This window comes from Tamandua tetradactyla, chromosome 2 (assembly GCF_023851605.1).
Source record: "Tamandua tetradactyla isolate mTamTet1 chromosome 2, mTamTet1.pri, whole genome shotgun sequence".
NCBI classification, from domain to species: domain Eukaryota; kingdom Metazoa; phylum Chordata; class Mammalia; order Pilosa; family Myrmecophagidae; genus Tamandua; species Tamandua tetradactyla.
Window position 1 is genome coordinate 8,982,956 of NC_135328.1, and position 288,358 is coordinate 9,271,313.

Genomic DNA, 288,358 nt, shown 5'->3' on the forward strand with positions numbered 1-288,358 from the left:
GTTGACATATGAACCTGACCATGACAGATGTCAAATGGAAAACCTTCTTAAAATTAAAAATTAAGAACCATATTTTTGGAAAAAGAAAACTCTTTTTCCAATTTATACACACTTACACATATAGTATATTGTTTACACGTCTGTCCTATTTATCTATCTATCTATCTATCTATCTATCTATCTATCTATCTATCTATCTATCTATCTATCTATCTATCTATCTATCTATCTATCCATCTATCTATCTATCTATGCATCTATCCATTCATCACCAGGGGTCATCTGGTTAACTCCAGGAGCAGGGAGGGGAATGGGCCCATGCATATCCAGTTGGGACAGGTACAATTATCCCAAGGAAAAAAAAATTATGAAAATGCAGGTAACATCCAGAAACTAGAAAAGGCAAAGTGGATTCTTTCTCAGAGAGTTCAGAAAGGCTAACACTTGACTTCAGCCCAGTGTAACTGATTTCAGGCTCCTGGACTGCAGAGTTGTAGGAGAATAAATTTGTGTTGTTTTAAGTCCCCACATTTGTGACAATTTGTTATAGCAGCATGGAAAACTAATATGCAGCATAAGGAACTAATATGCCAAGGAAAAAATATATGTGTTTTCCCCAGTAAATATCCAATAGCAGATACTGTTCAGAGCATCTAAATATCCAATAGCAGATACAGAGCATAGCAAAGAACCTCTGAAAGTCATTTTCTATCATTTCAAACACCAAGGGGATGAAACCTCACAGTGCAGAGCTTAGGCATTTTGTAATAGCTCTCTGAGCACTTGGAACTTCGGTGTCTTCCGCGTTTTAAGTGAGTGTCCTTAGATTTATCCCAAGCCATTCACCATGTGATACTGAGCCTTGCTGCCATAATAAACACGGCTGGACAAGGAAATAGAAGTTGTGTCTGACCATCAGGCAACTAAATGGGACCAACCTCACAGGACCCCAATTCAGCACACAGCAATGCTTGGAAGAGAAGCTTCAGAGCTCCCGTAGGAACGACAAACCAAGAGTGCCTTACAGGAGAAGCACAAGGCTGAGCTGACTTCAAGCCTTAGCATGAATATGGGTCCAGAAATGTGGAGCTGTGGTTGAGCCCCAGCCACTGACTCATAGCTTTTGTCTCTTCCCACTGGCACCATTTACTCACACCCTCATTTTCTTTCACAGTAGCTGTCATGTAATAACTTTCCCACAAAGTACTATACTGATTATTGTTTTATTTTTCAAACGCTGAATCCTCCTTCTGTCCTGACAACAGTTTTTGAAAAAGAATGCTCAGTTACTGCAACTGTTTTAGGGTAGCTAGAGAAAGGGGCATTTTTAAAAGAACCTAGCCTTCAAAATCAGTTGAACTTTACTGCTTGATGAAAATATTTATACCTTTTTAGTCTTTAAAACAGACCGCTAGGAGAGGAGCAACCCTAGATGAGACCTCAGCAGAACACCTTCTCCAGTTCCATTTTCTCAAGAGGAACATGGCTCAATTCTTGAGGACAATATTATTATAATATTATAACTCCCCACAGGCACAGAAAAACTCAGAGACAAACATTCCCCATGTGTGTTTTTCTTGTATTTTGCTTGCATCCTTTATAGTATAATTATTTTTGAACATTATTAAGTCATTGTAAAATCACATCATCTATAGGGAATAGATGGTTTTCTAATTCCCTAATCTTGACAGTGGCTGAGTTCTGAATCATCTCTCAGTATACCCCTTGTTTCTGGAACATACATCTCAGTGGATGCTATCAGCTGACTTGAGGAGGGACAGATCCCAGTTTGATAAAATGAGTGCACCTTAGCTCTTCTCTCTCAAGATGCAACTCATGAATCTTGGAAGCCCTCCACCATCTAAACAGAAGTATTTCATTGTTTTGTGATCTGATAAATGCATTGTGCCCGTTCCTAATGAACTCATGCCCAGGCATTTATTGTTTGAGTTTTACTGCTAGAACTTATTCATTCTTTCTTCAGTTTAGTCATGCTTTTCTGTTCTTTTACAATTTTTTTAATCCATAAGGAGCACTTTAATAAATTACTATAAATTATTGTAATGTATCTTCCAACTCGGTCAAGAAATAAAGCATTGGCAGGTCCCTAGAAACCTGACATTCTTAATCACAAATCCTTCCTTCTCCCACCATCCTCCCTCTCATACCAGTCACAACCTTGCTTCTGTTTTTAGCTTTCTCATTTAGTTAAACATTGTGAAATTCTGGAGTTTAGTTTTGTCTCTTTGTGAACTTTAAATCAGAAGAATCAAGCCAAATGTATTCTTTTTGAATGGCTTCTTTTACTTGAAGAGTCATTGATGTAGCATAGTCAATGTAATGAGAATCATTTCCATTGCTGTACAGTGACTTCATATTGAACAGGTTCAACAGTGTATTCACTCATTCTGATGTGCATATTTATGTTATTTCCATTTGGGAACTATTAGGGACGACACAGATATAAATATTCTCTACCATGTCTTTTGGGGCATATGTGCACCATTTCTATTAGTTACTATGTAAAAGTGAAATGACAGAATCTTCAAATGTGTAATTCTCAATCTTTCTATATAATACTGAACAGTTTTTCAAAGTAGTTGTACTAATTTAAGCTTCCACTAGTAGTGTACAAGAGTTCCAGTTACTCATATCCTTACCCAAACCTGCTATTATTAGACTTCTTCATTTTACCTATTCTGGTGTGGATGTAGTAGAATCTTACTGTTTCTTTAATTTGCACTTCCTTAATGGAAAATGAGTTTGAGAACCTTTTTGATGTCTTCTTTGTAAAATTTTATTAATAAACTGACATTTATATAATTGACTTTTTTTTGAGTATACAGTTCTAAGAATGGCAATTTATGTATCAATTTTTAAAAGCCCCACCACAATCAGAATACAGAACTCTTCCATCATAACAAAAAGTTTTATGGTATTGATACTTTATACACTTCCCTCACTCTTAATCCCTGGCAAAATTGATCTATTTTCTGTAGATTTAGTTTTGTCTTTTCCATGATTTCATATGCTCAGATATAAAAAATGCATTGTTTTATCTGGCTGCCTTTAAGATTTTTCTTCATCTTTAATTTTCAGTAGTTTGAATACACTATATCTTAATTAGATTTTCTTATGTATATCTTCTTTCAAATTTACTGAGCTTCTGAAATTTGTAAGGGTATGTTTTTTTGACAAATTTGGAAAGTTGTCTCATTTTTTCAAAAAAATAATTTTCTGTGCTTATCTCTTTCTTCACTCCTTTTGGAGCTCCAATAGCAGGAATATTTAAACCTCTTGGTGTTATACCACAGGTACCCAAGGATCTGTTTATTTTTTCTTTTTAAATCTTATCTTTCTTTTGAAGAGGTTGGATAATTTCTATCTCTGTGTTCAATGACTCTTTTCTCTTCCATCTCCATTCTGCTGTGAATGGAGTGACTCCAGTGAACTTTTTATTTGTTATTGAGCTTTTCAATTCTAAATTTTCAGTTGTTTCTTTATATTTTCTATTTTATTCTATGATTTTCTATCACTCTATTCATTTCAATATGTTTGCTCTTATGCTTTGGAATATGGTTATAAAATCTTTGATAATTCCAACATCTGGGTCATCTTGTGGTTGCTCAATTGATTGTCTTTTCTCCTGCTTGTTAGTTGTTTTTGGTTCTTCACATGCCAAGTAAACTCAGCTTCTATCCCAGATGTTTTGAATATTATATTATGAGACTTTGAGTTTCATTTATGTATCAAGAAGAATATTTTTTGCTATCGTTCACCTTGTTTTATAGTTTTCTGTTTTGGTTTTGTTTTGGCACATAATCCATCAGTTTTGATCCAGGTTATAAATTCTGACCTGTCTTATGTGGGCTAGTGTTCCAAGGTCGGTTAAGTTTTCAAGTATTTTCAGTATTATTTGGATGAGTCCCATTTTTCAACACCTACTTGTTGTTCTAGGTTAATCTGGAACTTGAACAGTTACAACCTTGCTGCTCACTTTTCAAATTCAGGTGAGATGATTTCAAACACAACTTTATTGGATCACTCTCTTGATCTTTCTTCTCTCTGTGATCAGTTAAATTTTCAAGTATTTTCAGTACTATTTGGATGAGTCTCATTTTGCAACACCTACTTGTTATTGTAAGTTAGTCTGGGACTTGAACAGTTGCAACCCTGCTACTCATTTTTCAAACCCAGGTGAGACCATGATTTCAAACACAACTTTATTGGATCACTCTCTTGATCTTTCTTCTCTCTGTGATCTCTCTGACACTTTCCTTTTGCCTGGGGCCTTCATTCCCTTCTCTAGTCTAACTTTTCTACTCTTCCACACAGCTGTTGTGTTTATGTATCCTGGGCCAAGCAGCAAGAATAAGGGAAAGAAAGAGTAAAACAACCAACACAGATTTTCCTCCACTCTTGGGACCTCAGCTGCTCTGGTCATAGAAAACTCCTCTCCCTCAGAGTTTTAGGGACATGTCTGGCCACAGTTGCTTTTGTTACTTTGCTGCTGTAGCTTTCATATCACATGTGTGCTGGAGCTGAGAAAATTTTTGGGAATTTTACCCACTTTCTCTGATTCTTGCATGCCCCTTTTTATGCTTATAGCCTAAGAAGAGGGAGCTTCTCTTGGGGCACACGCAATGCATACTTGCATTTCAGTCTGTCTTTGAGTGAAGGCCAAGTGATACTGGAAAAGAGGAAAATGGTAAACTCACCTTTGGCATGCTGAAAATTTGAACTCTGTTCTCCTTCCTCAATTAACCTGCCCCCATTTACTTTTCAGAGTTTTCAGGTGGCTTTTCCATGCATTCTCTTCTCCAGTGGGAGAGACAGTATCTAGTGTGCTTTCTCCATCTTTCCTGGAATCAGTGCCAGGAAATATCTATTCAAGCCTTTTGACTATTTTCTTTTCTTGTTTGCTTATCTTTTTCACTCAATCTACAGTTTTTACTTAAAAGTGGTTCCATCATTAAAGGGCTCATTGAATTTTAATGGTTCCTTGAATCCCATATTTTTCAAACTGTCAGATAAATATTAAAGGATTTTCTCAGTGTTCTGACTTCTATTGAAACTTTTCCATCTCAGTGTTTTGACTTCTATTGAAACTTTTCCATTTTTACAGGAAATATTTTAAAAATACATCCCATTTCCAAAAAAATTAAAATTAGATACCCTTTAATATTTAAAGAAAAAAAAGTCATTCATTAAAGAGAAAACGAAATCCCTTAGAAGGTGACTTGAGATGATGACACCAGGAAACTGGGTTTGGCTTATGATGCTTAAGCTCTATTCCTAGGTTTCTGACAGCATAGAGGGGAGAAATGAAATGTGGCTCTCATTGTCTAAAAGCAATTTTGATAATTATTTTTAAGTATTGGCATCAGAAGTGTTATGAAATTTAAAAGTTTGTGCATCCTTATATCCTTTGATGAAAGGACCTAGAGAAAATGCAGTTGAAAAAGAGATCACTTAAAATACCTCTGAAATTCAATAAGAAGACAGCATAAATTATAGTGTGACTTGGTGTTATTGATAGGAAAACTGGATTATTATTTTTCTTTGATATTTATTTTCGTATTTATTACTCTCAGCGAATTTCACATTAACAAATGGAACTTATCCTTCTTACCCAGGAGCTTCTTCAGAGGGTTCAAAAATATCTTTTCCATATTATTGCTCCAAAGGAAACCAAGTGTAAGTATTTTACTGTTCTAAAAAAAAATGAAATTTGCTTCAGTTTCCTTTTATTTAAAGGATATTAGAATCCTAGAAACATAGTTTTTGCATACTTGCATCACTCACCACTTCTTTTTATTTGGGATGACAATACATATGATCACAGTTATTAATTGAGGTGATGCGTGAAGATATTAAGCATATGCAGTGAGGGGTATTATTTGTGACAGCCAATGTTCTGATGTCTAAATGTATAGTTTTTATAGCAGCACATTTCTCATCATTATAGTTCATTATCGATTCTGATGTCAATATTCTATATTAGTTACTGTAAGGCATTTTAATTCAGGCCAAAATTGTGGACGTTTTCCTCCCTAATCTGCTTAAAGTGGACATAGCAATTATGATGTATGATAGAATTCTCCACCTGGCAACCGCGGTTGCCATGGCGATGACCGTGGGCAAGAAGCGTCCTGACTCACTGTGTTTTCTCCGCTTGACTTCAGCATTTCCAAAGGGGAATAATGTGCATCTGGCTGAGGATTGCCTTTCAGTTCCTTTTGTTATCTTCTGAGCTCCCAGTTAGGAGGGGAGATGGGTAGTGTGGAGTTTTCTTATTAAAACCTATTTCTCAGCATACAAGCATGGGTGATCTGTTTTGCTAAAACACGGTCTGAAACAAAACAAAGAAAATCTGATTTTAAATCATGGAGACAGCGTATTATAATGGTACAGCCACTGAGCCATGATTAATATTATGTTCTCGATGATAAAATCATAATGAATGTGTACTATTTGCGTTTCGTGCCACGTTTCAGTTAGTATGAATAAGTGCAAAATGAAAGAAAAATATGTTATGGATACATTTCAAGACTACGTGCATCTCATAGCTGTGAAATAAATGTTTTTTTAAGCCAGCCATATTAGCTCAGAGAAGATGTGCAGGTAATTTGAGCTCAGGATTAAATTCCTGAATTCTCCATCTAGGAGATCTTTAATATATTACCTAACCTTTTTGTAGCTCAGTTCTTTTATATGTAAAAAGAAAAAAAAATGATAATAAGGTTGAAATGAGGATGAAATGTGAAAACATATCAATGTACCTAAAGCAGTGTTTGACAAAATTATCATTAGATACATGTTTGCTTTTGTCATTTCTATTTAGAATTGCAGTTCCTTGTGTGTTGGAGAATGTCAGCTGGCCGGCTGTGTGCTGATTTCTAGGACGGATTCCCCTGAGCCCTGGGCCTGCTGCCCCACATCGTAACCCTTGTCTGGGAGCTGGAGTGACAGATGGAGATGGGAAGACAGCCATTGCTGCAGGCTTCTCATTTAGGAACAGCTCATCTATCAAAAATCTTGAGTTTGGGAGCTTTCCCCTCTAAAGGTGGGAAGAAATACCCTGGATACTTGCTGACTACCACTCTCTCTCTGGGGGACTGCCCGAGGTCTGCCTTGGAAAGGGACTTGGCTGGGGTCGGGAGGCTCAGGTGAGGCTGCCCCCCCTACCCAAATTAATCAGTAATACAGAGAACATTTTGTGTCCCACCTGCTGATCCTACTGTTTTAGTTCTCACTAGAGGCAATGCTCAGGTGGGGAAAGAAAGGATTTAGTGGACCCTCTCAGAAGCCCACCATTGTTGTGGAAAGCTTAATAGTAATAGATTCATCTCACTGTATCCATAGATACCTGGATGTCTATGGATGAGTAGGCTATGTAAATTTATGGATCCCTATACAGTGAATACAAAAGATTTTCTGGGCCGTGTTATGTTGTTTTGTTTTATTTTTTAGAGATGTTTTAGAATCTTAGGTATTGAATCTTAGTTTTCCTTTTATAATTTAGCTCAAAATCATCAAGGTCTTTCTGATTCATATCGATTTATTTACTACTGAGGTATATTCCAATGGTCCAGTAAATTTATCAAAATGCTGTAAAAAATAAGAGAAGATAAAACACCAGGTTGCTTACTGAATGGGTGCAGATATATGTATGTTCATCTCAGAGAAGAGAGAGGCAGCTTAAGAGACATCTGTGCTTAAGTCGCCACGGACTGCCTGGGAAATTTACAGTGGTACTTTTATGAAGCTTAAAAAATGGATCTAAGCCAGAGACACTAACTTCTATAGATGTTATAGAAGAGCTGATGACCCTTGTAAAAGGAGAATGCACTCTCTATGCTGCTTTTCCCTTATGTTTCCTTCATTAGTTGATTATATAGATTTATATGTAACTCCATAAAATAGCTATAGGTGACCGTCGCTCCTATTTCCTTATTCTTAAGCCCTTCTCCCACTCACTTTTTTTTAACATACACCCAGGCTAAATATATTCAATGTCTTGAATAGGTATACATATCATAAGATATAGTATTAAAATTATATGCCTATTTAAAACCTTGTTTCACTTGGGGCCTATTTGTCTTCCATTATTTGTTTTAAATACGTGGTCTATTACTATGTGTATATCTAGTTCAGGTCAACGGTTCTCAAACAATTTAGTCTCTAGGACTCTTTGTACTCTTAAAAATGATTGGGGATCCCAAAGAACCTGTTTTGAAAAAGGTGGATTCCAGCTATCTATAGTTATCTTGTATAGGTATGTGACTGGAAAATGGGGGTGTATTCTTATAGTCTTGTCATCTAATGGAATTTAGTCTTTGCTACTGCAACCAAATGTGACAGGTAGTAGTTTCTTAAAGTTAAAAGTAGAGTTAAAATGTGCAATCTGAAACAAAATCAATGAACTTTTCATGCTCATTTATGCTACAGTCCATTGGTCTAGCTTGGATTTTGAATGGACCTCTTACCTATGCATGGATTTGTAACAGCACACATTGGTTCTTCAAAATATTATTGTTTCACTGACCTTTACAGACCTTCCAAATGCTGACACATTTAATGATATAATATAAAAAATTACACTCATTAACATATCATCACCCATCTCATTAGATAATCTTTAAGTACTGGAAAGCTGTCAAGCTCACTGTGGCAGATGCAAGCCTAACAAAATTCTAATTTTCATTTGAAAGCTTAAATCTTACCATTGGCAACAAATAATGTCAGTTGTTTTATTTGGATTGACAGGCTCACTTTGTTCTTGATTGAGAATATGTCTGCCAAAGTCTTAGCTTGAATAGCCATAGTTTGCCTGTCAGTGGTTCTATCAAGTACAAATGGCATTCCATAAAAAAGTGACTGTTTCAGTTCACAACTCCTTAATTGCAGAAGTGATTTCCTTGCAACAGCCTTCCTGCCCCAGTGTGCAGAGAAAGAGTTTCATGTGTACTTATCATTTCATCACTCACATTATTAAAAAGAGGGACCCGTGGGTTTAGGCTTAATAAAATATGTACTTTCCACAGTTTCATCAAGGACGCTGTTAAGCAAAGCTGACATTTGTTTTATTAAGAGTGCGTGGTGGTGATGAGTTAATGACTACTCATACCGTTTGGTGCCACTGTTAGATTCGTGCTAAGGCTCTGGCTGTTCTATTCCACATTGCTTTGCATCATCATTGAAAATAGCCACACAGTGAAAAGGGCATATGATACCTTCATATTATTATGAAAATAGTTTTGACCTCATGAACTTCCTGAAAGCATCTCTGGGAACCCTGGGAACTCTCAGACCACACTTTGAAAGCTGATGATTTAGTTCATTCCCTCTACCTGCTTAATAGTATCATGCTATATTTATATTAATGAATGATATACTTAACATCATTCATTAATAATGCATGGTTAAACCAATCCACTTATAGAATGGTGACTTAGGATAAAGTTATTGAGAATTTGGAGAAAACACATCATTGTGTTAGGATGCATTTTAAAAAATTAGACGTAAAATCTTAAATTTTCTACAATAGGTAAATGCAATTTCCATAAGCAGATTGCGCCATATGATTCACAATGCACAGGCAGAATCAAAGAATTCGGGTGACAGTCATATTGTACCAAATGGCCTTATCTAGTGACAGTGGTATAATAAATGCATGAACAACTCATTTTTTTCTCTGTTTTCTGGAACAATTTGAGTATAGTGGGGTTAACTATTCTCCGCTTTCCCCTCAAAGATCGGCAGCAGTCATTTGTAAGCTTCTAGGACTTGGGGCTTGGGAGATCTTTAATTATATTCAATTTCTTCAATAATTATGGCCTGTCTGTATTTCGAAAAAGATTTCATCCTGTGACGATTTTGCCATTTTACATTTCCCCAGAAAATTATCCATTTCATTCAGTAACAAGTAATGCATACTGTTCACAATATCTTTAAAACTGAAAAATTGTAAGCCTGTTATTTCCTTTCGTTTACAGTTCAGTCTTGCTGAGAGTTTATCTGCGTGATTTTAAAGAAAGTTTCAGACTTTGATAATATTTTCCATTAGTTGGTTGTTCTGTGATTTATCCCTTTTTCTTTCTTATTTTCTTATTTCTTTTATTGTGCTCAAAAGTTTACAAAATATCTGTATTTTTTCAGTTTTTTTGAGTTGAAGTCTTGGTATTTAGCATTTCTATGCTTCTGAATTGAAAGCACTAAATTTCTTTGTGTGATTGCTTCAGTTCTCCTCACTGTTCTTGAAGTGTCGTGTTTTTATTATTGCTTAGCTGGAGGGACCCCACAATGTCCCTTTTGATTTCCCTTTTCATCCAAGGAGTATTTACACACATGTACTCATTTTTCACACACTCAAATGCACGTATAATGCCAGTGCTTTTTTGCATCTTATTTTGGAGAGCCATATCTACCTTGAGACTAGGAAGATATCCTATATTCTCAAAGCTTTGCATTTTGTCTATTTCCTTCATTCTTCTAATGTATCTGGAATTGATTTTTGTTTATGCTTTGGGGAATGAGTCATCTCTTGCCTTTTCCTGAGGATACCTAGTTGTCCCAGCTCCAGTTATTGAAGAGACCACGCTGTCCCCACTGTATCCCTGGTCTGTTTATTCTCAGTTGTCTGTTGGACTATCCCTGCAAAATTACCACACGTTCCTAATTGCCATAGCTTTAAAATAAGTGTTGTTACTGTTAGAACAAGTCCTCCCAGCTTGTTTTCATTTAAGAATATTTTGGCTATTCTTGACCATTTCCTATTCTTGGCATTTCCATACATACATTTTAAAATCAGCTAGTCCAATTAAGGATTTTCATTGGGAATACAATTTAGGGGAAAATGGTATATTTAAAATATTGAAGCTTCTAATCCATAAACTTGTTATGTCTTCCCATCTCTTTAGTCTCTTTTAATATTAATGTTGTTTAAAGTTTTCCTTACAGAGGTCTTGTCTATAATTCTAGTTCCTGGGTACTTGATTTTTATGCTAAATATCTGCTGTTTTGTAAATAACATTAGTTTTGTTTTCTGTGACTGGGAACATAGAAATACAATTGATTTTTATTTGTTGCATTTGTATCTAGACATTTAATTACACTTTTGGTAAGTTCCAATGGTGAATCTATAGATTCAATTAACTGCATATCATGTGATGTCATCCGCTAATAAGGATTGCTATGTCTCTGTTATCTACATCCTTATACCTTTTATTTCTTCTTCTTGCCTTGCTGAACCAGCTGAGATATCCTGTATAATGCAATACAATGATCAAAAACAGCGGTTCTAGCGGCCATCCTTTTCAACTTTAAGTTCTCACAGGAAATGTTTAGCTTTCATTCAACTCATTTATTCAGAATTTTTTCTTGAATTTCAAATACAAAAATGTTAATTTCTGATATCTCTCTTTTTCTAACTTTATATTTTGAAATAATTTCAAACTTACAGAAAAGTTGCAAAAATATTACAAAACCAATACAGAGAACTCCAATATACTCCCACCCAGATACACAGATCTACAAACTTTTGACCACATTTTTCTTCCTTCCTACCTCTCTTCCTCCCTCCCTTCTTTCCTCCCCTCCTTCCTTCCTCCCTCACTCCCACCCTCCCTCACTCTTTCCTTCCCTCCTTCCTTTCTTCCTTCTTTCCATCCATCTGTTAACTACAGTCAAAGTGCTGCCTGCATTGGGCATTGCCAGGTGAAGACCCCTTTCTAAGAAGGCTTTTCCAGGGGACAAAGGCAACCGATCTACAAGGGTTTTCCGAGAAAATGGAACACACCCTATAGGTTCGCTGATAAGTAACACCTGGTGATAAAACTTGTTTCAGTCCAGAGCAGAAAGTTTATTAGAATAGACAAGCATATCACACTAATAAATGGGTACCTGCTTCCCACTTTGTAAGACCCCACATACACACATAAAATGGAAACTTAATGTCAGCCTTTGGAACTTCTCTCATGCTTCCTCTTGCAGGTTTCGTGTTCAAATACTGTGAGGCCGGACACTGCCATCTAACAGGACCACCCAGAGTGGCAATGGCCACTATGGGGACTTCCCAATTAGACAGACTTAAATAGAGATGCACATGAGAAAACAGGCTCCCCAATTAAACAGGCCTAACGGGATGCCTGTTCAGAGTCTACTAAGAAATTGTAAGACTCTAAAAGGCTTATACATGTTGTGTTCTATCTTTCTGTGTGTTTCTGTTTTTATGCTTAACTCAAGGCTGAAAAATTTTTAATTGAAGCTGTAAGCTCCCACAGTCTATGTGTCTATTCAATGTGTGCTATTTTCCTACCTCTAGAGGGTACTACCAAATTAACTTATAAAACTCTTTAAAAGAGTGCTGCTCAAATTGGAATAAAGATAGAAAGATAGATAAGCACTTTAATATGAAGTAATACTCCTAAATCTTCAAAAGTAAGGGACCTCAATTTTTAATAATTCCCTATAAAAATATTCATAAAATTAAGCCCAAAGTTTTAAAAAATATTTGAGTCACCATGATTCAGATAAAAATTTGACAAATGGGATTAGTTTCATACTGTTAAATAAAAACAGCTATGTCTTTTGAGTCATCAAAATTAAGTACTATGCAAGTATATCATTTTATTCTATTTGAGTATGTCCTTCCTAAATTTATATAGTTTATTGATAAAATAAGCACTAGATCTTTAAGATGATGAAAAATGTAAGTTTGTGTTAAACAAATTGCTATTATTTTGACAAACTTTATTTGAAGAGTAATTATGCTTTGTAGGATGCTGGCTTGAAAACCATTTCCAATATCTTTCTGGTGACTTAATTCTGTAAGGTCTGCCGGATGTGTTTTTGTTAAGAAAGAAATTCATTTTTTCCTTGAATAAAATGACTAATTGTTGCAGAGTCAGAAACAGGGATGTGTAGGTCAAAACCTTCATGGATATAGAAAGTTGCAGAAGGTGTATGAAATGGAATTTTATTTGGAAAGTTGTAGAAGGTGTATGAAATGGAATTTTATTTGGTATGGCCAGGTTTGGCTGAGATTGATAGGCTATGAGATTTTTAAGTGCTTTCTTATCTGAAAGTATCTTCATACAAAACTAGAGTTTGATTTCCTCCCCGTTACAATGAAAAAGCTTCCTAAGATTATTGGTCCACTCTCAATAATAGTTTATCAATGGTTTTTCTTTAACATCTGAGTAATCTGCCAAGAAGGCAAAGATTCTGTACCAGAATAATCTCCTATGCTTTATATTGACCTTATTATCCTTTACTGGATCTTTATAGTAAAAGAACAAAACTTCTCACTTTTGAAAGAACTGGGTTTTCTTACACTCATATTAACTCTTGTTTACCTTGAAAATATTTTATCATTACTGTGGTTAACTAGGTAACCAATACTGTCAACCCATAATCCTATTTAACGAAATGTTCAAATCTGACAACTTTTGACATTTCATCTTCCCAAAAATCAAACCCTAAATGATGCCTTCTATATCTCAAACTGTCTTTGGGATTTTTCAGAAGGCCCCAGGAAAATCACAAAGGATTTGTTTTTTTACCTTGTACAAAGAGAGGTGCTAAAACTAGTTAAGTTTATTGATATGTTATGAGTTGCATGGGAAGTGTTGTCAAAAGTAAAAAGTATTTGCTAATCTTCTGTTGGTTAAATTTTTATGGGTGAATTTTACTAATATGAACATCTCAGAAATACAAATTCCTAAAGATTTGTGAATGTCCTCACTGCCCTTGAGATGTCCTAGCACCAATCCCCCTGACATTAGACAACAGTATTATATTATTGTTCATGTTTTCAGTTATTATTAATGTTTAATGAACTCTCATAAAATTGCTCACTTTTGCAAAACAGCAATGAGCTAACCACTGCCATTTTAAGTCTTTTGTCACTTACATAATAGTTTTATTCTATTGCTTCCCTGAAAACACTTGCAATCAGCTACAGGCCAGAGGGCTTTGTCTTCAGCAAAAGAATTGTCTCAGAGACCCATGGAAAGAACTATGCCAGGGAGTCTGGGGCACAGGCTTCTAATGGCACTGCTTAAATAACCTTGAGACCATATCACTGGATTGAGTTGAGATTCCAGAATTCCAGCAAAGAAGTCGATGGGTTCAAAAGATTGCTAACACAAGATTAAAGGAGAAAGGAGTAGTTACTTAGGACTGAATGAATTAATAAAGAATCAGTATAGTTCTGTTTGGATTATTGCTGATGTTTTAATGTTTTATTTTCTAGATACAAGGAATTCCTAACTTTTTTCCCTTGAGCTGTTCATGATTCATAGAACGTTCATCTTTTTCTCCCTGCCTGATCCCTCCAGAATTCAGAAACTCTGATTGAATATTCTTATTTTTGTGGCAATATAATTATTTGCACAGATTCAGTTAGAATTTGCCTTCCTTGTTAACATGACATAATTGTAGACAGTGGTTATATAACCAAAGCTCTGACTGGAATGTCATATTTGAGAAGGATGCTTATTTAATCTGACATGACCAGAGACTTTTGAGAAACTAAGGTCGACTTCATGGAGGCAATAATTACAAAACCCTCTTGGAAAAACTGGTCTGGTACCTTGCTCTAGGGTTCCCAGCCTTATAGGCCAGCAAAGAAGGTTACTTTCTTGCAAGCACAGGTACTATCTGCACTGCAGGTGAAATCCAGTGTCAAGTTCTTGCACTGGCTTCCTAGCCTCGAGAGGTTTTAAAAATTCAATCAGAGGTTCCTTTAAGAGCCACTAGGAAAACAAACCAAAAAAGGCCCATATAGTAAATTACTATTTTCGCTGCACCTATGTAAATAATCAAGCCAAGCCTAATGAAACCAGCCTTATTTTGTGATTAAGAATAATCTTTTTGCAGTTATCATTGGTGAAATGGAGGGTGTATATAGAGAATTTTGTGCCTCTATGGAAAACCACAGCACACCCCTATAGTTATCAGATTCTGCTTCTGTTCGCTGAGCTACTTTGCATCCCCTTTATGAGCTGCAGGTAACTATATAGTTTTGTTACCTACCTGTGAATTGTGCTGGATTCTGTGATCTTACATTTATCGTTTACCTTAAGTGCCAGTCAGAAAGCTAACTTAGTATCTTTTGCACATTGGGCCTCAAACTGATAAAAGAGGGATAAAAACCCCACAATCCTTTGAGCTACCGGAATACAGGGTTCCCCTCTTTCATTCACACCATCATACCGTCACACCAGACCTGGAGGGAGCAGTTACAAACATACCTAAGTTTATGAACCAGCTTGAGCACCACCCTCGGTGCTCACCAGCCCTCTATGCTAGACCTGACAGCCAAGCTGCAGTAGTTGAAAAACACAAGAGGCTTTAGATAATTTGCCACCCAAGAACAAGATTGCACTTGTGTTAATAAGTCTGGCGCAGTGATTAAGAACCTCAGCATCTTAAAGGAACAAGTTAAGGTGCTTCAAGATATCAATCAGGCTCAAACGTTTCAATGAACAGACCTGTTTGTTCACCTAGGTTTTTTGTTTAATGGAATATGGGGGCAAACTAGTACACTTTGGATTTATGCTTTTAATTGTGATTATCAGTCTCTCTCTCTCTTTTTTTTTCTTGTACAAACTGTGTTTCATGATTCTGTTCAAATACCTTGTTATTCTCAAGACAGACGGTTGCTCTTAAGAGAACTACTGAAAAGGAAAATGAGATAGAAATGAGACTGACTCTAGTGGACTGAGACTAAAAATAAAATATAAATAATAGATAACCTGACTCTGAGAGAGGGCCATAATTGTGATCCACTCAACTTAGTAAGTAACCCCACTCCAAGGGCCGTAAATGTAATTGAACAGCCACCCAATGAACCTTGCTACAATCAAGAAAGGAACAAAAAAATGAGACAAAATAGACTGACCAAGCCTACCCAACTGCCTGACCGAAGAGAAATGGTGATAAATGGAGTGTTTTGATCAAGTTTCCTATGAGATCACTGGGAAAATAACCAAAAAGGGAGAACACTGCAAAATAAAATAAAATGGCTACCTGCATTGGGTCTTGCAAGAAGACCCCTTATTGAAAAGGGGTTTTCTAGGGGACAAAAGTAATTGGCCATGATGGTTCAGTGGTAAGGTGTTCACCCTCCATGTGGGAGACCTGGGTTCGATTCTTGACCCATGCGCTCCCTTTCCCCCCCCCCCCCAAAAGCAATTGATCTGCAGGGGTTTTCCAAGAAAATGGAACACACCCTACAGTGTCCCTGATAAGTAACATCTGCTGATAAAGCACTGTTCATTCTGAGCCATCCTCCTAAGTGTGCTCTGTTTGAGACTTTCGATTAGTGCTTATGTTCTAAATCTAGAGGAACAATTTGATATCATCACTCTGAGCTGCAAATCCTGGGCTATGGGGATTATGTCAGTTTAGACATGAAATCTTCAAACCATTCTCAAGGTATTGGCATAGAATATCAACTTCTAGAAGATACTTTTAACTGGTACAAACCACTGAATGTTGGTTGCAGATAGCTGCCATGATACACAGCATATTCAGACTTTGCTCATCTGAGACATGTTTAGAATTATGCAATTGAATTTTATATTTAAAACAAAGCATAAAGGACACCTATACAGGAAAAAATCTAATTGCTCTTATAGACCTCTTTTGTGCAAACTACTGAAGGCAAATGGACTGATGTGGTGTTAGCATATTTGTCAACATTTGTCCCCTATAGTGACTCATTGTCATGAGAAATATTTGTTAATGCCATCTGGCGAGGAACATTTTGGCTACTGCTCCTGAATACTCAATAAAGCCACCATGAAAGAAAGCAATGTTCCCTTGGCTTCTAGCAACAGTGCTAAAGGGAGCCACCTGATATTTACAAGCCCTGATGTTCCTATTTCCTCTAATACACAAAAAATGGCTCTTCCAAAGGAAACTTGCACAGCTTTGAAAGGTATTAGTTCAGAGGTCAAGTGAAAAGTTTTTCACAGGGACACTACATTTTGTGGACAACTTTGGGTTTGATTGTTTCAGCGATCTTGTTCAATTTCTGCATTTGCTTAATTTTTTACAATTTTAATTTTTTACAATGATAAAGAACTGATGGTTTGAAGACATGTTAGTTCTTTGAAGAGTCCATCCTATCATTATTCCGTTGTGCTGTTACTCAGAACAACAGAAGGCATGTTCAGGGCGTGTAGTACAGGGAAAAAATATTTCCATTGCTTGGGCAAGATGGTAGAAGGATAACAGATGACAAAGAGAAAGAAGAGGTTTTCAAGCCTGGTTTTCTTTCATATAAGAAGCAATGTTATAATCCAAGCAATATTTCCCTAATACATGTATAAACTTTGTGTATGACAAATACATTTAAATGAGTCATACCTTCAGGTCAAGATGACTTTAGCTTGGAAGAACCAGAGGCATTCAAAGCTCTTGAAATCAACAGGAGATTCAGTGGGATCACACTGCAGAGCAAAAATAAATTTTCTTTGCTGAGCTGACATTTACAGAATATTTCCCTCATGGCTACAACAGAAATTGACAGAGTCTAGTGCCAACATCCAGTGCTAGTACCTTGGACCCTTTCCTGTTTCCTAGCCTTAAATCGTCCTCTTCTATAAAAACCATCTTGTTTTTTACACTGCGGTAACTCAGATGTGATAAGATAATCTAGAAATAATTATGAATAATAAGAATAAAAATGGCTGGCACTCATTAAGTACTTATTATATGTGTTTGAGGGTTATATGGGATAATTCATGTGAAGGTTTTATTGTACCTTGTATATATTTAGTGATAAATAAACATTGATTCACAGCTCTTGTTTAAAAACACACAAAGTAAAAAATGAGCTTACCTCGGTATTCAATAAATATTGTAGCATCTCTCCCCTAGTCCAATTGTCTCACCTTTAGCTCCTTTAAAATGACTTCCACAATTTCAATCAGGGACTTTCTTGGCTGTCCAAGATATGAAATTTCTATTCTTGTCTCACAGCAAGCTTTGTTTGAATTATTCACACACTCTCTTCCCTCAATTTCTCCTCTCTGAATCTGATCCATCCTGGATTCTTCTCCAAACTCTCCCTTCATCTTCAGCTTACCATGATGCTTCCTGGGAGGTGGAGAACCTTTGTTGATATGAACTGTTTTATTCTGGTGGTGCATGGTCTGGGAATCAAACCCGGGTCTCCCGCATGGCAGGTGAGGATTCTACCACTGAACTACCCTCGCACCTCTACCATCAAACTACCCTTGCACCTGTTGGTATGGACATTTATTATGGACATTTCATGTGTGCACCTGCAATGACACTGTCAATTACATGGGACACTGCAGGGATGACTGCTTATACTTTTTCATGTAGTTGACAGGCCTAGCACAAAGCCAGACATATAATTTCTGATCAAAGCTATTGAGTCAACCAGTGAGTTTGAATTTTTTGACAGTTTCTCTTTCTGATCATAATTATGTCCTTCACAAGAATTTTCAAATTCAGTCTTTAAGGTTATTCTATTTTAATTCACAGAGTTCTTTGGACAGGAACCTTGGTAATATTTTCTAGTCTAAACACTATCTGTCCATTCATTTGCTTATTCATTCGGACTTCCTGAATGCTACAATGTCTGAATCATAGTAAGAAGCACGATCTGTTTTTTAGAATAAAATAAAACCAGACAAAAGTTCACTGGGGGTACCTTTTCAGTGAATATGCACACTCACTCAGCTTCATTGCTTTGTAAGAGCTTCTTGTTTGGAGGAACAAAGTAAAGTCAGAAGAAACTACAGTGCCCCGCTGGCTTGGTTCTCATTGCCTGGAGGTAACTTATCAGACTTTCCAAATTTTAATTATAATTGGCTTTGTTAGCCAACAGAATAAACAGCTATCACATGCTAGCCATCATAAAGATTGCCGATACATGAAGGAAGATCATATCTGTCACTTGATACGGTACGATAGATACCTTCTCAGGTCCTAAAGCAACTTGAGTCTTTCTTCCACAGTCTAGAATCTCTTCTGTCAGTTATAACCTTAAGGACTGGACAAGGTACCTTCTGGGCTACATCCTCATCTCTGGAATTTCTTCCTTGCCCTGGATTTAATATTGTCTATGAATTTTGGAGCCAGCTGAAAGCTGCATGAATTTTGAAGTTGCATCAGAGAGGTAATCTATATGAAAACACATGTAAAACTTTGATCTGAAAGGTGCTAGATGGAGGTCAGATGTTCATTATGGTTTTTCATGAGGTTCCATGCAGTTTCATAACTATATTTGGGCAGGAAATGAAAACTATGGTTTATTAGAACTTTGAATAATAGAATAATTGTAGTGATTATTTTTGTTAATAAATAGAGTGAGGCAGGGAGACAAAATTACGTCCCATGTTAGTTCAGGAGAATATGAATGTATAGATTTATAGGTGCTTCTTTCTATTATCTTTTCATATCAGTGCTTAAAAGATGTATCTTCTATTTCCTCTGATTCAAATATACAAAGCTAGGAATCTCAAAAATGGCTTAGTAGCCCATGAGGACTACATTAAATAGATGCTTTTGTAAACCTTTATAAATTGTAATTATAAATCCACATTACAAAGTTTGTAAAAATTTAACATTGCAATAAAAATAAGCTTATCATTGCTGATTATAGAGTATTTGTACATAAAAATTAATAATCAGAAAACAAATAACTAACATATTGGAAACATAGTATATATCAGGTACTATGCATATTCTAAGCATATGCTCATTAGATAAGCACAATCTTTATTACCAATTTTTCAAGAGAAAAGTTTTGCCCAGTGAGGTTAGATAAATTCTTCAAAGCCATGCAGGTGAAAGTAGCTAAGCTTCAAAGACTGTGTCCTCACCCTTCTTACTACTGTAAAGAGAAAGAGAGAGTGAAAGAGAGAGCGAGGAAGAGAGAAAGAGAGAAAGAATGAGAGTGCTGGTTGTTTTTTCTTTATCCCTTAAGATTTACTCTTTACCCTTAACACCTTGTCCTCTATTCCATGGGTTTCCAGTTGGGTTTGGTCAATGGATCTCAGCGATGGATAAGCAGAGGAGGAAAGGGTGAGGTTAAGGTATTCATTTTCACTTGCAGGAACACTATTGAATGGGTTAGTCTCTTTAAAGTCAGTAACTCCTGTCAGGCAGTCCTTCCATGCAACACTGTCTCTGTGTTCCAGTAACTTCTCCTCATTTTGCCCCTTTAGGCCTTGGAGTAGCTGCCTAAAGTTAGTAGCTCTGGGGTATAGCACTGTCCCTTCTACCTAATTTGTGTGCCGTCTCTTTCTTGTCTGGATCCTGATAGATTCTGGGAGTCTTTCAGAATATACTTCATCAGAAATAAATCTCAAAATTCATGTGGAAGTTTTTCATCCCTATCTAAGGGCTATGACCACAGGCTATCGTGAAGGTGTGATAAGAGAGCCATATCAAAGGACTTAGCAAATTACTAACCCATATTGAGATTTCTTCAATTTAGTTAAGCAAAATATGAATCATAGTTGCTTTAAATGCTGAAATATGCTGCTATATGAATATATTGTTATACTTTTCCTCATATTTTTCTCATTCCTTTTCTGCTACGCTAAATTTAGATGATGGTTATGCTTCGAAAAATTTAAAAGTAGTATTTTTAATTCTACTGTATGGCAGGGTCACATTTCATTATTTTTCCATGTGAGTATCCCGTTATCGCACACCATTTGCTGAAATTTTTTGTTTGTTTGCTTTCCTTGTTTGTTTGTTTTTTGGAAAGTGCATGGACTGGGAATGAATCGGGGTCTCCTGCATGGCAGTCGAGAATTCTACCACTAAACTATGCTTGCACTCCCTAAGATTAGTATTTTAACTAACCTGTGTTATAATTTCACATTTCAAACTCAAAATGATACTGACATTCTCTATGGGAAAATTCATTTTAATGAAGAATAAATATTTGTGGGTTCTCTTGCTGAGCTATGTATAGAATCGAGCAAATTTAAAAGTTCTTGGTCATTGGGGATGAACTGGGATGTGGTATCATGGGATTGAGAAAGCCTTCTTGACCAAGAGAGGAAAGAGAGAAATGAAGTTTCAGTGATTGAGAAAATTCAATGAGAGTTGAGAGGCTATCTTGGAGGTTATTATTATGTATTATATAGATATCCCTTTTTCATTTATGGTGATTGAAGTAGCTGTAGGGAAGTACCTGAAATTATTGAACTGTAATCCAGTGGCCTTGATTCTTGAAGATGATTGTATAACCATGTAGCTTTTACAATATGACAGTGTCATTGTGAAAACCTGTGGCTGATGGTTGCTTTATCCAGGTTATGGACAGATCAGTAAAAAAAATAAGGATGAAAAATAAATAAATAGAGGGAGGAATAAGGGTAAAGAAATTGGGTTGATTGAAATACCAGTGGTCATTGAAAGGGAGGGGTAAGGAGTATAGGATGTATGGATTTTTTCATTTTATTCCTTTTTCTGAAGTGATGCAGATGTTCTAAAATGATCATGGTGATGAATATACAACTATGTGATGTTATTGTGAGACATTGATTGTATGCTTTAGATGCACTGTATGGTGCATGACGATATCTCATGAAAATATATATAAAAGAAGTTCTGGATTGTGATCTCTGAATACTAGGAGAATAACAGACTTCTAAAGATCATTAGAATCAATAATGACTCAAGAGTGCTTCACAAGAAACCCAACTAAGCTAGATGAGATCTTCTGAACTCACTATTTTGGTCTCAATTATGTTCACTCTCATTTGTGCCCTTTGGTAGTAATGAAAACACAGAAAATAAGCTGTCAATGTCACCAGCTGGATTTCCTTGTCCTGTGCTCAATTCTTGTGAATTTCATCATTAATAATGCTCGGTCTTCAAAATTTAGCTTAGTGAGCAATGCCTTGGCAAGTTTTCTATAATTTTCTCCATGCAACCCCACACTACAGCAAATCATATCATCTTCTATGCTTCTCAGTACTCTATCATTCCTTTGATTACTTTGCAAAAGTTCATTTAATATGTCTCCTGGTCCTTTCTGGGTAGGGTATAAGGCATGACATATAGAAAAGTTCAAGCAATATTTGTTGAATATTCCAAGGTAAGGCACCGTCTTTAATAAGATTATTGACATTTGTTTGCATGGCTTTTATTTGATTATATAGGAAAATCCTAAAATATTTCAAGCTAAGATTAGGCAAATGGGCACCCATTTCATCCTATTTTGTGGTACAACCTAGGTTGAATAAAAACTTCATGCTGAATAACACAGCTTGAAAATGTAGAGTTCTTGATTCTCTTTCTTATGGGAGAATAAATTATAACAACAGGGTGAGGAATATGAGTCAGGTAAAAAAGAAAAATAACAATATAATCTTGGAAAGAAATAAAAATGAGATTGGCGACAACTGAGTGAATCATACCATGCTGTATATTTTTAAAGAATTAATATTCCAAATTTATGGATTGGCAAAAGCAAATACAATTTCAAGTATGCTTCCATCAGTATTGGGTTCTTTGGACCAATTTACTTGCCATTAACCACTAGAGAAAGTTTAAAAAATGTGGAAAATAAGATAAATAATAAGTTTTATGTGAAGATATCACAGGGTCCCAAGTTCCAGGAAGGAGGGGCAACCAAGGAAAATGAGTTTAGCATTTGGTGCTATTTTTTCTTGCAAAGAGGCATCTGTCAATTCTAAAGTGGTGGTTGAGAAGATGAAAAACTAAGCAGATCTTTCAACAGACTCACATATCAGTTTGAGAGAAGAGGTAAAACTAGAGCATAAGACCTGCCATAAAGAAGAGGCCTAGTAAACCCTCCTGGCATTCAGTTGAACCCAAGGGGCTGCACTTAGGAATAAAGTTAAACTGATAGTCCAGGCCTCATAGGGTCTGAGGCCCACTTTTTGTGAATCTCAATTTCTGGTTGGGTTCCATTAATCAGCCCCTCGGTTAGCTGTCTGCCGGAGCAAAAACTAAACATCTCTGGGAAAAATATCATCTAGAAGTCCAAATTATATTTACACTCTTTTATATACAAAGTTCAGCTTTCTACAAAAATTAATGAAGTGCTCAAGAAGAGAAGACTGGACACAAACCTCAGAGGAAAAATAGGCAATACAAACACATTCAAAAGTGATGCAGATAAATAAGCTATAAAACATGGACTTTAAAATAACTGTAATCAATATGTTAGGAAAATAGGATAAATTGGAGAATCTTTGGCAAAAAAAAATTCAACCTTAAAAGAATCAAATGGAAATTCTAGGGCTGAATATATATATATAGATATAGATATAGATATAGATATAGATATAGATATAGATATAGATATAGATATAGATATATTCAACTAAGAAGTTAATGGATTTCTTTAAGAGCAAACTCAGCTGGAAAGTGAATTAGAGAAGCCAGACTGAACACTATGAGCATGCTTTTCTTCATCTATCATGTTGGAAAATAATGAAAAGAGTATACGTGGCATATAGAGCATAATATAAAGATTCAACATATGACTAATTGAAGTCCCAAAATAGAAAGGTAAAAAATAGAGTAGAAGAAATATTTAAAGAGGTAATGGATGAGACTTTCCAAAACTGATTAATAATATCAGGACACAGAATCAATAGAATTATGAATAACAAGCAGCATAAATGCTAAAAAAAAGAAAGCAACTTAGACAAATCTAGCTAAAACTGCTGATAAATAAGGTTGAAAGAAGAGTGACCACAGGAAAAAATATGCTGTATTTTTATAACACCAAAGACTGACTTCCTCAGTCTACTGGAGAATCTATATTCATCATGTAAAAGGTTTCTACCAAGCAAACCCCAGGTTCAGATGAAGTTATTGCTGAATTTCACTAGTCACTACAGGAAAAATAATACTGTACATCATAAACATTCTCAGATAAGAAGGGACAATTCTCAACTTATTTTCTGAGACCAGCTTATCTTGGCACCAAAAAGTATAAGAGTAGTATATAAATATTGAGGAAAAAATCTTAAATAAAATATTTTATAAATTAGTACTATGATATTTAAAATGGGTAACATATGAAAACAGCACTGGATTACTTGTAGAAACATAAGTTAGTTTTAACTTCCAAAACAAATAAAAATACTTCTCAACATTTATAGGAGAGAAAAAACATACTATGTCAGTGATACATAAAAAAAAAAATTTGTAAAATTCAACATCCATTCATGAAGAATATCACTGAAAGTATATATGAAAAGGAGAAAAATAATGCCAAGTGGGAAAATGGATCTACTCAAAGTAAAAAAGAGAAATGGAAGTTGTATAAGCTAATATATAATATTGTTTCTTTTATTATTTAAACCTATTTAAAAGATAATTGGCCATTTAATCTAAATACTAACAATTTAATAAAGATAGATAAGTATCTATAGAAACATAGATATAGACATATATGAAAACAATAGCATACAGACTGGGAAGGGAGAAATAAGAATATACTATAGTAAAGTTTTTATATATGATGGGAAGTAATATAACATCACTTTGAAGCTAGAGAATATATGTATCCTATAAATCCTAAAGAAACAAACTATAAAAGAAATATAAATAAGCCAACAATAGAAATATAGAAATAAAATGGAATAAAAAGTAATCAATCAAAAAGAAAAAATCATAAAGGAGGAGCAAGAAACAATTAAGACAAAAAATAAATTGCAAGGTGTCATACATAAACTATATCAATAATCATATTAAGTGCAAATGGTCTAAATACCCCAATCAAAAGCCACAGATTTTTTTATTGGATAAAAAAGGAAGAATGTTGAACACATTTTAAATATAAATGCACAATTAGGTTAAATGCTAAATGATTGAAAAAATACGCCATGCTAACATAAGTCAAAAGACAGCTGGAGTGGTTATATTAATTTCAGACAATTTAGATATTATAGTGGTTACTATTATGGCAACAGAGAAGATCATTTCAGAACGATAAATGGGTAAATTCATCAAAAGGAGTGAAAATACTAAATATGTGTACCTAATCATAGAATGTTAAATTACATGAAGCAAAATCTGAGAGAACTGCAAGAAAAATATCTAAATCCACAATTATAGTTGAAGATTTCAATACCTTTCTCTCAAAAATGGATGCACAAAAGAAAGAAAATCAGAACGGATATAGAAGATTTGAGCAACACTATTCAAAACTTAACCCAACTGACATTTCTAGGACACTATAGCCAACAGCAGTAGAATATATATTCTTTCAAGAGCACTTGTAATATTTAATGAAAGAGACCATATTCTGACCCATGAAACAAGAATCAATAAATTTAGAAGGATTCAAGTCACGCAAAGTATACTCTTTGACTATAATGGATTTAAATTAGAAATTAATAGAAAGATATTTGAAATATGCTGAAACATTTGGAAAGTAAATAATCCATTACTTAAGTATCCATCAATCAAAAAAGAAATAAAATAGGAAGAGAGTATTTTGAACTAAATGCAAATGAGAACACAGCAAATAAAGCTGGTTAGATGTTGCTAATGCAGTACTTAAGGAAATTTTTCCAGCAAGTATCTGTAGTAGACAAGGAGAAAGGTCTTAAATCAATTGCCTGTTTCCATATTTAAAGAGTAAAAGAAGAGCTAATTAAATAGAAATAAGCACATGAAAAGAAATAGCAAAGAGCAAAGTGGAAATCAATGCAATAGAAATAGAAAAACAAAGAGAAAGTTAATAGAACAAAAATGTGGTTCTTTGAGAAGATTGGCACAACTGATGAACTTCTATCCAAACTGATGAGAAAAAATCAGAGAAGAAAAAATGACTAATATCAGGAGAGGGACATTACCAAAAATTCAATGCATTTTACATTTACAATAAAGAATATTTTGAGAAACTTTATAAATTCAACAATTGAATTCAAATGGACAAAATCCTTAAAAGACACAAACTACCAAAACTGATCAATAAGAAATAGGAAATCTGAATAGCCTTATATCTATTATTGAACTTTAACTTGTAGTTAAAAACCTTCTCACAAGGAAAACATTTGACCTAATAGCCTCACTGAGGAACTCTATAAAAAATTTAAGGACGGAATAGTATGAATTCTACATGAACTCTTCCATAAAGCTGAAGCAAAGAGAATGCTTCCAACTCCTTTAGGTCACCCAGATAAAGCCAATATAAGATAACAAAGCTACCAATCAATATCCCTCCTGGACAATATTATAAACAAAATTTTAGCTAATCTAAACTAAGTATAAGAAAGGATAGTGTATCATGACCAAGTGGGTTATGTCCCAGGAATGCAAAGTTGTCTTAGCATAAAAAAATTAATGCAATTGACCATATTAACAAACTGAAAAAGAAAATCTAAGTAATTACCTGGATAGACTCAGAAAGTACATTTGATTAAATTCCACCTCAAGTCCAGATTAAAAAGAAAAAAATCTAGAGTAGGAGTACAAGGGATCTTTCCATAACCAAATCAAGAGAGCCTAAGGAAAACCTAGGACTAACCTCAAACTTAATGGTGAAAATTTGAATTCTTTCCCTTAAAATGAGAAGCAAGACAAGGTGGTCCACTTTTACCACTTCGGTTGAATTGTTGTATTGGGAATACTAGCTAGTACAATAAAAGAAGAAAAATTAAGTAAAAGCAACTGGATGGAATAAATAAAACTGTCTTTATTTACAGATAATGATTGTTGTAGCAAGTTGAATAGTAGCCACCAAAACGAAGTCCACAAAAAATTTCCTGGAACCTGAGAACGTTATCTAACATGGCAAAAGGGTCTTTGTGGATGTAACAAGGATTGTGAGATGAAGGGGTTATCCTGAATTATCCTAAATCCAATGACATGTCCTTATAAGAAACACACACAATGGAGATACACACAGAAAAGCAGAAGGACATACAAAGATGGAGGCAGAGAATGGAGTGATGGAGCCACAAGTCAAGGAATGTTTAAAACCACCAGAAGCTGGAAGGTTCAAGGAATGGCGTCTCTTCTGGAGCTTCTGAAAGGAGCATCACCTGACAGCACCTTGATTTTAGACTTCTGGCCTCCAAAAGTGTGAAAGAATACATTTATATTCTTGTAGCCACACAGTGTGTGATAATTGGTTATATCAGTCACAGGAAACTGACACAATTGTCCATGTAGAAAATCCAAAGGAATCTACAAGAACTAATATGCTAATTTAGCAATGTTGCAGGATATAAAATTCAGTAGTATTTGTATGCATTAGTAATGAACATTACTAACTTCAGTACATAAACTGAAGTTACTATAAGAAGAAGAAATACCTAGGAATTAATCTGAAAAAAGAAGTAAAAGACCTGTGCAGTGAAAAAAACACAAAATATTGATGTGAGAAATTAAAGATAATCTAAATAAATGGATATATATATATATGTAGCACATTTATGAGTTGGGAGATTCAATTTTGTTAACATGTCAATTATCCCCCAACTGATACATAGATTCAACACAAACCTATCAAGTGCCCAGGAGCCATTTTTTTTTAAGCAACTGAAAACTGATTTTAAATTTTAAATAGAAAAGCAAAAGAATCAAGAATAATTGAAAAAAATTAACAAAGTTGGATAATGAACACTACTCGATTTTAAAAAAATATTAAAAAATTATATTAATGTAAAGAAATACATCAATGGAGCAGAATAAAGCGTCCAGAAATAGACCTACAAATGTTCAAAGGCAATTCCAGGGAGCAAGGCTAGTTTTTTCACAAATGATGATGGAACTATTGGATATGATAGGAAAAAGCAAATGAAACAAAACCAAAACTTTGGAATCATACCTTGCACCATAAACAAAAATTAAACTCAAATGGATCATAGTCTAAGTGTAAAACATAAAATCATAAAACTTTGAGAAGAGAGCTTGAAAAAGACAAAGATTTCTTGGATATAATACCCAAGGCACAATTTGTGTAAGAAAGCAATACTAAATTGAAATTTAAAAATTTCAAATTTTTTACTTCTCTACACTGCTAAGAGAATGAAGACAAGTCACAGACTGAGATAAATATTTGCAAAGCATATATCTGATAAAACACTCAATATTCAAAATATAGAAATGCATTCACAATTCAATAATAAGAAAGCAAATAACAATAAAAATGAGCAAAATTTTTTGTCTCTTCCTCAAAAAAGGTATACATGTGACAAATAAACACATGTAAAGATGTTCAGCATCATTAGTCATTTGGGAAATGCAAATTAAAAATACAGTGTGATACCTCTAAAGTCCTCTTACAATGGCTGAAATTAAATGCACTGACCACACTTAGCATTGGCAAGGATGTGAAAGAATGAAAAGTCACATGCACAATAGTAGGGATATACAAATGAAAAATGTTGAGCAGTTTCTTGAACATCTAAGTATACATCCCTCATATTCTCCAGTCATTTTAATACTCAGTAATTCCCCAAAAGAAATGAAAGAATCGGTCCTTGTTAAAACACGGATGTTCACAGAGTTATTATTTGCAGCAGACCCAGACTGGAAAGAACCAAATGTTCATCAACAGATGAATGGATAAACAAATTTTAGTGAAGTGGTGAACTGAAATAAAATAAATAAACTTATTGGTATATGTGCAACATAACTGAATCTCAAAATCATTATCCTGAGTGAAAGAAGCCCAACCAAAAAAATATATAATTTGACTCAATTTCTAGGAAGTGCAAGCTAATATACAGTTGCAGAAAGCAGATCAATGTTTGTTTGGTGATGGAGTTTCCAGTCTGGATGGGATGGAGGTATTACAAAGAGACATCATGAATTTTGGTGGAATGATGGCTATATTAAATGTTTTGACTGGTAATTTTTTCATGGGTATATTTTATATGTCAAAACTCGCCAAAATGTACACTTTAAATATGTGCAGTCTATTTATACTTACATAAATTAGTTTAAAAAATAACATATTTAAAATGACATCAAAAAATGTCTAGGAATAAATTTAATGGAAGATGTGCACAAATACTGACATACTGGAAGTTATTAACGTAGAAGTAGGTGAATGGAAAATATTTCATGATCATGGGTATGGTATATGTGTTAATCCTTTCTAAATTGATCTATAGATGAATAGTTACTCAGAATCACTGCAGGATTACTTTTTATGCACATAAATAAATTGGTTTTTCATTTATATGGGAATTCAAAGGCTAAATATAGTCAAGAAAATTTTGAAGAGGTGAGAGGATTCACTCTATTAGATGGCAACACTGATTATAAATCTCCAGTAATAAAGAGATGTGGTATGAGCGCATGTATAAACAAATAGAATAGAAATTCTAGAAACAGACAACATAGAACGTGGAAACATAATTTATGACAAATTTCACTCCTCAGAACCATAGGGGATGATGATCTTTTCAGTGATGGGGTTGAAACTTTACCCTAACACCACTATACACAAAAGTAAGCAGCAGGTATATTGTAGGTCAAGATATGAAGATTAAATTAAGCATTTTGAAGATAATATAGATAAATATCTTTTCAATCTTAGGTAGAAAAATATATCTCAAGACACAAGAGAAAGTACCCATAAATAAAAAGTTGTGTTGTATGCAAAAGATTTCTTCAACAGAACACAAAAATATTAATCATAAGGGAGGTTTAATAAATTTGACGACCCTAAATTTAGAAACTTTAGTCCATTTTAGATTGTTTAATCTGAAGATGAGGAGGTAAAGTTTGGAATTGGGATTCTAGAAAATAGTATTTTGGGTTTGGTTTATGTGTGTTAGTATTTGTTTCGCAATTTTCATATGACCTATAGCAATAGGAAACCTGCTTCCAAAACTGGTGTAGATTATATTTTGGGTAAACTTCTGGATGAACTCACTAAGAGACTCCAAAAAATATATATCTAGATGTTTTTCAAGCTTAAAAACCAAACCAAGCCAAGTAAAATGATAATTTACTTCTCTAGAGTGGTTTCAACAACTAAATTCATAATGGCCTATTATTACTAAAACCATAAATAAATTCATTAGGGGCATTGTGTTTTTCACAGATCTGATGCATTTCCTAAGCTGTTGACAATGTTAAACAGACACATATTAAGAATTCACATCCATATTCCTAACGGAATCATAATAGCATTTCCTGCCAAATGCTAATGGTTGAGACAGAAATTTAATCAAGTTTCCTAATGATTCTCCAAAGGGAGAAGGATGCAAAGGAATACAACCCAGAGAAATGTGGGTGGCATTGGGAGCCTTATATTTGTACAAAATATTTAAGTTTGTAAAAAAAAAAAATGACATAGGAGATGGGAATTGTATCAGTAAAAGAGTAATCATAAAATGGCACAAAATATGGGAAGGGATTCTTTTCGGGAACTGGATACTAAAGAAGATGAGCAAAAGGTAAGAGCTAGGTCCTTCCTTGCTCACTTTCCCGAGGCACTATTACACTGTAGAATGAGGAAGTGGTGATATTGTTCAACTGAGGAGGTAGAGATTGAAATTTGTGGTTGCAGAGGTGGCTGAAATTAGTAGGGCAGGGAAGTGGAAGGGAGGGAGCTGTGTGGGGCTGTAACCTGGAAGCCTGCATGAGAGTCTCCCATGAGTCCTTGGCTGGGGGCTTGGGTGTGCGTGTGCAGGGAAAGGCTCTGAAAGGTTTGAGGTTGTGTGACACTGAGAGCTGAACAGTATTACCAGCGGTTGTGCAAATACTGGGAGATGCTGAAGAATATTACCTACCCACCCTAAAGAGTCCTTAAGGAGCATCCTGGACATTTAATGGAGAGTCCAGATTTGTGACACTTGAGCAGTAAGGGTCATGACCTAGAATAAGGGTCATTGCCTAGGAATAAGGCAACCCCCCAAATAATCCCATCACAAAGATCATAAATTGAATCTCTAAAGGATCTAGAGAAAAGCTATTAATTTAATTTTTATCCAAAATAAAAATGAACCTGCTTAAAATGCAGACAAGATCATATAGAGTCTCTAAAAAGCATTAATCACAATGTACTGCACACAATCAACAATTGCTAGATGTGCATAAAGTCAGGGAAATGCTATCTATATCTTACAAAAGACCTTTCAATATTATATATGAGATGATTCACATGTTGGAATTAGTATTCAAGAACTTTTGAAATGTTATTATAAATGATGACCAAGGATTTAAGGATATGTAATGAATGTACACTGGGGAATTGACAGCAAACAAAGAAACCAATGTAAAAACTAGAATTGAAAATCTCTTATTTTAATTAAAGAAACAAAATAATTGACAAGCTTAATAGCAGATTGGATCCTGCAGAAGAAAAGTCCAGTAAACTTGAAGACTGGTCAACAGGAATGCTTAACTGAAATACAGAGAAAGAAAATACCTATTTAGAAAAATGAGTAGAGTCTCAATGACCTATAGGTCAATAGGAAACAGCTTAACATAAGGTAATTAAAATCCCAGAAAGAAGAATGAGAATGGGGGAGAAATTTTTAAAGTAATTAATTGTGTAAAGTTCCCAAATTTGTTGAAAAGCATCATTCTAAGCATTTTATCAATCTCAAGCCAAGAAAACCAACTAGGCACATAATAAATGACTGAAAAGCAAGGGTGAAACAGAAATCCAAAAAGCAGCCCAGGAAAAAAGTACACATATATGTTGAGTAGCTTTGCTAAGAATGATGGCTCACATTTTATTAGAAGTAATGTAGTCCAGAAGACAATTATGGTATACAATTTAAAATGCTAAAGAAAAGTATGGCTGCCAACACAATGTTTTGTATCACGCAAGATTTCATCTAAAAATCAGGGAGATGTAAAGGCATTTTCAAATAAACAACAGCTGAGACCATGTGTATTAGCAGATGTGAACTACATGAAATGTTAAAAGAATACTTCACAATGCAGGACATTTTATGACATTGACAATTCTTATGTGTGGGAATAAATGATAAACACTGGTAAATATGTGGAAAAACGTAAATAACCATCATTTCTACTTCTCTCTCTTTTTCTTTTTTTGGCATGGGCAGACTCCAGGAATTGAACCCGGGTCTCTGGCATGGCAGGCAAGAATTCTACTTCTTTTTAAAAATGCCTTTAAAAATCAACTGTCTGTTTAAAACAATAATAAAAACATATTTCTGGTTTTATAACATATCGAAATAAAACATATGACATCAATTGTGCAAATGGTGTACTTGGAATTATATTTTGTGTGGTTCTTATATTTTATGGTAAGTGGTACAATGCTAATCAAAAGTAGACTGTAGTAAATTAAAGATACATATTATAATTCCTAGAGCAGCCAGGAAAAATAATTTATAGGGGTATATCTTTAAAGATAAAAGAAGAAATAAAATGGCAAATTAAAAAAATATTTAATTACTCAAAAAGAAAGCTGAAAAGAAGGTATGAAGAATGGAAGGAAAACAAACAACAAGAGACCGTTTGTAATCACAGCTATATTAAATTTAAATGATATGAGTTAATCCCTGCAAATAAGAAATCAATATTTTAAGACTAGATTTTTTATAGAAAGGGAGATTCAATTATATGCTTTCTGTGAGAGACACTTCAAATATAAATATGCAGATAGTTTCAAAGTAGAGTAATGGAAAAATATAATAAAGGCAAAGGAAAGCAGAGGAAAAGATAGTATTGTTTTATTATCAGAGGCTAAAGGGGCATTTCATAGTGAAGTGCTATGATAATAAGCGCAAATGATTATGCACCTAATAACGAAACTTCTAAATACACAAAAGAGAGCTAAATAGAAGACCAGCCAGCAGAGTTTGAGAATTTGACACCATTCTGTCAATTATAGAGAAAACTGGGAATAAAAAGGTTAAATATCATGTGACCAACACAATCAACCGGTTAGACCTAATGAACTTCATGGATAATTTCAATGAAGAGTAGCAGAATATACATTCTGTTCAAGTATGCATGTTACATTCACCAAGATAGATAGACTATACACAGGGCCATAAAATAGGGGTCAATGCATTTCACAATTGATATTGTCAGAGTATGTTCTTTGATTGGAGTAAGATTAAATTTAAAAAATGGCAATGAGATATCTAGAAAACCCACAAATATTTGGAGCTTAAGCAACACTTATATAATGACCCAATAAATCAAATAAGAAATTGCAAGGACAATTAGAAAATACAGTGAGTTGAATGATCATGAAAACAAAACATGTAACAATTAATGTTATAGTTTAAGCAGTGAAAGAAATGCATAGCTTTAAAAGCTTATAGTAAAAAAAAGGAAAGATATAAAGTCAGTTATCTAAATTTTTAACTTAAAACAATAGATAAAGAAGAGAAAATTATATCAAAGGTAAAGGAAAGGAAGGAAATAAAAGAGCAGAAAGCAATGTCACTGAGTATACAACTTAACAGAAATGATAACATCAGAAGTGAAAGAGAATATACCATTACACATCCCAAAGATTAAAGAGATGTTAGTGACTATTATGAACAAACATGTTTCTGCCAAGAAATCCAACAACTTAGATGAAAAGAACACATTCCTGGAAAATCAAAAAATTACCAAACAGATGCAAAAAGAATATTAGAGCTGGATAGCCCTTTATTTTTTTAAGAAATAATATTTGTAATTAAAAACAATTTCATGAAGAAACTCTAGACCTAGAGAGTTTAACTGGTAAATTCTGACAGCATTTAAGGACAAAATAGCACAAAACTTAGAGAAACTATTTTAAAAAGAGCAGAGAAAGTAGTACTTCTCTAAATATTTTATGAGGTCAAAATAATATCAAACCATGACAAGTAATTACAAGAAAATAGCATTACAGGATAGTACTGTAATGTACTATGAACAAATGTACTATGTACTGTATTGTGAACAAAATATTAGCCAATCAAATCTAGCTATCTATATCATCATGGCCAGTTAGGGTTTATTCCTGGAGTTATAAGATTGGTTTAAAACCAATCAATGTAATTTATCATATTAACTGAATAAAGCAAAACAAGAAATGGTCATCTTCACAAATGAAGAAAAAGCATTTGACAAATTTCAATGAAAATTTATAAGAAAAATTCTCAGCAAACCAGAAATCAAAAGGAAGTTCCATCACTTGATAAAGTATATTTACAAAAAACTTATAGTTTATATCATATTTTATTGTGATATAATAAACTCTTTTCCTTTAAGATTGGAACAAGGCAAGGATGATTACTGTTACTGTCTATTCAGCATTTTTGGAGGTCCTAGCCAATTCAATAAGGCAAGAACAAGAAATAAAAGATAAAAAGAATACTCAGGAAGAAATCAAATGTTCTTTTTCTGCAGAGAATATGATTTTGTACATAAAAAGTCTATATTAAGAAACTTGCAAACAAATTTTGTAAGGTCATGGAATATGAGGTTATTGGATGTAGAAATCATGAGTATTTTATATATTGGTGACAAAAATTTGGAAACAAGAAAAAGCTGTAATTTCAATGAATCAAAATATACTTAAGAATTAATGTATTGAAAAGTATGCAGGCATTGTATAATAAGAACTAACAAACTTTGCTGAGAGAATTTGTGGAACACTTAAATAAGTGAAAAGATGAACTTTCCCTCAAGTGTCTTGCATCTAAGTTCAATGCAAGACCAAAAATACAACCTGTATGCAGGCCCAACCAGGAAGTAAGTCTGGTGAATGGCTAGGCAGTCTCTACCATATCTATGAACAGCCAATGTCTTAAGGAGAAATTCCAGCATTTTCTTCCTCATTTTCTCCTTCCCTTGTTAGTTTGCATTGAGGAAAATGTGCAACTTCTGCTCTATATAAGCCTAAACACTGAGTGTTTATCATTTATTCCTAAATAGGCTGAAAGCCAAATTGTACACCCTTAACTAAGCATGCAAATAAAAGTATCCTACTTTATTATGCCCAAGTGAAATTGAATCTAAGAGAAATTGACTCGATATTTACGATCCAGAGAGCCCTGATTATCCTCAGGAAAATTGCAAAAATGTCCATGGATACTCATGAAGTCTAAGAAAGCATCATCTGCAGACTGTATGAAGTTTCACACATGTAGGTCCTATTTTTGCAGAAATAGTTGCAGGTTCTAATTAATGTGTCTTAGTGAATTCATTGTAGCTTTTCATCACTATACATTGTTTCAGTTACTATTTTCTTTTTTTTTTTCATATCCAAGCAGGGTACTTACACCAAAAGTGTTTGGGAACCACATTATTCTAGAAGATTGGCAGCTGTCATCATTACTGAGGCCAAAACAACAGACTGTTTCAAGAACAAGAGTTAATTCAAACTAAAAAAAATTAAGTCAATCAACTTCATTCTCTACATTAAAACCTTTTATATTAATAAGCTATCAACACAATGAGTTTTTTCCCCCAAGATCTCCCCATTCCAATATTAAAGGCATCAAAGCAAACTGCCTTTTGGGAGGCATCCAATCAGCTGAGAAGAAAAGGCCAAGATTTGATGCAGAGTCAAGTAAAAACGTTGGACAGTTTGCCTCAGATAATATTCCTCTCTGTTTCTCACTCATCATTCATTGTAGTTCTTTTTTATAAGTTTTGAGATGGCTAATATGGCATTGGTTCTTGTGTTGGTTTGCTAATGCTGCCAGAATGTAATACTCAAGAAATGGAACAGCTTTTAAAAGGGGAACTTATTAAGTTACAAGTTTACTGTTCTAAGTTCATAAAAATGTCCAAACTAAGGTACCCAGAGAAAGATACCTTGACTCAAGAAAGGGCTGATGATGTTTGGGGTTTCTCTGTCAGCTGGGAAGGCACATAGTGACATCTGCTAGCTTTCTCTCCTGGATTCTCATTTCAACTGGCTTCCCCAGGCATGTTTTCTTTCTGCATCTCTAAAGATCTCTGTATCTGCCAGCTTTTAAACTTTCTTCCAAAATGGTTCCCTCTTTAAAGGACTCCAGTAAGTGACCCACCTTGAGTGGTTGGAGACATCTCCATGGAAACCACTTAATCAACAGGTGTCAGCCACAACTGGGAAAGACACATCTCCATTAAAACAACTTAATAAAAATGATCCCACCCAACAATATTGAATCAGGATTTTAAAATGTAGCTTTTCTGGGGGGTTCATGACAGTTTTAAACAAGGATATTCCAGCCCGTGGACCCCCAAAAGACATGCTCTTTCCATATGCAAAATACTTTTTTTCATTACAATATTAAAGGCTTAAACTATTTAGAAACAATACAAATGTGATACATAGTCAAAGCCAATACAAAATCTCATCAAAGTCAGTTACAGGCGTGGTCTGTACTGAAGCAAAATTCTCTGGCTGTATACCTGTGAAACTCAGAACAAGCTATCTGAGGCCAATATACAAAGGAGGAATGGTCAGAGGATGCATGTTTCTATTGCCATAAGGAGAAATCAAAAGGAAAACAGGTCACTGGACTCAAACAGTTCCAAAAACCTTCAGGGCAAACCCTATGAAATTTCAAAGTGTGAGAGACATTTATCATCAGGGCTTTGGAAAGCAGCAGTCCCACCCTTTCCAAGGCCTATGCAGTGGCCCTGCTCTCTGCAAACGCTGGGGTGATGGTTGCAAAATTGGGGCACCTTCAGGAGACCACCATTGTCTCAGTGCCACCTTCTCCAAGCATCAGGGCAGCACCCAGATTCTCTGCCCTCTCCTGATCACACACTCAACCCCTTCAAAACAATGGGGTGGCAGAGGGTCCTGCCAACCACAGGGAATTTGCTTCTCCCTCTCTGAAGCCTGGGGCACCAAAACTTTTCCTGAGCATCAAGGTCGAAGGCCCGCCTTCTCCTTCCAGGGCAAGATCGCCCTCTCCACATGCATGGATGAGTCCACTATTTGGACTTGAGTTTTCTTGGCTTCAGGCCTTAGCCTCTGTTGTTCTGCCTTTGGGTTTATTTCTCCTTCAATGTGTCCCTTTTCTGTCCCTTTTAGTCCAGACTGGAAGTGGTTCTGTTTGTACAGATCCCACTACACTCTTGTTGGTCTTTTATTCAGTATAAAGGGATCGTACCCATCAATAGGACTTTTCACAGATTATTTCTGGATAACTCCATCTTCAATCCTCTCTAGTCCTGCACTGGCTCATTGTTTCCATATTTGGTTAAATCCTCATGTGGGGCACTATTCATTGAGGTCTCATTTCCTGGGAGCCCAGATATTTGCAAATCATCAATTTCTGTTTTCTTTGTTTAGTTCTCAATTTCTTTCTTTCCTGTTTTACTATAAGTTATAAGCATTTTACTATAAGCATTTTACTATAAGCTGCAAGAAGTAGTCAGGATGCATCTCCCATATTTAGTTTGGAAATTTCTTCTACTAAGTATGCCAGATCATTGTCTTCCATTCCACACCAGTACTCAATTTGGCCAAAATCTCTGCACTTTAAAACATGGGTTGCCTTTCTTCCAGTTTGCAATTACACATGAATTATTTCTAAAGCCTCATTGGAAGTATCTTTAGAGTGCATATTTCTACCAATAGTCTCTTCAAAACCCTTCAGACCCTCTCTATTATGTATATCACAATTCTTCCAGATCTTCCAGGATCTTCCCTTTATCCTCTTAAAAAGCCATTCCAACATGTTTGGCATTTGGCAACAGCAGCACCCCACTTCTCTGGTACTGCTGGAAATGCAATATACCAGAAGTGGAATGGCTTTTAAAAGGGGAATCTATTAAGTTGCAAGTTCACAGTTCTAACACCATAAAAGTGTTCAAACTAAGGCATCCAGAGAAAGATTCCTTGACTCAAGAAAGGGCCGATGACTTTGGGGTTTCTCTGTCAGCTGGGAAGGCATACGGCACACCTGTTAGCTTTCTCTCCTGCTTCTCACTTCCAATGACTTCCCCAGGGATGTTTTCTTTCTGCGTCTTCAGAGGTCTCTGTGTCTGTCAGCTCTGAAGCTTTTTCTAAAATGCTTCCTTCTTAAAGGACTCCAGTAAATGGCCCACCTTGAATGGGTGGAGGTACATCTCCATGGAAACCACCTAATCAAAAGGTCCCACCTACAATTGGGTGGATAACATCTTCACAGAAACAACCTAATCAAAAAGACCCCACCCAACAAAATTGAATCAGGTTTAAATAATATGGCTTTTCTGGGGTACACAACAGTTTCAAACTGGCACAAGCATTCAGTCTCTGGGGATATTCTCAAATTGACTGTCTAACTGGCTGAGTCATGTTCTGTCTCAGACCTGCTCACAGCTATGACTTACGTGGCACCAGCTCGACCAGTTAACAGGCCTTTGCAATCAAGTTGTTTTGAATCATGTCCTTTATATTATTCCCTACGGATAAAAATCCAATTTTGTTGAATTCACATCTGTGCAAGGAGGAAATGTTACTTCTGTAGGGAAGGGTCATGGGTAAAACCAGGAATCCAGAAAACTCTGCGGCCTTTGCTGTCCATCAAGCAAGCATGTAGCATTTCCCCTAAGACTGAAAAGTGAGGACCTGGTTATGAAGAGTTTGGATGTGGAAAGTATTTTTCAAAAGTTATGATTATTTAAAAAATGTTATTCTTCACTTGCCTCCTGAAGGACACAAAGACGAGTTGCTGTGTCCCGTAAAAAATGCAATATTTGTGCTTCAGCAGCTTCATTACTAAAGGAACCGGTCAACCAAAGAAGAATACAAGATGTGATAAAGATGAATGGATGTGAGAAGAAACATTCCAAGACACCTCTTGTAACAACTGTATGAGATATCATCTTTCGGGCAAAAGAGAATAATATAACCATAAAATGAACTAACAGACAGACACACGGAATCATTTCCTCATTGAGCAATGATCTCAAGCATTCCTTGATAGCATGACCGGCATAGGGGTTTCCAAAATAACTCCCATTTGCTGTTTGATAATGTAATTGGCACTATCAAGTTCCTTTTTTAAAAAATAAAGTTCAAAATAAAGTGTATTATATAAAGCACAACAAATATCTCATGATCCTTGGATATGAACTCCCCGAAAATGCCTTAAAATAGTTAAAAGGTTTCCAAATAAAATTTATTCAGAAGCCAATAGCTGCCCTCATCATGTGGTTTCCCTGATTTAAAGTGAATTACTCTAGCATGAAAGCTTATTTTGTTGCCTGAGTGGAAATGAGGAAATGCAAAATCATCAATGACAACATTTAATAAGACAACGCTAACCTGCAATGTCTGTAACACTCTCACTAAATTACCTCTGCAAGGGCGTCACGGATATTCTCCTTTACTGAGTACTGGGTCGCCTTCTGTGTCTCCAAATAGATTTTAGGGGGAAAAAGCCATTGCCATTTCTGTCAGTGTTAGTTAGTGTCTCCTGAGTGCTGCTTCCTGCCTGAGGCACTCACCATGTGCTGCCAGGTCCTACTAGGACTGACAGATAAAAACCTTGTTTACCATCCTGTCTCTTGTGCTTGTATTATTTTATGGCTTTATAGACAAGGACTCATCAATGTGTCTCTGTAGGTGTTGAAGTCAATTTTATATGTGGTGAGAATGTCACCTGAGCTAATCTTGGAGTCATGACTCCTCAGCTGGACATAAAATTTTATTAGAAAAAAAGGTGTGAGGTGAATTATCAAATAACCTATAAATTACAAGCAGTGATAAAAAAACACTTCTATCAGGCTATCGTTATAAATCTATTTTTATTGTGTCATTTCACACATTCTTTATAATTAATTTCTTTCTTTTCTGAAATATTGGATTGCTTCTCATGAGGGGAAAAAAAAAATGTCTTTCTGGGGAAATTGGTGCAGCAAGCTTTCCAGTCCAGGCAAATAGCTATTTAAATGAAGGTTGTAATTGCTGAAATTTGTTCTTTGTTTCTTTCAGGACTTTTGTAAACTCTGACACATACTAGTTTACCAAATGGATCTGTGGTTTTGATTGGAGGTGTCTGAAGGATATCTAATGCTTTTGTTTTCTCCAAATCTCACTTTTTCTTCTCTAGCCAGTAGAATTCAGTCCCAGAGGGTGGCAGGTGTGAGACCCACCAGATGCCTGTTATGAGCTTACGCAGCAGTTTTCCAGTCACAGTGGGGAAAGAGCAGGTGAGTGTATTTCTGGCTTCAAAATGGCCATAGTGGGAGCCCAGAGCTGCTGGCACTCATGGCCCTTCCTGAAGGAGAAAACAGTTGGAGAAGTGAGGTTCACTTGTGGAAAGGAACTAATAGGATGGATAGGTGTGTTAGACCTGGAGACTCTGGTGGTTTATAATTATTGTTTGGGCAGGAATCCCCCTTCATAAGAAAATGTTCTATCAGGGAATAGTCCCCACTTTGTAGTTAAGAGCATTTGAATTGGGTGTCCTAAGAGCTGCCCTAGTCAACTTGGAACTCTAATGCCAGTCCGGGGGTTGAAGTAGGAGACTCCATACCAAAATCTACCATGGGTATTCAGTTCCTCAATTCCCTATCCTTGCCGTCTTGATAATTATGAGAAGCAGATGCTTGTTCATATTAATTGAGTACTTGCCATGTGCTTGGAGCCAGCCAAAGTACTTTACATGCATTATCTCATTTAATTCTCATGGCAATCCTATGGGGGGAGATACGATTGTTGACTCCATTTCAGAGATGAAGACGTTAACTTGTGCCAAGCACACCTGCCAGGAGGCAGCAAAGCCTGATTCAAATCCATGCCATCTGGTGCCAAAACCCACATGCTTAATTTCTGGTTTGAGTCAATCTGGAAATCTCAGCCATGGGCTGTGGTAATGGTGGGGACCCAAAAGGAAAGAAGTGTCAGGAAAGTCTTACACTCTTCCCTATCCATCTCATTATCTAGGTTTTCTTTGTTCAGCCCAAACCATTATAATGTGGGCAGTTCCTGATTTGTTTCCCTGGTTTTCTAATTCATGAAACATAACCTTATCTCTCTTTCTATGCAAGAGTAGAAAAACTAAAATTCAACGTTTGGAACCATAGGACAACCATGGATTTTTCTTAGAAAACTGCCTATTATGTTCATACGGAATGATAAGCTTATAATTTCCTGTGTGTTCAATGTTACTGAGTATTGATATACAAAACTGGTTTCTCAAACGCCCACGAAACATCAGAAACACTTTTTCCTATGATATTTATGACATAGCTATCATTCACACTTTCTCCCACTTTCCGAAATGGAGGAATTGGAAGCCTTATAAATGGCAGTTATTAATTTATAGACGTGACGTTTTCCATCTTAAGTTTCTGGGGGCTTTATTTCAAGTCCAAAACCCAGAAATCCATTTCACCAAGCAGTTAGACTAACTGAGGTCTAGCTCTGCAATCTACTAGCTGTGTGTCCTAAGCAAAATTGTTTAACCTCTCTGAGCTTTTGTTTCATCAGCCATACAATGGTGATAACACGATATCCACATTGTACGGTTGTTGTGAGAATTAAAGAGTGACAGCAATATACAATAACCAGTGCCTGGCATATTAGTAACTGTCCAATAAAAGCTATTATTATTAGTTATGCATGCAGCCCATCCTCTTTCAGCTCACAGCACATTCATCCAGACATACTTCCCCATTCCTTTGCTGATCACATTTCTTATGCTGTGTGTGTGTGTGTGTTTACATGTGTGTGGAAGGGTCAGTTATAATAGCCTGCGGTGCATTCTCACTTTATCCCACCCTCCAAGCACTGGGAAGCTGTGGTGGTCACAATCCTTCAGGGAGACAATGAGATGGAAATGGACACAGGTGTGGTAGAAAGAACTGCCATGCATGGCTCAGACCCTATCTGAGATAACTGAGGACTGGTTCAGAGAAGGGAATAAGAGGCAAGGTCACAGTGGGGTGCTGTCCTGTTCCCAGGGAGGGCTGAATGGACTGTATTCTGTTATCAAAGTATTGCAGACGTTTGCAACTCATATGTGACATTTCCCTTACCAGCTCCTTCTGTCGCATCCACTTGGGACTCAGAAGTTGGGTGAACTTCTGACAAGGCCCTGGGCTGGTTGCAGGGATTTCCCAGGACAGCCAAGAGTGTCTGTGAGAGCTGGGAACACACTGCAATGACTTAGACTGATGACTTGAAGATGAAGAAGTTACATTTTTCAGAAAATACAATAAGTGGAAGAGTTGTTTCCCATGTTGTAAATCTGGTATAGACCATAGGGGAAAAAAAAAAAGAAGTAACCGACTCACTTCACTAAGCTGGCCAGTCAATGATAATAAACCTGTTCTATATGAAAAGATAGTTAAATCTTATCTAAGGGTGTAAAAGAAGATTTCATTAAATGACGACAATCATCACTTTTCTGAAACATACACTCGATTTGGCAATTCTCCCCAAATTCATAGATGTAATGCAATTGTACTCAAAGCGCCAACAACACATTTAGTAGAATTGGACAACTTCACTTTAATGTTCATATGAAGGAGAAAATATAGATTAGCTAAATAAATAATGGGGAAAGAAGAGTGGGGGAAACCTGCCCCAGGATATATGACAGCATATCAGGAGCACTTGAAGAAATAACTACATGTGGTATTATATTATATATGAACATATACATATATGAATCCATAAAGACAAGAGAACTGGATAGAAATTTCAAAGACATATAGGTACTATTCTAAATGTATGAAAGCTGCCATGCTTGAATTACGTGATGAATGTGGAAAGTGGTGGAAAGATTCTTCATTTTGTTTGATAAGTTATTTTGATGGAAGGTGTGACATCGGGAATTGATAAAGGGGAAGGCCTCCATTCATTCTAAGTTTTTGAAATGTTCACACCAAGATCATTTTATTTATGAATTATGTAATTATAAATGATTTTTAAAAATTTTTGTGACCTTATGTATTTTTTTGTTTCGTGTGTTTGTTTTGCTGATGAGTTCATTTGGGAGAGTGGAGAAAAGGAGTTTGAGAGCAAGACACTGCAGCCAAATTGTCTAGTTTCAATTCCTGACTATAGCATTTTCTATCTACAGGTTCTTGGGCGAATTGTTTAGCCTTTGTTCTGGCTCAGTTCCTCCTCTGTTAAAAGGAGCTAATAATACTTTTTGTGGCTCTTAGGAGGGTTGAAATAAGATGGCAAGTGCTTAGAATAGACTTTAATGGAACCCACCTGTGATGTTAACTTGATGGCCCTGGATAATTGAAAACAAGGACTGAGACTGGAAGGCACGTTGTTTGTGGAATGGTGGCAAGAGAAATGTCTCAGATTTTACAATGATTCCTAAAGGCTCTGGGAAGGACCTACATATTTCTGTGCAATGAAAACATGCTATTATTACATGTGTCCCTTCAAAAGGTTTCCTTGGCAGGCTAGAGTTATTGCATTATAATTTGTTGCATTTTACATTTTAATTCTGGGTTTTATAATTTAATTTATCATACACCAAACTCCCCAAACCTTAGTTTATGAGCACAGACATGTAAAGGAATGTTTAGACAAAATGCCTTTTAGAAGAAGGCATTTTGTGGTCCACTCAGTCAGTCTAGAGACATTGAGTTTTGCAGCCCACCAAGCGTGGTTGACAAGGAACAGACTATTTAGGTGACCGTTGAGTCGTGGGAAAAGTCAGCTTCTCCTCTAGCTCCGAAGTGTCTCGGGAATCCAGGTTCATGCTACTTTAGTCTTTGGATTGTACATTTCTATTATTTTTTACTTTGTTATTCTTATGAACTTATTTAAGTCTTTTAATCTTATTAAAAAGATGTCAAACACACACACATACATTGAATTTAGATGTGTTAACACAGACATAGGATTCTGGAAAGATATAATAAGCCATAATGAAATGGCTCCGTTTTATCAGGAAGTTTATAGAGAATTTAGTACATAATTATTGTCGTGACTGCAAATAATTTTACATTTTAAAAGATGTTTGTCTCCAGAGAAAATATCATAAGAGCTTTAAAAATGCAATATTATATAACCAACCCTTTTTCATATACTTTAAATAATCATACGTAAGTCTTATGACATGGAGGTTATTATACACACTTGTGTTTGTTCTAAGGGACATTTGTTCCCTTGGTTTTTGACAATTTAATCTTTCCAAAGCATTTGTGGAATAAGCAGGGAAAAACAACTCCCTCTTATAATCATAGGGAGAGAACAAAAAAAATCTCCTGAGAAAAATGTTTATGTAATGGTTATTTGATGACAGAATGCAAACAGAGAGATATTAATGTCACTATTGAAACAGGAGAACAGATAATATGGGGCAGGCTGACTTCTTTGCTCATAGTTTTGATGTTAAGATAGAGAAGAACAAATGTATATAACAGAGTGTTACAGAGTGTTCTATTAAATGGTCAACAGTACATGTACGAGTTGTTTTTAAGAAGAGTGAATAGATTATAAGGCATAAAATTTGTGCACTTTTGTTAGATGATACAAATATTCCAAGTCTTAAATTAGCACTAGAAAATGTTTATGAAGATTCAGAGCTCTTTTTCCTAAGCTAAATCATGGACTTACCTGCAAAATCTCTACCAGTCATGGAAGAGGAGAGTGTTTCTGCCTAGGCAAAGATGCAAATGTAGCCTAGTCATCAACTTTTCTGAAATTCAAATGATATGCAAAACAGTCCACTAAATGCAATCATTGACACTTGCGTCTCTGTGAATACTGGTCTTTAAGTAACTACATATATTATTGGTTATTGGTAGGCTAAGAAAGTAATTTTTATATTAATTTCTAATATTTTCATAATTAGTTATTACTTTTAGTGTGCTGCAACCTGAGATAATAAACAAAATTTTAATGGCATATTTATTAGTTTATTTTTGATATGTAGAAATTCAAAGACAAATAACAGAATATGATCAACAACCCCCCTCCAAAAGCACCCCTCCTGAGGTCTGCTTCCACCCACTCATTCTCCCAAGAAGAGATGCTTCTATCATGCAGCAGAGCAGTTTTGCCTGTTATTGAACTTCATGTCATCGGGTTTTTAAAGCCCTTGCTTTAGAAGATAAGGAGTAAGTAGAATGCGATGGAGAAAGAGATTTGCTGTTATCAATTTAGACCGTTTGTCTACCGACAGATGGGGAACTGCGTTTTATATTAATTAGTTCCTCCTTCCGCTACTCCCAGTTAACTAACCTCAAGGTGGCTCAAGCTGTAGGAATTAGGGGGGAGGTTGACCTGGCAGGCATCCTCCCTTCCCCTGGCCCCAGACCCCACAATGGTCACCCCTGGGATTTTGTGTACCTCCAGCTTTGTCCGGATGATGCCCAAGAATTGCGGCTGGGAGCAAAAGGAACACATAGTACTGGACATTTCTCCAGTTGCCCCCGGGCTCCACTCTCTCCCTCCTCTGCCTCTCTCCATCTTGCTCTGGGTCCCACGTCTGGCAGCTCCATCCTGAGACTCCCTGCCCTCTGGCTCCTGATTGTCTTAGGCTAGCAGAGGCGCCAACTAAAGCCAGAACAGAGGGCAGCCGGGAAGTGAAACCCCCAGAATTTTCTACCGCTCCCTCCCCTTGCTCTTTAGATCTGGGATCCATAGTGACTTTTCACTATGGCAATCTCACATTTTTTTCCCTTAGTTCTGAGTTTTGCAAATAGTCTTATATAAATTAACCTCAGTTAGGCTAAGTAGCGTATATTGGTTTCCCGTCCAGACTCTCTAAGGTAGCTTTTTCATACCATTCTGTCCCCCTTTACCAACCTGCTTCTCTTTCCCTCTCTTTTCTTTTCTTTCTTTTTCCTTTTTGTTTTCTCTTTCTCTCTCGATATCTCTCACCCTCTCACTCATCTCCAATCACTCTCCCTCCCATGTCAATATCTCCCTCTCTCATACCTCTATCTTCCATTCTCAGTTCTCTCTCTCCCCATCTTCCTTCCTTTTTTATCTCCCTTTCCCCCTCTCTCGCCTTTCTCTCGATCTCTCTCTCCCTCTTCCCCTCTCTTCTGTCTCTTTCTTATCTCTCCTCTCTCTTTCTCTCTCCCAACTCTCTTCCTCTCCCCCAGTCCCCAACCCCATGGTGGCCACCTACAGCCATGCTGCCTTCTGTACCTAGTTAGAATATACATCACACTTGTGCCTTTTTTTCCTTTGACCTGGAGCTCTGCCCAGCTATTTTTTCCTTCCCCTCTTCATTTTTTCTTTTTTGTTTTCATTTTGGTCTTGACTCTAATCTCACCTTCCAGAGCTCCCACAAATTGTCTTCTCTAACCACACTGTCCCATGATCATTTTTAATTTTTTTGTAAATGCTGATCACGTTCTGAAATTACATTGTTTGTATATCTGTTCAATGTGCTGGTGAGAGTTCAGTTGCAGATGGCACTCAACCCATCCTCAAGCAGCTATAGATTATTATTTTTTCCTACCTTGTATTATCAACTCACAGAATTTCAAAGGTCTAGGAACAAAATTTGGTGGCTAGAAAAGCAGAAGAAATTAAGAGGACAAAATTCCCAATCGCACTGTGGGACTCTGAGTGAAAAGCCCCAAGACTGCTGCCACCTGTTGAGAGCAGACCCAAAAGTCTGAGCCCCAGTCACGAAAGCCTGTTGTTCCTGAAAAACAACAACAAAAAAAACCCCAAAAACCATGGGTCTTGGTCTTTTATAACAAGCTTCCACATTCCAAGTGTCGCACAGGTGCAGAATCTAGCTGTAGAGGGATCTGGAAGGGAGCTCTGTGGCGTCCCAGTGTCTGACTGTGAGGTCCCTCCAAGGGGAATGCTATTGAGACATTCCCTGACCTACAGAAGCCGACTCCTGCCTCTAAAAGCTAAGCTCCCTAGAGCAGCAACCCTGTTGATGTTTTTTACCACTGAATATTCAGAACACAGCTGGATCTGGTTCCCTAGTAATTTTTTTTTTCAGAAAAAGTGATTTTAAAAATATATTGCTTTTATTTATGCAAAAGAACCACAGTATTTGTTCTGCACTTTAGTGTCCTTTTATAATAAATCCTAGAAAAGTTTCCTTATCAATATAGATTGATCAACTATGTTTTTTTATTTTAACATGTGTTCCCCCATTATTTATCTTTTTTTATTTATTAATTAAAAAAATTTAACAACAAATGAACATTAACATATGATCATTCCGTTCTACATATATAATCAGTAATTCACAACATCATCACATAGTTGCATATTCATCATCAAGATCATTTCTTAGAACATTTGCAGCAATTCAGAAAAAGAAATAAAAGGACAACAGAAAAAGAAATAAAATGAAAACAGAAAAAAATAATATACATACCATACCTCTTATCCCTCCCTTTTATTGATCACTAGCATTTCAAACTAAATTTATTTTAACATTTGTTCCCCCTATTATTTCTTTTTATTCCATATGTTCTACTCATCTGTTGACAAGGTAGATAAAAGGAGCATCAGACACAAGGTTTTCACAATCACATAGTCACATTGTGAAAGCTGTGTCATTATACAATCATCTTCAAGAAGCATGGCTACTGGAACACAGCACTACATTTTCAGGCAGTTCCCTCCAGCCTCTCCATTACATCTTGAATAACAAGGTGATATCTACTTAATGTGTACGAATAACCTCCAGGATAACCTCTTGACTCTATTTGGAATCTCTTAGCCATTGACACTTTGTCTCATTTCACTCTTCCCCCTTTTGGTCAAGAAGGTTTTCTCAATCCCTTGATGCTGAGTCTCAGCTCATTCTAGGATTTCTGTCCCACATTGCCAGGAAGGTACAGACCCCTGGGAGTCATGTCCCACGTAGAGAGGGGGAGGGTGGTGAGACTGCTTGTCCTGTTGGCTGGAGAGAGAGGCCACATCTGAGCAACAAAAGAGGCTCTCTTGGGGATGACTCTTAGGCCTAAATTTTAAGTAGCTTGACCTATCCTTTGTGGGATTAAGTTTCATATGAACAAATCCCAAAATGAGGGCTCAGCCTATAGCTTTGGCTGTCCACACTGCTTGTGAGAATATCAAGAATTCAACTTGGGGAAGTTGCATTTCTCCCCATTCTCACCGTTCCCCTTAGGGGACTTTGCAGATACTTTTCCACTCACTGATCAAATCACTATGGGATTCATCAGGGCATCACTCTGGACAAACCAACAAAATCTCATGTCCTACCCAAGGTTCCGAGTACTTATGGTGTTCAATCAAGCTATCTGCATAAGTTATATTAGGAAATGCACTAGTCAAAATATAAATTTTGTACCAAATATTTTCTGCTGTAGTCTCAGACATAAGGTGAAATTTTGAAATATTAATTACCATCTATTTTCAGCACCCTGCAGTAATGACATTCCTTTGTTCTTCCTCATGCAAAAACATTTTTTTAAATCTGTACATTTAGTCACTATTATTATACAGTCTAGGCATTCCTAGATTATACCATCTCAATCTTCATCATCTTTCTTTCTGATTTCATTTATGCCCCCAGCCTTCCTCCCTCTATCATTCTCACATTCAGCTCCATTCAGTGTTTTAACATAATTGTATTACAGTTAGGTAGTATTGTGCTATCCATTTCTGAGTTTTTATATTCAGTCCTGTTGCACAATCTGTATCTCTTCAGCTCCAACTACTCAATATCTTACCCTATTTCTATCTCCTGATTGTCTCTGTTACCAACGAAATATTCCAAGTTTATTCACTAATGTCAGTTCGTATCAGTGAGACCATACATTATTTGTCCTTTTGTTTTTGGCTAATCTCACTCAGCATAATGTCCTCAAGGTCCATCCATGTTGTTACATACTTCATAAGTTTATTCTGTCTTAAAGCTGCATAATATTCCATCGTATGTATATACCACAGTTTGTTTAGCCACTCGTCTGTTGATGGACATTTTGGCTGTTTCCATCTCTTTGCAATTGTAAATAATGCTGCTATAAACATTGGTGTGCAAATGTCCATTTGTGTCCTTGCCCTTATGTCCTTTGAGTAAATACCTAGTAATGGTATTGCCGGGTCATATGGCAATTCTATATTCAGCTTTTTGAGGAACCATCAAACTGCCTTCCACAGCGGTTGCACCATTTGACATTCCCACCAACAGTGGATAAGTGTGCCTCTTTCTCCACATCCTCTCCAGCACTTGTCATTTTCTGTTTTGTTGATAATGGCCATTCTGGTGGGTGTGAGATGATATTTCATTGTGGTTTTGATTGCATTTCTGTAATGGCCAGGGAAGTTGAGCAACTCTTCATGGGCCTTTTGGCCATTTGTATTTCCTCCTCTGAAAGTGTCTGTTCAAGTCTTTTCCCCATTTTGTAATTGGATTGGCTGTCTTTTTGTTGTTGAGTTGAACAATCTCTTAATAAATTCTGGATACTAGACCTTTATCTGATATGTCATTTCCAAATATTGTCTCCCATTGTGTAGGCTGTCTTTGTACTTTTTCTTGATGAAGTTCTTTGATGTGCAAAAGTGTTCAATTTTGAGGAGTTCCGTTTTCTTTCTTTCTTTCTTCAGTGCTCTTGCTTTGGGTGTAAGGTCTATAAAACCACCTCCAAGTATGAGATTTATAAAATATTTACCTACATTTCTTCTAACAGTTTTATGGTCTTAGACTTAATGTTTAGGTCTTTGATCCATTTTGAGTTAACTTTTGTATAGGGTGTGAGATAGGGGTCCTCTTTCATTCTTTTGCATATGGATATCCAGTTCTCTAGGCACCATTTATTGAAGAGACTGTTCTGTCCCAGGTGAGTTGACTTGACTGCCTTATCAAAGATCAAATGTCCATAGATGAGAGGGTCTATATCTGAGCACTCTATTCGATTCCATTGGTCGATATATCTATCTTTATGCCAATACCAAGCTGTTTTGACCACTGTGGCTTCATTATATGCCTTAAAGTCAGGTAGCGTGAGACCTCCGACTTCATTTTTTTTTCCCTCAGGATACTTTTAGCTATTTGGGGCACCCTGCCCTTCTAGATAAATTTGGTCATTGGTTTTTTTATTTCTTAAAAGTAAGTTGTTGGGATTTTGATTGGTATTGCATTGAATCTGTAAATCAATTTAGGTAGAATTGACATCTTAACTATATTTAGTCTTCCGATCCATGAACATGGTATGCCCTTCCATCTATTTAGGTCTTCTGTGATTTCTTTTAACAATTTCTTGTAGTTTTCTTTGTATAGGTCTTTTGTCTCTTTGGCTAAATTTATTCCTAAATAAATTCTTTTGGTTGCAATTGTAAATGGAATTCGTTTCTTGATTTCCCCCTCAGATTGTTCATTACTAATGTATAGAAACACTACAGATTTTTGAGTGTTGATCTTGTAACCTGCCACTTTGCTGTACTCATTTATTAGCTCTTGTAATTTTCCTGTGGATTTTTTGGGGTTTTCAAAATACAGTATCATATCATCTGAAAACTGTGAGAGTTTTTCTTCTTTCTTTCCAATTTTGATGCCTTGTATTTCTTTTTCTTATCTAGTTGCTCTGGCTAGAACTTCCAACACAATGTTGAATAACAGTGGTGATAGTGGACATCCTTGTCTTGTTCCTGATCTTAGGGGGAATGTTTTCAGTTTTTCCCCATTGAGGATGATATTAGCTGTGGGTTTTTCATAGATTTCTTTTATCATTTTAAGAAAGTTCCCTTCTATTCATATCCTTTGAAGTGTTTTCAACAGGAAAGCATGTTGAATTTTGTCAAATGCCTTTTCTGCATCAATTGAGATGATCATGTGGTTTTTCTACTTTGTTTTGTTGACATGGTGTATTACATTAATTGATTTTCTTATGTTGAACCATCCTTGCATACCTGGGATGAATCCTATTTGGTCACGATGTATAATTCCTTTAATGTGTTGCTGGATTCAATTTGCTAGAATTTTGTTGAGGATTTTTGTATCTATATTCATTAGAGAGATTGGTCTATAGTTTTCTTCTTTTGTAATATCTTTGTCTGGCTTTGGTATGAGGGTGATGTTGGCTTCATAGAATGTTAGGTAGCCTTCCCTCCTCTTCAATTTTTTTGAAGAGTTTGAGCAGGATTGGTACTATTTCTTTCTGGAATGTTTGGTAGAATTCACATGTGAAACCATCTGGTCCTGGACTTTTCTTTTTGGGGAGCTTCTTTATGACTGATTCAATTTCTTCACTTGTGATTGGTTTGTTGAGGTCATCTATTTCTTCTTGAGTCAAAGTTGGTTGTTCATACCTTTCTAGGAAGTTGTCCATTTCATCTACATTGTTGTATTTATTAGCATAAAGTTGTTCATAGTATCCTGTCATCACTTCCTTTATTTCTGTGGTTATGTCTCCTTTTCCATTTCTGATCTTATTTATTTGCATCCTCTGTCTTCTTCTTTTTGTCAATCTTGCTAAGGTCCATCAATCTTATTGATTTTCTCATAAAACCAGCTTCTGGTCTTATTGATTTTCTCTATTGTTTTCATGTTCTCAATTTCATTTATTTCTGCTCTAATCTTTGTTATTTCTTTCCTTTTGCTTGCTTTGGGGTTAATTTACTGTTCTTTCTCTCTTTCTTCCAAGTGGACAGTTAATTACTCAATTTTTGCCCTTTCTTCTTTTTTGATATAGGCATTTAGGGCAATAAATTTCCATCGTAACACTGCCTTTGCTGCATCCCCTAAGTTTTGATATGTTGTGTTTTCATTTTCATTTGCCTCGAGATATTTACTGATTTCTCTTGTAATTTCTTCCTTGACCCACTGGTTGCTTAAGAGTGTGTTGTTGAGCCTCTATATATTTGTGAATTTTCTGGCACTCTGCCTATTATTGATTTCCAACTCCATTCCTTTATGATCTGAGAAAATGTTTTGTATGATTTCAATCTTTTTAAACTTGTTGAGACTTGCTTATGACCCAGTATATGGTCTATCTTTGAGAATGATCCATGAGCACTTGAGAGAAAGGTGTATCCTGCTGTTGTGGGGTGTAATGTTCTATAAATGTCTGTTAAGTCTAGCTCATTTATTGTATTATTCAAATTCTCTGTTTCTTTATTGATCCTCTGTCTAGATGTTTTGTCCATTGATAAGAGTGGGGAATTGAAGTCTCTAGCTATTATGGTAGATGTGTCTATTTCTCTTTTTAGTGTTTTCAGTGTTTGCCACACGTATTTTGGGGCATTCTGGTTCAGTGCATAAATATTTATGATTGTTATGTCTTCATGTTGAATTGTTCCTTTTATTAATACATAGTATCCTTCTTTGTCTCTTGAACTGTTTTACATTTGAAGTCTAATTTGTTGGACATTAGTATAGCTACTCCTGCTCTTTTCTGATTTTTGCATGAAATATCTTTTCCCAACCTTTCACTTTTGACCTATGTTTATCTTTGGGTCTAAGATGTATTTCCTGTAGACAGCATATAGATGGGTCCTGTTTTTTAATCCATTCTGACAGTCTATGTCTTTTGATTGGGGAGTTTAATCCATTAACATTTAGTGTTATTACTGCATGGGTAGTACTTTCTTCTACCATTTTGCCTTTTGGATTTTATATGTTATATCTACTTTTCCTTCTTTTTACCTTTACTCATAGTCTTCCTTTCTACACTCTTCTCCACACCTCTCTCTTCTGTCTTTTATTATCTGTCTCTAGTGCTCCCTTTAGTATTTCTTGCAGAGCTGGTCTCTTGGTCACAAATTCTCTCCGTGATTTTTTTGTCTGAAAATGTTTTAATTTCTCCCTCATTTTTGAAGGACAATTTTGCTGGACATAGAATTCTTGGTTGGCAGTTTTTCTCTTTTAGTAATTTAAATATATAATCCCACTGTCTTCTCGCCTCCATGGTTTCTGCTGAGAAATCTACACATAGTCTTATTGGGCTTCCCTTGTATGTGATTGATTGCTTTTCTCTTGCTGCTTTCAAGATTCTCTCTTTCTCTTTGACTTCTGACATTCTGATTAGTAAGTGTCTTGGAGTACATTTATTTGGATCTATTCTCTTTGGGGTACACTGCATTTCTTGGATCTATAATTTTAAGTTTTTCATAAGAGTTGGGAAATTTTCAGTGATAATTTCCTCCATTAGTTTTTCTCCTCCTTTTCCCTTCTCTTCTCCTTCTGGGACACCCACAACACGTATATTTATGCACTACATTTTGTCATTCAATTCCCTGGGTCCCTGCTCATATTTTTCCATTTTTTCCCTATATTTTCTTTTTCTTGTAGGATTTCAGATGTTCCATCCTCCAGTTCACTAATCCTGTCTTCTGCCTCTCAAAATCTACCATTGTAGGTTTCCATTGTTTTTTTAATCTCTTCTAGTGTGCCTTTCATTCCCATAAGTTCTGTGATTTGTTTTTTCAGACTTTCGATTTCTTCTTTTTGTTCATTCCTTGCCTTCTTTATACCCTCCCTCAATTCACTGATTTGGTTTTTGATGAGGTTTTCCATGTCCATTCATATATTCTGAATTAATTGTTTCAGCTCCTGTATCTCATTTGAGTTGTTGGTTTGTTGCTTTGACTGGGCCATATCTTCAATTTTCCTAGTGTGATTTGTTATTTTTTGTTGGTGTCTAGGCATTTGATTACCTTTAGTTTATTCTGGAGATTGCTTTCACTTCTTTTACCTAGGGTTTTCTTGCTGGATGAATTTGCTGTCTATCTGTTCTTTGACATTCAGTTCAGCTTTATCTGGGCCCCTAGCTTAGGTTTTGTTTAACTGAGGAGAATTTTTCAGTTCTTGTTTTCTTGTTTCTTGCCCTGCTTGTGTGGTGCCTTCCCCCCACACACACTTAGGAGGGTCTACTTAGATATTATATACCCCAGCCAGATTTTCCCAGACCAAACTGGCCTCCTATCAGGGGGAAAGAGTCACCTGCATCGGTTTTCCCTGAGGGTGAGACCCAGCAGGTTGAAAGACTTTCCTGTGAAGTCTCTGTACTCTGTTTTCCTTATCCTGCCCTGTGTGTGGCGCTTGTCTGACTGCAGGTCCCACCAGCATAAGACGATGCAGTACCTTTAACTTTGGCACTCTCCCTGCTGGGGTCATGGTGGAGACAGAGGAGAGGTTGTAGGCTGGTTTTAATGGCTTCTAATTACCAAGCCCTGGTGTCTGAATTCCTCGAGGAAGGGATTCCACCTGAGTTGGACTTCACCCCTCCCCTGGGGAAGGCACAGGCTCCAGACAAGCCCTCAAATGGGCTTGTTTCTGCCTATGCCTGGGGCAGTTGCAGCCTGAGAAGTCCTGCCACTCTATCCAAAGGCAGACAAGCCTTTGTAGAAATACAACCACAAAAACCTCTGTTTCTTTTCTTTTTTTCTTTTTCTGTCAGCCCTGCCCCCTTGGTGCCAGGGCAAAAGTGAGCGGCCTCTGCTTTGACCAGGTTCACCTGAGCTGGGGGCCTATTTTTAGTAGTCGGAATTTGTTAATTAATTCCACAATTGGCGTTTGGTTGCTCTCAGGCCCTGCTGCTGGTAAAGTCTCTTTGCTTTCCACTCTGAGAAGCAGCCTATGGGGGAGGGTTGCTGGCCACCATGGCTTGGGGAACTCTCCGTTCTGGGGGTGCTTGCAGCCTGTCCACCTGGTCCAGACTGGGGTACGCTGTGTGTCTGATCACTGATGTGGCCCCAGGAGCTGTTCTGCACTGATTCTGGTTATTCAGTAGCTGTTCTGGAGGACGAACTAATACGGCCACATTGCTAAGCTGCCGTCTTGGCCCCCTATATTATTTTTAATGGGAGCTGTAATAATCCATGATATGTTTGCACTCTGTTTCTTAAACAAGTTCTCTATCCATTATTCATGTTGAAATTAATGATTTAATGGAAAAACTTGAATGTATACCATATATCCTAAGGTAAGTTTCTCACTGTGAAACTGATGCCTCAAAGTGTATAAATATGTAAAAATGATAGTACTTCCTAATTTCTCTCGAAATTAAGCTCTCATGGAGAGTACATGGGAATTCTTAGTCCACTCATTCTTGTCTAGACTGGGTATCACAACTTTTAAACTTTCTTAGCCTACTAAAGTCAAAATGCTGTGCACAGTGTTGTTTTAATTTTCATTTGTTTAATTTTGTTGGCACCTAGGTATCTTTCACATATTTATGTGCCTATTCTATTTCTTCTCTCTCTTTTTTCTCATTAACTCCTTAATCATTTCTGTTTCTCTTTTTATATTTTTTCAGTCTTTTCTTGTTGATTTTTATGAGTTTTTACAAATTCAGGAATTAATGCCTTTGCTCTCATATAAGCTTGTTTCCTAAGTTTTTGTTATCCTTTTGATTTAGTTTACAATATCTTTTGAGATGTAGAAATGTTTTAAATTTTATGATTTCCACGTTGAAAATAATTTCTTTTTTTTTTACCTTTCCCATTCCAAGGACATAAAATCCACCATGTTTTTTTTTTTTTTTTTTAACTGCTGGCTTCATTTATTCCTTTAGAGTTTTGACCCTTTTCACAACTTTTTGGAATTTATTTTGTAATGATATGTGATATAGACATATAGCTTTATGATTTTCCAAAAGGTCAGTCTGGTGACCTGGCACTAACCCCACTTGCTTATCATGTATAATTCTTCAATGTGCTGATTTATCTTTATTCAAATAAATTTAAAAAAAATTCTCAATGTAATACAACAGAAAAAGTTCATAAATGGTAATTATACAACGCAGTACATTTTCACACAATCAATGTGACAGGCCATAAATCAACTAACAGAATATCATCAACACCCCAGAAACCCCCTTCCCACCTCCCACAATCACTCTTCCCCTGGAGTTACCAGTACCCTAACTTTTACCCTAACTTGACTGGTTTTGCAGGCTTTTCAACTTTATGCAAATGAACTCACTCAGAATCCCACTGTGTGTCTGATTTTTTTTGCTCGACATTCAGTTTGCAGGTTTATGCATATTACTGTGCAGAACTTTCCATTGCTACATAGTATTCCACTATGGGCCTATTCCACAGTTGACTTGCCCTTTCTACTCTTGATGGACATTTGATATTTTCCAGTTTGGGAATGTCTCGGCTCCTGTGGCTTCCATAACAATAGCCACAAATTGGGTGGCTGCAAACACAAATTTATTGTATCACAGTTCTGGAGGCTGAAAGTTTGAAATTAAGGTACAGCAGAACCAGGCTTTCTCTGAAACCTGTTTGGGAGAATCTTTCCTTGTCTCTTCCTAGTTTCTGGTGGTTTTATGTAATCCGTGATGTTCACTTAAACATGCATGGCCATCTTTTCTCCCTCTCTCTCTCTCTCATCTCTTCTCCTCTTCTTATGAGAGCACCTGTCATAGTAACATGACTAATTACATCTGCAATGACCCTCTTTCCAAATGAATTTACATTCTCAATTACTAGGATTTAGGACTTCAACACATCTTTTTTGGGGGACACAATTCAGCCCGTAACAAACAGTACTGTGACCAGCATTCCTGTACATCCCTCTTGTTGAACTTGTATACATTTCTGTTGGGTGTGGACTTGCTTGCTGATAAGATATGCACATGTTTAGGATTAGTGTAGAATGCCAGACATTTTGGAAGAGTTGTGTTAATTTACATTCCCACCAGTAGCATACAGGAATTTCAACCTCTCTACATCCTCACCAGTACTTTGTATTGCTAGTCTTTTCTATTTTAGTCATTATGCTGGCTATATCATGGTATTATATGGAAGATTTAACTTGCATTTTCCTTATAAGGAGTGAGGTTAGGCACATTTTCTTGTGGTTATTTACCATTTGTATATCCTCTTTTGTGAAGCCCCTCGTCAGTTTCTTGCCCTTTTTTTATAAAACATGGTTGTTAAGAATTCTTTATGTATTCTCTCTGTTGTCTGACTATATGCATTGCAAATGTCTTCTTTCACCCCATGGCCTGACTTTTCCCTCTTGTAATGTTTTTTCTGGGATAATCTTTGGATTTAATATAGTCCAATTTATCCCTTTTCCCCTTTGTGGTTAATATTTCTGTGTTCCCTTGAGAAATCTTTACCTACTCTAATGTTGTGAAATTGATACTCTATTGTACTTATATTAAGATCTGCAGTCTATGCAGCATTGGATTCTGTTTGTGGTGCAATGTAGAGGTCAAGATTTAATTTTTTTTATCCAGCTATTGAGATGACACAGCTCCACTTGATGGCAAGGCCATTCTCCCCCTCTGCCATGACTCTCCATGTGGGGTCTGCTTCTATGCCCTCTAGTCTGTCCTTTAGGTCAGCTTATGAAAACTTGTACCAATACAAAACTGTTTTATTTAACTGAAATGAAGTGAACTTTACAAAATTTAATTAGTTTTATACAAAATCTTGAAAATTGACAGTGCAAGATTTCTTTTTCTTCAAAAGAAACTCTGTAGAATCTATAACAGTGCAAGATTTCTTTTTCTTCAAAAAGAAATGCTATAGAATCTATAAGCAAATTAGTATAATTAAGCAGTGATTTTATCAAGGTCACTGAATATAGAATCATGCAAAATTACTTTGTTTTAATATCAGCAATAAAATAAAAGTAAAAGTAAAAAATACATATCTCCCATATGATGATTTCCTTCATAAATAATCAAATCCTTAGGGATAATATCTAACAAAAGAAATGCAAGACAACTACACTGAAAACTTTAAATATTCCTGAGAAAAAATTAAAGAAGACCTGTATATATATACGGAGGTACATACCATGTTAGTGGATTGATGGACTTGACATTGCAGAGATGTCTTTTCTCTCCCAAATTGATCTATAGATTCAATTCAATCATAATAAAATTCCAAAAGTATGTGCATATTTGTGTGCAGAAATTGACGAACTAATTCTAAATTTTAAAATTTACATGGAAATGCAAAGAGTCAAGAATGATCCAGATAATTGTTCTTTATGTTTAATGTTTTCATTTATTTTCACAATTTATTGATTCATATTTTGTTTTTATACTTTTTCTAATTTTGATCTCAGTATTATACTATTATTGTAAAAAAAAAAAAACATTAAAAAATGGAGTAGTTTCAGTACCTATTACCTGGCTCTGGTACGCCCTTTGTTTTGTTAGGCTATGGGGAAGTTCTTTGATGACTATTTCAAGGTCTTAAATTGTTATTTTGTCTGTTGAGATTTTGACTCTTTTGGGGAAAAATTGTGTTAATATTTTTCCCTCTTGGAATGATCCATTTTAATCATATTCCAAATGTATCTACACTGAGATTTATAAATTAAAGCAATATGATTTTTCTGAAATTATCAATTGCACTGTTTGGTGGGGGAACCTCTGTGCAGGTGCCATTAACCACATGGGCAAGGTTTGAGCTATAGCCTATTTTAGTTTCTTCAAAGCACTTTGTGATCCTCTCAAACCTGAGACTATGGGAGGCTTGTGCGCTGCTCCTCTAAGGCCATTTCTCACTTACTTCCTCATCTAGTAGGAGGCTGACATGAAACATTCCTCACTGACACTGAGGTTCTGATGAGGTATGGAACTCTCTGCCTTGCCCCCACTAAGGGCACAGCTTCAGATTGTAAAACTGCTTGGAGCAGGCAAGCTGGAAGGTTGATTTGCTGAAGAAGCCTGGCTGCCATGTGGCCTGTTGTGCTTTTTGAACCAGGTGCTGCTATGCCTACCTGAACCACCTGACAGGCAAATTTGGGGAGACTTTGCCATATAAATACTTGGCTGGATTGAGCACCTAATTGGAATGTTTTTTCAACAAGTTGGAGTAAGCATGCAAATAGTACTTTCATCTGGGGAGCCATATTGTCATCTCAAAGTATTGTAAGAAAAACTGACACTAATTTATCTCTGATTCAGTGTTCAAGAGTCCAGTTTCAGCTGACCAGTCATGCAACAGAATGTGGTCCCAACTGCAAGGACAGGATGCAGTGGCAACTTTCCTGTTATTGGATGGGCAGCCGGAGAAGACGGAGAGTATTCAGCAGGATTAAGGAGAGAGGTAAGGTTAAAATAACCCCATTCAGGAAGAATTTCCTTTTTTTTGAGAAGCCCCCAAGCAGGCATATTTCCTTACCAATCCTGTCTCAAAAAGAAGCTCAACTGAGCACTCTAACACTGATGAATGAGGAAACACTTCAGAAGATCAGGGCTCTCGAAAATGAATTTCCACTCTCAGAGTTTAGATTGCCAAAATGATGACGTTGCAGGAGCAGAAGCATCTCATAATGGTGAGTTAGATGTCAGCACACCTGTTACTGCAGCATGACCCTCAGTTCTCCCACTTCCACCATGACCTCCTGTCCCTCTAAGAGGGCTCCACTCAAGTACATCTGCTTTTGATTTGATTAAACAGTGAAGAGAGGGAAAAAAGGCAATGTTGGAAAGACTTTGGTTACAAACAATCCAAAGAAACCTGATATGTCAAATATGCTATAAATCCATAAAGTTAGGAACACTGTAAAACACTGTGTTAAAAGGGCAGGCCCAGATATATAGCCCAAATGAGGAACTCTACCCTACTGCCCTCACTTGCAGGGGCTTGGAAAAGGAAATTTCATCATCAATATCAAAGCAATAGCTGAAGTGGAATTGGCAAAGTAATTCTAAAGTCAGAATTGAGACCATCTCAGAAATAGGGTTGTTTGGGCCACATATGTTGAAGTCTACAGGAAAAATGAAGTCTTTAATTGGAAATGTTTCAAATCCTAAATAGAAGAGTTGAGAAAGATTGTCTTGGTTCAGTTGTTGGCTTGTTCGGGCGAAGATTTGTTATTAGAGTAGAAGTTAGTATTACTTCTTAGTAAATACCTGATTATTCAGTGGCCTCCTTTTAAAATAAGTTAGTGGATTAAGCAAAAACAAAAGCACAAAGTTATTGTTTTTCTTTTATTATATGGTGGTCTTTTCTGGAGCTATCCAGTATTGTGACATATTTTTAATGAATAGGTAGAATTTTTAGGTTTCCAGTCTTGAAAGCAAGTATATAGATTTGAGAACTTCAAAAGGACATTTGTATAGATGCCACCGGGAGTTTCTAATTCCTGAACACCAATTTATCTGCCTAGATATTTTATATGCATATATTTGGATATAAAATGGTTTATATAAAAATTAGTTAACAGGCGGGTCATGGTGGCTCAGCAGACAGAGTTTTCGCCTGCCATGCCAGAGACCTGGGTTTGATTCCCGGTGCCTGCCCATGCACGTACACACACACACACACACACACACACACACACACAAAATTAGTAATGATGGCAGTGAGAGTACTGATTTCCTTTTTCATCTTCAATGATAATGTAAGGATGGAACAGCTGGTATGACATAAATGGATGCAGTGAAATATTTGAGGTTGGAATCTCTTGCCTCGAATAGACCTTTCAATTTTACATTTCTCTCTCACATTTTCATGGAGGTGGGATTTGAGCAGGAACAGGATGTCACTCACTGCTGAAATTCAGGAAAGCTTTTGAATTAAAGGGACATAAGTTTTCAGCTCAGTGCCTTCCAATGCTGGGGAAGAATGGGTAGTTGTCAAGTAATGATGAATGAAATTATTCAATTTAATCCCTTCTAAAATAAAAATGAAACAAAAGCCTTGCTTAGCAACAGCTGCCCATTGGCTTCTTAGCAACAAGGTATCCTACCGTCCATTTGCAGTCTGGCCACATGGATTGTGGTGTCGGCACATCTAAGGGCCATGGCAAGGGGTCCCTTTGGCAGCTCTTGCTTCCATGTCTACACAAATAATAAATTAAATGTGAATCTTGCTTTTTTCCCTAGATGAATCTAACAAGCCTGGTCTTGCCTCCAGGATGACATGTGTTATTCTCTGTAAATAAATTCAATTTTTACTTCTGGTTTTATACTTTCTTCCTTCTGTCTATTTATTTAAAAAAATTAAATTTCAGGCCAGGCCATGGTGGCTCAGCAGGAAGAATTCTTGCCTGCCATGCCAGAGACCTGTGTTCAATTCCCAGTGTCTGACAATGCAAAAAAAAAAAATTGAAAAATTAAATTTCATTTTATGTTTTATATATCATCTTTCTGAATACATGTTGTAAGATTTATATGTCTTGTAAGATTTAATATGTTGCATTTTCTTTATACTTGCCTTCTAGATTTTGATTTCTTCTTTAACCCAACTCTTATTTACATGTTAAAACCAATTTTTTTTTTTTTTTTTTGCATAGGCAGGCACTGGGAATCAAACCCGGGTCTCTGGCATGGCAGGTAAGAACTCTGCCTGCTGAGCCACCATGGCCCGCCCCAAAACGACTTAACCTTGTGAATAGTTTTTACTTATCTCACACTGTGATGGGAGAATATGATTTGGGTAGTTTAAATTTCCTTTTTTTTTTCGGCCTTATGGGATTTTCTTTGAGCCCAATAATGGTTAATTTTGTGAGCATTTCATGGACGCGTACAACATATGCATTATTTTGTTCAGAGTCTCTGCATTTTTACTTATTTGTCTTTGTTTGACATATGGGCTGCCAGGGTGAATTAAGTTCTTCCACTACAATCATGCTATTTTCAATTCCCCCTTAACTCTCTTGCATTTAAAGAGTTCTGATGGTGACGTTATTATTTATAGCAACTTTTGTCATGATGCTTTGCCCACTTTTGTTCAATAACCTCTGCTTTGAGTCCAAGCTTGTCAAATATTAATATCACAAATCATATTTCTTTTATGGTACGTCTTTTTACATCCTGTTCCATGTAAATTTTGTTAAAACTGTCAATTACAAACAGTGCACTATTGCAGATTGAGTTTTTCCATTTACTGTATTTACTGGGTCCAATTTTACTTGTATATACATATATATATGCATATGTTATTTTACATGAAGGAACAGATGTCATATGCAACTGTTATCTGTTAGTACTCCTCACCCCTTTTTCTTAGTTTATTTCTTTTCTCCCCCTAATTTCTATCCCTATTCATGTCAGAACCCCCTTCTCAGAGAGAATTCTTAAGGACAACCCAGTATTTTACTATCTTCTTTTTTTTTTCCATGCCATATATATACCTACATAATAATACATGAATTTATATATCTGTATAACTATCTTTCTATCCATCCATCCATCCATCCATCCACCCACCCATCCATCTGTCTATCTGCAATCATATTTATATCCATATCTGTATCAGTATTAATTTTCAAAGGATTGCCTGCATTGAGCTCTGTCTTATGCAGGCCAGAATGTCAGTTGCTTGTTTGCTTGAATTCCCTATCCTTTCAATTTTTCCTTTTTAATTTCTTAAATTCTTGAGGGGATTTTAATGCCCTTGAGAAATTTGGAAAAATATATCCAGTTTTAAAAATTGGCTTTAGTTGGAGGATTGGTCTGATTAACGTGGTCTACCATTACTGGAAACAAGAAACAATATTTCAGAACTTAATTTCATCTCATACTAATTTTCATAAAATTGACATGTTTGTGAAAATGAGTCTTTTCATCCTTTCAACTGGCTCATTTCTTACTTGTACTCTCAGTAGGGTTATTCAGTTTTATTTATAGAGATGTTGTGGCATTCTTATTAAATGTATTGTTAGGCGTTTTGAAGGTTTTTCTTGTTCTTATGAATGTAATATCTATGGAATATTATGTTCATTTCCTTTTCTAGTTGTTTATTAGAAAGAAAACACTTGTTGACTTTCATAATACCCAGCTGATTCCCCAATTTCCCAATTTTTCCCTACTACCAGCAAGGAGAAATAATTTTACCTCTTATATTGCACTGTTTGTATAAGTAATATCGTTATTTGTCTTGCCTTATTAGTCTGTTTAGACAGTGTTGAAAACTAATGGGTAGATTGGGCTTATAAATTGGTGTTTTTATAGTTTCATTATTTAAGATATTATTTACATTCAGTGTTTAAAATACGTCAATATTATACTTAGTAAGTTTCCTTCTATTTTTAGTGTTAACTTTTTGGTAATAATGTTTTACAATTCTATTCATATTTTTTTCTATATGATAATTAAAAACACTTTATCCTTTTCCATCTCTGTATCTATCTGCGTTTATATTCCATTAAGGTGAGCCAATCACAAGTGTTGATTCATGCAGACATCATTCATCCATTAATGGTAGTTCTCTTTTCTTTCTTTTTTTTCTTTATGACTATTAGTCTTCCTTTAGGGTCAATTTTGGTATCTCGTATTCTGCAAGAAAATTGCCTCTTTCCACAAAATGTTTAAATTTTTTGCACAACATCACCTGTAGCATTTATTTGTGATTCTTTTCATCATCCCTCCCTTTTTTTTTTCAAGGGAAGTTTTCCTGTTTTACTCCTAATCTTATAAACTTTGTGCTAACTTTCTTTTTTCTAAATCTGGCTCATGTAAGATTTGTCACTTCTATTTGTCTTTATAAAATCTTTTTTTCTCTTTTTATAGATAGAATTTTCCTATTTTACAGTATTGATGTATCATGCATTTGGCCTTTATATCATGTTCTAATTTTGAGCTTCCTCTTTTTCTATCTTTTGCTGCATGGCTTATCTTTGCCTTTTTTAGAGTTGTGTCATATGTGAATACGTGTGCCTATGGGTCTGTCTTCAGTCAGCTTGCAAGTTATGCACTCCGTTTTTGGCTTTTGTAGTGGTTCTTTTTATAATTCTTTACTTTATACTTAACCCTCTGTTTCTGAATTTAGCAATCTTACAGAGCATCTGTTGACTCTGTTATGACTAAGAGAAAATTACCACTCTTTCACTTCCTCTCTTTCCCTCCTCCACCTACAGACTTTTCTTGATTTTATTCTTTATTTTTAGTTCTTCTGGTAGTTCCCTTTACAGCTTCAAGTAATACTTATAGATTTCTTTTTCTTGGCTTACCCACTCCCTGCTGTGATGGGTAAGGAGGTGAAGACCCTTACATTCTCTTCTCCTTATTCTGATTCTTGTTTGTTTTAGAGTGAATTTTACTTTCTTGAAGTTCATACAGTTTTGGAACAAAACTGCATGCAGGAATTTCGTGCTAGCTTTACATTTAAATGGCTTTCCTGTTTGCTGCCACTCCTTCTACTGCAGCTGCTTCCATCTCTTACATATCCAGATTTCAACTTTTTTTTTCCAAGTGAGCCCAGTGGCAATATATTCCTTAGTCATTGCATGTATCCACCTCATAACTTTATACCTACATTATCGCCTGCCTGCAGGTGAGTTCCGGGCCCCAGCTGCTTTCCCACAGCAGCATGTTGTAATGCATGATATATTGCTGTCTTATCTTCTGGAGGAACACCCAGCAGAGGCTTCGTCCATGTCCCTTCAGCTATGTGTTTTGTCCTACCAGGATGTCTGAAGAAGAATTGCTTCTGTTTTTAAATAATTATGTTTTAAAATTTAACTAGTCTCTGTTTTTGTAAATAATTTTATGTCCATTTGGGCACAAATCTGAACTTCCTCAGGTTTAGGAAAATCACTTTTTTGCCATATCTTTAAACACCCTGTTCCCTCTGTAGGGATCCCTACTATATTTATGCTGTATACGCACATACTTATATTGGATATGCCTGTTCTCTGTGAAGACCACCTCCTCTTCAACTGCCAGCCTCGGGTTGCCTCTTTTCTTCTGCATCCATGGGAAGGGCTTATAGTTTTCCTGTTCATGAGTAATTTGGCTTTAGCTCAAGTCTATTTTATTTCTTGCTATTTTATTTCTCAAATATGCACTGGTAATGTCTTGATTCAAAATATCAATCTAAGCTACTTGCTCTTTTTCTTACAGAATAGATATCTTAATCATTTTATTGTGAAATACTTTCAAACTTACAGGGAAGTTGCAAAAATAATACATCCCCCCCCACACACACACACATACAGAATCCCAACATATCTCCCCACTCAGGCACCCTGGCCGTCAACTTTTAACATTTTGACCCCTTTGCCATATCATTCTACCAACCATCAATCTATCTCTTTATGTATCTATCGTTAAGCTTGTTATTGCAATAACATATGTACAACTAAAAAGGTCCCATTTTAACCACGGAATAAATCTTTACATGTGCAGTTTCATATTGTGCTTCTTCCTTTCTTTTATATTTCTTTAATCAGTTAACAACTCTTTTCCTTATGTTGTGTTATGTTTGCAATAAATTCCAAACCATTTTTTTCCCATATCCCTCATGCTTATAAGGAACAGATCTCTTCAGAACTGTCCACCCAACCTTGACACCTTCTCCACTGTCTGTGAGACCAGCTCTGTCCCTCTCTGTGGTCTACAGTTTTTTTTTTTGGGTTTTTACTGGGCCCCAGCTAGATTTTCTGCATCACAGAATACAAATGTAGATGGTAGGAGCTAAGGTGGCCTGTGCCCTGCCCACTTCACTGGTGTCCTTTTTAGTGTTTGGCACACAGCTTCCTGCAGCCCATCAGGATACTTGTGGCTTCTGAATGTTCTTTCTTTTGAGCTCTTGCTGTCTTTGGACAGTGGGAGGCCCCCAAGCTGCCCTACCCCTACTCCTCCCCCTCTCCCACTTCCATTTAGATCCACTTAAAGAAAAGATCAAAGAGAGTTGGGAGACAGATTTGTGACCCCTAAGTTGGGTCCTCAAGGTATTGAGGGGTTTTGCTTGATTCTTTTCTTGGTTCCTTTTTTTTCCATTTCCTGCTGACTTAGATGGGTCTCCTGTTTGCTTCTCCTTTGACTAAATTGATATCTATTTCTTTTATAGTTCAGATTTTTCACAAATCTGCTTTTGTGGTCTTTCTGTTTTTACTCATCTGGAACTCCAGTAACTTGTCCTGCCCCTGGAGGGAAGTGACAATAGTTGGGGAATTTCTCCCTGTATAGAAATTTTCTACCTAAGCCATACTTCGTTGGCATCTCTCCAAGTTGGGTAATTCATGACATTTCTTTTTCAGAATTTTGCTTCTAACCTCTCCTCTGTAGGTGTTCTGTACAATGTAGGGTGGAGATTCCTGTGTTAAAATATCAAACCAAGCTGAGGAGGTGCTTGGAAATTTCTACCTTTTTGTGTTGCTGAACAGAAGCCCTTTCCTTTGTGAGCTTGCCATTGCTGCATTTTGGCTTTTACTTTTTCTTATTTGCTAGTTTTCATTTCAGGTTTTGTGGGATGTAGGCTTTGATTGCTCACATCATCCTGTCTTCCATCATAAACAAGAAATGCCCAAATTCAGCTTTCACAATTTCACGAGAGGATGGTCCCTCTCATCCTGTGAATCTCAAGACTGTGGTTCTACCCAAGTCCTCATCATTCCTTTAGGCTTGTATTGATAAATTGATTTACAACCCATAGCTAATTTTCCAGCTGCCCCGGTGATGTTTGTCCCCCTTGCTTTTATAGTGCCTGTTTCCCCACAAAAGTTTATTTGGCTTCAGCCCTCTTCCTTCAGCCCCAACCTTGGAATAATGGCAGTTAATCATAATTATATACATATCAGTAGATCCAGGACTCCAGTTTCAGGGAAGTTGCCAGGTTGAAAAAAATTTATAGGTGAACTGTTTTTGTTTATTTTTTATAAGAGCATATATTTTTGCACATAAGGCATGTTCATAAAGGACTCATCCTATCACTGGACATCTTCAGTTTTCAAACAAACCCTGAGGAGCACATTGGTTGTATCATTTGCAGTAGCCAGTTATACTGAGGAGATAGTAACCATGTGGATGGATGGCACTTCACGACTTGCTTAGCCCAGATGAAGGAGTTAGTAACCTGTGACGCATTTTGGATCTACTTAGAGGATAGCTTTAGTGTGTAATTGGGGGTGGCAGAGCCAAGGAGACAGCACCCATTCATGATGGACTAAATAAACTAAGTGCAGGAAGCACTGAATATTCATGAAGTTTAATATCAGCCACTCATTGGTGACATCCATTCTGACCCCAGTGTCCTATGCAAGAAACACAAATGAAGTACAGAATATTCAAATTAATTGATGAAGTGACCGCAGAAGCATATTATGTGAAGTAATGTATATGAAGGCGAGAAAGCACAGCTGAAAGGTTGAGGGTTGAAAGGGTTTGTCATTGGTATGTTGAAATAGCCTAATTGATGGGATGTAATTATAAAGCATATTCTCCTTTTAAATGTATTTTCTGGGACTAGTACTTCCCCTGCCTTTGATGAACACTTGAGAAAGCCCATAAATTTGGTGTTTCTTGGGTAGCACAAAATCTTGTGATCAATAATTAAAACATTGAACTTGGTTAAAAGTGAAGACTTTCCCACCTCCCAGGTGCTTCAGCCTGTTGATAAGGGGAAACTCTGAATTCCAGGAAAAAGGTCAGGTTCATTCTCTGTACTAATTTAGAGCTTCTATTTCTTCTTAGGGATGAGAAATAATAAGGAGATGCAGAGAAGTTTTTACTTAATTGGTAGTGTCATGATCTGAGCTGGGGCTCTGTGTCTGGTAGATGTCTTAAACTAATTTCATCTCTTAGGAGTGTTTTTTCTTTTAAAATATTTTTGTTGACAGATCTTCACACACATACAGCCCATACATTGTGTACAATCAGTGGCTCACAATATCATCACGTAGTTGTGTATTCATCACGACAATCATTTTTAGAACATTTGCATCACTCCAGAAAAAGAAATAGAAAGAAAAAAGAAAAAAACTCATACATTCCATACTCCTTACCCCTCCCTTTCATTGACCACTAGTACTTCAATCTACCCAAGTTATCTTATCCCTTATCCCCCCTATTATTTATTTATTTTTATCCATATTTTTTTTACTTATCTGTCCATACCCTGGATGAAAAGAGCATCAGACACAAGATTTTCATAACCACACAGTCACACTGTAAAAGCTGTATCATTATACAATCTTCTTCAAGAATTATGGCTATAGGAATACAGCTCTACAATTTCAAGTACTTCCCTCTAACCACTTTAATACGCCATAAACTAAAAAAGGGATATCTATATAATGCATAAGAACAACCTCCAGGATAACCTCTTGACTCTGAAATCTCTCAGCCACTGACACTTTATTTTGTTTCATTTCTGTCTTTCCTCTTCTGGTCAAGAAGGTTTCCTCAATTCTATGATGCCAGGTCCAGTCTCATCCAGGCTGTTCTGTTCCACACTGCAGGAAGATTTACACACCTGGGAGTAATGACCCACATATGCAGGTGAGCAGTGAGTTCACCTTCCAAGTTGACTTAGAGAGAGAGGCCACATCTGAGCAACCACAGAGGTCCTCTGGGGGTGACTCTGAGCAACAACAGAGGTTCTCTGGGATGACTTTTAGACATGATTATAAGTAGTTTTAGCTTATCCTTTGCAGGAATAAGTTTCATAGAGGCCACCCCCAAGATTGGGGGCCCAGATTATTGATTTGGTTGTCCCCACTGCTTTGAGAATATCAGGAATTCGCCAGATGGGAAAGTTGAATATTTCCTCCTTTCTTTGCAGTCCCCCAAGGGGACTTTGCAAATACTTCTTTATTCACTGCCCAAATGACTCTGGGATATATCAGGACATCACACTAACCTGGAAAAACCAACAAGGTCTCATGCCCTATTCAAAATTCCATGAGCTTATGGTGTTCAACTAAACTGACCACACAAGTTACCTTGGGTAATACACTACCCAAAATGTAAATTTTGCACCAAATAACCCTCTCTTCTTAGGAGTGTTTTTAATGGGTTTTCATGTTTCTGCATCCCAAGACGTTGTGACTCAAAATAACCATGACTCTATCATATCTCATGATTTTGGGGGGGTCAAGAATTTGGGCAGTGTTCCAGGTGGTGACTTTCAGCTCCTGTGGCATGGACTGTTGTCAGTCTTTAATTTGCCACATTGCTGGTTCCCAACCTTAGGTGGACTCTCATCTGTAGTTCCTTTGATTGAGTGATATGCATGCCAATTGCTTCTCCGTAAGCCCCTTCCCAGTCTCTAGGCAGCCTGCAGTATCTCTCTGCTGAGGTCTGTCTTTCCTTTCAGCTGACCCTCACGAACAGAACCAAAGATGACCCATGCTGGCTGTCTTGTCACCTGTATACAATGTCTGTAAAAAAACACTCCTGCACCCTTGCTTTGACAATTTCTCCTATGAAACCATTTCTTCTTGGTTCAGGCAAGAGTTGGCTTCTCGACTCTAGATTTCCCAGATACCAACTGCTGGAAATCATTAGCTTGGAATGGAGGGGCCACCCCACCCCTCATCTCAAATTGAAGGAGGTAAAACCTCATCTTAGCTCTAAAATTCATCTCTCAATCTCCTTTCTTAGCCTCTCCAACTTCTTCCATTGGTGGAAGTGGTCAGCTCAGGATTGAAAAAGCTGGATCCTATTTTACCAATTCTGCAGCTTCTTCATGATAGTCCTTCTTTAAAATGTGGCATCTATTGTCTTAATGCTTCAGTAAAACAGAGGTAAGAGAAAATTCCCATTCCTTTTATTAGTGTTTTTTTTTAATTATGTGCATTATGACCTAACAACTAATAAGAAAAACATATAGCTTTGTTTTATAGTCACAGTTGGTTAAGACAGGGACACTCTGGCTGCATAAATGCATAACACTTTTTTATAACCTTAGTACTTAACATACATGACAAGTAGTGTTCTGTGCATATTACCGAAATAGTACAATTTAAGTTTAAGATTTAGTTGTTGGAGTAAGACATACCTGGATTATTTTATTTAAAATGCAGTGAAATGTCATACTTCCATATTCCTTGCAAAACCTCATTGTCAGTAATTTCATCACTTTGCAGAATTAATTAAGTGTTTTGTGTTGTGTTACCCTCTCTGGCCATCAAACTCATTTAATTTATATTTCAGATGTATTATTTTGAGAGGGAGGCAAACGAAGAGTTTGTTTTGAGTAGAAACTGTCTTTGAAGGAAATGATGCAGCTTATGAGCCTTAGAAGACCACATTATGAGAATCATTAGCAAAATTAGTTTGACCTGCTTAATGTTCCAAGCCTCATAGCCTCTAAAATCATGATGCTGCAATATTACTGTGACTCATCATTGGGTCACAAAATCCAAGGAGGCAATAAAGACTCATGCAATTAAAATAGCTAGCAACATTGCTTCCAGGGGCTTTAAGTCCATACAAGAACATTAGGTTCACAAAATGTGAAATCACAGGCTAGTGTGGACATGCCTTTCTCGTATTTCAAACCAAAATAATAAGCACATACCTCAGTTTCCTCCCCTGTAGGGAGAGATGGGGTAGCAAAATACATCAACTTACAAATCATCCATTTGTTTATTGTTTTGAATCACTCATTTGTCAGTTCATGCAGGCGAGAGATTGATGGCTGCATGGCCCAGTGTAAAGGACATTGTTCTGAAGTAGATAGACCTGAATTTTAATCTCGGCACCGCCACATGTTAGCTGTGAATCATAACAGGGCACTTTTCCATTTTGAGCCTCAGTTTCCTTTTCTGTAAATCAGAGTACTATATACCTCTGAAGTGACTCAGAAGATAATATGATAACGTAGGTTCCCCTCAAAGACAATAGCACCTGTTAGTGGAATTTTGGAATTAGGCATTTAGAAGATGGCTAGATTTCTAGACTCCCAGCCAGGAGTTTCTAGAATCCAGCAAAATCTGGATTTCAATACTCCCAGAAAATTATGTTGTAGCCCAAAGTACTTTGGAATGTTCCAGTGAAATTCATGGAGCTGAAAAACATGAATCTAAAGGCTAATCTCATTTTATGTATAAGTATGATGTGTTTGCACTATTCGTGACATGCATTGAACTTTCCAGAAATGGATCTAACACATAAATCCAGGGAAGAATATATATCACTTTGCTGGCACATACTACAAATGGTTCATCATTTTGGAAAACCATGCTGCCTTAAGAATTTCAAATCATAATGAAAAATACATGATCAGTTTCCACTTGGAACTGTTGATTTTTACAGCGATTCTACATATACATAGAAATATTCATATTTAGCCATTACTTTAAAACCTCAAATATCGGGATGAAGTGCAAATAACTTTCAGTTAGATATTTAATGTTGGATTTTATCCCAATATTTATTTATTTGCTCTGCAAAAATAGAATGAAACCATATGTTAGGCAAATATTTTCCAAAGAAAGACACCAAGAGATTTGGCAAAGACATATCACACCTACATGATATTGTAAGAATTCGAGAGTTTTGCCACGCAAAGGAGGACTCCAAGAGACGTTCTCTCATGCAACACGCAAGGGGTTTATTTACCACACATGCATGGGGCTCACTGAACACGCAGGAACAGAGAGCCCCGAGCCTGGGTTTGGGGAAGCTTTTAAGGGGGAGGAGGAGGGGGGTGGGGGTCGAGCATGGGTCACAGGTGTTGCTTCATGCAAGAAGCAGATAACGATCATTTTCACAACAAGCATTTCTGGTGCAAGGAGTTATGGGGGGGTTGCGAGAGGCAGATAACCACCCCGGAAGGTCCTGAGTTGTTTTTCTTAGCCTGATGGGGCCCATAACTCTTTCCTTTACAATCCTTAACTCACACCAAATGCATAGCAGTGAATATAAAATGACACAAATGCTTTTGCTAAATATTTCTATCATTCAGAAGCTAAAATACATGTAAATAGCTAAATTAGGCAAGAAAAGTTAGCTACTGTTAAGTTTTATAAAATCCTCCTTTACATAAGAAAAGTTAGCTACTGTTAAGTTTTATAAAATCCTTCTTTACAATATAAAGGAGTGATTTGAAAACTTTATTCATTTAACTGAAATAATGAAATATTTTTTGGTTGTAAAGGGAAAACAGCTCATTTCTTCTTAGATGAAATCACAAATTATCTAGATAAGATATGTGGTAAACTACACATTATTTGTGAAAAATAATCTTATTAGCTGTAATAAGAACAGTATTAAGAAAGAGGCAGAAACGTGACTCTTTCAGGACAGGACTTCAGAGAGGACTATATATATATATATATATATATGGTGATGGCAGTACCAGACTCGGTCCTCTCCTCTGTAGTTCTCTTGACTATCTTGAATTCAAGGGAACACATCTTAGAGTCCTAGAGACCATCAGTCCTTAGTCGCCCACTTGGACCTTGGTCATTCTGCGGGATCTAGCATACTTCCGGGATAGGAGCCCCTCACCAACAGCCTCCATCTGACTATGTGTGATGAAGTCATTTCCCACAGCCATTGTCCCTCTTGGGAAGCAGAAGTGGATTAAATGGAAGATAATTTGGGCCTCTGTCTTAGGAGCCCATAAAAGCTCCTTAAAGTGTCTCTATGTGTGTGTATGTGTGATGTGTGTCTCTCATCTACATTCTGTTTACCTAAATTTCTTTCTATTGCTCAAGGTAATTAGGCCCTTCCAAACATTTCAATCTCTGGTTTTCTTTTTTGGGGGCCACCAGCCAGAAACTGCATTCTCCTTTGTTTCTGGTTTTCTTGTTGTTGTTTCTATTTGACAAGGAAGGTGTAAAAGTCTACAATCATTCCCTTTCCTTTCAATTCACTTCTATCCAGGGCTTATCATGAGATATTTCTGAATTCTCCTTCCCTCTCTCCAAAGTTAAAAGCCAGCTGACTTTCAGGGATTCTTAGACCATCCTTTGTTTTTTAATTGAATTCTCCTTCCCTCTTTCTAAAAAAGTTAAAAGCCAGTAGACATTAAGATATTGAAAACCATTCCATTAAAATGTTAGCTGCCGTACTCTTTGCTGCCTCCCCATGCCTTGCCTCTCCTTTTCTTTCATTCTCATGATAGCTAGCTCTTTGTTCATATTGTTATGCTCTGGATTAGGAAGGTTTTCATGTCCAATGGCACATTATCAGTTAACTCTGAAATCACAAAATACTTTCTTAAATTCCTCAGGCTGCAAGTCGGATGCAAATTTAAATACATCTAAAGAAGTTAAAATGCACATAACAGCTTGGTTCCTTCCCCATGGCCCAAATGTACTTTTAAAAAGCAGATTGTGAGTGTGTTTATTTCCAGCCATCCAGGGAGAAGCAGCAAGAGTTTAGAAATGTCACCTTCAGGTTTTTAGAATGTACTTTTAAAGAAAGCAAATGCCTTTGCTTCTGTGCAGTGTCACCTGGATATAAAAATGTTGAGTTTAGGTAAAGTTAGGATGGCCACATTGCATGGACTCAGAACCTTTGAGCTCAAAATCTTGCTCTGCCAATAGCACATTGTGAAAATGATCACCATTTCTTTCCCTGACATCCTGGTTGTGAGTGGACTCAGGTTTTCCAAGGAAGGGATGAAATGTGGGCATTCGGATGCTCGTGACTTGTGGAGGAAGAGGCTGACCTCCTGCCTTAAACAGAACAGAGACAATGCACCGCGCTAATTAAGACACTGTCCTCAAGGTCAAGGAGGCAGTGGTCTCTCCTTCCTCAAACTCTTTGCTGTTTGTCTAGAGTAAGTTATAAAATGTTATCTTGTCATTTACCACTTTATTGCATACAATGATACTACTCTGTTTTACATGCATCCTATGTGCCAGACACTATTAAAAATGCTTTATTAATATAAACTCATGTAACTCCCACAGCAATAAGTACTGTATGTTTTGTGAGAAACTGAGGCACTGAGAGTTTAGGTTGCTTGTCTAGGTTCACACATCTAAATACTAGCAGAGCCTGGAATCAAACTTGTGCAGGCTGACTTCAGAGCACTCTGTCTCCCAGCACTGCGCTATATTCTTGGAAAAACTGTAGCTCTTGGCACAGTGCTAAGCAGGATGGTAATGAAGAAATCACATGGAAAATACTAGAATCTATAAGATCTTATGTCCTTCTGTGCATCCCAGCACTGCAAGCCACTAGCTTCATGGAACTGAGCTAGTCAAGATTTCCTTGAGCCTGCATTTCTTTGACTATAAAGTGAGCATAACACTATCAAATGGGTGGGGTTGTACTAGGAAGTTCAGAGATGATTACTGTGGAGTTGTTTTAATTTCCTGAGCTGCACAGCCAGTACCATAAATAGGCTAGATTAAATAATGAGAATTCATTTGCTCATCATTTTGAAGCTAAAAGAAAGTCCAAATCAAGGAACCATCAAGGCAGTGCTTTCTTCCTGAAAACTAACATTCTGGGGCGGGCTGCTAGGGAGCCTCAGTCCTTAGCTTGTCACATGGTAAGACACATGGTGGTGTCTCCTGGTCTCTCCCTCCTCCTTTGGGTTCCACTGATGCTCAGCATCTTGCTTCCTGTCGTCTTCTCTCCGTGTGCCTGGATTTTATTCTGCTTATAACTGCAGTAATAGGATTCAGAACCAGTGTGACTGAGGAGGGCCACTCCTTAACTGAAGTAGCCTCATCAAGAGGTCCTACTTCAAATGGGTTCATGCCCACAGGAATGGATTAGGTCTTTCTTGGAAACATAGAGCTCCAAACCACCATAGGAGTGTTTAGCTGTATGTAGCACCTCCTAAGTATTTGCTTATTGACAGGTTTGCTGTGTACATTTTCCACTGTTTACATTTTTAAGTATGTGGATCCTCAAAGAAGCAATTGCTGCACATATTTGCCAGACCTCAAACAATAGATTGGCAATCACATAAATAGAGTCACCTGAAACTTTTTAAACATATATCTTCAGAATAAGTCTGGAAGATCAGTGGTTTTCAAAAAGTGAAGATACATTCACATTTTCACATTGTTTGGGCTAAGAAAATGAATCCCCCATACACAAATCTGACTGTTATTTTAGCAAATCGCTGCACTTCTGTCTGAATTTGCAGCTAGTGAGGACAAGTGGCCTATTATCATTTGTAGCGACTGGGAAAATTAAGCCCCAGCAGCATCTTCTTCTGTGCAGATGAGTGCATGTGGGGTCTAGGTTAAAGCCCTATGGCCCCACCGGTTGACATTCTTCTTTGTCAGTGAGAAAAGAAAGCACAACTATTTTGACAACAACTGAACCAAGATGAAGCTCCTTGGCAATGAGCTGAGTTCTCCCTTTTCCTTACTACATGGTTGTATGCACCCTATTCTGAAACCCAGAAGATACAAAGACCATGAAGACTTTGGAAATGTTTAAAATGAAGAGATGAAAATAGAGCGAAATGGCAGGAGGATAGAAAAGTTGGAGGCAGGATAGACTGAAGTCAGCGACATGATTCTATCACTGAACATTGAAAACTTCCTGCTGACGAGTGAGAGGTGGGGAGCTGGGCAAGAGGAGACCCTCTCCCATCCCCCATTGCCCAGGGCTTTTTTGTGGATTCAGTCAAACCAAATTTGTGCCTACCGTGCACCACTACCAAAGATTTACAGAGAAAGATGGGATATAAATACAGTATGTATTTGGATAAGAAAAAGACTCACATTAAGAAGAAACAGGAGAAAATTGTGGCAGAGGGGCAGAAACCAGCTGTTATTTTTCTGATAATGTAGATGTACTTTTAAGTTTTTGAACATATCCTCCCTGAACACACAGTATATGTCTTTAAAACAACCAGTAGGGATTTTTCTTCACACCTTATCAAAGAACTTGTGGCAAGGAAGATAAGAGAGTGGGTAGAAACCTACAAGAAGATATCCTGTAAATGGGAGGAAACTGAACGGTGCTGACAATTCAAAAGGCATGGAAAAAACAGCAATTTCTTGCCAGGAAAGAAAGGGGGAAAAATAGCCTTTATAGCCATAAGCCAGACCATTTATTATTATGTTGCCCAATAACCCTGAAAGAAAGGCACTGATTATCCATCCCAATTTTGTAAATGAGAAAACAGTTGCCGAGAGACCCCATGTAATTTACCCCAGGTTCTAGGACTAATGAAGTTATAAGTCAGAATTCTAACACAGACAAGTCTCACTTTTAACAGCCAAGATTTGGGAGCAAAAGGAAATCATTTGAAAGAATGTGACATCCACCTTTGAGCCAATAATTAACAGCTGTTGTTTCTACCCAGAATATCTGTGTGCCTGCACATTCTGAAATCCATTTTTCTGAGAAAGACGAAATATCAAATGATAAAGTTTGGAATTAGCACCGAATAGCAAGTGAGTTCTGAGGTTTCTCTCAAAGCAAATCCATTCTGATACAGAAGTCCATTGTCTCACAGTTCTGGAGGCCAGAAGACTGAAATCAAAGTGTCGATGGGGCCATGTTCCCTCTGAAACTTACAGAGGAGAATTGTTCCTTGCCTCTTCCTCCTTTCCGGTGTCCCTGGGCTTACAGCTGCAGGTCTTCAGTCTCTGCTTCTGTCGTCACACACGTGGTGTTCTTCCCTCGTGACTGTCTTCACTCTTTCCCTTCTTAAGAACACACCCATGACTTTGGGATTAAAGGCCCACTCTAATCCAGTTTGGCCTCATCTTAATTAGTTACATCTCCAAACATCCTATTTCTAAATTAGGTTCACATACACGGGACTGGGGAGCAGGACCCGAAGATGTCTCTTCTGTGGCGGACTCAATTAACCCACAACACACACCATCTGCCTCCTCAAGTTTATGCATTGCATGAGCTGCTGTGTACCCGAGGTAAACACTGTGTGACCCAATCAGTTGGTGACTGACATAAAGCCATCGTGGTCTCCAACCCCAAATGAGAGGACAACCTTGCTGGATCATCTTCTTATTCTCCGTGGTACCTTAGTCTCACATTTTAAGTCTGGCTGGGTCAATCCTTTTAAAATTGTCTACTCCAAACCATGACTCTATCTCTTATTTTCCAGAGCAATCAATAAGGCCCTTAGGCTAGTCCTTCGTCTTTCTGTCCTTGCCCTCAGAGCAATGTAAGTCAATACGACACAAAATGATACAATACACTTGCCCTCCCTTTCCTCCCCACCTGTCCTTCTGCCTGCACTCTGGGTCCACCTGGCCCTGCCTTCTCAGGGACATCTTTCCACTGAGTAGTCTCTCATACCTGACTCATTCAGTCACTCACTTCAGCTTTTTCCTCTCAGGTTCAAGTCATTTACTTGCTGTTAATAAAAGTTCTTTATCCCATGACTTCCACCTCCTGCCCTCTCCATCTTTGTTTCTTCATCAGCCTCCTCCAAAGAAAAGCATCCTGTTACTGTGTGCTAGGCAGGGTGACTTTCCCTTCTCCTTCCCCAAAGATGCCCATGTTCTAATTTCTGGAAACTGAAAATGTTATGTGACATGGCAAGGGGAAAGTAAAGGTGCAAATGGAATTAAAGTCCTAAATCAGCTGACCTTAAGATTAGGTGGCCCCAATGTAATCACAAGGGCCCTTAAATATAGAAGAGGGAGCAGAGGAGGCAGTGTTAGAGTGGTGATACAAGGGACAGACTCAACCAGCCCTCGCTGGCTTTAAAGATGGAGGCACAGAACCACAAGTCAAGGAATGCAGGTGGCAGCTGTAAGAGGCAAGGAAACAAGTTCTCTCCTGGAGTCTCCTGATGGAACAGCCTTGCTGGCACCTTGATTCTAGCCCAGTGAGACCACGTCATCTTCTGGTCTACAAAACTGTAAGATCGTACATTTGTGATGCTTTAAGCCACTAATTTTGTGATAATTTGTTACAATAGCAACAGGAAACTGATGCAAACTCCTTCTGCATCATCCCTCTCTTTGACTAGTCTCTTATTTGACCTGGCTGGAGAAGTGACAGAAAAATGTCTGGGACACAATTTCTAGTGTGTGAGTGATATGAGAGGGCGTTCTATACTACATAGGGAAGTCCTGAATGAAAAAGCTGAGGATTGGGACAGACAGAATGGGATGAGTGAGCTCAGTCATGACTCTATTAAGGACAAGAGGCTGTGCCTAGGAAAATGCCTGCCCTGCAGCTAGCCTGGGAGATCAACCCCCTCAGCTCTATACCCTAGAATTCCCTTGGAGAATGCTTAAGCTGGCAAACTTGCTTTCCCTACTCATAGAGATGATCCAGTGCACAGAGCCTACAGCCTCCCTTTCTATATGAAGGCCCAGAGCCCTCAGGAGTGCACAGAGAGGGAGACAGGGATATGGAAGCAAGCCATGCCGCACCCCATGCCTGGCCACCATGCCCCACCCTGCACCCCATGGTCCTGCCCTGCACCCTGTGCCCATGCCCCTGTGCTACACCTAACCAGCAGGCATTTCTGGGTAGGCTGTGGATAAGGACAGATCAAATACAAGGACATCCCAAGTGGGAGCCTGGAGGCCACCAGACACTTCAGGCCCACAAGTGGAATCTCCGCTGAGGTGCACGTTGCTCACCCCCTAGTCTGAGGGTTGGTAGGTTTCAGCACACACTGGGACCAGCAGACCTGGCTAGAGTTGCACTGGGTCTCCATCCAACTGAGCCAGCTACCACAGTTGGGGAGAGGCAGGACTGACAGGAAGATGCGGCTGATGAGCACCATCTGCTGGGAAGAAATGGAAAGTGCAATCTGGCAAACTGCTTATCTATCTAGCTTCAAACAGATCCTCAAGTAGCATTGCATCCCCTGCATGAGGTCCAGGCCCTGGTTTGGCAGGGAATTATTGGCAAACTAAGTGCAAAAGGAGAGATTCAATGCAAACCCAAGTAAATACAAAACCTTAGACCACTGAGGGAAGTCAACTTTCAAAATAACCTTATCAAGAAAATCAAATGCACAGAAGCCAACAGAAAATCACAAAGCATATGAAGATAGAGGCATATATGGCCCAGCCAAATGACCAATTTAACCAGAGGAGACACAGAATTTGGGACAACTAATCAAAGTTGTTCATACAAATCTCCTAAATAAGTTCAATGGGTTGTCTAATGACATAAAAGATATCAAGAAGATACTAGAAGAGCATAAAGAAGAATTTGAAATAATAAATACAAACAAAGCAAAATAAAACAGATATCCCAGAGAAGAAAGACACTGTGGAGCAAATTGAAAATATGCTAGAGACACACAACTACAGATTTGGAAAGGTAGAAGAAAGAATAAGTGAAGTAGAGGATAGGAAAATTAAATTTGAATTCACACACAAAAAAGGCAAAAACAGATGGAAATATTTTAATTGGCTTTCATAGAAATGATGGACAACTTGAAGAATGCAAGTATAAGTATCTCCAGTGTCCCAGAAGGAGAAGAAAAGAGTAAAAGGCTAGGAAGATTAGTTGAGGAGATAATGGGGAAAACTCCCCAACCCTTATAAAAGATATAAATATGCAAATCAAAGAACCCCAACAAACACCAAATAGAATAAATCCAAACAGGCCTATTCAAAGGCATTTATTAATCAGACTGTCAAATGTTGAAGAGAAGCAGAAAGTCTTGAAAGTGGCAAGAGTAAAGATACCACATACAAGGGAAACCACATAATTCTGAGTTTGAACTACTGAACAAGCACCAGGAAGGCAGGAAGGCAGTGATATGATATATTTAAAATTCTGAAAGAGAAAGACTTTCAGCCAAGAATTCTGTATCCAGCTAATTTGTCTTTCAAAAGTGAGGGACAAATTAAAATTTTCACAGACAAACGAAGGCTGAGAAAATTTGCCAACAAGAGACCAGTCCTATAAGAAATACTAAAGGGAGTTCTGTTGGCTTAAAAAAAAAAGACAGGAGATGAGGGTCTGGAAGAGGGCACAGAATTGGAGAGTACCAGTAAGCATAATTTAAAGGATAAAAAGAGACAGAGGGAAAAGAATGCATAGATCTGAAAAATAAAAGCCAAAGGATAAGATGGTAGATTTCAAGAAATGTCTTTACCTTAATAACTCTGAATGTTAACAGACTAAACTTACCAATTAAAAGATAGAGATTGGCAGGATGGATTAAGAAATATACAGCTATATGTTGCTTACAAGACTTATTTTAGACCCAAGGATATAAATAGATTGAAAGTGAAAGGATGGAAAAAGATGTTCCATACAAGCTATAACCAAAAGAAAGCAAGAGAGACTATAGTAGTACAAGACAAAACAGACTTTAAATGTAAGGATATCATAAGAGACAAGGAAGGACACTACATATTAATGAAAGGGACAATTGCCAAGAAGAAATGACAATCATAAATATTTATGCCTACAACAACAGCTCCAAAGTACAAGAGGAAAACATTGACAAAACTGAAGGGAGCAACAGACATTTCAGCAATAATAGTGGGAGACTTCAAAACACCACTATCCTCTATTGATAGAACAACCAGACAGAGGAACAACAAGGAAATAGAGAACTTAAAAAAATTGATAAATGATTTAGAACTATCAGAAATATATAGTTGTTATATCACAAACCGTCGGGATATACATTCTTCTCTAGTGCTCATAGAACAGTCTCTGGGATAGATATGCTGGGGCGCAAAACAGGTCTTTATAAATTTAAAAAGTTTGAAATTATTCACAGCACTTCCTCTGATCTTAATGGAATTGAAGCTGGAAATCAATAACCACCAAAGAACCAGAACTGTCACAAATATATGGAGATTAAGTACCCTCTTATACAATCAATGGGTCAAAAAAGAAATTGCTAGAGAAATTGACAGATATATGGAATGGATGAAAATGAGAACACAGCATATCAGAACTTATGGGATGTGGCAAAGACAGTGCTGAGAGGGAAATTTATTTCCCTAAATGCCTCTATTTAAAAAGAGGAAAGAGCAAAAATTGATTAAGTACTCACCTGGAGGAATTAGAGAAGGAACAGTAAACTAACCCCAAAGTAAATAGGAGAAGAGAAATAACTAAGTTAAAGCAGAAATAAATGAACGGGAGAACAAATAAAACAGTAGAAAGAATAAATAAAACCAAAAGATGGCTCTTTGAGAAAATCAATAAAATCTATGGTCCTTAGCTAGGCTGACAAAAAAAGAGAGAGGATGCAAATAAAAATAAAGAAAATCATAAATGAGAAGGGGGTCATTACCATAGACCCTGAAGAGATAAAGTAATTCATGATAGGATACTATGAACAACTAAATGCCAATAAACTAGAAGATGTAGATGAAATGGACAAATTCATAGAAACACACAAACAACCTACACGGAGTCAGGAGGAAATAAAAGATCTCAATAAACCAATCACAAGTAAAGAGATTCAGTCAGTCATCAAAAATCTTCCTAGAAAGAAAAGCCCAGGGCCAAATGACTTCATGGGTGAATTTTATCAAGCATTCCAAAAAGATCTAACACCAATCCTATCCAAACTCATCCAAAAAATTGAGGGAAAGGGGACATACCTAACTTTTATACCAAAGCCAGATAAAGATGCTACAAGGAAAGAAAACTAGAAGACCAATCTCCCAAATGAATATAGATGCAAAAATTCTTAACAATATACTAGCAATCCAATCCAATGGCACATTAAAAGAATTATACACCATGACCAAGTGGGGTTTACACCAGGAATGCAAGGGTGGCTCAACAAAAGAAATTTAACCAGTGTAACATAGCACATTAACAGATTGAAAGGGAAAAATCACATGATCATTTCAATTGATACTGAAAAAGCATTCAACAAAATTCAGCATCCTTTTCTGACAAAAACACTTTACAAGGTAGAGATTGAAGTACATGTCCTCAATATGATAAAAGGCTTATATGAAAAACTCATAGACAGCATCACATGCAGCAGTGAGAGACTGAAAGCCTTCCCTCTAAGATCAGGAATGAGACAAAGATGCCCTTTGTCACCACTATTATTCAACATTCTACTAGGAGTTCTAGGTAGAGCAATCAAGCAGAAAAAAAGAAATAAAATGCATCTAAATTGGAAAGGAAGAAATAAAACTTCATTATCTGCATATGATAGAGTGTTATACTTGGAAAATCCTATGAAATCTATGGCAAAGCTTTTTAAGCTAATAAACAAATGCAGTACAGTGTCTGGATACAAGATTAATTTGCAAAAATCAGTAATGTTTCTATATAAGCAATTACTTAACTGAGGAGACCATTAAGAACAAAAAATTCCATTCAAAATAGCAAGTAAGAGAATTGAGTAAATAGGAATAAACATCACTAAGGATGTAAAGGATTTATACACAAAAAATTACAAGAGATTGCTAAAAGAAATCAAAGGAGATCTAAATAGGTGGAACAACATTCCCTGGTCATGAATACAAAGGTGAAGTAAATGTAATTAAGAGTCAGTTATACCCAAATCAATCTACAGATTCAGGGCAATATCAATCAAAATTCCAGGAACCTACTTTGAAGACTTTGAAAAGCTAGTTATTAAATACATTTGGATGGGAAAAGACCTCCAATAACTAAAAATGCCCTAAAAAATGTAAAATGAAGTTGGGGGACTAAGACTTCCTGATTTTAAAGCTTACTATAAAGCCAAAGTGTTCAAAACAGCATGAGGCTGATACAAGATTGACTATTGACCAATGGAATTGAATCAAGAGTGCAGAGGTACCAACTCTATGTTCAATTGATCAAAGTGCCCAAATCCTTCAAACTGGGATAGAGTAGTCTTTTCAATAAGTGGGGATGGAAGAACTGGATATCAATCACCAAAAGAATATAAGAGGACCCTTACTTTATACCCTATATAAAATTAACTCAAAGTGGATCAAAGACCTAAATATAAGAGCCAGTACCATAAAACTCCAAGAAGAAAATATAGAGAAACATCTTTAAGACCTAGTAGTAAGAGGTAGCTTCTTGAACTTTATATATCCAAAGCACAAGAAACAAAATGAAAAATAAATGGGGTGTGACAGTGGTTCAGTGGCAGAATTCTCACCTACCAAGCTGGAGACCCGGGTTCAATTCCTGGTGCCAGCCCATGCAAAAAAAAAAAAAAAAAAAATCTTGCTAAAAAATAAATGGGAACTCCTCAAACCAAATGCTTCCCTCAAAATCAAATTCTTCTGTGCTTTTAAGGACTTTGTCAAAAAAAAAAAAAAGGTGACGAGGCAGCCAACTCAATTGGAGAAATATTTGGAAATCTCATATTAGCTAAAGGTTTGGTATCCTATATACTTTAAGAAATTATAAAACTTAGCGATAAAAGAACAAACAACCCAAACATAAAGTGGGCTAAAGAGATGAATAGACATTTTTCTGAAGAGCAAATACAGATGGCTGAAAAGCACCTGAAGAGATGTGTATTTTCATTAGCTATAAGGGTGTGCCAGTTTGAAACTATCATGTACTCGGAAAAGTCATGCCCTTTAATCCTTATTCAGTTTTGCTGGGTGGGATCTACTTATTATTTCCATGGAGATGTGACCTATCCAATTGTAGGTGGTAACTTTTGATTTGATGGCTTCCATGAAGATGTGTCTCCATCCATTCAGGCTGGGGTTGCTTACCTTTTAAGAAGGAACCATTTTGAAAACAGATTTAAAGTCAACAGAACCCACATAGCCAGAGACCTTTGGAGATGCAGAAGAGAAACGCCCCTGGGAAAGCCTTATGAAATGAGGAGAGAAAGCTAGCAGATGTTGCCATGTGGCTTCCCACCTGACAGAGGTGTCCAGAAGCCAGAGACCCCAGCAGATGCCAGCCGCATGACTTCCCAGATGATAGAGGTGTTCCAGGTGGTTTCAACCTTTCTTGAGTGAAGATAACCTCTTGTTTGGTGCCTTAATTTGGCCTTAGAACTGTAAACTTGCAACTTAGTAAATTCTCTTTTAAAAGCTCTCCCATATCTAGTATATGGCATTCTGGCATCTTTAACAAACTAAAACAAAGGGAAATGCAGATCAAGACTACAATGACACATCTGGCTGCTATTAAAGAAACAGGAAACTACAGATGTTGGAGAGGAGAAATTGGAACACTTATTCACTGCTGATGAGAATGTATAATGGTACAGCCACTGTGGAAGACAGTTTGTTCCTCAGAAAACTAAATATCAAGTTGCCCCTTGACCCAGCAATGCCACTACTCGGTATATACCCAGAAGAGCTGAAAGCAGTGACACAAACAGATACTTGCACACTGATATTAACAGCAGCATTATTATAATTGCCAGAAGATGGAAACAACCCAAGTGCCCACCATCAGATGAGTAGATAAACAAAATGTGGTATAAACACATTGTGGAATATTATGCAGCAATAAAAGAAAATGAGGTCCTGAAGCATATGACAACATGGATAAGCCTTGAGGACATAATGCTGAGTGAGATAATACAGACACAAAAGGATAGATGTTGTATGATTTTCCCATTCTGACCTTGATAAAGATAAACTCAGAGGCTGATAATGTATAACATAGGAGACTTAGAGATACATAGAAGCTAGAAATGAGTGAATGACTAGCTAATGAGATTGAACTTAAATTTAAGGGAATGGATAGAATTGAAGGCAGTTCATTAGTGGGTTTATAAGTAATATTGCCATATTGAAAGTGAACATGACTGAAAGGGGTTGTATAGAGCCATATATCTCACCAATTAACACCAAAAATATAAATAAGTTCTTGCATGAACTGTCTAAAAGGTATGACTGTTGTACAAAGAGTCAATAATAGAAGGATATAGGGGGGAAACTACTATTTGCACATGATGATCTATATTTAACAGGAAGATGTCAACAGTACCACAACAATACTAGGTGTAAATAATTGGAAGGGGAGTACAAGAATTAAGGGGAGGTTTGGATTTTCTATTTGGTGAAGGTGTGTTTATCTGTATATTTTCCTCTTTCGAGCTATGAATATTGTCTAAAATTGAGAGTGCTGATGATTGTACAACTAAGTGAGGATAATATGAGACATGGATTGTTTACTTTGGACATTATCCATGAAACCCAGTGGATGGAGGTGTTCAAAGCATACATTGACTGAAAAGCAGGAAGTTGAACTGTGGTTTTATACATATGATGGAATATCATGCATCTACAGAAAGGAATGAAGTGATAAGCATGCATAAGCATGCAATGAGGTGAATGCACCTTGGGGCTATCACATGGTGTGAAGTAAGCCTGGAACAAAAAACAAATATTATCTTGGTCTCTTTTAGAAAATACTTATAAGAAAATTGGGGTTTACATTGTAAGCCCTTATAGCAGTCACATTTAGTCTGGAGCTTTAAATGTTATTTCTAGATTTTGAGATGTTGTGCCATATGTGCATAATTTGGAATGTTCCCTGTAACTTTGGCTGCCGGTGTGACACCTAAGACTCAGAGTTGGAGTTCCACAGCTCTGAAAGTCAGCATTGCTATAAACAACAACTGTTAAAGAAACCAAAAAAAGAGATCAGGCATCAATTAGAGATAAGAGCTGATCTGATCAGAACTAAGGTAAATCAGAACACAGGGGTAAGGAGGACATTGTATTTTAGAACTTCACCTACTGTATGAGACCAAAGGAAAAGAGTATTATTTTGTCCAAAATCTAAATTTTCTGTGGCACATAATCTAACTCAACCTATCTGGATAGATCATTTAAACAATCCACACACATGGAGCCCACAATGGGAATGAAGGCTATATAATGAATTCTGTATAGCTTAATGTAGTACCTGGTTACATCCCAGACAATGTTGGGTAGATAATTAAAAAGCATTGGCAAAGTCCATGGAGGGATGGGAGAAAAAATATGGAACTATTTAATTTTACCACTGGGGAAATCCCAGATACTGTTTTCAACATTAGGAACTCAATAGTCCAAGCCCTTGATCTTGTGTCTTGCTGTTATGAATCTTATTTCTGTAGCAGAGAAACTAGGCCTACCTATAGTTATGCCTAAGGGTTGCTTCCAGGAAACCTCTTTTGTTGCTCAGATGTGTCCTCTCTCTCTCTCTAAGCCCAACTCTGTAAGCAAAACCATTACTCACCCTCCTACCTGGGACATGACATAAGGGGGTAAAAGTCTACCTGGCAATGTCCAATATAACTCCCAGGGATTAGCCTGGCCCTGGCATCTTGTGATTGACAATACCTTCCTAAACAAAAGGGGGAAAAGAACTGAAAGAAAATAGGGTATCTACAGCTAAGAGAGTTCAAATAAAGTTCAGAGGCTATTCTGGAGGCTACTCTTATACAAGCTTCATCTAGATATTGCTATTTAAAATTATAGCTCACCCTACCCTTGCCACAAATTCCCCATCTCCCTTCCTTTCTTTAAATTATTCTATAGCACAACTCATCTGCCTAGTGTATGTCTTAGTTATGGTTTAATCCCCACCAAATAGAATGTAAGCTTGCTAAGGGCAGGGAATTTTGTTTTCTTAATTACTGTATCTTCAGAGCCTGGCATATAATTAATGTTCAATACTTATTGAATGGATATGTAAGTAAATCCTAATTCAGAAATATGTTGAATCATCCCTTCACCTCCATCTGCATAGTCCACCAGACCTCATCACTTTCTGAAGGACTGAGGCAGCCTTCTTATTGTCCTCCCAGACTCCCATTTTTCAAATCCCTTCTCCAAATTGCAGCGTGCGAGCTCTATCTAAAACACTTGTGTGATCACCCTAATTTTAAAATTCTCCATAGGAGAGAGAGAAAAAAATCCTCCACCATTCCCTACCATCTTGAGGATAAAGGCCAAATCCTTGAGCAGGAACCCAGGCTCTGTGATTTGGCCCTTGCCATACAGTCAATCCCACCCCCACCACCACATACACACACCGTGTCCTTCCACCACCGCAAGCAACCCTTTGAATGTGCTAACTTTTCTCAAGCCATGGGCCATTGCATATTCTAGTCCATTTGGTCCTAGCCTGGTGAATGCCTGTTGATTCTTCTAGCTTGAGCTAATGTCACACCTACAAGCTGATGTGCTCCTCTCCCCAGGATCGCTTAGCAAAACTTTCCTTCACTGCAGCATTTATCACTTCATATCACTGTCTGTTTCCTTATCTGTCTCCCCAACCTGATCAGCATTCACCTTGTTCTTAAAGAACAGGAATTTTGTCTTATTCATCTTTGTTTACAAGGGACATCACAAATACTCCATATATGTATATATATAGAAATGGCTGTAATTTACCATATCTACAGATGACCAGTAGCTATCACCTTTATATTCATAATCCAGCAGCAGCATTACTTAACACCCCTGGAAACAAAGTAGAGGGACTGCCTTTATACAAGTATTCAATCCAACACTACTATCTAACAACCACACACAAAAACAAAAGCAAACTTATGTGCTGCCTTGCAACTATGTTATGGATTTATTTTCAGCAAAATTCAGATCAGCCTGGATATCTCACTCCAGCACTTTCCTGGAAGAAATGGTGGATTTCTGGATAAACCTTTTCATTTTGAGCTCTTTCATGCTTCTTGGAGAACTCTCTCCAGATGATGGCAAAATTATGTGTCAGTGTTACCAAACTATTGCTAGACTTTGACTCCATAGACAGAAATAAGTCATGAAAAAATCAGAGTGAGCTTAATATAGGTCCCTACCCATTAATTTTGTTGAAAAATATGTATTTTTATACCATGATCGGTGTTTCAGTTTGCTAAAGCTTCCAGAATGCAATATACCAGAAATGGGTTGGCTTTTAATAATGGGGATTTGTTAAATTATAAGTTATAATTCTGAGGCTATGGAAACATCCAAATTAAGGCATCAATAAGAGAATATCTTCACTGAAGAAATGCCAATGGCATCTGGGGTTCCTCTGATCCATGAAAAGGTATCTGCTGGTCCTTTACTCCTGAGTTCCATTACTTTCAGGTTCTGTGTGTCCTTACTTGCTTCTCCACGGACACTTCCCCTAGCAATCCATGTTTTGCAGGTCTTCTCTTAGCATCTCTAGTTTGTTTCTCTCTCTCTTTGCTTCCTTCACTTGTTTTTATTTCTTTGTTCTCTTACAGGACTCCAGTAAAGGACTAAGACTCACCTTGATGAGCTGGGTCACATTTCCATGGCAACAACCTAAACAAAAGGTACTACCCAACAATAGTTCTGCCCCCATAGGGATGAATTAAGTGAACATTGCCTTTACTGAGATACATAACAGTTTCAGACCAGCACACTCCACCCTCTGGACGCCAAAAAGACATGTTCTTTCCATCTGCAAAATACATTCATTCCATCACAATACTACAAAAACTTAAATCATTTCAGTAATAATAAATAAGTACAAATACTTATCAAAATCAGTTACAGACATGGTTTGTCCTGAGGCAAAATTCCTCTTAGGTTGTGGAACTGTGAAACTGAGACCAGGTTATCCACTTCCAATATAAAAGGAGGGATAGTCATAGGATAAATGTCCCCATTGCTGTAGGAATAAATTGAAATGAAAACAGGTGTCTCTGGGTCCAAAAAGTCCAGAAAATCTGCAGAGCATACCTCATTAATTTTAAGGTCTGAGAATCATTTACTGAATGATGTTTTATCCTCAGAGCTTAAGACAGTGCCAGTCCCACCTTTTCCAAGGATTTATGCAGCAGCCTTGCTCTCTTCAAATATTGGGGTGTAGTTTCCAACAGCTCCAAGCATTGGGGAGACCACCTTGTTCCAAGTCCTTCCCTCCTCAAGCATCTGGGAGGCAGCTGGACTCTCTGCTGTCTCCAGGACACATGCTTAACCCCTTCAGAACAGTGGGATGGTCACCAGGCCATCCCCAATTCCCAGGGAATGTGATCCACCCTCTCTGAGGACTGGGGTGGCATCATTCTTCTTAAAAAATGGGGCAGCAAAGTTCTTATCAATTCCCCAGGCATCTGAGAGCCCTGGGGTGGTAATAGTTTTCCTGAACAATGGGGCAGAAGGTCCACCCTCTGAAAACTCCTGGATGAATTCACCCTCTCCATGTGTATGGATGGGTCCACTCTTGTGGCCTGAGGTTTCTTGGCTCCAGACCTTCGCTTCCATGGTTTTGCCTTTAAAGTAATTTTCCTTCAATCTGTCTTGGTTAATCCAGGTTGGTAGAAGTTCCATTCATACAGATCTCACAAAATCTGGTGGGTTTGGCATGTAGCTCACAAGGGTCCTAACCATCAGACAATGGGAATTTCCACAGATCCTTTCTGGATAACTCCATTTCCAATTCTGGCTTGTCTTGAAATGGCTGACTGGTTCCATGTTTGGTTAAATCCTCATGTGGGGCACTATTCTTTGGTGACTCATTTTCCAAAAGCTCAGAATTTTCCAAACTATCAATTTCTGGTTTCTTTGTACCCAAATGTTCAGTGCTCAGCTTATCTCTTTCCTCTCCCATATTAGTACAGGCTGAATGGAGAAACCAGGCTGCATTTTCCACATTTCACTTGGAAATTTCCTCAGCCAGATAGCCAAACTTGTCACTTTCAATTTCTCCCTTCCATCCAACACCAGACCTCAGTTTTGCCAAATTCTCTGTTGTTTTAAAACAATGGTCACTTTTATTCCAGTTGGCAATGACACATTTGTTTCATTTCTGTGTAATGACTCACTGGAAGTACATTTACAGTTTTATTTCTACCAACAGTCTTTTCAAACCAAGTGAGGCTTTTCCTATTAAGCACCTCACAATTCTTTCAGAGTCTTCTCATCCATTTATAAAGTTGTTTAAGCATTTTTTTGTATTTGCAAATTGCAGTACCCCACTTCTCTTATGCCAAAATATTTCAGTTTGCAGAAGCTGCCATAATGCAATATACAAGAAATGGGTTGGTTTTTAACAATGGGGACTTATTAAATTGCAAATTATAATTCTAAGGCCATAGGAATGTCCAAATGTCCATCAACAAAAGGATGCCTTCATTGAAAAAAGGCTGATTGTATCTTGGGTTCCTCTGTTCCATGGGAAGCATCTGCTGGTCCTTCTCTCCTAGGTTATATTGTTTTTAGACTTTGAATATCCCTACTTGCTTCTCTAGGGACACCTCTCTGAACTCTCTGTGTCCTGAACCTCTTCTCTTAGCATCTCTGGGACATTTCTCTCCCTCTTCATCCTTCATTTTGTTTTACCTCTCTGCTCTTTTAAAAGACTACATCTTTCTCAGGACCCATCTTGAATGGACTGGGTCACATATCCAAGGAAAGGGGGTTCCCACCCAATAATAGGTCTGCCCCCACAGTGATGGATTAAGAGAACATGGCCTTTTCTGGGGTATATACAGCTTCAAACCAGCACAATCAGAATCAAAGTAAGTATAAACACAAGCATGGGTTTTTTTTTATATTGTAAAATTCTATTTTAATGAAGTTTGAGTAGTCATACTACTCAACGTAGAATTCAAAATAATGGATCATTCTAAAAGTATTAAGACATAGGAAAAAATAAAGATATGACCAACAAAGGGAGAGAAAACTCAATGCCATCAGTCTGAGCATACAAGAAATGTTAATATAAGTTTTTCAGGGAGTGGGATACCATCCCAGATAAGCACACTAGATGCAAGAAGGAATGAAGAATAATGAAGGGGGTAAATATGTGGGCTAAGGAAGTTGTGAAAGTTTATTTAAAGGGAAGACATAATAATTTCAAACTTGTATGCACCTACTATCATGCCATCTAAACATATACTGCATAAAATGAAATAACACAAAGGAGAATTTTAAACCATAAAAAATCATAATGGGAGACGAAAATACAATTTACTCATTTGTAAAACATGAGATAAACATCAGTAAAGGCGTAAAGCACTTGTACAACACAATTGACTAAATTTTTCTAGTGTTCATATTTGTACATTGATGCTTCCAGAATACAGAATTCACATGGCAAGCATGGTTTCTTAAAGATAATACCTGACTCTCAAATAGCATTGTTTATGTGTTTATGGCCTACTATTGCACACAATGTCATGAAAACAGGAAAAATTGTATATGCATTTACATTGATGATATGGTGCATGTCTACATTGATCCATGTCTCTGTTAAGACACATACCAATCTCAGGAGGAGCCCTGGTAAGTCAGCACAGTGTTCAGCCTCTGGTAAAACAATTCTTCATTAAGATGGAGAAGTATAGAAAAATGCGTTAGTGACTGTGAAGATTTTGACAAATCAGATGGGATTTAGATACAGTCCTCTTATATTTCCTGAAATCCAGTAATTATCTGAGACTATCTCATAAAGTACACTGGGGAAATGGTAGCCATATGTTACCATTGATATACTATACTGATATATGCTAGTTTAAATTTTTGAGAAATTATTAATTCTTTCATGCAATCAAATATGAATTGAGTGTCTACTATACATGAGGCAGTGGGGATACAGAAAAAAGAAAATGGCACTGTCAAGTCTGTTCATATTCTCTTTGGGTTTACTTTCCAGTAAAATGATATAGGTAAGTAAACCTGCAAATATGTAATAGTCAGTCTATGAAGAACAATAAATCATTACTCTGGGAAAGGAAGGGTAGATAATTCTCAGTACGAATTGGCCACAATCTGGTCTGAGAGGAAATTTTAAGAAAGCCCTTTACAAAACCTGTGACCAGTACCATGATAGGGAGGTAGGGGGGAGATGGGACCACGTCACAGAAGGAAACCTAACTGACTGGACAGAGGAAGGTATGAGGAAGACATAATATTAAGTGGAGACCCACAGAATAAATGCAACCTGTGTAGGAGAGGGGAATAGCATTTATGAAAAGCCATAACAAAGAGGGTGAAGTTTTTGGGAAAAGACCTTGCATTGAGGCTGAGCGGATTCTGTTTGATCACTTGGTGAGACGTCTGGGTGATTTTGCTCCATTTGTAACTGCCTCTAAGAAGTGAGCATGGAAGGGAAACCTAGGAGGAGCAAAATATTTGGGAGATGGCAATAGAAGGCATAGGACTAGATGAAATACCTTCCAGGGAGAGAGAGCTGTGTGAGAAGAGAAGGGAAACTAGGACTTAGAAAGAAGTTAACAAAAGTCACAGAGGTAAGAAGAAACTAAAAGAGAGGATTTATGTTAGTACTTCTAGAGAGATAGAGTTGTTGGCATTGTCCAATGCAAAAACAGGACCGAGAATTAGCCATGGCACTTATCCCAAAGAGGTCTTTAGTGACCTTGAGAAGAGTGCTGTTTTCAATTGGGAAGCGGTGTGAAGGCTACATTTTATATGAAATGTAGTAGCCAGGAGGTTAGAAAATGGAGCAGAAACCATGCTCTCATGAGTTACGCATTAAACAGGACAGGGTGAGCAAAGGAGCTGTAGGATCGTGGAGGATAAGAGAATGGACAAGGAGGATGGCTTCTTAGGACACCTAAAACATATGTTTAAAATAAACACCTGCCAGATCTGCAGAGCCTGGCTCCTCTCTAACTATCAATCTTTTACTGAATTAGCAATTGTGAAAAATCTGGGCCTACTATCCATAAGGAAAGGGACTTCTATCTTGCAGTACATGATCTATACATGATGTGGTATTGGTATGGAAATCTCCACTGCTGAATTCTGGGCTAGTTACTGGAATGCAGTTACCCTTTTAACTTTAATAATCTCTTACTTCCAGGACCCAATTTTCCTATGTGTTAATTGAGAAGACTTGACTAGTCAAATTTTTAGGTTACCTTTAGCCCCACAATTTTATGAAGATATCATTGTTTTATAACAGCACTCATACATGCTCATTCTCTCTTCCCAGAGAGAAAAATTAAAACTCATTGTTGGCAGTGTAGAAATGTTTTTAAAAATCTTTTTCTAGAGAATTTGAGAGACAGAAGTGTTTGTGTGTGTGAGTGTACTTACACACACATTTTAGGAAGATTGGAAGTAGGAGGAACACAGAAAGATGGAATCAAAATTTTAAGATATACTAACCCTTGAAGCATAATTTAGAATAAAATAAAGTATCAAACTAATTTAAATAAATGGGAAAACATTCCAATTTATATAATTTGATTTGCATTCATTGATTTGAGGATATGCAATAAGTGAAGTATAATTACTAATTCATACATGTCTCTTAAAATAATTACATGGATCTTTCCTGTGACAAAAACTCAAATGTAACAATTTAGATTCTGCTTCTGATAACATAAAAAGGAAAACAGACTTTAGAATGCATTAACAAAATTATAATTTGAGCTGCAATTTTTCGTTCACAATTTGTAATTGTTTCTGCATTCTAAACGCACAATGTGGATATTTAAATAATTATTTAAATTTCATCATGACAGTGTGCTTGCAACATAGACAAAAAGCTGTTAATATCATGCGGAACTTTGGGATATAGAACTTTGCTTTGTATACTAAACAGGTTGTAATGGTTTAAAGTAATTTTATCAAAATAGATCTGACCACTGTAATGCAGTCATTTAGAAGCAATATTATTGCACTGACATTGAGCCCTAGAGAAAAAGCCAAAACTATTCAAGAATTTCACATGGTGAATTAGAAGCACTGTCACTCTACCTGACATGACTCACATTAAAAAAAAAAAAATTAATTGTCTTTACAGCAATGTACAAATGACAAAGAAGTTGACAAGTAATCCTACATTTTTTGAGGTCAGGGGAATGGTAATCCATAAAGAAAAATGAGAACAGTTTGGCCAGGTGTTATAACTTGAGATTTCTCAAGTTTTAGATTCAAACCCTAAATCCATTTATTTTCTATCCCTGGATAGTAAGGTCTAACCCTGAATTCTAGTCTAGCTTTCAGGGCAGTGAAATTTATACAGTTAGATTCCTTCCCACTTAAGTTTCCCTAGGACCTGTAAAATTTTTGATCTGGAGTTTATGCCTTAGTGTTGTTTTAGTAAGTTATAAAATGCCTCTAATTAAAAAGCTCTTGGGGTGGGTTGCTTTGTCTCATTTTGAACCACAGCTTCGCTGTTCTTATTTGGCTATTTTAATTCATGTCTTAATTGGTTGAATTTCATCATTAAGAGTAAGTACTGAATAGAGCTAAGCACTCTGTTCAATTCCATCATCTGTTCAATGAGAACAGAAATGGTATTTATCTCCTAAGGCTGTTGTGGGGAGAAATAAAAGTAAAATAGAGTGTGGTATATAGCAAGCTCTACAAATGTTAACTAATTTGTAATGAGCAAGGTTTTATGATTATTTCTGCTTTCGTTTTGTTCATGTTTTGTTTTGCTTTGCATTGTTTTGCTTTATAAAGGCCTTTTAGTTTATATAACAAAAATATCTGCCACCTGCAGATGGTTTGAGTGACCATGATACATGTAGCGAAATATCTTTCTCCTCAAAAAAATGTAGCTATGTATATGTTGTCATCTAGCATTAAATATGTATTAATGCAATGAACTGCGAGAGCAGCCTGATTTTTTTCCCAGTTAGGTGATTTTGTTCTATGATTGGCAATTTCTGTTTTGTGAATCCTGCATTGCAGCAACAATGAAATTCTGTCACGGTATCGATTTTTCTGTTGCAGAAGGATTTTATTCTACAAATTCAGTTCTTCAACTCCACAGAATTTGTGTGTTTTTTTTTTTTTTTTTTTGCTTATTATCTTTGAATTCTTTTTCTTTTCTGTTAATTGTGTTCTCTGTTTCACATACTTTAGATCCTGACATTGGATCATAGAATCTTTTGCTTCACTGTCTTCCCTCTTTAATTTGTCTTTTTCTTTACATCTATTATTATCATAATAAGCTTGTTTGTCACTAGTTCAATCTGAGGAATGTCTATATAATATTTTTTATTTGTATTCTTCTGTTAATTCTTGTTTGGCCTTTGAGCTCTCTTTTTATTGCATCCACATTCTCCATTAGATTGTTTTCTGGTATAAATTATTACACGGAAATTATTTTTGTTCCTTTCATACTGATAACATTTCACATTTTTGCATTTTTATTCTGTTTCTTCTGCCTGTCTCTTTGACTTTACTATGTTCGCTTTGTTGCCATACCATCCTTTCTCATCAGGTCAGGCTTGGGCAGCTCTGCTCAGGGCAAAAGCTACGGTTTTGGCTACCCTTTGCTGGGCTCCATCTACAGAGGCTTCATTTTTTTCCCTCTGTGTTTCAGTGTATGGCTTGGTCATCTCACATTCTAGACAGCTTTCTGTGGTCTGAGGAAATGAGGTTGGGGCAAGGGAGAGGCGTGAGATCATTAGGTGTGATTTTTGTTACAGCCCTGGGCTCTACGCACTCTCTCTCTTCTGAAATGTTTTTAAATATCCTGGATACAGTGCATTTCCCAGAGCAGGAAATGAATCTTTGGGAGAGTCCCCTGGAATCTTCACTTGTGATAGGCAGAGTCATAATATCTTATAGCAGTTATGCCTACTACGCTTGGCACATTAATCTTTTCCAGAACTGAGATATTAATCAGAAATCTTAGGCTTTTGGCCACACCCCAATTCACATGTGTAGGAAGATAAAGCCAGGGTTCGCATTTCTATCCTATAATCTTCTGTTTGCTCTCTTGTCACTACATTGTGACATTAAATGACAATATATCTTCCCCCTTTCTTAGTTTTTTTTGTGCTGCATTTTGTTTCCTCTTCATTGTCATCTTGTTCTTTGCCGATTTTCCTATTTGGGTTGTCTTACTCGAAATTGAGGTGAGACTATGGGATCCAGCTTTCTCTTCCTTTTTCAGCTAGAATTAAAAGTAGATTATGTTGGATATCTGTCTGCCCTTCCAGGATGCTCACTACCCTTCTTATTCCAGTTATCTATTACTGCATAGTAACCCTCCCCCAAAATCAGTTGTGTAAAAATACCATTTTTTTATATGCTCATGGTTTGGGGAATTGGGGAATTCAGGATCGTGATGGGAATGGCTTGTCTCTGCTCCATGCCTGGGCTTTAGATGAGGCAGCTCTGATGGCTGGACAGCGTGGGAACCATATGATGGTGGCTATGGATCTGTGACTGGGTTTCTGGATTCTGCTGGGTTGGGATGAATCAGCTGGTTTATTTACATGCTTCTTCAGTCTCCACTTATAACAGCACCTGGGTTGGGAAGACGGGGCAGTTGCGGGAGGGCCAGCATCTTTCTCTCCACACAGCCTCCCCATATGGCTAGCCTAGGCTTCCTTACAGCATGGCAGCTTCATTGTAGTTATACTTCTTACACAGAAACTGGCTTCGCTCAGAGTGAGTATCCCAAAACTGGAAATGGAAGCTGCCAGTCTCTTGAGGCCTTAGACCTGGAAACATGCACAGTGTCCCTTTGTGTTTTATTCCATTGGCTAAGGTGATAGCAAACACACTCCTTTGAAATGCAGCAATGGAATGGCGACAGGACCCGTACATAGCTGAGATGACATCTACTTTCCCCTACCAGGTTTCTGTGATTTTATCTCAATCTGATTCCAAGTTTATCATTTTTTAATGTGTCTGTTTACAAAAGACAGACAGTTGTTCATGCGGATCATTTGCACGTTGAACTGTTTTGGCTGCAAATGACCTTTGAGATCATTTCCTCTAGCTGCATAATTTTAGAAATAAGCAAGCTTCTTTCTTCAATCTCTGGCCATTTTTCAAAAAGGCTTGGCTGGATTGTCTTGTTAATTCAACTATAGATGCATGGCATCGTAAACAAGAAACCCATTTAGAATGTGCTCCATGAAAGAATAAGCTGCTTTGTGATGCTTGAGTGCAAATGTGTAGAAAGCAATGTTATTGCTCATACTTCTGTTACTTTATTCTTCCATATTTTGACAGATTTGAATTTTAATTGTACAGAATAATAAAAGTAGCAGTCTCATTGATAGTATATCTCACAGAAAAAATATTTCCCCAAGGATGGCAAGAGGTGCCAACAATTAGCTATTTGCTACATCAGAATCTTCATGCTCACCTTGAGCCATCTGTGTAGTTAACACCTCAGTAGGAACCTTTGTTTCAATTGAACCTGCAAAAGTAACATTTCTGAGTGTACCATGTGTTCTAGAGTCTGCTATACACCCAGTTTTTTCCTTCTCTCTCTCTCTTTTTTTTGCTTGAGGAGGGATTGAACTGGATTCCTTTGTTATTTTTATTACTTTTTAAAATTGCGAAATAATAATTAAACATGGTAAAATCAAGATGCCAATGCTGCAAAAGTTTTACTGTAATAAAATAAGTCTCTCACTATTCTGAAATATCATTTCAAAGATCCACTCAGCAGAAGCAAGTATAGTTTTCAGTTTCTTGTGGCTCCTTTAAAATATTGTTTCTGTTTTGCATCCGGATGCTGTACAGATATGTGTGTACGTGTGTGTGTCTCCAAGTCTCTTTTTATGCACATGGAACCAAATAGAAGAAAATATACACAACTCTTTTTTGTCTTAATATTTATTGTAAATCATTAAATAAAATAACTGTCACTTTGCAAAAGCAGAAAAGTCCCCTGCTCAAAATTTGATTCAGATGTTGAGACTGACTATACACCAGGAGGGTATGAAAAGGTTTATTAACTTGTATAATTGAGGCCTCTGAGAAGAGCAGGCTGTTCTCATCAGCTGGTCCAAAGTAACTTGAGAGAGCGTGGGAAGCAGAGAAGGGGACAGTGCCTGGGTTTTTACTGTGGCTAGGGGTTGGGGCCAGTTGAGAGTTCCTGTGTGCTGACAGGGACTTGTGGGGTTTGAATCTCCCACTGGCCCCCAAAGAAGGAATACCCAGTCTTTCTTATCAGCTTACCCAGATGTGGGGCAGAGGGGAGAAGGGAGGTGTGAGCTTAAAGGCTGTCAGCAGTCAAACATCAAAAAATGGAGTCAGATCCCCAACTGCATGAGTGTATCTCATTCTTTGCATTTAAAAAATGCCTTTATAGAAATCTAACATTCATCATTATCGTAAATGGAACAAACTCATCGTGGTGGTTTGAAGCTATATGTACCCCAGAAAAACATGTTCTTAAATTTAATCCACTCCTGAGGTGAGAACCCATTGTGAGTGAGACCTTTCGAGGAGGTTATTTCAGTTAAGTGTGACCCACCTCAATCAGGATAGGTCTTGCCTTATTACTAGAGTCCATTATAAGAGAATGAAATTTAGACAGAGAAAAAGCACCAGACGCAAGAAACTGAAATCAACAAAACCTGAAAGAGAAGGGAGATATCAGTGGCTGCTGCCATGTGTCTTACCATGTGACAAAGGAGTTGACGATAGCTGGCACTGGTCTTCAGGAAGAAAGCATCACTTTGATGATGCTTTCAGACATTTACCTGACTTCAAAACCATGAGCAAACAAATTCCCATGGTTTATCCCAATCCATTTCATGGTATTTGTTTTCAGCAGCTTAGGAAACTAAAACACCCGTGTACTTATTATGCAATCAAGAAGTAGGACAGTTCTCACACCCCACACGTCTTCTCCATAGTCCCTTTATTACAATTGTTTCCACCTTCTCAAAGGGTAAACACCATCATGACTTCTAGAATCACATTTGTGTCTTGCCTATTTTGGACCTTGATATACAGAATCATGCAGAGTGTATTTTTTGTGCTTGACTTCTTTTGCCTACCTTTACATTGATGAGATTCATCTATGCTTTGCGTGAAGCTGTAGGTCATTTTTTTCCCACTAATGCAGTGTTCTGGTTCTGAACAGAATATGTCTTTCCCCTTTACTGGTGAAGAATTATTGGATTCTTCCCAATTTTCGCTATTATACTGTTCTAGTTTGCTAGCTGCCAGACTGCAATATACCAAAGAATGGCTTTTATAAGGGGGGATTTATTAAGTTGCAAGTTTACAGTTCTAAGGCTGTGAGAATGTCCCAATTAAAACAAGTCTACAACGACGTCCAAATTAAGGCACCAACAAGGAGTTACCTTCACTCAAGAAAAGCTGATGAAGTTCAGGGTTTCTCTCTCAATTGGAAAGGTACATGGCAAGCATGGCAACGTTTGCTAGCTTTCTCTCCAGTCTTCTTGTTTCATGAAGCTCTACCAAGGGCATTTTTCTTCTTCATCTCCAAAGGTGATGGCTGCATGGGTTCTGGCTCTCATGGCTCTAAAAAAGGGACTCTCCCCAAAACGTTTCCTCTTTAGAGGATTCCAGTAAACTAATCGAGGCCCACCTGGAATGGGTGGAGTCGCAACTCCATGGAAACCATCTAATCAAGTTACCACACACAATTGGGTGCGTCACATCTCCATGGGAACAATCAAAAAGCTCCCAGCCAGCAATATTGAATGAGGATTAAAGGGCATGGCTTTTCTGGGGTCCACCACAGATTCAAACGGGCACATACACTGATCACTGTTAAAACGACAGTGAAAGGACCATTCTTTTGTATTTGTTTAGGAATGCATGTCTAAAATTTCTGTTGAGTGAACAGATGAGTGGAATATTTGAATCATAGGATATGGTTATGCCAGGTTCAAGAGATAATACCAAACAGTTATTCGAAATGATTGTACCTATCAACACTCTTAGCACAATGGAGTTTCAGCTGATCTACATCTTATTCACATCTGGATTTCAGTCTTCTTAATTTTACCAATGCTTGGAAGTATAATGGCATTTCAGTGTGGTTTAATTTTTATTTCCCTGATAACTGCACTTGAGGATCTTTTCAAATGTTTCTTAGGCATTTGGATATCATCTTTTGGCAAGTGCCCATGTACTCAATTTAAAAGTAGACCATATCACCTTTTCTTAAGTTTTGAAGATTATGTTCTGAATCTGAGTCTTTTGCAGTTATATGCATTGCACGTATCTTCTTCTACTGTGTCACATGCCATTTCTTTCTTATTGATTTTTTTGACACATAGAAATTTTTATTTTTAACGAATATCATTTGTCAATCTTTTCCATTTTGCTTATTGTTTGAGAAATATCTTCTAACCATAAGGCCAAGTGAATCTTGTTTTATATTTTAGAAATTTTGTTTTCACTTTCAGTTTTAGAGGTACAATCTAAACATGTGAATTTAGTAGGGTGGAGGGCCCATTTTCATCTTTTTCCATTTTACCTAGAAAAACTAACTTAGAGAGCCATAATTTCCCATTATTCATAGTTCTAGCTCTGTCAAAAATAATAAAAAAGTTCCCAGCCAGCATTACGCTTGGATCTGTTTATGAACTTTTTATTATGTCCTGTTGCTCTATTTATCTATCTTTGTATCAAAATCTGCCTGCTTTGTCTAAATAATATACCATTACAATAAACATTGTTATTAATCTTGTGAGTCTGCAAACTCTGTTTTCTTTAATTATTTAGGTTATTCCTGGCCCCTTTAATTTACATAAAGTTTTTTAATGAGTTTGTCAATTTCTGTAAAAAATGTTAGAAAGGGAGGTTTATGTGGACTGACGTTGAATCTTTAGAATCAGTTTGGAGAGAACTGACATTCAGACAGTGTTGAGTCATCCAATCTTTAAACATGACCTAGGTCTCTATTTATTTAGGTTTTCTTTAATCACTCTCAATAATAATCGTACTTTTCTGTTATCTGTTTTCTGTAATCTTGAGACAGATTTGTGCTTAGATATTTGATTTATTTTAGTTGATATAGTAGCAAGTGCCATTTTAAACATTACTTTTCTAATTTACTGTTGCTGGTATAGAACACTGCAACTTATTTTTGTATTATAACCTTATATCCAGAATCTTTACTTACTTCACTTGTAAATATACTATTTTATATGTGGATTATTGGGATTTTTTACATGCAAAATTATGTTTGTTGTAGATAGAGTTTCTTTTCTTTTTTCCAATGCTTCTATCTTTTTTTTTTTTCTTTTCTTGTTTAACTGCGTTGGCCAGACCTTTCAGAAAACTATTGAAAGTAGTGGTTGAATATATCCTTATTCACTCCTGGACTTCAAGGAAACTTTTCAGTGTTTTATTATCAAGGGTGATGCTAATGGAAGTTTCTTGTAGACCTTCTTTCTCAGATTAAGGGAATTTCCTTTTGTTATTTGTTAGCTGAGCATTTTAACATGGTTTGGGGTTGAATTTTATTAAATGCATGTTCTAAGATAATCATGTGATTTCCTCCTTTATCCTGTGAATACAATAATCTATACTGAGTGATTTTCAAATACTAAACTCACTTTGCATACCTGGAGTAAACAAAACTTGGTTATGATATAACATCATTTATTTATATATATATATATATATATCTTTATTTGTAATGCTACTATTTTGCTTAGAATATTTGTACCTATATTCATGAGACCTATTGGTCTGCAATTTACTTTTCTTTAAAGATGTACACAGATTTTGTTGACAAGGTTATACTGTGGTTATAAATCAAACTGGGAAATTTGTCTTCTTCTTCTACACTCTGAAAAAATGTGTAACATTTGTTTATTTCTTCATTAAATGATTTTTATTGGTCCTGAAGTTTTCCTTGTGTAATGGATTTTACTTACTGATTTAATTTCTTTAATAGTCAGAGAAAGACTAGCCTAGTTAGTCTTGTTTCTATTTAGTCTTGCTCAGTTGTTTTTCTAGGAATTTGTCCAAAAGTATTGCCATGAATTTTTCATAATACTTTGTACTGATCTTTTTAATGTCCGTGGTATCTGAAGCTTTGTTTCTCTCTTCATTCCCAGTATCATTTGTGTTTTCTTACTTTTCTTATGATCAATATTATCAGTAGTTTATCAATATTTTAAATTTTCTGAAGAATTAGCTTTTTTCCTCTTTATTGTACATTCTTTCTACTTCATATTTTCTGCTCTTATTTTAATTTTCTTCTTTTTACTTTGTTTGGTATTATTTTTCTACATTTTTGACACGTTGATTTTTCATTTCTAATATATGCATTCAAAGCCATGAATTCTTCTCTAAGTAGAGCTGCATGTATAAGTTTGATCTGCTTTATTTTTATTATTTAGTTCAGAACATTTTCTAATATCCATTGTGATTTCTTTTATGGTCTTTTCACACTTTAAAATGTCAATGATTAAATAGTCATAGATTTAAGAATTTTCTTGTTTCATTTTTGTTACTGATTTCTAGCTTCACTGTGGTCACGGAATAAACATTGGTATGATTTCAAATCTTTGAAATTTGTCGAGACTTGTTTTATAACACAGTAGGGGTTCAATTTTGGTAAATATTCTGTATGTACTTGAGAATATTGAATGTTACTTGATGACTCATCTCCATCCTTTCCTTCATCTTGGATCTTGGTAACAGTCTGATTTTTTTCCAATTAAAAGTTTTATTGAGATAATTGCAAATGCACATGAAGTTGTGAGAAATAATACAGAGAAATCTCTTATATACGTCACCTGTTTTCCTCTTATGGAGAAACCCAGGATATTGAAATGGTATGATGAGATTGCCTTTCCATGGTGATGGTACCTAAATGTCTCTGGGCTAAGGAAGGAAGTCTCATGTCCATAGAGACAAAAGGAAACCCTGGATTGGGTCACTTGGCCGTGGTTTATCTCTCCTATTTGCTTCCCTGGACATCTAGGCATCTCTCTCTGCAGAACTAGGGAGTTATAGGCCCAGAGGGGAAGGCTGGTGAATATTAGAAATAATAGTGATTATTTTTGGTGGATCCCTGAAGAGATCCCCTTGTAGGTTGTGCTGGACTCGCCTGATGTTTCAGGGTGACTGCTGTTGAATCTGGGGTAGTGCACTTGTTTGAAATCCTTTTGTACCCAAGAAAAGTCATGCTCTTTTAATCCAGTCCTGTGGTTGAAGACTCACTGTAAGTGGGACTTTTGATTAGATCATTTCCTTGGAGATGTGATCCTAAACATTCAAGATGGGTCTTAATTAGTTTACTAGAATCCTTAAAAGAGCTGAGAAAGAGATACTGAAAGAGAGAGAGAGAGAAAGAGAGCTCAGAACCAACACAGAGAGCAGACATCTAGACACAGACATTTGGAGATGGTTGGAAAGCCAACATGGAAAGCCACTGGAATCATAAGCTGAAAGCAATGCAACATGAGAGCAAAAGACCAGGAGCTGCCAGCTACATGCCTTCCCAAATGACAGAGAAACCCTGGATGTGATCAGCCTTTCTTAAGTGAGGGTGTCCTCTTGTTGAAGCCTTAATTTGAACATTTATATGGCCTTAGAACTGTAAACTCATAACTTAATAAATTTCCTTTGCAAAAGCCAATTTATTTCTGATATATTGCATTCCAGCAGTTTAGCAAACCAAAACAGATTTTGTTACCAGAGAAGTTGGGTGCTGTGATTTGAAAATATAAAAAATCCTGGAACAGCATTTTACATGGTGGGGGGGGGGGGAAGATTGTGAAAGATTTGTGAGGAGCATAAAAGGAAAGGCCAGTATGCTTTGAAGAGACTGTTTGGAGAAATATGGATGCTAAATCTTTGTCCCAAAATGCTTTCGAAGGGATAAATGTGTCATTGCAAACTTGAAGAAAGGTGGTTCTTGTTTTAAAATGGTAGAGAACTTCGCAGAATTGAATTTTGGTGTTGGATAGAAGGTAGACTTTGAAAAGGATGAGTTTAGATATCTGGCTGAAGAAATTTCCAAACTAAATGTGGAAAATACAGTATGGTTCCTCCTTGCAGCTGTAGTAAAATGGGAGAGGAAAGAGATAAGCTGAGGTCTGAACTCTTGAGTACAAAAAAAAAAAAAATGGAAATTGATGGTCTGGAAAATTCTGGGCTTCTGTAAAGTGACAATCCAGAGGCTAGTGCCCTACATGAATATTTAATCAAACATGGAACCAGTCGGCCATTTCAGAAGAAGCTGGGTTGCAAATGCACTTATCCAGAAAGGATTTGTGGAAAGTTCTATTTCTGATGGTTGTGATCCCTTATACTGTGTGGAAAACTGGCAAGTTACTTGTGAGCTCTGTATGAACAGAAACCCTGCCAGTCTGGACTAACAGGGACAGAAAGGGACAGATTGAAGGAAGAGACAGACCCATGGAAACTAGGGTCTAGAGTCAGGAAATCTCAGTCCAGGGGAGCATATCCACCCATGCATGTGGAGAGGGTGAGTTTGCCCCAAAGCCAGAGTGTGGGCCTACTGCCTTGATGTTCAGGAAGAGGTTTGGTGCCCTAGGCCTCAGAGAGGGTGGAGCAAATTACCCAGAGATTTGAGGGAGCCTGACAACCACTGAATTGTTCTGAAGTGGTTGAACATGTGCCCTGGGTATGGTTGAAGGTTCAGGTGCTGCCCTGATGCTTGGAGAGGGTGGAGCTGAGAACAACCTGGTCTCCCCGATGCTTGGATATGTTAAAACCCTCATACCAGCATTTGGAGAGAGAAGGACTGCTGTGTAAACCCTTGGAAAGGGTGGGACTGCCACTTCCTCAAGCTCTGAGGAGGAAACATCATTCTATAAATTACTCTTAGACTTTGGAATCTCATGGAGTATGCCCTGCAGGTCTTTGGAATTGTATAGGCCAGTGACCCCAGTTTTCTTTTCAGTTTTTCACCATGGAAATGGAAATATTTATTCTATGACTGTCTCTCCTTTCTTTATTGGCAGCAGATAACTCGTTTTAAGTTTCACATGTCCACAGCCAGTGGAAAATTTTGCCTTAGGATAGACTACATGTGTAATGGATTTTGATGAGATTTTTGTACTGTTTCTGACTTTGTATTTCTTTTGTATTGTTACTGAGATTTGTTTTTGATGTTGTGATAAAATTAATGCATTTTTTTTATATTGAAAGAGCCTGTCTTTTTTAGGCTCCAGATTGCCGGTTTGAAACTGTTGTGTACCCCAGAAAAGCCATGCTCTTCTAATCCAGTCTTGTAGTGCAGATTCATTGTGGGCAGAACCTTTTGATTATATTTCCATGAGGATGTGACAATTCCTGGGACAACTTGAAACTGTTGTGGCCACAAAAAAGCCGTGTTCTTTAATCCTGATTCAATATTGTTGGGTGGGATCTTTTCATTAAAGAAAAGAGAGGATGTGTATCACCCTTTGAAATTTCAGACTAGGATAAGTGCAAGGCCACAAGCAATGGCCTACCCAATGTGTCATCAGACAGGAGAATAGAGCCAACAATTTACTTAACAGCTCATGCTTCATCTCATGCTATAATACGTTATTTAAGATTTTATTATCAGATATTTGATCTGAAGTTTTTCATTTTTTAGTTTGGCCCTATATTCATTTGGTTCTATTTTTGAGTCAACAGTGAACAGTCTTAGAGCTTCCGGAAAAAATGTTTGGAAGAACAACTCATTTCTATTTTGGAAAATGTAGGTGCTATGGAATCTACCTCCTCTTTAGTGGTGTGGAACTTGCCCTTTGAAATTATCTGTTACTTCTACCTTTTGAGAAGCAAAAGCTCAGAGATTTTTGGCAATTCTCTCAATTTATTGTATGTTATTTAGATTTTTTCTTTTTCCAGGATCACTTCTGGCATGTTATTTTCATAGAAATTATTCCTTTCATTAATTTTTCCAAATTATTTGCATTAAATTCTATAAAGTAACATAATATTTCTTAATTTCCTTAGTTGTTTTCTCCTACCTCAATTTTTATTCTCTGTGTTTGTGCTTTCTCCCTTTTGTCATGATCATATATAACTATTTTGTTTGATATTTAGCAAATCAAAGCAAAGAACTTTTATTTTTTATTAATCCTAATATTTATCCAATCTCTAAACTGTTAATTTCTCCTTTTTTAAAAATCTTTTTTCCTTCTCTTTTTGTTAGATTTAATTATCATCTTTTTTCTAACATCCTAAGTTAATGACTTACTTTAATTATATTAATTATTTTCCACTTAATAATGTAAAAATTAAATGCTAAGAATGCTCCTCTGTTCAAGGTTTGAATCTTATCACATAGATTCTGGTATGAAATGTTGAATGTATTTTGTCATTGTCATTTTTGAAATAGTCTGCTATTTCAGTTTTTTTTATTTTTTTTTATTTTTTTTTTTTATTTTTTTTTTTTTATTAATTAAAAAAAGAATTAACAAAACAATTAGAAATCATTTCAATCTACATGTACAATCAGTAATTCTTAATAACATCACACAGTTGCATATTCATCATTTCTTAGTACATTTGCATCGATTTAGAAAAAGAAATAAAAAGACAACAGAATAAGAATTAAAACAATAATAGAAAGAAAAAAAAAACAAAAAAAACAAAAACAAAAAACCTATACCTCACATGCAGCTTCATTCAGTGTTTTAACATAATTGCATTACAATTGGGTAGTATTGTGCTGTCCATTTCTGAGTTTTTATATCCAGTCCCGTTGTACAGTCTGTATCCCTTCATCTCCAATTATCCCTTCTCTTTTTTTTTTTTTTTTTTTAATTAACGGAAAAAAAGAAATTAACCCAACATTTAGAGATCATACCATTCTACACATGCAATCATTAATTCTTAACATCATCACATAGCTGCATGATCATCATTTCTTAGTACATTTGCATTGGTTTAGAAGAACTAGCAACATAACCGAAAAAGATATAGAATGTTAATATAGAGAAAAAAATAAAAGTAATAATAGTAAAATCAAAACAAAACAACACAAAACAAAACAAAAACCTATAGCTCAGATGCAGCTTCATTCAGTGTTTTAACATGATTACTTTACAATTAGGTATTATTGTGCTGTCCATTTTTGAGTTTTTGTATCTAGTCCTGTTGCACAGTCTGTATCCCTTCAGCTTCAATTACCCATTGTCTTACCCTGTTTCTAACTCCTGCTGAACTCTGTTACCAATGACATATTTCAAGTTTATTCTCGAATGTCCGTTCACATCAGTGGGACCATACAGTATTTGTCCTTTAGTTTTTGGCTGGATTCACTCAGCATAATATTCTCTAGGTCCATCCATGTTATTACATGGTTCATAAGTTTATCTTGTCTTAAAGCTGCATAATATTCCATCGTATGTATATACCACAGTTTGTTTAGCCACTCTTCTGTTGATGGAGATTTTGGCTGTTTCCATCTCTTTGCAATTGTAAATAATGCTGCTATAAACATTGGTGTGCAAATGTCCGTTTGTGTCTTTGCCCTTAAGTCCTTTGAGTAGATACCTAGCAATGGTATTGCTGGGTCATATGGCAATTCTATATTCAGCTTTTTGAGAAACCGCCAAACTGCCTTCCACAGTGGTTGCACCCTTTGACATTCCCACCAACAGTGGATAAGTGTGCCTCTTTCTCCGCATCCTCTCCAGCACTTGTCATTTTCTGTTTTGTTGATAATGGCCATTCTGGTGGGTGTGAGATGATATCTCATTGTGGTTTTGATTTGCATTTCTCTAATGGCCAGGGACATTGAGCATCTCTTCATGTGCCTCTTGGCCATCCGTATTTCCTCTTCTGAGAGGTGTCTGTTCAAGTCTTTTTCCCATTTTGTAATTGGGTTGGCTGTCTTTTTGTTGTTGAGATGAACAATCTCTTTATAAATTCTGGATACTAGACCTTTATCTGATATATCATTTCCAAATATTGTCTCCCATTGTGAAGGCTGTCTTTCTACTTTCTTGATGAAGTTCTTTGATGCACAAAAGTGTTTAATTTTGAGGAGTTCCCATTTATTTATTTCCTTCTTCAGTGCTCTTGCTTTAGGTTTAAGGTCCATAAAACCGCCTCCAGTTGTAAGATCCATAAGATATCTCCCTACATTTTCCTCTAACTGTTTTATGGTCTTAGACCTAATGTTTAGATCTTTGATCCATTTTGAGTTAACTTTTGTATAGGGTGTGAGAGATGGGTCTTCTTTCATTCTTTTGCATATGGATATCCAGTTCTCTAGGCACCATTTATTGAAGAGACTGCTCTGTCCCAGGTGAGTTGGCTTGACTGCCTTATCAAAGATCAAATGTCCATAGATGAGAGGGTCTATATCTGAGCACTCTATTCGATTCCATTGGTCGATATATCTATCTTTATGCCAATACCATGCTGTTTTGACCACTGTGGCTTCATAATATGCCTTAAAGTCAGGCAGCGCGAGACCTCCAGCTTCGTTTTTTTTCCTCAAGATGTTTTTAGCAATTCGGGGCACCCTGCCCTTCCAGATAAATTTGCTTATTGGTTTTTCTATTTCTGAAAAATAAGTTGTTGGGATTTTGATTGGTATTGCATTGAATCTGTAAATCAATTTAGGTAGGATTGACATCTTAACTATATTTAGTCTTCCAATCCATGAACACGGTATGCCCTTCCATCTATTTAGGTCTTCTGTGATTTCTTTTAGCAGTTTTTTGTAGTTTTCTTTATATAGGTTTTTTGTCTCTTTAGTTAAATTTATTCCTAGGTATTTTATTCTTTTAGTTGCAATTGTGAATGGGATTCGTTTCTTGATTTCCCCCTCAGCTTGTTCCTTACTAGTGTATAGAAATGCTACAGATTTTTGAATGTTGATCTTGTAACCTGCTACTTTGCTGTACTCATTTATTAGCTCTAGTAGTTTTGTTGTGGATTTTTCCGGGTTTTCGACATATAGTATCATATCGTCTGCAAACAGTGATAGTTTTACTTCTTCCTTTCCAATTTTGATGCCTTGTATTTCTTTTTCTTGTCTAATTGCTCTGGCTAGAACCTCCAACACAATGTTGAATAATAGTGGTGATAGTGGACATCCTTGTCTTGTTCCTGATCTTAGGGGGAAAGTTTTCAATTTTTCCCCATTGAGGATGATATTAGCTGTGGGTTTTTCATATATTCCCTCTATCATTTTAAGGAAGTTCCCTTGTATTCCTATCTTTTGAAGTGTTTTCAACAGGAAAGGATGTTGAATCTTGTCGAATGCCTTCTCTGCATCAATTGAGATGATCATGTGATTTTTCTGCTTTGATTTGTTGATATGGTGTATTACATTAATTGATTTTCTTATGTTGAACCATCCTTGCATACCTGGGATGAATCCTACTTGGTCATGATGTATAATTCTTTTAATGTGTTGTTGGATACGATTTGCTAGAATTTTATTGAGGATTTTTGCATCTGTATTCATTAGAGAGATTGGTCTGTAGTTTTCTTTTTTTGTAATATCTTTGCCTGGTTTTGGTATGAGGGTGATGTTGGCTTCATAGAATGAATTAGGTAGTTTTCCCTCCACTTCGATTTTTTTGAAGAGTTTGAAGAGAATTGGTACTAATTCTTTCTGGAACGTTTGGTAGAATTCACATGTGAAGCCATCTGGTCCTGGACTTTTCTTTTTAGGAAGCTTTTGAATGACTAATTCAATTTCTTTACTTGTGATTGGTTTGTTGAGGTCATCTATGTCTTCTTGAGTCAAAGTTGGTTGTTCATGTCTTTCCAGGAACCCGTCCATTTCCTCTAAATTGTTGTATTTATTAGCGTAAAGTTGTTCATAGTATCCTGTTATTACCTCCTTTATTTCTGTGAGGTCAGTAGTTATGTCTCCTCTTCCATTTCTGATCTTATTTATTTGCATCCTCTCTCTTCTTCTTTTTGTCAATCTTGCTAAGGGCCCATCAATCTTATTGATTTTCTCATAGAACCAACTTCTGGCCTTATTGATTTTCTCTATTGTTTTCATGTTTTCAATTTCATTTATTTGTGCTCTAATCTTTGTTATTTCTTTCCTTTTGCTTGCTTTGGGGTTAGCTTGCTGTTCTTTCTCCAGTTCTTCCAAATGGATAGTTAATTCCTGAATTTTTGCCTTTTCTTCTTTTCTGATATAGGCATTTAGAGCAATAAATTTCCCTCTTAGCACTGCCTTTGCTGCGTCCCATAAGTTTTGATATGTTGTGTTTTCATTTTCATTCGCCTCGAGGTATTTGCTAATTTCTCTTGCAATTTCTTCTTTGACCCAGTCGTTGTTTAGGAGTGTGTTGTTGAGCCTCCACGTATTTGTGAATTTTCTGGCACTCTGCTTATTATTGATTTCCAACATCATTCCTTTATGGTCCGAGAAAGTGTTGTGTAAGATTTCAATCTTTTTAAATTTGTTAAGACTTGCTTTGTGACCCAGCATATGGTCTATCTTTGAGAATGATCCATTAGCACTTGAGAAAAAGGTGTATCCTGCTGTTGTGGGATGTAATGTCCTATAAATGTCTATTAAGTCTAGTTCATTTATAGTAATATTCAGATTCTCTATTTCTTTGTTGATCCTCTGTCTAGATGTTCTGTCCCTTGATGAGAGTGGTGAGTTGAAGTCTCCAACTATTATGGTATATGAGTCTATTTCCCTTTTCAGTGTTTGCAGTATATTCCTCACGTATTTTGGGGCATTCTGATTCGGTGCGTAAATATTTATGATTGTTATGTCTTCTTGTTTAATTGTTCCTTTTATTAGTATATAGTGTCCTTCTTTGTCTCTTTTAACTGTTTTACATTTGAAGTCTAATTTGTTGGATATTAGTATAGCCACTCCTGCTCTTTTCTGGTTGTTGTTTGCATGAAATATCTTTTCCCAACCTTTCACTTTCAACCTATGTTTATCTTTGGGTCTAAGATGTGTTTCCTGTAGACAGCATATCGAAGGATCCTGTTTTTTAATCCATTCTGCCAATCTATGTCTTTTGATTGGGGAATTCAGTCCATTGACATTTAGTGTTATTACTGTTTGGATAATATTTTCCTCTAACATTTTGCCTTTTGTATTATATATATCATATCTGATTTTCCTTCTTTCTACACTCTTTTCCATATCTCTCTCTTCTGTCTTTTTGTATCTGACTCTAGTGCTCCCTTTAGTATTTCTTGCAGAGCTGGTCTCTTGGTCACAAATTCTTTCAGTGACTTTTTGTCTGAGAATGTTTTAATTTCTCCCTCATTTTTGAAGGATAATTTTGCTGGATATAGGAGTCTTGGTTGGCAGTTTTTCTCTTTTAGTATTTTAAATATATCATCCCACTGTCTTCTAGCTTCCATGGTTTCTGCTGAGAAATCTACACAAAGTCTTATTGGGTTTCCCTTGTATGTAATGGATTGTTTTTCTCTTGCTGCTTTCAAGATCTTCTCTTTCTCTTTGACCTCTGACATTCTAACTAGTAAGTGTCTTGGAGAATGCCTATTTGGGTCTAATCTCTTTGGGGTGCGCTGCACTTCTTGGATCTGTAATTTTAGGTCTTTCATAAGAGTTGGGAAATTTTCAGTGAAAATTTCTTCCATTAGTTTTTCTCCTCCTTTTTCCTTCTCTTCTCCTTCTGGGACACCCACAACACGTATATTTGTGCGGTTCATATTGTCCTTGAGTTCCCTGATACCCTGTTCAAATTTTTCCATTCTTTTCCCGATAGTTTCTGTTTCTTTTTGGAATTCAGATGTTCCATCCTCCAAATCACTAATTCTATCTTCTGTCTCTTTAAATCTATCATTGTAGCTATCCATTATTTTTTCTATGTTTGCTACTTTATCCTTCACTTCCATAAGTTCTGCGATTTGTTTTTTCAGTTTTTCTATTTCTTCTTTATGTTCAGCCCATGTCCTCTTCATGTCCTCCCTCAATTTATCGATTTCATTTTTGAAGAGGTTTTCCATTTCTGTTCGTATATTCAGGATTAGTTGTCTCAGCTCTTGTGTCTCATTTGAGCTATTGGTTTGTTCCTTTGACTGGGCCATATTCTCAAGCTTTTGAGCGTGGACAGTTATCTTCTGCTGCTGGCGTCTGGGCATTTATTCAGATTTCTCTTGGTGTTGGACCCAGCAAGGTTGTAATATTTTTCTGTGAAATCTCTGGGTTCTGTTTTTCTTATCCTGCCCAGTAGGTGGCGCTCGTGGCACACGTTTGTCTGCAGGTCCCACCAGTAAAAGGTGCTGTGGGACCTTAAACTTTGGAAAACTCTCGCCGTCCTGGGGGTTCGCTAGCCGAAGCGACTTGAGCCGGCCCTCGGTCCGAACGCGGGGAGGGTTGCTGGTCGCCGCAGCCAGGGAAAGAGCCCGTCCGAATTTCCTAGTCGGCCCTGGGCAACAAGCGTGGCGGGAGAGCGCCAGCGGCAGCGGCCCGCCCGAGAGAGTGCACGTTCCCCGGGAGTCACGGGTTTGGAAGGGGCCTCCCCCACCCGTCACCGTTCTCCGCGGGCTGGGGATTTCCGATCCAATTCTCTCAGTTGGTCCGGGGGCTGCGCGTGGTGTGGGCGCCAGCCGTCTTTGTTTCAGGGGACCGCCTCTCCAATTCTCCCAGCCGGCCCGGGAGGGGGGAAGGGAGTAACTCCGGCCGCTTGCCACCCCGCCCGGTAAGGCCCGCGCACCTCGGCGATCTCACCCGAGCTGCTTCTCTCAGCCAGCCAGCCGTTCCAGGATGGGGTACGCTGTCTTTTTTATCTCTGTTGTGGCTTTGGGCGCTTTCTGTATCGTTCTACTCCCCTAGTAGGTGTCCTGGAGAAGAAACTAAGATCCGCGCGTCTTACTAAGCCGCCATCTTCCAGGAAGTCCTGCTATTTCAGTTTTGACCTCATCTTTGATGCAGTAATGAGCATTTTAAAAAATAATCAGATCGTAGATTTCCTCCTGTTGGAGACCAAACCGTAAGTTCATGACATAGAGAGCAATACCACAATAAATTGTATGGGTATTTTCTTTACAATACAGAAAAATAATGCTGTTGCACCTCATCAGATTAAAAAAACTTATATATCTAGCTCCTCATTAAGTTTGCAAAAAATTACATTTTCTTGAGAGGCAGAAGTGGGCTCATTCAAAATTATTTTTGCATTATAAAAGATGTCACTTAATCATATTTTTGCCTCATTTCCAAGTTGTGTATAGTCTTCCTTACCATGGAAAGCACATGAGGCTTGACAAACCAGATTCTTTAATTCTGATCTCTTTAGACCACAACCAAGTTCAATGAAAAATGGTTTCCACAAATGCCGTGAATGCCTGCTGTGCTGCACTGACCTCCTCTCTCTCCTTAAGACTGATACACTCATTCTGCAGCTGTCAGGAGTCTGGCCTGCAAAATTACAGCTGAGTCCCTCTAACAAATGGCTCCAGCCTAAGCCTTCTCCCCAGGAGTAGCTCACATGCCAAGACCTGCCTCAATTCAGGAGAGCCAGGGGTCTCTGTAGGACGAGCTGAGGCACCTGTTGCAACTGCATTATAGCTTGACCTCTTCCTGTACTCAGTCCTGTTTTCATTGTTCCCTTAGAAGGGTTTTTTTTCCCAAAAGAACTCCCCAACAACTTCTTTGCAAAAATCCAACTCAGAATCTGATGCCTGAAACTGACTTACAACATGTCCCCACCTTACTGAATTCAATAATCAGAGCCTCCAAAAATATGCTTTTCACCTCTTTGTTCCTAACACACTTGAAATTCAAGAAGGCAATGTGCTATGATAAGGATAAGGTGGGCTTTAATTGACTGTGTCCCTGGAATTACTGAATGATTTGGGGAAAAGTCACCTCATCTCTGCAACTCAGTTTTTCAGTTTTTAAAAAACCGTGGATAAACTCAAAATGTATCATAGACATAAATTGAAGAGCTAAAATTATAATACTGTTAGAAGAAAACATAGGCATAAATCTTTGTCACCTTGAATTAGGCTATGATTTCTTAGATATGATCCCAAAAGTAAAAGTGAAAAAAAGAAACACTGTTAATAAAAATTAAACATATTTGCACTCCAAATTACACTAGTAATTGAAAGTAAGTGAAAAGACAACCTGAGAGTAGAGAAAAATGTTTGTAAATCATATACCTGAAAAGAACTTGTATCTAGAATGTGTAAAGAAAACTGACAATTCAATAATAAAAAGTACTAAGCTGAATTAAAAATGGGCAAAGGCTTTGCATAGACTGTCCTCAGAAAAACATACAAATGGCTAATAACAACAGGGAAAGATGCTCAATATCAACAGTCATTAGGGAACTGCAAAAAAAACCCACAATGATATTCCAGTTCCCACTCATAAGGATGGCTAAAATTAAAAATTAAAAACAAACAAACAAGCAGATAACAGCTGTTAGAAAAGATGTGGGGGAATCGAAACCCTCCTATGTTGCTGGTGGGAATGTAAGAAGTGCTGTGGCCACTTTGGAGAACAGTTTGACAGGTGACACAGGTCTCACTAGATTCAGATCTAGGTGTAGGTAGGGCTGTCAGTTCCAGGGGAGATTTTGTTTCCTTGATATCCATCTTCTACCAGCCAGTCACAAGGATTGGCTCATGGCCCCCTTCCTCCACTTTTAAAACTGGCAACTTTCATCCCACTGTCCTCAAAAGATTAAACATTTTATATATATATATATATATATATATATATATATATGTTTAACCTATATTATATATATATATAATCCAGCAATTCCGCTCCTAGGAGTTTCTCCAGAGAAATGCAAACCTGTGTCCACAAAAAACGTTGACCACTGATATTCAAAGCAGTATTATTCATAATAACCAAAAGTGGAAATACCCAAATGTCTATCAACTGATGGCATGATAAACATAATGAGTATATCCATGCAATGGAATATTATTTAGTCATAAAATAAAATCAAGTACTGCTACATGCTACAACATGGATGAACCTCAAAAGAAGTCAGTCACAAAAGACCATTTGTTCAATATTCCATTTATATGAAATGTCTAGAATAGTCAAGACTGTGGAGACAGAGGATAGATTAGTGTGTGCCCAGGGTGAGAGGCATGTGGGGAGTGAATGCCAATAAGTAGAACGTGTTTTTTTTTCAAGGTGATGAATATGTTATAAAATAAGAATATGATGATGTTTATTCAACTCTATAAATATATTGAAAATCATTGCTTTGTATACTTGAAATGGATGAAGTTTCTGCTATGTAAATTCTATCTATATAAGACTAAATAAAGGAAAACCTGTGGATAATCTTTGTACCTCACAGAGCAGTTGCAACAAACAAATAATATAAGTGTAAACAGTGCTTAAATGATAAAAGACAGCACCTTTAAGGTTAAGATGCTCTACTTTTGATTTTTACCCCCCAAATCTTTCTTTTCTTGTTACTCTTTGAAGAAACCCATGTCTTCACCTGTACTTCTGTGCTGGTTTGAAACTGTTGTGTACCCCCGAAAAGCCATGTTCTTTAATCCTCATTCAGTATTGTTGGGTGGGACCTTTTTGTTAAATTGCTTCCATGGAGATGTGTTACACCCAACTGTGGGTGGTATCTTTTGATTAAGTGGTTTCCATGGAGAAGTGTCTCCACCCATTCAAGCTAGGGTTGCTCACTGGAGTTCTTTAAGAGGGAACCATTTTTGGAAAGAGCAGACAGAGCCAACACAGCCAATGACCTTTGGAGAAGCAGAAGGAAAGCATCCCCAGGGAAGCCTTATGAAATGAGAAGCCCAGAGAGAAAGCTAACAGATATTGCCATATGCCTTCATAGAGGGGTCCAGAAGCCGAAGACCCAAACAGATGCCAGCCACATGCCTTCTCAGCTGACAGAAGTGTTACAAATGGCATCAGCCTTTCTTGAGTAAAGGTAGCCTCTTGTTGGTGACTTAATTTGGACATTTTCATGGCCTTAGAACTGAAAACTTGCAACTTAATAAATCCCTTTCTAAAAGACATTCCATTTCTGTTATATCGCATTCCAACAGCTATAGCAAACCAATAGCACTTCCTTCTTAGAACCTCGTATGGGCCTGTCCCTGCAGTGATTGGAAGGCTAGCTCAGTATAGGCATTCTTATCCCTCATGTTTACACTATTCTATTATGAGTAAGCCTACAGGAGAACTTTTTACAACTAGAAACCAGGGACCAAGGGACAGACTCTTCACCCATCACTTGGGACCCACTCTTGAGTTTGAGTTCTGAAATTAGGAATATGCCCATCTCTAGCATAGGTGAGAAAAAGAGGGAAATACCATGATTCAAAGGCAAATATACAAATAAAAACAACAAAATACTTCCGTGAAGACAGACGGAAGGAAGGAGTATCCTTTAAAAGGACCTAAACTTACGGGTCAGTGCATGGAGCAGTTTTTTGCAGAGCTTTAGGAAATCCAGCCATCATCAAAGATGGGCTTTGAAGATGCTGCTTCCTTACCTCAGTCCCTAGGTTTAGAGATATTTCAGAGCTAAACAATCAGGCCATATTTTATTTGTTTTTACATAAGATTTAAAACAAGGTTTATTTGTTTTAAAGGCATTGTTAAGTTGCCTTTTCTTGTAATTTTTTCCTTCTATTAAAATATTGTCATGTCTAGTTAAAAAAAAAGTAGGGTTTTTTTTTGACACTACATTATTAATGGGTCTACCCGTTTGGATTGCAACATGAACTGGTTTTCAGCTCACAGACCTGATTATATTGGCTTCTGCAAGTAAAATGACTTGGCTCTTAATTTGCCTTAGAATACATTCCAGGGGTGAAATAAAACTAACTCAGCATTTTCCTAAGCTCTTCAGTAATTGAGAAGTTCCTTTGGACTGACTTATTTAACAACGACTTGTGCAGAATCTGAGAGCTTCTGAACCCCATGGTCTAAATCGAAACAGGATTCTTGCAGTTCACATAATTGTTTTACCCTGTTGTCGTCCATTTAAAGTATTATACACTTGGCAAGTAGTAAATAGTGAATTCTCTCAAATGGCATTTCTTAGAGTATTGTTTTAAGTCATCTTCAGTAACATTCATCTCTGTTAAAAGATGTGCTGCTGGAGAAAAATAAGTGCGCATTTTTGTTTCAAAAGAGAACAGAGCCGTGAGAGGGAGGGTTTTGGCAGTCGAAGATGCCAGGAAAAGGAGTATTTAAAAAAGTCCCCTCACTTCCTTTCAGAAAATACTATGATAAGTTTAAGCAAAGTTCCATTTCATATCAACTAAATGTTTTTTTTCTTTTTCTTTCAACATATCCTTATTATGCTTAGCTTTTAATATTTATGCAGCTGGCGGAGTTCTTGAGAAAGTCCTTTTTATTCTTTAATGTACATTGTAAAAGGATCGCCAGCAGAGCTTCCACGCTAACTGGAACGCAATTCTTTCAAATTATAGTTGAATCTACCAGGGTTAGAAAAGAAAAGTTCTACTTCCATTTGAACTAAAAGTGTAAAATTTAAGCAAATGTCAGTTTAAAGAGGAACTGTAAAATGCTGGCCCAGGCAGGACAATAGAGTGCTGCTCCCTGAAGTGCAGTTAAGTGGACCATGGGGAGGGAAGAGACACAATCCTTACAGGTTTAATTGTTGAAGGCACATGGCAGTCCCTGTCCTCGGAAAACCGGGAACAAAGCTATAAGGCTGGAGGAACGTGTTCTCCTTGGGCTCTGAGCCCATTCCCTAGGTTTCCAATTCCTAGCACCTGAGGCTGCTTAAGCCCAGCCTCTGCTGCTTTGCGGGGGAGCCTTGTTCTGCAGCTGGGTCCCCCTCAACCCCAGGAGAGCAAGCCAGAAATGCCCTCCAGCATCGGGGCGGGGGGGAGGGAGGGCCTTGCGGGAACAACAGCTGTCCCTGCTCCCCGCTGGCTCAGTCCCAACTGGTCTCCATTGCCCCGCGTTGTCTTTCCGGGGTCTCCCAGGCCAGCTCCCCTGATGGGGTTCCCGGGCTCACCTTTCAAACGGTCAGTCCTGCTGGCTGTGAAGGCGCGAATGTTTGCTGACCTGACTGAAGCATCAGGGGGCGATTTACGCATAGTTTAATCCCGCCTTTTTGCTCAGACGCGATCTTGTCTGCCAGGAGCACGCAGTAAATGCAGAAAACTGCACCCAGCTTTCTCGACCTGCGCAGGAATTTCCAAGCACACCCGGGCGCGTGCACACCTGGGCGCATGCACACTTCTAACAGCCACCAGCCCCCTGGGCTCAGTGTATGGCCTTAGAGCCCTCCAGTCACCTCAGAGAACTCTCTTTTCACCTCACAGCATCACCAGGCCACCCAGGGTGGGGATCACACTGCCACAAGCAAGCTTTAGGTCTTTTGCACGGCGAAATGCCATATTTGGTATAGTGTTAATGTATTTCTTTTTTTTTTTTCCTATCAACTAAAATAAGATTGGATTCTTCATTTTGGCAATGAAAGATCTCCATCGTTGTTGAATGAACGAAATATTGTGACCTGAGCATGTGCCTTTAAAAAAATTAAGCTTTTAATAAATATTGAAGAATAAATGAATGAGCTTTATCTAGGAAATCATTCTCAACTCATAACCTTCTGTTCCACCTTCTCACAACTGCCTTGGTCTCAGCCCCAGTAGGGTTTGCATCCATTCTATGTCCCATTTATAAGTTTGCTTTTTGATTATTATGCCTGCCTGTTCCCAATTCTCAAATTTCAGGCTATAGGTTCTACTGAGAATCTTCTTTGTCTCCTTTACCCCTCCACTTATTCTCCCGTCTATTCAGTCATCTTCTTGATCTTAAGTGCTGCTTCCACACTGTCACACACCTGCTCTCTTGTAAAGTAACCATGCATTACTTGCATTATCTGGGTGCCTCATCTTGTTGCAATCTTACTTAACACCAGAGTTCAGCCACAGTGGCCTCCAGCAGGGCACTCTCTGCGCTGCCTTAGGCCACCTGTACAGGTCACCCCTCTTTCCAGAACACTTTCTCATCCTGCTTCCCACTTCTGCTTCTTTGGGATAGACAACCATTATCAATCTTTGTATCTTGGCCCCCACATTTCTAATTCAAGGAAGTCATCCTTGAATTTCTTTCTTGTATTTCTTAACCATATAGTACTATAAAATGACGCAACTATTTTTATTAGGTTTCTCCTTTTTTTTTAATGTGTCGCTGACCCCATTTTGACCTTATTTTCCCATTAGCCCCGTGGGTTTTATTGAGTGATTTTGTTCAGTGTGGTGATTTTAGAATGGCACATGTGTTTCAGCAGAACTGACTGATCTTCTAGCAATTGACTCCTGATTCCGCTTCTCCTCACCTAAGTCAGTGTGTCCCATACTGTGAGGAGGTGGTAAGCTAATTCGACTAAATTATAAATGTCTATTAAAGATTCTAATGTCTTAAGTCCTCTAAAGATGTGTGCAAACTCCCACAGAGGAACAAAAAAAATAAAAAATGAAACAATACAGATCTGAAGCTCGGGAGTTTAGGTATAGGATGCATCATGTTCTGTGACCTTGAACAAGAAGGAACACCCTTTCATTTGGAAGCATCTTCTCTAAGGCTTTCTCTCTTCCTCCTAGTCCTTTGAGTGTGCAAAAGAACCAGAGGAAGGAAAGACCAAAAGGAGTGATTGTCCAACCACAAACCTGCTCCTTAAGCCATAGCAGAGCAGAGATTTGGTAGCGTGTAAAATCCAGAAAGATCTTCAGGGGGGAAATAATAGACAGTCCAGGGCTTTGACTGCAGGAAGTGTAAAAACACAAGTCAGATATCTTGTCTTCCTGAATTTCAAGGACTGATGCCGTAGTTAATCTTAACAGGGCGAGTGAGAACTACAGAGAAAAATGGTCTTTGGGGACTATTTTGCTCTTATAGTATGGGATTTTAGGAATTGCAGATGTTGATACCCAGACCAGGTTAGAACAGACGTGAGAGCTCTGATATGGTGAAATGCACTGCATGCTGCCCAGCTGCCTGGATAGGAAATGGCTGCTTTGGGACATTGAACCAAGGACACGTGAAGGGCACAGGGATGGAAATTTGCTCTGACCGCATTCAACTCAAGTGTTCCATTTTGTTCCCAAACCTTAGTGAGGTAGAATAAATTAACTATAGAAAAAAAAAACACAAGATACTACATCTAATGTGCTTTATGTATGCTAACACATCTTTCATGACTTTAGTAAAATCTATTTTCAAACCCTCATGCCAAAATGTAGGCTCAGTCCCGTCATTCTCAACTAGGTTTTGATGTCTTTATGAAATAATACTGTCAAATATTGTTCAAGATCCCTACCTGAGTTCCCCGTGTCCAAAAGGGGCACACTCTCTTTGGAATTCTGCCTTAACATCTTCATTTTATCAGGGACAAATATATGTATATGTATTTCGGTTTGCGTATATGCTTATTTGTGCATATATGTAATTATTTTTTAGGAACTAGATCAGCTAAATAAGGTGGGTTTTCTGCTTTTGTTTTGTTGTTATTGACATTTGCTTTGGTTTTTCTTAATGGGAAATCTCTGAAACACACCCTGGATGCAAAGGAATAACTTAGGGGATGTTAGCCTACCAATGGCCATCAGAATCGGGTAGACATTTTCGTTAAAACATCAAAAGAAAACAGCGCATTTACTAAGCAACCTGGTCTCAAGAAAATTCTTCTAACTCTCACCCCCAACTCTTTGCTGCCACTGACCCCTTTTTAGTTTGAAATTCCATTGATTGGATCTCCAAACCACATACTAATGTTACTGCTAGGTAATTATTGGAACAGTTAAAAATTTCATATTTTGCAAATCATGTTCATGCGAAACCTCCGTTAATTTTTATGGTAGCCTTTTTGAGGTAGGTAATTTTGTGATTGAAAAATCAGAAACTCCCTTGGAACTTTCCTGACTGGATGAAAATCACACATTTAAAGGCAGATTAGGAATCTGAATTTGATGTCTTTTGGTTTTATGAGCTCTTTTGCATATATAACAGCAACCATTCCACTTACCTTAAGATGAACCCAGAATTCAGAGATTGGAAGGATTTGTGTGGAGGAGATTCTTCTTCAAGGCCCGTTAGCAAAAAAGATTTGCCTACTGATGCCAGAGAATGTAAGAATGATTATCTGCAGGTGAAAAGCAAGGGTAAAATATGATCTATTACAAAGGCTTACATATTTTTCCTTTATTGGAATCATGTTAGCTTTTGATTAATGGGGATGACATTCACTTTCGCCATTTTCAGATTCAAAGTGGTTGCTGCCAGGCTATCAACAAAGAATAGTGGCAGTGCCACCCTTAACCATTGGGCATACTGAAGTCCTCTTGTACCAGAAGGCTAAGGTTGGCTGTTTAATATATCATATGTTTTATGATAGGTTAGGCAAAATCCCATCTTATTATAAACCATTAGTAGATTAAAATCGAAAATGTGGGGAGTATTTACACCATGAAAATTGACAAATTCTTCAAAACAGATCTTTTTGTTTTTATTTTTTTCCAAGAGCAGGTTTACTAGCAAATCACTGGACCTGGGCAGCTGGGACTTCTGCCCCCAACCTCACACTTTAGAGCGTTGTGCTTTGGCCTCCTCTTGTCCTTCCACTTTCCCTGATGCTAGAAGTTGGTGGGCCAAGAGAATATGCCCATCCAGATGCTACCTCTCCCAGGCCACCCTCAAAGGGTCCTTGGACTCCAGAATTCTCAACTCAAAAGGCATGGAACCCACTTCCTGCCCTACACAAACTTCTCTCCCACATGGGTCCTTTCAGTGACTTAGCATGTCCTTAAGGTGATATTGTATGGGGCTTACAGGGTGGGGATAGGGAACTATAGAGGTTAGCCCATTACCAGTGGTTGACACTGCATGATTGGTGTTTTAGTTTGCTAATGCTTCCAGAGCACCATATACCAAAAATGAATCAGCTTTTATAAGGGAGATTTATAAAGTTGCAAGTTTACAGTTCTAAGGCTTCAAAAATGTCCAAACTAAAGCATCCAGATAAAAATACTTTGACTCCAAAGAAAGGGCCAGATGGTGTCTGGATTTCCTCTGTCGCATGGGAAGGCATATCTGGTGTCTGCTTGTCTGTTCTCAGATCCTCTGGGGCAAATCTCTGGGTCCTGGCTTGCCTAGCATCTCATGACAAGGCACATGGCAATGTCTGCTGCTCTCCTCTTCCAGCTTCTGGTTTCAAATGGCTCTCACAGATCCTGTGGGTCCTTCTGTATTTTTCTCTGCATCTGGGTGTCTGCTCTCTCTGATAACACTCCAAACATCTCCAGATGTCTGCATCTGAGCTTCCTCTGTGTTTTTTCCAAGATGTCTCCCCTTTCAAAGGACTACAGTAAATTAATCAAGGCCCACACTGAATGAACAGAGTCACTCCTCCATCTACTCAAAAGGCCACACCCACAGTTGGGCATGCTACATTTCCATGGAGATAATCTAATCAACAGATCTCACTTGCAATACTGAATCAGGATTAAAGACAATGGCTTTTCTGGAGTACACAACAATTTCAAGCCAGCACAATTGGCAAATTGTGCTGTGAGGTGTGATTCTGTGAGGTGTAATGACATAAGACACGGCATTAGAGAGGCATGCTGGGTCTGGAAGAAGCCCAGGAAATTCTGCCTACAGCATCTGTGACTTTCTTTACTGCTTCTCTCAGGATCTTTCCCACTCCCTCAATCTGAGAAGCCTAGTTTATCCATAAACTCACGCTCCCCTTGAACCTTGGGTAGTTTTTTAAAAATAGATGATTATGATATCAACTATGAGTATCTCAAAAAATACCCAGTGTTTACTCGAATCAATATTTAATTGCAGAAGAAATTCATGACCTTTGAAATGCTAAGAAAAGTGTAAAAAGTGAAAATCACTTGCAACAACACCATTCTGAGATAGAATCTTAACACAGTGACTAATTTACTTCTAGACTTTTTAAACACCTTCATAAAAAAGTAAAAATGCTTGTACATGTGTATAAATTCACATTTAAACTCCATATAGATGTGTGTTTGAGAAAGGGTGTGTGTTTGTGTGTGTGCGTGCATACAGAGTTATACTCTATTAAGGAGTTTGGGTAAATTGTGTTTTAATTTTTAACTGAGAAAATCTTTTGATTTCAGTAAAAGACTTAGTCTTAATAGAAGTATAATGTGCCATGCTATGAATATATTGTAGTCTTGAAACCCAATTACATGCCAATTTCCTTACAACATCACCAGCACTGGGTATTATTAGTTTTTTAATTTTCCAAATGGAAGCAAAAGTGGTATGTTATTTTTACTTAGAAGAGTTTTCCATATTATCAAATAAAGTCCACATTTCCCAAATAAATGATGGTACCTGGATGCCGGATGTGAGGCTGCTATTTTGGGGCTGGGAGTCGTCTATTGGTGAGGACAGCTCTGTCCTATTAATAATGGCAAATAAATGAGAGAAAGAGGCCTCTTGTCACCATTATTTCCTTCCCTCCCTCCCAACTTGTTGTCACTGTCAGATGAGATTTCATGGATTTCTTTGTGTAATGAACTGCAGAATCTCTGATGTGTGCCTGATTTCTCAGCTTTAGGGGCACCTGGGTTTGTCTCATGACCTTTGACCAATTCATTGTCTTTAAACTTTCTTACTTATGCAATTCATCAGGCAGGGATTTCTTCTTCAGTCCTTCAGTCCTTCAGTTTTCTAGTTTGGTAGTGTTTTAGATAGACATCTACTTTCAAATCTTCTATTATTTTATTACTATTAGAGTGAACTTGTAATGGTTATCTTTATCATGCATGTCTGCATTTTTCAATTCTTACAATGGGTAATTATTTCCATACACTTAGCAGTTACCCGAAAATGACCATGCATTCAAATTTTGTATGTGCAAGGATATACAGTTTGTATCTCAAAAACAGGACATATAAATATATACCATGTGATAGAAATAGCAGGTAAATCAAATTTTCTAGAATTTATGGTCCATGCTTTTGTTATTTCACGATGTTTTCTTAATAGAGAAGATTCTTCATCATGTTGTCTCTACCCTTCTTTTCTGCCTGCTCAGCTTCTGTCTATAAACTCCACACTTGCCCATGCTTCACAAACCAGCCCTGAAGTTTCCATCTTCAAGGCCCCTATTGATTACCCCGCTCTTTGACTTCTTTTGGGATATTTCTTGTATGCTTGGCACACGTTTTTATTCGGCTTTGTGGTATTTGCCTTATTTATCCAGCTAGACTGTGATGAACCATATCTTTCCACAAAATTCATAGATAAATAGTTGTCAGTCAAGGCTGCATCAAAGCTGGAGGTCATTTCAAAACTCATGTGGACCCATTGCTTTAAAAATTCCAGTCTCATAACCGCGGGTTGTGGGAAAAAGGAATCTGCATTTTGAAAAGTTTCCTTAGGTGCGTCCCATATGTGTGCTCCTTTACTCTCATTGGGCACAACTAGCTTGGATCATCATACAGAGTTAGACCTGGAGGACTGAGGGATCCCAGAGCATTTCCCAAGTTGCCGAATAGTAAGAATTTCAACATTCAAGTTCCTAGGGCCTTCCCCTGTGGATTCTGATTATTAGGTCTGGGGTGGGGCCTGGGTCACTCTAGCTTAAGTAAGGACTTCGGGTTTTCTGATTATCAGACACGGCTAAGACATCGTGATGGAGGAAACACCCCCTCACCCCCCCAGAATCGCTGGAAATGACCCCACAGAAGGTTGAGAAGAAGACTGGCAGAGAGAGTGTGCATGCTTTGAAGCGTTCCTGCATCTCAGGACCAGAAGACTGAGAAGGTTGCTCTGCTGTGCCAACGTTTGCCAAGGTTTGTTGTGTCACTGTAATTACAGGGTGAAGGCAGCCTCATTCCTTAGTACAAATAAAGTCGTCAGAGCCCACTCTGCGGCAATTGTTTCCCATTAAGGAAATGCTAGGTTTCTTCCGATGATGAATGGCAATAACACAACATATAATTCCTATAGCCGTGATATAATGCATCCCAAACCGAAGCACAACTCTCCCTTAGCCACGTCTTGAATTGAGATTGAGGAAGGTGAGATTGTTTTCCAGATTGAAAGGAAATCTCTTTATCTTTTGCTTGTATGAGTTTACATTTCTTCTCCCAGAAAGCTGAAGTTTGTCGAGTCTTTTAACCTCACCTTCTCCTTAAAATAATCAAGCAACACTTACACACTGAGATTTACAGAGGCTTTGAACCTAGTAACACCAAAAGAAAAATATGGTTGTTGTTTTTTCCTGAAAATTTTTTATCTAAACCTTTAAGTATTGTAGATAATTAAAGCCCAAGAATTTCTGTAAAAATGATTTGAATTTTTTTTCATCTGCACCTTTCAGTATTCTAGATAATTATAGCTCTGCAGGTTCTGTTGAAATGATCACCCTGCACAAAGCATTTTCCTGCTTCCTTCAGCTACCCACCCTGTGTTTCAGAGCTTTATCCTCAACCAGAAAGATGCAGGCCTGCATCTTCACACAATGCTAGCAAAAAATAACTGACCACAAGTGAAGGGAAGCTAATAGGAACTTAAGCTGGCTAAGCATGGAGAGATGCACAATTTTGTGACAGAATCTGAATATATCTGAGTTTTATGTTTATGACTAAAATGCATAGTACCATGTTAAAAGGGATAAAAGGAGAAGAAGCTGAAGGTGGAAAAGGAAATATAGTAGGTCTTGGTGCCTCTGTCATTCTGGTTTGTAGCGAGTTACCCCACCCTGGACACATTTGCCTGGACTTCTGATTTCTGATCTCTCTATGCATCATGGGCTAGTTTTGGAGATTTAAGTGCAACTGAAAACAAGTTTCATGGTTTCACATCAGAGTGGTGTATGAGGATCAGGGTGGAGGCTGTTTGCCTCGGATCCATGGACAAATTGTTTTGGAAGCTCTTTGTAGACTACTTAAAAATTGATTTCAAGGAAGAATTATATTGCCATTTGATTTGGCAAGTGAGGACTGGAAGTTGGCATTTGGAATCCAGCAAAACATCTTTTGCTTAGATCCTTTTCCAACCCAAACTTAGACTGTTGGCAATCCAATCAATCCAAACGAAAGAGTGATTGAAAACAAAATATGCTTTTTTTTAGTATATTTACAGAACTCTGAGAGCAGGGGGCCATAGTAGCACTGGGGGGGCCACAGCTTTGGAAGGGCTGTAGAGAATGATGGGGCTGGAAGAGATGATGGGAATGCTCGTTTTGCTGCAAACATCAATGAGTTTAAGCATTGGCAGTGGATGTTTACTGATCACTGGCAGGGGGGCAGAAAGACTCTGAGTACACACAGGAAGCATCCTTAGGACTTCCTATCTAACAGCTGTAATGCCCCTTTAGAGGTTAGGGGCAGAGTCAGAGAGATACTAATATATATGACTCTTTCTATACATCAAGCTCCTGTGTCATGAACACTGTTTACACATTTTTGAGAAATTAGATTTTTGGCTTTGCAATAAATGCAAATACTAATTTATTCCAGAAATAAACCTAGTTCTCAAAACATGTACTAAGGGCCTTATACGCATCTTTCAGGTTTGGGATTTCGGGGAAAAAACTCTTTCTTTTTTTTTTTTTTACATGGGCAGGCACCGGGAATCGAACCCGGGTCCTCTGGCATGGCCGGCAAGCATTCTAAAAAACTCTTTCTTAAGTAATAACTTACTTGAACTTTTATTCTCTTCTTTTAAGTATTCCTCTGAGATTATTTAACAAATTTTTATGACACTTGCAGAAATGAACACTTTGTCAGTACAATTCAATAGCAACATAAAAAAAAAATAGAAAGCAAAACAAAGAGCCATCTTCACCGAGTGGTTGATACATCACATACTTTAGAGACGTGAGGAATACTTCATAGTGCCAACTTCTTCTCTGTCCCAAACCAGGCGCGCGTGCACACACACACACACACACACACAACATTGGAAGATGTTCTTAGAAGACTTCCCAAGTAGTAGGGCAAACTTTGTATGCTTGTGTGTGTATGTGCACATGTGTTAGGTTATCATTATAAGTTCTTTTTCTCATATTTCACATTTGCTAAATTACTGTCATAAACAACAGCATTGCATTCAGCTGCCCCTCATTACTTCAGTGGAATGGGTAGCACTGGCCTCTCTTGGTTTTAATCTGACCACTCTGGCTGCTCCACCTCTGTTTCCTGGCATGATTCAACCTCCTCCTTGAACCCTAGACATGTTGCAAATGCCCACAGCTCAGGTTCCCAGGATTGTTTCTGCCAATAGTCTCCCAAAGGGGCCTCATCGAATCCTATAGTTTGAAATGTCTTCTCTCTGCTGCTAATTTCAAATGCATATTAAGTTATTCATGATTTTATTCATCAGTCGTAACATTTTTATTCTATTATGTTCCAAATACTGTTCAAGGGAGAGCTGCTCTTTAAAAACTTATAGACAGCTATTAATTAAATAATCTAAATTACATGTAAAATTGCCAGGTTGATAAGTGCTATAAAGGAGAGGACACAGTGCCTGGAAAACATAAAATGTGGGCATCTGATTTCCATAAAGGAGAAAAAGCAATCAAGAAGGCCCTGAGGCAATGATGAACAACCTGAGAGCTAAAGGGTAAACCTGAGTTAACGAGGGGAACAGGAAAGGAAAGAGCCCCCCGCCCCCGACAATAAGCAAACATCATACGTGCAAGGACAGGGGAAGCCTGGAAGAAGGTCAACAAGGTCAACAGCGAAGGGAGTGGCATCTAGCTGGAGAAGAATGCAAGGACCAGCCCGAAAGTTCTGTTTGTCTATTGGACATGCTAAAGGTTTTCCCTCTAAGGACAATGGCCATAGAGAGCTGTGGGATGTTTCAGCAGGGATGGCAGAAGGGCAGGGAAATTGATAAGACAAGATTCACATTCCAGAAAGAACAGTTTGCAGAGCAAGAATGCATCATGATAGACCAATTAGTTTAGCTAGAGAAGAAATGAGGTTTTGTAAAAGTAAGATCTAATCTGCAGTTGCTGTTCCCTCTGCCTGACCATCTGGCTCTCCTCATTCAAGATTTAATCCCAATATTTTCCCCTTAAAAGGGTATGCTTTGACCACTCTATAATTTGTTGCTCCCTCCCCTTGATGAAATGTTATAGGCTCCTCAGTTTTTATTCATAGCATTTACCATGATCTTAAATTCCAATGTATTTATTCTTTTTGTTTATTTTTCCTCCAAGGCAAGAGCCTTATCTTTTCCAGGCACTTCTGTATGTCTCCTGCATAGACAACACTTGGGACATATTCTAGATCTATTAAGAGCTAAAAGAGCAGGCATCAGTAATGGATTGCATACAGTGGCAGAGAAAGGCATCTGGGGTTATTTAGGCTTCAGCATCACTCGTGGAAAGCAAATAAAAAGACCATTTTTGGAAAGAAGAAAATAAATATTGGGGAATGAATGAATACATGAATGAACGAATGAGTTAATATTTGTACCATTTGGCAAAATAATGGAAGTTCAGGAATGACTGAAGTGTGAGGGCTTGTAACTGAAGGTCACAGTCTTCAGTTTTGATGGACATGATTTCCAGTTTCAATTGATTTGCTAAGCAAAACAGATAGAAAAGAGAGGTAAGTGTACAGGGATTTTGCTACTTGCCACGGTGTTTCTTTTGCTATCCTTGCTATGCCAGCCACTGGAAATCATCTGTGTTAAGAATCATTCCTGTGTTCCCCAGGAGGTGAGGCCCAGGAAGCCACCGATTTCTGGAACATCTCACTCTTGCTGATTAAATCGCACAGCCTGCAGAGAGCCCTCTAGTCTCTGGCAAGCACCTCTGAAAATAAAATAAAGAAGAAGAGCTCAAGCACAGCTTGGGGGTAGAAAACTGCTCTGCTGTCCCTCCATGTGAGCAAAGGAAAACACTAACAAGTCATGGATAAATGAAAAGATAGAGTTGTTTTGATTTTCCCTCAGGGGATATTCAACAGATGAATTTGCCTATTTTCTCTCTCCTAAACATTCAAGCTGCCTCAAGGGAAGCAATAAATCCTGCTCCCATCTGCCAAAAATCAACCTCTTTTTAGAGCCTGCACTTTCCTCAAACACAGCAGAGTGTTTGACATTTTTTCCCTGAGGCATTTTCTTGGTTGTAATTAGAAATCATTCCCAAATATCAAAAGAATAAATGAGCATTCAAGGAAATACTAAATTTTCACTGGTTTGTAAGCCAAGTCTGTAAAATTCTATTTCTTCAATTTTACAAGAAAAATGAACTAATTAGTAGGAAAAATGAATCTATGGTGGAAAACATCAGCACAGTGGCCCCACTGGAGGAGATGGGGTTGAGTGGAAGTTGATGGAAAGGGGCACGTTGGAAATTTCTAGGGCCATGGCCAAGGTTCATATCTTGACAGGAATTTGGGTCATACAGGTATATGCATTTGTCAAAACTTATCAAACAGTCCTCTTGGTACTTTTTATGTTATATCAGTTTTACCACAAAAAAACAGGATAAATCATATTGAATGCAGTCTGTATTGGCAAATTTGAGTCACAATGCCTGTGGCATTTACTGTTTGAATTCTGTCTTGATCCCTGACTGTGTAGTTAGCCTCAAATCCAAGTTCCACAGCCCTGATCTTAATGTTCTGACAAGATACTTTTTTTTTCAGTGAAGATGTGTTTTGAAGAATCATGCTACTATCGAGAAATATTATGTCAAGAAATATTTCTTCTCTCCGATTTGTAGACTATTTTAACGTAGTACAACAATATCATATTTACAATGGAGTGTAATGAAACTTTTCATCTTCAAAGCAATATTAAACAAAGGTGCTTGGATAAATATGGTTACAATGTGGACTTTTGAAAACATAAATATATTTCATGCTTACCATTTTATGTATGCAAGTCCGATTTGCCTAGAGTGGCCTTATAAAGCAGCCTCTTCTCATCCCTCTTAACCATGATGGCTGATTTCTGGGTCAAAGCTTCTTACTGTCAGAAGCTCAGGTTCTCATTGTGAGTGGCTTGAACCACAACATGTATGAAGCAACTGCAAAGAAACAGGTTGTGGAATCTATTCACTGATGGACAGAATGTCTTACCCAGAGCCTGAACCACGGTGTCTTACATAAGAAGACTAGTAATGGTCCTTCAAGTGTGGGAAAGCCTAGAATTCCATCAAGATAATCTTGTTATATTGACAGTGTAGACCTTTCATAAGCCCTTTTCCAGAAAAAAGGAAGAGTGGTTGACCAGTTAACTATGCAATCCCAGAAAGATGTTCAAATAGTTTGGTATTGAACAGAGTCTCACTGTCTGAGACTCTGCAACTGGTAGAGGCAGGGCCAGCTTCATGGATTTGCAACTTGTGAAGTGGCACAAGTCTCCTCCCAGAAAGGGTTCCATGCTTGGTTTAATGCTTTTCTGTCATTCTCTTGAAACTATTTGTCTTTGAACTTTTCTTTTTCAACAGGTTCAATAGGATAATAGGGAATGAGTGTGAGGAGAGGTGATATGCAAGATGTGATATGCTCATGAACATGGCTGGCAGGGAGTACATGAAGTGGTTTCCCTGACCACCCAGAAAACATGTATACACCAGGGGCATTTCAGGACATGTTAAGGCCCCATGGGGTCAGCCAGGGCTGGGATTTGGGCCAGATTGTTGCTGATCCCTGCAGCAGTGGCCCTTAGACTTAAGAGGGTCTTCTCAAGAGGCAGCACCAGGCAGGACCTGTAATAGAAACTACTCACACTCAGGCAGTAAATTCTATCAGAATTATTAGCAAACAAAAGCATGAACATTGCTCTAGTTTGCTAGCTGCTAGAATGCAATATATCAGGAAAAGAAAGGCTTGTAAAAAGGGGAATTTATTCAGTTGCAAATTTACAGTTCTAAGCCTGTGAAAGCACCCAGTTTAGAGCAAGGCTTTAGAAATGTCCAATCTAAGGCATCCAGGGAAAGATACCTTCATTCAAGAAGGCCAGTGAAGTTCAGGGTTTCTCTCTCAACTGGAAAGACACATGATGAACATGGCGACATCTGCTAGCCTTTCTCTCCAGACGTCTTCTTTCATGAAGCTCTCCCAGGGTCAGTTTCCTTCTTCATCTACAAAGGTCTCTGGTTGCATGGGCTTCTGTGGCTCTTGTGGCTCTGTTGCTCTCTCTCCTAAATGTTTCCTCTTTTAAAGGATTCCAGTAAACTAATCAGGACCTACCTGGAACAGGTGGAATCACATCTCCCTCTAATCAAAAGTTAATACCCACAATTGGGTGAGTCACATCTCCCTGGAGACAATCTAATCAAGTTTCCAACATACAGTACTAAATAGGGATTAAAAGAAATGGCCACTCATGCAAGAGTGATCAGGATTAAAACATGACTTTTCTAGGGGACATAATTCTTTCAAATCAGCACAAACATGGATATTGCAATAAAGCATATCATAAAGTTATTAGATTTATTATACTATTTTATATGATTTTAGAATCCAGAGATTTCAAAATTATTGCAAAGCAAGTATCTGCAGTCTCATGTAATAAGAACCAATTATTAATTAATTTTAGAATTAATTTTTCCTTGTAATTGAAGATACAGCAATAAAATCCATGAACAGGCATTTAGACTTATATCCCAATCACTAAGGCACTTGGTGTTTCTTGCACAACTTCCACTAGTTACAGGAAATGTCAGAGGAAATATTAAAATGCAATAGAATAGATTTGCATTTAAAGTTAAATTCAGACTTATTCGGAACTCATTTGTATGGAGAGTTAAATCTTTTTAGAAAAAAATTTCATCTACAAAATTCATGTATGAAATTTATGTTTCAAAATAATTTATCAGAAATTTAGCTCAATATTGTCCAGACTGCAAAATTCTTTTAATAGTTACAATAACATTTGTATTAGCATAAAGATCCCTCTCAAATTTAAATAATTATCAAAAGTTCCATGCAATCTTGTGTTTGCCAAGAGCACTTGATGTTGCTTTAAATTATATCAATTGTAAACGAATTGCTAAAACTATAAATTTTGATGAGACAATAAATTTCAGAATTTATTGGGAGCAATCAAGATATTGCTCTAATAAATATCATGTATATATTGTTATATAAAATTTTAACACCAAAATATTACTTTTTTGCAGTTTGTTTTTGTTGTTACTCATGTATCACAATTACCTTTCATGTTTTATAAGTAAGAAAAATTTTAAAGGAAAGAGTTTAACATTTTAGTACATTTGACAGCATTTTTTCCCTGTTTTTTGAACACGCATCCCCAAGGTTTCTTGCCCTGGTCCCCAGACTATGTAGCTGGCCCTCGTTGGAGGTTTGGGATTGGCTTCTTGACACTGGGCAAGTCATTCCTCCAACTTCTGTGAGGGTTGGGCACCACCTGCTTTGTTCTCTGAGAACCCTCTCCTCTTTACCTCCACCAGCCCCTCTCTCCTTTTAATCTCCTTTCTGGGTTCTGACTCTTCTTATTTTAATTCTCTGCTAGTCAGATTTGTCCCATTACTGCCTGATCATTTTGCATTCCAAGGCTGTTTGAATGAAAGAAGAAGCTCTCAGCATGGTTTAATATTAAACCGAAAGTAGTAGATTATCTGAAGATTTCATAGGTCTAGGATTACACTTCTGAAACTTCTGTTTCTACTCTGACAAAACTACCTGCTGGTTCTAAATCTTGAACCATGTCATCAAATGCATCAACTCTTCTTTCTTCTAATCCCACCAAATGCATTTCCTTACATTGGTGATGGTCTCGCAAAATGACCCGCAAGGTCTGAATAGCTGGGTGAGAAACATAAAGTGCAAGATTGATTTTCCTACAATATCTGTGCCAAGCTAGAGAAATTCTTCCTGAGGCTGGTAAGTGTACTTGTTTGAAAAGGATTATGTGTTTGGTTTTTTTTTAAACAAAGCCATGTTTTAACTCTGATCCATTTTATGAAGGCAACCATTTCCTTTAATTCCTATTTAGTACTGAAGGGTGGAAAGTTGATTAAATTATTTCCAAAGAGATGTAACTCACCCAATTGTGGGTATTAATCTTTCATTAGAGGGAGATGTGACCCCTGTCTGTTCCAGGTGGGTCTTGATTAGTTTACTGGAATCCTTTAAAAGAGGAAATATTTTGGAGAGAGCAACAGAGCCAGTAGAACCACCAGAGCCCACGCAGCCAGAGACTTTTGGAGATGAAGAAGGAAAATGCCCCTGGGGGAGCTTCATGAAACAAGAAGCCTGGAGAGAAAGCTACAGATGTCACCATGTTCACCATGTGCCCCTCCAGTTGAGAAAGAAACCCTGAATTTCATTGGCCTTCTTGAATGAAAGTATCTTTCCCAGGATGCCTTAGTTTGGACATTGCTTTAATTTGGACATTTTTACAGTCTTAGAACTGTAAACTAGCAACTTAATCAATTCCCCTTTTGGAAATCCATTCCATTTCTGGTATATCACATTCCAGCAGCTTGGAAACTAGAACAGTAAGTAAGTACAGCAACCCATCCCAATGAATACATTGTCTTGGTTTCAAGTCTAGCTTTGAAGACAAACTATCAATGAATGTTTCTAAGGATTTCCTGGTCTGAATCATCGCGACATGGGCAATCTTTGTGGGTATGCCTTCCACTAAATCCAACAGGTGCAAGGTTCACTTTCTTTCTAAAAATCTTCTATTACTCCATACATGAAGAACTTACACCCCCATTATCTTTAAAATCAGTCCCTTCTGCTTTCCAAATTCATCAGCACTGTGGGGATGGTATTTTTCAAGCAGCACCTACTATTTCCAAGGCTCTCTTTTGGGATGCTGTAGTACTCAATATCATATTCCATTATTATCATTGGTTTCTGTCTTCCCTGGGCAGAACCTTTATATCTGGGAATGGGTGGTCTCTATCCCTCTTCAAGGCCATTTTTTCTGTTCACCACTGTTTTTGTCAGTCCTACAACCCAGTGTGTAGCATCAGGAGTGAGTTCAAGATGAAGTAATTGGAGGCCCCTGATTGGCATAACCTCTGGGAAAGATCCAGGGTCTGAACCATATCCTTGTCCAAGATGCCACCTCTCACTGCCAGTTATATCCACGTTAGCCTCAGTATGTGAATTTTCCATTTTGCCCTTTGTTTTTGGTTTCTAGCTTCTTTCCATTGTGGCCAGAGAAGATACATTGCATAATTTCAATATTTTTGAATTCATTTATACTTGTTTTGTGACCTAAGATATGGTCCATACTGGAGAATGATCCATGTGCTCTGGAGAAGAATGCGTATCCTGCTGCTTTTGGGTTAAGCTCTTTATATGCATGTTAGGTCTAGTTGGTTTAGAGTATGGCTCGAGTCTTCTATTTCTTTACTGATCTTTTGTCTAGATGTTATATCCATTATTGAAAGTGATGTAATAAAGTCTCCTATTATTGATGTAGAACCATCTATTTCTGTCTTCAATTTTGTCTGTATTTTTCTGCATGTATTTTGAGGCTACATCTTCTTGTTGAATTGACCCCCTTATCAATATATAATGACTGTCTTTGTTGCTCAGAACAGTTTTCTACTTAAAGTCTATTTTGTCTGTCATTAGTATATACCCCGCTCTCTTTTGGCTACTATTTGCATGGCATATTTTTCTAGGTCTTTTTACTATCAACCAATTATGTCTTTGAATTTAAGGTCAGTCTTTTGTAAACAGTTTATAGTTAGGCGATGTTTTCTTTTTATCCATTGTGCCAATCTTTGCCTTTTGACTGGCAGCTTAATACATTTAGATTTAAAGTTACTACGAATAATGCAGGACTTTCTTCTGCCAATTTGGTAGTCTTTTTGAGTCTTACACATTTTTTTTATCTAAGTTCTTCTGTTAATGTCTTCTTCCATATGTATTTAATTTTTTGTATTGTTCCATTTTGAGTCCCTTCTAATTCCTACCTGGGTATATTTTTTACACATTTTCCTTCTGGTTATCATGGGGTTAAAATTTAACATCCTAAATATAAAGCAATCATATTTGATTTGATTTGACTTTAGACACACACACACACCCCACACACTGTTTCTATACCTCTCTGATCCTCATTTATTTTGCATTTGATACGAATTATATCTTTGTTTATTGAATGTATAAAAGTAATGATTTATCTTTTTTTTTTTCTGCATGGACAGGCACTGGGAAACGAATATCATTACTTTTTATGCATTCGCATTTTAACATCTGTAGAAAGTAAGAAGTGGAGTTATATACCAAAAAAAAAAAAAAAAACAATAGTACAGCATTTATAATTACCCAAAAAGTTACTTTCACCAAAGGTGTTCATTTCTTCATGCTTCCATGAAGCCATCCCAAGTGTCCTTTCCTTACAGCCTAAAGAATTCCCTTAAGCATTGCGTGTAAGGCAAGACTAGTGGTAATGGATTCCCATAACTTTTATCTGAAAATGTCTTAATCTCCCCCTCATTTTTAAAAGAAAATCTCACCAGATATAAAATTCTTGGTTGACAATTGTTTTCTTTCAGCATTTTAAATATTTCAACCTGCTATCATCTTGCCTCTCCTTTTTCTGATGAGAAGTCATCACTGGATCTAATTGGGACTCCCTTGTTCATAATATATTGCTTTTCTTTTGCATCTTTCAGAACTCTCTCCTTGTCCTGTGCATTTGAGAGTTTGATCAGTATGTTCACAGGGCATATTTCTCTCTAAGTTTATCCTGTTTGGTGTTCTCTGGACTTCTTGGATGTGTGTATTTTTGTCTTTTGCTAAGTTTGGGAAGTTTTCTGCCATTGTTTCTTTGAATATTCCTTCTGCCCCTTCTCTCTTTCTTCTCCTTTTAAGACTCCAATAATGTATACATTGGAATGCTTGATAGTATCCCAGAGGTCTCTTAGGCTATTACCCCTTTTATAATTCTTTGTTCTTTCTTCTGCTCAGCCTGACTTATTTCAATTGTTTCAGCTTTGAGCTCATTGGTTCTCTCTTCTGCCTGCTCCCTATTGTTGAAATCCTCCTGGGAATTTTTCATTTCAGTTCCTGTGGTCTTGAACTTCATGAATTCTGTTTGTTTCCTTTTTAAAATTTCTTTATCAAAATTGTCTTTTTTTCTTTCATTTTTTTCTCCCCCATATCTTTTAATTCCTTCTCTCCATTTTCCTTTGTCTACCTGAGCATATTGAAGATCCTTGTTTTAAAAATCTTTATCCGGTATGTCCACAGACTCATCTTTGTTGATGTTTTCTGGATTTTTATCCTCTTCCTTTGGATGAGCACTCATTTTCTTTTTGTTTGTCTTGTAATTTTTTTGTTGCATACTGTGCCTTTTAAATATGTTAAAATGCTAACTCTGGAATTTATTCTCTGAGAAGTCTTTTCTTGAATTTGTAACTAGCTGGTGATACGACAGAGACTTTCTTCAGTGTCAAGAGCAAAAATCCAAATAACCTAAGTGAAAAAACCTTTCACCGTCTTTGCTAATTGGCTTTTTGAGTTTGGTGCTCTCTTTCGGAGGTCAGCCCTCCTATCAAAAAGGATAGCCCAAGGTAAATTCGAAGTCCGGGGTCTTCCCTCTCTTTTCTGGGCTTGTGTCTTATCCTGGGTTTCTTCTGCTGGTTGGTTGGTTGGCGTTCCCTTGTATATGCCAACAGAGGCATTTGAATACCCCTCTACCTGCCAGGAAACAGATCTTCTCACGCTCCTCAGTGTTCCACTGAAGGTCTTGAAGCAGGAATCCTTTCCCCCAGTCTGCCCACCTCAATTGTTTCTTACATTGCCTGGAGGGCAAATTCTGGGAGTGGGGATGGGGTGGGGTGCATGCCAGAGAAGAGTTTCCTAGGTCAGTCTTTCCCAGCTGGAATAAGTCCTGGGACCCAAGAGAGCACTGGCCAGCTCCAAACTGCCCTGTGAAGAGGATGAAGGAGGAGCCAAGAGGAGCTTTTTCCCTGGCTCCCTAAAGCTGCCCTTTCTTGACTCAGTATCTGCCCAGTCATGCAGCCCTTCAACTGTCTTCTGTGGCTCTGCGGAAATATAGTGTCTTTAAGTCTCCTCCTCTGCCTTTGTCCAGGGTTGGTTGGAATAATTGCTTCCCTCAGAGCCAGACCCAAAGTGTTTAGCTAATCAAAAGCAGTAATGAGTGCTAAGACCACATTCTCTCAACCCTGGATCTTAGGGAACTGGATTTTTATGTCCCTCTCTGGCACAAGCCAACTATGCCTGGAGTCAAACTCCACTGCTTTCAGCCACAAATGTAGAGGAGGGGTGACAGTAACTGCCACTCAAAAAGTGTAATTTACTGGTAATTACTGTAACTTACCAGCCTCTTCCTCTCACTCTGCCTTGGTTTCCTGTACAGTGACTAGACTCTGTGAGTTTCAAAATAGTTGATTCAGACAGCACCTCCCTGTTTAATAGTTGTTCTGGTGGAAAGACTGATTCTTGGAGCTTCCTACTTCACCATATTCCTACAATCCTTATAGTTTTCTTTTACTCTCTTCTCCCATTCTGCAGACCTAGGGGAATTACAACTTCTGATAACTTCTCACTCCAGGGAACTTTGAGAGAAACGAGTCATAAACAGCCCACCTTTGCAAACAGCCTTCTCTCTGAAGGGAGGATTCCTCCTGGAATTTGTAAGTGAATAAAAGTCACAAGAAGCCTATGAATGACTGAAAAATCACTTCAGAGCTTCCACTGTTCAGCATTCCCTGGTGAGATGTCTCAATCTTAGCTGGCATATCCTGGAGGTCTCAACAATCCCAGAAAGAAAGAGCCTGAGGTGGGAGGTGTGGAAAGGGCCCAGAGGGGGTTAAACCTGTTTCACCTGGGGGTTGGTTTCTCTGGTGCTATAGTTCCAACCCTTTCCCCAAATTTGTTCCAGAATTTATGAGTTTCCAGCTATGAGGAATTATACCATTAAGGAGGGGGCATGAGTTACCCAAGAGCATCTAGTTCCTTAACCTGGAGAGGGTGAGGTTTGAGAAACCTTGGTGTCAACAGCCTTTAAAGTATCCCCCTGCTTTTCATCTTGACTCTCTGTGGTGATTTCAGCACTGACCAACCCAGTGGCAGACACGACCCCAACTACTTGTCACACTTTTGTAATAGAAGTAGCACTGTTTTTCCTCTTTCACTCAAATTAACTGCATGGGCCAGGATTATTCTGGAGACCACAAGGCATGAGCCTGGAGAGTGAGCCTGGTCAAGACGGCTTGGTAGGAAACGCCTCTTCCAAAAGTCGTGTGGACCATACTCTGGGGTTGTGGGTCGTGTTCTCCACTGACCGGCACAGACAGTGCTGGGGCTTTATGGTATGTTTGACCATAGATGACTGGTAGCCAAGAACTTGATGATGCTTCCTAAAGACAGTCTTCCTTTGTTTTGGATGTTACCTGAAAGTTCTTTGGGTGATATTCTGCACACACAAATAGACGATCAGCCCAAAGTGCATGACTTTGGGGAGCTTTGCAAGATCAAAGATTCTTGATGGGGAGAGGGGAGAATCAGGGTGGCAGAAGTATCTCTGGGCTTTCCTAACCTATGCTGCTGTGAGGTCCATGGAGGACCGGAAGAGTACATGTGGCTCCTGGGCTCTTGCCTCTATTGTGCCTTTATTGGGAGGGCTAGGATTTCTTATGATTATTGGGGATTTGCAGATTGAAACTATAGGCATGAAAAGCAAAAGAAAAAGTGCCATTTGGAGAAGCTGAGGGCAGCTTTTTATCAACCAACCCATATGGAAGGACCTACTTGATACTAAATTATACAGCATGAAAAGGCAGAAGCAGCAAGGGGCCATTCTAAGAAGAGGCGGGGGCTTTTTAGAGAAGCTAGGATAGGCTCTTATCCCAAACCATATAAAGGTGCAGGCCTTGATAATTGTGTTTATTCCCAGACCAGGGCTAACTCGGGTGGTTTCTTAAAGGAGAAACTTATGACTAAGCCAGGCAGGATGACGAGGCACCAAATATAATTTCTTTTATACCATTATAGCCTTCACTAAGCCTTAACTTAAAGACAAGAACCTTCATGTATCAAACAGGCATTTCATTCCTGACTTTTATCATGTGTTCCCTGTAGCTCTGTAGAATTCTTTGAGGCTCCCCATCTCTGTTCTTCCTCCTCCCTTCCATTCTCACCTCTTTTCATCTTTCCCTCTCCAAGTACCCAAGAGGAATCCACATAAGCAGGACAGGTCTTTGGCACTTGAGAGCATTAGACTGAGCAAGGGCTGAATCCTGACCTATCTTCGGACCTGGGTATGATTTTTAAGCAGCTATGATGGAATCTATCACCTAACTGCATTCTTCTATCAGCTCTGCCAGGATATGGCTAGCTATGGATCTCTTTAAATACTACTTTAAAGCTTTTCTTTATGTCAATGTGGGATTATGAGCCATCTTTCAAGGTCTGGCCCTCCCATGCACATCCAGAACATGGAAATTTACATGGAAACTGGCCTTGTAAGCTCACATTATGACATGGCCCCAATTCCCTTGCTCTACTGTAAAAATACCTTCTTCACATACCCACCAGCCCTAGCCTTGAGCTCGTATCTATTTCTCTCTCAGTCCTTTCTCTGTGCGCTACCACCAATCCATCCCTGAAGGAAAATGCAAGCATAATTTTTGCTATTCTTAACAGTTTAGTTAGCTTGCATCTAAACCTGTCTTGACCCCTGTCTATAAACCCTTATTTGGTTCTGGAGCACCTCAGTTCATTGTACGGGCTGAACTTTACCTCCCCTCTCACTTCATGCCAGCACGGTGGTCTGCATCTTCAGGGTCAGGAGAGAGCACTGTGGACTAGCTTCAGAGTAGGTTATTTCAGGCACAGCCAGAATTCCCACACTGCCCAAACCAACCAAGCTTTCTTTAGTATGTTTTGTTCATTGTCATACAGGGAGTTTATCTCTTTCTCTGCCCCGAGTTTCATTACTGGAGAACTTTTCTGTTATTCTGCCTTTGCCAGGTACCAGGTAAGCAGGAGGGGAACTTCCCTGACTTATAAATCATGGGACACATGTTCAGCAAAGGGAGGCAGATGCTCTGTCAAAATGCCATTAACATAATGATGCCTTCCAAACCAAAGTCCCAGTGATCTGAAGATGCAATGGAGACCATGCCCCTATGGCTTTGGGATGATTTAAAGCCAGAAAAGAGATCCAAGCTCCATAACCCAGGCAGCTCAACTTCTACCTGATAAAACCGGAGAATTTTAATCAAATCAATTATCTTGACTTGGAGAACACGAGGTGAGATCAAACACGCTTGTAGAAGAAGTTATTTTGTAGTGATAATTAAGTGAGAGGAATTTTAACATATTCCACACCAGACTGAAAAGGTCAGAACATAATTTGTCACTCACAGGTGATAACACATGTACAGAACATCTGGTGAAAGGAAAGGGGATACTGCCCCTGAGGAAAGGGATAGAAAGGTTGAAAATCTTGAATTTTCTAATAACTTTAGGTAATTGTCATGAAATGATTCCTGTGATTTTTTTTAACCATTCCATTTTGCCTCTCAATATTTCTCCATGGTTTATCCCACTGGATTGTATAATATTTAAAGCAAATGATTGCTTTGTCCTGTTTTTATATTATAAAAACATAAAAGGCAAACTTCTGATGGCGGAAGAAAGAGGGCCAGGTTGAGTGGGAGGTGATGGGAGGTGATGGGAGGTGCCCTCTACCCATATGGAAACACTTAAGGCAAAAGAGGCAGCACAGTCTGGAAACCTTTTGACTATGTCTTGTGGAGTGGGAGATGATTCTAGAACTGAGTTTCATTCTCTCTAAGCTTAACGAAAATGTGTATCCATGGTGGGGTCATATCTTACATTGGAGCTCTGTGTTAAAGACAGAATAAAGGCAAAACATGTATAATAAAAATTATAATGAGAGGGATTCACTTCTTGGGACAAGGGTAAATCTGAGGTTCAGATGAACTCTCTCTAGCAGGGCCATGAAGCTGTTTTCTTCCTTCCTGGGTTTGAACAGGGTGTTTTCCTCCTGTGAATATCAGTAATTGGTGGTCTTGTTTTTAAGAGCCATGTTGAAAGAAAATCATACAGTTTGAAAAGCCAAGATTCAAATTTAACCTGGACATATGCTCATTCCATGCAAGATTAATGGGAACTGAGAGATGCAAGAAGATAGTGGATTCATATCGCCCTCCTTGCCTTCTCTCTGGGACACACACTCTAACTGGATAATCGGTAGGCAGAAAGACCTGCCAGGCTGTTCCCTCCTGCCCTTAGCTTTAATTATTATGTCATTTTAGTTGAATTCACAGTCACTAAATACAAAATGAATCTGGTGTCATATCCTGATAACACTGGAGACTCTCCTAATTTAGTTTACTATTTCTAAAAATGACTGTGTCCATGAAAGTTCTATTTCCCATCTTCTGGGCATGAAATGGAATTTCAGAAGTGGAGGGAGAGGCTCTTACACTCTGCTTTCAAAGGTGCATAACTTAGACTCAGGAGGAAGCTCACAAACTAGAAAAAATAATTCCAATGCAATGCTTCTGAATAAAACGTTTATCCTAGAGCCCTTCAAAGGCAGTTTTGAATGTGTAAGTCATATTCTGCATCTCCAGTGGGGTCTCTAGGTGAACAGGCAGTGGGCGTGAAGGAGTTTACAGTCCAACCAGCATATTCTATGAAGCTCGAAGAAAGGCTCACAGGAACTTCAAGAGTTGACTATCTTTGTAGCATCTTTGGCTTTTTAATTGCCTTGAAGGGTCAGATAAGGAGAACTGGATGGGGGTGTACTGATCTTCTCTTTGCATTTCCAAAGCAGAGGAAGCATTATTTTTCTTGATTTCATTGAAAATATACAACTGCCAAATTCCTCTTCAATGAGTAGGTTTTCCTACACTGGCAGTGAGCTGTGGAAGGAACTTCTCATAACTACAATGCAATGTTGACTTGAACTACCTGGAATTTGATCACGTTTCACAGGAAGGGCACAGTTCCCACAAGACTGCCCTCACTTCACACACCAGCCACAGTGCGGAGAGTTCCCAGGGCCATCTGCAATTCCTACCAGTTGGCTACAAATATGGGGGTTTCCATGACCCCTTTCAGGCTCAATAATTTTCAAGAATGACTCTCTAAACTTGGGAAAGCTCTATATACACTATTACAGTTCTGTTATAGCCAAAGGATATGAATAAGAGGCCAAAAGAAGAGCTGCATAGAGTGAAGTTTGGAAGGGTCTCAAACAAAAGTTTCTGCATCTTCTCCCCATGGAATTAGCCCCCTGCCACATGGATGTGTATTTTATTTAGGCACAACTGATAGAATCTATACACATTTTGTTTTACCCCTCTTCAGACCACCTTCCCCTCCTGGAGATGGGGCTGACATGACATGACTCAAAGCCCAAAGACCCCATCCTCTTATCAGATGGTTGTTCTTTCTGGTGTGACCAGCCCTGATTGTAAGACTACTAATATGGCAGATTCCACCCTGAGTCATCTCATGAACATGAACTGTCAGGTGTGCCTAAGGCCCACCATGAATAACACAGGAAATTCCAAAGGTATGCAGGCTATTCCCTTACCTCCACCCCTCAGGAACCAAGGGACAAAGATCAGCTTTCATTTTGGAGGCCAAATTCTTTTCTATATTCTGTGAATTTTCCATTTAGGCAGCGATGCTCTCCAGCTTTGCAAAGCCCATTGATGCAAAACATGAACCTTTGGATTCATATTTAGATGTGGGCACAGGTTTTGTAGAATCTTTGGAGAACTGGTGACTGAATTCTATGATTAGCTATAGATTAAATATTGTACATAGCTGTGTGTTTTTGTTACCAAGCAAGGGTTCACTGCCTCATGCACACAGAGGTCAAATACTATGACATCAGGATTTGGGGAAAAAAAAGAGTTTTATTGCAAGCTTTACTGGCCTGGAGATAGGAAGCAAGGCTCAATTCTGTCTCCCTGATCTGAGTGCTAAGGGAGATTTTATGGGAATGGGAGATGGGAAGTGGGGACAAGAATGGGGAGAGGGGTTGACTTGGCATAGTCCAATTGGTTATTTATAGAGTTGTCTATTTGTGATAGAATGGATTTTAAGCTGGATCTTCCTTATTAAAGGACCTCTCACATTTTATTTGTTTCCCATCTCTCCCAGCCCTCTCTGTTCCTGGTGTCTCAGGGGTCTGCTAAAGGACAAAAGTCAGCGTTTTCTGTGCATGTTCAGGTTATATGACCTGTGGTTAAGTGAGCTCAGAAGAAAATGCTGCAGGAACAGATCACATCTCCACAAACCTGTTTTTGCCTGAGAATGGTTTTACTTTGATCTAACTTTCATACTTACAGCATTCAACAAAGCTTGTTTCACTCATCCTGACACTCTACAGTCCTCCTCGTATTCTAGAATGGCATCTGAACTCCCATCGGCCCTGCCAGCACACAAACTCTAGAGTAAAAAGGGCATGCCCACTTTTGATCACTGAATTCCATCAGCGTCACCTTACAGGGAGCAAGATTAAGTGCCTGGGATTTCCTAAGATTTGCTTAGAGTTGAGCCTACTTTGCTCAATTATGCAGAGACAGAAAGTTACCGATTGGAAGGGGAGACTTAACATCAACAAAATCTTTGTTAGCCACATGATCTCAGAATTTATACTGTGAGAGATGAGGCACTCATTTGCTTTTAAATCTCTTTGTTTCCTCTAATATCAGCACCCTATTTCCAGGAGGTACCAAGGCTTTGCGATTTCTTTCGTGACATTGAAGAAAGCAACTACATCCCCTGGATATTTGTCTTCAGTATAAATAAGTCTCGTAACTGAGGAAATAGTACATGCACGGTGTCTTAAATAGGATCGAGAGGAAAAAGGCAGCTGAGAAGCAGAGAGGGGTCTACGGGGACTCTCTAACAGGAATGACGTTTGTACTTTTTCCTGCATCTCTCTGGAGAAATGGTGGGATCTGAGAGACACTGATGCTGTGGTGCCTAGGGCGTAGGGGTCCTAAGAATCAGATTCTCAGGCTCAGCAATGATTACAATGGCCCACGAATATCACAAAAACAGAGTCCTAAGTTTTTACGAGTCCTGCAGAAAGCTTGCACAGTGCTGATGCCAACAACGACCCAGATATGCAATTGGAAACTTTCCTCCTTTTGAGGGATGGAGAAAGATTCCTGGATTCTCATGTGTCCCTCAAGAAAGGCAAGGAGAACAGACCCCAATTGTTATCCATATAGAATTTCTCCATGAGATTCCTGGGACTGAAGTCAGAATGTAAGCTGATTTCAGTGATAAAGAAGGGAACATTTCTTGTCTATATGATGCAAGAGATGGAGAATCATGCCTGCCTCACCAGTTTTTTTTAAGAACCACTCTTTTTGGAACAAAGGTAGTTAACTTTAATCTCTCCATTTCTGAAAGTATCCCTCATAGCCTTAGCCCTTAAGAATGGTTTCTGATAGATTTTATCAGGTATTTTCTAACTTTAGTTGGTTCTCTTTCTAGATCATGGATGTGTTTAAATTGCTCTCAGTTTAGAAACAAACTCAAAGAGTTAAGACCCAGAAAGAAACAGATTTAAAATAACCAAAAGCCTTATTGATGTAATAGCCACACAGGGTGCTTCTGGCACTGCAGTGTTGATGGTTCATAGCTAGAATTTTTGATTTTTCAAAAAAAAAATCAATGATGTCCAGGAGATTTTTTATTCTATAAAGGGCTTTGGCTTAATCTCTAATTCTTTTGATAAATACTTACATGGAGGAAAAATGTTAAATTGCTGGGTGACCATTGGGTATGAGAGCTTCTTATTTTCTAACAGGGCAGGAAGACGAGAAATGGGGACAAGGAAGGATATGGGAATATGGTCCCTGGCAATGAGTTTGGAAAGTAAAGTACCGCCTGAATAAAATAAAAGAGAAAGCAATGCTCAATACCCTTCTGTGCTCATTTTGGAGCAACCAACGCAATCACTATATTTGTTCTTAGTACAAAATGGGTACACACAAAGAATACCACACAGAATGAACCAGAATTCTGGAAACCTGAGGTCTGAAAGTGGACAGGATCCAGGACACAAAGCACGTCCAGGGGTCTGGGTGGCAGGTGCCAACAGCATGTCCATCCATCTCGTTTGCATTCATTTGACAAATCCATGAGCAATGATTTTATTTTCTGTACTTGTATCAACTCATTCAGGATTTACATTTCTGAGAGGCAGTCCCACTGGATGACTGGTGGTCACTTACCCAGCCTTTTTTTAAAAGCGGGAGTGACACCTTAATATTCAGTCCCACTAGACAGTACACACTGGGAAAGAGGTAATCTCCCCAAGTTTCACAAAAGGTAATGGAATGTTCCTCCTGGAAGCATCCTAAGGATGCTGTGAATCAATCAATCAGTCTTCATTTTACCTTTTAATCATATTATCGAGGCAGAAGGTTCTAATGCAGAGGCAAGGGAAGTACCCAGGTCCCCAATCTTCAGATAACTGTTTATTTTATTTTATTTTATTTTATTTTTTTATTAACAGAAAAAAAAAGAAATTAACACAACATTTAGAAATCATACCATTCTACATATGCAATCAGTAATTCTTAACATCTTCACATAGATGCATGATCATCGTTTCTTAGTACATTTGCATCAGTTTAGAAGAACTAGGAACACAACAGAAAAAGATATAGAATGTTAATATAGAGAAAAGAAATAAAAGTAGTAATAATAGTAAAAAACAAAACAAAACAAACAAAAAAACCCTATAGCTCAGATGCAGCTTCATTCAGTGTTTTAATATGATTACTTTACAATTAGGCATTATTGTGCTGTCCATTTTTGAGTTTTTGTATCTAGTCCTGTTGCACAGTCTGTATCCCTTCAGCTCCAATTACCCATTATCTTACCCTGTTTCTAACTCCTGCTGGACTCTGTTACCAATGACATATTCCAAGTTTATTCTCAAATGTCCGTCCACATCAGTGGGACCATACAGTATTTATTTGTCCTTTAGTTTTTGGCTGGACTCACTCAGCATAATGTTCTCTAGGTCCATCCATGTTATTGCATGCTTCATAAGTTTATCTTGTCTTAAAGCTGCATAATATTCCGTCGTATGTATATACCACAGTTTGTTTAGCCATTCTTCTGTTGATGGACATTTTGGCTGTTTCCATCTCTTTGCAATTGTAAATAACGCTGCTATAAACATTGGTGTGCAAATGTCCGTTTGTGTCTTTGCCCTTAAGTCCTGTGAGTAGATACCTAGCAATGGCATTGCTGGGTCGTATGGCAATTCTATATTCAGCTTTTTGAGGAACCGCCAAACTGCCTCCCACAGTGGTTGCACCATTTGACATTCCCACCAACAGTGGATAAGTGTGCCTCTTTCTCCGCATCCTCTCCAGCACTTGTCATTTTCTGTTTGGTTGATAATGGCCATTCTGGTGGGTGTGAGATGATATCTCATTGTGGTTTTGATTTGCATTTCTCTAATGGCCAGGGACATTGAGCATCTCTTCATGTGCCTCTTGGCCATCCGTATTTCCTCTTCTGGTAGGTGTCTGTTCAAGTCTTTTTCCCATTTTGTAATTGGGTTGGCTGTCTTTTTGTTGTTGAGATGAACAATCTCTTTATAAATTCTGGATATTAGACCTTTATCTGATATGTCATTTCCAAATATTATCTCCCATTGTGTAGGCTGTCTTTCTACTTTCTTGATGAAGTTCTTTGATGCACAAAAGTGTTTAATTTTGAGGAGTTCCCATTTATTTATTTCCTTCTTCAGTGCTCTTGCTTTAGGTGTAAGGTCCATAAAACCACCTCCAGTTGTAAGATTCATAAGATATCTCCCTACATTTTCCTCTAACTGTTTTATGGTCTTAGACCTAATGTTTAGATCTTTGATCCATTTTGAGTTAACTTTTGTATAAGGTGTGAGATACGGGTCTTCTTTCATTCTTTTACATATGGATATCCAGTTCTCTAGGCACCATTTATTGAAGAGACTGTTCTGTCCCAGGTGAATTGGCTTGACTGCCTTATCAAAGATCAAATGTCCATAGATGAGATGGTCTATATCTGAGCACTCTATTCGATTCCATTGGTCGATATATCTATCTTTATGCCAATACCATGCTGTTTTGACCACTGTGGCTTCATAATATGCCTTAAAGTCAGGCATCGCAAGACCTCCAGCTTCGTTTTTTTTCCTCAAGATGTTTTTAGCAATTCTGGGCAACCTGCCCTTCCAGATAAATTTGCTTATTGGTTTTTCTAATTCTGAAAAATAAGTTGTTGGGATTTTGATTGGTATTGCATTGAATCTGTAGATCAGTTTAGGTAAGATTGACATCTTAATTATATTTAGTCTTCCAATCCATGAACACGGTATGCCCTTCCATCTATTTAGGTCTTCTGTGATTTCTTTTAGCAGTTTTTTGTAGTTTTCTTTATATAGGTTCTTTGTCTCTTTAGTTTAAATTTATTCCTAGGTATTTTTTCTTTCAGTTGCGATTGTAAATGGGATTCGTTTCTTGATTTCCCCCTCAGATTGTTCATTACTAGTGTATAGAAATGCTACAGATTTTTGAATGTTGATCTTGTAACCTGCTACTTTGCTGTACTCATTTATTAGCTCTAGTAATTTTGTTGTGGATTTTTCCGGGTTTTTGATGTATAGTATCATATTGTCTGCAAACAGTGATAGTTTTACTTCTTCCTTTCCAATTTTGATGCCTTGTATTTCTTTTTCTTGTCTAATTGCTTTGGCTACACTATCACCACTATTATTCAACATTGTGTCAGATAACTGTTTTTAATGTGGGTCGTACAGCCAACATTATTTGGGACATGCACACTACTACATTTTACAAATTTTATTCAAGTTTTATTAATAGCGTATCTTTGAAGAGGTAGATTTGAGTTGATTCCTGGCTCCATCACATACTTTTTTATGTGACTTTGGGCAAGCTAAATTAGGAGCTTTGTGACTTAGTTTCTTCATATGGAAATGATGAAGATATGAAGGTAATGTAGGCATATCTCAGAATTGTGAGGAATAAATGTAAAATGCTTCTATACTGAAGAGTAGAATCCCTGGCACATGGGAGCTGACCAATATTTGTTAAATGTTATTGGCTTTTCCTTTTTCAATAACTATTTGTTCCCTATCATTGAGTATCGTTGAGTACTCATCATCATCATAATCATCATTTTTATCATCACTACCAAACAAACGATAGGCACCTTCATTTATTAAGGGTATGTAAGCTTTCAGTAATGTTTCAAGGAGATAGACAATTACATGAGCTTGATTTATAAAAATCATTGGTCTTTTAAATATATTTTTGAACTCAGAAGTTGAATCGGATCTAAACCTTACTCCTTCTGGACAATTACTGGTCCATGGTGCTGACCTTTATTATAGAATACTAGTCCTGGAAGGGCCATTTGAAATGACTTAATCTATCTCATACTGCACATTTGACAGTGTTGGTCGTATGTGGAAAGCACTCTTTAACCAAACTATTGAATTTCTAACTTCACAGTTGATAACTCCAGGGCAGACATTTATACTTAGCACATATAATAGCATATGATTGATTTCTTCAACCTACTACTTTTTCTTGCAGCAATTTAACACAGAAATACCCTCACATAGCTCCCCATGCACACCCCACCCATGCCTGTTCAAGCATTGCTGAAAACTGGTAACAGGAAGCAAAAGCATAGTAATATCATCATAGCAGAGGTGACTCTACAGCTGTAACCTGAGTTTGTCTATATTCTCCTGATGTATTGGATGGAGTTAGTTCCTGATTACCGGAAGCTTACAATCTCATAGTACCTTCAAGAGTCAATGCAAGAGAGAATGTGAGGGGCTCTAGAGAAGACAATAGGGATACAGAATGGAAGAATATTTCTAGCAGGAGCCACAAATAAAGGCTCTGTAGTGGCGTTCTTGAAATCTGGGTTGAGTATAAACTTGTGGAGGGGGCTGGCATAGTCATTCCGGGAAGAAGGAATCAAATGGGCATTTGGAGACCTCTGATGAATCATATCTCTTGGGATTCTCACCCTAGGGTGATCCCCTGCTATTGAACCTGTTCTTGCCTTGTGACCTGCTTTAACAAAAATAATGTGGCAGAAATGATACTAGGTCAGTTACAGGTCTAAGTCTTAAGCTATTGCTTTAGCACTCTGAGAAACCACTCACCAGATAAGAAATCCAACTTTCCTGAGACCACCATGCTATGAGGAAGCCCAAGCAAACCACATGGAGAAGTAACATGAAAAAGAATCCAGAAACCCAGTGTGCACTGGGGCTCTAGACATAAGATTCCAGCTGAACACTGCCAAAGACTCTGCAACCTTTTGAGCTGCCTCAGTTGATGCCATGCAATGTAGGGTGAACTGCCCCTGTTGTGCCCTGTTCAAATTCCTGGTCTACAAAATTGTGAGCCCAGGTTGTTGTTTTAAGCTATCAAATTTCAGAATGCTTTGTTATGCAGTAGTAGATAACAAACAGCATAAGAGAAGAAATGTTCAAGGAACATTCAAGGATCAGTGAACTCTTGAGCTTGGCTAGAAAGCCATCCTGGTGTGGGGAGATTTGATGTATAGAAGGCAGGAAGAATGAATACATTGGTGTGCGCATAAGCTATAGAAAGAGTAGGCTGATTCTTAATGCTTCTAGAAATCCTTTAGGTGACACATGCAAAGTTTTTAAACAAAGAGAAACTTACCACAAGGCATCCCTGGAAACATGGATCCCAATAAAACCCTTAGTATGTATGTCCTTGGGGATGATGTCCCCACTACAGCCTTCCTGATAGCCCCTCCAAGCAACACCTCCCTTGTCATCACAGCTCTAACGCTGAGGGAAAGCAATCTCCGACTTACAACAGATGAGTCACAGGTACCAATTTCTGCTCTTCTGTGACAACGTGGGTGGAAAAATATATGTCATCTCGATAAGGCCTCCAGGTGACAAGCAATTACCAGACACACATTAAGGCACAAATGTGAGTCTCAACGGGAGGAAAAAAAATGGCTTTTGGGTTTTCTTTGCTAAAGAACATACGATTTGGGAATTGGCAGTGAAGGAGATGGAAGATTTCTTTTAGGAGTTCCCTACTGAATACAGTTTCCTCAAAAATGAGGCTCTTGCTCTGAGAGCTTGAATTCTGTCACAGGCATTGTCATCCTAACGCACCATTAAGATAGACAAATGTTCTTGTAGGCTTGTGCAGTACTGAGTATGTGTGTGTATTTGCATGTGCCTAAACCATCTGTATGCAAATCAGGGTGCAATCTTATCTTTAACATATATCATCATTTCTCCCCCACCATGTTCTGTTTTGCTAGTCTAAATTTCCACCTATACAACTTGCTTAAAAGGAAGAATATTTGTTCAGGGTGCCATTCACCCCCCATATTGATCCGTTCATCTTTGCTACTTATATACAAAACCTCAAGCCTTAAAATGGAGCCTTTTTATTAACCAAGTTTTCAGTCTCAAGATAGAAGCAACTGCATTTTATACAAGCCTTTATTTCTAAGCTACTGAGACAACAGAAAACAGCTTGGCTCTAGCAAGTTATCAGGACAGTGGAAGAGAATTTAAGCCTACAGAAAGGATCCAGTCCAGAATTTTATAGAGATTTTGAGAAGAAATAGCAATGAGTATTCATTCAAACTCAGGCATTTCTTCCTCATTTAAAAGGGCCACTTGTAATGATACATAGTATTGCTTGGAATGCTATGGAAACATTCATATTTAGGAAAATTATAAAATCATGGAGAAGAACAAGACAACTTTAGCACACTTATTATATCTCAGGGGAAAGAGAGGGGAATGAGGCAAGTCCACCTATTTTTTAACTTTGAGAGGATTTCTTAAACTCTATTACAGCCGAGTCAGACCTTTGCCTAATGCTGGTATTACCTTACCTCTTTAGATTAGTACTTCTATTGCATTGCTTTTGGGTAAAAGAATATAGATCTCAGGTGAATGGAAAAGCTACGATAGACAGTGAAATCTAAGAAGAAATGAGCAACCAGAGCCATTTCTGCTTGTTAGGGAGAAAGACGTTGCTGTGTGGGCGAGTGGCTAAAGCAAACATCCCAACTGTTCTCTTGGATTTCCCGTGCTCTGGCAGGAGCCGCCGCAAACCAAGCCCACGTCACACCGTATCTTGGGGTGGGAGAGAAACGCCTATGGCGAGACTGGGTATCGTTCTGTAATCCAGTGTTTCTTTATTTTTTATTTTTTTCCATTATCACCCCTCCTCAACCACCACTGCCCAACAGTTTTTGTTACTCCTTCCAAATAACCATCCCCAAGAAATTTTAATACCAATGATCAATCCAATATCTGCTTATGTACTATATATGTTTGTGCTATATGCAAATTTCATTCATTCCATTCACTGCAGAGTTAAGAATGACTAGATACAATTTTTTCATTTTTTTAATAATTTTTAACGTAAAATATAATTACAAATTGAAAAGCAATAACATTAAACTTTATGATTTCCATAAACATATTTTCTGAATAATTTTAGTGTAAATTTATTTATGTAAACTGTAATGTACCAAACTGCATATTCTAGTTAGTAATGGAAATAAATACATAAAAATAGCAGTGTAATAAAATCTTAGAAAGCATTAAAAACTGTTATTCTCCTAAAGTGAAATCCTTGAAGAAAAAATAAATTCTTAAGATATTTTAGTGAAATTAACTTTCAACATTTGCTTAATATGAGAAAATAACTTTTAACTTAACAATTATTCAATTATTTCTAATACTGTTTCTTTTCTCAACTTGACAGAATTAAGGGTGAGTTGAACAGGTATTTTAGACTTAAATAACAAAATACAAACAAATTTTATTTAATTCTCAGCTACCCCTGGATCAAATCACGGAACCATTCCACCACTGAATAATTAAACCTCAACATCTCTCTTTGCATCCAAACCCTCCATCTTGCAACTTTACCACTCACTTATTCTTTTAACCATTTTGTGACCTTGGGCCACAAATTTCCTCTCCAGTCTGAACCCCTTATTAACACCTTGACTTAACCTCTGCCCAGAATCCCTACCACTCTTGGTTTTTCCTTGTCTATCCATCATGCTCAGTTCCCCAAATCCAAACTTGATATCACTGCTAGAACATAATAGCTGAGCCCTGAAAAATTTCTATAATTCTACTGAGTAATTCTAATATAAATTTGGGGTTTCCATACTGGTTTGGGTTCTCAATCTACTTACTATTCAATCTCTTTCCTTGTGAGTGATTCTTTTTTAAAAAATATTTTTACTGGGAAATCTTCACACACATACATTCCATATATAGTGTACAATCAGTGGTTCACAGTATCATCACATAGCTGTGTATTCATTACCATGGTCACTTTTAGAACATTTGCATCACTCCAGAAAAAGAAACAAAAGAGAAAAAAGAAAAACCTTATCCATCACATACCACTTACCCCTCTCTTTCATTGACCACTAGTATTTCAGTCTACACAATTTTTTTTGCACCTTATTCCCCCTATTATTTATCTATGTACTTTTCCTTATTTTTTTTACTCATTTTCCCATATCCTTGATAAAGGGAGCATCAGACGCAAGATTTTCACCATCACACAATCACATTGTAAAAGCTATATAGTTATACAATCTTCTTCAAGAATTAAGGCTACTGGAACACAGCTCAACAGTTTCAGATACTTCCCTCTAGCCACTCAAATGCACCATAAACTAAAAAGAGATATCTGTATAATGCATAAGCATAACCTCTAGGATAATCTCTCAACTCTGTTTGAAATCACTCAGCCACTGAAATTGTATTTGGTCTCATTTTTCTCTTTCCTCTTTTGGTCAAGAAGACTTTCTCAATCCCTTGATGCCAGGTCCTGGTTTATCCTTGGAGTCCTGTCCCACATTGCCAGGGAGATTTACACCCCTGGCAGTTATGTCCCATGTAGCAAGGAGGGCAGTGAATTCACCTGCTGAGTTGGCTTAGAGAAAGAGGCCACATCTGGGCAACAAAGAAGGTTCTGTGGTGGTGAGTTTTAGGCATAAATAAAAGTAGGTGCTTTTCCTCTGCTGAGCTTCTCCTTTGCAGAAATAATTTCATAGAGTCAACTCCAAGATTGAAAGCTCAGTTGATTAAACTGATTGCTGCCATTGCTTGTGACAATATCAGGAATTCCCCAGATTGGGAAGTTGAATATATCCTCCTTTCTCCCCAGTCCCCTTAAAGGAATTTGCAAATACTTTTTTATTTTCTGTCCAAATTACTCTGGAATATGTCAGAGCTTCACACTAAAGTGTACAAATCAATAACTTCTCATGCCCTAATCAAGATTCCATGAAATTATGGTGTTCAATTAAACTGACCATACATGTTAAATTAGGTAATGTGCTACCCAAAATAAAAATTTTGCACTAAATAAACATCTCTTCCTTTGGTCTCGCAGAGAAGTTGAAGTTTTAAAATATGGACCATATCATCCTTTACCCTGTGTTCTGATTTACCTTAGCCCCATCCGGATCAGGTTCACTTATATCTCTAGTAGAAGTCTGATCACTTTTTCAACATTTTTAATAGTTGCTGTATGGGATAATGTTGACTTCCTAGTGAGTGATTCTAAATCTTCTTCAATCTAAAATCCAGGTTATCTGATCAATGAGAATGTGCTTAATTCTCATTACTTATAAAGGCAATGTTTGCCAAGCTTTCAAATAAATAGATCAACCCATGCAGGAATGTATTTCTTAGAGGATTTACAGCCACCCACTGCTTACAAGGTAATGGGAAAACTTACAAGAATAGGGCTTGTGCATTCTGCTGGTTTTGATACTTACCTTTTCATTTCTGTCTCTCAAAAAGCTCTTCTTGATTTTCCTAATCTTCTTTTTTCACAGATCCAAGATTCTATACAAAAGTTACGGAAAATGAAAGCAAAAGTCTTTGAAAGTGATTCCAGCCAAGGAATTCCACCAGGGTGAGGTGGTAATCAGACTCTGACACATGTATGTTTCAAATGTGAGATAAAAAAATAGTGAATAAGGGGAGATGGTTAAGGAATGAATCCCCATAAAAACACAGACCTTTTCTTTGCCTTTCTTTATAGGGCTGTTTGGGTGATTATTAAAAGAAACTTGCATCCTCACTGGGATTATAAAATATTAAAGTTTTGCTTTTCAGATAAATAATTTCAATCTTCTAGGCTTCTGTTTTAGTTTCCAGGCTGCTTAAGCAAAGGCTATGAAACAGATTGGTTCAAACTATAGGAATTTATTCGTTTATGGTTTTGAGGTCAGGAAACTACCCAAATCAAGGCATAATTAAGGTGCTTCTTTTTCCCCAAAGGCTGTGGCACTCTGGGTCTGACTGCTGGTGATCCTTGGCTCCTCTCTCACAAGGCAAGATACATGGCAGCATGTCCTGGTCTCTTCCAGGTTCCATTTCAGCTTCTTGCTTCCAGTGGTTTTCCCTCTCTCTGTCTGAATTATATTCCATTTATGAAAGACTCCAGTAATAGGATTAAGACCCATCCTGATTGAGGCAGGTCACACCTTAACTGAATAACCTCATCCAAATGTCCTAGTTACAGTGGGTTCCCACCCACAGGAATGGATTAGATTTAAAACCATTTTTCTCTGGGGTACATACAACTTCAAACCCTACAGCTTCCAGGAAAGTTGCTGTTACCTTGGTAAATTACCCTACATGTAAATAGAGCTTTGATAGACTATAAATAGATATGTCACCATTTTCCCAAAAGAGTATCATTGAGTAGAAGGGAGTAGCTAACTGCAAAGTCAAGTCTCCCGTGCTGTGCCTGTACTCTGTGCACATCAAAGAACAGATTCACACACGTCACTAACATCAGGTGACAAAGTCTGACAAATAATCCAACCACTTTAAGTTATTATTTTCTTTTAGTACAGTAGGGAAAGCTATTTAGTCATCAGTAACTGTATAGCTGTGAAACTCTTTGCAGTGTTTGGAGATTTTGTGTGAAATAATCAGATGGTACAAAGAAACTATTTCATCACTGGATTAAAAGGTTTTTATTCTACTTTATAACCTTCCTTCCATCCTCCAGATAAGCCCCTTAGTCCATGGCATGTACATTTTTTTCGTATATATATATAGATAGCTATATTTGTGTGTGTGTATATGAATATGTGCATATGTGTGCATGTATCCACACACACACATTGTACACATGTATGCATTGTCTTCAAGTAGATTACCAGGAAAGAAAAAGAAAATTTATTATAGCAAAACAGGCCAAGAATAAAAGATAATTGAACACAACTTTCCTATGACTACTAAATTAAGAAAGCACTGCAGAATCCTATTTTTTAATGGTCTAAGGACTTTATAGGCTCTTCTGTGAAATCACAGGTCTGGCATCTCTATTGCGAAGAGCTTGCGGGTTCAGAGCCTGGCTTTGTTCAGGCTGCAGGTTGCGGAGAATGTTTGGCTGTAACTAAGCACAGGACACTAAGATGTAAAATCAAAGTAGGAACTTAAATCTTAGGAGGTTCAGAACCCCGCAGACACCTGGATGGTGGAGCTGTGTGACTGACCCCTTCTCTTTTCCTGGAGAGATGTCACAAGTTTGCTTATTGAACGTGGACTCGGGGAGAAATAACCTCCTGTCTCTATTGGGAAGAATAAGAGGAAACCCAATTCTCATCATGTTTAAATGTTATGGGGATTTTTTTGAGTGAAAAAGCTCATTTATTTGCTGTTAAGAGTGGATTTACATTTTTATGCTTTCATTTTTTTCATCTTCCTTACTGTGGCTGCTATTGTTTCTTCTTATGTGTTTTTTATTTTCTCAAGTCTTTCCTAGGGTTTCAATATTCTCATCACTCCCCCATACTTCCTAAGAAAAAGTGAGACTCTCCCAGAGAAGCTCAAGTTGTAGGGTCTGGTGAGCCATATATTGCTTTCTGATTGGGATGCAAGTTCTACACAGGCAATCCAAGTTGATGACAAGTCACTGATCAATAGGCTAGTCATATTTTATAGCACACTCTCACTTCTTATTTCAAAAGGCTCTTATGGCCCTGTTTCCTCTAGGTTTTAACTTAGAGAGATGTATTCTCTGAGGTTTGCATGAGTGAGCCAGCCCCACACAGCATCCCATCATTGTGCCAGAATGCCCTGGTCCATTCTGCTGTTAAAAACAGATGTACTCTCTCAGTGTTTTCTTATACTAATGGGGCCATAAAGCTTTCGTCTCCTAGAAGATAAGGAATGAGGCTGCAAACTAAGCTAGAGATTCTTTGTAGAACTTGCACACGTGATCCCTGAGCTTTTGAAATGTATCTAGTGCCACATGTAGATAAGATAAAACAACGGATATATTGGATTGTGGTAATTTGAAGTTGTATGTACCCCAGAAAAGGTCATGTTCTTTTAATCCATTTCTGTAGGTGTAGACCTATTGTGGGTGGGACCTTTTGATTAGGTTATTTCAATTGAGATGTATCCCACTTTGTTCAAGGTGGGCTTTAATTCTCTTACTGGAGTCCTTTGTAAGAGGATAAAACACACACACAGAAGCTAAGAGATGAAATTAAGAGAAGCTCACAGAGAAAACCCCAGAGACACTGAGAGGAAGTCACTGAAGCCAGAAGCTGAAAGCACAATAACCCAGGAGAGAAGGAACAGCAGATATTACCATGTACCCTGCTACCTGACAGAGGAGACCAGGCTTACCAGTACCCAGTCTTCAGAGAAAATATCGTCTTGTTGATGCCTTAATTTGGACATTTTTCATGGCCTAGGAACTGTAAGCTGAAAAGCTAATGAGTCTCCATTGTAAAAGTCAATGCTTTAATGGTATATTGCATTTCATCAACATTAGCAAACTAAAACGTAGATTAAATTATGTCTTTGGTTAAAATTAATTTCACCTTGCTAACTTTACCTTTTAAAAATGAAGTTATTAGAAAAAAATTAAATTATACATGAGGCATAATTTGTATTTCTACTACATATCACTGCTTTAGAAAATTTGACTAATTTTTTCTTTGAATTAGTTGTTAAAATCTGTTTGGTCACCAACCAGAGTTGGTTTCCGATGAATCAGCCCTTGACCGCCATTTACCTGGTTATTAAATATTTGACCACTGACATTAAATGTTTGAGCACATTTCTATTTTCCCCAGGACTATTTTTCTTTTATTCACAGTTCTTAGTTGTCAGCTCCTGCTGGCATAGAGGCAAGCAAGTACTGATCATTTCTTTACAAACAGATGCATATTCACTAGATGAAACCAAGTACCCATATATATATGCATTAATACCTTCCAACTTACTAAAATCACTAATGAATTAAAAGTATCATTATTATTATTTTGAAGCTCATTCAAATTGTCAAAATGGTTGTGTACTTTCAGCTTTTCCACTGGCAGTCTTAAAAGCTGCAGCTCCAGGATTTCCAGAATGATCACAATTTTTAATTTTTAACAGCCATGAGCTTTGGAATAAAATATCCACAAAAAAATCCCCTGAGCTCTTTCAGAGGAGAACAGAATAAAAACCAAAATCTGATTTCATGAGAATTGGTTTTGAGCAAACAACTGTAGTTGCTGCAGACAAATTTGGACTATATTTTTTGCATCACTGGGTTGGAGAAGATAATTATTTTAACATTTTTAGTGCACATTGATTTTCTAATTTTATATAATTTATCCTACTTGCCATGGAATAAATGTTTTCTCCTGTGACTATGGCTTTCTCGATTGATACACATGATGGTATTGCTCTCCTCTCCCACCTATGTTTAAATGCTGAGGAAAAGTAGAGAAGCAGAAAACAAAGAACACACTTCCATACACATACATCCACACACTCATATACACCTCTACACACATGCACTCACACTGTTACACACTCACACACATGCATACATTCATGTATTCACATGCACTCATACACTCACACATGTACACACTCACATACAGACACACATAGTGGACACTTGGCTCCATTGCCTCTGAATAGTATGGACCAGGCTTTTCCAAAACTTGTAATGAGAATCTCAGCAACTTGAAATTATATTAAGTTTAAGATTCTATGGATAAAGATTTTCACAAGTGAGATACAAGCTGTCTGACTACAGAGTGTTAGTCATATGAGTAGGGCTTATTATTTGTTCGGTCGTGATTAGAAGTATTTCCTGGAATGTGTCTAATTTTACCACAGATCACCTCCTGTCACACAGATTATATAAAACATCAAAGCTTTATCCAAGGTTTGGGGAAACGTGTCTAATAGTGGATGTCAAAGTGACTTCTATATTTTATAAAGGCATCTCTTCTTTCTCAATTGCTGTCATAATGAATACTGAAACTGTTTAACTATGCACAACTTCCAAAGGATGTTCATATTATTTCTGTCCTTTAATTTTCTTGACTATCCTCTGAGACCATTGGTGTCCTTTCTGCTTCGCATGAGTAAACTGAAGTACAGATAGGTTAACAACTTATCCGAATGTCTCAAAGACAAGGGTGAAATTGCACTAATTTTTATCTTCTTTGGAGTTTCCTCATTATCCGTACCTTTCTGAAAAACTAATGGAACATAAGAGATGCTAGCTTGTTAATATCTCTGAAGCTTTAATCCTGGGGCACTGATCCTTTTAACAATTGGGGGAATCATTTCCAAATGATTCACACATGTAAAAGAAAGCACATGTGCAAAAGGTTTCTGGAAACTGATACCATGTAAAGGGAACTGTGATGGTAGGTTCTGGTGTCAACTTGATCAGGTGACGATGCCCAGTTATCTGGTCAGGCAAGCACTGGCCTGACCATTGCTGCAAGGATATTTCATGACTGTTTGATAAACCAGAAGGCTGGTGATTAAATAGTCAGTCAGTTGAATGCAGCTGTGGCTGATGACATCTGTGCTCAACTAAGAGAGTGCCTTCCACAAACGAGATAATCCAATCAGTTGGATTTACCCCAATCCATTGAAGACTTTTATGGGAGAAGAGAGAATTTTCATTTCTTCTTCAGCCAGCCAACCTCTCCTGTGGAGTTTGTCAAGACCCTTCATCAAATTCGCCAGGCTTATGGCTTACCCTATAGATTTTGGACTCTTGGATCCCCACGGTTGCATGAGGCACTTTAACAAATCTCATATTTACAGATATCTCCTATTGGTTCTGTTTCTCTAGAGAATGCTGACTAATACAGAAAAAAGAGCAAATTTTGAGCCACCTACTGAAACCTTTTGATTAGGTTGCTGTGGAGAAAATTGAGATGTTTTGGAAATCAAATTATCATTATCTGGGGAAGAAGCTTCATTGATTCCAAGAAGATGAATTACCCAGAAAAAGAACAAGCAAAAGCATATTCCTAAAGCAAGTATGTTTGTGGATGGGCTCCAATTTGTTTATTAAATTGTCAATGTTTTAAGGAATATACAACATTCAGTTCTGTAAATTTTTAAAATGTAATTGTTCTCACTGATATTTGCTATTATTATTTCATTTCTTAAACTCATGATTTTCTTTTATCAAAAGTAATCTGTCCTGTTGTGTTATCACTTCAAACACCATTAATTAGTTTTCATTTAGTCAAAGATATTAGTAAAGAATATGGTTCAGTATAGAAATAAAAAGAGAAGAGATTTGGAGGATTTAATTGATTTGTTCTTTCAAAAAATACTTACTGGATCCCTTCTGTGTACCAATCACTAGTTTGGGTATGCAAGAAACAGCAGTCAACAAAAGAGACAAAAATTTCTGTCTTTATGGTGCATAAAGAGAGGAGAAGTGGGCAATAAATGAGGTAAATTAGTAATGTATGTAATAAGTGAAATTGTGGAGAAATAAAACAAGTAAGAAGGGTGATGAATATGAATGAGAAGTTACCATTTAAAATAGTTGATCAAAAGAGTGCCTTATGGAGAATATGGCATTTGAAAAGTAATTAAAGAGTTGACAGATATCTGGGGGAAAAAACTTTTCAGGCAGAAGGAACAGCAAATGTTAAGTCCCAAGGAGAGAGATTGCCTGCACGTTTAGGGAATAGCAAGTAAACCAGTGTTGCTGGAGGAGAATGAGAAGACAGAGAAAAAGTAAAGTAGGTAATAAAGGATCAGGCTTTACTGAACCTAATAAAAGTCAGTGTAGGGGGTGGGCCACAGTGGCTCAGCAGGCAGAGTTCTTGTCTGCCATGCCGGAGACCCAGTTTTGATTCCTGGTGCCAAAAAAAAAAGGAAGTCAACGTAGGGTGTGTAAGGGTAGTTCAGTGGTAGAATTCTTACCTGCCATATGGGAGACCCGGGTTTGATTCTTGACCCATATACTTCCCAAAAAACAAACAAGCAAAGAAAGAAAGAATACAAACAAACATAAATTCAACAAATGGTGCTGCAATAAGGGGATACCTCATGGAAATAAAATGAAATGTGACCCTGGCCATACAGCATACAAAAGAATAAAGTAAAAAAAAAATAGTGAACATAAGCCTTTTGTATTTACATTGTGTAAGATGGGAAGAACTTGATGATTTAAGCAGAGCAGTGACATTTAAGTCAGAAAGTTGGAAGGATTTGAGCTTTTACTCTTTTGACAAATTAACAAGTTATCTCGACACAGTTTTATTTACAGGTACTGACAGAGTACACAATTTATTGCTCACAATAAACTCAGCAGTTGCAGAAACACTTTGTGTTGGTTCTCCATGTCCAAATCACTTGGCTGTGCAATGAGTGCTGTGTCACTTGCCCATGCACTGAGGTGTATCACAGGAGATGAACCCCAAGTTTCGGAGACTAGGAACTTTTATAGGGCGGCTATCTATGCTATTTTTCTTTCATCTCCTATGAAGAGAGAGATTACTTCTTTGTCTAAGGTGAGGAGAAGAAGAAGGCTTAATCTTTACTCACCAGGATGTTTCTGGGGCGATAGGTCTCCAAATCTCTCTATAGAGAGATAATATCTCCAACTTTCAAGACTGCTTGCCATTCAAACGTGTTCTTTGCTCAGAGGCCCAAACCTTGAAGATATGTGGAAATCCATGGGGAATTGTGTGTCAACAATGACACACTATGATTTGTTTTAATACTAATCTAGCTGTTGGGTGAGCATAGACTAAAAGAGGTGGAGATAGGCAAGACGGAAATGGAGAAACCATCTTGGAGCCTATTTCAATAATCCAGGAGAGGGATGATGGTTTGTTTCACCTTTTCTCTTTACTGTGTATGTGAAATTTGCCAAGTAAATTAAGCTCTTTGTTCTCAATTTCCTTAGAAGTAGAATATAGATGAGAATAACTATTTCCTAGGGTTGCTGTGAATAATTCAAAGAGTAATTAGTATGAAGTAACTAAAGCAGTGACTCATGCACAGTAATCCAGCATTCAATGCATAGTCTTACTGTCCTTATTTAAAGTAGCAATAATTCACACAATAACATATCCCTTTGGAAAACAATCCGCATGAAAAAAAGTGAGCTGAAAACTAATAGTAATCCTGATGACTCAAGATTTATACGAAACAAGAAATACTAGGTTTACCCATAATTATTTGGTTAGTCCTAATTACATGATATGCAAACCATCGAAATTCTTCATTGTCTATAAAGAGTAAATTAAACAATATTCTTTGCAAAATAAATTTATTCTGCATACTTCTTTATGAGGAAAATGTTAAAGATCAACAAAAGAAGATGAATTCTCATTTGCACTTCTTTTGAGGTAACTATTGTATTTATAAGATTTGAATATATGATGTTTTGAATAAATGATGTTTAAGATGGTAGAGTGGCGATGATTCATCTACACATCCTTTGGAAAGCAGAAAATAATGGCTAAAAAAGTATAAAAGCACAGGGACAATTTCATATTTTAAAAAGTAGGGAACAGGCTTAAACCCACATAAAAATAATGGAGAATACTCTCAAATACATAAAATGTGGACCAAATTTGAGGTATGTACTGTTAGTAAACACAGTTCCATAAAACAGGACTAAAATGTTTGGAAAGATAAAAAAAAACCCAAATCTCCATCCCTTAACTGAAATGACAAATCCTAAACATTCCTTGGATTAGATAGAAACAGAATCAACAGAAACACTTGCAAATATAAAATTTATAAAAGTGTCTCATGTGACCACAGGAACACAGAGTCCAAAATCTGTAGGACAGGTTGTGAAGCCAATGACTCCGATGGAAGGTCTGGATGAACTCCACAGGAAAGGCTCACCAGCTGAAGCAGGAATAGAACCTGTCTCTTCTGAATCCTCCTTAAAAGGCTTCCCGTAAAAGTCTCACCAGCTGAGGCAGGAATAGAACCTGTCTCTTCTGAATCCTCCTTAAAAGGCTTCCCGTGAAAGGCTCACCAGCTGAACCAGGAATAGAACCTATCTCTTCTGAATCCTCCTTAAAAAACTTCTCGTGATTAGATTAAGCATCACTCTTTGCAGAAGACACTCCCCTTTGACTGATTACAAATGGAATCAGCTGTGGATGCAGCTGACATGATCATGATCTAATTCTATGAAATGTCCTCATTGCAACAGACAGGCCAGCACTTGCCCAACCAGGCAAACAGGTACCACCACTTAGCCAAGTTGACACATGAACATGACATTCCTTAACTATGAAACTCAAAATATCAGAGGAGAAGGGCTGGCATAACTACAACCACACAGACTTACCATCTTTTCAAGAAATAGACTGCTGTGTGCAGATGAAGAGAATATAATGGATGGCATTCAACTCCACAGCTAAGGATGGCTAAGTAGAAATACCTTTATCATTCAAAAACATATCTGATATAGTTGGAATTTTTTTTAATTCCCAACCTGCTGATCTTTGCTTTGTGATTAGAGAGTTTAATCCACTTAGATTTATTGTAGTTACTTTTAGCGTATGTTTTATATCACCCACTTTGCTCTTTCTTTATGTTGTTTTTTTTCCCTCTATTGCATCATTACTGTCTTTTTTTATCATTAAACTATTTTTTCTAGTTGTTCTAGTTTGCTAGCTGCCAGAATGCAATATACTGGAAACAGAACAGCTTCTAAAAAGGGGAATTTAATAAGTTTCTATTATTAAACATGTGGTTAGGTAATGTTTTCATGCCTCATAATTTCCCCAACAAAAAGTGCCTATAAAACTAATGAAATCTGAATAAGTCTACATTGGATTTAATAGTAATATACCAATGTCAATTTCCTTATTTTGGTAATGTACTACAATTATGAATATGTTATCATTGGGGGAAGCTAGATGAAAAAACACTGATACTCTGTATTATTTTTGCAAATTATTATGTTTTAACCAGAATAAAAATAAAAATGTTTTTAAACCATGTGATATTGAAACCAAATATACTGACAGATTAATCTAACAGATTTGAAAGTCCTGAAGTACACAAAGATATATAGAGAAATTTAGTATATGGTGTAAGTGTCACTTCAAAGCCTGAATGATGAAAAAAATGGATTATTCATAAATAGTGTTGACATAAATGCTTAACCACGTGAAAAAAAATTAAGTAGGATTCATTTCTTATACTTAGGATAAGGAATCATGGAGAAATTTTTAAAATTTGAGTTTGGACCATTTTGGTGCATGACTTAAGACCCAAAATAATAGCATAAATTAAGATAGATCTGATTACATTATATTCACAAATTCCCTCAAAGCAAAATCCACCATATATAAATGTGAAAAGCCAAAGATATATGATAAATTGTGGAAAAATATTTACAACTCACAGGCCCAACAAAGAGTATGGTGTTTTTCCTAGGGTTACTTGTCTGATTTTTTAATACCCTTTTCTCTTAAAGACACCGAGTACTACGCTGCTTTTTTTATTCTTTTTTTTTTTTAGTTTCTTTGTGCTTGGCTTCTTTATTTATTATTAGGGCAGTTATAGATTTATTCAAGAATTATACAGACAGTATAGAGTTCCTACTCCCCTCACCCACTTTTCCTTCTTATGAGCACTTTGCATGAGTGCGTCCCCTTGTTTCAACTAATGAAACAATATTATTATAGACTCACTATTAACTATAGACCAGAGCTTATATTAGAATTTACTTTTTGTATTGCACACTTCTGTTGGGTTTCTATCTTATTTTTATCTGGTAACACATACACCACCAAAAATTTCCCCTATTATCCACTTTCAGTTATAGAATTCAGTGATAGTCATATATTCACAGAGTTGTGCCTGCATCACCACCATCCGTTATTAACATTCTCATAATCCCAAATAGAAGCTCTGTACCCATGAAGCATGAGTCCACCACTCCCTACCCCCAACTGGCCTTTGGTAACCTGTATTCTAGTTTCAGGCTCTATGAATTTGAGTATTCTCATTATTTCATATAAGTGAGATCATACAAAATTTGTTCTATTGTGTACGACTTGTTTCACTTAACATGATGTCTTCAAGGTTTCTCTATGTTGCAGCATGCATCAGAAGTTCATTCTTTTTTACAGCTGAATAATAGCATATTGTATTTATATACTTCACTTTGTTAATTCATTATTCTGTTCATAGGCACTATGGTTACTTCCATCTTTGGACAATTTTGAATAACGCTGCTATGAACATTGGTGTGCAAATTCTGCTCAAATCCATGCATTCAACCCTTTTGTATATGTAAGTAAAAGTGAATTCCAGGTCATTTAAGAATTCTACGCCTCTCTTTCTCAGGAACCACCGCTGTCTTCCACAGTGACTGCATCCTTTTACATTCTCATCAACAAAGAATGAGTGTTCTTGTTTCTCCATATTCTCTCCAATACTTGCTATTTCCCATTTTTTAATAGCAGCCATTTTATTGGATATCAGATGGCATCTCATTGAGGTTTAGCTTTGCATTTCTCACATGGTTAATGATGTTGACCACCTTTTCATGTGCTTATTGGCCATTTGAATATCTTCTTCAGAGAAATGTCTATTCAAAGTATTTTGCCCATTTTTAATTGGGTCGTTTATCCTTGGCTTTTTGGTCACTTGCTCTGTTCAGCAAAATCAGCATATGCATTGAGGGGAAAGTTTGGGTTGACTGTGGTAATGTGGTCCCTCAAATCCTGGCTGTTTGAATCACTGGCTACCAGTCTTCTCTGCCTCTTGCTCAGGGTCAGGAATCAGAAAATGCTTAGAAGAGAAGAGTGGCTTATGTAAGCTTTGGCTCACCAGAGGAGCTTTTGCATCTCTCTGAGATCAGGCCCCTTAAATCCTGACTGCCTCAAATAGATGCTTTATGTCTTTTCATCTAGCTCATCTAGATGTTTTTAGTGGTTACTGTTGGTCTACTTCAAGCTACTCTAACACAACCTACTTGATTGACTATTTGCAAGATGATCAAAATACAAAATTTTTCACATGACACTGTTTATATGAAAATTGATGTTTTGTTAAATGGCTAGTGTCTCAGAAGTAAAGTTACCTGATTTCATTATCTTCATTTCCTTATAAATGTTGATGTTATACAATATAAATCAAGGCAAAGCATAGTGATAACCAACAGTATTTCCTCTTTGTCCAAGGCTGTTCAAACCTCTCACATGGCTAGGACAAACCACAGTATTTAAATGAGATCATTTTCTAAAACATCTTGGAATCTTGTTCCAATTTACAATGGAATAAGAACAAACTGTCACTGAGGTGGTTGATCTGAAATCTTTTCTGTTGCATAAAAATATCCACATTGATTACTCTTTTAAATCCACACACTTGCACACACATACACACCACTCCACAATTTCACAATTTATCTGCTTGCAAATATTTTCTATGTGAGTGGTTTATTTCTGTAGAACTTCTTTCAAACGACACTTTCAGTAGCCATAGTTAAGTAAATGCTAAAGACTTCATTTGACTGCACCATCTGGCCATACATCCCTGGATAAGTTCCAGTTGCTTAAACTATCTTTAAACATAGATTATTTTAAACATATATGATTTGTCAGGATTCACCCTTTCCTCCGGTTTCCATTCATGTGAATTAAAAATTATTGCACTATTTTTTGTAATATTTTTTTAAGAACAAGAAAGTTTAATTTACCTCCCATTGTTTAGCAGTCTACTTCTCCAAAGGCTAATTAAAAGGAGATCACATAGTTATCTATGCTAGTGGGAAATCTACCCTGTAAATGTCGCATCATAAACCTCTGCGTAGAATTGTCCAGCACAGGTATAGCGATTAATAGATTTGATGGTTAAGATGAATGAGATGATTGGCAAGGTTCTGGGTTAGGCCATTGTGAAATGCACCTTGGAAATCTCCTCTTCTGTGTAAAAGAGAGAGTACAAAAGCAACATTAATCATTTCCTTCTTTGCAGAATAGAGCTGAGTGTTTAAAACAAACAGTAGGAGGGGTTTCCATATCTATTCTGTTTGAGTTAATTATATGAGGCTGTCCAAGAAGTATTCTGTTTTCTTTCAAAGAGGGGAAAAAAAACTTTGAAGTCACTTAACAAGTTTTACTAAGAATAGTATCCATATCCAAACTGAGATGAATTGAAACAGCTTTAAGAAACCAGGTAACAACTACAGCAATGACAAGTGAATATGAATATGCCATCTGAATCAACACCAAGTAGCATTTGAGAAAATAAATATGTTCAAAGAACATGCACCTAGTATAAAAGAATGTATTTCACAGGGACATAGCAGCTCACATCTATCTTATATCATTTCTTAATATTAGTGTTGAAAAAATATCGACTGTGTAAGGGGCTGTAAAATAGCCAATGAGATCTCAGGGTTATATGAATAAATAATATGTTGATTAGAAGCTTGGGGTTTCCAGACAGGGTGCAAATCCTGTCTCTGTCATTTCCCAGCTCTGTTTCACTCTGAAAGAGTTGTGTATTAGTCAGGGTTCGCTAAGGAAGCAGAATCAATGGGAGATAACTATAAATATGAGATTTTATAAAAGTATCTCCCACAACTGTGGGGCTGTGCAAGTCAGATTCCATAGGGCAGCCTGCAAGCTGGCAACTCCAATGAAGGTTTTCGATGAATTCCCCAGGAGAGGCTCGCTGGATGAAGTAGAGATGAAAATTTTCTCTTCTAACTGCTGAAGTCATCACTTCTCTTTTTATAGATATCAACTGACTGGATTATAAATGTCTCTCCTTACTGAAGACATTCTCTTCAGTTGACTGTAGACATAATCAACCATAGATGCAATCAACTTATTGATTATTTATGAAATGTCCTTGCAGTAACGGTTAGGCCAGTGCTTGCTTGAGCAGAAAGAGGGCACCTTTAACCTGGCCATGTTGACACATAAACCTAATCATCACAGGCTGCCTCTCATTAAACCTTGAGAATTCATAAAATGGGGAATGGTCTCCTAACCTTATGGGGGTATTTTTGGAAATTCCACGAGATTTTTTATAACATTTGCCAGACAAGCTGGTGAAGTGTGACAGAATGACCCTAGAAAATTTGGCATTCTGGCAAAACCTGGTTACTTTGATGATTATCAGCAGTTGCCATTATTCAGAGGGTCTACCTCTATAGCCTTAGCTACCGAGAAGTAAGCCACAGTGAAAGCAGGTTTTAGTGCAGGTCCTACCAAACATGCAGATGTGTAATAGCAGGCACATGGAGGAGTGATACCTTCCATCCTCAGCTCCCAGGGGCGTTTGGCATGAAAGATCTCCCTTGAAGAAGGCAGCCCAGGTACTTATGGAAGCTTCAGCAATAGGTCTTAGACCTGAGTCAATAGCCAAGATGCACCTGAAGTGGAGGGCTGCAGAGCCTAGCTTTCAGAGAAACATGATTAGTAGAGAATTGAAAATTTGCTTCAAGGCAATGTTTTTATCTACTTGCCGATTCTCTTTCCCTTCCTTCTGTCATTTGAGTCACTTAGAGCAAGAGGCAGCTTGGAAAAAGGATGGGGAAGTAAGTCGGGAGTCTGTCCTTGCTGAATGAAGCACTTACAGATACTAGCTATCTCAAATTGAATTGAAAGCAGAGAAGAAAGTTGAGAAAGCATTCTTTTACTACAGGGAAACTCATCAGTGCTAACAACCCCAGAATCCCGGACAGTTAAAACACAGGCAGTGGGGCCACTGTGGCTCAGCAGGCAAGGATGCTTGCCTGCCATGCCAGAGGACCTGGGTTCGGTTCCCGGTGCCTGCCCATGTTAAAAACAAACAAACAAACAAAAAAAACAGGCAGTGAAAGCTCATGTTAAAACTTATGTGGAATATAGGTTTTATCACCTGTACCAAATGTGATCAGTAAGTAGATAGCAGTTGCCTTGGGCTATGTTGGAAAGAAGTTTAAGTACAAGGTCCAAGTAGAGCCCAGATTGAAGGGATGTGGTTTTCACACTGTCTGGTGAGGACTGGGGGTGATTAGTGCCACACAGCTGCATTTTAATTTTAATTTTGTAAGATGTTTCACTTTAAAGTAACACATGGAAAATGAAATTAAGTTGAGGTTGATAAATGCACATAGTGAGTATAAGAAAAATTATGCTAAACTTGAGCATAATGCAAAATTGTAAGTGGCAATGTCTTTTTCATATCCTTTGGTTGCACTTTTAATAAGTCCAACTGTCTTAGTTTGCCAGAGTTGCTATGAGAAACACTACACCATGGGCTGGCTTACACAATGAGCATTTATTGCCTCATGGTCTGAAGGTTAGAAGTCCAGAATTGAGATGTCCTCAAGACTGTGCTTTTGCCCACAGTCGACGACATTCTGGTGGGGACAGTCCTCTGTCATGAGGTCATTTCTCTGTTCCACTCCTGTGGCTTTCTCTGACCTCTGCTTCTACTTGTTAGTGCTTTCTCTGGCTGCCTCTGAATTTCCTCTCTTTGTAAGGTCTCCGTTCATATGGATTAAAACCCATCTTGATTCAATGTGACCACATTATAACTAATATGTTCAAAAGGTGCTATTACAAATGGGTTCATACCCACACAAATGTAAATCAAGATTTGAATAAGCCTTTGGTGGGAGACATGGTTCAATCCCTGTTCTAGTTTGCTAGCTACTGGAATGCAATATACCAGAGACAGAATGACTTTTAAAAAGGGGATTTAATAAGTTCTAGTTTATAGTTCTAAGGCAGAGAAAATGTCCCAATTAAAGCAAGTCTATAGAAATGTCCAATATAAGGCATCCATGGAAAGATACCTTGGTTCAAGAGGGCCAAAGAAGTTCAGGGTCTATCTCTCTAGTGAGAAGGCAAGTGGCGAACACAGTCAGGGCTTCTCTCTCAGCTGGAAAGGCATATGGCAAACACAGCATCATCTGCTAGCTTTCTCTCCTGGGTTCTTGTTTCTGGAAGCTCCCCGGGAGATATTTTCCTTCTTCATTTCCAAAGGTCGCTGGTTGATGGTCTCTGCTTCATGGTGCTGTAGCATTCACTGCTCTCTCTGAATCTCCTCTTTTAAAGGATTCCAATAAGTAACCCACCTTCAATGGATGGAGACACACCTCTATGGAAATCATCTAATCAAAAGTTACCACCCACAATTGGATGGCTCACATTCATGGAAACAATCAAAATGCTCCCACCCAGCAATACTGAATGAGGATTAAAGGACATGGCTTTTCTGGGGTCCACAACAGATTCAAACCAGCACATTCCACCCTTTGGACCCCCAAAAGACATGCTCTTTCTCAATGCAAAATATATTCATTCCATAACAATATCAGAAAGTCTTAAACCATTTCAGTAACAATGCATTTAAATACAAAGTTAGAAACAGTATAAAATCTCATCAAGTCAGTTACAGGCATGGTCTGTCCTAAGGCAAAATTCTCCTCCAATTCTGGACCTGTAAAACTCAGAACATGTTATTTACTGCCAATATATAAAAGAGGAACATTCATAGGATACATATACCCATTTCCATAGGGAGGAAGGAACACAGGGGTCACCAGACCTATACAGTTTCAAAACCTGCAGGGCAAAGTCCATTAGATTTTAAAGTCTGAGAATCATTTACCTTTGGGACTTCAGAAAGCGGCAGTCCCACCCTTTCTAAGGGCCCACGCAGCGGCCTGCCTCTCTCTGAAAGCAACCTTGGCGACATTGGTGAGACCACCTTCTTCTTGGTTCCACTCTCTCCAAGTATCATGGCTGTTCCCGGGCTCTCTGCCATCTCCGGGGAACAGGCTCAACCCCTCCATGTGGTGGCAACCAGGCTCTCCCCAAACCCCGAGGGATGTGCTTCACCCTCTCCAAGGCCTGAGGCGGCATGACTCTTCCACTGCAATGAGGAGGAAAGCCCATTCTCTGCCTTTGGGGCAAACTCACCCTCTCCACGGGCTTGGGTGGGTCCGTTCTCCTGGCCCAAGGCTTCTTGACTTCAGACCTCAGCCTCCATGGTTTTGCCTCTGAAGTTATTTTTCTTCTAACATGTCCCTTCTCTAACCCCCACAGTCCAGACTGGCAGCAGACTGAACCCACAGCACTTCCATTGGTTTTCTATGCAGTAGCCTTGGACCATGCCCATCAGACATAAGGAGTTTCCACAAATCCTTCCTGGATAACTCCATGTCTGATGCTGACTTTCTCTGAAATGGCTGACTTGTTCCACATTTGGCCAAATCCTCACATGGAGCCCTATTCTTTGGGGTCTCCCTTACTGGAAACCCAGAATTTTCCAGAACTTCAATTTCTGTTTCTTTGTACCCAAGAGTTCATTTCTCAGTTTATCTCTTTCTGGTCACATTTCACTATAAGCTGTGATGAGAAAACAGGCTGCACTTCTGACATTTACTTTGGAAATCTCTTCTGCTAAATATCCAGGTTCATGGCTTTTAAAATCAACCTTCCAGCCAAAGCCACTAGTCAATTTTGGCAGATTATCTGCCCTTTTAAACCAAGACTCATCTACCTTCCAGTCTGCAATAACATGTGCCTCATTTCTATCTAAGGCCTTATCAGAACTATCTTTAGAGTCCATATGTCTACCAACAGTCTCTTCAAAGCATTCTAGGCCTTCTCTATGAAGCTTCTCAGAACTTTTTCAGAATCTTCCCCTTATCCATTTAAAAAGCCATTCCAACATGTTTGGTATTTGCAAACTGCAGTAGCACCCCACTCTTGGTACCAAAATCTGTTCTAGTTTGCTAGCTGCTGGAATGCAATATACCAGAAACAGAATGGCTTTTAAAAAGGGGATTTAATAAGTTTCTAGTTTCTAGTTCTAAGGCAGAGAAAATGTCCCAATTAAAGCAAGTCTATAGAAATGTCCAATCTAAGGCATCCATCCAGGGAAAGATAACTTGGTTCAAGAAGGCTGAAGAAGTTCAGGGTCTATCTCTCTAGTGAGAAGGCAAATGGCGAACACAGTCAGGGCTTCTCTCTCAGCTGGAAGAGCACATGGCAAACACGGCATCATCTGCTAGCTTTCTCTCCTGGCTTCTTGTTCTATGAAGCTCCCCGGGAGGCATTTTCCTTCTTCATTTCCAAAGGTCGCTGGTTGATGGTCTCTGCTTCATGGTGCTGTAGCATTCACTGCTCTCTCTGAATCTCCTCTTTTAAAGGATTCCAGTAAGCAACTTCACCTTCAATGGATGGAGACACACCTCTATGGAAATCATCTAATCAAAAGTTACCACCCACAATTGGGTGGGTCACATCTTCATGGAAACGATCAAAATGCTCCCACCCAGCAATATTGAACGAGGATTAAAGGGCAAGGCTTTTCTGGGGTCCACCACAAATTCAAACCAGCACAATCCCCAACACAAACCAAAGATCATTTAAAGGAATGGACCTTTCTTGGTCAGGGCTAACTAAAATTCTTACGTTTAATAAAATCATGTTAACTTGCATATTTTTTTACCATAGAGATGCAAAAGTTTCTCTCTCATAGAGAATACAGCCCTTAAGTCTACAGGTTAATTGCCCATTCCAATATTAACCATTTTTCTATCTTAACTAGCAAGCTTATTCTAACATTCTGTTTCAGTTTGCTAAAGCTGATTCAATGCAATATACCAGAAATGGGTTGGATTGGATTCTACAATGGGACTTTATTAGCTTACAATTTACAGTTCTAAGGTCATGAAAATGTCCAAATTAAGACATCAATAGGATAGTACCTGGACTCTGAAGACAGGCTGCTGGCATCTGGGACTCCTCTGTCACATGGGACAGCACATGGCATCTGCTGGACCTTCTCTCCTGGGTTTTGTTGCTTTCAGCTCTGACTTCAGTGGCTTCCTCTCTGTTTTCTGTGGGTCTTCTCTTAGTGTCTCCAGGATTATTCTGTGCGCCTCTCTTAATTTCATCTGTTAGCTTCTCTCTTTGTTTTATCCTCTTATGAAGACTCCAGTAAGGAGATTAAGACCCATCTTTAATGTTGTAGGTCACATCTCAATTGAAGTAATCCAAACAAAAGTTCTCACTCACAATAGGTCTACACCCACAGGAATGGATTAAAAGAACATGACCTTTTCTGGGGCACATACAACTTCAAACTACTACAAATTCCTTTATTAAATTATTTTTAAATACTCACCTCTTCAGATACTCTTTGAGTCAGGCTTACAAATCTTACTTCATTCCCTCACTGAAGGAATGCATCGAATGACATCTTTGATATGCATTAATCTCATATTTGTTTGAAGGTCAAGTATTTTCAACTTTTGAAAGTTAAATTTTAGCTGGAACAAGGCATCAAATTGCGCCTAGATTTCTCTTCCCTGAATCTTATTCAAAAACTTCACTTAAAATGATTTGAAAAATGTTCAGATAATAAACTACTGTAGTGATGTATTATTTCAGCTGAAGCATAGTTGTTGATTGAAAAAGTACACTATATTTCAATGCACTCATGAGAAGCAAGAAGTTATTGAGACCACGCAGTTATAAATATACATCTAAATAAACTAAGTAATAGTTTTTTAAATGGCTGACTTTATCAGCATCAGAAGAAATGGCAGAAGCATCTTATTTGTGGGATAAGTAGATAGACTAGCTTGAAAAAAACGTTTTGAAAAGACAATTTAGACACTTTTGTTTCAGATATTCATTCAGCCTGCCTTAGGGGGTTGGAAAAGCTTCTTGTCCTTGCTACCCTAATGTTAGTTGGGTATTTTAAAGTTGTCTTTAAACCAATAACTCTAATCTACACAATTCCCAATCTTTTAATACAAGTCCTGAAGGACTACAGAAAATTCTGATGCCTAGGCTCCATCCCCAGGGATTCTGATTTTATTTATTTGATGCATGGTCTGGATATTGGACTTTTAAAAGGTTCCCAGGTGAGAGTCTATATAGAATCACTTCCAATGTTGATGATTACTGAGATCACCTTCAGAAAATACTAAAATATAGTGATTCCTAGTTCCCAGAACTCAGAAGTTCTGATTCAGATGGTTTGAAGTGGGAACAAAGAATCTCCAGTTAATCCTGATGGCCATACCTATCTGGGAACTAATGCTTAAAAGAGATTTTTTTTTTTGGTACTGCATTGATAATACGATTACACAGATCAGAAATTTCTGATTATTGTCCCTTGCTGGCTTTCTGTCATTCATATGTTTGTGATTTAGTTTTTGATATTTCAAGTAAGGAATACTTGGCTTAGAAAGAATGAGGTTCAATGTAATTTTGAGATAAGATGAGACATATTTATGTGAGAAATACAAATAGTTCAATGACTAAAGTGTAAAAGCTATGTCTTATTAAATGATGTAATTTTCACTGGCAAATATTTGTTAATTTGGGAAACGAATTTAATCAAAAGTGGAGGAAAGTCATTTCTCAGTGTTCTAAATTGAAATCTGCCCAAAATACCGAAGCCTGATAAAACTTTGGCCCCAATACACCGTCACGATGCAGAATGAGCTACTTGTTACCCGAAAAACTAGATAATTATAAATATCTTCCTAAAATGCGCATAAAGTTTCCAACAAAAGAACCAGCTGCCTCTCTAAATTGGGCACAAAGAATGGCACACCAACTGCTAAGGGGTGAGCTCCATTTAGCTTTTTCTTTACCTGCACAAAGAGGGAGAATATAAAAGTTTACTTTCCGAAACAAAACACATTGATTGAACTAGTTCTTATTTTTTAATTTTGTGTTATCATAAGGAAATAAAAGGACATTACAGTTGCATGTTCTAATACAGACACTAGTTAGAAAATCAATTTTATCATTAACGTCCAGATAGAGGGTATAGAATTTGAGATTCATAAAGTTAAACTGAATTGCAGAAAACACACACACACACACACACATACACACACAAACACGCAACCTAGAGTATTATAGGTTCAGATATTTCCTCTGTAATAAAATAGCTTTTTTCCTAATAACATACCATTTAAAATATTTCATGGGGTTAAATTTTATTATGAGAACAGATTTATACAAGCATAGTTTACAAAGGTATATAATAATGCCTACTTATACAAGTATTAATTCAATTTATTCAAGCATAAATAGAAAACATAATAAATGTATACCTATATGCCATCAAACTTTGTAAGAACTTAATATTAAATTATATTTTTTGCAGATTTTTCAAATATTAAAATTTCATAGATAGAATTGAGGCTCTTGGCATATCTATCAGAATCCAATTATAATCTTTTCATCTCCGATATAACCACTTTCTTGAATTCCATGAATATTTTAATGTTTTTTCCATATGAGGACATTCATGCATATACATCTATATATATAAATATGCAGCATTGTTTTACAGGCTTTTACCATTTTACCTTTACTTATAAATAGTATCATACTGCATACATGTCATACAGTTTGCTTTATTCCCTAAAAATTATGTTTCTGAAATTTGCATTTGTTGACTCCTGAAACTCCAGCTTGCCTATTTTAACTGCTGAATTGAATTCCATTTTAAGAAAGTTTTATTTTACACATTACACATTAACCATTTCCTACTATGATTATGGATTTTTCAGTTTCTCTTTTTTGAATTTCTATCTTGCTTTGCTGTATACATGGAAAGACTGTGATGGATACGTGACTAATATGAATTCTGGGTAGAATTTCAGTTTATTACAGTGTTGTATTTTGTAGTTGATTTTTACCTTAAAATATATTTTGTCTATATTAATATTACCATACTGGTTTTATGGTAATATTTGGCTGGTATTTGTGTGGTCTATTTTTATTTAATCCCTTTATCTTTTCTAAGTACATGTGTGTGTATGTGTGTGTGCATGTTTGTGTTGTGCATTTGTGTGTGATATGTATGTTTAATTGGTTGTGTGAGCCTTCTCAGACATGAGTGCTTCACATATTGTTTTCTCTCAATTTAAGTTATGTTTTGTCCTCTAAACCTCTTTAACTTGCTTCCTTCCCCCAGTTTGTCTTTATGATACATTCTGGGTAGATTCCATGGTTCAGGCCACTAGTTCTCCCTGCTGAGATGTCTCATCTGATATTTAGCCTATCCATTTACTACTTAGGCTTCATTATCTCCATCTTTAAGGATTGCACAACTGTAACTTTTAAAGCTGTGCTCTGATTTTTCTTGAAAGTATATTATCTTCTTGTTTGTTTTAAATGATTTCTTAATTTACATTTCCTTTCATAGCATTATATTTTTCAGAACATCTTGATGCTGCAACTGTCCTATTTATTTCATCAACAGACCCTTGCTATTTATGGCTTTCAAGTTTTTTTTCAAGTGTCACTGCATCCGTAACTAGACCAGGATTTCCTATAGGAATTACTTGGAAGCCTTAGTTGTAAGGTGTGCCCCAGAGCAACTTGCCATGTTGTCATAGGCCCAGAGTCCATTTTTATGTGGATTTACCAGTTTCCTGATTCCTGGTGCACAAGAATACTATAAATTTTGAGCAAACTCACAGCAGATCGAACATTGTTTCTTTAAGGTGAGGTAGAGAGTTTTGAACTGCCTTGTCCTCCCCCTGACCAGGGAAATCTTTCTCTCATTTCACCTTTTCATAGCAGCCTGAAGATCCTAGCATTCTGCTCCATCCTCCAATCTTTCCTGGGTATTAAAACATAAATCCCTAGGTGCTCTGGGAAGGTAACCTTGGCATAGCAACCGCTGTATCAGCTCGCCTGTTACCCAGCGAGGTTTCCAGTTCTACAATCATTTCTCTCACACAAAGGTTTCTGTGGGTTTGGCTTGTTGTGTTTTTGGGCATCCAACAATGAATCCCCTATTTATATTGCTGTTATATTTTATCCAGAATGTCTAGGTGATTGTATTCATAATCTTTTCAAGTGATCTTGAATGGCATCTGAACAAAACTTAACTCTCTCTCTGCCAGGATGTGTTTCTAGGGAGAATGTATCAGTTTTATAAAATAATAAGGTATTATGTAATTACTAAAAATAATGAAGTAACTTAAAAATTGGTACTTCACTCTCATCCATTTCTCTCACAAATGGCAAGTGCTTTGATGCCACGGGCATCCTAAGTGCCTCCATATTTCTTCCTTTCTCTACTTGCATTACTGCTCTGTTTTCTGGCCAGTAGTGGCCACAGGACTGTTTCCCCCTTCTTGGCCTTGTCCAGGGTGGAGGGACCAGGGTGCTCCTGGCAGCGCCCAGCCCAGCAGGTACCATCTGCTCTGAGCTCCTGAGAAGTATTGCTTGGCCTCTTTGTGAAAGCCTGGCTGTGTCTTTTATCCTGTCTACTGAAACACTTTTCATTTTTTAAAAGAGAATTTAAAATTGTTTTAACTGATTATGAAAGATGGGATGTGTCATGCTAACCCAGTCTCTTTTCCTGTGATATCGCTAATGGTTGCTAATGGCTAGGTCTACTGCTTGGGTACTTTTTTCTGTTCTGCTGGAGACCCTCATTAAAACTGGCTCAGTCAGGAGCTTTATTGCCTCACCTGATAAGTGATCCAGAAGGGGAGCTGGCTGAGTTATTCAATGACCTATTGATGCCATACGGAATTAGGATATTCTGTCTCTTAACTTTGCCACCCCCAGCGTCAACTCTATCTTGAGGTTCCTTGCCCTCCTGATGATTATAAAAGAACATCCAGTTGTCATTTGGACTGTATGTGCCATTGTTGGGACCCAGAGTAGGATACAGAAAGAGTAAAGAAAGAGAAAGAAATATCCCACAGTGATAGAATACCTGTTTTGTCTTTGAATCTGGCTGGACTAGTTAAGGGACATGCTCTTCCCGGGATGGGTATCAATGGTGAGAAATAGCACACTGTGAATGTTCTAGAATAATCTGGACTCTTTCCCTGTAGGTAGTGATGGGGTCATCCTGCTGAGCAAGGTGGGCTGGCCACTTGAGTGAAATCAAGTCCTTTTAGAAATGGGGTCGCATGGACACTGGGTAGAAGGTCAGTGGTGTCTGCTTAATTATATTAATAAAGTCGATTAAAAGTAGCTTAAGCTCCTTCAAAGGCTGAGTAGCATTTGTTTTATAGGGAACATATTGCGCGATAGTTAAGCATGCAAGCTCTGGAGGCGAGTGCCTCTGAATTTGAAGCCTAGTTGCAATATTGACCAGCTGTGAGAACTTGGGAAAATTTCTTAACTTCTGTGTGTCAGTTGCTTCACTCTAAGATCGGCAATGATTAAATCTGCCTCAGAGAATTAAAGGGCTCAGACATTGATGAAGTTATAGGAAGCTCTTAAAAGTTAATGCATTTCATTATCTTTGTCACTTGTAGCTACACTGTTACTAAAGCATAAATCAGAGCATTCCATTCAATTTAAGAAGTTAGAAATGTAACAATAAAAATGGGACAAAAAATACAATAAGCAGAAAAATGTAGAGCTTAAGAAAGATAGAGAGACATTAATGATATAAGGCAGAAAATGACTGCAGTCTTCTTTAAAATAAAGTCATTTGTGCGTATAATCAATTAAAAAGAGCAAACCTTTGAAAAGTCATTTAAAAATGAAAGGAAAAACAATCTTTATAAATCAAAGTTTATACATCTACAGATAGTACAGTTCTAAAATGGTGAGAGTCTTTCATATAACTCTTTAAGAATACATATTCAAGTCTATGAAAACATGCTTTTAGACAGAACTATAATAAATGAATGATCCAATAACCAAATGGATATTATGATTTATATAAATGCAAAGTTGCAAATATGGCTAAAGTCCAAGATGTAATAAAGGAGGAAAGTAAACCTGGTAGAGGGCCTTGGATCAGAAGTTAGTTAAATGGAATTCATCAGCTTTGTTTGTAAGATCATCGTGAGAAAACATTGGACACAATGCGACAGGCCTGGGGCTTTGGACGTCTATTTGTTCCTTCCTTCGGCACCTCCCTCCCCACATCACTCAGGATTTAAAAAAGAAAAAAAAAAAAAAACAAAAAACAGCCTACGACTTCTATAGAGAAGCTGGAAACCATTTGGTAAAATGCTATATCCCTTGATCACAAACACTTAACAATCTGGTAGCACAAAGATACATCTTAAAGAAGCATGCAGACAGCTTTATTTTATTAGACAAATATTAGAACTAGTCCTTAAAAAAATAAGGAAAAAAGATTCTAACATCGCCACTTTGATTTTGGCTTCTGTTTATTTTTCAAGAAAGCTCAACACTTGTGGTTTGGAAAAATCTTGCTTCAACTTTCCTTAATAGGCCTTAATTGAAACTTCTCACAACTTGCACAATTCAAGAGCAATGATACTTAATAGTCGTGATGCAATAGAGGTAACAGGCCTCAGAGATGATCTCCTGGGAATGCAGAGCTTTTGTTTTCTTCTTGGCTTGAAAGAGGAGCAACATTTTTCTTAATGAATATTTCTCATACTGCAACTCACCCTGCAGTCCTGCAAGCCTTGATGGCCAGCACGCCTGAGCTAAGCTTTACTCTGCTGCTTATCTGGAAATTGGAACCCTGAAGGGAAGCGAGGTAGAAAGAGCAGGTCCATTGTCACCTTACTCATCTTTGTCAAGGCATTTCTATCTTATCTAATACAAGACTCATCTCAGCCCTGGAGGTGAGTGGAGTCACTGACATGGGCTCCTGGAGAAGAGGAGGCTCACCCTATCTCAACAGGTTGGAGTATAGAGTTGGAAATAGAATCCAGATGTTTGCCCAGCTGTGCCGGCCCCACTGACCCTCATCCTGCCTCTTCTGAAGATTGTTTTGAAAAGAAAAGCAAGTGTGGCCATAGAGCTCCCTTGGGTACTGGCCATCCCCAACCTGCCTTGCAATCTACAGGGCTCCTCTACTCCCTTCTATGAACAAAGTGATTCTTTGGATACAATGTTTCTGGGTTAATCTTTTTTTTTTTTATGAAAGAAACTGTAGATTTACAGGAAAATCATGAAGAAAGTACAGTTTCCATATACGTCCTTTCTCACATGCAGTTTTCCGTATTATTAACATTTTTTCATTAGTGTAGTACCTTTGTTACCAATGATAAAACAATATCATTATAATTACACCATTAACTGTAATTTTCATTAGGGTTCACTGTGTACATAGTGTAGTTAGTGGCTTTCAAAAATTTGTATGCTGATAGTATATACCTGACCTAAAATTTCCCATTTTAACCATTTTCAAATATAAAATTCAGTGGTGTTGCCTTCACAATGTTGTGCTACCATTGACACCATCCATTTCCAAAACTCTCCCATCACCCCCAAACATATACTCTGCACCAATTAAACATTGACTCCGTGTCCCTACTCTTACCCCAACCCCAGGTAAGCAATATTATAGTTTCTAACTCTATAAATTTGTGTATTCTAACGATTTCATATCAGTAAGACCATACATATTTGCCTTTTGTGTCTGGACTTATTTCACTCTACATGATGTCCTCAAGGATAATCTATATCCTTGTTGTCACATATATGATAAGTTCATTGTTTTTAGGACTGAATAATATTCCACTGTATGGGTATATCACATTTGTTTATGCATTCATCAGCTGATGAACACTCAAGTTGCTTCTGTCTTTTGACCATAAATGGCACCATGAACATAGGTGTGCAAATATCTGTTTGAGTCCCTATTTCCAATTTCCCTAGGGATATACATCGAAGCTGGATGGTTGGGTCACGGTAATGCTATACTTAACTTGCTGAGGAACCGCCAAACTGTCTACCACAGTTGTTGAACCATTTTACATTTCCACCAACAACAAATGAGTGCCCCTAGTTTCTCCAGATCTTCTCCAGCATTTGTTATTTTCCAATTTTTTTAAATAGTAACCATTCCAGTGGATGTGAAATGATAATGACTAAAATAGCTATATTATGATGGATTATTTGTCGTTGTTATGACTTTGGCAATTCGGAATAAGAGAATAATTTTATGTTAGCATAAAAGATGAATTAAAAGGATCAGTGAATATTTGGGAAGTGTTTATTTAGAAAGTTGTCAAAGGATATGACTTTCTGGAAAAGGATTTCATAACCAGAAACAATACAATAACAAATACAAATACAAAAACAGTAGCACTGACAAGAGCAGGAAACAAAACAGTTATTTAATGTGTACTATGTATTAAGCGAGCATGCATTAAGTGTTTTACCTTTTGTTCTCATGGAAAGAAAGTTTATTTTATTTTCCCGTTTTACAGATGAAGCTGTTGAGGCACAGAGAGGTTAAGCAATTTGCCCAAGGCAACATAAATAATAAGTAGCAGAGCTTAGATTCAAATTTATGTTTGTTTCATTCTAACTCAAGAATATAATTTTCTGGAAAGACTTGAATGGAATTGCTAGACCTCAAGTCTCCTGAAACAAGAAGAATTTCAATGGAAGTTGCCTTAAGGAATCAGAATGGCAGTCAAGAAGGCATTCATCAAAACCAGAATGACAAGGCTTCAGTTAGAAGAATGGAATGTCTGAACAGCTAGAGAAGCAGAGCTCTAATTTAATGTAACACATTTCCACATTTGGCAGGGATTTTGCAAAATCCACAGTGTGCGTGTCAGAAATCTAGAGATTTTAAAGTGAGACATAGTTTTGAAAGGGCAGTTTCTTCACTCTATAACCAGTTTTTTTTTTCTGTTTTGCCATGAATCCACCAAAGGGCAGCAAATCCTGAGTCCAACATCATGCAGGAACTAAACTGTGTGCACATGAAGAGCTCTCTCTGTGCAATTAGCAATGACATTTTGTGATTAGTTAGGATATAAAAGCAGAAATTCTGGACCCGTTATACATTAGATTAGAAAATTGCCTCATTCCAACTACAGGTTCAAAAATAGCTATTCAGGTGGTAGTTTATGCCAAGGAGGAACAGCATGGAATTTGAGATTTCAAGAACCAAATATCATTGAATGCATTTTCAAGACAATGTCTAATTGTTCTTCTGCAATCAAGATTTTTAAAAAATCCTGTTGCAGGGTTTGAGGTTCATTATTCTTCTACCTTCCAGATTCTAATAACTTAAAAAGTATGTGCAGAGGACAGGAATTAAAATACCTCCTTCATTTCTAGAAGCTGAGTTGATGAATTTATGTTGAATCCAATAAAAATGAGATTCTTTCTATTTTCCATCATAATTGAACTTATAAGACGGAAATATGCTGCCAGTGAGCTGGCCACATTCACAGAAACAGATTAAAGAGCTGTGCATCTTGTTTAAAAGATCCCCACAGAGAAAGGGTTGGAGAAGCCAGAAGATACTGACCCAATGGACTCACACCAATCTCCCCATTAGGAGAAATAAAGACCCACAAAGAGAAAGGCAGATGCTGATTTCCCTCTACTCGTCAGAGGTACTTTATCAGTATTTTATGGGATGTGTCAGGAACACAGACAGAAGGTGAGAAATTTTCTCTCCTAGCACGTGAAAACTCAAAGTTATAAAGTCAAGAGATTAAATGTTTCAAAGTACAAATATTGTCTCTCCACATGTTTATGTGGTTGCCTTTTGCATGCACGGCCAGTTGCTAACCACTGTGGGTAATATATAGAAGTGGGGGACAGTTCCCTGCTGATCTTTATCTCTAGGAATAGGGGGAAAAAGCATACAACATAAATATGCAATTCAGCCCTATATCATATCATAAGTCATAGGACAATACACGAGGTTCAATCAAAAAGAAAATAAATTTCATTGTATCTGCACAGATGCAAAGTTTAGGAATTCCAGGAAGAAACAAGTAAGTGCTGACAGGGGTAGTTAGGGAGCTATTCATGGAGAAATGCTTCCTTAGGGAAATCTACTCTTAAAGGACAGGCAAGATTGTATAAGTGGAGACTGTTATGTAGATAGTAAGTGACAGAGCAAGGATTTTAATTCAGACTTTATGATTCTGAGATATTTCAACAGTTTTATATGATGTTTATTATGGTGTTCCAGTGAGAACACTTTGTGTGAGGGCTTGGAAAGCACTGATGTACCTCCTTCCTGTTTGCAATAATTGGATTTTGCTGATGTTAATTAATTTTTTAAGTGCAAATGATTCTAACAGATCTATTGAGGTATAATTTATACCCCCCAAATCCACCCATTTTAAAGTGTATAAGTCAACAATTTTGGTTGCTTTGAGTTTGGGGATCATTGCCACAATCTAGTTTTAGAACATTTCCATCATTCCAGAAATTCCCCTCATACCCACAAGTAATCTGTTCTAACCTCAGCCTAAAGCAACCACCGATCTGCTTTATCTCTATAATTTTGCCTTTCATGGACATTTCATATAAATGCAACTACACAATAACTCTTTTGCATCTGGCTTTTTTTTGCTGAAAGTCACTGAGCTTCTTCTATGTGCTCACTAATATTTCCCCATCAAATTTTGAAGTTTTCGGTCATTAGTTCTTCAAATAATTTTTCTGATCCTTCTCCCCACTCTCCTTTTGTAATTCCCTTTACTATTATATTGATATACATTGTCTCATTAGTCTCCAAGACTCTGTTCATTAGTTTCAATCTTTTTTCTCTGTTCTTCATTTTGAATCATTTCTATTAATTTATCTCTATGTTCAATGATTCTTTCTTCTGCCACCTGACATCTGCTGTTGAGCCCTTCTAGAATATATTTTAATTTGCTTTTATTTATTTACTTTACAACTCCAGAATTCCCATTATTTCCATTCGGGTCTTTTATTTATAATTTCTGTTTATTTACTGAGAATCTCTATCTCTTGACACATTGTTGTCATACTTTTCTTTAATTCCTTAAACTTAATTTCTTTTAGTTCTATGAACATATTTATAGTAGATAACATATATGTACATATATATATATGTATATATATATAAATCTTTTTCTTCTAAATCCAATATCTGGGATCCTTCAGAACAGTTTTTGTTGACTGCAGATTTTCCCTTCAGTATTAGTCACACATTTCAGTTTCTTTGTTTGTCTTATAAATTTTTTTTTGCAAACAGAAATATTAGATAATATTTGGTCGCAACTCTGGATTCTGATATTTTTTTCAGAAGGCTGCTGTTTGTTAGCTTGTTTATTAACTTGCCTTGGCTAAATAAATCTGTCTCTCCTGTGATGTTTGGCCATTGATATCTCTGCTTAGATGCTTGCTTTATTTTTGATTCTTGTTCGTAAGTCTGCTTCCTAAGGGATCACACCTGAGTCAGGCTAACAGTGCTCTACAACCAGAGGCTGGGCTTAAACACATCCAGCCAGTAAGGCGGCTGTGCCCAGTTAGTGGATGAGTTCGTGGATAGGGGAATATATTCAAAGTTCAAGTGATGTTCATGTTCGCCCAGCTTTTACTTTCCCTGGGGCCCGATGAAGTCTCCTGTGCTCATGTGTGCACCCTCAGGGCCAGTCGGGGTCTGATGTTCATATGTGCAATGTCGGTCAGGAACATGCTCCAACCATGGCCGCCACCTCGTGCTTAACTGGATGACAGTTGGACCTCCTCTACCCTGACAATGCCACTGGCTGTGGGACACCCCAACCACTGCAAATCCAGTGTGCCCTCTTTGAGTATGTCAGACAAGCTGTCAATCCTTACAGCCAGCTCTGCCCAGTCAGAGACTCCAGAGTGACTCACTTGAGGCTGAGGGATGTGAACCTTCTGAGGCCACAATACCTCATATTACCACTGTTCCTACTCTAAGTTAACAGTTTTTTAACTCCCCCAGTACTGAATTACTTTGTGAGATTTCTCATTTTGAGAGAGAAATCTCCTCCCTTGGCCATAACACTCATCATTTTTGCAACTCATCCATATGTCTAAAATTATCTCAAAATAAAAGGTTTAATGAATGAACTCTCACATCCCTTATTGCCTTCTTTATAAAAATAATTCTGGAGCAAAGAGTCAGCTGGGCTAACAACTGTATGTAATAATTCATCCTGTGCAGAAGTGGATCTGGTATAATGTAATGAAACATTGACACTTCCAGTCATTAAGAGTCCTGTGCCCTGACCCCACCTATGAGGGGAGAAATAATATTTCCTAGAGCCCGTGACCCACAGAATGAGAGGTAGAAGAGTCTAGAAGGCTTAATAAACATGGGATTCATTTATTATTTTAAGGAGAATATGAGAGAAGGGTAGGTAAAAGAGGGGCTGCCACGTTTTTGTAGATAAATGTCTCGTTTCAGGACCCCTGCATGGTGGATGGAATGGTGTATCCAAATTAGCCTGTGTTCTTGGTCTTGGCTTGCATGCTGGTGGTGTGGACCCATCACAAAGAGAATATCTTCAGGACGTTTCTGCAGTTAACTGTGGTCCCACTAAATCAGGATGGGTCTTAATCTGGACTGCTAGACCCTTTATAAGCAGAATGAAAGTCAAAGAGAGAAGCCAGAAAAAACAGCTTTGCGGATTACTGTGTGATAGAAAAGCCAAGGACCGAGGGTCACCAGGAGCCAGCACCAGCACTGACACCTTGATTCTGGACTTCTCTTAGCCTCAAAGCATGGAGCAAATACATTCCCATTGTTTACGCCAACTTATTGCCTGGTATTTGTTTTAGCAGCTGGGAAACTAAAACACCCATGTACCCCAGAATTCAAAAATGTGAAATGAGGTAAAGGGTCAGAGGCATATAAAAAGTTGATGAAACCACAGAGTCTTTTCCTGTCTCCTTGGAGATGAAACCCTTTGCAGCCTGTATTAAAATGGAAATGAAGAGAGCTGCTGAATAATAAAGAAGAAAATAGGCACATTCTGACAATAGGAAGGGAGCCAATGAAGACAGTGAGAGAGTATACAGTGGCTCTGAGCATGGGGTGGGAGGAAGGGTGGATGTGCTCAGGAACCCCATTCATTCCTGTAAGTGCCAAGGCCACACTAACAAACAGCTTGAGTTTGAATCCTGGCTTTGTCATTTTAATAGCTATGTGATTGTAAGCAAGTTATTTCAACTCCCAGAACCTAAGATGTTTCCATCTTGAAAATGGAGGTAAAAAAGGTTATTTTTTTCATAGGGCTGTTGAATGGATTAATGAGTTAGAGCCTGGCACATAATAAGTGCTTAATACATGTTGTTCACCCTTTGCCGGAGGTGAAGACCAGAAGATATGTGTCCTCATTAAAAGCTTGCAGTTGAGTCAGAGAGAGAGGCAATAAGCAGTCACATGTACGATGTAATCTCAGATACTTGTAAATACTGTGAAGAAAAGTAACACAGAGGAAGAGAGTGTGAAGGAACATCTGAGCAGAGTCCTGAGTGAAGGGTCAGCAGACACTCGCCTAATTTTCTGAGCTTTGTTCTTGAACTTGTACTTCCTCATGGGTTCCCAAAATTAGAAAAGCTCTGCCTACTGGAACTAATATGGATGCTATTATCCCAATTACCCAATTACCTCAAATCCAGAAATTTAAGTTTCTGAAAACACTTTGCTTGTACCCAGCTTTCTAGAACAGGCTGATGAAGAGCTACTATTAAACTATAGAGTTAAAGATATTTAATCCTTTCATCATGTCTAATTTGTGTATCAAATAGATTTTCCAGCATAATAATCTCCAGACTCAAGCTATATACACAATGCACTTTTTTTTATTGTTCATTAGGTCAGTGGCGCTGTTTTCTGATACCCTCTGGGCTCTCTTTGGTTAGTGCGAGTCTGGTACACTGGGTAGGTGGGAGGCTTTGCTGCATGTGCAGGGCTGTCTCACACGTCTGCGTCAGCTGCCAGTATGCTGGGTCCTTACTGTCTTCCCTTCTCTCATCCTCCAACACCAGCCGAGGCATGTGCTTATGGCAGGATCAGGGTTCCAAGAAAGGGAAATTAAATGTGCAAGGCTTGTGGAGACTTAGGCTCAGAACTGGTATGACTTACTTCCACCATTTTCTATTGGCCAAAGAAAGCATAGGAGACCAGCCCAGGTTTACGGGTGGAGAAATAGACTCCGGTTCTTGATAGGAAGAGTTATGGGCTCACAGTGCAAAAGGCACAACTACAAGAAGAGAATTGGGGCTATATTTGCAATTATCTTTCACCAATATTCATTGTTTGAAGTGTGTATCAGGATTAGATACTAAATAGTCTAGATTTTCTGGGCTACAAATGGTCTTTGGCACATGTTCTTCCTCTTCCCCTTTTCCTTTATAATTCTCCTTATCCTTCTCCTCCTTCTCCTTTTTCTTCTCGTTTCCTTTATGTATAAAAATATTCCTTGCTCAATAGATGTTCAAAGAGAGGCCAATGGTTTATGTTTTTGCCCATAAACTATAATTTAGCAATTTATGCAGACTATCAAAATGGAACCTAACAAGCCAAAGAAGAATAGTTCTCTATATATTTAATAGTTGTGGTGATGCTGGTGTACTTCAGAGCAAAAATGTTTTATTTTATTTTATTTTATTTTTAAATATATTCTTGTATCCACCACCGAAGAGAAGAAGCTTAGGTACATAAAACACATGAAGTATAATCTCAGTGGATAGTATGCTCCTTCATAATAATTAAATGAGTAACGCCTGAAGAAGATCAGTGACGTTCTTTATTACGGAGTAATCAGCTGTTTTTCTGTGTAGTTTAAAGCTGTATGTACCCCAGAAAGGCATGTTCTTAAATTTAAACCATTGCTGTGGGTGTGGACCCACCGTAAGTAGGACTTTTAGGTGAGGCTACTTCAGTTAAGGTGTGACCCACCTCATTCGGGATGGGTCTTAATACTTTTACTAGAGTTCTTTAAAGATGGAATGAATACAAAGAGAGAGAGAGACAGAGAGAGAGAGAGAGAGAGAGAGAGGAGGGGCATAGAAGTGATAAGCTGAAAGCACCCAAATCAGATGAGAAGAGAGAGACCAGCGGACACTGTCATGTGCCTTGCCATGTGTCAGAGGAGTCAAGTATCACTGGCAATCAGTCTTCCGGGAGAAAGCATTGCCTTGATGATACCTTGATTTGGACATTTTTCTCAGCTTTAAAAATGTAAGCTGATAAATTCCCGTTGTTAAACCAACCCATTTCATGGTATCTGCTTTAAGCAGCCAAGGAAACTAAAACAGTGTTTTAAGACAAAAATCTTGATTACTGTTACTTTGCAGTAAGTTTTGAAATTAGGAAGTATAAGTCCTCCAACATCGTTCTTTTCTCAAGATTGTGTTGGATATTCTGGTCCTTTATAATTTTCATATAAAATTTAGAATCAGCCTGCCAATTTCTGCAAAGAAGGCAACCAGAATTTTGATAGCAATTATGCTGTATCTGTAGATGAATTTCTTAACATTTTAAGTCTTCTAATCTATAAACATGGATTATTTTCTCCATGTATTTAGGTCTTCTTTGAGTTCTTTGAACAATTTATTTTATTTTTCAGAGTTTATGTCCTTTACTTTTTCGTTAAATTTATTCTGAAGTATTTTTAATGCTGTTTTAAATGGAATTGTTTTCTTAATTTTATTTTAGATTTTTCATTGCTACTCTATAGAAATACATTTGGTTTTTAGATATTTGTCTTGTGTTCTGCAAAGGTACTGAACTAATTTACTATTTCTAATAGTCTTTACAGTTCTGTATAGATTCATATATACATATATATATTTTTCCCTGTATACATAATCTTGTCATCTTCTTGTATTTTTCCAATTGGATGCCATTTATTTCATTTTCTTACCTAATTCCCCTGACTAGTATCTCCAAAACAATGTTGAACATAAATGGTAAGAGTAGACATCCTTGCTTTTTCCTTTTTTGGGGGGGAAGAGTTTGTGAAGAATTGGTATTAATTCTTCTTTGAATGTTTGACAAATATCAGCAGTAAAGCCATCTGGGCCTGGGATTTTCTTTGTGGGATGTTTTAAAATTACTAATTCAAGCTCTTTACTGTTATAGATCTATTCAGATTTTGCATCTTTCCCAATTATTTTATAACTTGTATATTTTTAAGAAATTTTCCATTTCAACTAATTTAAATAATTTATTGTCATCTATTTGTTTATAGAATTCTTTTATTTCTGTGAGATTGGTAGTCTCCTCCTCCATTCATGATTTTAGTAATTTAAGTCTTCTGTCTTTTTCCTTTGGTCAGTATAACTCAAGGTTAGCCAATTTTGTTGATCTTTCCAAAAAACCAAAGTGTTGTTTCATTGACATTTCTGTATTGTTTTTCTCTTCTCAATTGCAATACTTTATACTCTAATCTTTTTTATTTCCTTCTTTATGCTTGCTTTAGGTTTGGTTTGTTTTTTCTTTATTAAATGTCTTTAGGTGGAAAGTTATGTTATTGATTGAGAACTTTCTTCTTTTATAACAGATATGATTACAGCTGTAAATTTACCTCCAACCTTTAGCAGGTTCCAATGTGTTACATATGGTATGTTGTGCTTTCATTTTCACTTATCCTGAAGTGTTATCTAATTTCTCTCAGGATTTATTTTTGACCCATTGATATTTAGGAATGACGTTTCATTCTCACATATTTGTGGAGTGACCAAATTTCTGTTATTAATATCTAATTTCAATTAATTGATGTATGAGAATATGCTTTGTACAATTTTATTCTTTTTAAATTTATTGAGCTTGTTGCATGCCCTACCATAAGATCTAGCCTGGAGAATGTTCAAGGTGCAATTGATAAGAATGTGCATTCTACTATTGTTGGATGGTATATTCTATATATGTCTATTAGGTCTAATTTTCCTTACAGTGTTGTTCAAGTCTTCCATTTTCTTATTGATCCTGCCTTATTGTTCTACTTATTAATGAATGTGGGGTGTAGCAGTCTGCAGTTGTTGTTATTGATTTTCTTGTTCTTTCTTCAGCTTTGCCCACTTTTGCTTTACCAGAAATGGTATGGCTTTTACAAAGGGAATTTACTAAGCTGCAAGTTTACAATTCTAAGGCCATAGAAATGTCCAAACTTAGGCATCCAGAGAAAGATACCTTAACTACAAAGAAAGGACTGATGACATTTGGGGTTTCTCTCTCAGCTGGGAAGGCATATGGCAATGTCTGCTGACATTACCTATTGGCCTCTTATTGGCTTCTCTTTCAGAGAACTTCCCTACAGATATTTTCCTTCTATATCTCCGAAGGTCTGTGGATGTATGGGCTCTGCTGGCACAAAAGCTTTTCCCAAAATCATTCCCTCTTAAAGGACTCCCAATAAGCAACCCCACCTTGAATGGGTGGAGACATATCCTCACGGAAACCATCTTTTCAAAAGTTACCACCCACAATTGGGTGGCCCACATCTCCATGGAAACAATAAAAAAGAGCATACCCAGCAATATTGAATGATTTTTAAAGACATGGGTTTTCTGGGGAACACAATAGTTTCAAACTGGCACAGGGATATTTAGGTATTTATATGTTTATAACTGATATGTCTTTCTGATGGATTGATACTTGTGTTGTTAGAAAACGTCTGTCTCTATCTCTAGTAAAAATTTTTTGTTTAAAAATCTACTTTATTTGATACAATAACCACTCCAACTCTTGTATGGTTTAAATTTCCTTGATGTCTCTCTTTTCCATCCTTTTTCTTTAATCCTTTCTGTATCTTTAAATATAATGTTTGTCTCCTGTGAATAGCATATATCTGGATTTCCAAGTCTAAGTGGTTTCACTGGATAATTCTGCCATACATATGCAAAAAAACTAAACCCAATAATATAACCTATTCCAAACACTATGTTGGAACTGTTGGAATACAACAGTTCCTCTCATTTTTCTTTTCTTATTTTTTGGCATGCTATATGGCAGGGGTCATAATTCATTCTTGTTCCATCTGAGCATCCCATTATTGTAGCACCATTTGTTGAATTTTTGTTTGTTTGCTTGTTTGTTTTTTGGGGGAAGTGCATGGGCTGGGAATTAAACCCGGGTCTCCCGCATGGCAGGGGAGAGTTCTACCACTGAATCACACTTGCATCCCTCATCTCATTCCATAAGTCATGAATGACCTTGATTCCAAAACCAAAGTAGAGCAAAATAAGAAAATACAGACCAACCAATATCTCTCATTAACTTATTTTTGTCAATAAAATACTAACAAACTGAAATCAGCAATGTATAAAACCTCATAAAAATTTCATTTACAATAACTCCAAATATGATTATATGCTTAGATATACATAACAAAATGTACAGAATCTTTAGGATGAAAATTGCAAAATGCTGATGAGGAGTGACATATCATGTGCATGGCTTGGAAAACTCAACATAGTAAAGACCTAATGGTCCCAAATATTAAGGTTTACGATGTAATAATAGTAATTAAATTAGACAGTGTGGTACTGGTAGAAGAATAAACACAGCAATCAATACAACAGAATAGAGAATACAGAAATAAAAGCACATATATGCTCAACTGATTCTTGATAAAGGTACAAAAGCAAAATGGAGAAAGTATAGTCTTGACAACAAAGGTAGATGAAACAATTGGACATGCACAGGCAAAACAAAATGAACCTTTGCTTAAACCTTATACCATATATAAAAATGAACTCAAAATGAAACGTGGACTTAAATGTAAAATGTAGTATAAAGTTTTTATGAAACATAGCCTAAAACCTGTGGAATCTAGAGCCAAGCAATGTGTTTTTAGACTTGACATAAAAAACAGTTTGTAAATATAAAAAATAAAACCTCAACAGATACAAACTGCATTATCTCTTGAGGCACCTCATTCCAATAATGAAAAGTCTTTAATACTAGAAAATTCTGTCTTTATGCCCACCCAAGTCTTCTACCCGATAACTTTTGCCTCCAGTCCCAAATCTGTTCTGAGGCATCATGTCAAATAAGTCTAAAACCTCAACACTTCACAAATATAACCATTATAAACATGTCTCTACCATGTCTTTTCCTTTTGTTTCAAGTTTGTGCTATTGCTCCTCGTATGACATGGTTCAAGGTCTCACTGCCATCTGGTTAGCCTTTTCCTGATTAACAGCTACAACAAACTGCAATCCATAAGTGGAAAAATTAATAATTTAGACCTCATCAAAATTTAAAAATAAAACAAAAAACTTTGTTTTTTGAAAGCCCAAGTGAAAAAGATTAATAGATGAGCTATATATTGGGAGGAAATATTTGTAAACCACATAGCCAACCATTTTAGTTTCCTGACCTACAGAAACAAATACCATATATGGGATGACTTTTAAACAGGAATTTATTGACTCACAGTTTCAGAGGCTAGAAGCCTTGCTTCCCACCTGGGGCTGGAATCTTCTGGCTGGCCGGAAATCATTGGAGTTTCTTGGCTTTTCTGTCATATGGTAATATACATGGTAGCATCTTCTCTTTTCTGAGTTCTGTTGACTTCTAGCTTCTGTCTGCTCCTTGTGGATTCTCTTTTGTGTCCAATTTCCTTTGCTTATAGGAATTTCAGCCATATTGATTTAAGGTCCAACTTTATTCAGTTTGGGCTCACCTTAATTAATAACATCTTCAAAGATCCTACTTACAAATGGGCCTACACCCAAAAGACAAGAGTTTGGCACCTGAATATGCTTTTTGTAGGGGACATGCTCCTATCTTTAACACCAACTAAGAACTTACAGTTAGAATACATAATGAACTCTCAAAACTCAAACAATGAAAGACACATGGGTAAAAGATGTGAACCAACATCTCACTGAAGATTAAATAAGATGGCAAGTAATCATGAAAAGGTATTCTTTATCATCAGCCGTGAAGGTAATGCAAATTGTCTGTTTGTGAACCTACAGAATAGGTTCCAACAAAGTTTGTTGAAACTTAGAACCAAAAAATTAAACAGGTCACTGCATAGAGCAAAATAGTAACAGTTTATTAGGGAATTTACAGACTGGGAAGCTAGTCTTTGGTAACCACAGGGCACTCAGAGTAGTGCTCCATGCCACTTAAGGGAAATGCAGGAGTGATATAGGGCAGGGAAAAGGAAGGCATAGAGCCAAGTCAGGATTTGCAAGATCATAACATGTTTCTTTGAAGTTACTGATAAGTAGCAGAGTGGTTTAGTACAGGCAGCTATCAGGATTAGGAGCGTGCATGTGTGCTTTAAGATGCACCGACAGGGTTGGATTTTCTTTTGCTGTTATCTAGGAACTTATGGTTTCTCTTGTTTATGGCCCCACACAAATTGAAACCACAATGAGTTATCAATGCACACTTATTAAAACATTAAATAAAAGTAGCAATCATACCATTGTGTTGACTTGAGCTGCACACAATAAATAGAAACAGCAAAAGCAAACACAGTCTGAAGTTCTCAAAGAGGGTCTACTTCAAAAAGTTAGGGTCCCACATGAGGTTTTCCATTGTATGTTCATCACTAACAGAAGTTTCCAATTTCTAGGGAACAAATTATCCAGCATTATAAATAAAAATCATAACAATCAGGATGGCATTTAATGGAAAAAAATAGCTTCTCTAGTTTACTTTCTGACTGAGAAAAAGTGGTAAAAACCACCTTGAATTATGTAAGTCATTCAGATAATTTATGGAGATGCTATTTCAAATTCATAGAAAAAGCTAACAACCATTATCCAATTACGTTATCTTTTATAGCAATATTGTGATATTAACAGTGAAAGGGTTATGTAATTATTTCACCTTCAATCATTTTCAGTATAGAAATTTGAGAAATAGTATTTCTTAGGGAGGTATTTTGGCCAAAGACCAGAATATTTTTAAACAGGGAAATGGGGGCTTACACAACAATGAGAAGGGTATGGAAGGCACAATCACTCATCTCACCCTGATGTAACAACGTTGGTGAATTCCATGAAGTCCCCTTAGACGTAGCAGCAAACCTCATACCTGACATCATCTGGCTGCAGCCACATCCACGAAAGTATTGGTCTCATTATTTCATCTCCACTCTCCAAATCTCCCACAAATTTCTTTCATTAGTTGACTCTCGTCCAGAACTATATTTGGAAATGGTTCTGGGAAATGCAATTCCTGGATCCTTATAATCTCATTTGGGTCAGCAAGAGTCAAACTTATGTTTTTCTCTAACAGAGTTGCAAATATGCAAAAAAGTTCATGACATATAAAACACTAAAGAGCTGCCGGTTCCTTCCTCTCTCACATCCCTTCCCTCACACTTTTAAAAATAACTGGCATAGCCATGTGGTACTAGAGGGGCCCAACCTACCTTATGCCAAATTCTCCTGGGAGAAATTTTCAAAGATCATGTGACTGCATATGGAAAAGGTGCTGTCACAGCAAGATTGAGGGTCCTACCTTACCTGCAGAGGCAGGGCTACACCATGTCCCGACCCTGCAGTAATTCAAGCAATGAGGCAGTTTTTTAAACTGAGGTTAGCCCAGGCATGTTTACAGGAATGAGATTTTTCCTGGCATGCCAGCCAGAGTGCAATTATGCTTCAGGGGATGAAATTATTTTCATATACCCAATGGAATGCCACAATATACACTTCAATGCTATCCTGCTTATGCTTTTCAACTCAAAACTAGTCAGCATCATTTTAGAATATTATCTTCATAGTCTGCAATATCATTATATAATTGCTGAAAATTATATTTCATGATCCTTTCTGGGTTATTAAGATTCAGTGTGGGTCATTAACCTTAGACTGTTTATATTTTTCCCCATTCTCCATTATTTTCCTTATAAATACCTAGAAAATATGCACATGCATAAAAGAAAGAAGAAAGTGGGAAAATTATTATTTCAAAGGTATGATATTTGCAGATAATTTTTTAAATTTTTCTATGATACTTTTTAAAAGAAAAATGAAGAGATGTGAGTTATATTTGATTATATAAGAAAGTGAAAAGAATGCATTTACCAAAACAAACATTCTCCATCCATAGAAAAATGTTCTCAGTAAACTTTCTAATTATGCATTCTTTGTTTTCCCTGAAAGCTTTGCTGATTGGAAAAGAAATTTCCACAGACCAGTGGCCAAGAAGAACAATTAATTTTTTTTTAGAGTGTAATACATTAGCCCATATTATTCTCTGCCCGGTTGCAGATATTCCCCAATTTTCATGGGTCTTGAAGGCAAAACAAGATTTTGAACTGGGGGAGCAATAAATAATAGTTGTTTTTCCCTCCTCAGTTTGGAGCCAACCGAGATAAAAGAGAGACATTTTGAGATCAATCATCTGCCTTATTAGAGATAACCATACTGTTAAACAGAGACTGTGGTTTTATATCTCCAAACAATTGGGCTTAAACATATGCATTCAATCACAGGCACAAATAGAACCACAGGCCTTTGCTGTAGGGTGAAGGAGGAGAAGCAGGCTGGATCTGAGAGAAAGTCCAAGTGGTTTTGAGCCTAGGATTCTACTTCTCAACTCACTAATCTTTCTCCTCTCCTCTCTGAGATATAGAAAGAGAAGATGGGGTTTCCTACTGTTAAGTGCTGTGAGAAACCATTCTTGCCACAGAAAATATTAGGAAAGGAAATAAGAGTTCTCAGTTGGACAGGACTTGTGAGATTCTTCTTAGTAAATCAGTAGAAAATGAGCTCTCTCTTTTCTGCTATGCATGATTTGCTTTTGTCTTTCACAATCACTTTGAGTCCTTAGGGAGTGTATTCAAACATGTGAATTTCAGAATAAACTGTTGCCCAGAAGTCCTATGCCCATCCAGATTAAACTATCTGATTCCATCAGAGATTATCAGGATTAGCCCTACCACACTTTCCTACATCCATGGGCAGCTCAGCCCCTCCACCTGGGTTCTGTGTCTTGTACTGTCTCACCATTCAAGGACTTCAGTAATGCAATCATGGTAGAATGAATTATGTACCCTAACAAAAATACATATGTTCTTAATCTTAATTCATGTTCCTTTGAGTATGAACTCATTTGTAAATAAAACCTTTTGAAGGTGTATTCTCAGTTAAGGTGTGGACTCATTTGAAAATTGAATCATCTAAAATCCTACTTAGGTGAGGTCAGACTGAATCAGGTAGGCCTTAATCCATAGAACAGGAGGCCTTACAAATAGAAAGTCATGGGAAGAAGTGAGAAGTCAGCAGAAACTAAAGAGAAGATACAAGGAGAGTGAGAATGCTATGACATTGCCACAGAGATGCAAACCAAGGGACCCCAAAGACTGTAGAAAGTCAGCACCAGTATGCCACAGTCTTGTGAGAAAGTGTGGTCCTGCCAACACTTTGATTTTGTGCTCTAGCTCCTCAAACTATGAGCTAATAAACGCTTGTTGTTTCAGCCAACCCATTTTGTGGTATTTGTCATAGCAGCTCTGGCAAACTAAGACAGCAAATATCCATCTCTTTTGAACACCCGCACAGCAAAACATCTGGAATGAAGTCAACAGCTGCTATCTGTACTTTATCACAGATAGCCTTTGTTTCTCTCACAAAGATAGGGAATTTACTCACAGAAATTAGTTTTATCAAGATCACTAAAAATATTCATCTGGCTAAATCAAATAATCATGTTTCTGTCCTCATTGATCTTCAGGCAATATTTGATGCTATAGATAACATCTCTTCTTAAGAAGTGTGTTCTCTTGGCAGATTTGACTCTTCAGTTGCCTTCTTGGTTAATAAATAACATCTTGATCTTGCTTCTCCTGTCAGCTTACTCTTCTTGGTACCAAGTACCTTAATTCACTTAGTGATTCAATTCCAAAATATAAACTGATATTTACTTCTCTTCTGTTCATTCTACACATCCAGTCTCTCAGCAAATCCATCCCAAATACTCTTCCCTCCAACTCCATTACCACCACCACCACCCTCATGTAAGCTGTTGTCTTCTCTCACCTGGGCTCTGCAATAAATAGTGTTTGTTCTCCTTTATTATCCACAGTGCAGCCAGAGAGAAAATTTAAAACTGCAGACTAGATAAAGTGTATCTCCCAATCAGAGTTCTTCAGTTACCATCAATTGTTTTGTAAACGAATTCCAAGTTTCACATGCTTGTTTTTCGTAGTCTTCCTGGCTGTTCTTCAGCTGAGTCACCTCCCCTGGCATCTGTTTTCATTACACTTAAGAAATATGGGCCTTTAACTCCATTGAACATGCCAAGCGTCCCATGCCTTAGGGCTTTTGTACTAGCGCTCCTCTTCAATTGGAATAGTCTTTTCATGTATACGTACATGTATGTATATGCCATTTGATCTCACCTTGGATCACAGTTCTTCAGACACCTTATTGTCTATCCAAATGAAAGTAATCAGCCACATGCTCTCAAATACACTACCATATTTTAATAATTTGCACACATATTCATATCTGACCATTTCACTCTCTATTCATTTGCTTTTTCTCTTTTACCTGCTCTTCTCCGTAATTAAATGTAAACTCTGTTAGAGCAGAAGCCTTACATGCCCTGTCCTCTGATGAATCCACAGTTCCTGGTACACTGCCTGGCATATAAAAGGTGCTCAAAAACATTTTGCAATGTGAAAAACTGGTTACCTTTGCCCCCACCTCTACCTGACACTAACAGGGTGGTGCCATTTGCTGGCTGATAAGCTTTAAAGCTCTTTGGAGTTGTTACAGTAATGGAAAGGAAGAAAGGCTGGTAAGTAATATTCTAAATAATTCATTGAGCTTGGAGTTTTCTTACAGCTGGGAGGGCAAGCAGAAAGAAGAAGGTCAACATTGGATGATGATTTAAATATAATCATGGATAACAGAATTAGTCACTTGACATTTTAATATCAAGTTTACATTTTAGGCAATTCAGCTTAAGCCACGCATGAATAACTCTTGTTCATGCATTTAGGCAGCATTCAGGATATAATGGCACCATTTATATTCCATTATAGGACTAAAAACTATATTTTAGAAACATATTAACTGACGAAATGTGTTCGAAATTGGGAATCTTTGATAGCCAATTACTCAAGCCTTGATCTTTTTGTTCTTTCTCATATTCTAATTAGTGATCAACTTCAACTTCCAGCTAATAATGGAGACACCCATTCTCTATTGGTACAATTTTTCTTAATTCTTCCAATTCCACCAAGATGAAGTCACCCCATCCCTCTGAGTTTCTCCCTCTTACAGCTGTAAATCCTGGACATAGCACAACGATGAGCATAGGGGGTCTCTGAAAGGCGCAGAGGTGAAGGTAGGATGCCTAAGGACCTCAGCACTTGAGGAACAACATAAAAATGAGTTCCCGTGTTTCCTTATTGCCTCCCATATATCTGAGAGAGGGAGGTGGAAAAGCCGCCAACCTGGAATGGCCAAAAGGCATAAACAGAAGAAAAAGCTTCAAGAAAAGCCCGTTTCTCCCAGCTGAAGGACCATGAAAAAGGTAGTCCAAAAACAGAAACCTTTTTTTGTAATACTTACCATACTCCAGCCAAACAATAGCAGAACAACCAGCATGGTGCCTGTGTTTCAGAGGATTTTCACCAAAAGTTCATCTTCCACTCCAGCTCTCATTACATTGAAACAGGTAGCATTTGGGCTCTCCTGTCTGTTACCTGGTGGTAGCTGAACACTAAGCAGGTAGCTGATCTCCTTTCTCCACTTGTCAGAGGCAGGCAGTATTCATGGTTGTCTGGGATGGTGGTGTCCAGGGGCAAGTTAGCTTCTATATCCACTCAACAGCAACAAGATTTATCCACATAATAGAAAACAGGACTCTTCTGTGAAAACAGAGACCAGTTGGAAGTTGAGCATCCTTTCCTACCCTGTATTAATGAGATTGAATAAGAAAACAGAAGTTGAGCCTAGGATATACTCCACTTTTCCCCCACTCCTGTTGTCAGCAAGGCCCAGTGGGAGTGGGACCTCCAAGCTCACTCCACAGCAAGGAAACCAAAGCAGATGATGTGAAGGAGGGCAAGTTGTCACTACAGTTTCCCAAAGTCTGTTGTCAATGAGCTGAGTGATGAGCTGAGCCTCCACCCCACCTATCACCGATGAGGTGAATGGAATTAGGGTAGTTGACTTTCACTTCTGCCTTCCTGGCATCATTGGAGCTCAGTGAGAGAAATGAACTTCCATCTCACATTCTGAACCAAGGCAGTGTGAATTAGTGTCCTATTTTCGCTGGAAGCCAAATATACACACCCAGGCAGCCCTTTGGCTGCACCTCAAAGAGAGGGCTGGCTCCTTAAAAACACAAAGCAAAAAACAACAGCAAAAACCACACTAGGGCAGGCCACAGGCCACAGTGGCTCAGCAGGCAACAGTTCTCACTTTCCGTGCCAGAGACCCGGGTTCGATCCCCCGGTGCCTGCCCTTTCTAATTTCCTTCCAAATCATTGCCCATGGGAAAAAAAAAAAAATCAATGCCGATGGGGAGGAAAAAAAAACACTAAATAGGATGTAAGTCTCTCAATATAATCTCTAAATATGCAAAATAGCATAAAAAATTGCTCATCATAACAAGAACCAGGAAAATTAAAACATTAATGAGAAAAGAAAATCAGAAGACATACGCCCAAGATGAAATCCATCCTCGAGTTATCTGACAAGGATTTTAAAAAGCAGCCATTATGCAAATGCTTCAACAGGCAATTATGAATTTTCTTTAAAAAAATAGAAAATTTCAGCAAAAAATAAGGTCATAAAAAGAACCAAATATTAATTGTACAATTGAAAAATATGATATGAGAAATTGGAAAAAAATTTGAACTCATTGGATGAGTTCTGTCATAGGATGGAGATGACAGAAGACAGATGAATAAAATTTACCCCATTTGAAGATGAAGAGAAAACAGACTAAAAGAAATGAACAAAGTACCAAATACCTCTGTGACACTAACAAAATACCTAACATTCATATCATTAGAGGCCCAGAGGGAGATAAAAGAGATAGTGGGACTGAAAAAAATAATGACCAAAATTTCCACAAATTTGGAAAAGCATGAATCTGCAGATTCAAGAAGCTGAGAAAAACCCAAAGAGATTATACCCAGAGATCCACGTCAAGAAACATCATAATTAAAATTCTGAAAGTTAAAGGCAAAAAAAATCTTGACTGCAGCTAGAGAGCAGTGGTTTATTACATGTAGGGGAGCACCAATTTGAATATCAATAGACTTCTTATTTAAAACCATAGAGACCTGAAGGAAGTGACACAAAGTTTCAAATTCAGAAGGAAACAATGATGAATCCTATATCCCGTGAAAATTTCCTTCAACAATAAAAGGAAAATAAAGATATTCTCAGGTAAAGAAAAGCTAAGAATTTGCTGCCAGCAAACCTACCTATAAAGAATGGCTAGAAGAAGTTCTCTAAACAAGAATGGTATGACAGAAGAAAACTTGAAACCTCAGAAAGGAAAGAATGAACATGAACATGAATAGCTTTTTTTTTTAAGTTCGTCACATGAGTTTCTTAAATCATATATGATGGTTGAAGCAAAAATTTTAATATGCATCTGATAGGATGCACAATGTTTGTACAAGAAATACTGAAGAAAATTCTATTTACAAACTAGAAAATAAGGTTTATACACTTCATTCAAAGCAGTAAAGCACCAACGCCAATATATATGTATGTGTGTGAAACATCTATAAAACTATAGAAAGATAAATGCTATAAATAAATCAAGGCAGATTCCTAAATGTGTTTAAGTAACCCACAGTAATGCAGGAAAAGAGAAACAGATATGAGAAAAAGAGGTAACAAAGAAACAAACAATATAATTGCAGACTTAGCCACAATATGTCAATAATTGCCCTATGTGCAAAAGGAATACAACAGCAACTAAAAAAACAGAGACTGATTGAGTGTATAAAAAATGGTTCAGCAATTTGGTGTTTTCAAAATGCTCATTTCAAGTAAAATGACATGGCTAAGTTGAAAACAAAAAGATGAAGAAATATACACCATGTATACATTCAACCCAAACAAGTAAAAGTAATTATGTTAATATGAAATAAATTTGATTTCAGAGCAAATAAAAGTACTGTAGAAAAAGAAGCACATAACATAGTAATAAAAAGAGATAAATCCACCAGAATCATGAATTTGTATGCAGGAAGCAACAAAAACTCAAAATACAAGAAGCAGAAACTGACAGAGCTGAAAGTAGAAATAGACACATAAACAATTTTGGTTGGAGACTTCAAAACCACCCTCAGTAACTGGTAGAAATACTAAGGAGCAAGGATATAAAAAATTATACAACACACTCAACCAAAAAAATTAGTTGACATTTATACAACACCCTAACTAATGCCAGGAGAATACATATTTAATACATATTTTTTTCAAACACCCATGGAACACTCACCGAAATAGATAATTCCTTGAAATAATGCAAACCACAATAAATTTTTAAAGATTGAAATCATACATTGTATTGAGTATGTTCTCTGACAATGTTTGAATAAAGTTATTAATCAATCAGAGAAAAAATTCACAAAATTCTCCAAACACTGAGAAATTAACCCACAGATATGTAGATAATACATGTCAAAAAGGACCCAGAACAAGTAGAAGGAAGGAAATAAAAAAGGGAAGAGCAGAAATCAACTATATTAAAAATAGGAAACAATAGAGAAAAATCAATGAAACAAAAAACTGATTCTTTGAAAAGATCAATAAAATTGAAAGACCTTTAGTAACAGTGACAAAGAAAATGTATTATCTACATTATACTAGATCAGCTCTGACATTTCAGTTTTAGTAATGGAGACCACCTTTTGGTCGATGCTTCAGTCAGCCAACCAAACATTTGATGCCCATATAACCCACTGAGTTATAATTCTTAACCCAGAATATCAGATTGGTGGGACCATATGAAAAAATTCAACTTGATCCAGCTTTATATTCCTTCAACATTATTCTATACCCTTAATATCCATTACTGCATCTATACACCTAATTTATGTCTGTATAAATTGGAGACATCATGAATTTCTTTTGGAGTATAGCACAGCTCTTTATTGGTCTGGGGTCTTTTGGGACTTCATTCTAATTATAAGTCTGGAAGAAAAGCGGAGTCGTAGGGGTGGTCATGAGAGGAATTGCAAGGTCTTGCAAATCAATTACTTTAGGGCATTCCGAAACAGTTGTATCTGGTGAGACAGGGTTAACTTTTTCAGAAAGAGGAGTGAGAGCTGTTTTCCTCAAGGGAGGAAGTAATGTTCTTAACAAGTAAAGCATAGTTAATTGTTTCAGGTAGAGGTGGGATGGCTGATTCCTCAAGGAAGACCTTTACAGGTTTATCTGGCAAAGAAGACCAGCAAGATATAGGTGTTTTATGTCCCTGCATCATCAATTTCAGACCATATAACCCCCTTTCCAATTTCCTTCCAAATCAGTGTCCTCACTTTAACAGCAGACATCTTGTAGGATTGGAAATTGAATTTACATTATAATTCAGTAAGTGATACAATGAAACTCTGTGTCTTTTTTTTTTAGAAATCTCAAGTCTGTAGCTAGAAGGGATAAGAGTTGCTTTAACGGCACACATAGAAGCTGTCATGTCATTCATGCATCACTTAAGCTGAGAATTTGAAGCCCTGAACTAGTCCTTTTCTTCAACAAATTCATCCAGCATATTTGGGAATAACCAGCCAACCTCATTATACTATTTAACTTTACAATATGCTGTTGAGGTATCAAATACACTCTTACCCAGAGCCTTGTCGTTTACATTCATTTGAGTAGGTGTATCCAATAGCAGCATTTTGCGTTTCTATTGCCAATTCAGTGCTCCCTTGATCATTAGACATAGATCATCAGTGCCTTTTAACATAAACCAATTAGATAACCAATTCCCAAAACACCGTAACAGATTCAGAAACTCATCCTTAAGATTCTGTTTTTTAAAAGTCACTCCTTGTACCAAAATCAGTTTAGTTAAGGGGTTCTCCAGAGAAGCAGAAAGGACAGGATTCATATTGTAAGAATTGGCTCATGCAACTGTGGCACTTGGAAAGTCTGAATTCCATAGGGCAGGCTGCAAGTTGGAAATTCTGATAAAGAATGTGTTGAATTCCCCAAAAGAAGCTAATTAGATGAAGCAGAGATAGCAATTCTTCTTTCAGACTGCTGATATCTTCTGTTCTCCCTGTAGGGCCTCCAACTTACTATATAAACAGACTCCTTTCACTGCTGAAGACAATCTCCTATGTTGATTGTAGATGTAATCAGCCTCAATGCAATTACCCTGACCAGTGATTTAAATCCATCTTGGAAATACCCTACAGTAACAATCAGGCCAGTGCTTGTTTGACCAAACAAGTGGACAGCATAACCTAGCCACAGTGACAGGTAAAATAAACGTCACAACACTAAAAATGCCATCCATAAGAGGGAAAATTAGAAAAATAAAACTTATCAAGTTAAAATTTTATGCTCTGTGAGAGCCCATGTGAAGATTTAAAAACAAATTACAGAATGAGAGAAAATATTTGCAAATTTCAAATATGAAAAAGGCTAGTATGTAGGTTGTATAAAGAACTCTCAAAACGCGACAGCAAAACCATACCAACAATAATAGAACAACTCAATTACATACGGGAAAAAATGCATAGACAGACATTTCACCAAAAAGTATATCTGACAACAAATATACACTTGAAAAGATGTTTAACAATATTCAACATCAGAGAAATGCAAATTTACACAACAATGAGACAGTCCTGCTATGCAACTATCAGAGTGGCTAAAATAAAAAATGATGACAACAGCAAAAGTCGGCAAGGATGCAAAGAAACTGGATCATTCATACATTGCTGGAGGGAATGCAAAATGTGCAACTATTCTACAAAACAGTTTGGCATTTTCCTATAAAATTAAATATAGCATATAACCAGCAATTTACTCTAGCAAATCTATCCCAGGGAAATGAAGATTTATGTATACAAAACAGTGTTCATAGTAGCTTGACTCATTCCTAACACTCAAAAACTGGGAACAGCCCAAACCTTATTCACCAAGTGAATGGCTAAACAAATCATGGAAGAACTCTACATTGGAATACTACTCAGGAATGAATTATTAAGATACATGATAACTTAGATTCAACCTCAGGGGCATTACACTGAGTGAAAAAAGCCATCACAGAAAGCTTATGTAATATATGATTCCATTTAAAAAATATTTTTTAAGTAACAAGATTTTAGAAGTGGAGTATGGTTAGTGGTTTCCAGGATCAAAAATGGATGGGTGTGGGAGGAGGGCAGTTGGCTATAACGGGGCAACACAAGAGCTCTTTGTATAATGGAAATATTGCAGACCTCGGCTGCAGCCATCTTCACATCTTGGCTGTGATATTATGCTATAAGTTTGCAAGGTGTTTCCATTAGTGTAAGTGGGGTAAAAAAATATGAGATCTTTTTGTATTATTTTGTACAACTGCATGTAGATCTATATTTAACTGAAAATAATAAGTTTAACTGAAAAAAGAAAGCATGCAAAATATAACCACCACAATCTCTTTCATGAGGATTTCGTTCCTCTGCAGATTTGCAGGGATGTTTTCCACAGAATCCTTCTTCAATTCCGGGGACCTGCACACATTCACCCTCAGAGCCTCCTAAGGTTTTAAGGAATTTGCTCTCAGCTGGCACTGGTAATGAGGCCACCTCCATGCATGACAGCAAAGGACATGGAACGTCTCCAGCATGGATACAGAGGATTCTTTGTGATGGGGGTATTTTTGTATCCACAGTGGACATTGAGTATTGGGCTCAAAATAGTATCCACTGTGGAATTGAGAAAGGACCTTAGAGATAATTTGGTCCTTCCTTTCAATATTACAGATGAGGAAACTGTGGCACACACAAAAATCAATTGACTTGCCCAAGAACAAAGCGGTAGGTATCAGCAAAACTCAGAACTAGAACCCAAGTTCAGAAATTTTATATCAACATTCTTAACTTTAACCTTTAATAACCCACATGAGGTTATTTGCTCTCCTTCCTTCCCATCCTCTCCACATTCTTGTTTTCGTAAGGGATCTAAGGATCTGGAAAACTGCCCTGCCCCTTTGTCTCTACATACCTGTGTTCTCCCCATGTTTAAAACCATGTGCAAATGCCCAAACTTAGTCTCCCCAAATTTTGCTTGATTACCTAACAAGAAAACAAACTTTCCTCTTCTCACTATGAAAGTCCATTTCGTTGTCTTTCTCACTGATGTGTTTTATATTTGCTACCAAGTGTAATTCTGAAGCACATAATATATTGTAAATGATATACATAGATAAATAAAATATATATTTGAATTATCTTCAAAGGACCTTCTGTTCTGTTCTACTTTCATTCTCTTCATTATGTTTTTCTGGGTGCTTTTCTAGTTTATCAAGTTAGATGAATTTTGCTATTTCTTATGGAGCTGTCTCATTATTAACTTCAGTCACCTACAAACCAACTGAATGCATTTCCATGATGTAGATCCTTTGGGAAAAGTAATATTAATTCATCCCTCACGATACTGCTATGCATTCCTGGGGTTCACCATGAACCAAACTCATCCTTGGATCATCTATGATGCACTAGTTTTAGGTCTTGAACTTTCTTGACATAAGTAAGTTTTAAAAAGAAAGGGTAAGAAATACCTTCTGGGTAAGCACAGGAAGGTTCGTTAAGGATTTTGTATGTGAAAATGTTTTTAGTAAAATCTTCTTGGCTATGAGTTTTGACTCTGATGGACTATAAAAACTGGGACTGTGGGAAACTAAAACAGGACAATTGATTTTATATATCCAGTGTGATATTTTAACACCTCCACTAAATAAACCCTAGAAGCTTTACTTTTCACTTTAAAAACATGTGAAAGAGACTCGGGTTCATTCTAATGAAAACAGTTACACATGAGGAATAATGATAAGTATGTTATTTTGTTTTATTCCTCCAAAAAGAAAAAGGATCTGGCAGATGGGGTGAAGAGAAAGGATGGGATTTCTCATTTTCTCACTTACCTCCTTTTCCCTCACTCCTACTTCTACTCCTACTTCTTATACATAGATATTCATAGACATTTAGAAGAAAACTAACATGCATTCAAGGTTTTCCTCCTAATTCAAGCAGTGCCATCTGTACAATACACACAGAGGTGTAAGTATCTTCAAAATAATTTTATTTCTATTTTCATAAGCCAGGGAAATGTAGTTTCCTTGTGATTCCTATGTGATTGCTTAATACAACAGAACTTAATTTGCTGAAAGCTAGGATGTTGTGGACATATGTGTTCAAAGAGGTGAGCTATCTTGGGCAGCAAACTAAGCAATAAAAGGCAATATGATCACATTATCATTTGCTTTTTTCTTAATGAGGCAGCACTTATATAAAGTAAAATTTAATCTTTGATTGTATAGTTCCATGATGTTTGACAAATGCAGACAATAGTAAACCATTACCACGTCAACATATAGAACAGTTTCATCATCCCCCTAAATTTTGTGTACCACTGTGTAATCAATTCCTTTCCCTACAACCAGCCTTTGATCAAATGTTCAATTGATCTGCTTTCTAACCATGTAGTTTTGTCTTTTCCAAAATGTCATATGAATGGAAACACAGGACATAACGTTGTATAATAAAACCAAAATTCCTATGTTTTAATTTTGATTGTGACCAATTTATTATTTTCTAAACTGTGCTTTTGACAGGTGTTGAAGAAATCATTACCCAACCCAAGATAACAAATATTTTCTCATTTGTTTTATTTTTTTTAGAAATTTTATAGATTTATGTTTTATATTTAGTTCTATGATAGGATTTGACGTCAATTCTTGTATGTATTATGAGACATAGGTCAGGGTTATTTTTATTCCATATTTATATCCATTTTTTTCCATCACAAGCTTTTTTTTAAAAAAAACTATTATTTGTCCATTGAATTGCCTTTGCTCATTGTTGAAAACCAGTTGACCACATATGTTTGGGTGTATTTCTGAACCCTTTAGTCAGTTCCATTGATATGTATGTGCCCTTTGAGAAACACCATGCTGTCTTATAATTTCATCTTATTGATATGTCATAAAATCAGATAGTGTGAGTCCTTCTTTGTAAAAATTCTTCTTGTAAAATTATTTCGACTATTCTTGTTCCTTTTCTATTTCATATGAATTTTAGAACAAGCTCTTTGATTTCCACAATAATTCCTGCTGGATTTACTTTCATGATTTTCTTGAATCTATAGCTCAATTTGGGGGTAACTGACATCTTAACAATATCGAGCCTTCCAATCAATGAATATGATAAATCTCTCAATTTTCATGTCTTCTATAATTTTTTTCATCAGTGCCTTGTAGTTTCCAGCATGTATATCTTGAAAATACTTTCTTAGATTTTTGACTGAGAAGTTGGTCATTAGGGAATGATTATGATGACTGAATCATTGTATAGATATACCTTTTTACTTTCTGGTATATTAAAGTAGAGTGAAATACCTGAAATCTTTGATCTGCCTTTATCTCTAATAATGATTGTATAGCTTTTATCTTGTGCTCTTGTATTGTAAAAACATTATGACTGACTTTCATTTTTACCCCTTTTATCCAGTTTTTCAACTTTAGAGTCTTATGATCACTAAAAAAGCCCCTAATGTGTTTCTCAGTTCTGCTGGCACTATAGACCCTTTGGCACCTTAAAGAGCTTCAAAGAGAGAAGTCATTCCCCATTCTAAGTCTAGACATCTGACTGGGAGATTGGGTGATCATGGTAAAAGTGGACTGGGAAATTAGTTCAGCAGTTCAAGTCCCCTACCCCTAGACTTGAAGATCTGGTCCTGCTTCCAGAACGATCCTCCTTCTCTGATGCATACACCTTTCTGTTTTCTGGGGACTGTTCTCTATGCGGCTTGAGGCCCTGACCTGAATTTTTCAGTAGAGTATACTCCTGGAAAATAAATCATCCAACATTTAATTGGTATTTAATGAAATTAAGTTGGATTGTTTAAGTGCTAGCTGATGTATTACTTAGGTACAGCAAGTGTATAATGCCTGTTTAATTGTTAATTGGTATGTTTTGTGTAATTATTAATTGTTATGTTACTTAAATATATAATGAGTGTAAGTGTCTTTAAATGTGCTAGTTGGTGTCTTACTGCATTTTCATTGGGCAAGTATTCTAATTGGTCACTGATTAGGGAAATTCTTTAAAATGGGAACCTTTGGGCTATAAAAAAACATTGTACAGATTCTTGTTGTGAGTCTATGAGAACAAGGTTGATTTCTATAACACAATCTGGCCTCAATATGATTTAGAATCAGGAAAGAAATGGCCTGGGAATGGTGGATAATGGCTCTACGAAAGAACACTGGTGAGAATTGCGCCAGGTCACCATCCAGCTCAGCTGAGTGCCACAGTCAAGGAGACATGGGCCTGAGGGGAAAAGTTAGCCCAAGAGTGCTATCTTCTAGGAAGAATTAGAAAGTGCAGTCTGAAAACTGCCTGCCTGTCTACTTTTAACAGGTCTCAAATAGAGTTCCATCTCCTGCATGAGGTCCAGGCCTTGCTTTGACAGAGAATTACCGACAAACTAAATGCAAAAGGAGACGTTCAAAACACACCCAAGCAAATACAAAACCTTAGATGAATGAAAGAAATCACTTTTCAAAATAAATTTGTTAAGATAATAAAATGCATGGGAGCTAACAGAAAATTACAAAGCACATGAAGATGCAGGCAGATATGGCCCAACCAAATGACCAAAATTAAAACACCAAGAGGAGACCAGAAATTGGAACAACTAATCAAAGGTGTTTATACAATGCTCTAAATAATTTCAATGAGTTGGCTAATGACAAAAATGGTATCAAGAAGATGCTGGAAGAGCATAAAGATGAATTTGAAAACATAAATTAAAAACCAGCAGACCTTGCAAAGTTGAAAGATACTGTGTACCAAATTAAAAATATGCTAGAGACACATAATAACAGATTTGAAGAGGCAGAAGAAAGAATAAATGAAATAGAGGACAGGACTATTGAATTTGAGTGCACAAAAGAAAAAATGGCATAAAAGATGGAAAAAACTGGAACTGGATCTCAGGGAAATAATAGACAGCAGGATGTGCTGAAATATAAGAATTATTGATGTTCCAGAAGGAGAAGACGAGAATTAAGGGCATGGAAGACTAGCTGAGGAGATAATGGGGGAAACTTACAAACTCCTGTAAAAGACATAAATGTACAAATCAAAATACCCCAAGGAATCCCAAATAGAATAAATCCAAATAGGCCTACTCCAAGACACATACTAATTAGACTGTCAAATGGTGAAGAGAAGCATAAAGTTCCTGAAGACAAGAGAAAAGTGATTTATCACATACAAGAGAAACCACGTAAGTCTGAGTTCACTACTCCACAGGCACCATGAAGGTGAGAAGGCAGTGGTATTTAAAATTATGAAAGGAAAAAACTTCCAGCTAAGATTTCTTTATTCAGCTAAGTTGTCTTTCAAAAGTGAGGGAGAAATAAAAACTTTCACAGGCAAAAAAAAAAGGGGGTCTGAGAGAATGTGCCAACAAGAAACCTACCTTCACAAGAAATATTAAAGGAAGTCCTGTCAGCTGAAAAGAAAAGACAAAAGAGGATGGCCTGAGGAGGGTATAGAATTGAAGACTGTCATAAAGTAGCTTAAGGATAAAAATAGAAAGAATGGAAAGAATATATAGATCTGACAAATTGAAACCAAAGGATGAAATATTAGATTTAAGAATTGTCTTTGCACTAATAACTTTGAATGTTAACATACTAAACTCACCAATTAAAAGATACAGATAGTCAGAATGGATTTAAAAATATGATTCATCTATATGCTGCTTACAAGAGACTCATCTTAGATGCAAGGCTACAAATAGATTCAAAGAGAAAGGATGAAAAAAGATGTCCCATGCATGAAGGCTCTAACAACAACAACAACAAAAAATCAAGAGTAGCTATAACACTACCAGACAAAATATACTTTAAATATAAAGTTTTCATAAGATACATGGAAGGACACTACATATTAATTAAATGGCAATTTGCCAAGAAGAAATAACAATCATAAATGTTTATGCTCCTAATCAAGGAGCTCCACAGTATATGAGGCAAATATTGGCAAAACTGAAGGGACCAACACATGGTTCAACAATAATAGTGGGTGACATCAATACACCCCTCTGCTCTATAGATAGAACAACCAGATCAACAAAGAAGTAGAGAACTAAGCAATGTGAAAAGTGAATTAGACCTAGCAGACATATATAGATCATTACAACCCAAACACCATGATATAGATTCTTCTCTAGTGCTGATGAAACATTCTCCAGGATAGATCATATGCAGGAGCACAAAGCAGGTATGTATAAATTTAAAAAGATTGAAGTTATTCAAATCACTTTCTCAGGCCACAGTAGAATGAAGCTGAAAATCAATTAAACACCAAAGAACCAGAATTTTCACAAATTTATGGAGATAAAATGGCACACTCTTAAACAATCACTGGGTCAAAGAATAATTTGCTGGAGAAATTGGTAAATATCTGATGACAAATGAAAAAGAGAACACATCATTACAGAACTTATGGGATGTGGCAAAGGCAATGGTGAGAGTGAAATTTACTACCCTAAATGCCTATATTAAACAAAGAAGAATGAGCAAAAATGAAGAACACAACTGCTCACCAGGAGGAACTTGAAAAGGAACAGCAAACCCTCCCCAAAGCAAGTAGAAGTAGAGAAATAACAAGAATTAATGAATAAATAAATGAATTGGAGAACAAAAAATCAATAGAAAGAATCAATAACACAAAAATTGGGTTCATTGAGAAAATCAGTAATCCGTGGAACCCTAGCTAGGCTGACAAAGAAAAAAAGAGAGATGATGCAAATAAAATTAGAAATGGGGGGGCATTACCATGGACACTGAAGAAGTAAAAAAAAAATCATAAGGGGATACTTAGAACAACTATATGCCAACAAACTTTACAACTAAGATGAAATACACAAATTTCTAGAAAGACACAAACAACCTACACTGACTCAAGAGGATACAGAAAATCACAACAAACCAATCAGAAGTAAAAAAAAGTTCAATGAGTCATCAAAAATCTTCCTACAAGAAAAAACCCAGGGCCAAATGGTTTCACAGGGAAATTTATTTTTATTTTTATTTAAACTTTAAAACTTATATAATATAACATATATACAAAGAAAACAAGAAGAAAGCAATACGTTTCAAAGCACTCTTCAACACATAGTTACAGGATATATCCCAGAGTTTGTCCTGGGATAGCTACCATACCATCATCTCAGATTTTTCCTTCTAGCTGCTCCAGAATATAGGAGGCTAGAAGGAATAAATATTTTTTATCATCCAATTGACTTTTTTTTCTTTTTGTGAAAAATAACCTATATACAAAAAAGCAATAAATTTCAAAGCACAGCACAATAGTTAGTTGTAGAACAGATTTTTTAGTTTAGTGTGGGTTACCATTCCACAATTTTAAGTTTTTATTTCCAGTTGCTGTAAGACACTGGAGACTAAAAGAAATATCAATTTAATGATTCAACAATTATATTCATTTGCTAAACCCTACCTTCTCTGCATAACTCCACCATCACCTTTGATCTTTCTATCCCATTCTTTAGGGGTATTTGGGCTGTGCCCATTCTAATTTGTTCATGTTGGAAGGGGCTGTCAATAATATGGGGTAGGGAGATGGAACTAGCTGATGTCCTGGAGAAGCTGGCCTACTGCATTTCAGGACTTATTTGGTCCAGGGACTCACCTGGAGGTTGTAGTTTTCTGGAAAGTTACTCTAGTACATGGAACCTTTGTAGAATCTTATATATTGCCCTAGGTGTTCTTTAGGATTGGCTGAAATAGTTTTGGTTGGGGTGTGGCAAGCTATGATAGGTAGCAATGTCTAATTAAGACTTGCATTAAAGTGACCTCCAGCATTGCCTCTCGACTCTATTTGAACTCTCTCAGTTGCTGACACTTTATTAGTTACACTTCTTTTCCCCCTTTTGGTCAGGATGGCATTGTTAATACCATGGTACCAGTGATGGACTCATCCCTGGGAGTCATCTCCCATGCTGCCAAGGAGAATTTCATCCCTGGATGTCGTGTCCCACGTAGGGGGGAGGGCAATGATTTCAATTACAGAGTTGGATTTAGAGAGAGTGAGACAACATCTGAGCAACAAAAGAGGGCCTCTGGAAGTAACTCTTAGGCATACCTATAGGTAGGTTAAGTTTCTTCACTACCTACATAAGTTTCTCAAGAATAAGCCTCAAGACCAAGGGCATGGTCTATTGATTTGGGTGCCCTTAATGCTTAACACAGTATCAAGGGATTTCCCTGATGGTAAAGTTTAATAGTTCCATATTTTTTCTCTGATCCCTTAAGGGACTTTGTGAATACTTTTTGATTATCTGCTTAATATAGTCTAGGATGTATCTAGATATTTCATTAAGCTATACAGGATTAAAGGCTCTCATTAATATTCTGGGCTCCCTGTATTTCAATTGTTCAAATAAGTTATCCAGAATGGTTGAGTTAGATTATGTGCCACAGAAAATTTAGGTTCCAGACAAAATGAAACTTTCTTCCTTTGGTCTCAAAGAGTAGGTGTGGTTCTAAAATATAGACAATGTTCCACTTCATTATTCTTTTTTTAAGATTCTTTCAACTATTCGGGGTCTCTTTCCCTTTTGGATGAATTTGGTAAATATCTTTTACAAGTCTTCAAAGTAGGTTGTTGGAATTTTGATTGATACCACATTTTGGGTACCAATTTTGGTAGAGTTGACATCTTAACTATATTTTACCTTCCTATCCATGAGCAATGAATTTCCTATTTAGGTCTTCTTTGATTTTCTTTAAGCAGTGTTACGTAGTTTTCTGTGTACCAGTCCTTTACAGTCATAGTTAAGTTCATTCCTAAGTTCTTGCTATTTTGAATGGAATTTTTTCCTTAACTGACTCCTTAGTTGGGTCATTTCTTGTGTATAGAAATTTTACTGATTTTTGCATATTAGTTTTATATCCCGCCTCCTTGCTGAATTTATTAGCTCAAGTAACTTTATTGTAGATTTCTCAGGATTTTCCAAGTACAGTATCATGTCATTTGCAAATAATAAGTTCTACTTCTTCCTTTCCAATTCAGATGCCTTTTATTTATTAATTTATTTATTTTTGTGCTGCCTGATTGATCTAGCTAGAACTTCAAATACAATGTTGAATAATAGTGGTGACAGAGGGCATCCTTGTCTTGTTACTGAAATTAGGGGGAAAGCTTTCAGTCTCTCTCCATTGAGTATGATTCTGGTTATTGGTTTTCATATATGCCCTTTATCATATTACCTTTGATTCCTATCTTTTGAAATTGTTTTATCAAAAAACGATGTTGAATTTTGTCAAGTGCATTTTCAGCATCAATCGAGATGATCATGTGATTTTTCCCTTTCAATTTGTTAACATACTATATTTCATTAATTGATTTTCTTGTGTTAAACCATCCTTATATTCCTGATATAAATCCCACTTGGTCATGGTGTATAATTCTTTTAATATGTTGTTGGATTTGATTTGCTAGTATTTTGCTGAGAATTTTTGCATCTATATTCATTAGGGAGATTGGCCTGTAGTTTTCCTTTCTTATCTCTGTTTACCTGGTTTTGGTATTAAAATAATATTACTTTCATATAATGGTTAGGTAGTGTTCCTTTTTCCTCAGGTTTTTTTGGAAAAGATCAATCAGGATTGGTGTTAGTTCCTTTCGGAATGTTTGATGTGAAACCATCCGGCCCTGGGCTTTTCTTTGTAGGAAGATTCTTGATGACTGATTGAATCTCATTACTTGTGATCGGTTTGTTGAGATCTTCTGTTTCTTCCTGAGTCAGTGTAGCTTGTTTGTGTGTTTCCAGGAATTAGCCCATTTCATTTAAGTTGTCTAGTTTGTTGGCATATAATTGTTCATAGTATCAACTTATGATTTCTTTTATTTCTTCAGGGTCTGTGGTAATGTACTTCTTTTCATTTTTTATTTTGTTTATTTGCATTTCGGTTTCACAAAGAAATTTTATCAAACACCCCAAAAAGAACTAACATCAATCCTACTCAAATTCTTCCAAACTTTTGAGGCTAAAGGAGTACTACTAAACTCATTTTATGAAGCTAACCTCACTCTAATACCAAAATTGGATAAAGACGGTACCAGAAAAGAAAACTGTAGACCAATCTCCCTAATGAACAGGGATGCAAAAAGTCTCAACAAAATACTTGGAAACTGAATTCAATGATGCATTAAAAGAATTATACACCATAACCAATTGGAGTTTATACCAAGAATGCAAGGGTGGTTCAACAAAAGAAAACTAACTATTGTTATATAGCATATTAAGAAATCGAAAGGGAAAAATCACATGATCATCTCAATTGATGGGAAAAATCACATGATCATCTTGACTGATGCTGAAAAAAGCATTCACAAAAGTTCAGCATCCTTTTCTGATAAAAATACTTCAAAAGGTAGAAATCAAAAAAAATTTTAAATATATTTAAAAAAAAAAAACATAGCCAGCATCATACTTAATGGAGAGAGTTGGGAAGCTTTTCCCCCTAAGATTAGGAACAAGACAAGGATGCCCATTACTGCCACCATGATTCAACATTGTAGTGGATGTTCTAAGTAAAGGTATTAGGCTGGAAAAAAGAAATAAAGGGATCCAAATCAGAAAGGAAGAAATAAAACTTTCATTATTTGCAGATAACGTGATCCTACACTTTGAAAATCCTGAGAAATCTATGACAAAGCTACTTGAGCTAATAAACAAATTAGCAAAGTAGTGAGATACAGGATTAATGTACAAAAAACCAATATTGTTTCTATACAAAAGTATAGAAAAGACAATCAAGGAAAAAATTCCATTCAAAATAGCTTCCCCCCAAAATCAAGTATCTAGGAACAAACTTAACCAGGAATGTAAAGGTCTTATACACAGAAAACTACAAAACATTGTTAACAGAAATCAAAGATCTTAATAGATGGAAAAATATCCCATTCTCATGGGTAGGAAGTTTAAATGTAGTTAAGATGTCAATTCTACTGAAATTAATCTATGGATTCAGTGCAATTCCAATAAAGATTCCAACATCTTACTTTGAAGAATTGGAAAGGCTAGTTATCAAGTTTATTTGGAGGGTAAAAGGACCTAAAATAGGTGAAAAATATCCAAAAGAGGAAGATCATGGGTGGGGGTTTCTGGCATTTTCTGACTTTAAAACTTCATCTAGGGCAGGCCATGGTGGCTCAACGGGCAGAGTTCTCTCTCACCTGCAATGCCAGAGATCCAGGTTCAATTCCCAATGCCTGTCAATGCAAAAAAAAAAAAAATTAATATAAGGACACAGTGGACATGGCAGTAGTTAATTTCACAAAGATTGATGTATTGACCAGTGGAATCAAATCAACAGTTGGAGATAAACCATGAAATCTATGGTCAACTGATCTTCAATAAGGGGCATAATATTCTATTGAACTAGGACAGATTCTTCTTCTCAATAAATAGGTATGGGAGAACAGGATGTAATAACCAAAAGAATAAAAAAGGATCCATACCTCACTCTACAGAAAAATTTACTCGAAGTGGATCAAAGACCTAAATATAAGAGCCAGTACCGTAAAACTCTTAGGAGGATATTTAAGGAAACATCTTCAAGACCTAGTAATAGGAGGTAGCTTCCTAAACTTTCCATCTAAAGCATAAATAATGAAAGAAAAAAATAGATAAATAGGAACTCCTCAAAATCAAATGTTTTTGTGCCTCAAAGGACTTTGTCCAAAAGGGGAAGTGGCAACTAACTTAATGGGAGAAAAATATCCGGAAACCACATACCACATAAAGATTTGACATCCTCTGTACCTAAAGAAAGCATACAACTCAACAACAGAAGAACGAACAATGCAATTATAAAATGGACAAAAGATATGAATAGGCATTTTTTTCTGAAGTGCAAATACAGATGGCTCAAAAGCACATGAAGAGATGCTCATCTTCATTAGCTCATAAGGGAAATGCAAATCAAGACTACGATGAGAAATCACCTCACACCTAAAATAATGGCTGCTATTAAAGAAACAGGAAACTACAAGTGTTGGAGAGGATTTGGAGAAATTGGAACACTGCTGGTGGGATTGTAAAATGGTACAGTTGCATGGAAAACAGTTTGGCAGTTACTCAGAAAAACTAAATATTGAATTGCCTTATGATCTGGCAACAAGAGTCCTCAGGATATACCCAAAAGAGCTGATAGTAGTGACAGAGACATTTGCACACTAATGTTCACAGCAGCATTACTCACAATTGCCAAAAGATGGAAAAAATTCAAGTGCCCATCAACACACCAGTGGATAAACAAAATGTGGTATATACTATGATGGAATATTATGCAGTAGTAAGAGGAAATAAGATCTGTAAGCATATGAGAACATGGAGGAAATTTGGGGACATAATGCTGAGTGAAATGAGCCAGATAAAAAATGATAGAAACTGTATGATTTTGTTTTTAAAATTTTTGGTAAAGGTAAACTCAGAGACTTAAAATGCAGAATATAGGGGACAGAGAGATATGGAGAAACTAGAGATGGGTGAACAGCTAATGAGGCTGAACTTAAATGTAAGGGAATGGATACAAATGAAGGCAGTTCATTGGGGGTCTATAAGTAATATTGCCATATCGAAGGTGAACATAATTGAAAGGGGTTGTATAGATGCATGTATGCCACCAATTAATACTACAAATATAAATAAGTCTTGTGCGAACTACTTCAAAGGTATGAATCTTGTACAAAGAGTCAATAATAGAGGGTTATGGGGGAAAATTACTATTGCATATAATGACCTTTATTAACAGGAAGACATCGACAGTACCACAGCAATACCACTGGTAAGTAATTGGGGGCTGGGGGAGAAGGGTAAGAGTTAAGTGGAGGTTAGGATTTTCGGTTTGGTAGGGGTTGTTTATGGGTTATTTTTCTCTTTGGAGCAATGAAAATTGTCTAAAATTGAGACTGTTGGTGATTGTACAACTAAGTGAAGATCAATAGGATATGGATTGTTTATTTTGGACATTACCCGTGATGCCTAATGCATGGAGGTGGCAGAACTGAGAAGCAGAAAGGCAAACTGTGGTGTATACATATGACAGAATATTATGTGGCTACAAAAATGAATGAATGAATGAATAAACCCTGGGGGCATTATGTTGTGCAAAAGAAGCCAGACACAAAAGAACAAACATTTTATGGTCACTTTTAGAAAATACTTAAGAAAATTGGGGCCTAAATCATAAGCTCATAATGCAGCCAAATTTAGTCCAGGGTTGAAATTTTTATTCCTAGATTCTGAGATTCTGTGCTATAACCTGGTATTTTCCTGGAACTTTTTGGATACCAGTGTGACACCCAAGACATAGCATTGGAATTCTACTTTGCTACATATAACAACTGTTAATGAAACCAAAAAAGAGCTCAGTCTTCAATTAGGAGTAAGAATGAAGCTGATCTTGTTCTAACTAAGGTAAATCAGAATATATGGCAAAGGAACATACTGATATTTTAGAACGTCACCTACTACATGAGACTAAAGGAAGAGATATTATTTTGTCCCAAACTTAAATTTTCTGTAGCCCACAATCTAACTCAACCTTCTTAGAGATCTCATTTAAACAACCCAAACACATGGAGCTCAGAAAGGGAATGAGGGCTTGTAATTCTGTGTCACATAATGTAATACCCAGATACATCCCAGAGTATGTTGGGGAGATAATTAAAAAGCATTATCAAAGGCCCTTATGGGACTGGAGAAAGCAATATGGAACTATTAAACTTTCCGCCCTGGGAAACCCCTGATAGTGTCTCAAACATTAAGGACTCCCAAGTTGATAGGCCAAGCCCTTGATTTTGAGGCTTACTCTCACGAATTTTACTTATGTAGTGGAGAAACTAAGCTTGCCTATAATTATGCCTAAGAGATACTGCTAGGAAACCCCTTTTGTTGCTCAAATATGGCTTCTCTCTCTAAGCCCAACTCTACAAGGAAACCCATTACCCTCCCTTCTACGTGGGACATGACACTGAAGACAGAAATTCTCCCTGGCAATGTGGGATATGAGCCTGGCTCTGGCACCATGGGATCAACACCTTCCTGAGAAAAAGGTGGGGAAAAAAGGTAACAAAAGAAGGTATTAGTGACTAAAAGAGTTCAAATAAGGTTGAGAGGCCATTCTGAAGCTACTCTTAGGCAAGCTTCAGCTAGATATTGCTAATTGCCAAACCCCAGCCAACATCATTCCTGTTAACCCTAAAGAACACCTAGGCTTTATCTGATATCCTACAAAAGTTTCACACATTAAGTTTACTTTCCAGAAACCTAACATCTCCAGATGGTTCCTGAGACCCAGAGGTGCCAGTCTCTCCAGAATATCAACTAGTTTCATCCCCCCATTCTATATTGTCAACATCCCTTTTCAATGTGAAAAAGTTAGAATGGACATTGCACAAATACTCCTGAAGATTGGGATAAGGAGTGAAGGAGAAGGAGGCATTACAACAGAGAAGATAGGATTTAACAAATGAGCATGATTGCTGGATCATTATAATGATATTTCTTTTAGTCTACAGTGTCTTGGAGCCGCTAGAAGGAAGTACCTGAACTTGTGGGACTGCGACCCATACTAAGGTTTGAAATTTGTTCTGTAAGTGCTTGTTAAAATGTACTTAGAAATTTATTGCTTATATATGTATATTTGTACATATATTTCATGATAATAAATGTTTTTCAAAATTCAGTTTCAATAGACCAGGTCTCACTCTTTTTCTCACCCATCCCTGCACCTGGGAGCAACCACCCAAGGGACCAACCACCCAAGGGACCAACCACCCAAGGCAGCTATGGGGAAAGTGCTAAATGAAGAAAGATGGGGGAGGTGTGGTTTAGAATTCCTGCAACTGGGCCTGGAGATTAGAATTCGTATGAATAGTAGAAATGCTGCAAAATAGCTCATGTTTGCTAAAATTATTTTTTTCCAACAATACTTTGCAATGGGAAACACAGTAAACAAATTGTTATTAAAATATAAATAGCCTTGGGTTAGGAGTGATAGAATAACATCCAATGGCCAAATTTCAGTAAGTAAAATAAAGGATCCGTGAGAGTTATGGAAAATGTTTTTCTGAATTTAGGCTTTTTGGGACAAATTAAACAATTGTAGCATATTTTCCAGAGCTTCACAGTCAATATATTCTTACGGTTGTTCATAATTTTAGGATATTATGAAAACAAAGAGATCTTTAACCCCCATAAAGGAATAAGAAAGCAAATACAACTGCAAAGATTGCAGTGACAGAGTCTAGTCCAATTTCCACTTTTATGCTTACTATTTTTTTACTGTGAAAGAGATTTATTGGGGAAGATATCCGTGAATGATAAAAGGGAGGAGTAAGTAGGATCTGACAACTGTGAAGGAGAGGAAAGAAAAGGAGAATTGGGTAGGAAGTCTTGGATTGCCACACAGCCCTAAAAATGTTTTGGGCAGACCAATGGGGAGTTGTAGAGCCAAGTTCACCCATACAATGACTGTTTGAATCAAACGAATGCATTTATGTCTAGGTATGTTCTTCGTAAAGTTATTCAAGCTTATGATAAAATGTGTCAGTCTTTTAAGTACATTCTCAAAATTCCCTTAAAAATAGCCCAACTAAAAAAATTTTAAAAATAGTCTAACTAGACAGGTTGCATGAACTGAGCAATGTACCTGGTAATGATGATATATATAAAATATAATAAAAATTAACATATGCTGATGCTTCGAATATAACCTATTTAAGGAATCATTTAAGCTTAGTAAGAAATATATATAAATATTTTGTAACCTTGATTACCTTGATCACCAGATCTCAAAAAATCTTTGTTTTCATTACTTTGCCATTTGTTACTGCACTGTGGGGAAGAATTTGAATTTGTGCTAGCTTTGTTAATGTCAATCAGTATATTTTTGTTAATAAGGGCTGGCATGAATGGAGAAGACATAATATCAGCTTCAAGGAGTCTTTATTCTAGTTGGAATATACTTGTACCAGGGGATAATATAAGACAATAGTATTTAAAGTACATGCCAATTATGTTAATAAAGGAGTAAAAATGCTGGAAGAATTTTTTTAAAGCAGAATCATAAAGAATGTCCTAGGGGAAAACCTCATAGAAGAGACAACACTTATAAGATGTTTAAACGAGAAAGTAGCCTTTGAATAAGTAGAGTTCTGAACTAGTTATTATTATATATATATTTTTGAAACCATAACAATTTTGGGAACTAACAAATGCCTGGCATTTTATGGTACCTGGGAATAATGTTGAGAAAAATTTGAAGTTTTTTTCCTGGATATAAGCCCCTTAATTATTGAAGAGTTGTTTATGTGTCAAACTTGGACTCCTCTAAACTTTGAAGGTAGTGCTGGATTGGGATGAGAGATTTTAGGCATATTGTAAAGTAATCATTTGTGTGTTGTGAGTATAAAGTATATAAATGCCTGGCTGTATTACCAATCCAAGCATACAGTTTCTTCCTTCTCAAATTGTTTTGTGGTATCTCTGACTCTTTTTCCCTCCATGAATACTGTTATTGGTAGGTGATATGCATGTTCAAAGAGCTTTGTAAATTTTATTTCTTTTGCTCACATGCAGTCTGGATAAATAAAGACTATTGGTGGGATGGATAGTATTTTTATTATTTTCCATACTAAGATGATCATATATTCTGATGAAAGTGAATTTTGTTTGTGTCGTAAAGGGTTTGTGAAAGTGAATTTTGTTTGTTGTGGTCATTGCTGAGTGTAGCCCTGAACGAATATGGGAAGTTGTAAAAGTTTTATAAAAGTGAATTCTCCCTGTCATTCATTATCAATGCTGACCAAAAATTTGACAATCCTATTATGATATTTTTATTGATATATAATATCCAAAGTGTACAATCAATGGTCCACAATATCAATATATAGCTGTGCATTTCTCACCACAATCAACTTTTTTTGTGTGTGAAAAATAACATATATGCAAAAAAGCAACAAATTTCAAAGCACATTGCAACAATTAGTTGTAGAACAGATTTCAGAATTTGGTAGGGGTTACAATTGCACAATTTTACATTTTTCCAGCTGCTCTAAGATACTAGAGACTAAAAGAAATATCAGTATAATGATTCAGAAATCACAATAATTTCTTAAACTCTTCCGTCTCTTTATAACTCACCATTCTAAAGGTAACTCACCATTACCTTTGATCTTTCTCCCACTCTTTAGGGGTATTTGGGCTGTGCCCATTCTAACTTTTTCATGTTGGAAGGGGCTGTCAATAATACGGGATGGGGGACAGAACTAGTTGATGTTCTGGAGAGGCTGGTCCTCTTATTTCATGAATTATCTGGTCCAGGGACCCATCTGGAAGTTGTAAATTTCTGGAAAGTTACCCTAGTGCATGGAACTTTTGTAGAATCTTATATGATAGCCAGGGTGTTCTTCAGAATTAGCAGGAATGGTTTTGGTTAGGGTTTAGCATGCAATGATAGATAGCAATGTGTACCTGAAGCTTGAATAAGAGTGACCTACAGAGTAGCCTCTCGACTCTATTTGAACTCTCTCAGCCACTGATGCCTTATTTGTTACACTTCTTTTACCCCTTTTGGTCAGGATGGCATTGCTGCTCTTATGATGCCAGAGCCAGGCTCATCCCAGGAGTCATCTCCTATGCTGCCAGGGAGACTTTCACCCCTAGATGTCATGTCCCACATAAGGTGAAGGGCAATGATTTCACATGCAGAGTTGGGCATAAAGAAATAGAGAGGCCACATCTGAGCAACAAAAGATGGCCTCTGGAAGTAACTCTTAGGCTTACCTATAGATAGGCTAAGCTTCTCCACTGCGTGCATGAGCCTCACAAGAGCAAGTCTCGAGACTGATGTCTTGGCCTATTGATTTTGGTGTCCCTAATGTTTGACACAATATCAGGGTTTTCCCTGGTGGTAATGATTAATAGTTCCATATTTTTTCTCCCACCCTTAAGGGACTTTGCCAATACTTTTTGATTATCTGCTTAATATACTCTGGAATGTCTCTAGGCATTACATTAAGCTGTACAGGATTAAATGCCCACATTCAGGAAAGATTACAATAATTAAAAGGGATTTTCTATTTTTTGTTAGCTAAATTTGTATGGGTGAATTGTTATATGTATATTTCAAGATTGCATAAAATTCCTAACAGTGTTCCCACACTCCGTGCTACATTCTGATGCTGAGCTGTATGATGTCAGACAATGGTATGATGTTGTTAGTCATGGTTTTAGTTATTCTTAGCAAAAGGTTACAGATCATGGAAACAACCGAATTTACTTGCTAGTCACATCACTTTGCTGTAATGCGTGTCTAAAGGTATATGTGGTCACCTATAAGTCAGAACTTCAACGGCAGCAAAAAGGGACTTTTAAAAGCAAAGCAAGAAAAATATATATATTATGTTTTACCTATTGCTCTAGTTTGCTAGCTGCCAGAATGCAATATACCAGAAATGGAATGGCTTTTAAAAAAGGGAATTTAATAAGTTGCAAGTTTACAGTTCTAAGGCCGAGAAAATGTCCCAATTAGAACATGTCTCTAGAAATGTCCAATCAAAGGCATCCAGGGAAAGATTCCTTGGTTCAAGAGGGACGATGAAGGGTGGGCCACGGCGGCTCAGCAGGCAAGAATGCTTGCCTGCCATGCCAGAGGACCCGGGTTCGATTCCCGGTGCCTGCCCATGTAAAAAAAAAAGCCGATGAAGTTCAGGGTTTCTCTCTCAAGTGAGAAGGCACATGACGAACACAGTCAGGGCTTCTCTCTCAGCTGGAAGGTCACATGGTGAACACAGCATCATCTGCTAGCTTTCTCTCCTGGCTTCCCGTTTCATGAAGCTCCCCGGGAGGCATTTTCCTTCTTCATCTCCAAAGGTCGCTGGCTGGTGGACTCTGCTTCTCGTGGTTATGTCATTCTGCTCTGTTCTCTCTGAATCTCTTTCATTCTCCAAAATGTTTCCTCTTTTATAGGCCTCCAGAAGCTTATCAAGACCCACCAAAGTGGGGGGAGACACGCCTCTACCTAATCCAGTTTAACAGCCACTCTTGATTAAATCACATCTCCAGGGAGATGATCTGATTACAGTTTCAAACATATAGTGTTGAATAGGGATTATTCTGCCTTTACAAAATGGGATTTTGATTAAAGCATGCTTTTCTAGGGTCCATACATGCTTTCAAATCAACACACCTATTAATTAACATAAGCTTGGTAAATGTGAAACATAAGCTTTGTAAAAATAAGGTGAAACAGGACAAAATCTGTTTTGTTTCAGACTAAGGTAAATCAGAAAGAGTAAAAGATGATAATGTCTGTATATTAAGACTTTAACTTCTGTGTGACGCCAAAATAAGAGATGTTTACTTGGTCCGAAATTAAAATTTTCTATAGCACACTCTCTAATTTAACTTATCTGATCAGTTTATTTAAACAACCTAATTCAGCTTTATTTGACATGGAACCTAGCATAAGGAATAAAATCTTGATATTCTGCACAAGTTAATGTTAACCTGATGCATTTCATTTTGGGCAGAAAATGAAAAAATATTTGCAAAGTCCCTTGAAAGACTGGAGAAGAAGTGAAAATATTAAACTTCCCCACCTGGGGAATACCTGCTATTCTCTTCAGCAATAGGGCCTCCCAGTATAATTAGCTGAGTCCTTGATCTTGAGGCTTACCCTTATGGAACTTATTTCTGTAAAGGCAAAGCTAAGCCTACTTTTAATTTATGCCCGAGAGTCACCCCCAGAGAACTCTTTTGTTGCTCAGATGTGGTCTTTCTCTCTAAGCCAAACTCTGCAAATAAACTCACTACCTTCCCCCATATATGGAACAGGGGTGTAAGTCTCCCCGGCAACGTGGGGCATGACTTCCAGCAATGAGCCAGGCCATGCCATCGTGGGATTGTTTGATCAAAAGGGGGAAAAGAAAGAAATTCAGCAGTTAAGAGATTTCAAATTGATTGAAAGTTACTGGAAGTTACTTTTATGCAAGTTTCAGCCAGATATAGCAAACTGCCTCAATATGGCAAGCCCTAACTAAAAGTATTCATGGAAACCCTGACGGATAACCTGGGCACTAAGTTTCACTTATTAAGTTTTTGCTTAATGAGTTTTACTTATTAAATTTGTTTTTCAGACAAAGTATTCTTATTGTTCCTAAGCCAATTAAGCCTTGAAACCCAGGTGCACCAGTGTCTCCAAGAACAACAACCAGTTTTGTCCATTTTCCCCTTAATGACAAGGCTTTGTTTCAGACATGAAGAAGTTAGAAGAGTCACTGCCTAGATATTCCTCAAGATTGAAATGATTATCAAATGAGAGGGAGGAGTTGTAACTGAGAAATAAGAGTTTAAGGAATGATTGTGATTACTGAATCATCATCATATATATATATATACACAGAAATATTCCTTTTTACCTGCTGGTATATTAGTGTAGACAAAGGGAAATACCTGAAATCTTGAACTGCAATCCAGCTGCCTTGATCTCTGATAATGATTGTATAGACTTTATCTTGTGCCCTTGTATTGTAAAAGCATTATGAGTGACCTTTACTTGGACCCATTTTATACAGTTTTTCAACTTTAGAGTCTTATGATCACTAAAGAATTAGTAAAGGGCCTTGGGCCAGCGTAGAACTAACCTACCCCAATTCTAAAGTTATCTTGATAACCCAAACTGGATCTAACCAAAATGGGCTCACCTGACATGCACAGTAGCTTAGACTTTAACCTGTAAGTCACCTATACCTCATTATAATACTAAAAATAATAATACTAAAAATCACACCCATCACCATATAAAGGTTGCCATTTTCTTACATACATCCTGTGACTTAGCATGTAATAAATCTATGCAAGCTCAATAACTTGATCAGCTCTAATTGCATCATCTGGAGCCATTGTGTTCGTTATCCTACAACATGCCCATCTTTTGATACTATAAAATATCAGAATTACCGCAGTTCATGGGAACAGATTTTGGGATTGATAGACCATCTCATCTCCTGCTTTGCACCTAGCAACAAACTCTTTCTCTCTTTGAAGACCCAGAGTCTCAGGAATTGGTCTTTTGAGCACATCAGGCAAAAGAATCCATCGTCTTTGTCTGGTATCAAGAATTATTTAATCATGTTTTGTGCTATTGAAGATGATACTATTTTAAAATTTTAAATTCTAAGTGCTCATTATTAGAATTATTTATATATATTGACATTGCCTCTTGCCAAGTTGCTAAACTCATTTATTAGCCCCAGTAAGTTTATTAAACCTTACTTTTATGGTGGGATTTTCTATGTATATAATTATATTTTGCATGAACAGAGATATTTTTATGTCTTCCTTTCTAAACTGTATGGCTTGATTTCTTTCCATATTGCCTTGATAAGGACCTCCAGCCTAAAGTCAAATAAGAGTCCTAAGAGCTGACATTCTTCTAATCTTAGGTGAATAGGAAGTGGGTTTTCACCACTAATCATAATATTGCCTATTGGTTTTCATATAGGCCCTTTATCAGGTAAGTCTCCCTTTACTATCTTTTTGCTAGAATCCGTTTTCATGAATAGAGATAAAAATTAGTTCCAGGCTTTGCTGCATTTAAACAGATGATCACATGGGTTTTCTTCTTGAGCCTGTTGATTTGGTTAAAACATTGATTTTTTAAAAATTATCAAACAAATACTACATTCTAGAGATAAATTTTCTCATGTTGTATTAGTATTTTCATACATTGCTGGAATTTGTTAGTGTTTATTGAGGGTCTTTCGATTTATGTTCATGAAAGATATTGGTCAGTAGTTCTGTTTTCTTATATCTTTGTCTAAGTTTGCTATCAAGGTAATATTGGTCTCTCTATGATTTGAACTATTGTTAATTCCTTAAATATTTAATCATTCCTTAAATACTTCATTGTTCACATCTTAAATGTTTTGTGGAATTTGCTAGTGAAGTCATTCAGACCTGGAGTTCTCCAACCAAGGACAGTGTTAACTATGAATTCAACTCCTTCAATGGACATAGGACTATTAGAATACCCATTTCTTCATGAGAAATTTGTTATAGTAGGTGACTTTGAAGAAAATTGTTTATTTCAGCAAGTTGTTTCATTTGGGGGCATAACATTATTCTTAAGTTATCCTTATTATTTTTAACTCTCTCCCTTTATCTTTTATTTTTTAATATCTGGCTAGATGTTCATTAATTTTATTAATCTTCTCAAAGAATAAGCTATTAGTATTATTGATTGTCTCTTCTTTTGCTGACTTCAATTTTTATACTTCTGCTATCTATTATTTCCTGTTTTCTGATTATTTCAGTTTTGATTTCTCCTTTTCCCAGTTGTTCAAGAAGCAAGTTTATATACTTGATTCTAGACCTAAATTATGTCTTTCTAAATTTAAGCACTTAGTGCTATAAATTCCCCTCTAAGTCCTGCTTCAGCAATATCCAACAGATATTGATATGTTGTGTTTTCATTTTCATTTGAGAATATTTTATGATTTTTATCATGGCTTTCTCTTTGATACCTGTGTTATTTAGATATGATATCTTCAATTTCCAAATATTTATGCATTTCTAGACATACTTTTTATTCCTTTGTAAATTCTCTTATGGCTGAAGAATGATGTTTATATTATTCCAATACATTTGTTAAGGTCTGTTTTATGCCCATAACTTAGTCCATCCATTTTAGGGAAAGTTTCACATGCACTTGAAAAGAATGTGTATTCTTCTGATTTGTTTAGACTGTTCTATCATGGCAATTAAATCCAGTCAGTAAATAGCATTTTTCAGATCTTCTTTATCTTTCCTGGTTTTTCTAGTTTTCATTTACCTATTATTGAGAAGGGATGAATGATATTTCCGAGGATTTTCAAGCGAACACTTTTAGGATTGAAATCTCTTTCTTTTTATTGATCCCTTTATTATTATGTGATATCTCTGTTTAGCCCTGGCAATTTCCTTGCTCTGAATGCTACTCCGTATGATCTTAATATAGCCACACTAGCTTTATTTTGATTCATATTCTCAAATCCTTTTATATGTAACCTATATTTTCTTTTTTAATCTATTTTTTGTTATGGTTTAAAATGAATTTTTTGTAGCTGGGCATTGCTTTTTGTCCAATCTGACCATCTTTGTTGCTAATAGTTACATTTAGGCCATTCACATTTATTTATTAATATGGTTAGATTAAAATCTATCATCATGTTGTCCTGTTTTCTGTTTAGTCCATATTCGCTCTCTGCCTTTCTTCCTGATTTTCTGACTTTTTGGGGGATAATAAGCATTTTGAATATTCTAATTTTGGCTTATTATTTATAATGAAATAATTTAATAATTTTGGTGATATTTACAATATACATCTTTAATTACTAAGAATCAACTTTAAAATAATATTGTACAATTTTATATGCTATGAAGAATAATGTAACTATATATTACTGTTAGCTACATATCCTCAGTGCCATGTGTCAGACATTTTACATTTTCATATGCTACAAACCCACAATACATTACTAATATCTTTTCTTTAAAGAATTAATTTCAGAGCAATTAAACATAAGAAAGAACATCTTTTTTTTTTTTTTTTTTTTTTTTTTTTTAAAGACAGAGAGAAGGAAGGAAGGATGGAAGGAAGGAAGGGAGGAAGAAAGGGAAACATCTTTAAACATTTTCTTGTTTTATTGTATTTTGTTTGTTTGTTTGTTTTTTACATGGGCTGGGGCCGGGAATCGAACCGAGGTCCTCCGGCATGGCAGGCAAGCACTTTGCCCGCTGAGCCACCGCGGCCCACCCCAGAAAGAACATCTTTTATATTTAATTCCATTTTAATCATACTTTGATATTCTCATTTATTTGTGTTGATCCAAGTTTTGATCTAGTATCATATTCTTTCTGCATGAGGAATTTTTTATTTTCTAATATTTCTTGTAGTGAAGACCTGCTGATAAGGAATTTTCTCAAATTTTGTTTGCCTGAAAACATCTTTATGTCTTCACTTCTGAAAGATACTTTCAGGTATTGTGGAATTCTGGATTGATTTTCCTTTTAGAACTTTAAGAATGTCACTTCATTATCCTGGAGTGTCACTGTATGCTTCTTTTGTATTTTTTATAAATACAAAAGGTATGGTTTATGATTAGAACTCTTCCATAAGGCTGATATATGTTCCTCTGTATGCAACATGTCATTTTGTTCTCTGGCTGGCTTCAAGTTTCTTTTTTAATCTTGTTTTCAGTAGCTTAAATATGATATGCCTAGGTTCCTCTCCCACCTTTGGGTATTTTTCTTGCTTGAATATTTTTTTACTTTCTCGGATCTGTCTCATTATTTTTTGATATATCTTGGACAATATATCTTCAAATATTTCTTCTGACTCATTCTCTTTCTTCTTCTAGGGTCATCATTACTACATAGGTTAATCACCTGATATTATCCCATAGCTCTGGAATGCTCTCTTCTGCCATTCTTTTCACATTTATTTTCTCTTTGTGCCTCAGTTTTGTTCATTTTAATCAACTTTCTTTATGGTCTCTGATTTCTTCCTCAGCTGTGTTATGTCTACTGATGACCTCCTCAACAGCTTTCTCCATGTCTGTTGTTTTTCCCTCCTACCCCCAGAATTTCCATTTGATTCTTTCTTTCATTTTCCATCTATTTGACAATGTTTCCCAATAATACATACATGTTTTCCACATTTCCATTAGAGCCTTCAATATATCATTTATAGATTTATTTTAAAAAATTCCCCAGTTGAGAGTTCCAAAGTTTGTTTCGTATTTGAATCTGGTTCTGTTGATTGATTTAACTAATGCTGGTAGTTTGCGCTCTTGCATGATTCATAATTTTTGGTTGGAAACTAGACATTGTGTGTAAGATAGTAGAGAATACTGTAAATAGTATTTATGCCTGAAAATGTTTACACCTCTTCTTCTTCTAGGTTTTAATGTGGAGAGAGAGGGGAAGCTGCATCAGTTTAGTCACAACTAAGTTTGATCGTCTTGTTGCTACAATTACCTTCAAATTAGCAATGACTTGAAATTACTCCAGTGTAAACTTGACTTTAAGGGAGGTACTACTTTGTCACCCTCAGCTGTGTGACTTCCTTGTGTATTTGCGGCTCAAAGGATCTCCCCCCATGATCTGACCCTCAGTAGCTACAATAGATTGCTTTAATGCTCGTGTGAGAAGTATTAGGCACGCCTCTGTCCATGTTTCCTAGAGGTAGATATTAGCCGGTGATATTTCTCTTCCCCTAGCAGTTGGTAATCTCTAGTTATCTGGTCCCAGGATGGTTTTCTACCTCTTCCCTAGGAGCAGAATGTTTCATTTTTCCTTTCATCAAGGGGTAATCAATCTTCACTTGTGCCTTGGTGATAGTGTTTTTTCCCTGCCTTTAAACTATCTTAAGGCTTTTATTTAAAAGGAGAGACCTATACAGGTGGGACTTTCAGCCTTTTTTCAAGCAGCAGACATTCAGATTTTCCAGAGCTGTCTGTCAAGGGAAGCTTTCTCTGGTTTCCATCCCTACCTGAGCCTACATTTTGTGAGGACAGATTGTCGCTCCATGGAGGAGAACCTGTGAGTGGTTATGAGCTCACTTTACATCTAAGACTTACATGGGTTGTATACTCTCGTATTATCCACTTGTTTTAGTCTAACAAAGCTGCCAGAATGCAACACACCAGAGATTTATTTAGTTAAAAATGTATAGTTCTTCAGAGGAAGGACAGCTAACTTTCAACTGAGGTTCTTTCTTACATGGGAAGGCACATTGCAATCTCTGCTGGCTTTCTTTCCAGGCCTCTGAGTTCCAACAACTTTCCTTGAGGTGATTCCTTTCTGCATCTCCAAAGGCCTGGGCTGAGCTGCGAGTGCTGAGATGAGATATGCTGAGCTGCTTGGGCTGTGCTACATTGAGCTCTCTCATTTAAGCTCCCAGCCAATTAAATCAAACATCATTCTTTGCAGCAGGCAAGCCTCCTAGCCAACTGCCGATGTAATCAGCAACAGATGAGCTTCACATGCCTTTGGCTCATGTCCACAGCCATAGAACTAGGCACCTTCACCTGGCCAATTTGACACCTGAACTTAACTACCACACCAGTCTTGGCCTTCACAAATTCCATTAAATGTGCCAGCTGACTTCTAACCTGTTTGTGTGACTTGTATGTCTTGTATGGCAACACTGTCTACTTCCCATGCTCTGCCTCAGGTAAGTCAGTGCTCATGGCTCATCTATTTTGAAGGCATTTCTCTTCCCTTAGATCTTATGCTATTTGATATTCCATATCAGCTCTCTTATTAGATAAAAAATTATGATTTTGCTAATTGTTTGGATTTTTATTATTGTTAGGTTATCCCTCACTACATTTTAATAGGAAGTAAAATTTCACTTTTTAGGGCTTATTTAAATAATTTCTTTTGTTTTATGTATATACTAAAATATAATATATATAACGTACACATTGTTATTATTTGTTTACTTAAGAGTAAAAGTGCAAATAAAGCTTTGAAATATAATATTTAGTTAGGTATATTGTAAGGTAAAACATATTATCTGTCAGTTAAAAACAGTTTCATTCTTTTCCAATATTCTTCACCCTATAGAAAAAGATGAAAACATTTAAATGTGAAAAGCAGATCAACTTGCCATGATTTGTGAGAAACTGAGCTCATATTTCAGAGATTGGACCCGGATATGAGTCTGGAATGTTAAAAATATCTCTTGACTTTACCATCAACTTCAATGAAATTTTTCTGCATTCCTGATAGATGGTTAAACATCATACAAAAAAATGTGTCTAACAGTATCCCTCATTCATTAGTGTGAGAAAACAGAACATGAGGAAAGGTTGACAGTCAAGATATGCTCACTCCATTTTATTTTCTGAAATTTATCAAAACTCACTAAAATAAAAGAAAACAAGAGAATAAATCACCCCCCACGCTACTTGCAAACAAGCACATCCCTGAGCCACAAAACTTTGAAAAATATCTGCTCAATACAGAAACTGCTTAATTTATAATTTTTTAACTTACAAACTTTATTGAAGCAAACTAAAGAATGTCTAGAGCAAAAGTGCATCAACTTTGCTCTGATTACCTGTAGTTGGGAAAAGCCAACATATGCATTCTCGGAGATTGCCAAAATTTTGCTCTATGTGTGCCTGTTTGGTCTAATAAATGAAAAAAACAATAAGATTGTTAATGCTATGAAAATAATGCCATATATTAAAACTAATATGGGAATGGAATGTGAGCAAAAATTAAAAACCACAAAAAAATAAAAATATTCTATGTACTTAATGGAATGCATTACTTAAAAGTAGAAACAATTTAGAAGGTTGAACTGTGGTTCACGCACCACATGAAATACATTCATTCAAAAGAAATTCAAAACACAATAAAAACTGACTAACTAAATGAATTTAAAAGCTTTAAATACACTGTTAGATGATAAGTGATCAGTCTAACAATCAGTATTTGTTGGGTCTCTTTTTGTCAAATAGGCTTTCAGAACCTAGCTTTTTTTTTTTTTTTTAGTAAGAAGATAAGCTTCCATATGGTTAAATTGTGAACCACATTGAGTGAGGATGCCAAGGAACAAAGTGTACTCTTCCAAAACTTGAACAGTGTGAAGCATTTCCTAAACATATGTTACACTGTCAGGTAATTTTCAAATAGCAATTTTTAATGGGTATAATGAAGTATAATGATGTAAATGGGGAAACTGAGGACATTCCTCTAAAATACTGAGTTAAATACCACAAAATGGCAGAAAGGTGGTGATAAGCTTAGAAATCTTGCAGATAAACAATATTTTAATTTTCTGTGACCTAGCCTCCTTATCTGTGAATGTGACTTAAACTTGAGAAGGGAAGAAGTGGGAGGGAATGGTAGGGACACAGTCTGAGCAGAGGAAGCAAACAGTAAAAGGGTTGGGCTATAAGGATCCCAAAGAGAGCAAAGCAAGCCTCACCTCACAGTTAAAGGTAGGATGGGAATGATTAAAGGAGATTGAGTCCTTTGGGCCACTCTGATATCACAGGGGATAAAAAATGGGCCCAGTATAACTGAAATTGCCACTTGATCATATCATTTTAACTCTTATTTAGTTTGTAAGCTGCCAGAGTGCAATATACCAGAAACAGAATGGCTATTTAAAAAGGGAATTTCTTAAGTTGTAAGTTTATAGTTCTAAAGCTGTGAAATGTCCAAATTAAGGCAAGGCTATAAAAATGTCCAAACTAAGGTGTCCAGGAAAAGACACCGTGGCTCAAGGAGGCCAATGATGTTTCACTCTCAGCTGGTAAAGCACATGGCAACGACTGCTAGCTTTCTCTCCAGGTTTCTTCAACAGCTTCCTTTGGGGCATTTTCTTTCTTCATCTCCAATTGTCTCTGGCTGTCTGGGCTCTGTTGGTTCTGAGCATTTTCCAAAATGGTTCCTCTGAAAGGGCTCCAATAAGCAACCCACCTTTAATGGGTGGAAACACATCTCCATGGGAACTATCTAATCAAAAGTTACCACCCACAATTGGGTGGATCACATCTCCATGGGAACAATATAAAAGATCCTTCCCAGCAATATTGAATGAGGATTAAAAGACATGGCTTTTCTGGGGTAAATAAAAGCTTCAAATCGGCAAAACTCCCTTCCCTCACTCATCACTCCTCACCTTGCTCACACGTGCTACACTTGGACTGTCACATTGGAGAGAACAGCCTCTATTAAAGCAGAAAAGAAAAGGAGATGAATGATATGTAAACACACACACAAACAGACATGAAGAAAGAAACATAAGGTGCAAAAAACAGGAGAAAAATTTCATACATACGTTTCCATTTTCTTGAGGTAATTAAAGCAAACATGGAATAGGTGTGAAAATAAGTATGGCAAAGATAAAAAGTAAAAGAAAAGTAATTGGGCCAACAGAAGATAAAATGCAAGTTAACATAAGGAATGTAAAATAAGGTTAAAACCTTTACAGAAATGAAGGTTGCATTGAAAACTCTGTCAGAGGCAGAGAGATTAATCTTATGTCAAATGGAAGAAAATGAAAAATGGAAAGAGAAAAGAGATAAAATATTTGAGGAGAAGCTGAATGATGCAAAAGTGTGGCAAAGGAAAGTTGACTCCTTATAGCTACTGTTCTCTGAAAAGAGCAGAATGAGGTAAAAGAAAATATATTCATTTTTACAATGTTGCAATATAATTTTCTTAAGGAAGGGATCATCTTAGTCTGAATATTTAAATGACATATGTATCAGGATTGTCAACATGAAGTCATATTCTGGTGAGGTTATTGACCTTGAAAAATTAAAGAAATAAATACAAAAATCCTCTATACTTCCTGGCTGAAATCAAAGACATTTGCAAGAAAATATAGCTGACCTCAAACTTTTCATGGAATTCTTTAGTTGGTGAAGAAAGAGCAACAACCTCTACAAAGTGCAGGGGGGAAGAAAGTGTAATGCAAGAATGTGATCTTTTATTTTCCACAGCCTGTCTCCTCTATTTGTGGGGGAAGAGCAGGAGATATGGGATGTATCAGTAATTTGTCCAATGGACTGGATGCAACATGAATCAGTGAAATAAAAGAAAGCAAAGTGTTTGCAGGACAACCCATGGTGAACAGCAGCAAAAAATGCTGTGGTGTTGAAAGAGAGTTCCTTTGCATATATACAGCATGCCACCTGTAGTTCTCACAGTGGTTATTCCACATGTCAGAGACACTCACCCAAGTACCCGTGAAGGGGAGAAGAGAAAAGGGTGCAGCAGAATTTGTATAAACACATTTAGAATGGAAAAAGGTGGATCAGTTTGTAAAACTAATGGCCTATTACACCTCTACCCCTTTTCTTAATGTGTATTGTGAGGGCTTAGGAGTTGGATTGATTGTAAAGAAGAGGGATAGAAAGATTTAAGTCATCTTGGAGATGGCCCCTCTGCTTTCAAAGACCTTACTAGGAGATAGTGAAGAATGAAAAGGCCAAAGGCAAGGGGACAGAAAGGTCAGGACCCCAGATAGCAACAAAGGAGAGGTAACAACACATGTTTGAGAGAATAATGATGGGAGTTAGTTACCATTTTAGTGGTTAGTGAAGACATAGACAAGAGCCTGTAGAAAAAAGATAGTAATGGTACTTAACCTAATTCGGACTACAGATCCCTGGAATTGCACAGATATTGAGGCCAGTGTCACAGAAGACATTGAGATAAAGACAAATACATTGATTGGAAGTCAAATCAATTGATGACACCATCCCCCTGCCACCCTTCACCATTCTAGCAAAGAGGCTGCAGTATCCTGGTTGCAGTTGTTTGGGGAATGAATCAAGGAAGGGGAACTTAACAAGTAAGGTTCAATGTCTTCCTACTGACTTTTATAACTACCTGTTTCAGCCCTATGCCTCACTGCTTCTCTCCACCCTACAGCTGCTCTCTACCATTCCTGGTGTCCTCCAGACCCCAAACCACTTTTCTTGATTTCTGCAAAAATTCAACCTTCCACATTTTGCTTCACTTTGAGAACACTATTAGTAGGGATATAGCCACTAGGTAGAAAAATTTGGAAGTTTTTTCTCTGCTACAATTCAATTGCTCTTCAGAATAGACTATGAGATCCTGTTATTTGAGGTTTCCCCAAATAAATGGTTGATATCCCTTCCAATAAATTGAGTTAATCCCAGAAGTTGATGCAAAGTGTTTCAGCATACACAGATTCTTCATTTGTTTCTTTCAACTCCTTCTTCTTAAATATGTAAAGATAGTTACAGAACTTTCAAACTGAGGAGAGCCTTTGGTCTCCCTAGGAAACAGATAGAGATTCACATGCATAAGAATGTTTGAAGCCTGTTCTTGGGATCTGTGCTGGTTTGAAATTGTTATGTACCCACAAAACGTCATGCTCTCTATCCTAATCCACTCTTGTGGGAATAGAATGATTGCTGGGTGGGGTCCTCATCATTAAGTTGTTTCCACAGAGATGTGACTCACTCCATTGTGGGTTGCACCTTTTGATTAAGGTGGTTTCCATGGAGATGTATCTCCATCCATTCAAGACAGGACTTAATCTGTTTAATGGGGTCATTTAAGGGGGAACTATTTTGGAAAAAAGCTTAGAGCCAACAAAGACATTTGAGATGCAGAAAGAAAATTTCCCCAGGGAAGCTGTTTGAAACCAGAAGCAAAAGGACCAGCAGATGCCAGCCATGTGCTTTCCATGTGGACAGAAGTGTTCTGGACACCATTGGCTGTTTCTTCAGAGTCCCAACATATCCTTCACTGGATGCCTTAGTTTGGACATTTTTATGGCCTTAGAACTGTAAACTTGTAACTTAATAAATCCCCTTCATAAAAGTCAATCCATTTTTGTTATATTGCATTCTAGCAGCATTAGCAAACTAAACAGATTTTGGTACCAGAGAAATGGAGTGCTGTGGTTTGCAAATACAAAACTTGTTGGAACAGCTTTTTAAATGAATAAAGGGAAGGTTCTAGAGGAATTGTGATATGCTTGATAGAGAAGGCCTGAATTGCTTTGAAGTGACATTGATGGAAATGTGGACTCTAAAGACACCACCAGTGAAGCTTTAGACAGAAATGAGGAATGTGTTATTGCAAACTGGAAGGAAGGCAATCCTCATTTTTAAAGTGACAGAGAATTTGACAAAAAAAAATTAAGTGCTGGTATCGGATTGAAGGTAGAATTTGAGAGTGATGAACTTGAATATTTAGTAGAAGTAATTACCAAACTAAATTTGGAAAATGCTGTCTAGCTTCTCCTTATAGCTTATAGTAAAATGTGACAGGAAAGAGATAACCTAAGAACTGAACTCTTGGTACAAACAAACCAGATATTGGTGATGTGGAAAAGTCAGGGCTTTCAGAAAAGGAGATCCTAGTGAATAGTGCCCCAAGTGAGGATTTAACCAAACATGGAATCAGTCAGCCATTTCAGAAAAACCTGGAATTGGAAATGGAATTATCCGTAAAGGATTTGTGAAAGGTCCTTTTATCTGATTGGGCGTGGTTCATATATACTGCATGGAAAACTGAAAAGTTTCTTGTATAAATGGAACCGCTGAAAAGCTGGACTAAAAGGGACAGAAAAGGGACAAATTGAAGGAAAAACTACTTCAAAGGCAGAACCATGGAAGCTAAGGTCTGAAGCCAAATGACCAGCAGATGCCAGCTACATGATTTCCTAGCTGACAGAGGTGTTCCAGATACATTAACCTTTCTTGAATCAAGGGATCTTTCTCTGGATGTCTTAGTTTAGAAATTTTTATGGCTTTAGAACTGTAAAGTTGTAACTTAATAAATCCTCTTTATAAAAGCTTAACTATTTCTGGTAATTTGCATTCTGGTAGCTTTAGCAGACTAAAACATGAGCCATGGAAGGGAAGAGAAGAAAATGGAGTCAGGCAGAAAGAGGGAAGTTAGACTCCCATACATGGTGATAGAGCTCTCAGCTGACCCTGCAGTGAGCTCTGGAAGGACCCTTCAGAATTGTTCTAAATGAAGGTAAGGGGGCCAGCCTTTGACCCTTCGTATCTAGTAGCCATTGGAGGTCAGCTGTCTTGTCTGCTGAGAGGGAGCATTATTCCCAGAAGGCAATTCCCAGAGAGGGACTCAAGAGGTAAACAGTCAGCAGCCAACCATCCCAGCAGCTGGGGAAATGGTAGTTCAGTCCTGAATGGGGAATCTGGGTGGGGCACCATAGCAGTCACTGCTTAAATGAACATCAGCAGCAAAAGCTGATCTATAAATCACACAATAATGCCAGAAATCACAGAAAGCCTTGCTAGGTTGAGAAAAATAAAATTCTGCTGTCTTCTGTCTTTGAACTGCTACAACTATCAAAACATTGGAAAAAATTCATTTTCCACACCCTCCAAATATTCCTAAGGATTCTCAGGCTTTTGTCCCACCTCCATCTACAGAGAATTATTCCTTTTAGGATAAGCAGATAATTTAGGATTGTGAATCCTGCCACAGGAACCTGTCAGAAGTCTTCTGGGTAGGATTTCTTACCAAAATTCCGCCCTTTCATCATCTTTCAGTTTGTCACTGTAGGAGGCCTTTCTATCATTTCTTAGAAAACTTTACAACATTCCTCTTTAACTTAGAGATTTTCATAAGGTCCCCTATTTTCCTATTAAGCATTTAATTATGTAAATTCTTCCAAATCACTAACACATTTGCAGAGATAGCATTTATTGTTGACTGCTCAGTCTTATAATTTTCATTCTATTCAATTCTTTTCAATTCACTGGCCTCTGTTTGAGACTTTATTATGTTGCTACAGCTTGACTTTTTCTTCAAAGCAGTTAGATTTTAAGGAAATTTAAAATAATTCCCATACTGGAATATAATGATGATCAGTGCTCATTTGTTTATAAATCATGTGATTTTGAATCTGCAAATTCACACAAAAAAAGTTTGAATGAGCAAACTTTTAGTCTGCTACTATAAGGGATTATTTATATGTATTTTAAGGAAAATAAAATTTAGTACATACATAGTGCTTACTGTATCCGTGGGACACTTCAAAGACCTTTATATAGAGCTCATTCACTCCTCTAATCCTTGAACAACTCAGGATTTTCAAATCCTGGACAAGCCCCAGTGTTACCCTCATGTTATGGATGGGGAAACTCATGTTATGGCTGGGGAAACCTCATGTTATGGATGGGAGGCATGGAGATGTAAAAAGCTTACTCAAGGTTGCAACAGCTACTAAATATTGGGGACAGGATTCAAACTGGAATGTGTAGCTCTAGAGCAATTTATCTTCAACATGTCATTATACTATCTTATAATCACACTTCATGAATGTTCACACACACAATGATCCATTCCACATTTATATTGATCATTTACTCACATAGTTATGACCTCACTCAGTATGTACTCAAAACACAAAAAGATCCTTGTGTAGTCTTCCCTCCCAATCTGGGATGTATTCAGTTTGGATAGCATTAGCAAGTAGACCAAATTCTCAGGGGAATCAAGCTTGCTAACAAGCAGCATCAAAAACCTTGGAGATCCTGAATTTCCTTTGTCAGGATTAATTATTTTTGGTATGTAAAGCCAGACACAATTGATCTCTCCTCACTTCAAATCACCCACTGATAAAGACAGCAAAAAAACCTTTCAGAAAACTGACCCCAAACATGTTTTTAATTCCCAGACCATAATCAAAGACCAAAAAACTGTCATGATCTGTAACCTCCAAACAAATGTGAGAAAAGGGGCTGTGTTTGATGTCTGGAACAGTTTTGATGTCAGTTCTGAGAAATTTTCCATGGCAAGGCTATGTCACCACCACTCAGTCTGAGATCAAGGCTAATGTCCAAAAACTCAACTCATCAAGCAGCTAGTGACCTTGGATGGAAAAATCCCAAATGCACAGAGTAGATGTTCTCCTCAATGAAAATCTACAGCTATTCAAGTGATTTTTTTAAAGTTAGCCAGCCAGGCATGAAGTAAGCAGGAAAGGAGTCACTGCTCAATCTGTGAAAAACAGCTTTATGCCAACCACCCTTTTGGACTCCAGTGGGCAGCTCCCATGTGCTCAGTTATGGTGATTGCTGGTGGTATTTTGGTCTTTCCTGTCATGCCCACAGAAGGCAGAATTCACAAATTTAAAAATGGGGGGTTTTGTGACTTTGGACTGGGACCAGTTGAAGCAGTTGTCAGCAGCCGCCCAAAGACATTGCAACAGTGCAGTTCTTAAGTTATCCGTCTTTTCATTGGTCTCATTGATCCTTTTTTTACTATGACAGGTAGGGACTTTGGTGCTTTGCTATGCCTGCAATGTAAAAGGGTAAAGGAAGGGTGCCTACTGGAAATCCAAGGCTCTCACCGGGGTTCAGTAGAAAGGAAATTGAAGGAGTAGGTTACAATTTGGATGAAAATCAGGGATTGACAGGAGTGGCACTCATGCTTACAGTCATCACAGATCTGACTCCAATCCCGTCGTATGTGTATCAGATAGCTCCCCCTTCCCATGCGTGTCAGCTTCTTCCCGTTCTTGTCCTAATAACTCTCTTCTTTTCATTGAGCAAAACAACTCCTTCCTCCTCTCAATGCATAAGGACTAGGTGGTGGGCACGTCCCCTGCAGCCTAAGGTTGAACACATGGCCAATCCATGCTATATGTTCATGTGGTTTAAGGGAAGGAATGAAACCCAAGCTGTCCAATTGCTGCATCCATCTCTTTGACTACAGTGACTCAAGACATCCCAGGATACTGATACCATGACTTTGATTGGAGCTACAGTGCAAGAAGTTGTCTCATTTTGCCAGTTGCATAGAGGGTAGGTCTGGAGATTCTGAGGGCTCCCTGGCCATGAAAATATGACCTCCTGATTGAGGGTAGAGACAATCTGGGAGAGCAGAGACTTAAAAAGAAGACTCCAGGACTTGTTCGTGCTCACATGCTGTTAGGCCCTAAGCCTCAGTGCTCCTAAACTTTTCACTAAGGTGAGCAAATATATTCTCTTTTTGGAAATTGAGTTTGATTGAGTCCCTTGTCATTTGAAATGGATAGATTAATTAATAAAAAGTTTAGGAGAAATATGTTTTACATCAGAACACTATTAACTATAAGTAAATTATAACTCTAGGTTATAATAATAATAAAAATAAGAATAAGAATGACATAGATAATAGGTACTCTTTTATCCATCCAATATCTCCATAAATGGTTTCAATTATTTCTCCCATTTTACAAGTGAAAAATCTGAGGCAGGATTTAAGTAACATTGTCCAAGACTACATAGCTAGTAATTGGCAGATCTGGGGTACCTACTGGGGAAGTTTAGCTTGAGAGTTTCTGTTCTTGACATCAATCCCCAAAGACACATACCTCTCCCCAAATTATAGTGTCTAACAATAAATAGCATGCATTTTAAAAATAATTTATACCAGAATATGAATCAAAAGACCTGGTGCTCTGTAATAAATTTCAGATATGTAAATTTATCCATCAAGGTATCCTCTCTTGTAAATTGGTGCTAATAATCCAGGCCAGCATCTTTATGAGGAGATGCTAAATGTTCTGGTGATGACAAAAGCTCTTAAATGCCTGGCATGTAAATCATGGTTTTCAAATGTGCAGTTAAGCCTCAGTAGTACCAGTCTTATTTTCTTATCAGATTATGGAAATACTCCTACTTCATAAAGCCATAGCTAATTTAGGGAAGCTAAAAATAATAAACTTGTAAGAGTTGTTTGAGAAAGCAAGACACATTTCCAGGCATTGTCCATGGTATGGGAATCAGAGGCTTCTCTGTCTTTTCTCCAGTCTCTTCTCACGTTTGCCAAGAAGCAAGAGTGGAGTCTAGGTGATTCTATTCTGCATAGTTTATTGGTTTAATTTCTGTGGGTGGAGTTTCAAAGATTTAAGATCTATGGGGCATATCAGCCATTGTGCCTCTCCTCTCCTCCCTCCTCCACTCAGAGCTGGAACAGAAGGCTGGGAGGGGCTGACATCTTGGCAGCAGGACCCCTGAGCCTTCCCTCTCTCCCTTCTCTCTCAAGGGCCTGGGTGGGGCCTGCTTCACTTGTGTCCCATCAACTCAGCCCAAGGTAGCAGGGCCAAACCTGTCTTCCTGGAGGCAAAGTTCTGGGATGAAGACAGAAGACTATGGAATTTTATAGTCATGGAGAGGTATGAGCCCCATGGTTGGGGTAAAATCTTAAACACCACCTCATTGCCTTTTATGATGGGGCTGTTTAGAATACCCTAGCTTAGAGAAAAAGACTGTTCACTATGGCTCTGGACAAAGGTTGGGCCCCTGTTCTAGCTACCAGCATCTAACTGTGACTTTCACACACTATTACAGTCACGTGAACCCAGTTCCTTAGTGTTGATGTAATGGGGACATCCAAACTGCCTAACCAGGATACTAAGTCATTACATTCCAAACTCACTGAGGGCTGTAAACCCAAATTTTCCATTATTGAAATGTGTGCCCTCAATATGCATCCCACTTTGTACCCCAATTTCCCAACTGTAATGAAGATGATAGAGCTTTCCTAAGAATGCAGTCTCCTGAACATGGCTGGGTCAGTGCCACTCACCCAGATTCATCACAATGAGAAATTCTTCCTGTGCTGTGGTTACAAATTCTCATTCACATTTCCCCCTTTATAGCCCCATCTGTGACTTAAATCAGACCATTGTGTGTTTTAAGAAGCAGGAGCCATTTTGCTCTACCTGTCAAGGTCACCCAACTAAGAAGGACGATCTGTCTTCGCTTAAGCTTTTAAGAACAGCCTTCAAACCTGGAATTTCAAGTGGTCTCCCTGGATAATGAACTTGGATTGGTTTCCTGGCTCATCAGTAAACCTGTGCTTTATCTCCTTTATTTGTAAGTATTCCCTGTAGAGTACCCAGGAGGAAGAACAGATGGCAAAGCCTTCAGATGCATGGGGGTTGAGGAGCAAAATTTTGGGAATCTCTCATCCAAGCTGTAGTGACAATTTTTGTATTAAGGCCCGCAGAAAAGAAAATTAGAAATGAAGTAAATGTCACAGTCATTTGACATTGGTTTATGCTTTCTCTCTTCATAAAAATGCTTTCCTTTAATTCACATAAAAATATAGGAATGATGGAATTTGGAAACTTTGGAATTATCTACATGTGCTCTGCTGTCAATGGAAGTATGCTATAGATATGTATTTATTGGAATGGAAAGAGGCACATGTGTGGTTTAGTGAACACAGTGCAACTGAAAAATTAGGAATTAACACATGATTATGGTTATTGAATCATTATATAGATTTTTTCTTTTTATATTATAGAATACTCAAAAGCTTAATGCCTGAAATTACTGAAATATACAGCCCTGTGTTTATTTACCATTGAAATGGTAACAATTTCATCTCCCCTTGCTTGAATTCATAAAAATTCTGAACTCCTTAGCCTCAAGGAGACTGAGTTTTGGGGTCAATAGGCCAACTATCTCCTGGTTCATGCATAGCAATAACTTCTTCCTCTTTTCGATTCCCCAGTGTCACGGATTAATGGTTATGTTCATCAGGCAGAGACCCCCATGTTTGTTTGGTAACAAGAGGAGGTTCTGAACAGTAAAAATCAAATGAATGAGTGAATAAGAGGCAAATGATTAATGTAGAATAAAGATTTGCAGTGCCTCCTGAGTAAAGAGTATTTCTCAGATTGGAAAAAAAGGAAAATTCAAAATGTGTTTTATCTGTAGCAGGTATTTCAGAATGAATTAAACCTCAAAGAGGAAAAATTATCATTTTAGAATGAGATTTAACCTTCCAAAATGTTGTTATTCATCTGTTCTCTAATTGTCATACCTATTGCAAAGTGAGACATTTGCAATTGTGCTAGAGGCCCTAATGGGGTTTAGACTGCATCTTGATTTCAAAATACAGTATAGACCCTGGAGCCTGGCTTCAGAACTTGGCCTCTCCATGTGCTAATTGTGTGCCCTTGGGAATTTTCTTCATTTATAAAATAATATTAATAACAGCTGCACCAGATGGTGCTGGTGCCCTGCTTTTTCGCCTCCGTCCTGAAGTGCCCTACACACCACTCACTATCTACCTTCCAGCATTGCTCTCCCTGAAAGTATTTGCTGGTCAATACTTGCTCGTCCTCTCTTGATAGGCTGAAGTATGGAAATCCCTGCCTTTAGGACACCTTCAGCCAACCAGGCCTGGATATTAGCAAGGTCAAAGATGTTACATGATTCTCCCTGAAGCACATTTCTGATTGGGTTTTCCAAATTTTGAGTCTGGATCTAGTGTTCTCGCCATCATGCCTCTTCTCATAAGCTTTACTAGAAAGAAAATCAAGCAGAAAAGAAAAAGACACCAAATAACCGGTGGGGTCAATTTTGGTGTTGAAATAAGAGGGATCCAAAGCAGTCAATTGACACTGATTTATGGGATGTAGCAGAGATTTGACCAATGATTTGGGTACTTGGAAAGAACCCTATTGGAATGTTTACAATGAGGTCTGGAGAAGAAATGCTTAAACAGACCTCTTGAAGGGAAACGAAGCGTGAAGGTGCTCATTTCAGAGGAGGCACTATGTAAGAGGACACACTGGGTAGAGAAAATGACCATCTTGTGGTCATTTTTTCTAGCCATCCCAGTCTTGTCCAGTGGATTTCTTGGGATAGAGACGAAGCATCATACCCTAGTGGACTCCCTGTACCCCCACCCACAGAACTGATCTGGGTACCATAACTGTTGAGGGCCTGATATGCTAAAATGGAAATCAGTGCTGAGCCTCTGATATGACATTGATCCCTGAGGATGGCAGGTTGACTATGGGATTTCATCTATTATTATAGGAACAGCATGCATTCTTAATTTCTGTCATAGCATTTTTTTATATTAAAGATTTTCCATCTTTCTACTTACAGTACCCTGCATGTTGTAAACTATTCCCAACCAAACTCTTCTCTTAATGGAATCCAGCATGACAATAGCATTTACCTTATGGAGTTATGTAAATTAAATCAGATAATGCATACAACGCAATGCACATGGTCCCTGCCATTACATTACTTATATTACCCTAGATATTCCTGCATGATGTCTATTTTTCCTATTAGAGACTTTTATATATTGATAATAGTTATTTTAAATTCTCTGTCTGATAATTCCAGCATCTGAGTCTTGTTCTGATTCTTGCTTTGTCTGTTCAAAGTGGGTGTGTTCTTATCTCTTACCATTCCCTGTAATTTTTTTTTTTTTTTTTTTTTGCATGGGCAGGCACCGGGAATCAAGCCTAGGTCTCCTGTATTGTGCCTGCTAAGTCACCACGGCTCACCCTCCCTGCTAAGTCACCATGGCTCACTTATTGAAAGTTTGACATAATATTTAGGTTCTAGGAATAAATAGGACTTTAAGATGAGGTTGTATGTGGCCCTGTCTTGAATTGGGCTGAGTTGAATGTTTGCCCTTCAGATCCTTTAAATTTCTTTAGTGTCCTTCTCATAGAGAGTCTGCTTCTTGCAGCCCTTGCAGCTCTAATCCACTGTTGCTATATTGGAGCCCTGCTGGTGTGGTGGCAAGGTGTAGGAGAGGGTAAGCATTCTATGATCTTATAATTAAATCTCATTCTTTCAGTGCACTGCTGTGCCTTTTATGTGACCTTCACTAGTGTTTCTTAGCTTTTTTTTCTTCACTAGGTAAGACAGGAAGGGTCGAGGGGTCTATTATAAGTTAGGAAAATGCCCTTCTCTCCATAAGCTAATGCTTCGGTTGTCTTTTAACATGGTGAGAAGTCTTTTGCTATGGATAAAACTCTGAGCATATTTCTTAATTATTACTCTTCCTTCCCACCTTCCAGAGTCTAGAGGGGAAGTTTCTTGATTCTTTATCACAGTTATTGTTTTTGCTACACTTTATGCAGCAGTTTTAAGTGTTTTGTACAAAGAGGTCCTAAGATTATTTAGTCTATATTTGTGCTTGAAGTGAGGTCCCTCCATGCATTCTTCATCATGTATTGAGTATATACTATGTGTCCATCATTGTGTAAGCTCTGCAAATTAAATAGAAAATAACTTAGACATCGTTAACAAGGGATTATAGTAACAATGTTATTATAGTATATAGGAAGGGCTGGATAAAAACTGGACATTAATTGGTGATGCACTACACTGTGGCCCTCCCCTAACAGATTCTCCATTCCTTGCTGGAGATTTTGATTTGTTTGTGTTTCCCGGGTCATCCTCACTCTACTCTATTCTAAGAGATCTCCAAAGCGCCTTCTCATCCTCATTCATCTCCTGGGCACTCGTCTTCCATCTCCCATGTTCCACGTCTCTGCATCACACTCAGTCTCTTCCATGCATATGTTTGAGACATTTTGATTAGTTAAAAATACATTTTGTAAACTTTTCCTAATTCCTTTATATGTTTGAGCATTTTATCTATAAATTTATGACTTTCTATTTTTTGAAATTGTCCCACGCACATATTTGTTTCCTTTATAATGTAAGTTTAATTATGAAATGCAAATGTTTGTTTGTATAAATTTAAACTCTCCACTGGTAAGAGGACATAAAATTCTATATAACAAATGTATTCTAAAATACTTTTTTCTCAACTATCTTAGTAAATCTGACATTCTGAGCTCATTTTTGCACATCAAAAAGGTATTATTTTTTTCCAGTGGTAAGTTCAGTTATGCCTACACACAAAAAAATAAGAATTAGGGATAGGCCTTTTTTAATCCAGAAAATTACTCTATTTTTCAGCCCCCTTTAAATTAGTAAGAAATGATATTCTTTCCGGCCCCCTTTAGATTAGTAAGAAATGATATTCTTTCCATGTCGTGAGCTTTACTAAATTAAGTAAGCAAAGTGGTAAAGAAAAGCCAACCAAAAGCTTTGGTTCCAGCTCATCAAATTTAATTTTAATTATATGCAGTTAATCAAAATAAGGCCCTGGAGGAAAGGCACAAGCAACTGGGATTACTTAGAGAAAATAGAAACTTCAATAAGGTGTGCAAACAGAGGCTGATGAGAGCTGTCACAGAGCCCACGGGGGGAGAAATGAATCTAAGTCTGAGCCTTAGACATTTGACATTAGATTTAGAAGTGATTTCTTTGGCGTTCTGATTGCATTGTAAAATGAATGCATTGCTCATGTAGCTATTTCAAGTCTGCTGTTCACAAGAACTCTGCAGTGTAGGTGTTGTAGTCTCATCGAGACTAGCTATTCCTTAACTGGGACACGAGTTTTACCCAGATATGGCTGATACAAAGGCTAAGGTCAGTGTTTTGCACTTATCCTAACCCCATATTTAGCCTGAAAGCAGCAAGTGAACCAGTGGCATTAATCCCACGGTCCCTGAGACTAAGTGCATTGCGGTGAGGCCCATACAACCATCCCAGTGACCTCTTGTGTGTAGTTCACAAGACCTGGAGAAGTGATGGGTTTGGGGTGGGGGTCAGGTCTAAACACACACCTACCACCCCATCTAAATCCATACCCTTTGGGAAAAGAGCAATACATGTTCTCATGGGTCACTGAAACTTCAAAAGGAGAAAAGGAAAGGAGTTAAAATTTTAACAGTTTCATCAAGTTCACGACCCTTGCAGGAGTCAAAGTGAACAGTGTCAGGTGCTGTGCATAATGGGGAATGGATGAAAATGTTATGTAAATTTAACACCCAGTGCTAGATGTTAGAAGTAACATTATGAACAACTGCTTGATGGAAGTAAATCAAAGGAAATCCATAAACATAAAATGACGTATGGTATTTTATACACATATAGTGATACATACATTTGCACCATTGTTGTATAAATAATGTGCTGAAATTGAATTCTAAAGCAATCTCGACAGAATTATTTTATTATGGATCAAAAATGAATAACAATCCCTTGTTCCACCATTCTTCTGTATATAGTTTCAATTCCGAAACAATTTTAATTGATCATTTATGTTTTCATTCTTTCTGAAGGAACTTGGTATACTGTCAAGTGCTGGACCGCTTTCATTTTGGTCATGCTTTGTCAGTTATTATTAACGTTGAACCCTATAGCTGCAGAAATATAGATGTGTTTGCAATAAGATAGTGCAGTTTTGCTACATGTTCAGTGAAAAAATAAAGATTTACACAGAATTTTCCGAGTTGCAAAGAATATGACTGGCTAGATTGCTGGCGCCAGGAGGGGACGCTGTGCTGCCCAGTCCCGGGCACACAGGACTCCTTCCACCAGCTCCGGGCAGCTGTCTGGAGCTGCCTCCACCGGAGGACGACCTGGCCTGTGACCTCACGCCCTTCCCAGCGGCTCACCTGCACCTCGAGACCGGACACCTGCACCAACTCAGGACAGCGTAACTACTACTGTTCTGTCCAGCCCTTTGCTCCTTTCTTTTCTCTGTCACCTCCCAGAATACCTTCTGCCTGCAGAGTCCTGTCTTCTTAGAGTCTGCTTTCCAGGAACATGACCTGCTGTTTGGCTCTTCTCCATCCAGCCGGATGTCACCGTGTTGCCCTCAGGGTGAGGAATCTTTCCACCCACTCTGCAGAGTTAGTGGTGGGATGCTGTGTCAGGCACCTGCTTTGAGCAGGGGGCTCAGAGAGGGACGAGGCAGCCTTAATGCCACAGAGGAGCTTACACTGGTAGGAAAAAAATTCACACTCCCACTGTTTTTTTCTTTATTACTGACAATTCAGGTCGTTGCTTTCTCAGACCACACATCAATGCCCTGTATCTCCCTACTTCCTTCGTGCCCCTAATTGTAGACAGATAACTGCCAGTCAGCCTGTTTTCCCTTCTTTCCCAGCCTTCATTTCAGACATAACTCTCACCAAAACTCATAAGCACAGTATGGCGCAAGTTATAAAACTGGATGAAGGAAAAGGAAAGCCATGGCACCCACTCCATCCACCTGGAAAGCCCATGAGGAGAGCCCCTTCTGGATCTCCACCTGTCTTGCTATGCTCCTATAGTCTCTGTACTTTTCCTTAATCAAGAGTAAGCAGGGAGAGAAAATGAAGCTGTTTTTATTATTTTATTTACAAATTAAATACTTGTGCTGTTTTTGTCTTTAGCTTTAACGCGAAACACATCATTTCATCAAAATTATGTAAGAAGCTGATGATGGGCCAGGCTGAACTACTCAAACCTTGGGTCAGGCTGTGTGCATGGATGCATGTCCATGTGTGAGAAGAGAGAGAGAGAGCAGAGAACAAGGAAGGACAGACCATTGCATGAAAGGCATCCTTGACTCCCCTGAGAATATCATGATGAAAAATCCAAAGGTCTTGTGTTCCTGGAGCTTTTAGTCTAGATGTAGAAAACAGCTGATATACAAGGGAACTGACCAATTAATATGTATGTGGAAACTTTCAAAGTACTCAGTCTAGAAAAGCTTCTTTTGTCAGGATGGTGAGAAAGTGACCTATAGAATCAGGTCTGAAGGATGAGCTAGCATTGCAGGCAGGAATTATGCTGCAGCATTTCATATTTTTTTCAAGTATTTGTGCAACTGAATCCAGACTGAATTGGAGAGAATAAAGGGGGGGGCGTGGAATAAATGGTTTGCAATAAATAGAGAATGGAGAGAGAATGGAGGGTCCTGTCAACCATGATAAAGAGTTGGGATTTTATTCCAAGGATAATAGGAGGCATCAAAGGGTTTTAAGAAGGAGATGCAAAAATCACTCGGACTTCTCTATGGGGAAGTGTTTTGGCACAAGAGAGGAAAACAGGAAATTATTTTGTGGTTATTGAAATATTTCAAGGGAAAGAGGCTGATGTCATAGACTAAACACTGGTGGAGAAGATGGAGAGAAATAAATGAATGTAAGACCTGAAAACCATAATCAAGAAGACTTCCAGAGCGAGTGGAAGTAGGGGTTGGGATGCTGAAGGGGTCAAAAATGACTCCCAGCTTTCAGTCTTGAAAAGTTAGGTGTGAATGAAACTGTTTTCTAGGGATAACCAAGAATTTAGTTTTGAAGATAACAGAATTGAAATAATTATGGCTCTTCAGATGGGGTGTTTTTTCTCTTTCTTTATTCATGTATTGAATCTGAAATTTTTATTGAGATATATCCACATATCATGTATTCTATCTGAAATATACAATCAATATACTCACAGTAACCTCACTTAGTTGTGCAATCATCATCACTCTCCATTTTAGACAATTTCCATTGTTCCACAGAGAAAAATAACAAATAGATACATACAAAAAGGAAACCCTAAAGCACCCCATATCCCTTATCCCCTCCAATATTTACCCCTAATATTGTTGTGGTACTCATAAGGTATTACTGTTAAATGTAGTCCTTCAGATGGGATGTTAAATGGACCACTGGGTATACAAAACTGGAGCTCAGAAGGGAAATCAGGGCTGAAGAAGTATCAGTCTAGGTTGATAAAAAGTCCAAGTGGTGACCTGAGAAGCACTAGGCCCCTGGCTGGCAACCTCAGATGAACTCCCTACTACTAACCTGGGTAGTTTTACAAGCCAAATAAGGACACATGGGAAGATAATTTAGGAAAAGAAGAGAAGGGGTCTAAGACTGACCAGCAAGAACATTTAGTATTTGGAGACTGGTAGAGGAAGCAACAGGGAAAGCCTGTGTGATCGAGTCACCACAGAACAAAACCAGAGGCTTCACAGTCAGGGGGATACCACTTACCTTTCTCCTGTCTTGACCTTGCTCTTGGTATCATCTTTCTAATCAAGGGTCACTGGGTATTATTACTTTGCATTCAGGGTTGTGAAACTTACATCGCAGGAATGTGTGTCCTGTTTGAGATTCAAGGGAGCGTGTGCGGACCCTTAGTCTGGACATCAGCTTTTGGCCCCAGAATGCTTCATTTTTTCTTTTTTTTCTGGGCTATTCTTTGTTCCTTTGAAAATAGAATTTTTAGTTTTAATGCCTATTATTCTAATTGTTATCATTTCCAATGGGTTTCATGGGAGAAGAGGGGAGGGAAAAGTCTTGATTACACTAACTTCTACTTATATTCTCTGGCCTGTGTCCTCAGATATAAAAGGACTTTGACCACTTGGATTGTCGTTTGGATTAATTGCATAGTAGATGTAAATTGGTTAGAAAAACATATCGTAAGCACCCAATAAATGTTAATGTTTGTTTGTTCCATTGTCTTGGAGCAAACCTATCCTCTAGTACCTTTTGGCAAAAAAAAAAAAAGAGTACATGGGGGACAAATTATTTGAGATTTTGAATTGTATAATTCTGCTGTCACTTTAAATTAATAATGTGAATGAGTGTGGAATTCCAGGTTAGAAATCATTTTCCCTTGTAAGTTGAAGACATTGCTCCTTTATCTTCTAGTTTCCAATGATTTTGTGGAGTTTTCCAATGCCATTCTCATTCTTAAGTCTTTGTATAGAAACTTTATTTCATTTTCTCTTGAACTCTAGCATTTGGAACCCCTGTGTGGAACTCTTATGACTCATATCTGGAGTTTCCACACTGCCTAACTGAGTCTTTCCTCTTGTTCGCTCTTTTCATAGTTGTTCCTGGAATTGTGCACAACTTTCCCTTCTAATCCTGCTTGGGGATTTTCCACTTCTGATCTCTGCTTTTTTAACACTCAAAAGTGACTTTTTTCCACCAAATACTATTTTAATAACATGCTGGTCTTTTCTTAGTGTTTTAATATATTCCTTTTTATTTAAATGTTAATTACAAGTTTTTTGGAGCTTCTTTCTTTCCTGGTGTTCTTAGTTTATTCCAAGTCGATTTTTAATCTCTGTTGATTTGTTTAAACCTCTGTTTTCCAAATTAGAAACTTCTGTAAATGTCCTACTATGGGTGGTTGTCCAATTGTGAGCTTTACTTATCCTAGAGTTTAGATTAGTCTGGTAGGGCCCTCACTGTCAGCATATTCAGACCTCTTCCCTTAGCTGCTCCAACCCCAGAACAGCTTCTAAGCCCCTGCTTGCCTGGTGTAATCCTAGTAGCCAGAGCTGCAATTTGATTTGGATGAAAAGGACTAGAGATCTCAACATTCAGTATATTATCTTTCTTGTATTTAATACGATTCTTCACTCTTTGTGCCTGGTGGCTTCAAGTCCAAAGATCTCTGTTTACCCTTCAGGATAGCAAACCTCCAGGCTTCTGCTATAATAGGAGAGAAAAGGATTCTGCAATTCTTAGTGGTATGCTGCCCTAGAATATCTTATTCCAGAAGAAAGATTTTTCAGGCATATTTCCAGCATTTCAGAGTAAAGAGCATGATTAATTATAACTCACACAGAATAATGTCAGTATCAATCCATATGTTTAAAAAATTAAAGTACAAATCTAGTTAAAGATGGCAAAATTAACACATGCATTAACTTCCATTCTCTGCAGAAAACCCACTAATATTGCAGTAAAATGATTTTTAAAGGTAAAGAAAGCAAAGAAAATAGGAAAAAAAGACAATAGCAAACTAATTTTGGTAGCTGGAAAGCAGATGGATAAGGAATAAGAGATGCCCTCATTCAGATTTCAGAGGCAACCCCCTTTACACATTAATATCCCACCAAAGGTGAATTTGGGAGTGGGGGCTAGGATGAAAGTCTAAGAAGCTGTTAGGTTCTCAGATCTCCTTCCCTGATGGTGACTTGTGGGTAACTGCTACTTCCTGTGGGTTGTGGTAAAGGGAGCCAGTGTTTCTTAACAGCAGGAACCCATGTAAAGCCCCAAGAGAGGTGCATTAGGCTTAGACATTTCATATGACCTGAGTTGTTGTCTTAAATTTCCCTTTTGGTTACAGCTAAGTACATTAGAGGGACATTTCTTTTATTGTTTGTTTCTTAAAACCTATGGAATGCCTTAAAAACACTGAATGCCCAAGAGAATCAACATTGCCAATGGAAGAAGACAACTTAAGTGAAATCCAGTCTGTATATAACTTGAGCCCATTTATTTATTTGCAAACTAGGAATGACAATTGCTTCATTGGACTTCAAATGTACTTAATTAAAATAATGTGCATGAAAGGTTTTACATATAAGACTATCCCATGGATTCTTTTTCTGAATTGAAATTTGGAATTATGTCAATACTACCATAGTACATTAAAAATGGCTTGAAGCTTGCACTATTTCTCTCTTTTAGAGACTCTCTTCCCCCTCTCCTTAAATCTGGGCAGGCTCTGTGACTGCGTTGACCAACAGAATACAGCAGAATGACACCATTTCTAGTTTCTAGACTAGGTGTCAAGAGATAGACAGCTTTAACTTTCAGACTCCTTGTGGCAGTCCAGGGCCTGAGCCCCTCCTAAACAGCCTGTCACACACCTGCTTTAGCCAAGGACAAAGTCAGAACAGTAAGCAATCTCCCAGAGAGGAAGAAATGTAACTATGGTTGTAAAAACGGCACTGCTTGTATCTTAGTCTTAAACACAATCATAGTAAAACTTCGGGTCTTGGGGCCTTAAATGATTATACTAGAGGCTCAGTGTCCTCATACTATATGGAATGCCTTTGTTCTCAAACTACATATTACCCACCCCTGGACTCCTGTCCTAATGGAGAACTAAATATCCTGAATGGTTGCCCCCAAAGAAATTCTCCTGTTCATAAGTCCCAATAAGTCTATGTCTACTTCTGTGCCTGATGGTTTTTTTCAGTCTTGCAGCCACCTCAGCCCATGCTCTGCATGAACTCAGTCTGGTCCTAAACACTCCTGAAACTTGTGCTCTTGGAACCTACCCACTAGGCTGTGAAAAAAAGCCCAAGCGGCCACTTGAGAAGGGGTAGGACCCCGACTGGCAGCCTCAGATGAGCTACCAGACCATGCCCCTCCCTGGGGGTCAGCCACATGTCTAAGCCAGCTTGAAAGTGGATTGTGCCCACCTGACATAGCAAAGAGCAGAGAGGAGTCACCCCAGTGAGAACTGCTCACCCTGCAGCTCTGTGAGCAAAATAAATGATTGTGTGAATTATTTACTTCATTTAAATGAAAATAAATAATGATTTATTTAAAAATAAATGTTCTAAGCCACTAAGTTTTGGGGTTGTTTGTTATTGGTGGATAGATAATGAGGACAAATACCATATCCCAAAGCTTAACTCTTTTATAAGTGTTTGCATCACTAACATGGTCAATGCAAAAAAAAATCAATTAAAATTTAACTCTTGATAATAGAATATTGAAAGGAGATTACTCAGGTTTACAAAGGAAGTAATTTTGGCTCTGCTAGCATTTTAATAATGCCCACAATTGTCCCATTTCAGGTTCTAGGCCAGAATTAGGAGCATACAATCTTATTTGTGTGAATTTGGCCAAGTGCTCTCCCTTTCTGAGCCTTAGTTTTTTTCCTTCTATAAATTTCTCTGTGACTATAAGGGAAATATTTTGAAATTACAATGCAACCATAAAGCAAGCTTAGGTTATACCAGCAACAGTTCTTTGGTTAAAACTTCATGGAAGCAAACTTTATTCAGTCTATAAATGTTGTGATGTATGTATTCCTAAATTTGTTTCATAGGTTTGCATTTTCTGAGTTCTTTATTTGTAGATTTACATTTTTAACTTGAATAGCTAGTCAGTGAAGTACAGTTGCTACTTTCCTGGATAATGGAAACTGTCATTTGTTGATGGGAGCAGAAAAAAAGATTAAGCAGGGATTTTTTCGAAGTCATCTTATCTCCTTCCATTTAGAGTGATTCTAATTTTAATGCATCCCTTGTCAAGCTTTAATATGCCATGGATTAGACAAAGTAATATCCTGGTTGCTGCATCTGTGTTCAGGACTTTTGTTTGGAGAGTTCTGGAACCATCCATGCAAACCACTTCAGGATTAGTACAGCTCAGGAAGGTCTTCCTCTTTTATGCATATGAAGTGAGGTTCTCTCCGGTCCAGATGTTGTTTTGCTCTCTGAGCTCACAAACACTGTGGGTCACCTGCAGTGTTTGTGAGCTGGCCGCTCAGTGCTTCTCAAAATCCCTGATGCTGTCTACCTGATTCCTGAAAAGTAAAGCGTGCTTGCTTGCCTCTTTTTACATCAAGGCTCCCACTTGCTGAGTTTACTCTTATCAGCAAGTAACAATAACAATTATGGAGACTGAGTCGGGTGTAAAAGCCAAATAGGGCAGCACTTCAGTTTTACAAAGAAGTATTGTGCTTCTCTATGTAGGGAATTCTTTGGCTTAGAACCCAGTCAGCGATCCCAGCCTCTGCTAGACAGGGGTTTAGAGTCTAACAGGGTGAAAAGCAAATACTGGGGGCATGTAAAGAGGCAGAGAGGAGGGAGCAGGGTTATGTGCAGTAGGTCTGCAGGGAACTTCTCAAAGCTCCCTGTGGACGGTGGGCCTCTGGCAGGTGACCTCTGACCAGAGTCTCTCTGTGGCTCCTCCAATATGGTGTCTTCGCCGTTCATTGAGATCAGTTCAGGGCTACCTTTCCAGCTCCACTCGCGTTTCCTCAAGTCTGCTGCTGGGCCCCTCAGCCAAAGGCTGTCAGGAATGTTCCCCAATCCCTGTCATCTCAGAAACACAACTTACATCCTCCAAAAAGCTGGCAAGCTCCTTGCTCTTGGGAAGCCTGACAAGTATGAACAGCTCTTTGCTATATCCCAACCCATTCTACTGATTTTGTCTGCTCAGAGCAAAGCGAAAACTTTTTCTCCCCAAAAGACAGGGCATCAGGATTTTGCTTCTTTATTAGAAAAAACAATTAATACTTAAAGCGGTCATGCAATTTCTTTAAATATACTTTCAAAGTAAAACATATCATTTCCTAGATTTTTTGGTTCTGTTTTAATGTTAATATTAAACAAAGATAGATCATGACATTAGCATAGTTGAGTAAGCTTCTGTGACTGAAGGCTGAAGTAAGCCTGCATAATTGAAGGATGAAGATCTTTCCTTATCTTAAAACCAGTGAAGAGGTGAAATGGGTGCCATCCATTTGTTAATGCAGTTTATGTTGTCCTGGCAGGAGAACAGTTTGGGGCAGGTTCCTTGTTTGTTAGGTGTGTCCTGTAGATATGGCCAGGCTAAAGTCTGGCCAGAAGCAATTTTTTCCTACACTAGTAAATTATTCCTATGATCTTATCTATAGTAATGACAATATCATGTTTCCTTTAAATGCTATAGTATTTTGAGTTATTATTTATTCATTTCTTCTATTGCATTATGCTATGCTACGAGATTCATTCCCTCTCCATATATTTTAGTCCATCGTGTTCCAGCAAGTGAAATGTGCAGTTGGACATCCTATAAATATCTCAGTTGGAGAGAATGAATGTAATGGTTGGTGAATCCCTTTTCAGTTGATCAAATAGTTCTGGATGGTGGACGTCTTATGAGCCACCTGTTACTTTCCACATGATGATTTTGATACTAAGGTGTGTCAACACCTGCCAGACAATATTTTAAGAGTTCCATAATAATCCTCAACAATAAGGAATCTACATCTGAAATCAGTGGGTTAACATATTTTAAATACCTAGTTTAAAGACGCTTTCCTTGCAGCGTTCTCATCTGCCATGCCAGAGACCCGGGTTTGATTCCCGGTGCTGCCCATGCATTAAAAAATAAACAAAAAAATGAAGCTTTCCTTAGAGCATTTCTCAGCAAACCCATGAATGTAGGGGCATTTAATGATGCAGAAAATACATTCCCACATGTATGGGAATTTATTAAAACTTGCAAACCCCGTCCCTGCATGCTGTTTAAGTCGGGTATTGAAAGCATCAAAGAGGCCATGAAGGCAGAGAGGGAAAATTTTGTCTGGGAAGCAATGAGCAGCTTTTGAGGAGGAGTCAGGGGGAGAAACCTGCTGAAGCCCCAAGGTGAAGAAAACAGACACAGCTGATGAGCAGGTGAAACCTGGAGAACATTTTGAACTCTGCCTGCAGATACAGGAAGAAAACCTGGCCCTTTGAAAATTAAGAATAAAAAAATAGCATGGAAAAAAAAGTGTTAAAACAAACACAAATCCCTCACTTTTGAGCCAGGGATACAATGCAATGCAGGAGATTTAGGGTAGCCAAGATTTTAGAGACATGGTGCCTATGTTGGCACAGCAAACAGACTGATTGATTCCTTTTTCTTTTTGTTTTTTTTTTTAATGCTGTATGGTAGGGATCACATTTCATTCTTTCTCCATGTGAGTACCCCATTATTGCAGCTCCATTTGTTGAAGTTTTGTTTGTTTTTTCCTCTGTTTGTTTGCTTGTTTGTTTGTATTTTTTGAGAAGGGCCAGGAATCGAACCTGGGTCTCCCGCATGGCAGGCAAGAAGTCTACTGCTGAGCTACTCTTACATCCCTCAGACTGATTCCTTTTTAAAGGGTACTCTAACCAGTTCTGAAAAAAAATTATGATTCAATCATATGATTGATCTTCTACTGATAAAACTGTCTCACAAATCAATCAGATTGGCAGTGGAAACAGTGAAAATGTCTCAGATTTAAAATCTATGTTCAGTCATTTAATTACAAAACTCAGTACTAATGTATAAAAGGATCATGGAAATATAATTTATTGAGAGAGTTTTGGAGGTCTGGAGCATTTTCTCCTCTTTTACATTTTCCTTTGAACGAACTTTTCTTCTGTTCAATACAGCCTAGAAAGAAGGGATTTAACAGAGCCTATCAGAGAGCGTCAAATGGCTTCCTTGGACCTTAGTGGACACAGGTGGCCTGTGCTGGGCTTACACTTGAAAAGTTTCCAGGGTAGAAAGCTGTGGTCATTCATTGGTTTAGGGACAAAGAGGGAAGAGGTGGAATAAGCTATATAACCATGGATACAAGTCACTGGTGAGGCAGAAGAATTTTCAAAAAGTTAAAAACTTTACTCTAATACCAGCACATAAATGAACACTTGTCAAGGATTTTATTCAACTCAATAATCCATGAGGAACCAGGAAGATGTAGAGCTAATTAAAAGAATCTTCAAGGAACTGTGTGTATATAGAGAATATGATAAATAGACATTTGGGTAAGATTGCTAAATTAGCCACAATATTATTTAATAATCAACAACGCAATGAGTTCTAATATTAGAGTCATTTATTTTATACCAGCTAAAAAATATTTGTATGTTTAGTCACTAGACATCTATGGATCTACATGTAAATGCACAATATCTGGGGCCTTTATTAACTAGCAAACAGTAAGTCAACCACATAAGTCAACTATATTTCCCTAAATGATTAAATAATCCTTGGGTGGGCCTGTGCCTCATATGGCATTGACAGAACATGGTGACCACTTTTCATTTTTTAACCTACTTTCCAAATTTTGAATATTTTTTCTTAACTTATGTAAATGCTCCACATGGCTAGCTATGGGCTACCCAAAGTGAGTCTGATGGTTTCAATCTCAAGAGAGAGGTTATTTTAGCAGAAGAGACTGGAGGTAGGGAACTGTAGGTGGAAAAGGCTGAGAGCATCTCGCAGGAAGAAGAGCATGCTTAGGTGAAAAGACCAAGTCAGTCATTTGTTTCTATTGGGGAAATCTTTCAAAACTCAGGAGAGAGACAGTGAAAGAAAGAGAGACAGAGACAGAGAGAGAGTCAGAGACCTCCCAGGGCCAGAGAGCAGCCACATCAGTCCTAGGGGATGGCAGTCCAGGAAAATCTTTCTTTCCATTTCAAATCAATCCACCTTCCTCCCTAAAGGATCAAATAATCCTTTACTCATTTAATGTGCAGAACAGCCAAACCTCACCCTAGTTGGAGGCGGGGTGATGGGCTAGAGAGAAGAGACAGAGCAGTGAAGAGAAGAAAATGAGGAACCAGAGCCTATCTCCCTTCCCCACTGTGGGCCAGCTGGCCTGGGAGAAGGAGTGATACATGAGTTCAAAGTTCTGATAAGTACATTGAAATAAGCATTTTAATTGGTTTTGCCTGTGTGTGTGTGTGTGCGTGTGTGTTCGGCAAAGAGTAACCAGGATCTTTTTTATTACTTAAAAATGACATGAAATATCTTGTGGTTACTCTAGATTACATCAAGGAGCAGGTAAAAACCACAGAGAGATTAAATGGAAAGAGGGAAATCTAAAGTGGTTTTCTCCTACTTTCACTGGATACAGTCCCATTTAGTCAATATAAAGATACCATTTCTAAGCGCTAGACATGGAAGGGATAGAAGCAAAGAGAGAATGTGCTTTGGAGTAGAGGCGAGAGAAAAATAAAAGACCAAAATCTCCATCTTTAATATTAGGAAATCAGCAAGCAATATCTGTAACTGAAAGGCAAGAAATGATGGAACAACAAAGGGAAACATCAGGGGAAGGACCTAAGGTTGTTTCTGGGAACTCAGAGGGGGAATAAGAGTGAAAAGGGACTGTTGTGCCTTATCTTTAGACTTGCAGACTCATTTGACTCATTTAACCAAATAGTCCAGGCATTGCACATACTAAAATTGTGGGACATCAGATTTAGCACATACAATTCCATGGTGGTGGGTTGGGGAGGTGGAGATGAATGCAGGGGATGAAGGAAACAAGCAATTATAGAAAGGATACTCACATCAGCAAGTTTTGCATTGTTATGTGAGCATCAAACACTTTCTTCAATCCATCATTTACATTATAGAAGTTTGATAAGAAGGAAAAAAATATATGTCATAATATGGATGGTGCAGGGTTTTTTCAAAGTGTAGCAACATTTGACTTAATCATTTGTGAACAAAATTAATTAGATGCAAGCAAAAAATATATAGAACAACTATTAAACAGACAGGAGCTGTCTGAATCATCTATTTCAAAATGGTAGAGTCCAGTTGAGCACCGTGGGATCCAAGGAAGAGTGGGAAGAAGAGTCTGGTAAATTGTGATCAATACCTCTGAGCTGTACTTTCTGTGCAGTGGCTGTCATCACCCATCCCCCAACCTCGCGGCAGGCAGCTTCCTAGCTGCAGGAATGCGATATACCAGAAACAGAACAGCTTTTAAAAAGAGAATTTATCAAGTTGCAAGTTTACAGCTCTAAAGCTGTGAAAATGTCCAAATTAAAAAAAGGAGATAGCAATGTCCAGTCTAAGGCATGCAGGGAATGATACCTTGGTTCAAAAAGGCCAATGAAGTTTAAGGTTTCTCTCTCAACTGGAAAGGCACATGGCAAACAGGGCAAATTCTGCTAGTTTTCTCTCCAGTTTTCTTGTTTCATGAGCTCCCCCAGGGGTGTTTTTCTTCTTTATCTCCAAAAGTCGATGGCTGCGTGGGCTGTCGTGGTTCTTGTGGCTCTTTCCAAAATGCTTCAGCTTTTAAAAGATTCCAGTAAACTAACCAAGGTCTACCTGGAATGGGTAGAGTCATATCTCCCTCTAATCAAAGGTTAATGCCCACTACTGGGTGTGTCGCATCTCTGTGGAGATAATCTAAGCAAGTTTCCAACCTACACTGCTGAATAGGGATTAAGATAAATGGCTGCCTCCACAAGATGGATCAGGCGTAAAACATGACTTTTCTAGGGCACATAATCCTTTCAAACCAGTGCAGGGAGTCATGGACGAAGCTCCTGATGTCTCCCTGGTCCCTCCCTTATTCCATCTCCAGGGAATTTCAGAGCCAGTGTGTGCTTCCTCTGTGGGTCCCTGGCCTTGTTCTGGCTGGGTAAGACTGAGTTGGGAAAGTCTCCCCAGAAGTTGCCCTTCAGGCAAAAGCAGCTTGAGATGGTGTAAAAGGGGTGAGAAACTATTGAGTCAGTCATTTAGGGCAAAGGCTTATCTACTTTAAATCTTGCAAAATAAAACCCAGGAGAGGGAGAAGGTCTGTTTCCTGGGAAGTAGAGGGGGCGTCCAAATTCCTAAATAAGGAAACTCCTGAGACCCCTAGCAAATATGAACCCCGGACAAGATTCAGGGACATAAAAGGCAGGGAAGACCGTGCAATTTGCATTCACTTTGGGTTCACCTTCCTGATAAGAGGCTGAAACCTAAGGAGAGCACCAGCATATAAAGGCAAAGACTGTGAAAGGAGCTTTTGCTAAGACTTGCTTAGTTTTGTTAACTCCTGACACTCAAGAAAGTCTCTGTCATATCACTTATTGGGTTCAAACTCAAGAAACAGACATCTCAGGGAATAAATCCCAGAATTAACATTTTAAAATATTAAAGTATGCACTGATAAAGAAAAGACTACAAGAGAAACAAAGAAATAGGAAATGATGACCCATCCAAAGGAAGATGATTAAAATCCTAAAAACATCAATGAAGAAGACCAGATTCTGGACATACAGGATGAAGTGTGCAAAAAAAGAAAAGATATTCAGGATAACAGGAAAACAATGAATGAACAACATGAGAAAATCAATAAAGAGATAGAGATTTTTAAAAGGATCTAAACAGAACTATCGGAATTGAGGACCAAAATAACTGAAATGAGAAGATCTCAGAGAGGTTTCAGAAGCAAATTGGAGCTGGCAAAAGAAAGAATATGTGAACTAGAATACAAAACAATTGAAATGAGACAGACTGAGGAGTAGAAAGCAAAAAGAATTAAAGAAAGCAAAACTATCTGAACAGACCTGTTGGAAACCATCAAGTGTAACAAGATATGTGTCATAGGAATCCTAGAAGGTGGAGAAAGAAAGGAGCAGAAGGAATGTTAAAATAAATAACAGCAGAAAAACTCAAATTTAGCAAAAGATATGAATAGGAACATCTAAGAAGCCCAAAGAATACCAAAAAGTATAAACTTGAAAAGAAACAGACCCCACCACATACTGATTAAAATGTCAAATGCAAAGGGCAGGGAGAGAGTTCTGAAACCTTCAAGAGAAAAAGAAAGATGTTATGTACAAGAAAGTCCAGTTAGATTAAGTGCCAATTTCTCATCAGAAATAGTGGTGGTAAGAACAACGCAGTGGGTTGAAATACTTAAAGTACTAAGAGAAAACCCTTGCCAAGCAAGAATTTTATATCCAACAAAACTTTCTTTCAAAAAATGAGGGAGATAAACAAAAGCTAAGGGAATTCATTACCACTAGACCTGCCCTACAAAGCAATGTTGAAGGAGTTCTTCAGAATTAAAAGACAAGACACTAGACAGTGGTTCAAAGCCATATAAGGAAATAAAGACCTCTGGTAAAGGTAAACATAATGGTAATTACAAATACCATTATTATCATATTGTATTTTTTGGTATGTGACTCTACTTCTTACTTCTTATAGGTGCTAAAATGCAAATGCATAAAAAATTATGATAAATCTATGGTTTTGGTCATACAATGGACAAAGACACAGTCTGTAATAAATACAAAAGAAAGGTGGGGCAATAGGCCAAGCCCTTGATCTTGAGGCTTACTCTTGTGAAGCTTATGTAGGCAGCTGAAAAATTTAGCCTACTTATAGGTATGCGTAAGAATTACTTCTGGAGGACCTCTTTAGTTGCTCAGATGTGGCCTCACTCTCTCTAAGCCCAGCTCTGTAAATGAAATCATTGTCCTCCCCCCTACATGGGACATGACATCTAGGGGTGAAAGTTTCCTTCACGGCATGAGAGATGATTCCCAGGGATGAATTTGGTCTTAGCACCATGGAATCAACAATTCTATCCTGACCAAATGGAGGAAAAGAAGTTTGACTAATAAATTATCAGTGTCTGAAAGAGTTCAAATAGAGTTGAGAGGCTGCACTCTGGAGGTCACTCTTGCACAAGCTGCAGTTAGACATTGCTACCTATCATAACTTGCCAAAACCCAACCAAAACCATTCTAGCCAATCCTAAAGAACACCTAGGGCAACATATAAGATTCTACAAAGATTCCATGACTAGGGTAACTTTCTAGAAACTTACAACCTCCAGATGGGTCCATGGACCAGATAAGTCCTCAAACTTAGAGGGCTCAACCTCTCTAGGTATCTAATAAAATATGATTGTCATATATTTAGGATGTTAAATTTTAGCCCCATTGTAACCAAAAAGAAAATACATGAAAAATAAACCCAGAGATGCATGATATGGCACAGTACAAAAATCAAACAAATATGAAAGTAGGCAATAATGGAAGAATTGAAGGACAAAAATTTGAAAACCTACAAAGACTAGCAAAATGGCAGAAGAAAGTCTTGCATTATTCATAGTGTCTTTAAATGTATATGGATTAAACTCTGCAGTCAAAGGGCAGAGACTGGTAGAATGAATGAAAAAGCTTTTAAAAAGAGACACATTAAATTCAAATACATCAGTCACTTGAAAGTGAAAGTATGGAAATATATATATACATAAAACAAAAGAGACCTGGGACAGTTATACCCATATCAGGTAAATTAGACTTCAAGTAAAAAACCATTATGAGGGACAAAAATGGTCATTATACACTGATAAAGGGTTCAATTCAATAAAGAGACACAATTAAATGGGCAAGAACTATTTGAACCACTCAATTAGGAAAAAAATAGTCTTTTCATCAAATGATGTTGGGTAAATTGGATCTCTATTAGCAAAAGAATGAAAGTGGACATTACACCCAAAGCACAAGCAACACAAGACAAAATGGATCAATTGGACTCATCAAAATTAAAAACATTTTTGCATCAAAAGATTCTGTTATGAAATTAAAATGGCAGTCCACACTATGGGAGAACATATTTGGACAACACATCTCTGAAGACAGTTTAATATTCAGAATAGTTAAAGAAATCCTACAACTCAACCACACAAAGTCCAACAAGTCAATTTTAAAATGGGCAAAAGATTTGAATAGACATTTTTTCCAAAGAAGAAATATAAATGGTCAAAAAGCACATGAAAAGATGTTCAACATCATTAGCCATTAAAGAAGTACAAATCAAAACCACGAGATATAATTTCTAATGCATCAGAATGGCTAGTATTAAAAGAAAAAGACAGCAGTAAATTGCAAGTGTTGGAGAGGATGTGGAGAAATAGGAATTTTTTCATTGTTGGTGGGAATATAGAGTGGTGCAGCTGCTGTGCAAGACAGTTTGGCAGTTCCTCAGAAAGCTAAGTATAGAATTCCATATGACCTGGCAATCCACTTCTAATTATTTTTAGAAATAATCTATTTTTAGAAATAGTTCACTTCTATATTTTGTATATACCCAAAATAATTGAAAGCAGGCACTCAAACAGATATTTTCATACTGAAGTTCATAATGGCATTAGTTACAATTCCCGAAAGATGGAAGAAATCCAAGTGTCCATCCACTGATGAATGGATAAGCATGATGTGGAATATAAATTCTATAGAATATTATTCAGGTATTAAAAGGAAAGAAGTTTTTACACATATGATGACCTAGATGAATCTAGAAGACATCATGTTGAGGGAAATAAGCCAGTCACAAAAGGATAACTGTTGTGTGATTTCACTGATAGGAAATAATTAAAATAAGCAAACTCATAGAGTGAAAATCTACAATATAGGTTACAAGGGGATGAGATGGGGTAGGAATTGAGGAGTTAATGCTTAAATTATACGAATTTCTGTTTGGGATGATGTAAAAGTTTTGGTTAAGGATGGTGGTGATGGCAGCACAACAGTGTGAAAATAATTAACATCACTGAATTATATATTTGAATGTGGTTAAAAGGGGGAAAACTGTTACTAGAATAAAAAAAATCTATAGATCAATACAATGGAAACAATGAACTCTAAAGCAAACCATGGACTATAGTTAATTATAAAAATGCACTGTCATTGGTTGTAACAAATACCAATGTGAGGTTTTTAATAATTGGGTTACATTTGGGAACCTTGTATTTTATGCAAAATTTTTCTTAAACCAACAAATTCTCTCATAAAAAAATATAGCAATGCTACATTCCTGCAGGGATTGCAGAGATTAGTGCAACCATTAAGGAATTGAATGATGCAGAGGTGGCGCTTCCCACCACTTTCCCATTCAATTCTCCTATTTGGCCTGTACAGAAAACAGATGCATCTTGGAGAATGACACTTGACTATCACCAAGTTAACCAGGTGTTAAATCCAACTGAAGCTGTTATTCCAGATATGGTATCATTGCTTGAGCAAATCAACACATACCTGGTACCTGGTATGTAGCTATTGATCTGGCATATGCTTTTCTCAACAGTTGTTAGTAAGGACCACCAGAAATACTTTGCTTTCAGCTGGCATGGTCAGCAATACAGTTTCTCTCTCCTACCTCAGGGGTATATCAACTCTCCAGACATATGTCGTAATCTAGTCTGCAGGGAACTTGATCACCTCTCTTTTCCACAAGATATCACACTAGTCCATTACACTGATGACATTATGCTGATTGAACCTAGTGAGCAAGAAGTGTCAAATACTCTAGACTTAATAGGAAGGCATCTGTGTGTCAGAGGATGAGAGACAAATCCAACAAAAATTCAGGAGCCTTTCACCTCAGTGAAATTTCTCGGCATCCAGTGATATGAAGCATGTCAACATATCCTTTCTAATATAAAGGATAAGTTGTTGCATCTGGACCGTCCTACAACCAAATAAGAGACTCAATGCCTAATTGGCCTCTTTGGATTTGGAGAAAACATCTTCCTCATTTGGGTGTGCTATTCCAGCCCATTTACCAAGTGACCTTAAAAGCTGCTAATTTTGAGTAGGGACCAGCACAAGAGGAGGCTCTGCAAAAGATCCAGGCTGCCATGCAAGCTGCTATACCACTTGGACCATATGTGCCTGCAGATCCAAGAGTGCTGGTAATGTCAGTGGCAAATAGATGCGCTGTCTGGAGCCTTTGGCAGGCCCCATTAGAAGAATCACAACCCAGACCCTTAGGATTTTGAAGCAAATCCCTGCTGTTCTCTGCAGATAACTACTCTCCTTTTGAGAAACAGCTTTTGGCCTGATGTTGAGCTACTGAACGCTTAACCATGAGCTACCAAGTTACCATGAAACTTGATTTCCCTAATAATGTCAGACATGCATAGCAACACTGTATCATCAAATGAAAGTTGCTTATACAATATTGGGCTAGAGTAGGTGCTGAAGGTGCAAGCAAGCCACACAAGGAAGATGCAAATATTCACGGCCGCCACTCCTGCCACATTACCTTCTCTTTCCTAGCCCACAGCTTTGGCCTCTTGGGGAGTTGCTTATGATCAGTTGATTGAGGCAGAGAAAACTTGGGCCTCATTCACAGATGGTTCTGCACAATATTCATATACCGCCCAAAAGTGGAGAGCTGCACATACAGTCCTTTTCTGGGATAGCCCTGAAAGACAGTAGTGAAGAGAAATCCTCCCAGCAGGCAGAATTTCAGGCAGCACACCTGGCTGTTCACTTTGCTTGGATGGAGAAATGGCCAGAGGTGCGTTTGTGTACAGAGTCATGGGCTGTGGCCAAGTCACCAATGGTTCGGCTAGGGGGACAGGGACTTGGAAGGAACATGATTAGAAAATTGGTGAGAAATAAACCTTGGGGAGAGACCTTTAGAAGTAGGTGAGAAACATGAGGATATTTGTGTTTGTCCATGTCTGTGTCTATGTCTGTGTCTATGAATATGCATTTGAATTCAAATACACATATACATAAAGGGACTTACTACAAGGGCTTGGTTTATGCAATTGTGGAGTCTGGCTAAGGAAGCCTTATGTCTAAGGGCGTGCGTTAACGAAGGGAAGATCACAAGCAAGCTGTGTCCCCACAGGCATGAGCTACCACGTGTTAATCAGTCAGCTGTCAGGAAGGAAAATACAGAAGGAAGGAAGAACAACTGCAGGGCCAGTTGTGGTTTGGAATTTCTTAATCAAAAGTGCCTAAACTCTCTTTTAAAGGTCTTCCAAAAAATTAAGTCAAGTCCACTTATGATAATCTCACTTTTGATTAATTTACAACCAGATGATGAGGGATTTTAACCATATGTGCAAAATCTCTTCACAACAGCACCTAGATTAATGCTTGATGGGTAACTGGAAAGTGTGTGAATGCTACAAAATGACAACATCTCCCCTCATCCTCCAACTCTCACAAGGGATTATCCCTTGCAGCTTCCCCTAACCAGAAGCATAACAGGTAGGGAATTCTGGAGATAGGATTTCAGCCTAGTCTAGACGACACATCAAAAATCCATCAGGAGGCTGGAGGAAAGTCCTAAAAATGTAGAGCTGTGTTCCAGTAGCCATGTTTTTTGAAGATGATTGTATAATGATATAGCTTTCACAATGTGACTGTGTGATTGCAAAAACCTTGTGTCTGATGCTCCTTTTATCTACCTTATGGACAGATGAGTAAAACATATGGATTAAAAATAAAGGAACAAATAATTAAAATAAAGTTAGTAGATTGAAATGCTAGTGATCAACGAAAGGGAGGGGTAAGGGGTATGGTATGCATGAATTTTTTTTCTTTTTTCTTTTTATTTCTTTTTCTGAATTGATGCAAATGATCTAAGAAATTATCATGATGATGAATATACAACTATGTGATGAAATTGTGAGTTATTGATTATATACCAAGAATGAAATGATCATATGGTAAGAATGTTCATGTCTGTATGTTATTATATTTTTAAAAATTTAAAAATTAAAAAAAAAACCTATCAGGATTTGTGTTTGGAGTAGTATTTCCCAGAGTTCATGAATGATCTAGTGTTATTTTCACAGCAATCCCTTAAGGTAGGAATTGTGTTCCTATCAGCTTTACAAATGAGGAAACTGAGGGCTGGACAGGTTAGGCAAATTGTTCAAGGTTCCACATACTGGAAATTCCATGCCAGGAAAAGAACGGAGCAGTAAATCCTTTGCTGGATGGGGAAGATGTTTCCCAAAACCCAGCTGAGATTGGTCATTGGTCTCTACTCTCTTCAATATCAGGTTTCTTCCAAGGCCAGTCACAATAATAACTTGTTCTTTATTTTTCAGATCTCTGCTTATGAAAAAAAGATTCCAAGCCCTCATATAGAAAATAAAGATTTCGAGAAGTTGCAAAGGGTTTCCCCGTTAGAAGATATTAGAGGATATTCATATAGGAGTTTAGATTGCTTTCTTCCAACTCTTGAAGGGAGCAGGATCAAAAAAACTGTTTTCCATCATTTTCATTTTCATCCATTACTAGCCATTATTTGTTTCAAAAAAAAAACATTTCTTCACTCAAACATGCTAATGTTTCCTGCAAACATTGTGTGTGGGAGTAAGGACTTTTCAAAGAGAGACATATTTTTTCAGACTTAAGTCAGAAGCACATTCTCAGCTTCCATTTCACGTTATAGCTGTCTTTCTACAGTAGTGATTTTGTTCAGAGTTTGAACTTATGATGAATGATGAATCATGCAGCCAACTAATAATTTAGACTATCTGCCACCTGTCAGAACTATATACCATGTTTTAATTCTTTATTAGCCATCAAGCTGACTTTTTAAATTCTTGCTGTGTATTTTTCAAAACCCCTTAGATGATCCAAGGCTGAAGCAACTAATTGTGGTGCATATGTGGGATTAAAAAGAAATTAACAAACGACTCTATATAGAAGGATCTTTCATAGACTATTGATAAGAAGAGTCATGAGAGATATTTTCCAGTGTGAAAGTCTTACCTGGTCATTTCTTCAGCTACGCCTAGAGCCTGGAGTTGGAACAAGTGTTCCTAATGAGAAGGTATAAGTAATCCTGCTGGGATCTCCCAGCCATCTTTCTGGGTGTGGGACAGGCTCCAGAGTCTGTCTGTTGATGTTAGGAAGTATTTCTGGTAAAAGTGTACAAAGAATGGATGCTAGGAAGTCAAGATCTCCCTATATTCTGAGTGCTGTATTCTGTAGGGGTGCTGCCGTAGGTTTCTGTTCATTGGTGGTTGCACAGACCCTGCTGCAGATGATTGAAAATAGTCCCTTGTAACCACAGGAGAAAATGGAAATGGAAAACGTCTGTGTATTTCCCTTAAGCTGTCACTTCAGCATTCTCATAGGGGTCCCTAATGTCCTTCTCCTGTCTGCCTGTCGTTGATGCTGTGCTGAGCCAAGAGAGCCTTATTTTCAGTGAGTGTTTGGGAGAGGAAGGAGGTCACTGGAGAGAGGGATTATGAGAGGCAGCCAAACACCAAGGTGGTTAGGGAAGACCTTGGGAGAAGATTGTTGGATGGTACCAAGAAGCACCAACTCTCAAATCCCCCTTAGCTAGAGAAAGCCTGATGCCACTTGGAGTTCGACATTGGAGTCCACAACTTCTGCAGATCCTCAGGCAGAGATACAACTGGAGATAAAGAATAGAACACTATAGACTCAAACCAGCTTCCAACCACTCTTCATGTATTCTTTCTTTTTTTTTTTTTTCAGAAAAATAAGGAGTGTTTACTGTTAGAAACTGCTAGATATTGAGGATCAATTAATGAATGCCATCTGTAGTCCCTTCACTCAGAGCCCTTGTGATTGTATGTGGGAAGCAGGGTTTTAAGAAGTCAAAAAGATAAATGAATACAAATTGCGAGAGCTGCTGTGCATTAGAAAATAGCAGTGAAGGTGGGGGTCATGCTTTTTGCTACGTGAGGCGGGTCCAGCCCCCCTAAGTAGATGATTACCTGGAAGTTGCGAAGAAGCTGGTGTGCTGAAAGGCATGTGAAATGCAGTCCTTGCAGAAGGAACAAGTGCAATCTCCCCAAGGAAAGCAAAAGTCTATTTTCAGAACTTGACTTGTTTTTGGAACTGATATGAAACAAAGTTCCTAAAGTGAATGTGCAAGTGGAAAAATGAAGGATGAGGTTAAAGAGTAGACAAAGGGCAGTTCATGTGGTGATCTGTGGGGCCAAGGGAAAGAGAATGAATTTTACCCTGAATTGGATGGAAGATTTTGGAAGGGTCATACTCAGGGCCTTTGCTTATTTAAGAAAATTTGATGACTATGATAAATCGAAATTAGAGAATAAACTGAAAGTAGAAAAAAAAGGATGAGCATGGAAACTGCATTAGTTTCCAAGGGCTGCTCTAACAAAGTAACGCTAGCTGGGTGGGTGGCTTAAAACTATAGGAAATTAATTATTCTAGCATTCTGGAGGCTGGAAGTCTGAATCAAGGTGTCACCAGGGCCCTAATTCCTCTAAAGTCTGTGGGGTTCGAAATGGCTTTTTGGCAATCCATGGCATTCTTTGGCTTTTGGCATACTCAATCTCTGCCTCTATCACAGGGCTGTCTTTTCTGTGTGTCCATTTGTGAGTGTCCAAATAGCCTGTCCTTAGAAGGACACCAGTCATATTAGATTAAAGCCAACCGTAATCCAGTTTTGCTTCATCTTAACTAAAGATATCTTCAAAGGTCCAAATAGGACTATATCCTCAAGACCGGGAATTAGAACTTGAACATATCTTTTGGGGAGACACAATTCAACCCATGAGCAACCATGTAGGAGATGATTGCAGAAGTTTAGGCAATAAGGGACAGTGGCCCAGACCCAAATGGCAGCAAAGGAGAATTACAGATAGAAGACATTTTGAAAATGGAATCCTCAGTGCCTGCCAATGGAGTGGCTGTGAGGGGTGGAATACAAGGAAAAATCAAAGATGAGCCTTTGCTTTGCACGATACACTCCATCTCTTCTAGGCCTCCTTTATCTTTTGCAGGAACTTCACTTTAGAGACTCCAAATAGGTTTTGCCTGTTTCCATTTTGCCCTTTTACAATATGGCTCCACCAAGCAGTCAGAAATACCCCATTACAATGTGTACCAGCTCACATCACTTATTTGCTTATAGTCCTGCTGTCGCATGTAGGTACACAATGCAAGGCTGCACTTGGCCTACAAGCCCTAGCATCTTTCAGCTCTCAGAGGGCCCTGACCTCACCTCTTCCCACTCCCTACACTCACTGACTCTGCTCCAGATACACTGGCTTTGCTATCTCAATGGACCGTCTACAAGGCAGAGTGGAACCGAAGTAGCTGGGGACTGTGGTCTGTTGGCGGCAACTGCCATTGGCAACAAGGGGATCAGGGAGAAATGGACTCTCCATATCAACGCTCAAGTGACAAGAATATGACAGGCAATCCCCAGGAGGACAGGAGTCGATGACCATATGTTAGGGGAGTAGGTGATGTGGGGGAGTCTTTGCAGATGGGGAAGGACAGACAATGTGGAAACAAATTAAAGCTCAACCCTACTTCCTCTCCGTGAAGCATGTGAGGTCAGCCTCCACCTAAGAGGCTGCAGGGGAGGTGTGTCTTCCAAGGACAGTTAGACTCCATCAGAGACATCTTTAAGGAGCTGGAGGTGGGAGACACCTTGATGTGGCAAGGATAAAGTCCCCCCTTCCTGGTGTGACAGAAACAGGTGCATATTTGCTATGCGTAACAAAGTACAGAACCAAAGTAGAAACAGAGACTAGGTTTCCTGAACATTTGGATGTGGGATATGCAATTACAGCACAATTTCTATTTGTGGCAGAAAGAATCGACCTCCTCCCTCCTGCCGCAACTGAAAGATCCAGAAAATCAAAATGGGTTCGTGAGTCTGGCCCCATAACTCCAACCACAAAATGGAGTCATCAAGGGTGACCTGTGGTTTTTACGGTATATGCGGTTGTATGTCCCACGTAGGCTCTAGGCAAGTCTTAAAAATCCACAGTGCCTCTGCACAAAGAAAGCTCCTCGTTCCTGAAGGTCCAGCAGAGATCTGGGAAATAAAACACTCCTTCCTTTTTTCAAAATGTGCTTGGTTTACATTGTACCCCTTAAAAAAATTCACAGACAAATAATAGGGCAAACAGCACTCAAGTGTAAGAGCCTTATGAATTCAATAGGGAGACAACAAGCAGGGAAGACAAGAGCGCCACAAACCTGGAGAAATGGGAATACTCAGTCAGGAAAAGAATGTCCTAAATAGAAATGCTGTTAGAAAAGACACGCTGGCTTTTGCAGGGCAGGAACCCCTTAGCATCTTTGGGGATATCTGCCCTATGTAGCTATGAAAGTCTAAAGCCTTGCCTGCTTCTGCAGTCTGACCTCTAACTTTATAGGGTTGTAAGCCAATTGTGCCTTTAATTTGTTAATTGTTAGTTGAATGCAGTTATCCTTGCCACAATGTGGAGGTTAGGGGTGCAGCCCCTCTGCAAACTGGAAAATCCCTATGCAATTTTTGGGTCTTTCTTCATACCAGGGAAGAAATCTGAATTTCTTTTTCTTTTATGGAGTGTTTACAGTACCTTATTATAAAATTTGAGTTTTATATGCATGTCTTCATGCATTTCTGAGTTTCTAAATTTTATTGGTCTTTGTTAAAAATTGTAAACTTATAGTTCAATCATTTCTTCCTAAAAATTCTACTGCTAAATGAAAAGCCATTAAGCAAATAAATAGTTCCATAATTTTAGTGGGAAAATAAAATATGAAGCATCCAAAACCATTTTCACAGACAGAAAACATGTATTGTTGAACAATGGAAAGAAGCTCATGTTCATACTAAACAACAATTAGAAGTGATGCACAGAAATGTATATAAAGTTCATTTGTACAGTGCTGGAATGTAATGAAGGTTTATCATGTTCTTCAAAGAAAGAAGACATGATGAAAGGGGGTGGTTGGTGAAGAAGCATGTGGGAAGGCATCTGTTAGAAGGTGTATGCTTGTTTCTTCACCATTTGTTCAGTAACTTTCATCTTCAGGTAGTTTATTGCTGTCCTTTACTCAGATTGCTTTTGTAAAAATAGAGAAAAGTACCTTTAGCACCTTGGAACTTATGTGAATAATACACTTTGCACACATATGGAAAGTCCTGGAAGAACCTATTTCTCATCACTTTCTGGGCCCTGTAAGTGAAGCAAAACACATTGTGTTCAGCCAAACCTGGGGAAAACTCACATTTGTTCCCTATGATGTTATTTGGCTAGAAAATGTTGATTCCAGTAAATGGGCAAGTGTCCTGATCTGAAACTATCATGCCAAAATATCACTTCTTTTAGCATATTCATCTAGTGTATTTTTGTATAAAAAGGATGTTATAAACCCCTCAAAAAATAGCCATCCAAAAAGTGATACAACTTTTGAAGAAGTGTTATGCTAAAATGTGATTATGTAACTCAGTCATTAATTAAAGGATTTCTGCACACTCTGGCAACATGGAGACATTCCCAAGCATGTCTTTATATTCTGATTAAAAAACAAGAAACTGTTTTCATTTTCAATTTCAAATTTTCTTGTCATGTATAAAAAGTGAAGCAATATAGATGTTTTGGTTCAGATAGCTGAAGAACTTGGTCAACAATTAAAGGATGCCAGATATCTACCAACTTATTGAATGCTTCAAAGAGAAAATGAATGTATTCCAATATGGTTTGATATTTTTGTCTACTTCATGTAATCAAAACAGGCCCTTGGAAGTTTATTCTCCTGTCGGTGAAGAATCTGATATTATGGAACATTATCAGGAACTCAGTTAAAAAATTCAACCATAAAGGTCATTGTGCTTTTATGGTGGTGCTAAGATCTGTGGCAAAAATAAGATTATTTCTAAAGTTAAAAAATCTATGGGGAAGAAATGCATTAGATGCTGATTGCAGGGCACTTATAATTCATAGTTTTGTCTATATAAACTGCAATTTTCTATTAAACTATTCTATATAGATGAAAGTTGAGTAACTGAACAGCAAGATTTGCAAAGAAGTTAATATTTAAAACTAAAAATATTTTTGCCCAATGGAATGTGCTTTATTCCTCTTTCCCCATGACAAACCATAACTTAGCTTCTTGAACCTTTGAAGAAACATCTCTTTGAAGTAAACTATGTGATCAGTAATAATGCTGAATTCTTAAAATGAGCCTCTATAAGTCTAGTTTTGCATTTTATTTCAAATAAATGAGAAGTCTTAAACACATAAGAATATCTAAGACAGTCTTTAAGGAAGATGGAATGGCTGACAATTTTGCAGCAACTAAATTCAGCAAAACATTCCAAAAATAGCTGAGACAAATTATTGGTAACTTCTGTATGGTAAATTATTTGTGAATGAAATGTATTTCTAATGAAGGCAAAAATGTAGAACCTAATAAAATATTGTGGCTAAAATAGTTACATATATTTATATTTTATGTTTCTATAACTTTGGCCCAACATGTTTAAAAATTTAGATGAAATGAAAAGTTATTCAATATATAATTTAAAAACTCTAACTTAGGTAAAATTGGATTGCAGGAATACTCCCAAGACTAAGAAACTTGAAGCAATTGTCAAAATTTTTTAAGAATGAAAAGCACTGTGAACCTATAGTTTTGTAGGTGAGTTCTTCTAAATTCTCATCAGATAGATCATGCCAATACATACAAGCTTTTTCAGAGAACGAAGAGGTATTACCCTTTAACTCACTTTATAAGGCCAGTACAGTCATGGTAACAAAATCAGATAGGTACAGTGCAAGAAAAGCACATTACAGGTCTATTTCACTCATAAACTTAGATTCACCAATTCCAAACAATATTTTAGCACTTCAAATCCTATAGTGATTTGGATTTTTTTATTAAAAAAAAAAAAAAAGGCAGGGCATCATGATAGAGCAAGGTAGAGAAACCTGGCATTCACTACTTAACCCAAGTGGTCAATAACATCATCAGTGATAAAAAGTCACACTGATACCATGTACTCTTGATATGATGTGAGCGAAGACCACAATTCACCTCTTATGTTCTTCCTCTCCAAAACCCATAACATCAGTCGTAACCTGAGAAAAACCTCAGATAAATCCAAGCTGAGAAGCATTCCACAAAATACCTGCCCAGCACACCTCAAAACCGCTGAGGTCATCAAAAACAAGTAAAGTCTGAGAAACTGTCACAGCCCAGAGACCCCAAAGACATATGATGAAACATAATGGAGTTTCCTGGGTGGGATGCTGGGACAGAAAAAGGATGTTAGGGAAATATTAATAAAATTAGAATCAAGTATGAGGTTTAGTTAGCAATTAAAAAGAGAACTTTTGTTCACCAAAAGAAAAATAAGAGACTTTAATGGGAGCGAAGGTATGAGTTAAAAACTGGGAGAAGTCATTTGTGACGTATTCAACTGAAAGAAAATTCGTGGCAATAAATGCAGTAGGCAGAGTTCTAAAATGGCCCCCAAATTCCCAGGTCCTGGTGTACATACCCCTTTCCCAGTTATTCAGATGCTAACCAAAGTGCTGCTATGAAGGGATTTTGCAGATGCAATTAAGGTCTCGAGCCTCATTAAGGTAGAGAGATTACCTGGAGGGATGTAGCCTGACCAGGTGAGCCCCGTGAAAGCAGAGTGCTCCAGCTGGTTGCAGGAGAGGAGGTCAGACACGCGCCAAAGCAAACACCTAGTTCCCAACTGCCCATGAGTGCGATGTGGCAAGGGACTGTGGCAACCTCTAGTAACTCAGAGGGTCCCTGGAGACAGCCAACAAGAAAATGGGACTGTTCATCAGACAGCCATGAGGAAATGAATTTTGCCAACGATCACTGAGTTTGGAAGAGGTTGCAAGCCTCAGCTGAGAGGCATAATTTTTGCCTGTGATACCCTGAGCAGAGAATCCAGCCACACTCTGTTGGACTCTGAACCTATAGAGACTGTGAAAATAAATTTGTGATGTTTTACAGCCACTGAATTTGTGGTGATCATTATGCAGTGAAAAAAAGCTAATACAATAAGTTATAAAGAACTAGAAATAAAGACTTAAAGAACAAAGATATCCCAAAGACAAGAATGAGCATTTCATAATGAAGGCACACATAATAAATATATGGATAGCTATATTTAACCTTCTGAATGAGAAAAGTAAATAAAATTGTGATTAAGCAATACTTTACACCTATTAAATTACCATTATTTGAGAAAGCTTTCTACCAAGATTCAGAGATGATGTGAATCAAGAATGTTCTAACATTTTATACATTGGGTGTAGGTATGTACCCCTTAAGAAGACAATTTAGAATTATGCTATAAAGTTGAATATTCTCTTATCCTGTTATGACTAGGAAATTCCATGCCTGGGAAAACGTGCAAGAGAAACTCTTAGAAGTGTGCATCAGCAGCCATCTGTAAGAAAGAAGTTCACAACGCCACTTTTTTATTTTATAGTTAAGATCTAGGAAGCAACTAAAATGTTGATCTCCATGATAATTAAGTGTGGTATATAACACAATAGAATATTATGTAATAATCAAAATGAAATAATTACAGCTATATACTTAGCCATATGGATCAATCTTAGCAATATAATATAGTGTGAACAAGTAAGTGTCCAAAGGTTAAATTTAGTTTGATGCCATTTTTTAATAATCTTAAGGAAAAACTACAAAAAAAGAGAGAAAGCTTTGAAAAGATTTTAGAAATGTTTTTATGTTAAAAACCACAAGTTTTTAGCAGAATGATAGCTGCAAGTCTCAGGACAGGGGTTACTCCAGGTGGGGGTAAGTAAGACTTTAGGATAGAAAGCAGGACCTAGGGAGACATAAATGACTTTCAGTATTCTCAGGAATCACTTACATGTGGGTTCACAGGCATTAGTTATATTACTGTTTTAGGCTGGGAAGGAGGAGGAAATGGAAGGAAGAAAGGCCTACATAGATACAAAATATCAGCAGGGTCATGAGCAAATGAATATGATTATAACTGTGCACTCATGGTCAAAGAGAAAGAGAGAGAAACAGAGTACATGAGCTGGGGCTCTTCAAAGAAACAGAACCAACAGGATATGTGTGTGTATGCCCACGTGTGAAAATACTAAGAGATTTATTATAGGAATTGTCTCACACAACCATGGGGATTGCAGTCTGAATTCTGTAGGGTAAGCTGAAAACTGGACACTCTGATGAGAAGTTGAAATTTCCAGGAGAAACTGGCTGGCTGAAGTAGAAGCAGGAATTCTTTCTGACTTCTGAAATCCTCAATTCTGGTTTAAGACTCCAAATGATTGGAGAGGACTGCCCTCACTGCTGAGTGCAATCTTTTTGTTGTTTGTAGATGCAATCAGCCATAGATGCAAATAACTGACTACATATGTAAATCCATCTACAAAATATCCACCCAGTAAAAATTAGGCCAGTATTTGTCTGAGCAAACCACTGAACACTAAAATCTAGCCAAGCTGACACATGAAATTAACCATCGCACTGAAAGAGAAACAAAGCAACAGAGAAAGAGAAACAGAAACCAGTGGCTTTGCCTATCTTGTTTCAGACTTAGGGAAGCCCTTCAATGAAATCTTTTTCCAACCAACATGATCAAACTGCTTTCAGTACATCAGGGTCTTTGGCAAAGTTTTTTTTTTTTTTTTTTTTTTTTTTTTTGCACAGGCATGCCAGAGATCACTGTCACCAGGATTAAGTTCCTGGGTTGATATAACAGCCAAATAATAATGTGTGATATTGTTCAGATTTTAATTCAAACACTTATAACAGATACTTGGGAGGTAATTGGGTAAATTTTATAGAAGATAACGTTACAGAATTAGTGTTAATTTTTATTATATGTGATAATATAGTGGTTTAGATAATGCTCTTATTTCTTTGATATGCATATTTTTGGGAATGTACGAAATGTCCACCAAAAATGTAAAAGAAAAAAGAAATTAGAGAGTTGAAATATAAAGCAGGCCCCATCTTAAATCTAGGCTTATATTTTCTTTCTCTTACTCCATGAGTCATTTCATTCTAATTATGCTTTAAAACACTTACCTATTCAATTCATAGTGACATTTTTTTCTTTAAAAGTAATGCAGAGTATACATAACTATCACTCACATACATAAATAAAAATTTTAGCTTTAAGGTCACTTAGTAGAAATCTCAGCAATTGATACCTAGGACAGTCATAGAAATTAATTATCTTTGAAACCTGGCCACCTATTGAGGTATAGTGGTAGTTGTAGATATAAATTTTATTGTTACCTCAGGTCTTCAGAGAGAGCAACAAATTCTTTTTAATTCATACACAGTGTCAAAAATATTGGGCATTTCCATGCAAGAAACCTGGGTTCGATTCCTAGACCATGCACCCAATGTATATATATATATATATATATATATATATATTAGAAAAAGTGGGAGGAGTCCAAGATAACTTACCAAATTGCCTATCAGTGTCTGGGATTGCTTTGAAAATCTCGCAGAAACAATGCACTCTTGACCCAGACAAATGCACATTTGTATGTACCCGCAAACACTTGGAAAATATTTTACTGGGCTCTGGAGGTCCTGAAAACCCTTCACAGATCCACTGGAAATCCATACTTTCCATAATTTATGCCTGAGATGAAAGGAGATGCCCTTACAGGAGAATGGAAATGTGCATTTACCTGGCATGCAAGGAAGACGGCCTTGAAGTTGTTTGTTCATGATCCAGGACTCAAACATTCAAGAGATAAGTTCTATGACCACATAAAAAGAACTAAGCAAGAGCCCAAAAGGTCACTTTTTAAGGATGATGGAAAGTTTGGAGGAAATATTTGCTCATTGCCTGCACTCCTTTAAAACCAAATGTTTGGCTACAACTGTGTTGAAATTTTAAAGAGACAGCTTGTTGCTTCTCCTACCCCTTCTTGGACGTTTGACATTAGGCAGCATAGCGTTCAGAGAAAAGCAGTTCTCACCCTGCCTGGCTCCTTATCCTTCCACCCAGGGTGGAAATGAAGGATTAGAACTCAGATTTCCCCAGTTCATCCCAGGAAATAAAGCTGGCTAGTTACCCTGAACCCCAATCAAGGCAGCACAATAGCCAAGATGAGAAGGAAATCCTAGCAATAGAGAACTGTAGCAATTAGAACAGATATTCACCTCCTGAGCTTGGATCTTTCCTAGACGCCCTCCCCAACGAGCTTAGCTTAGATTTTCACAGAAATATGCTTGACAGAAATTAGGATAAGTTCCTTCTTCCTATGAGTTATCAATCTACTATGAATTCTGTAAGAAAAATTTTTAAATAAACTAGATTATTTTACTGCCTCAAGTGAGTTTCCCACATGACTAAAGTGAAAGGTGCTCTTCTCAGTATGGTATTCTAAGGAACAGATGATGCTTTTCATTCTGTGGTTTTTGGAAGCAAGCTCACTTTTTTTTTTTCATTGCATAAACCTATTTCTTTTTTCAAAGATATGTAAGTCTAGGAAAATGTAAAGGGAATAAATCTCATTCACATACAAATTAAGCCATAACTATCTCTGAATACCTCGTGTTCTAGTTTGCTAGCTACCGGAATGCAACACACCAGAGACGGATTGGCTTTTAATAAAAGGGGATTTATTTCATTAGTTCTTCAGAGGAAAGGCAGCTAACTTTCATCTGAGGTTCTTTCTTACGTGGGAAGGCACAGGGTGATCTGCTGGCCTTCTCCCCGGGCCTCTGGGTTCCAAAAACTTTCCCTGGGGTGATTTCTTTCTGCATCTCCAAAGGCCTGGGCTGAGCTGCAAGTGCTGAGATGAGGTATGCGGAGCTGCTTGGGCTGTGCTACATTGCACTCTCTCATTTAAGCACCAGCCAATTAAATCAAACATCATTCATTACAGCAGGCATGCCTCTTAGCTGACTGCAGATGTAATGAACAACAGATGAGGTTCACGTACCATTGGCTCATGTCCATAGCAACAGAACTAGGTACCTTCACCTGGCCTAGCTGACAACTGAATCTAACTACCACACCTAGTTTCCATCTTACCTTGGTATGATCTCCTTTAGTCCCTATTTGCACCTGTTTTCTCAGTTCCCCCAGCAATTTTCAAAATATAAAAGAAAGTCAGTGAGGGGAAGGAGTTGGAAACTTTCATGGGATCAAATTTGTATTTTCTAGACTATTGAACAAAATTGGAAGGTGGCCTTTTTATTGATTTACTTTGGGCATTTCTGCTTCTCTAGGTCTCAGGTTTAAACAGGAGTAAGATATTAGGGAAACAAGAGCAGAGAGAGGGAGAACCAGGCTTTTCTTTCTACCCCCCTTCATAATTGACATCTTACTTCCCCAAACAGTGAATGTCAACTCCAAGCACAAAATCTATCTCCTTGTGTTGGCCATAGATTGAAAGCCCACTAGCCATGGAGACAGACATCCTCTTTTGAAACTGCTCTTGCTCCTTGTCTTCTGTATGTGAGTAAATGCTGTCCTGTTCAGTGCCTGTGTGCATCGTGCTTGTGTTGGCCACCTCACGCCTGCAAACCATGGAGTGGGCTGGGACCCCAGGACTGTGTTCCTGTTGGCAGGCATTGAGGGGCTCTTTGCTACCATCCATGCAGTGAGACCACTCCCTGGTGGTGGTAATGGGTGTTGCTCTTTCTGACCGGCAATGACTCAGTTGAGCCACCACTTGTCCATCAATTGCACACTCTTTAACAGGGACATAAGAGTCCAGGCTTTGACTCGCAGTTGGGTAGTTTCCCAGAAGCAGCACCATCATGCCGGGAAGCATCCATCTGAAACACAGAGCACACATTCTGACAGCTGCTTTTCTCATTCTGTCTCCTTGGCTCCAGCTACTGCCTCCTTCCCTCTGCCATGGCTGCAACTCAGAATCTGAAACAGAGAGAGGATGCAGAGGGAACCACAGAAACCAACAAATAAAAGAAATAATATGTTTCAGAAAATGTTTGATGTCCATTTGTCTTGGAAGAGGCTGCCCAGGTTACTTTGGCACAAGTTAGGGATATGTAAACTCAATACTGAAACAAACTGAAAGACATAGGTTGTGCTTTCTGGCTATTACATATCTAATTTAATGTGGCCTCTGAGAAATTTCTAGTAAATAGAATATTAAATTAAGTCCCCAGTGGCCTACTTTTACTCTCATTTTAGCCGGAGGCTTTTATTTTCTTTCCCATCCAATTTGCATATACTGCATAACATTATAAAAATATGAAAGGAAATTTTCAAAAAAGAAAATAACTGATTTTCCTACTATAAAATGAAATAATCATTTCTCTTTTAAATATTTTTCTCATTGTGACTATCATGTTTGAACAGGTATTTTTAACAGTGTGATTTTGTCAGTAATTTATTGCACATCTTTTCAATTTATGAGTATAAATTCAGCATGATAACTTCTGTGATCATTTATACTCATAGATGTTCTGTGTGGTAAATGTAATCTCATGCTCTTTATCAAATTCCTTGGAAAAATCTATTAATAAACCAAAGTTTTAATAATGGAATAATTTTTTGTCTCAATCTAGATTCTAACACATGGTCAGTAAATCATTACTTTATAAAATGAAGCTGGTACATCATATTTATGTTTGAAAGTATGTTTGATTTTTCTTTGCATTCTACTAAATTCTTTTTTATCGTCTTTCTATTATTTTAATTTCCATATACTTATTTTAATTGTTTATATCCTTTGATAAAAGATAACATGCCAGGTATATTCATTGGGTCCTGAACTAGGATAAGTTGAGGAGAGTTTATTTATGGAAAGACTGATAGGATGCAAGAAGATTGCAGGGCTTCCACAAAGGATAGTGCTACATAAGACCTGTTGGGTACACCCTTGGGCTCAAAAGGACTAGAGGAAGGACTGCTCTTCAAAAACTAGAGGAAGGACTGCTCTTCAAAAATGAGAGCTGGAAAACAACAGTGATGTTTTGTAGGGGAACCCTGCCAGCATAAAGTTACCTCACCTTGAAAATAACAGGTGAAGACATCCCCTCGCCTCTCTCTGCTCTTCTTCTGCTTTTCTGCCACCAGAAAACCCAACCAGAAGTTCAAGGGCATCAGAGCCCACCAGTGTAAGCTCCTGGGCAGAGAGCAAGATAAGAAGAGCCTGAATTTGGAAAACAGAGTAAAGAACTGGAGAGAATATTTTTGAACCCTGTTTGTTGGACAGTGTGCCAACATGCCATGGGAACTTGACATCTCTTATTATTCTTCTGATTCCTGATGTGTTCTGATTGGCATTTTGTTATAAAAATTTTCTGACTTGTCATCATTGAATTTTTAATAATAGGCTTAAAATGTATTCAGTGCAGTTGTAAACAATAGAGAGTTTAGTGTTGTCTTTATACAAATTCCCTCACGATTACAATTTGCACAGTACTTTCTTTTCCAAAATTGCTTTTGAGAAAACTCTTCAAGGCTTAACTTAACCTTTATCTCAATAGCATTAGGAATGAAGCACTCTTTTCAAATACTGCTCACAATTCATTTTTAATTGCTCTTTAAAGAGCAATACTTGAAAATCTTCCCACAGCAAGAACCAAATTATTTCCTTTTTTTTTCTGCAGAAGAAAATGGGATGGAGGTAAACCAGGGCAGGCAGATACACACATACGGTTGTTTACATGACGGTATATCTTTAGGGACGTGTTGTAGTTGTTCTGTTTTCCCAAACCAAGTATGTTCTTTCTGGTGGGCCACCTGAGGCTGCCCTTTGATGCACAAAAAAAAAAAAAAAAAAAAAAAATCTCTTTATTGCCCTCCTTCACCCCACACAAGCAATCCAAGAACAGATTTTTATGATGGTTGCTTCAGGTCAATGTCAGCTACAGGTGCAATTATAATGGGTAAAAGTAATTCTGATCTTTTCAGATTTAAAGAGAACTTTCCACTTTACCCATTTACCAACATGAGTGGCATCTAAATTGTGTATATATAGTTGCTTAATGTATGAGCAAATTTTGGGTAAATGCACTTTTCTTTTGGAACAAGCCCTAGCTCTTTTGCTTAAGACAATGTTTGGTGGGGATTGATATCCTGTGAGTCACACACAGCATGCTTTTGCATTACTACTACCATTTAAATTTACATCAGAGTATCTTAAGGCAGTTTTCTCCAAACAGGGTGCCTGTCAGAATCAACCAAGAACCATTTGATAAAAAGAAAAATAAAATGCCCAGATTTATTCCGGGATAATTGAATCAAACTAATTCTACATTCTAGCTTTTTAAAGTCCTTCTATTTTTTTTATCGAATACCCAGCCAGCCACATTGGGAAAACTGCAGTATTGAATTATTTTAAATATTCTGTTATGTGACTAACATTAATTTCAAGAAACTGAAGAAGAGGTGTTGATTCTATTTTATTCATCAATTTCTTCTGGTAACTAGTTTTCATAACTTTCAATTTTATTTGAAATTAAATTTTAATTTCTCGTATAAGATGAAGATCACAACCCCCAGAGAGTGAAAAACAGGCAGCTTGGGATGGTAGGTTTCATATAAAATAGACCACCAATTTCATTAGCTGGAGATAGGACAACCCAGTAAGTGAAAATTGAATACTTAAATTAAGAAGAAAAGATTGTCAACTGGATTAGGAAAAGACCTAATTCTATACAGCTCACAAAATACATACTTCAAATTGCAAGAGTGCAGCACATTTTAATGTGGACATCACATTGATAGAATGAAGGGCCATCTTAATAAATGAAAAAAATAATAAAAGCAATATTCATTAATGATAAGTACTCTTAGCGAACTTTCTTAATGTGATAAAGTAGAACTATAAAAACAAGCCAACAAACAAAAATTAAATCAAGCGTCATAACCCAAAGATTTCAAACTCTTCCTCTGAGATCAGAAAAAATATAAGAATGCCTGTATTCCCCTTTTTTATTAAACCCTGTAGTGGGGAATTCTAGCCAGCACAATAAATGCAAAGAAAATAGAGATTGAAAAGAGAGAACAAAATTATCGTTACTTATAGATGACAAGGCTCTGTATGTAAAAAATCCAAAAGAATCTAAAGATTCTAGAAGTAATAAGCAAATTCATCAAGGGTAACCAATTATTAGAAAATGAAATTTAATGAAAAAAGACTATTTATTAAAACATCTAAAACATCAAATATAGGAAAAAGAGCAAACAAAGCTATGCTAGTGAACTCAACTGATGTCGTTGCAATTTGTGCTCCTAATCCCCCTAGGCTGCACTGCCTCCTGAAATGGGTGACTCCACTTAAGCCTGCTACTCCAGAGGTGTTTTCTTTGCTCGAACAGATTACTGCAGTCTCTGGTCCTTGGAATGGTACCATTGGCCTGAAAAGGTCATTTTCTTCCCCATTGCAATGCCTGGTTGCACCAGATCAATTGCCTCCATTCACCTAGCCAGGGGAGCAGCTTGCCTTTTCCTCTGTCCTCAAGGACCTGTGAGCTCTCTGGCTCCATGTGACTCTGACTCCTCATCCCACAGAATTTTTATTGATACACTCCACAACAAGACCTAGGGTACAGATCGTTCCTGGATTGTTAAGAAGAAGGGGTTAGATTCATGAAAAGAGTTAATAAAGTTGTTGAATCTAGGATTTATGAAGGTATTCTCTGCAGAAATAAGAATATGTTGCTACGCCGTGAACCTCCTCCCTCTAAAAACATGGCATGATGCCACGTGATATCCTTGCCTGATTCAAACAGCATATACCTCTTTTGCATATTTTACTCTGACCCAAAAGGCTGATGGATGTGAGAGCTGCTGGTGAACTGCAGAGCTGCAGTCCTGTCATTTGGCCGAAGCAGCACCAGCAGAGCAGAATGTTCTACGTGGCCAAGTGCAGCCCTGATAGAAGAATCACAATGGAGGGCCCAGGAATCCTTTTAACAAAGCCCATCCACTTATAACTATTTTCCTTTTGTGGAAACAGCTCTTAGTTTACTAATCTACTGAAAACCAAATACTTAACTATGAGACACGAGGTGACCAAGGGACCCAAGACGTCCTTCATTAATTGCTTTCTTTCTGATTCACCCACTGATAGTGTCAGCAGGCCCAGAAGCTTTCCTTGAACAGATGGAGGTGTTATACAAAGAACCTGCTTCGAGCTGGCCCTGAAGTGCCAGTGAAGTGCCCTCATGGCTGGTCAGCTGCCCCTCAACCCACAGCTTAGACTCAGGGAGAATTCCTTATGACCACTTGGCAGAGAAATACACACCTCAGCTCTCTTTTGGAGATGGTCCTGAACAATAGTTAGGAAGGTCTGGAGAGGATCATTGGTCATTTATCATTCCCATTTCAACTCAAAGTCACCTTCACAGAGAGACCTTCTTTAGTTAACCTTTCTATGTAAAGAAGCACCACACTTAATACCACATCACAGTATTTTACTGTCATTATAAGGCCTAGAATATAAAAATGTCTTTCATGGGATAGTTTTCCAATTATTTAGATCTTTAATTTCTTTCAACAATGTTTTATAGTTTTCAAGTATAAGTTTTGCACTTTTTGTTAAATGTATTCCTGAATATTTTATTGTTTTTGAAGATTTGGTCAATGAAATTGTTCCTTTAATTTTATTTTTGGATTTTTAATTCAAAGTATATAGAGATGCAATTGACTTTTGTAGATTTATCTCATATGCTGAAACCTTGATAAATTTTATTAGTTCAATAGTATTTTAATGGACTTCTGAAGATTTTCTACATATAGGATTATGTCATCTATGAATTGGGATAATTTTACTTCTTTGCAATCTGGATGGAAAATCCAGTCCAATGTCATATAGAAGTAGCAAGAGGGAATATGTGTATCTTGTTCCTCATATTAAAGGAAAAGCATTCAGTCTTTCATCAAAAGGTATGATGGTGGCTATGGGATATTCATATCAACACTTCATTAGGTTAAAGAATTTCTCTTCTAATCCTAATTGAGCATTTTTTACATTGAAAGGATTTTGCGAATTTCTACAAAATGATTATATGTTTTTCCCTTTATTCAGTTAACATAGTATTCCAAATTAATTGACTGTGGATTTTAAATCTGGACTAAATTCCACTTGATAATGATGTACAATTCAATTACATGTTGTTGGAGTCTGTTTGATAATATTTTGATGAGTGGTTTTGCATTTAAAAGATAGCAATATTAAATTAAATATTAAATATCAATATTAAAAAATATTAAAAGAGATATCAGTCTGTAGTTTTCTTTCACTTTGATGTCTTTCTCTACTTTTGTTATCAGGGTTTGCTGGATTCATAGAATTAAATTGAGAAATGTTTCTATTTCTATTTGTTTTAAGAGCTTATGGAGAATTAGTGCTAATTCTTCTGTAAATGTTTCATAGAATTCAGTAGTGAAACTGGCCCTGAACATTGCTTTGTGAGATGTCTCTAGATTTTTAATTTAATTATCTTTAGTTGTTATAGATCTTTTCAAATTTTCTATTTCTCTTTAAGACACTCTTGGTAGTCTGTGTATTGCTAGGAAGTTTTCCTTTTCATCTAATTTATGTAATTTGTTGGCATATATATTTTCACTCATATTTCTGTAAAATCAGTAGTGATGTCGCATTTTTCAAACAACTAGCTTATAGTTTTACTGATTTTATCTATTTCAGTTATTTTCACTATAGTACTTATCATTTCTGTCTTTCTGCTCTCTTTGGGTTTCATTTGCTCTTTTAATCCAGTTTCTTAAACTAGAAGGTAGGCTCTTTTCTTAAATTTGCATTTCCTTCTAAGCACTGCTTTAGCTATAAACCACAAGTTTTGGTATGAATTCCAATGTGATTTCTTCTTTGACTCTTGGTTATTTATGAATGTGCTGCTTATTTTACACATTTTTGTGACTTCCCCAAAGCACCCCATGTTAGTTATTTCTATTTCATTCCATTTTTTTATTAAGGAACATACTTTGTCTGATTCCAATCCTTTCAAATGTCTTAAGGTGTTTTTTTGTTTGTTTGTTTTTTATGGCTAGCATGTGATCTATCCTAGAGAATGGTCCGTGTGCACTTGCAAGGATTATCTATTCTGCTGTCGTTGGATGGAGAGTTCTTCGGATGTCTGTTACGTCCATTTGGGTTACAGTGTTGTTCAAGCCTTCGGTTCTTGTTTCTTCTGTAAATTAAAAATCTGCTATTGAAAGTGGGCTATGTAAACCTCCAAATATTTTTGTTTGTCTTTTTCTTCCTTCAATGTCATCCATTTTCAACCCATGTGTTTTTAGGCTCATATATGTTTGTAATTATTGTATCTTCTTGAAAGATTGACCCCTTTATCATTATAAAATGTCTCCTTTATATCTCTAGTAAGCATTTTTGCTTTAAATTCTATTTTGTCTGATATTAAGATACCCACTTTAGCTCTTTTATAGTTGCTGCATGTAGTGAATATGTTTTAAATTTTACTTTAAAATTTTTATTTCTTTTAATCTAAAGTGTATGTCATGAAGATGGCATAAAGTTGGATCTTGTGTTTTATCCAGTCTGACAATTTTTTCCTTTTGATTAGGCTTTCAATGCATTCCCACTTGTTGTTGTTATGATTGGATTTACATCTGCCATTTTGATTTAGGTTTTCTATTTGCCTACAATCTCTCTTCTTCCTTTGCGCTTTCTTTTGCATTATGTGACAATTTTCTAGTGTAACATTTTATTCCTATAATGGATTTTAACAATTTGTTGAGTTGTTTTCTCAGTGGTTGTTTTAGGGTTTACACTACATACATATCTTGTTGGAATTTATTTCATGTTTTGTATTAAAATAATTTCAATGAGATATAGCAACTTTACACCGATATAGCTCCATTTCCTCCTCCCCTTGTTTTTCTTGATATTATTGTTACACAGATTACATTTCTATATTTTACACACCTAGCAGTATATTGTCATATTTACTACGTTATATACTTTTATGTCTCTTAAAGACATATAGAAAAGAAAAGAGAGCAAGTGCATATTTAGAGTTTGTTAGAACAACATTTTTATTTCTAATTTGAGTTTCTTCTTCTTTATTCTTGTGGTTGCAAATTACCTTCTATACCATTTCCTTATTCCAATATATCTCTGCTCCCACTCACCTCCTTTGTGTTTTTTTTGTAAATACATTTTAAAAAGACCTAGCAATGAAATTATGTATGCATTGTATTATACATTTAATTTTTAAATCATATGTGAAAAGAAAGGAAATAGCATATATATTTATAATGTCTTTACAATTACCTACATAATGACCTATATTGACACTTTTTGTGTATGTACATGCATGCGTGTGCAGATTCTAATTATTGTTTGGACTCACCTGCTTCCAGCCTGAAGAACTTCTTTTAGTATTTCTTGCAGATCACCTCTGCTAACAACAGATTCTTTCGGTTTTCACTTATCTGGGAATGTCTTTCCTTCAACTTCATTTTTGAAAAGTGGTTTTGCTGGTTATGTGATTCTTGTTTGAAGGTGTTTTTCCATTTGGCGCCTTTAATATTTCATCTCTTCTAACTTCCGTTATTTCTGATTAGAATGCATCTGCTAATTTTACTGGGGTTCCCTTCTGTAAGGGGAATCATTTTTCTCTTGCTGCTTTTAAAGCTTTCTCTTTTTCTTGGTATTTCAACATTTTTACTGTGATGTATCTGGGGTAGATCTCCTTGTTTTTGTCCTATTGGGAATTTATTGGGATTCCTGGATGTGAGAATCAATGGTTTTCATCAAATTGAAGAGTTTTCAGATATTATGTCTTCGTAAACTTACAAAGAAAGTACCAAATAGAGGCAGAGTAGTTATAATGTAATTGGAGATACCAGGATAAGGCAAAGCCAAATAGAACCATCTGGATCCATAACCATCCCAACTGATCAGAGAAACTGTGAACACACCCAAGGCTACACACTCTGAGAAGCAGCACTGGAGGTTGCAGAGCATGGGAAAATATAAACTACTCTAGTTAAGTTGCAAAACAAGTTAATAAGCAAGTGAAAAGCTAAAAACATCAAAAAAAGGCCCAATGTGTGTGTATAGGGGTTGACTTGCTACAATTTATTATCTAAAATGGCCAGTGTACAGCAGAAAGTTGTAAGGTACACAAAGAAAAAGGAAATTGTAGCCAATATACAGAAAAAAAGACAGGATATACATATGCTGTATTTGGTGGGCCTAGATGTTGGAATTAGCAGATGAAGACTTCAAAGCAATTATTATAAATAAGTTCAAGTAGCTAAAGGAAATCATATTTAAATGTCAAGTCCAATAGTCTCAGCCTGCACCTTCTGGCTTAAAGCATCTGCCCTATAAGTGGGGGAGGATGGTGATGAAGGCAAGGCTATTTACTTAGGTTAGATTACATGATGTGTAAGTAAAACTGTTTAAAAAATAATCAGAAAGAAACAAGTGCTAGAGAAAATGTGGAGAAAGAGCTGTACCTATTCACTGTTGATAGGGAAGCTGATAGATGCAGTCCCTCCAGAAGGTAGCATGGTGGTTCCACAGGAGATAGGGATGGGGTTGCCATATGATCCTGCAACCAAGTTGCCAGGTATATACCTGGAGGAACTGAGAGTGGGGACATGAATGGATATTTGCACATGGTGTTTATGATGGCAGTATTTGTGATTCCCAATGGATGGAGTTTGCCTAAGGGCACAATAACTGAAGAATGGAAGGGATAACTGTGATGTTTACATACAATGGATTACTGAATGGCTGCAAGAAAGAATGAAAGTGTGAGACATGCAACTAGGTGTCCTTGAGGACAGTATGTTGAATGAAATGCCAGAAACAAAAAGACAAATATTATCATTCCTCACTCATATGAGCTAACTATAATTGACAAACTTGGAGAAATGAAGTTGAGAGCATGGGTGTTAGGTTGGGGCCTATTGTAAAGGGTCCTAGACTGTAAACTCTTACAGCAGTCATATCTATTCTGGAGTTGTAGCTATTACTTCTAAATTCAGAGAGATTGAGCTATTTGTGTATAACCTGGTTATTCCCTGAAACTTTGGGTATTTATGTGACCTGAGACTCAGAGTTAGAGCTCTGAAGCTATGAAAGTCAGCAGTACCCCATACAGTACCATTAAAAAAACTGAAAAAGTGATGAGACTTCAACCAGAGATATGAATTAAGCTGATCTGGGTAGGACTAAGGTAAATCAGAATAAAGGGTAAAAGGATGATATGGTCCATATTTTAAGATTTCAAGTTCTACGTGAGACCAAAAAGAGAGATGTTTATTTCATGCAAACTTTTTATTTTGGGTAATGTATTATCTAATTTTTTTTGTATGGTTAGTTTATTTGAACACCATTATTACATGTAATCCTGAATAGGGAATGAAATCTTGTTGGTTTGTACAGGTTCATGTGGTACCCCGATACATAATTTGAGCAGAGAATAAAAAAAGTATTTGCAAAGTCCCCTTGGAGGGCTGGGGAGAAAGTAGGAAATATTCAACTTCCCCATTTGGGGAATTCCTGATATTTTCACAAGCAGTGGGGACAACCAATTCAATAGGCTGAGCCCTCAATCCTAGTGTTTGACCCCATGAAATGTATTACGTATTCCTGCAAAGGAGAAGCTAAGCCTATTTATAATTAAGAGTCACCCCCCGGAGAACCTCTTTTGTTGCTCAGATGTGGTCTCTCTCTAAGCTAACCCTGCAGGTAAACTCACTGCCCTCCCCCCATGGGACATGACTCCCGGAGGTTTAAATCTCCCTGTCAATGTGGAACAGGACTCATGGGATGAGTTTGGGACCCAGCATTATGGGATTGAAAAAGCCTTCTTGACCAAAAGGGGAAGAGAGAAATGAGACAAAATAAAGTTTTAGCGACTGAGAGATTTCAAACAGAATAGAGCAGTTATCCTGGAGGTCATTCTTACATATTATACAGATTTACCTTTTTAGTTTTGGGTGTATTGGAGTGGCTAGAGGAAAGTACTTAAAACTTCTGAATTGTGTTCCAGTAGCCTTGATTCTTGAAGAAGATTGTGTAACTATATAGCTTTTATAGTGTGATTGTGTGACTGTGAAAACCTCTTGTCTGATACTCCTTTTATCTAGGGTATAAGCAGATGAATAAAAAATAAGGGAAATAAATAGATAAATAATATGGGGAAATAAGGTGCAAAAAAATTGGGTAAAATGAAATAGTAGTGGTCAATGAGAAGGAGAGGTAAGGGGTATGGGATGTATGAGTTTTTCCTTTTTTCTTTTTATTTCTTTTTCTGGAGTGATGGAAATGGGCTAAAAATGATCGTGGTGAAGAATACATGATGATGTGGTGATATTGTGAGCCATTGATTGTATACTGTGAATGGACTTTGTGTGTGTGAAGATTTCTCAGTAAGGAAAATATTTTTTTAAATAGCCATACAGTTAACCCTTATTTCTTAATGTATCCACTTTAGAGAGTACATATTGATTCCCTGCTATGAAAATGTGAGGAAATAATGCTTTTCTTGTTACAAATAAGTCCTATTTACTTTAATATCTACAATTGTTCATTTCTGATGTAACCATCAGTGGATACATATTACCTGGATATTATGCATTCTAGTCACCTCATTTGCATTATGGAGACAAATTGATAAGAGAAGGAACAGAAAATAAGATGAAATGTTTTCTGTCTGGGTTGCCCTAAAAGCTGAAACTAAGGTAGAGGCATAGTGCTACTCCTTTTGTTAGAGAGTGTGTTCCCAGCAATAAGAATGAGGGACAAGTAAGAGAACCAGGGAAGCAAGGAGAGCCAATGCAAACATGTACTATTAAGTTCATTCATCCATAAATGTGACTAATTGCTGGACCCATAGGGCCATTCTGTCAAAAAAAATGTATAGGTTGAATGTCAGGGCAACCCTAAGAAAAGGAGAAAAAAATATTGACTGGTTCACATTTCCCAGTGGTCAAAGGTTTATCACAAGGAGTATTATTCTCTCATCCTTCTCAGTTCTAAGCGCATGGTCCCAGGCACCAGATGGAGCCTTGGAGACACCTCAGCAGCCTGACTCCCATCCTTGGGCTGGAGGTGAGCTGAGAGTTAGGAGATGAAGTGCTCTCGGGTTGTGCCTGTCTAGAGTTGGTCAAAGCTCAGAAAGCACTGGAACCAGAGATAGCCAGGGCTGAAAGAATCTTCAGTGGTACATGCAAGATGCTGGATAGAGTAGAATACTTCATGGCTCCAAACAAAAGACATACCTTCGTGGTGATTGTGGAAATGGATCCTTGAGGGGACCGAGCTTCGAGAAGAGGATTTACAATTTCAATCCTGGACATGGTGACTGTTTTAGTTTACTAAAGTTGCTGAAATGCAAAATGCTAGAAATGTGTTGGCTTTTAGGTGGGGATTTATTAGCTT

General features: G+C 37.4%; 1 pseudogene; it reads left to right on the plus strand.

Moving 5' to 3' along the window:
* Positions 1-58,513: 58,513 nt before the first annotated feature.
* Positions 58,514-59,301, plus strand: LOC143655543 (mitochondrial fission regulator 1 pseudogene; annotated as a pseudogene).
* The last annotated feature ends 229,057 nt before the right edge of the window (positions 59,302-288,358 follow it).